General features: G+C 52.5%; 8 protein-coding genes and 1 long non-coding RNA gene across 20 annotated transcripts; 4 read left to right on the top strand and 5 right to left on the bottom strand.

Moving 5' to 3' along the window:
• Positions 1-33,080: 33,080 nt before the first annotated feature.
• On the bottom strand, positions 33,081-45,875 carry SNTA1 (syntrophin alpha 1). The gene is made up of 8 exons (XM_075768537.1): positions 45,578-45,875; positions 42,967-43,152; positions 35,671-35,869; positions 35,371-35,578; positions 35,173-35,303; positions 34,534-34,730; positions 34,274-34,461; positions 33,081-33,962 (listed from the first exon to the last, which is right to left on the bottom strand). The coding sequence occupies exons 1-8, from the start codon at positions 45,837-45,839 to the stop codon at positions 33,870-33,872; spliced, it is 1,464 nt and encodes a 487-aa protein (XP_075624652.1). The 5' UTR covers positions 45,840-45,875; the 3' UTR covers positions 33,081-33,869.
• A 23,333-nt stretch (positions 45,876-69,208) lies between these two features.
• CBFA2T2 (CBFA2/RUNX1 partner transcriptional co-repressor 2) lies at positions 69,209-135,277 on the top strand. Of its 2 annotated transcripts, none has more exons than XM_075768534.1 (11): positions 69,209-69,302; positions 117,026-117,169; positions 121,010-121,251; positions 123,387-123,476; positions 124,063-124,244; positions 124,889-125,142; positions 125,852-125,937; positions 127,015-127,210; positions 129,123-129,191; positions 129,543-129,733; positions 132,307-135,277. In XM_075768534.1, exons 1-11 carry the CDS (start codon positions 69,275-69,277, stop codon positions 132,592-132,594), a joined length of 1,770 nt encoding a protein of 589 aa, XP_075624649.1. In that variant the 5' UTR covers positions 69,209-69,274; the 3' UTR covers positions 132,595-135,277. The 2 variants fall into 2 exon arrangements, with proteins under 2 accessions (XP_075624649.1, XP_075624650.1); XM_075768535.1 differs by lacking the exon at positions 69,209-69,302 and adding an exon at positions 92,161-92,508.
• PXMP4 (peroxisomal membrane protein 4) lies at positions 109,437-187,640 on the bottom strand. Of its 2 annotated transcripts, XR_012838025.1 has the most exons (5): positions 187,357-187,640; positions 186,872-186,934; positions 186,061-186,259; positions 183,955-185,116; positions 109,437-109,450 (listed from the first exon to the last, which is right to left on the bottom strand). XR_012838025.1 is itself a non-coding variant. In XM_075768543.1 (4 exons), the coding sequence occupies exons 1-4, from the start codon at positions 187,623-187,625 to the stop codon at positions 184,853-184,855; spliced, it is 795 nt and encodes a 264-aa protein (XP_075624658.1). In that variant the 5' UTR covers positions 187,626-187,640; the 3' UTR covers positions 183,649-184,852. The 2 variants fall into 2 exon arrangements, 1 of the variants encoding a protein (XP_075624658.1); XM_075768543.1 differs by lacking the exon at positions 109,437-109,450 and having other exon boundaries at positions 183,649-185,116.
• Positions 137,045-165,727, bottom strand: NECAB3 (N-terminal EF-hand calcium binding protein 3). 3 transcript variants are annotated; one of them, XM_075768541.1, is made up of 14 exons: positions 165,617-165,646; positions 165,368-165,496; positions 160,407-160,431; positions 159,284-159,392; positions 152,368-152,393; positions 151,928-152,025; positions 142,585-142,721; positions 142,288-142,409; positions 141,891-141,970; positions 141,401-141,454; positions 140,625-140,737; positions 138,859-138,936; positions 138,495-138,586; positions 137,045-137,598 (listed from the first exon to the last, which is right to left on the bottom strand). In XM_075768541.1, the coding sequence occupies exons 2-14, from the start codon at positions 165,458-165,460 to the stop codon at positions 137,570-137,572; spliced, it is 1,056 nt and encodes a 351-aa protein (XP_075624656.1). In that variant the 5' UTR covers positions 165,461-165,496; positions 165,617-165,646; the 3' UTR covers positions 137,045-137,569. The 3 variants fall into 3 exon arrangements, with proteins under 3 accessions (XP_075624656.1, XP_075624655.1, XP_075624654.1); XM_075768540.1 differs by having other exon boundaries at positions 165,368-165,727; XM_075768539.1 differs by lacking the exons at positions 159,284-159,392; positions 160,407-160,431; positions 165,368-165,496; positions 165,617-165,646 and adding an exon at positions 157,240-157,454.
• ACTL10 (actin like 10) lies at positions 144,157-145,562 on the top strand. Its single transcript, XM_075768542.1, is given in 1 exon segment — positions 144,157-145,562. A coding segment is annotated over 1 exon segment (1,116 nt). The 3' UTR covers positions 145,273-145,562.
• On the bottom strand, positions 170,735-175,366 carry E2F1 (E2F transcription factor 1). Its single transcript, XM_075768538.1, has 7 exons — positions 174,994-175,366; positions 174,375-174,465; positions 173,562-173,781; positions 172,936-173,088; positions 172,665-172,779; positions 172,346-172,550; positions 170,735-172,081 (listed from the first exon to the last, which is right to left on the bottom strand). The coding sequence occupies exons 1-7, from the start codon at positions 175,186-175,188 to the stop codon at positions 171,831-171,833; spliced, it is 1,230 nt and encodes a 409-aa protein (XP_075624653.1). The 5' UTR covers positions 175,189-175,366; the 3' UTR covers positions 170,735-171,830.
• Positions 187,641-187,706: 66 nt separating the features above from the next.
• ZNF341 (zinc finger protein 341) lies at positions 187,707-209,219 on the top strand. 8 transcript variants are annotated; one of them, XM_075768533.1, is made up of 15 exons: positions 187,707-188,192; positions 192,539-192,649; positions 193,803-193,990; positions 195,119-195,271; positions 195,967-196,201; positions 197,367-197,562; positions 198,780-198,864; positions 199,938-200,128; positions 201,081-201,274; positions 202,095-202,318; positions 203,697-203,793; positions 205,346-205,478; positions 206,037-206,148; positions 206,947-207,017; positions 208,125-209,219. In XM_075768533.1, the coding sequence occupies exons 5-15, from the start codon at positions 195,974-195,976 to the stop codon at positions 208,637-208,639; spliced, it is 2,046 nt and encodes a 681-aa protein (XP_075624648.1). In that variant the 5' UTR covers positions 187,707-188,192; positions 192,539-192,649; positions 193,803-193,990; positions 195,119-195,271; positions 195,967-195,973; the 3' UTR covers positions 208,640-209,219. The 8 variants fall into 8 exon arrangements, with proteins under 8 accessions (XP_075624648.1, XP_075624644.1, XP_075624643.1 ...); XM_075768529.1 differs by having other exon boundaries at positions 195,962-196,201; positions 202,095-202,303; XM_075768528.1 differs by having other exon boundaries at positions 195,962-196,201.
• Positions 209,220-213,301: 4,082 nt separating this feature from the next.
• On the top strand, positions 213,302-239,689 carry CHMP4B (charged multivesicular body protein 4B). Its single transcript, XM_075768250.1, has 5 exons — positions 213,302-213,664; positions 234,226-234,403; positions 235,155-235,269; positions 235,819-235,945; positions 238,874-239,689. The coding sequence occupies exons 1-5, from the start codon at positions 213,469-213,471 to the stop codon at positions 238,939-238,941; spliced, it is 684 nt and encodes a 227-aa protein (XP_075624365.1). The 5' UTR covers positions 213,302-213,468; the 3' UTR covers positions 238,942-239,689.
• On the bottom strand, positions 237,020-237,343 carry LOC142604079 (uncharacterized). Its single transcript, XR_012837973.1, has 2 exons — positions 237,216-237,343; positions 237,020-237,169 (listed from the first exon to the last, which is right to left on the bottom strand). It is a non-coding gene; the product is annotated as an uncharacterized LOC142604079 (long non-coding RNA).
• Positions 239,690-279,596: the final 39,907 nt, after the last annotated feature.

The following is a 279,596-nucleotide window of genomic DNA, read 5'->3' as shown; positions in this document are numbered from 1 at the left end:
ATGGGACTTTCTGAAATGTTAAGGTTTTTTGTGTGTAGCAGGTAAGTGGCCTTGAGACTCTGAAATCACAGGGAAGAGGTCTCCAGCCCTGGGAGGAGGTCTGGAAGAGGTCATCACTGGAAGCGTTGCATTATACCATGTCCCTGTGCTTTCTCTTTTCTGAAGGAAGCATCCATGATGCCCAGCAACCCCATGGGCCTGCGCCCCAGCAGGCATCTCCTGGCTGCCTCATCTTTGTGTCGCTGTGACAGTGGTTTTGAAGCCATTTGAAAGCCTTCACTGAGAAGATCTCCTCTGTTCCTGGGACCACAGTGCAGAGAGCCATTGATAGGTGACTGTCCCAATTTAGGATTAACTGTGCAAAGCAAGAACCACACTTTTAATGACTTTCCAGCCATCCTACTTACATTTCTGCAGCGCTGCCCTGCTGCCTCTGCTTATCTGCAGGCAGGCGGTGGCAAAGGGCTGGTGGCTGCCCTGGGGTGGCCATGGAGGGCACAGTGACCCATCTCCAGCCATGGGAGCCACCTCGGGGATGCAGGGCAGTTGGCTATTATAGAGCCTGCGGCATTAATAAGAAATTGTGAGACATTCCAGACCACTTTAATCTCTACTAATCTCTAAAGTTGCATGATGGCAGCTGTGCTTAAATGGTATTCCAGCTGTTGGCTAATTGTTGTGGACCTGGAATTGCTCCAGGGAAGCAACTGGGAGCCGAGCCTCCCATCCACCATCACGGCTGGCTCACACAATGCATCCAATCTCCGCTAACGGGTTCAGCCCCAGCCCCATGGGCAAGCAAGGGCAAAGCACCCAGGGCAATGGGTCAGGCAGCGATGGCATTGCCAGGTGAGCCTCTCCTTGGTCTGAACCCTTGCTCTGTTATTAACATCAGTAGAAAATGTGGTAGCTGATTCTCGAGAAGCCATCCGATCGGGTGGCTCTTCCTAAACCCTGTCTGTGTGCCTAACCTCCCTTTAAAAACCTTTAAATTCCAAGCAGATAACCTAAATCTCTCTCCCTACAAAGCAAATCCCTTGCTTTTGAACAGAGGGAAGAATTTATTGCTTTCCTTGTTGTGGTAATTTTTTCCATATTTGAAGAAGGATATTGGCTCCTCCTTGCCTCCTCTCCTCCCGCCTGAGCAGTTGCAGTTGTGGAGGTCGTGTTCCCAGGCAGGACGAGCTGCAGTGCTTCCACTTTTAGTCAATAAGCACCAGCTAGATCCTCGAAAGGCTCCGAAAGAGCTCTGGGGCAGGGGGTTCGCAGGGCAGACGTGCTCTGCCGTGCCACGGGGGAGGCAAGACCCAGGCAGGTGTTCCCAGGCATCAGGGCTAATGACGGAGAGGGAAATTAAGAGGCACGAGCTGGGAGAGACCTGGCTAATTGACTTTGGTTTATGAAGACGTAATTATCGGCGCTGTAGGATGTAATGGGGAGTTTAACAAATCTCATCAGCAGGATGTCAGTGGTGTTAACCCTTTGAGCGCAGGGACTCAGCCCTCTGGGCTAGTCCACGCAGCCCCAGGTGGGATGGGCATGGGTGCCTCCGGACAGAGATGCCTGGCTCGCACAGGAACGGGGACACCAACCAGCATCCCGCCGGGATGCAGCCTCCCGCACACCCAGGTGTGCAGGCAGAGCCTGGTCTTTGCCTGCGGTTTGGCCTTAGGCAGCACCCTGAGCTGCGCCCACGGCACAGGGCCATGGCCACAAATGCCCCGGCAGCGCTGGGAGGACAGTTTGTCCTCGTTACATCTGTGTTATTATTATTAAGATGATGGAATGGAAGGAAAAACAGTCCTGACAAGCAATATTGAGAACTTTACGCAAGAAGGATCAAAGGCAAGGACTTCATTTGAGAAATCCCAGGTCCCTGACAACTGCAGCACATGCTAGGAGCAGAAGTTTTGTACCATCCCTGGTGAGGTCCTGGTCCCCCACTGAGGGCAGCTTTGCACCTAGACAAGTGTCCCCGTCCCCAGAGGTCCCACGGGGGCTGAGGCTGCTGCGTGGTGCCAGTGGTGAGAGCCACTGTCCTCGCTGTGCTCCTGCTGGAAGCAGAGTGGTCAGATGTAGAGCAAGTCCCTGGTGAAGGAAACGTGCTGCAGCACTGGGACCCAACTCGGCACAGCCCCCACGTAACAGCGCTGGGACCCCCACGCTCAGGCTCAGCAGTGCCCTGCAACCGGGCAAAGAGGCTGTAGGTTGGACCCAGCATTGGCTGCACAGCACCTCCAGCTCATCACCCCAGACATACCTGTGCTTCACCATCAAATACTTCCACCTGTGTCACGACCCGGCCCATCGGCGCAGGCTTGTGTTGATGGGCTCCCCGCTGCACGGTGCAAATGGCCGAGGAGGCCGGGATTTGAATGTCATCGGCAGGACCTGCTGCGCTTTGCCTGCCCTCTGCCCACCGCTGTCACCAGGGGACGGAAAGGCTTTACCTACCAAGCAAACATAACATGATGCAGCTTTGCCATCATCTTTCTGAGGACAGAAGGGCCCAAAAGAGAGACTTTCTCTTGCAGTGGTGACCCGCAGCTAGTTTGGTCCCATTTGGTACGGTCCAGCCTGCAGAGGGAGGTTTGTGTGGCCCAGTCCAAAATGCTCAGCATCACCTTAGCAGCTAAGCCCAGAGTGCAGGCAAAGGACTTCAACATACAAGGAGTGCAAAATTATCATTTTGAACAATGATTTTTGAAGAAGAGAGACGAGACGAATAACAATTCTTCTGGATTAAATACTGTGCTGGCCAGAAGGGTAATTTAGAGTCAGGTTTAAGATCAGATGTTTTATCACTGTATCCTCAACTCCTCTTGACTTTCAACTGCAATTTGATAAATCAGCATAATACCTGGCACAGTAATTGCTGTAGATTTTATTCCTAGTGGGGTTACTTTATTACACTGCAAGCACATCAGAGAGCTTTCTGTTGCTCTGCCATTATTATTTGTGGGGACAGAAGGTCAAATAATGCAGAACTTACTAGGTGGGTATTTTTGCAGGCGATACTGGTGAGCTCATTTGCAAGTATTTGTGCAGCTGAATGACTTGTTGCTCAGCAGTGCTCAGCTTCTCCATCCCAGCACCTCCAGGGCTGCTGCCAACTCACTGCTTTGCTTTTCTATGTGTGTTTATGCTCCCATCATGGCTCCAAGGCAGCAAAAGGTTGGGAACCCACCAGGGAGTCTCTGCCCAGGATTTTGTTTAATTTCCCTGGGTAGTACATTACCTATTGTTCCTTATTTGCCTGAGTGGGTTGGTCCGATTTCCTAGACCAAAAAGATGCTGTGGACCCTGTGGGACACGGGCAGATGCTGCTAGCTACCCTATAACCCCTTGGCATGGAAAGCCTTAGGTCTCAAAGTCCCCAGTCCCTTTCCTTACCTCAGTCCTCAGGGGGTTCATGCCTCTGCCAGAGTGGATTCCTCCACTTCCCTCTTGCTCTGACTCCCTCATCATATCGCAACCCAGAGCCTCCGTTCCCACAGCTCCTGGCACAGAGGTCCCCACAGCCACCATCCAGCCACCAGCACCACAACTCTGTCACCATGGCTCTGTGGTGGTTGTGGCCATGATGGATGGAGACACCTAGACCAGCTTTAGAACAGGCGTAAAGGAGAAAATGCAAGGAAAGGCCAAGCCCTGGCCCATTTGCATCATGGCCTGATGGTGCGTGGGGTGTGAGAGCACCTGTGTTGCACTCTGACCCATCCCTCACTCCAGCACCAGCTGCAAACTCACCCACAGAGAAGGATCACAGGGGATGAATACATCCCTCGGTGGGATCCCGAACACGCCTCCAGTCACTTGGCACGTCCCCATCCCTCATCTCCCAGGACCCTCACCCAGAGACAGGAGCAAGGACCAGAAGATGCTGCAGGGCAGTCCCAGGTCAGCCAGGTTGGGCACTTGCAGCTGCCAGAAGCTGCTGGTGGTACTCAGTCACAGCAGTAGAACGCAATTGCTCAGCCTGTAATCACATTAAAATTTTATTATGAATGAAGCCTCTTGCACTGCAAATCTGTGGGAAAGAGTAGCACTTTTACTGCTCTTCCATATGTAATTAATGTACGTTTCATTGCTTTCCAGATGAACTTTTGGTCACAGGAGATAGTTATGACTATAAAATGACACTTACTTTTGATGGGATAAAGACAATAGGTCAATGTCTTCCGCAAAGCCGAGAGAGGCCACGTGCTTGTGCCCTGCGCTGCCTGTCTCCCGTGGGGCTGGTGCTTGCGAAGGGAAGGCAGATGGAGAGTGCAGCCACCTGGGTCTGGCATGGAGATCCGCAGGCAAAGAAACATACCCTACTAATAGAAATCCTGAGGTTTGAAGTGGTTCACAGGATTAGCCCAGAGGAAATGAGCAGAATAAACCCACCTGTTAGAGGCATTGCCAGTCCAGTGACAATTTAACAGAAGAAAAATAGCCAGACTACAGAGCCTGAGATGCATCTGTCCTAGAGGGTCTTCTGGAGCTTGTCGTTGTCTTCTTACACCCATCTGTCCCATGGCTGAGCATCCCTGTCCCACACCACCCACATCGCTGGGACACTGTTCAGCTGGGTGGCTGCTCTGCTACTGGGGTCGGTCTGCTCCTCAGCCCCTCCTATGGCTCCTACGGCTCCCGACAAAGGGGGAAACAGAAAATACCACCTATTAGTGATACATAGCAGAAAAGCCATAAGGACTGTTGGTCTATGAGACATATCCAGGCAGAAATGGCAATTCCCTTCTAGATTTGCTTCTGATCACCCACAGGCTGGTTGTGTTTCACCATAGTCATGACTGGGGCATGTGGCTCCCTCCATCCCTGATTCAAACCCACACTTCAGCCCTATGGGGAACACCCAGGCCACTGCTTGCACCCTACATCTGATGGGAGCAAGAGTGAGCAAAGAGAGCATACGTGGAGAGAGCCACGTGGACTTTCAGACCCATCTCTGCTGCAGTCAGCTTCATGCAATATCCCTTTGCTCGCCGTGCAGCACCGGCAGCGGGGATCTGGTAGCTGGACATCGAAAGTCAGACTGTCTCTCTCCATCCTGTTGGGGCACATGTGTAACATGCAATCACTTCTGTTTCCTGATTAGGAGCTTGTAACTCCCACAATAAAGAGGAGGACTGGAAGAAGTCCCAGGGATTTGGGATTTCTCCAGGAGACAGAACGGCTTGGGGGAAGTTAGCAGAGAAACAGGATAAAGGCATTTGAGAACATATTGAACCTTTTTTCTTTTTCTGGAACATACAGACATTCGCTCGATACCGTCTCCGGAAGCACTACACTGCAAGTAGATTTATTGGCTTGGAGCAGAGTTTATACTAATTTTTTTTCTCTAGCAATTTACACAAAATATTTCTGTAGTTATGCAGGGAGTTTTTATAATTAGAGCCTTATTTGACTGCTTTAATTGTGGCTGGTCTTTTGGCAGAGGGCTTGTGTAGTACTACCCTTTCGAGGGCTTGTGCTGTCTCCCACTCACCTGAATGACTGGTGGATACAGAGAAAAAAAGGTCTCAAGCATTCCCCCAGTTTCCCTGCCAACACTTTGGAAATGGCACATGGAGAGGCTCTTTCAGCTTCTAAAATTATCAAAGGAAAAAGGTGGGACAGGATGGACTTGAAGGCCTTTTCCACCCTGAAAACACATCTCCTGGGAGTTTCTTGCATCATCTCGGTCACCGAGCGAGCGCTGTGCATGACCACAGCTTTGCTGCCCTCTCTAGGGAGAGCCAGCCTGCAAAGTGAGGCTGAACTAATGACACCCAGAGCACGTCACACCATTGCCCTGGCCATGGGCAAAATGAGCTTCAGCCCATGAATGGTCCCACTTGCCATCGTTGCCTGGGTGGGCAGGTCCCAGCTTCCCCACTGGAGCTTCAGCAGAACCCACAGGGAAACTGGCTACTTCCCAGGGCTGTCCAAATATCAAGAGAAAAAATAGCTGAATATCTCATTTTGAATAATCGAAAAGCAATCTAAAGTTATGTTGCAAAACAAATGCACAGTTCCCATTTTACAGATTAGAACATTTTGATTTCTTAAACCCCCTCAGCAATTCAAGACTCCCAATCAAGAGTTTCATGTTTCTAGGTTGTTGAGTTGTTGGTTTTTTTTCTTTGACCCCTTCATAACACTGAATGCATTAAAGCAAGAAATGCTCAAGAATTGATTTCTTTTCTTTTCTCTGCCCTGGAATGTCTTGACACTTCACTTTTTTACTTTTCAAGTTACCATTTTTACACAGTTGCAGGTGTTATTTAAAGCTATAGAGTAAAAAAGACTCAAAAGCCTGGAGAGAATAAGTCTCCTCTTCCCTATAAACATTTGCCATCCATCTCTTTGTGTTCTCATTTTTGGCACAGAGGGAAAGAGAGAGAGAAAGGAGAGAGAGAGAAGGGGGGGAACTGGAGACATGAATAATTTCTTCCTTCTCAAAACCCAAAATGAAAAGAAAATGTGAATACAGAATAAGACATAAACTTTAATTTTTTTCTTTCATCTAGAAATTTCCCATGAAAAGATAATAATGCACCTCCACTGCATCCTTCTCTTCAGTTCCTGTGACACGCAAATCCTTTCCCTCGCACCAAGGCAGGAAGGCTGGGGACTGCAGAGCTTCCCAGGGCAGTGACTGGAAACCCTTTGGGGTGTCTCTTGTTCTGGATTTCCATAGACATTAGCACCCTGGAGATATGGGCTCTGCAGGATGCTCCAGGTAGGGCAGCCACACAAATAATCAGTCCACCTCTTTAGAAGTGGAGCGAGCTCAAAATGGGTTATTTCTTCCATGCTTGGATATTCTCCTTGGGGAAACAGTTGCTTCATTAGAGTGAAATGTGCAATATTGCCTTTTGCAGGTGGAAACAGTCATATTCTGCTTGATGTCAGACCAGAAAGACCATTTCCTGTAGGACATAACACAGCAGAGCCTCAACCCACCTACAAGTTCAGCTCCTGCACCTCTCACCAGGTTCAGTACCAGCAGCCAGCGAGGTGATGCTCCTGCATGGTTTAGCGTAGGTAAAAACAGGTGAGGGTCTTATCTGGTGTGAAGTATATCTGCAGCACTGGTTTCGGCACACTCCGCGATGAGCATGCAGGAGCCATCACCAGCTGCTGTCCAGACTCCATGAGCCGGTCTGCCTTTGGGTCATGCTTGCACTCACTCCGTAGTTAACCCCCCTGGTTTCTTGGGTTGCTACCCAGAACCCAAAACTGCACGACTGAGCACTACAGGCCTGATTCAAAATGCACTGCAAGGAACACATGACCCTTCAGTGCTTTTGGTGGGTTTTAGATCAGTCAGCTTTAAGCTGTAGCATGGTAACTTTTGAGCACCTTGGTTTTTAAACCACCAGCTTTGCACCAAGCCAAACCATGGCACAAGTGCAGAGATCCCCCAGCATCGGTGGGCACAGACCGCAAAGCTCAGTTTTATTCAGATGCTCAGGCAGTAGGTCAACCCACGGTCAACCCACGAAAATGCAGTGGTGTTTACAGCGGTGTTTACAGCGGTGTCTGCCACTGCAGGGCTCGGTTTCACAGATGTGTTCTGGGTCCTTGCACCAAGCACTGCTCAGCATCAGCTCGTCCCGGCGCACAAGGTAGGTCATGGCAGCAGATGCCACATGGCCTCGATACTGAGAAAGGTGGAGCACATATAGCTGAGGTCCTGAAGGTCCCCCGTGCATTTCTGCACAACATTTTTGAGAAAAATCAGTTCATTTGAGGAACAGAACAGCTCTGCTCAATTCTGTGTCCCCAGGATCTACTGTGAAGGGGGTTGGCGTGGTGATGGTACCATCAGGTACTGTCAGGGTTAAAAAGGGCTTAGAGATATGCATGGACAACAGCCCCATAAGTGGAGAATGAAACGAACAGAGGCATTCCCACATCCATGCTCAGTGCTGCAGCTGCAGGTGCTGGTGGAGTGCACGGGGAATGGACTGCAGGATACAGCCAGGCCCATGTGCTTTCCCAAAATAGCGTCACCCAGCACTGCTTCTGGAGACACAGACCATCGCTTTGACCCCATACAGCATGGGATATCAGTTGCAGAGAAGTACAGCAGTACTCCAAGCTCCCTTGAAACCTTGCCTTGTCTTATCAGGACCTAAGTATTTGCCCTAGGATAACCTCCAAGTATATCAGGAACAAAATCCCATTAAATGCTGCCTGTCTGGGAACTGGCTTGACCTTCCCAGGTCCCTCCATCTCAGAGGTGCAAGGGAACTGTTTGGCTGCGACAAACAAACCTGAGCAAAGGTTTTCCTCGAAGCCGGATGATATTGTGTGTGCCTGAACTGCCGGTGCTCAGCTGGCGGTTCCTGGAGAGCTACAGGAGCCTTCTGTTCGTGCAGCTTTTTGCTGTTCTTCCTAATTATAATGTTTTAGGCATGAAATATGCTCTGGGGTTTTGAGCAGCAGTGAGTACAATCTACTGCCAACGTGCCTTCAACTGCTCGCAGGGCTCAGCGGGGCAGGGCTGGGGACACGCACTGGGCTGTGCCTGCAGGGAGGTGTCTTCCCTGCCTGCTGGGTGGGTGCCGGCAGCCTCGGCATTCTCCTCCAGCATCGCTGTGGCACTGCCGCTCTTGCTCATTTTAGCACCCTTAGTCTGAAATCCCCAGGGCGGAGCAGGACCTGGGTGCTGAGTGGAGCACCCTCCTCCTCGTCTCGCCACCCCAGCACGGGGGATCCAGCCCCTCTCCCCAGGCAAGCACAGAGCTGGGATGGAGGTGGCCTGACAACAGGCTGGGGGTAGGGGGAGGAGAAGAGCTATCCAAAAACTTGAAAGAAAACTCTTTTTGCTAAAATAACTGCTGGTGGGACCCCATCGAGGAGCTCCCAGAAGCAGAAGAGCCCCATGCCACAAGCCCTGGGCTGCTGGGTGCCGCCACTGGGGCTGCTGGAGAGGCGGCGAGGGACACAGTGACCAAAAAAGGTTGCAGAAGGTCAGGGGCTCAACCGAGCACCGCTGTTTTGGGGTGAGCACTCCGGCACCCCAGCCCTGGTTATGCAAGCGGCAGGACAGAGGTTTCCGGTGGTATTTGCAGGGGGAGGTGGAGCCCCCGAGGTGCGGAGGTCCACCTCCCCCCACAGACCTTTCCACTCGCCGTTTGACGGCGTTTGCTTCTCAGTTTATTATCTTGCGGTTTGAAACAATACAGGAAGGATGTAGGTGTTTGCAAGAAGAAAGAGAAAGAGGAGGGGGAAGGGAGGAGGGCTCGCCAGCCGCTGCCGGGCTCCTGGGCGGGTGTCACTTGCTGGAAACTGCTCACCCACGCACATTATTAAAGGTGATGAAATTAATTTGGGGGGAGAACAGAGCAGAAAAGGGTCAAGTTCCCACCAGAGCTGGGACTGGGAGGGGCAAAGGTGCTCTTGTGACTACCCTCAACCACGTGTGATGAATATCCTCCGCGGCAGCCCAGGCTGATTCCTCTTAAAAATCAAAGGGAAGTTGCTGCTGGGAGTGAACTGGGAGTGCAGTGGAGACAGGGTGAAATTGGGGAATTAGTGTAGGCAGCCCCCAGCCAACAATCCAAGGGCTGTAGGAGGCCCAGCAGCATTTGGAGAGCTTGGGCAAGGTGCTGCCAGGAGCCCAGGTGCTGTGGGTCAGCCCCCGTGGGTTTGCCACCAAAGAGTTGATGGATGGAGGGAATGGAGGGATGGAGCGTGCTGGTGCAGCCTGCATGGGATCTGCAAAATACTCCAGTGAATTATGTCTGCCACGCACTGAGCACTCAGGAAAGAGGGAAAGCAGGGAGAGGAACAGAGAGAGGTGAGTGCTGTGTCTCACCTGGTAATGGGGAACATCGCAGGAATAGCAGCAAATGGGTCTGAATCAGGAGAACTCTGATCAAACTCCGTACTTCCACTAGGCAGTAGCGTTCTGACATTCCTGCTAAAGCAGAATCAAAACAAGTATTTGTGTAAAATTCCACATATTTCATATAACATTTCCCCTGAGCAAGAATCCCTACCAGACCAACATTATTTTGAAAACTTCACTTTGGAAAAATATTGAATTGATTTTTGGGAAGATAACCTAATCTTCAACAGTATTTTATTGAATCAGTATTATGTTACACTCACATCTGAAGTTGGGCTGATAGCAAGACAGCAACGAATGATCAAACTAGTATTGTTGTTTTTTTCCAAGTGAAACCCCCCCAGGGTGCACAGACTGCTGCGGCTGATCTCCAAAGTGCTGGGCACCCCATGCAGGCATCCATCCATTTCCGTGCCCGGCCTTCCTGGGAAGCCTGGGACCCGATGCAGCTTCCCCTGCAGGGTTTTATCCCAGATCCACAGCGGGACCACGGCACCGCAGCGGGGCCATGGCAGAACGGCAGTGCCTCGGTCCAACCAACACAGCCCTCGAGAGCACACGGCAGCTCAGCGCTGCAGCTGGGTCCCGGGCACCGATGCCCAGGCGCTCGGCGTGACCCCCATCCCCGCAGGAAGGACCCTGCCGCTGGGAAGGGAGCTGGCGGCTCTCCAGGGCGGGATTTGAAAGGTGTATCGCTGCTTCGGTGACAGGAAAGCTGTTCTCTTGAGCTGCGTTATCTCATCTATTTTGCAAATACAAATGTGATAGAAATCTGCAAAATAAGGAATATGCATTAACTTCTGAAAAGTTTTGACTACATATCATTATCTGTAATTTCACTGCTTTGATTTGCATATTCATAAAAGAAACATACAGCACGGATGTGTCAAAGGCTTTCAGATGAACACGAACAAAACCAGCAGACTTGCAAGCTCAGTTCTGAAGTAATTGCCAAGACGCCTTCACTTTCCCTGATGGTAGTGTCATATTTTGTCCCTGAGCTTGCAAAGCACTTCCTGGGTCCTGCTCCGGTTTGCTCAGCTCGGAGGGTTTGAGCAAGCACTTTGGCTGGGCGATGTGCCTTTATGTGCAGGAAAAGCAACCCAGTTGGGTAATACACATGGCCCACAAGCACTAGCAAGACGGCTTGGAGAGTTTCCAGCCCGGACGCTGTTATTTGGGCTATCCCAGCTCCAGCAGCACCCAGCATCCACCGACAAGGGAGGTGACATGATAAGAGACGCCGGGCGGGTGGGCTGCACCCCGATGAGCTTTAGGTGCTTAGCTTGGACGTGCCCCATCCCACCTCTATCAGTGTGCGGTCTGGGAGATGTTGCGCAGCCCTTGTTTTTACAGCCATGCCACACAAGCAGGCAAATCCGAGGCTGCCATCCCTGCAGGCAGCTGGGGAGGTGGCAGTGCCTGCAGCACAGCTGATAGCAAGGTGATAAAAACTGCGACTGACTTGGCTTTTAACTTATTTCCATGCTTTTAAGCTGTTGAGTAGGTGAAGCAACTGCAACTGCCGCTGCACTGAGCCCCTCTCTGTGCTTACTCTCACGTCACAGTGATGTTCTTCCGGTACTTTTGGGGCACTTGTGAGTCATGTCTGAGTCTCTCCATCTCTATACTATACCTGTACCAAACTCTTTCCTTCCTTTTCCTTACCCCCTCCCTTTGCAGAGGAAGAGCTCGTCAGAGATGGGGTCCCATGATTTGCCTACACCCCTGGGGAGAAGCAGCACCCCACCGTGTTTGGGTGTCCCTGGGCTCTGTGGGTGCCAGCCTGTTCCCCCCCCCCCCAACCACTTGCACCCATCTCCAGCAGCACCCGCCGGTGCAGAGCTTGTCAAGATGCTTGGAGAAATGCCAGTTGCTGTTGAAGGAAAGCAGGTGTGGCAGCAGGAAAAGAGGAAAATATTATTTTTCAATTTCCCTCTGACATTTTTCAGGCGGGGAGCAGCAGGTTTTTTTAACAACAGAGACCAAAGCAGAGATGACAGGCTCAAATATACCCTGGTCTGCAATGTTGTTTCGGGTGGAGGGTGTGAATTTTTGGTTAAAAAAAAAAAAATTCGGGTTTTGAAAGCTTAACCCTTCTCCCTCCAGCTACCAGAAAGTTAACCATTTTGGCAACATTTTACAGAAACATTTGCATTTGGTCGAAGGCACTCTCTTGCTGAAAAGGCACCTGTGCTGTTCTCTGGCTCTTGGATGTGGTGTGCCGAGACAGAAAGGATCTTCCCCACATCATTCCCATGCTCGTGGCCATGTCTCATGCTCGTGGCCATGTCTCGAGCTCCTCTGAGGTGTGAGCCAAGGGGAGATCTGAGTTTCTTGGGGGGGTTTGAGACCACCACTGAAGGTGGCCGATCTCAGGCTTCTCCGTGCATGGCCAGCACCAACCCCGGCCACCATCTCACCCCAGGGACAGGACATCCATGGACCAGCACCAGCCCCACTCCCTGAAGCAGTCTTTTGCTGTGGGTACATCAGTAATTTTGCTTAATTACTACAAGCTTTTTTTTTTGTGTGTGTGTGTGTGTGTCACCAAACAGTTTTTATTATAGGACATAAATAAATTTGCCTCTTTAGAGAGCAAATGTAAACTCAATAAGCAAAGACACGTTATCAGGTGAATATATCATGGCCATAAACAATTCCGTGGGCTTGCTGCAGCGCTGCCACTGGGCTGGGAGCAGATGTGGGAAGGAGCTTGTGCATGGGGTGAGTTTACAATGGGATGGCTGGTTCTCCTCAGAAATGCCCCCAAAATATCCCACAGGCACCTGAGACTGAGTCTAAGAGAATGTGAGAGAGAAGTGGAGATGGGTCAGCCCCAGGCTACCAGGATGAAGCGTAATCAATCCTGCTTTTCTTACCCCACAGAGCAAGAGGAATGTTTTGAATGGAATGGTTTCATAATCCTTTCTCTCCCCAAAACAGCCTGCTGCAGTTCACGCCCAGTTTCAGACCCCAGCCCAAGTGAGTATTTTGATGGTCACTATGGTGCCTAGCTGCACAGAGGACAGGAGTTACATTTGGTAAGACATCTTCTGAGATTTTGAACTGGAGAAAAAGCGCAAACAGAAAATCCCTAAAAGGGGAAATTCCAAACAGACGTGTTGGTGGTGGACCAAAGGGTTTTACTATGAGATTGACTTCTTAACTATTAGCAACAGAGACTTTACAAAACCTCTTTTTTTTTTTTTTTTTTTTAAGGCCACTCAAAATGAGAAAAGGAGATATTTATTTCTGCAGCTGCTGATTGGAGATATGCTAATATCACCAGCTATTCCCTTTCAAAGGGAAACAGTGGGACATCTCCCTGTTTTCCATCTCTGCTCCTGCCAGCTCGTCCCCTCCATCCCTGGGCCATGCCACAGTGCAGCCGCTGGGACACAGCACCATCAGCCAAAAGCTCCCTGTAACCTGTCACCCTGTCCCCTCCTGCCACACCAAGCAAAAAGAGTCCTCAGAGTGAGGCAGCAAGGAACATGCCCTCCCAGAGACACGGTTTGCCATTTTCTTTTCCAGCCTTTGCAGTCCTTCCCTTGGTTGCTGGATGGGGCCAGGGACAGTGAAACGCTTTGGTTGTCCAAGGAAAGCTTCAACTGGCATGAGCAAACGCTGATGCTGCACAAGTAGGTGATGGTTTAACTGGGATGGGCTATACTAGGGTGAGGGGAATCAGCCCATCTCCTGGAGCAGTGTCTGGTGCCCTGATTGCTCCCTTTTCAAGCCAGTGCAGCCGAATTCCCCCTTCCTACCATTTAGATCAGAGCTGAATGTTTTCTCAGCGCCTTTTCATGGAAGGGAGAGACCAAGTGGGAACAAGTGTTAGTTCTTGAGCATTGGCCTTGGGTTTGGGGCTGAATCATTCTGGCACCAAAGCATCTCCTGTCCTAGAGGCATCCCAGGAATGGAAGGCAGGTCCAGAGCAGACCCTGGCATCACTTCAGTGATGTTCACCTGTCAATCTGCCACCCCTGTCACTACTGCAGCCTCCCTGGCAAGAGGACAGGTTCATGTCACAGCTGGGGAAACCAGTCAGCAGCCCAGGGAGCAGCCTGCACCCCTAGCTTGCAGCACCTGGAGGAAAAAAGGTCACCGCCAGCTCTGCAGCCAGCAGGGTTGGAGGAGATGGAGGCTGCAAAGCACAGCCCTGCGAGGGAGGAGGGCTGAGCTGGACCTGCCACACTCCTGCTGCAAAGACTGAGGCTAAACCCAGCCCTAAACACAGGGCTGCCGGTCCCTCTGCGCTACAGGGCTTGGTATTTTCTTTTTTAATGCAGCTGCAAAGCCCTTCCCCTGGCTAGTGTCCAGTAACTTACGTGAAGGCAAAAAATAAGCTCGCTTTTTGGTTTTAAAGGGAAGCCTGAAAATGGAAACACTGCATGCTCAGAAAGTAAAACTGAATATCCAGAACTCAAGAGGTCTGGTTTTAAAAACAGATTTTTCTAGTCATCCACCCAATGGGTGCCACGAATGATGAGTTTTGAACATTCAGCATCAGCTCCAGGTTACCAAGCTCCATCTGCAACTGCCTGTCCCTTGGGCCATCAGGGTAGCCCAAGTCACCAGAGTGGTGGGAAACCGAACCCAGGCATGTGCCCTGTGCGGTGGGGCTGCCCTCACTGCACCGCGGAGGCAGCACCTGCACCGTCGCAATGCTCCGGCACGTTGGCCAGAGGCTGGACACACGGACTTTTTGTGGCCAGGGCGTTGGGTGAGAGATGTGCTAATAAGCAGAAGAAGGACCGCGCTGTGTTTCTCAGAGAGCTCACCTGGGACTTTCCCTTTTCTCACAGCAAGAAGCAGCCTGGGAAGGTCTGGGGCAGGCTCTGGGCTTTGCCATGATGTGGTGGGGTGCACCCGGGGTCCCCGGGGCGGCAGGGCTGGAGCAGGCAGGATGGGCCACAGGGTTCAGGTCTCCAGGTAAAATCCCTGCGTGCAGCCAGGTGCCTCCTTCCCAGGGAAAGCAGCCATTCCCCTGGGGGACTTGCCAGGTGCTTCCTGCTGGGAACAGCTCAACGTTGGCCCATGTCCCTTCCCAAAGTGCACCCACCCCCGCTCCCCTGCTCACTCAGTCCCCAGGGTCCCTCCAGATCCTGTTTCCTACCTTCTCTCCTGCTTGTTGTCCCTCCTCCTCCTCCCTGCAACCCGCTGACAGACACCGCAAGGCCAGCTAGGTGCCCAGTGTTGATCCACCTCCTTGCTGCCTTGTGAGGACACTGGGAAAGGAACCTCCTGGCTGGGCTTCCTCAAGCACCCAGCCACAGTTGGTGTTTGCAGGCATGGCTGTGCAGCTCTCCCCTGTGAACCTTGGGTGATGGGCTGTCTCCAGGAAAGCATCCAGATCTGCAAGTCTCTCTTCCCATGGGCAAAGCCAGGTCAACACCAACTGTCCTCTCCATCTGTTATCCCTTTCCCAGTTGGACCTCTTTCCTACTCAACAGGACAGGCTGCTGCGATCATCTTTCTCAATACCAGCTGGTTTTGTCCCCCTTTTCCCATGTTCATTCCTCCCTGATCCACCTTGATCTTTTCACCTCCTTTGGCCCTTCCTGGACAACCCCCGGGTTCTCTTATTCAGTCCCCATCTCCCACCCCAACACACTTCATAAGAAGCAGGCTTCACCCCCTTCTGTCTTGGCATGCTCTCTGGTGAGCAGTTACCCCATGGGATCCCACAGTGGAAGGGATGGAGGCTTCCTTGCCACCTCTAGTAGCCTGAGAGGACAAGGCCAGCTGGGTGCCACATCCAGCATTGCTCCCTCTGAGTCTGGTCACTGCATCTATTTTAGCCATGAGCCGGTTTTCCTTACAAATAATCACACCTCAAATTTTGGGCCAAAATTACAAAGAAAATAAATCAAATCTTTTGTTAAAATTAATGACTACTTTCAAATCAAAGGATGGTGTTTTCATTTAACTTTTCAGCCGCAGAGAAAAAAGCACATTCAAGATCTTTTTGAAAGCAAGGAAGTTCCTATTAAAAAACCAAACTGACCAGAATTATCTCATTCTTTTTGGAGTTACTTTTGTAGTTTCACATTAAAAGCTCCACAGTGCTAACGAGGAGTCACAAATATTTTCTAACCACCAAATTCCTACCCTGGAGCACTGTGCCTAGATCTACTTTGATGTGACTTTGCAGCGACAAGTCGTGGAGCTGCTCCGTGGGTGGGACCTGCCCTTAACCCAGCGTGTGACCACCAGCACCAGGGACTGGAAAGTGGCATCAGCTGAACACCGACCTCCTCCCCATGGCCCATCCTCAAGGACTATCCAGGCATAGGTAAGTACTTTATGCATATCTACATCCACCCCTGCAAACCATGGGCTCGGACAGGCAGTGCTCCTCACTCCTGTCTGAAACCAGTATAAATGTGTGCACTTTCCAACTATTTCTGCTCGTCTTTGTGTTCTCTGAAGCTGCTTGACCCAGACACGTCTCCAGTATTCCTGGCCAGGGCTGCAGTTCCTTCTGCAGAAGGAACTGGTCCAGCTGGCAGTGGGAACAATCAAAATTGTCATTTTAAAAATAATTTTCAATTTATTCCCTTCTCTGTGCAACTCAGATGGGAGTTAAATTGATTTTTTTTACACTGCCTTCATTTAATGTACACAGCTCTTTCCCTCTCTCTGCATCACTGGAAGAAACCTATGAAAATCAGTTAAACAAACACATCTGTGCTCAGAGCCCTGGAAATGCAGAGTGGGCGTCTCACTGGGGAAACCAGACTGGTTTGCAGAGTCCAGAAGCAGCCCTCCCATCTACATGGGGGCCTAAGACTATCACGCCTAGAGGAAGCCACGTAGACCAGGGCCTCAATTTGAGGTATGAACTGGGTGCAAGGCAAGGGCATTTTAGCAACAAGCAGAGCCTGGTCTTCTGCATCAGATGGTGCTTGGTGCCCGGAGCCCGATGCGCAGGAAGCACGGTGCCAGCACAGCCACCTGGTATCAGCATGGCTAAAAGTGTCATGGAGCATCCTGCGTGGTCTTTCCTACCCTGCCTTTCAGCCACTGGAGGCTCTGTCACTCCTGCCATTGGCCTCGCCATCAGTATCGCCCTGTGGTCCTTCTGCTGAGCTCTTCTGGCGATGGACAGGGAGAGTTAGGTGACAGACCCAACCACCACCACTGTGTAGTGTCAATGTAGTTCCATTAGTCCCTGCAGAAACAAGGGGATGGGAAACAGGTACTATTGGGCAGGGGTGTAGACCATGAAGAGGCTGCGATTTCCCTAGACTGACCCTTTTGGTGACAGATTTCACCCCAGAAGAATCAAATTGCATGGAAAGTGTTGCTAGGAGCATGCTGCTGAGCGAGTCTGAAAGCTCACAGTTGTGGGAAGGTTGCAGCAGCCACATGGTGTACCTTCAGCATCTCACTGACATGGTCTGAGAGGTCCCCAAAGACATGTCTTTCCCCTCCTTGGTACCACCGATTCTTGCAGGAACAGGGGTCCTGGCTTTGCATCCAGGCTCTGCTAGTGTAAAACATCACCACCCCCAAAAGAAGTCCTCCCAGCCTCCCCCAGGCCCCAGTGACCGGTCCTCCCCACCTTGTCCCCTACCTAGTCTATGGCAGAAACTAGATGTGAAACTGGAGTCAAACCAAAACTTGGCTTCATTTCTTCCTACAGAAACGCTGGTCCCATGTCTGATTCAGCTTGTTGCTGCATAACTTCAAGGCCTGCCCTGAAATATGGACATTCATTGCCTCCTTAGCAGGAGTGTTCAGACACTCCTGGACTCTCACTGGGTTAGGTGCTTCAGGCTGCATCTCTACAGCACGTGCTGCCTTCCCTACATGCTGTTGTGCGGTGGGAAATGAGACCTTGCACACGCTGCCAGGCTTCGGGCTCCTTTCTTTACTGGGCAACCTCCCCTCGGAGTGGGAACTGTGTCACTGTTGTCCCAGGACAGCAGCAAAGGGCAGCTTGGGCCAGACTCACTCCAGCTCCTGCCCTCCATGGGACCTGCTCTCTGCCCACAAAAGAGCTCCAATGCTATCTTGCAGCGTGAACAGAAGATGCTGTCTTTGATCCACAAGGAAAGTGAAACAGTTCATCTTTGACATCATGCTAAAGCTATCTTAGATGAATTACCAGCTCCAACGGAAGGTGCACCACAAGTCAGATGCAGAAAGTGTCTTGGCCAATTGTAACAGGTCCTGGGAAAAACCGTCCTGGAGGAGCTGGGGGGGGTGGGAGCTTTGGGTGCCTGCACTGTTCCTGCCTCACCAGCTGGCCCCGTATGGGTAGTCAGGGCCCAGAGGAGAGGCTGGTGCTGGCACCTTTACCTTGCCCTACCTGCACAAGAGACTTCAGCCCTTGCCTCCACATCCATGCATCACCACTTATTTGTGTCCTCAGAGTCTTGACAATCATCTTTTGAAAAGGGTAATATATGGAATTGCTCCCATTGCCCTGGGGAACCAAGGGTTTCAACCTTACGTTCATGGACTTTTCTGCTTGGAGAAACATGATGACGCTCTCCCAGGCAGGTGCCAACCTCATGCCCACCGTGCAAAGCAGACGTAACTGGGGGACAGTAGCTCTGTGCCCCGGGAGGAGGCTTCTCCTCTCAGTGGAGGGGAGGAAGGAAGGAGAAGGATGATCTGGGTGGCTACAGTGACAACATGGCTTGAGAGAAGGCACATCAGCTCCAGCTCCAGGGATGGGGCTGCCCGGGGACCATGCAGACCTTGGGGGAGCTGGGGGTGAGGCAGTACCTCTGGTGGAACACCCCCCTGGATTTGCCTGTCTGCATCTCCAGGAGTCATGCACAACACAACGATGGATGTTTTGAAGGGAGTTTGGAAGAACGCAAAACTTCTTCTTTGGGGCCTGTTTTCTGTACAGACTATAAATGCTTGTTGGATGAAGAACATGCTCCCAGAGGTATGTACCTAATGGATCTCAAGGAGCCACCGTCTCTTTGCTGATGGTTTATAAAGAAGCTCAACTATTCAACCATCAGAAAAACATGAACAGAGACTTAATAAAGGCATATTTCCAATATACAAAAAATTAATGAATTTGTATGGTATCCTGCCTACAAGATGCATTAATTTAGACAGACAGCACTCAAGGCTTTAAGAGCTGGTACTGCAGAAGGTGGACAGAATGAAAGCAAAGGAGAGTAAACAGAGGAGAGATTTCTAAGTGCCCATGACATTTGTTCAAATACTTTATTTCAATCAGCTTAAAAGGGAAACATAAAGCTGAGGTTGCTCCTAGGAAAGAGAATGAAATTGAAAACCAAGTAATGCACTGAGAGCAATTCAAAGGGAGCTGAGAGGCGGCCGTCTGCTGCAGACAGGCTGCGAGCAGCCCCACCAAGAACGGGCTTTTGCTCTTCTGATGATATTTTTGTTTCCAAATACCATCTCACATTGTCTTGTCTGTGGAAGCAAAGCCATTCCAAAAAAACAGTGCCTGAATGACACTGGGAGAGTTTCACCTGCACAGACTAAGTAATTTCACATTTATTTTGCAAATGTTTGGAGTGAGAGTCCAAACCGAACAGAGGAACCTGCCGCTCAGGAGAGCATCCAGCGTTTAAAGCTCATGTTTAATTAGGTTTAGAAACACCAAGAACCATTGCAGAGAAAAAAAAAAAAAAAAAGGCAAAAACCAAAATATCATCTTAGGAAAGGTGTGAAATTACACTTCAATGCTAAAAATTCCTCTTTCCAATTCTCCAGCCTCCTTCACCTGAGCCGGGAGCGCACGGTGGGGAGGAGCAGTGTGCGATGTCCTACCCGGGTGTACTTTCCTGGGCAAAAGCGTCTGGTGCCACTCTAGAGCAAGACTTGATGAAAACTGCTCCACGTTCCGTCACCACCCCAGCATGCCCCGCAGCAAAGGCACACGCTGGGCTGTGCCGGCACCTCCACGCATCAAACAGCAGCACCAAGAGGGATATTTAGGTGGAAAAGTGGATTTTGGGTAAAGTGATACTTATGTCTTGGTTTCCAAGGAAAGTTGTGACATTTTTTGTTTGAAAAATGGAAAACCAGCAAGCTGAAGAAGAAGGAAGGCTGTTTCTGAGCACCTTCACTACAGTAGGCTATGGGGTAAATGTATTTATTCAGCTATGTAATTTACTTCTAGTAACAAAAAGGTGAGGCTATTGATTTATCACTATTTTATGTTTGTTTTCTTCTTTTTTACATTCATTAGCTCACAGGGTTTCTTTTATCTGTGAGCTGCTTCTGATAGTATTCAATACATTTAGCATTTCTATAAATATGTAAATATAAGATCTGTATGTGTAAACACACACGCATAAATAAAATGGTAATGATGTGTATATCTGTATTTGTGTACATATAAAACCTAAATTATCTCCAATTTATCTAATGTCCTTTATATCTCCTATATGCATCCCAAGCCAGCACTATGTTCCTAAGTACATATAGTCTTCATATTTATATGAAAATGGCACCGGTGAGGAATACAGATAAAAGCCTAAAAAGTGTTTCTGGTGGGTAAGTAACTCCTAACTAATTCTTCCATTTCTTTTTACTTGCTCCCCAGAGCAAGCAGTGGAAGATAGATAAATAAGCCTGCACACATTTATTTCACCTCCTTGTTTAGCTGTTTTTTCGGCTGGTTTGTATCAGAGATACCTGAGCTGGTACCGAGAGGAGCGAGCGATTCTCCCAGGAGCTCCTCTGCAGCTGGTGCTTTGGGCCTGACCCAGGGCAAAGTTTGGAATTACGTGTAGGGAAAAATAAGGTTGAACCAAACAAGGTAAAGGCTGAGAGGAAGGAAAACATCCCAGGGAGACCTTGAGCTGAGCTTTCGTTGAACGTCAGGTGAATGGGAGGTTTGTGTCTCCCAACTGTGCGCAAAGTACCTGGGGCTGCGCCCCAACCCCACTGCAGCACCCTGGGGACCTTCCCCTTTTCCCCACACACACAGTTAATCCCAGTTAACCCTGAACCTTCTCTGGCTGCTAGAAAAGAAAATCAGATGAGAAAATTCTCTGTCCTTGTTAAAAATCATGAGATTGCCCGGCAGTACCCCGAGATCCAGACTGACTCCCACAGGGTGATGCCTTTGAGTGACCATGATCTCCGCTGCCACCTCCACCGTCTGCCTGGGAAGTTTTTGCTGGGACAAGGAGGAAAGGTCCTCCCATAAAGGCTGGCCCATGGCCCGGGGTATTTTTAAGCACCAGCAAATAGCTGAAAGTGCCAAACGGAGCTCAAAGGGCCAACTGCTGCTGGTGGAAACAGGCACATGAACCTGGAAAATCAAAGGGATTGATGCGTGAGCAGAAAGAGCCCAAAAATTGCTGCTTATTCTCACTTATTTCAGGGTAAAGCGGTGCTCCATGCAGGCTAAAGCTCTGGGACCATCCGCTCTCCCAGCTCAGACGGTGCAGGAGCATCCTTGGGGAAGGGGTTTGCTCCGGCTGTATGGGCAGAGAGCGCTGGCCTCGAAGGCAGCTCTGTGTGTGTGAGTGTGTGTGAGAGAGTGTGAGTGTGAGTGTGAGTGTGTGTGTGCACGCAGGGGTGTATCTGCACGTACAACTGTGAGTCCAACTCCCGACTAAACGCCCTTTGTCAGCCGTCAGCTGCCATTTACTTCACCGACTGCCCGTCCCAGGCTGCAGCGGGGATCATAAGGAGGGACCTATCACCATCCTCAATTTCTCCTCAGCTAGTTAGATATGAAACTTCGATTCCTTGGCAAGAGAATTTCTTCCGAGAAGGAGGAAAAATCCCATATGGGATGGTGGAAGCTGCCAGGCGTTGGGGCGCGCTGCCGCACGGCACGAGCTCCCCCTGCAGCGCCCAGGGAAGAGCAGCCATGCTGCGCAGCCAGGCCTGCACCCTGCCAAGAAACAAAGTTCAGCCAAAATTGGCCGCTTTTAGCCAAGAAATCACCCCTGCAACCGGCAGTGAGGCAGGCCGGGGTGCGGGTGAGCCCCCGGGGTGGCAGGCAGCCCTCGGAGGGACTCTGAGCCCTCTCCTCCCTGTTTTCTGCATTTCCCACGCCTGCCCGGATCGAGTCCGGATTTGAGCCAGCCCTGCCGGCTCCAACACCCGCAGCACCCAGGGCAGAGCGGCAGCTGGACCCGGCAGCTCTGCTGGGGGGTCCCTGCAGTGGGGGGGTGGCAGGGGGACCGAGCAAGCCCCCCACATCCTCCTGCTGCCGCCAGCCCCCAGCATCTGGCTCCCACCTTTCTGCTCCGGGCAAGTTTCAGGAATCTTTTACAAACTGCATTTATTTTGCACCCTGTGCACCCTTTTAATGGAAAAAGGGAAAAAAAGCCACTGATATTTTGAGGACTCCTGAGAGAGCGGTTTCCTAAACGCCAGTGCCCTGGGATCACGCCGATCAGAGAGCCACACTCCATCCCGTTGCCGGTGGCTTTGGACGCAATTTTGGATTTGCTCTCTAATGGAGTAGCGAGGTATTTATAGCTCTGATGGGCATTAATGCTGTCCTGGAGCCAAGAACCTCAATTCCCGCCTTTAGGCTAAAATACCACAATCAGTGTCACCCCACGAGGGAAAAGGGGAGGCTGAGGATGCTGAAAAGCATGCTCGGTGGGACCCAGAGCTAATCCCCATTTGGCTGCGGGATACGGAGGCGGGGGCTCGAGCCCAGGTTGGTGGGGCTACAGGGCCAGGACTCACAGTGGCCTGGTGCCGGCGTTGCAGTGAGACCATGAGCAAAGCCTGGCAAAGCCCCACCAGCACAGGGGATGCTGCGTTTGCTGCCGGCCAGAGCGGCATTGCCAGGGGCTCTGCAGGCAATTTGCACTGCTCTTGCTTCCCTCCGAGACACGAGGGTGTAGGAATTACCATCCACTCACCCCTCACCTGAGCTAAGATAACGTCCTTGGGACGGGGACGTGCTGTGGGGTAGCGGAGCTCAGACGTAGTGCCCAGGTCCTGCGTTTATCTACGGGTCTCAAGAGCCTCCGCTTCCTCCAAGATGTCTGTGGAGATGACTTCTCCCTACTGCAGGGGCTCCCACCCGGGGTCTTCTCTGGGCAGCAGAGCCCCGGGTCCATGCTCTTATTAAAGCCTCTGGCGAGGGAGCTCTGAGGCACAGAGCACCAGCAGCATCCAGGGATGCCATCTCCCTTCCCTCGGCACCCAGGAGGATCCAGAAATATTTTTAAATGTTTTGCCAGAAGACATTTCCTGGGACAAGTGCTGCAATCCGCCCTGGGTGGGTGGGAGCATGGAAGGGAACTTCACGGTTCCCCACAGTCAGCGTGAGGGAGGAGGAGGGAGAAATAACATTTAGAACGAGCTCAGCTTTTGCTGGCAGCCGGGCAGCCAGAGAGGTTACAGCAGGGATGACGCAGCCTAACGACCCTTCCAGCCCGCAGGGGATTTGCACGTCTTTCCCAGGCAGAAGGTGAGGTTGTCTCCATCAGCAGTTACTAAGGATGCTGCGGAATGGTCTGGTCTAGAAATGTCACTGGCCAGGGGGACCAGTGGGAAACACAAAGCGTTAGTGGTTTCTGCCAATGGGGATATGGTCGTGGATGTAACCCGGGAGGGGAGATGACAGCCGGGGAGGAGGGGGCGGTGGGCTGGGGGCCGCCATGGGTCTTCCTCTTCCAGAGCCCTGGATGCCCAGCTTCACTGGGGACTTACACACAAAAAAAATGTGTATTTCGACTCCATCCTTTCCTGGGCTGATCTGAGCAGCTCCCTCACCCGTGGCAGGAGTGACGCCGGGCCAAAACACCAGCTTTGGCAGGGCAGGGCTGGGGAGAGAAGCTGGAAAAGAGAGAGAAGAGACCCAACTAGTGCGTAGAAGATGGGGACGACCAAAAGCAGGAGCACCCCAAGCCAGCTGCTGTCACCCACCCAGGCACAGCACATGCCGAGCCCCCCGGCCGCTGCCTTCACCCGGACAGGAGGGAGCTCGTCCCCAGCGAGGCCATATCCCCCCAGATTTGTGGGAAGCAGCACAAGCCATCAGCTCCCTGCGGCTCCCGCTGGGCTGCGAAGGGGGGGACAGAGGTGGGTGGGACAAGGGGAATTAGCCCCTGAGCTCTTCTGCCCCCCTGGTACTGCCAGGGCAGGGCCACTCCTCTTCGTGTCTATATTTCTGGGTCGTATTTTCCCCTTTTTCTCTCCATTCCTGGGCCAGCTTCCCTGCTCCATGCTGCAGACAGCACCTGCAGGAAGGGTTCAGGCCGGGGTCCCCCAACGGGGAGGGTGTTTACCCCACACCTCGGTCCTGCCAGCTGGCAGCACCCAAAGATGCACCAGATTAAACACCCCGAAACCCAGAGAGAGCCATGAAATAGCCCCAAAATGCTGAGCAATCCCCAGCACTCCCGGGTTCCTGTGGCATCCCACCGCCCCTTTGCTGCGGGATCTGCTCCTCCACGGAGGGTCCCACAGCCACCGGGACACAAGCCAGGAGATGTCCCTTGTGTGGGAGTGCCAGGGCCACGGCCACGGGGGACATCGAGGTCCAGCCGGGTGCCCCACACGGTTTCTGCAGGGGATCCCAGCACTGCATCCCACCCTGGGCAGGGTGCGGAGCGGAGCCTGCTGAGGTGCAGACGGTCGGACTTTTCCACTGAGCTGCTCATGCCCTGCTTCTTGCTGGGTAGAAAATCCTGGGTATCCTATGGGGGAAAATACAGCTTTTTTTTTTTTTCCTCCCCTCTTTTTTCAAAGTGTTCTGCAAAGCCCAACACATCCTTTTTTACCATTGGTGAAATGCTGGTTTGCCAGCACCCATTTTTACCCTCTTTACAAAACTCAAACCCAGGAAAAGTTCAGCCAATATGCTGGTTTTCCACAGTATTTTCTTTGCCAAAAGCTCAAAACCTTCCCAAAAAGCTGCTGCAGCTCCACGGCTCACAGCTGGCTGGCACACGTCCCCACAGTCAGGAGCACACGATGGGCCGCGATGCCCCAAAGATCTCGGTGCCGACCTGGAGCCGGGGCTCTGGCTGCTGCCGCCAGACCTCAGCGGGGCTCCCCCGGGGCTCCCCTGTACCCCACAACCCTGCATCAGCACAGCCCCGTAATTTCCAGCCTTTGCCACCGGATTTGCATTGCTCCAGGTATACACATAGTGGTAGACCTCCTCCACAGGGGTCTCCGAGTGATGTACACGGGAGTGCAGAGAAGATGGGGGCAGCCGAGTCCTGGATACGGCCATGGGATGCTTCCCCATCCTCCTGCCCGGTCTGCATCCCCGCTCCTGCCGGCGGCGGGCTGCAGAACTGCCAGGATCACTTTCCGGACTCCTCTGGCTCATTCTTCACTCTGCTGCCCAATATTTCATCATCCACCTCAGCAAAATGTATATTTCCCTTTTAAGAGCTCTCCTAGAATAATATATTTTTTTATTATCGTGACAGTGAGGGCTCCTGTTGCCATGGATACGTGCCCTTTGCTAGAGCAGGAGCTTTCTGGGTGTTGGAAATTCTGCTATTTTTCCTGATCTACAGGGTGTGATTTTTATATATTTTTTTTTAATTTGGTATTTATTTCCATTATCATCATCTGAAACAACAGGTCATTTATATTGCATATGGATATGTCACCAGTACAGTAAAGCCTTCAGAAACAACCTTCTGTTTTTAGAAGGAATTTTTTTGGGGGGAAAAAAGTCTGCCGTGTGGCATTGATAATATATAGTATAACAAAAACATAGAAACTCTGAAAAGGTCTCATCTGTATCTCACCACATTATACATTAAATCCCATTTCTGGCTTCAAGACTCCTGAATGAGAGTTATAAAACCAAGTCCAATCTTATGTGGTTTTCATACTCTTGCTTTAGAACAAACCTACATCTTCTGGTTGTCAATTCAGCCGTTCTCCGGTCCTGAGCCTCTTGAAACCTAATCTATTAGAGAACACACAGAGAGAAATTAAATGGATATATTAAATGGAAAGAGAGATGGATGGATGGATGGATAGACAGTTAGATAGCTAGACAGGTAAATCAATTCAGCTTTTCACTCCAGCATTCCCTTACAGGTGAGTGCTGTAACGTGTATTTACAGAGGTATCACACACACAAAAAGACATCACAGAAACTTTTCCATAGCACTTCATCCCTCAGGGTAATTACTGGTGCAGGACCGTGCTCTGCTGCTGATGCTCATGGCTGTCAATGAGCACTGGGAGGGAGCAGGAATATGCCCATTTTACAGAAAGGGAAACTGAGGCACAGAGTCAGCCTGTACCTGTCCCAAAGCAGATGAGCGTCAGAGCTGGGGTAATACTTGGCTTTCCCTGGCTCTGTCCAGTGTTTTTAGTGACAGCATCCATACCAGCTGCCTGCTCCTTCTGTGGCAAGGAAGACAACTGAGATGTGACCTGTGGGCTTGTTTCCCTCGGTCTCTTCAGGACCAGAGATGCTGCGTGAGACCCATTTGCATCTCTCTCCTTGTAACCTTGGCTTTTTTCTTACTTTTTTTAAAAATGAAAATAGTAGAAATTCGTCAAAGCAGACTAACATCACATGGAAACTCCCAAAAGAGCAAACACCACAGAAAAGGTCCAAAATTTGCCTACAATAAGGCAAAAGGTTTGCTACCGAAGTTTTAAAAGGAAACGGCTGAAGTGAAATACCAAGTGAACAAACCTGCATTGAGCAGACACTGCTACTTACTGGCTTCAAAGATTATAGCTGGGTGGGAGATGGTTTAGATGGTCCCCCCAAGCCCTTCGCCCTGCACGATGCTCAGCCAGCAGCCGTGCAAGGGACCCCGCGTGCCCGGGCTGGGCAGCTCCTCGTGCATCACTGCCCGAGTCTCTGCAGCATCCACAGCCCCCCAGGTTCAGCAAAGAGATGGGGGGAAGATGACAAAGCAGATGTGCGTCACCATGTTGCACTCCAAGGGGCTCAGGAGGCTGCTGGAGGAGCCTCTGCTGCAGTGATTGGGACCCGGGATCCCCCCCGGGGTGATGCCAACGGGGAGGGAAAGGCTGCTCAGAGCCCTTTGCCTGTGGCTGGAGCACACGGGAGGGCCCTGGGAAGGGACATGGAGCTCCTGGAGAGCGTGTGATGGCAGGGGAACATCAGCTGGGAAAGGGAAACAGGCCCAGCCCCATGGAGAACTGGGGATGCCCTCATCTGCTGGGGGGAAACCAGTTGAAAAGTGTTTATATCCCCACCCAAGCCTTGCAGAGACGCCGGCGCTGCCAGAAACGGAGGCACGGAGGGGTGAAGGGATGCCCCAGCGGTGCCCAAAGAGATGGAGGAAAAGCTCCAGTTGAACCAGGGGGTCCCACCTGGGCACAGCCTCTCCCTGCCCACACCGACCAGCTCTGTCCGCCCCCAGACAAGCAGATTTCCACCCGAGGACACGGCTGAAAACCTCCGCCACCAGCCGCCCCGCAGCATTTCGGGGGAGAGTCTCCTTGAGAATGTCACGCGTTAAAACGTATCCCACCGCAATTTGATTTACCTGTAATACAGAGGGGAGAAAAGGGTTATCCATGACTCATTGCTCGTGTGAGCTGTGCAATTTCGCATCACGCTCTGTCACCATGGAGATGTCACACGCGCGGGCTGGAAGGGGACCGAGCACCCCAGCAGGCAGGCACTGCACCGGGGCGGCAAGGAGGAAACAAATATTTTCCATGAAGAATGAAAGGAGGAGAAACAGCAGCAGCCCAGCGGGCGCAAGGCAAAATGTTAATTACTGGGGTGCGGAGCTGAGGTCCCTGCAGGTCGGGGAAACGTCCCCGCTGGGTGCCGGGCAGGGCTTCCAGCAGCACCCGGGGAGCAGGACCGGGTGTTTGGGTGCTCCACGCCAGCGTCCCAGCGCGGGGACCAGCTGCAGTTAGTGCAGCCCCAGTTTCACTAACTTCATTTAACAGCTGACTGCATTTAAAGTGCAATTTTGGGGAGCGATTTGATAAAAGTGAGAAATAAGCCTTTTTTGGAAAAAAAAAAATACTGCTTTTCCTGCGTTTCTCTTATTTCTTTGCAAAACTAGCAGGCTGTTGCACTGAGGGCGCACGCCACCACCGATGCAGCTGCCAGCGGTGTGAGTGTGTTCATGCAAGCGGTTGTGCCCAAACCCCTGTCGGTGCCACGGCACGCTCGTGCTTCCCAGCACCTGAACATCTTCATCTCCTCCGTCCGACCGAAAAGCAACGCCCGAGCAGAGCTGAAGACTGCGGGAACATCACGCAGATAGCGCCCTCGTAACTCTGAGCAAAATATTTCCGCGTCCGGCTACTTTGGGAAATGCTGTGTGATGCAAAACGGGTGCAGACACAAACGGTGATCCCGGTTCTCACGTAAAGTCCTAACAGGGTGTCCCTGCGCAGGAGGAAAATGTTACGACTTCAGAAAGCAACGCTGGGAAAATATGGGAATAACAAATGTTTTTGACAGTTTATGCTCTTTTTTCCATAATTTAAACAAATATGTTAGCTTCTTCAAATGTTGTATTAGCGAAGGCAGAGAAGAGTTGTGACAGAGTACATGGGGCAGAGTATTTTGGACAGTTTAAGCCTATTTCTGGGAGGAGGATGGTGCAGGGCAGGTGGGCTGTGTTGCCCCAGTTTGCTGCCCATCTGCTTTTGCTGCTGTTTGGAGGAGACAGAAGGAACACTGGAGGTCATGAGCAGCAGCGTGAGAAACCTTGTCCTGACATTTTTTTAATGGCTTTACCTTAATAAAGTGGCTCAAGCAGGAGGAGAAACAGCCACCGCTGCTTGGGGACGAGCCAGGGGAGCTGCAGCGAGATGGGTGCAGGACCTGGGGGGTCCCGGGGGTGTTTTGGCTTTCAGCACCCCCCAACGTCCTGCCAGCCCTGTATCTCACCAGGTAAGCACCGCTAAATGCTCAGGGCTCGGTTCCCCCAGAGACGGGGCTGTAAAAGCCCGTCACTGCCCGGGGACGGGCACGGGCACGGCACAGCAGAGCAGCCGCCACAGGGCACGCGTGGGGCTGCGGAGCCGCAGCAAGGGATGCAGCGAGCGATGCAGCGAGGGAGGCAGCGAGGGATGCAGCGAGGGATGCAGCAAGGGATGCAGCGAGGGATGCAGCGAGGGATGCAGCAAGGGAGGCAGTGAGGGATGCAGCAAGGGATGCAGCGAGGGAGGCAGCGAGGGAGGCAGCGAGGGATGCAACGAGTGCTCACTTTTCGGGCAAGGATACAGCTGAGGCTGAATGAGAGAAAACATCCTCATTACTGCCATGGATCCTTAACATTTAACGTAGCTTCCCCGCTCCCGCAGGGCTCCTGCCTGGGTAAGATCACTCCTGTTTACATTCATCAAATGCCAAATACAGTTTCCCCGCACCCCGAACGGGAGATGTCCGTGGGATCGCTGGCACCAGCGTGCCGCACTAACTCCAGATGAATATTGACTTTTTAATGACAAGCGCTCTAGTACAAATACCAACCGATGCGATGCGGGCCCGGGCAGACAGCTGAAGGGGGCCGGCACGCCTGTTATTCAGCAAATGAATTATTTGATTCCCGTTCCCTGCAGCATGCTGTCTGCTAGGAAATTTTCATTCGGTCTTTCTAACTCGAGAACCAATTGTAAATGTCAGCGCTAAACGCTCAGATTTAAGTGTTAGGTTGTCTTGTTTGATTATGGCACTGAAAGGTCAGAGCCAACTAATGGAAAGTACAAGCGGAATCGGGAGGGAAACAGTGTTCTGCTGGGGGTGAGCAAACACCTGGGGACAACCTAATCACTCTTCCCACAGCATCTCTCTCTTCCCTCTCCAGCTCCTTCATTCGGGGCTGTTTTCCAGGTCTCATGACCTGGAAAAGCCATTTCTGGGGAGAATTCCGGCTTGTGATGATGCTGCCGGGGATGCTGACACCGCTGGGTTTCCCCACGGAGGAAACAGAGCGCTCACCTCGCCATGTCCCGCAGGGATTTGCTGCCAAAGGGCAAGGGATGACATGAGAGCGGGGCTGCCGCCAACCCCACTGCCATCACCCGCTTCTCTGCGCGTGGCCTGGGCTGGCATCAAAGCGTTTTGGGTGCCAATGTCTCTGTGTCTCCATTTCCATCCCCATTTTACCCCCACTCTGGCAACCAGCATCACAAGATTTCCACGTAGAGAGCAAAATATGACTTTTTTTTTTTTTCCTCCTCCTTTCCCATTTGCCATCCATTGCCCACCACTCGCAGCACCTTTAAAATCCCCTTTCCCTGAGCTGCTTCAGTCATGGTGGCCAAATAAAACTACAGTTGCCTTGAAGTGACTCCGCTGAGGAAATTTGCTTTTTATCTGAGCCCATTACCATCATTCCAGCTCTATAAGCTGAGTTCATTATATTTACTTTAAAGCCGCTTTCAAAAATATGAGTCCTTCTGCCATAAAAGTGCCTGGCTGAATAAAACCCCGATGAGCTGTTACGCCTCCCCGGGGAACAGCGTGGTGTGGTCCCAAGCAGGAACGCTCATCGCTCCATACAGATGCTGCCCTGCACTGGGAACTGATTCCCCACCCCCAAAACCTTCCCCACGCAGAGAAATTCAGTGCCGATTCCAGATGTTTCCAGACATTTACATCAGTGAGAATTGGGAATTTTAGGAAAACTAGGAGTTTTAGGAAATTATTGCAATGTTTTTTCCCCAAGACTTTGGGGTGTCTCATGAGCATCGGCCTCGATCCTTCAGCACGAGCCTGGAAAAATAACCACTGTCCCCAGGATGCTCCCACCACCTCGCCAGGCATCTTCCTGGGAATCAACACTGCCGCTGGACTTAGGGAGAGATCGCCAGCTGCCACGGGCTCCTCTTGGGGAGGCAGTTTCTATCCTCCCTTTCTGGGTGGTTAATGGTACAAGGTCCTACATCGCTCAGAGAAATAAGGCAGTTTTATTCACATGCCCTTTTGCAAGAGCATCATCGGGGAAAGGGTCCCATTAAGCAGAGGATGGTGCCAGAAGAGCCCGAGAAACCACGGTAAAATACATGGAGGGGAAAAAAAGTCCCCACCCCATCACCAACATTAAAAGCAAAGAAATCAAAGAAAAGAAATGTCCATCTCCAAACTGAGCTGTTTCTTTCATAGCCCAGGCACGGAGAGGGACGGTCTGCCTGAGCTGCGCTGGTAAAGTCAAGGCAGTTTGTGGTCTATAAAATTAATAGGGAATCTGCTCTGGATTGGGAGTGATTCCCACTTTTATTGGAATGAACCCCAAAGAGTAATGGCTGTAGGGCAGGAAGAGGAAGGTAAATTGCAGTAATAATGTGTTTCCTTGTGCAGACATGCTTTTGATCATAGAAAAATACACCATCTGTTTCTAAATTACTTGTTGTATTGATTTAACAGTTAGTAATGCGGGGGTTTTTTTCTTTTTTTTCTTTTTTTTTTTTTTTCTTCTTTTTTCTTTTGCAAATCCATTTTCCAAGGTCTCCTGGAAATCTGACAGTTATGTGCAATAAAAAGTAGGGGCTTGTTCATCATAAAATATTACTGTTGCCAGCCAGGGGGCTCTGCGCGGGGAGGAACAGGCCGTACCCCCGTGGGCTCCTTGAGCCCCCCCCTCTCCAGCACCCTGTCCCACCAAGAGCTGGACAGCTGAGTGCTTATGCGCCCCAAAAGAACTATTTCTTTACACCAAGTAAGCTGTTCCTGTGCTTTCTCCCCGCTCCAACCACACGCACCCCACTGCCCTTATTGCTTTGCGTTTTTATTGCTTTCCTTCCATTTTTTGCAGCTTATGCCCTGCTTCTCCCCCTGCACCCCAAAGGCTGCGACAACATCGGGGTCCCTGCACCTGGGAGCGGTTCTGCACATGGCAAACCATATCCCCCCCCAAAAACCGCCTCCACCAAGACGCACACCTTTGCAGGGGCAGCAAGGGGCACCCTTCCCCCCGGCCCCAGTAATGTGCCCACCCTTGTCTTCTAAGGATCAGCTCATCTTCATTAGGCAAATCATTAATTTCCCAGTGGCGTGTTGAGATACGCTCTCACCGGAGCAGAAACCTCCTCCCCTACAAGTTAATCAGCACCCACGGAGCAGCACTTCAGGCACGCAGCCCGGCCGGGGAGACGGGGATTCCCTCTCTCCAACAGGGCTCCACAGGGAGCGCCCGCTGCAGCCCCCCCGGGATGCTGCCGACACACCCCACCGCTCTGATCAGTGCCACGCCGGGGACGACTCCGTACAGCGCAACGGGACACATGACTTCCTCATTATAAATCATATGATTTTGCTGCTAATTAGTAGCCTGCAGCCTGAGCGTTTGCCTTCTCCTTGGCTAATGCCTTTCCTGGAAGACCCTGGGCTTCCCCACGTAGAGGGCCAGGACAAAACGAGGAGGTTAACCCAGATTTTGTCACTTTTAACCCAGAATTTGTCACTGTGCAGCAACGGGAACGTGGCCCTTTCCCATCCCGGTGTCCCTGTGTGGGTGCAGATGCTGTGCCAAGAGCTGTGCCGCAGCCGCTGCCCCCGGGGTGCCAGGCTGGCACATCTCACAGCCCGGCAGAAACACGTCGGCAAGTAAAACCTCTCATTAAACCACGCCAATGGCTCCCAGCACCAGCGCAGCACCGTCCCCGAGGAGACGGGGGACTGTTCGGTGGCTGATGGCTCTCACCGAGCTCCCGGAGACGCCCCGAGGACCCGTGTCCACACACAGCCTTGGTGCTTCGCATTGGGCATCAGCAAGGACAGGCTGCATCGCCGGGAAGCACTCGGTAACTACCGGCTGTGCCGCAGGCGTGCCAGGAGCCCGCAGACACCATAGCCAGACCAGGATGGCTGCCCTGCTGCCTGACTTTTCCGACAAGGGCAGCACGTGAAGGGAACACCACTCAAACCTCTGCGGCCGCCCAGCCAGGCGGCTCTTTTTACTGGAGAAAGGAAAAAAAAAAAAGAAAAGCAAAATACACAACTTTTCTGAGTTTGGACACGATGCCCGCCCCCCGCTGAGCATCCCAAAGCACAAAGCGCAGGGTATTCAAACCCACCTGGGATCGCCAAAGCTGGCGCAGGTGTCAGCGTGTCCCCCCAGCAGGCTCCGCCATGCCCACCGCAGCATCAGGTGCTTTTAAAGACTTCTTGTCCCAATCTGCCCCCCCCCCCCAGGGTCGCTGGCACCCCCAGCCCAACACCACGGGCTCACAGCAACGTCCCACAGCTTCCGAGCAAAACCCTTCCTTCCCCCCGCAGAAAACACCCCCAGGCACAGCCCAGGTATCACCCACAAAATAGATTTTCTACTTCTCCAAGCGAAACCAGGAGACAGATCTTGGCTCCTGCTGGTTGTGATCTGCGATGTTTATTTGACCCCCGCAAAGAAAGGCATTTTCATGCAGAATCTTTTGGTTTGTAAAAGAAGTTATTTCCCAGCAGCCGCCTGACAACCCTCCCTCCTAAACCGAGAAATAAAGTGTCCCAGGAGTTAGCAAAATAAAACGAACCGTCCAACTCCGACAAAGAAAAGTGGTTCCTATCATACAGTACAATATGGAAAAATTTGGCAAATAGAGCTGATCCGCAGTTCCCATCTCTCAAGCGCTACGTAGCTGGTTCCGGTCTCCAGCCCTCGGGCTGTCTGTCCGGGGGACAGCCACGCATCCTTGTGCTGCAGGACCTGGGGACTCTCCAGGGCATCCAAGCCAGGCGGGCGAGAGCTGCCGCATCAGCATTTTTAACTGGGCGATATAAATATAAAACATCGATACAAACAGGTTCTTCGTACAGAAAATATCATCTCACAAGGCACTGGGGTGACGACCATGTCGCCGCTCGTGGCGGGCTCCGACTGGGCTTCTCCAGCCGCCGCTGAGCATCGGAGTGGAAGGAGGGGAAGAAGGGACTGGAGAAGTCCCGGTGCTGCCATCTGAGAGGGATTTCACCCCACCGCTGCCCCCAAACGCCCCGGGAGCTGTTTTTCCCAGCCGGATGGTGCTTTTCCTTGGCAGGGGTGGCGTGACCCCGCAGGGGCTCTGGCCTCCTTGGGATGGCTTGGGGCTGGGTTTGGCCTGGAGGGAGGTGCATAGATCGGCCAGGGGCTGGGGCTGCTCTGCCCGGTGCTCCGCTCCCTCTTCACGCCAGCAGCCCCAGCCGGGTCACCTTGGCCGAGAGGAAGGAGTGGATGATGAAGACGATGGTTTTGGGGCAGGAGTGAAGGTCCAATTGCTGCAAGAAAGGAACGGAGGGATGTTTGCAATGGGGAGGGCTACTCCTGGAGCAGCCAGCTTTCTGTTTGCGGCAGGGAGGGCAGGGACCACCCAGAGCCCCCCAAACCCCATCACAGCCTTACTGGGGCCCTGGGAAGGGCTGTGCATCGCGGGGGCTGCGTGCGGCCAGGGGTGGGTGCACGAGCCGTGCCTCACCCCCATGTGCCAGGCAGGATGGGTGCTGCGTGCAGGGTGGGTGCTCTGCCCCCCCTCTCCTCCCGGGGCCGGTGGGAGCGTGGGTGGGGGGTGGCGAGGGTAAAGCCAACTCACAATCTCTCCCTCTGGGCCACCAAAGTCCAGGTAGAGCATCTTGGTGCCGTCATCCGAGGACATCTGCAGCTTCTCGAAGGGCTGCTGGAGCAGGATGGTCTTGCTGAGCCCAGGCTCCGTGGTGGAGATGGTGAAGCCCTTGTCGATGTGGATGGACAGGGTGCAATCCTGCCCCTTCCACGTGCAGGCTGGGGACGGGGACAGGGGTGAGACAGTGGCCACCCGCCCTGCCGCCCGGACCCCCCCGGACCCCCGCTGACCTGCCGAGACCTCCTGGACCAGCTCGGCGGCTCCGTGGGTGCCGTCCACCAGCAGGCGGGTCCACAGCGCCAGGTCGCGGGGGCTCTCCAGGCTGAAGAGGTGGGTCTGCACGCCCAGCCGGGTGCCGGTGCGCAGCGCGAACGACAGCTCCGTCTCGTACAGCGCCGAGCCCTTGGCCGGCCCCGAGTGCACCAGCCTGGGGCACCGCACCGCGCCTCAGCACCGCTCCGCACCGCGCCTCAGCCCCGCGCCTCAGCCCCTCAGCACCGCGCTCCACACCTCAGCCCCGCTCCGCGCCTCAGCCCCGCTGCGCACCGCGCCTCAGCCCCGCGCCTCAGCCCCTCAGCCCCGCTCCGCGGTGGTGGCTGCGCGGCCGGGCCGGCAGGGGGCGCCGCAGCCCCGCGGATCCCCCCGCCCCGGCCCCTCCGGAGGTGCCTCCTCCCCCCGCGGCCCTGCACCCCCCGGCCCTGCCACCGCCCCCGGCCCTGCCACCATCCCCCGGCCCTGCCACCCCCCCGCGACTCTGCCATCATCCCCGGGGCCCTGCCCTGACCCCAGCCCCTGCCACCACCCCATCACTGCCACCACCATGTCCCCCGCGGGACAGGGCAGGAGGGTGCTGGGCCAGTGGCCCCTACCTGGTGGCGATGAGGGGGTAGCTGTGCGCAGGCTTGCCCAGGGCGTCGCGGCTCTGCGGCAGGCTGCCGTACAGCAGCAGCTCCTTCTCGGTGAGGACGGCCAAGAGGTTCCTGGTGCCGGCGCTGGGGAGCTGCAAGGGGAGGGGGTCAGGGCCACCGGCAGCAGGGCGGTGAGGGGCAGCAGGGGCATGGGGGTACCTGCTCGGTCAGCCAGCCCACGTGCTTGACATCCCGTCCAGCCGCCGTGCCGGTGCCCGCCAGCTGGGCTCGCAGCTCCTCCTTCACCCGTGGCAGCAGCGCGCTCGCGTTGGCCTGGATGGCGCTGAGCCATGACTGTGCCGTGGCCTCGTCCTTGGCCCGCAGGAAGAGGGCAACGCGCCCGTCCGCCGAGCACACCTCCAGGTACCTGCAGGGACAAGGCCCCACTGGGTCCCCGCCAGCCCTCAGTGCCCCGAGGCACCATGGTGGCATGGCCACCCCCCGGCACCATGCCCTGACCTGTGCTCTGGGTCGGCGGGGAGGCACTTGCGGGACACGTAGCACATCTTCAGAGGCACGGTCCTGCCCTCCCGGAGCTCCCGAGGGGGTAGGAGGGGGGATGATCGCTTCTGCAGGGTGGCGGGAGAGGGGTCCCAGCTGACTGTCGCCCCCGCAGACGAGTTCTTGAAGTAGGGTGAGATCTCCTTCATGTACTTCACTGGAAGAGAGGGAGCACCCGGCTGAGGGCACTGCACAGGCCGTGGCAGCCTCATCCTACCCACCAGCACCCATCTGCCCCCCTGAGACCCCTTGCACCCCCTTGCACCAGAGCTGGTACCTCCTTGCTACCTCCCTGGAGCCGCCAGCCACGGGTTCTCAGCAGGTCCTCTGCCCAGCATCCCTGCTGGTGCGGGGAGGGGATGGCACTGGTGGGAGAGGTTGTACCAGAGGGTGACATGACACCCAGGATCCTCCCAGTGCCCCTGCCCCATCATCCCAGCCCAGGGAGCCCCCGGGAAGGGTAAAACCGGCCTTTTCCCCCTTTTTTCTTTCCTTTAACCCGGATCAGTTCACACATCCAAGCCCGATCAGGTCCCTGGGGCAGCACATGGAGGCAGGGGGCGGGGAATGGGCAGGAGGCCCAGGCCAAAATTACACAGTCCAAACTGTGCTGGTACAGCAGGTCCCACCGCCAACTGGGAACAACAGCTCTCAAATACCATGGCTTGGCCCCAGGAAAAGCCTTGAACTGCGTGCTCACAGCTCACATCGCCCTGCCCCATGAGCTGCAAACCAAGGACAAGAAACCAGCTTTCAGTTCCCAGCGAGTCTGGCTCCGGAGCCAGCGCCCTCGGAGCCGCGCTGGGATGGCAGCCGGCTCCCGAGGTTTAGGGGAAGGGGGGAGATGCAAGTCACCATGAATTGATGGGGTCTCACAGCTACATCCTGAAAATTAGGATGGCCGCACCAGCCAAAAACCTTGGGCTGAGCAGGGGGGGATGCCCACTGGGACCAGTCATGGTCCTGCCCTGGGGGCAGGGTGGGACCGGCTGGTGGCTCCGGGGAAGGGCTTCTCTTTGGTGGCCCTTGGGGAAAGAGCATGGGACAGACATGTGCCCGCTGCCACGTCTCCAGCCGTCACCACTGGTTTCATTCCAGGTCCAAGTCAGCAGTGTGGGTAGCAGGAGAGGGGACACGAGCTTGGCTTTGCAGCCGACTCTTGCAGGCGGCTGGTTGGCGGACGAGCTCCATCACTGCAGCAAAGCCACAGCAGCCTGATTTTGTGCCAGAAAAACACTTTTTGTACCACCAGGAGAGAGTCTGCATGCAGATCCTACCACCCCCATCCTTCACCTGCCCATCACCACCCATCTCCCCCCTTCGTTCCTATCCCAGTGAGCTCCCCAAAACCTCTAAATCCTGAAATCCCGGCACGAGCAGCGGTGGGGCATGGCGGGGAAGCACAGCCCCGTGGGGCGCCCCGCTCTGCCCGGCCCCAGCGGGACGCAGCTATAAATGGCCGCGACGCCGCTGCGACACGTGGGTTGGGTTACCCGCATGGCGGCCGGGTCCAAGGAGGCGGCGTGGGGCCACCAGCCTCGTGCCCTGTGCCTCCCGTTATAAATAGCTGCCGCGTTCCCGCAGGCATTTGAGCCAGGCTGGATTTTACCCCGAGTCATTAATCTTGGCAGCGGGGACCAGCCATTATCCCGGTGCCTGGGAACTAATTGGAGTTCAGAGAGATATCATTCAGCCGCTGAAACCCGAGCAGCTCCCCGCGCCAGCCCGTGGCTCCCTGGGCACGCGGAGGACGTCACCAGCATTAGCTGCGCGATGGTGGGGTCACGTCCCGATGGAGCAGAGGAGAGGAACAGTGCCCGGGCCAGGATCAGGCACTGAGAATTAGGCAATGGCCAGTGCCTGTGCCTCTCCGGCACATGGATTTAAGGAGGATTTAAGGCTGGTGACAAAGCACCGACATGGGCTCCTGCAGCACGGGGGGATCCCGAGCCAGCGCAGGGAGCCAGGGCACGATGGGGGCTGCGGTGCTGCCCAAGGAGCTGTGCACCCGGGGCCGGGGCCAGCGTCCCACGGGAGCTGCCGTCTCCTCCAACGAGAGCGGCAGGCTGCATTGCACTTCAGAGACACATGGCACGGCCAGGGGACACAGTGTGCCAGTGCCATCCCCAGCCTGCTCTGCAGCGGCAGCCGCTGCACCCCTGCGTGTCCCTGCAAAGCAAAAACGAAGCCGTGAAGTTTTCCCGACACGGGCTTTATAGTGGATTGACTTAGACTTCAGTGCGGCGGAATCGCCTGGTATTGAATGGATTACTTAATTACACTTATCTCATCACAGCAAACAACTCAGACCATATTATGCATCATCTCTGCTACTGGTAACTATAATCCTTGTACTGGTGTTTTGGTGGGGTTTTTTTTTCAATTAACACCTTGCAGTGCTGGGGCTCCCAGGCTGGCTGCCCTCTTCTTGTTAGCCAGCACCCCTCCAAAAATCACTCGGCAGGAACACTCCCCCTCCAGCAGGCAAAGAGCCCTCCCCGTGGCTGCTGGGCAAATCCGCACGGCCCCGCTGCTGCCCCGGGGCGACGGCCTGGCCCACCGAGCTTCTCCGGCACGGAGGAGGGGGGGACAAATAGTTACTCAGGGTTTTGCACTGAGTAACACTTTAAGTTTTGGGGGAACAACAAAAGTCTCTGGGGAGGCCACATGTGAGCAGCGGCTTGTGGCATTGCTGGAGCATCACATGCACCCCGAATTCTGCAGTGAGCTGCACTGGGGACATGTTTAACCAAAAGCCCTAGTTCTGCCCTGCTCTTCTGTCTCTGTTACAGTTGGGGATTTTTCTCCTCAACACTCCAGAAAGGGGCAAAACCATCAAAATTCCTTGGTTTTTCTTCTCGGGTAACAGATCCTCCCCCTCCACCAGCCCATCCCTCCCAAGGATGGCGAACAAGCCCGAACCAAGCATTGCTGCGTCCTCGACCCTGACTCACCACGACCTGCCCCACGCACGTGCTCGTGGCTCAGCGCGGCCCACAGCCAAGCTCCTGACCCCGGAGAGCTTCACCGAGGAGCCACAAACCCTCCTCCAGCCAGGAGCACAGCCCCAGCCATGCGGACACCCAGCAGCAGGCTCAAGAGCACCCGCCCGCTGCTTGGGCCACCAGCCCGGTGCCTGCACGTTCTGCTTCAGCCTGGAGACCACGGCATGGATTCAACGCAGAGAGGTTTAAGACGGCATTGCTGGTCAGGGTTAGGATGGGTCCCGCTATTTTCCCCACCAAGAGCTTTCTAGAAGCACCTATGCAGCACGGCCAGTCAAAAAGGTCCAACTGTACTGGTGGCCATCACATGAGGAAGGCTTCCAGAGAGGTCCTGGAGATCCAGCGCTGCACCTAAGGACACACTAAGCCCATCTCCAGCTGGTCCCTCTCTGCCTCAGGACTAACGATGGACAATTAACATGTTAAATCAGCAGGGTCAGCAAATACACACCCCAAAGAGACACCCTGAAACGACCTGTAAGCTTCAAGCTGACACTGTGATGTGCTTCCAAAACGCTCAACGCAGAGGCTGCCACAGCTGCCCCGTCCAGCATCCCACCCAGGGACCGTCCCCTGTCCCCAGCTCCAAGCACGAACAAAGCAGCAGCTGCTGGTTCCAGCTGCCTCAACTCAAACCCTTCTACCCCAGGGAGGAAGACACCATGGGACACTGCAGGGTGGAGGTGCCACCGCTGTCCCTCCTGCCCCGGGACCCTGTCCCAGCACTCAGTGCCACATGCCGTGCTCCAGCTCTTTGTTAAATATTCCCCTGTGCTGCCTGGCCAGCGGTGACCCATGGGGAGTGACCCCAGGGAGATCATGGGACAACTCTCGGAGTTTCCACGGGAGGAGAAATGTCCTCAGAAAACTGCCCAGGGAAAGCAAAGCTTCAGGGCAGTGAGGTGTGGAGAACGTAGGAGGATGTGGACCCTCACCATCTCTCTGCATCATCCCCGGGGCAGGTCCAAAGCCTCCGTTTCTGCTTGGGTTTGTTACCACATCTAAACCACAGAGCACACACAGCGCTGCTGAGGGCCAAGCCCAGCCGCTCAGACCCCGAGGACCATCACATCCGCCAGAAGACATTCACGTCAGTGTCCCACAAAGGGCTGGAGACCACCTCAGGGCTTTCTCTCCTGAAGCCGCTCTGAGCCCCACAGGGTGGCAGCAACTGGGAACCGCACAAATCCCGGCTGCCACCACCTGCCTCCCCTCGAAACCCCTTCCACTCTGCATCGTGTGTTATTTCAATTTTGTGAGTGTTTCGCATTTCGCACCATGCACATCTCCACCCTCTGCGACTGCCTGGACTTGCCACGGTTAGGACAACCGGCGCACCGGAGCCAGGCATCCCCAGCGCCGCACTCTCCCGGGAGCCCTTAGCTTTTCTGAATTTCAAGCTTCCAGGCTATGACTTGGCCAAGGGAGTCCTGGGGAGCTGCGACAGCCCCAGGAGCTGCCCCCCAGCTGGAGAGCCCCGGGCTGCCGCGGAGGTGAGACGCCCACCGCTGCCCCAGCTCCTCCTCCCCGCTGCTCCCAGTTCTCTCCCCGTGCCAATACAGCACGGGGCTCTCACCAGGGAAATCACTCCTGGCACCAAAGCCCTTCCGAGGATGGAAGGAAGGATGTGTATCAGCCTCTCCCCTGCTGTGGGGGGTCTCTGGATATCAAGCAATGCAGAAAAAAAAAAAAAAGAGGGAGGGGGGTGGAGGGGAGGAATAAGGTAAGGGACAGCATCTCTCCCAAAATTAACAATGTTATATAAAAATAGTCAAACTCCTCCTGCAAATATCAAGAGAGTAGTTTGGCACATCCAAAAAAAAAAAATCTTGGCAGGACGCACCGAGAGGTATCTGCGTGTCCTCACGCCCGGCCAGCAATGACACCCGGGAGCCAAGCTGAGCAGCCCGGGATGAGATCTGGCACGTGGGGCCACTGCTGGTATTTGGATTAAAACACGTCACCTCCCAGCTCTGCCACTTTGGGGAGAGTCTGACCCCACTCACCATCCCGACCCACGGATGCAGTAACCGTGAGGGAAGTCAGAGTGGCCCCTGGCAGCGCACGGGGACCGGAAAGCGCCTGCTCGATGTTAAGGCCATCGTGTCGCTTTTCACCGAGCCCTGGAGTGAGCCCAGGCAGGAGAAGGGAGCAGGGAAGCCCCCCCTCTGCCACCCCCCAGGCACCTTAAGGCCACCCTCTGCCCCCCAGCCCTCCCAGGGCAGGACTCTCGGCCGGCCGGCTCCTGGACAGCCATCGGGGGGGCAGGTGTCAGGCAGGGGACACCCCGTCCCGAGGCAGGGCCATCACCTCTGCAGGGCAGCGACAGCCCGACAGGGACCGCGGCGCGGTGCCAGCCCCGCCATCCTCCACAGCGCCGGCAAACCCAACACGGGGAGGAGATGGAGACGCCCCGTGTGCGTACCCGACGTCAAGCAGCAGAGACCCCTGCCCCGCTCCGGCTGTTGGTTGCAACACCCCTGAGCAACACCGCGCCGCAACAGCCCGACAGCATCGGCTACAAACTGATCGCAAAGCCTCCAGCGTGTCGTGGTGGGAGCCAGCCCAGCCCCGCTCTCCTCCCAGGGGTACCTGCTGGGAGTTTTAATTAATTAAGAAGCCCAGCGGGTCATACCTGAGCTACAGCAAAGGCCCTGCCTGCAGCTGCCTCCTGGGGGGGGCAACCTGGCAGCGCCCGGCTCCCGGGGGGGATGGAGGAGGAGGAGGAGGAGGAGGTCATCCAGGGAGAGAAGTTGTTCTCTACTGAAAGGGCAGCTCATCTCCACCTCCCGCAGGACCTCTAGCAGAAAGGAAACCTACGCCAAAGTAAAGGATGAAAAGAAAATAACAGAGAGAGGGTGGTCCGAGAACAGCGGCTACGGGGAGGAATTTTGCAGACTCCCAGAGAAAGAGGCTCTTGTATTTCTCTTTGGTCAGGAAAAAAAAAAAGAAAAAAAAAAAAAAAGCAACCCCACCAACAACCCTATCTGCTCCCAGCAGCTGTGCAGAGCAGCACATTCCTCCGGCTGAACCGTGGTCCTGCGGCTCCCAGGAGAGGAGGAACCCACAGCAGAAAGGGCTGAGCGAAGCTAAAAATGCAAATCTGGAACTGAGACAATCTGGGGAAGGCGCAGGAAAGCAAGAGCCACGGCGGTTGCTGGCAGCAGAAGACACAGAACTCTTCTTTGTCCAGGCGGAGCGCAGAGCGCTGCCCCCAAATCGAACCTCTCCTTGGGATCCGCAGGGCTGCAGCCGCACCGGGAAGGGTCTGCGGTGCCTCCTGCTCAGCTGGGGTGGCTGGGGAGGGGAAGGGTCCCGTCCTGGGGGACAGACCCTGGGTGCTCACCCCTGCCCAGCCAACCTGGCAGACGTGAAGTGTAACAGGAGAAAAGCAGGGTCCCTCCTCCCATGGTCCCAACCCACCAGCCCTCACCCACTCCCCAAAGTGGGGTTCGAGGGGGTCCCACAGCCTGCCAGCCCCCACAGGGCTGGGAGACCCCAGGGACTGGTTGACCAGTCCAGAGGGAGCCCATTCCCAGGGGACCGGCTTCAGTCTCCCCTGGGAGGACGAGGGCTGTGATCCCTGGGATGTTTGTAGCCTCAGCTGCCAGATCTCGGGGGTGTCACTGTTGGGGTTCAGCTACCGGACACCCCCGAGGAGGCAGCCCCTGCAGCTGTGCTCCTGAGCTGCCCTGCCTGCACCCGGCAGCCTGCTCCTCCTGCCTGCCCAAAATCCACCCCAGCAAAACAAAAGGCACCTGGCAAGAAACGGGGTGCCGGTGTACCCCCTCCCAACTGGCATAAGCCTGCAGAGCGGCACAGCCCCGCTCCAGCCAAGGATGCGGGTTTAAATGAAAATCGCAGGAAAAGCAGAAAGTTTTCCATGGCCCCAGGAACCGCAGACCTCAGGGTGACACCATATGATAGAAGAGTTGCAAACCCCATAAACCGCCCCACACCTCCCACCGCTGCCTGCCCACGGTCCTGCAGCGGGGAGACGGAGCCGCTGGGCATCGAGCAGCGACACATGTTTCTCGCTCTCTGGAGGGAGATCCCGGCAGTTACCTCCAGCTCTCCGGATGAGCCGATAAACCAGTCTGCACATGTTGTTTTCCATTTGAAAGAGTATGCAAATGTGTATGCAGATGATGTGCCACCCACATGCTCCCAGCACATCGCCGGGAAAAATGGGGATCTGTCCCCCAGAAGCAGGAGGACCCTGCTCCCCCCTCGCATCCTCATCGCCTACCTTCCAAGACCACCTCCTTGCCCGTCTTCTTCAACGCCTGCACCGCCTCGTCATGCGTCGCCTCGGACAGGTCGGTCCCGTTGACGGAGAGGATGGCGTCCCCCACGTACAGCGCCTCGGTCTGATCCGCTGCCAGCCCCTTAAATATCTTGGAGATCAAGATGGGCATTTTATTCTCTCGGCCACCTTGAAACAGAAGAGAAATGAAGCGGTTGTGGCTGTTGGAGGACATGGAGGAGCGAGTGGGGAGGGGGATGCTCGGGTACCAGCCGGCCCCAGCGAGGCTGAGCCTTTCTCCCAGCGTTCAGCTGTGCCGTGCTGGGACATCCCGCTGCCCCCTTTCCTCGGATGCCCATGGCACGCTCGTAACAACTACAGCAGCCAAAATACCATGAGGCTTTACAGCAGATGAAGATGCTCCAAAACCACTCCGAGTGGTCACAGATTTCCTCACAGAGCGAACACGTACCCTGATCATCTCGCCATCAATTTTGGCAGGAAAGCACATCTTTATTTGCATTTTTAATTGTGTGTGCTGAGCGATGATCCCTGCTCTGAGGACTTTATGATCTAAACAGATAAGACAGCTGAATGTTTTTGGAGAGGCAAAAGAGCCAGGGAGAAGTGAACCAATCCATCTGTTTGCTCCTCTCCACACAGTAGCCCTATTTACCTGCTGCTCCCCATTCTCCAGCCCAAAAGGATGCTATTCAAACCTCCTGGCAGCTTGAGGAGATCAATTTGCACGTTAACTTTTGAACCCGCAGGGAGATCCGAGCAGCGTTGCTGTGGGGGTGCCAGGGAGCAGGGGTGCAGCAGCTACTGCCAAGCGCCAGCCCGGGCAGGAGCAGCCGGGGATCACCAGCCCCCGACGTGCCCTACGCCCCAGGACGGCCTGTCCCAAAGAGCCTCCAAAAGACGATCTCTGGTCCTGGGGGGAGATGTGGAGCCCAGCCTGTTGTCACCACTCACCCCGGGGCTGCTCCCAGCCAGTGCCACAGGCATTTCCTCGCTCAGACGCCTGCCAAGCCCCTCGGAGGGCTCTGGTTATCAGCTGTCAGAGGCCCCCGCGGGGGCTGCTCCGAGCTGCTCAGCCCGTCCTTACAGCAGCGGCTCCTCGCCAGAGCTGCCTGCACCGAGAGCCCCTGCCAGGGCCAGGAGCCTCTGCCCGCTCGGTTCCCCCCGTCCTGCCAGCCAGGGGAAGGCCAGCCCAGCAGCTACGGTGCCTGTCCCGTCGTCACGTCCCAAGGCAGGACACCCCACCCGCACCCCAGGTTGCGGTGAAGCATCCCCGGGTGAAACGCAGCTGGCACGCTTTTTAACGGGGAAGCGTGAGCATCCCGGGTGAGGAGGAGCGACGCGCTCCCCCAGCAGTGGCGGGGCACTGCCCCACCACCTCTAACAGCTTACAGCTCCCAGTTTGGATGGCGACTACTTGGTTTCCACATACATCCCTGCAAAAATAAAGTTTTAACTGAACCAAGTGATGTTTCTGCATTCCTGAGAGAGCCACGGAGCCAGCAATAACCTGGCAGCCAAGGGGTTATTACGAAGGGGGCTTTACGCTTCCCAAAAAGGGCTGGCAGGCTCGGGCACCCCGCCGACACAGCCGGCAGCACCCTTCGGATCCAGTCCCAGCACCCGGACATCCACATGGCAAAACCTCCCCAGTTCCAGAGGGAGCCAGAGGCCACGTCCCCTCCAAGTTGGGAGGAGAAGCCACGTCAGGAGGCGAAAGCCTCCCCGCCAGGGGCTGCCGAGCCCGCTGTCCGGCCTGCCCGCACACGGAGTTACCAACCCTCTCGCCCACGCACCACGATGGCCCTTTGCCTGCCTGTTTGCTGCCTGTTTAATCCTCCTTTCACGGAGTTTCCAACTCGCTCGGAGTCGCGTGAAAAGCCGAGGCAGGCAGAAACGCCATCCCAGCCCCAAGAAGTTTTCCAGCCTGAAGTTCAGGCGAGTCACGGAGGGAAAACAGGGATTATGACACGGAGAGTTCCCGCTGCTCAGCTCTCAGGGAACGGGCATCTCCGAGCCGGAGAGCGTTGGTTTAACGCCCCAGCCCTCCGTGCCGGAGATCTCCAAGGGGTTTACAATCGCTTCCTTCCTTTTGCCAACAGTTTAACAGGGACATTTCTCAGCACGGGGGCACGGAGGGGACAAGGACACGCCGGCAGAGCCCCCGCTTTGGCAGCAAAAGGGCAGCTTTTGAGTCACCGGGTCCCCTGCGCTGCCTCACGAGACAGCACCCTACCCCTGCGTGCTAAGGGGCAGTGGGAGCCCCCTCCAGCTCCCAGACCCCGGGGACCCCCGCTCCGGCCAGGGCAGGGGCTGGCCGGGCACTGCTGCACCCCAAAGCACCGCTCTTTCCGTGGGCTGGGGATGTTTCACGTCCCGTCATCGCCACGCGTCCCCTTCCCCGCCGTGCCCTGGCTTAGGGCAGTGCCGTGGGCTGCGAAACCCCCCGCCCCAGCCCCGCTCCCCCCCCCCCCCCGCGGGGTTTTATTCCGAGCGTGGGAGCGAGCTGCTGGGAAGGCGGCAGCAACAGGTCCCGGTGCCTTCCCAACCCCCGGCCCGGCCTTCCCCCCCCACACACCGCCCCGGCCCTCACCTTTGATGCTGATGCCGAGCCCCCCCACATCCTGCTTGACGACGCGCACCGTGCGCCTGATGTTGGCGAGCGCCTCGGGCACGGCGGAGCCCGGTTCGCCGCCGTTCAGCTGCGCCGCCGGTGCCTCACCGGGACCGGGGCCGTCGGCCGGGCTCACCCCCAGCACGTCCTCGGCCAGGGTGAGGAGGACGCGGAGCCACTGCCCGCCGGGGCCGCGCAGCTCCAGCAGCCCGGTGCGCGGGGCGCGCCTGCCCGCCGCCATCTTCCGCGCCTGCCGCGCCGCCCCCGCCGCTCCCGCCGCCCCGCTCCGCGCCCCGCGCACCGCCCCGCCGGGAGCTCCCTGCTCCGGTCCGGTGTGGGGCACGGGGGGCGGGACCCGCGGCCCCGGGGCTGCCCGCTGCGGTACGGTGGGGGGGACACACGACACATAGCCCCGTGTCCCTGATGCTCCCCGGTGGTCCCGGGATGGGGTACAGGGGGGACCCAGGCCTCCGGTGCGCTGTTGCTTGTCCCGGGTCTGGCCCTGGGCGTGCTGCGCTGTTTCGCGGCGGGAGCCGGGTAGGGGGCAGCTGGCTCAGCCCCTAGTGCCCCCCCCCCCCCCGGGAACCACAGCCCCCCAGCAGTCACAGAGCCCCCCGGCCCGTGGGGTGCCCCACGGGAGCGGGGTCCGGCGGCCCAGCCAAGAGCGCTGGGCTGAGGACCTGGAGCATAAATCTGCAGGGCTGGGCGGGATGCTCGGGGAACCCAGGGAGCACCCCGCTCCTGCGCCCCTGCCCAGGGGGACCCAGCCAGGCAGACCCGGGGGTGGGTGCTGCGTCGTAGGGGTTTCTGTGCCATGCACCGGGTTCCCAAAACACGTTTGGCTCCTTCAGAGGGGCTGGAGGTCCCCCAGTGCCCTGCCGGTGCGCTCACGGAGCGGGGCAGGGGCTGCCTCGTCCAGCTCTGGACCAAGGAGTTTCTCGGTAGCCAGTGTCTTTGTGGTGACCCCGGGGCAGGCGCCTCCGAACAGCCCAGCGGGCGTTAAACAGGAGGGAGGCAGAGGGAGATGGTGTTTACAGACATGCGGAAGAGTCTGCGTTGCTTTTCCCTTGCTCGTCCTGGATCTTGACAACAGGAACAATATTTTGTTTTCTTTGGCAGACTGACATTTTTTTTTCTGCAGCCAAGAGGCAGCAATTAGCAGTAGAAAATACCTCTAGGAGCGAAAATACCTCTTGGTGCATCCCCCATGCATGCCCCTTGTACTCCCAGTGCTTTGGGCAGCTCCAGGGGCCTCCGGGATGGGGCTACTGAGGTCCCTGCGCCTCTGCAAAGCACGAGGATTTATACGGATTCAGTAACATTTACTGCAGGCTGGAAGGGGACACAGCGAGGGGCTCTGGCTGCCCAGGGCAGGGGTGTCGTAGCGTGCGCTGCTCAGCACAGCCCTTCCCCGGCCGGGGGCCGCAGCCAGCCCTGAGCATCGGCCACGTGCAGAGGGGAAAAATGCTCCCCGGGCTCCCTCCCACGCGGCAGCAGCTGTGGAATTTCTTGAGGTTGCAGCAGAAGAAACCCTGAAGGTTATTTCTTTACAAAACAGACAGCTCACATCTTCCTGATTTTGCTAAAAAGTCCAAGATTTGGCTGAGGTGGCTCCTCGCCTTTGCAGGACCGTGCTGCTTGCTGTACCACTTCTGCACTGCCCCGTCACCCAGCCAAGGGCATTTCCCTATGATCGCGTCCTCTGCGCACCCCGTGGGGCCATCCAGGGTCCGTGCCGCTTGGTTTGTGTACAGCAGGGGGGGAATTTTGTCCTTTCATCCTCGAGCGGAGACAGGGCTCGCTTTCCCTGTGCCACCCGCTCGTTTATATCCCCCAAGTCACCCACGTGCCTGTCCCGGGGCCGAGGGAGCTCCGAGTTTGCAGAGATGTTTGCCGCACCCCATCCCCACCAGATCTGCCCCCGCGCCCGCGCAGATGGGCTTTGTTAGCAGAGGAGCTTCATTCCACGAAGGCGCTGAGCCGGGGGGAAGCGGGACACGGTGGAGCTACGGGGGCTGCAGGTACAGCAGCCCTGTTGGCCCAGCCGTGCTCGGGGACTCCTAAAGCCGTTGGGGTCATGGTAGAAAGCTCATCCCACGGCCACCACGGCTACGCGGGCTGCGGGACCACCAGCTCCCCCCCCTTCTTCAGCAATTAATATGCCTTTGGCAATTGAATCAATTACTTATGTGGGATGGAGACCTAAGGCAAATATTGCAGGTGTTGGTTTCTTCTAATGCAAATCAGGAGCCCAAAGTGCCCTTAAGACCCAGGTCCCAAATGGGGGGGCTGAGTTGAGCAGGGGGTACGTCAGGAGGGAAGCAATAGGGCTCAGCAGACTGGCGCGGCATTGGGGGTCTTGGCTCCAGGCTTTAATCAAAGTAAAAAATCATTTGCCAGCTCCTCTGCGCAGCTGGGTCAGGCAAGAGCTGTGGCCAGGGGAGGTCGGGCACTCCAGGGCGTTCTTGGGAGTCCTGGTGCCCCCCAGGCAAAGGTGCTGCTGCTTTTGGGACGTTCCCGCAGGCTTTGCTCCCCTGTTCAGGCTCTCAAGCCTGCTTTTACTCAGGCTCCTTCAATTCCCAGGAATTCCTTCGTGTCCCAGGGCTGGCAGCCCAGTGTATGGGGTGGTCCCGGCTCGATTTGACCCTCTGCAAGATATCGTGACCATAATTCCCGTGCTGTGGTGCTGCAGGATGGACTGCGGGCTGGGAGGGTGGAGGACGAAGGCTCTGGCTGGGGCTGGCACGCGGGAGCGAGTCGCAGCTTCCAGGCATGCCAGCGGCGTTTGTCAGGGCTCCTGCCGAAGGGAAGCAGGCGGGGGGGTGGGGGGGGGAGTTGCTTGAAAAATTGCTATTCACAGAAATAGAAACTTCCCGCAGAAACACGCGTGCGTCGGTGACAAAAGCCCAGCTGGGAATTTCTCCCTGGCAGCAGGAGAGGTGGGAGGGGAAGGGGCCGGGGAGCACGGGAGGCTGCAGCGCGGGGCTGGGGGTGCTGCCAGGCCCCTCAGCCCGGCCCTGCGGGAAATTGCTGCTTTTTAGCTGGAAAAAGCATCGCCGGTCTGCAGCCATCCTCCGAACGGTCCCCAGGAGGAGGACCTGGTGGCGTGGGCGGTGATGGGCTCCGTGCCCCCCACGCCGAGCCGTTCCCTCCGGTGGCACTTTCTCAGCGACCTGTTCGGATGCTGCTTCCCCAGCTGATTTCCATCGCGGGGTTAAGCCCGTCCTGACATTTTCTCTGCATAATCTCTCCGGTCCCCTGAACTTCATCGTTAAGCCGCTATTATTAGCCTCATTTCTTGGCATAGCCAGGAGCTGTGTCAGAGCCCACCAGTCTATTTATAGAGTGCCGTGAGATGTTTCGTTACTTGCGTTAATTAAATTAATCCCTTCTGAAACAAAATAAAAGAACTTAAGAGCTTACGTTCAGTCCCTGGAACAACATTCCCGAGCTGCAGGGATCCAGGTAACAACACCTCAGGCTGCCGGCCAGTGCTTGGGATGCTCCGACAATCCGTAGCCCGCAGCACCAGGGGAGTGCTGCTCTGCTCGGTGTCCCCTGGGAATTCATGGGGGGAGCACAGCACCCACCCTGCCCTGCAGGGCTGAGCCCCGTGAAAAACTCACAGGGGATGGAAAAGGAAACAAAATAGATTTTATTATATTGATAATTATTCATATAGCTATATGTTCATATATATATTTTTAATATATAGTTTAATATATATGGTTTAAACATAGATATTAATAGATTTAGCTATGCAATATGCATTTAACCAATGAATTCATCCTTTATTATGTAGGAAAGGCACCAAAAAGGCATTGTTCGACCTTAAAATTGCTGGAATCCGAGTCCTTTAACTTACGAGCATTTTCTGTTTGCTTTGGGACATAATTAGTCCCTGCAAAGTTTCTTCTGTCTCAGTCTGGACTCTCCTCTTACTGGATCCCTGTAAGAAAGTCACGGTCAGCTGGGCCCTCATGGTGTGAAAAGACTTTTACTACCGTGAGGCAGATCCTACGTTATCAGGGCAGGATCGTTTCTATCAAAGAACAAGAGACTGGATGGGAAAAAGCAGCACCCAGGAGCTGAAATAGCTTTGGGAAAGGCTATGGTTGTCGCACGTTAAAGCCCAAAATTCACGGCCTGCTGTAGCTCCTGGCTCTCAGATGCTCTAAGACCAAGCGGCACCGGCAGCAGGGACTTCAATCAGCCCCTAGGATAACTTAACGGACATAAATTAATCATAAAAGTCAGCACATGAATTGCAGATTGTAAACTTTACCGTCCCATTTACAGTTTCGATCGGGCTGATTCACCCCACTGGCCTCTTCCATGGGGAACGGGGAAAACACCCTGTGTTTTGGTTAATTGGCAGCTTGCAAATGAAAATGGTGTTTCCTCCCTGCCGGGCACTGGGAAAGAATTGCTCCTTGGACTGCAGCGTTGGTGGGCTACACTGCTGGAGAGACCACCCGCTGTATTGCACGTCGCCAGGCACCGCGGCTGTGGCATCTGCAGCGCCAGCATCCCCCTCGCAGCCAGAGCTCCTGGGGAAACCGAGGCACGGAGCGAGGGCGCGCAGGTCCTAGCTCAAACCAGGCGTGTGAGGAGCACTGGGCGCATCGCTGCCACGTTTCCTCGCTGCACAGGCGATGCACAGGGGCTCAGAGATGTTGTCTGCTGGTCAACGCTGGTGATGTGGGCACAGGCAGCATCTTCCCTCCAGGCAGCACGTGCCCAGGCAATGCTGCCTGCCAGGGCGTTCCACCTCCGGGTGCTTTATTTAGCGATATCAGACCCTTCCCTGCTCCCCAGCTGCCCCAGCCTGGCTTTAGTTGCATCCCACGTGTTTGCCGGGGGGGTTGCTAAAATCCTGGGGCACGCTGCGACTTCAGGGCAGGTGACAGACAGACAGACACTCGCAGGCAAAACCCTCCTCCCGGCAAACGCAGTCCCACGCACGGAGAGGGCTTCTGGATGGGGCCCTGCAGACAGGAACCCCCGCGCACCCCTCCCAGTGCCTCTGTGCCCGTGCAAATGCCGTTGTGCCCCAGCAAAGCCGCAGGCTGAAAGCCCCGTCCCCTCCTGGCTCCGCCATCGCACCGGGATGCCCATGGGAAAGGCCGGCTCCCCCGGCACAGGGACCTGGCACCGTTCCGGCACAAACCCCCGGGCTTTTTTTAACTCAACAAATAGAGCTTCAATAAATGTCACTTCTTTCCGCTGCCGTCATTTCTTTCCGATGGCCCGTCAACGTGACAACATCGAGGTTGTCCGGAGCAGGAGGAGACCTCGATGGATGTTGTTTCGTTCCGCGGCTCAGGGGATGCCGCAGGAAGAGCCTCCTGTCCCAGGCACAGCGCAGAGGGGCAGGAGGGGTGGCAAGACCCTTGCGTCCCGGAAAACAAGCTACCGATGAGCCCGGAGGGCTGTTCCCCCAGGCCTGGCTGGAAAGCCACCTTCGGCATCAGGTGTTTGAGTTCAGCACGGCCTTCTACCGGGGGCTCAACCTTCCCTGCAAGGGCCACGTCCCCGCAGGGCACCTCTGGCCTTCGGATGCTGCGGGGGATGACGGACCCATCCTCCCACGGAGCGTTCCTCCTTCCCGGCCGTGGGGCAGGAACAGCTCCGGGCCGAGTTGCCGTCTGGCTCCGTGGAAAAAGGCAGCTGCAGGATTCCGAGCTGACAGCAGGTGCCAGCAAAGAGCCGCTCTGCAGCCAGCCGGGGCCTGGCGGGGGCGGGGGCCGGAGCCCCCTCCCAGGGCGCTGGGGCACCTTCTGCCCAAACCCACGCACCTGCCCGGGGCACAGAGCCCTCCTGGGAGCCGGGGGAGCGCAGGCGGTGCTTTGCAGCCAGCTGAGAACCCCCCCGCGCTCAACTCACAAATTGTAGCGTCTGTCCTGACCCCCCCTCCCAGCCCAGAGGAGCAAGTAGGGCTGGGGGGGGTGGGGGGGCGCTGGGGGGGGATTCTCACCTCTTCTGGCTGCCCAGGTATCCTGGGCTCTGGGTAGTCCCGGCCTGGGTTGTTTGGGGGTGGTGTCCAGCAGGGTCCTGGCTTTCTGCTCAGCACCATGGCCCCAAACCCCACCCTCCCCCTCCTTACCAAATTCCTTTCACGAGGACCTGGGAGGCACCTCACGCTCCCCCCCTGTTTGGCAGGCGTCCGTGACTCTCCTGCTCCACAGCAAGGGCTATTTTTACCCCCTAGCTGCACTCACGCTCCCCTGGCTCTGGCTCCAGCCCTCCCTCTGCCCAGCACCGTCCCCGGTTCCTGGCTGGGACCCCGCTGCAGCTGGGGCCGGGCTCTGCTTGCATCCCCCCAGCACCCCGCAGCCAGGAGGGATGCAGCAGGGGCCCCTTCCCTTTGTTTGCGGGCATCATCTCTGCAGGCCCCATCCACCTCCCTGTGCAAAGGTCTTTTTTCAGCCTGACAAGTAGCTTGAGCTTGTTTTATAGGAGGATGTATACATATATATGTGGCCTCTGCTATTTCCCCCTTCCTACTGGTCTTTTCAGGTCCCTGGCCCGTGTCCCTCAAGGAGCTCAGGGCTCCCCGTGGAATCAGTGCTGGGAGCTTTGCCAGGTCTTTTTGACGGTCAGGGAAGGGTGTTGGACCTGGAAGAGCCCCAGCGCCCCGGGTTGGGGGGCAGGCAGGGGCTGTGAGCACTCCTCGTCCTTCCCTGGGCTGCCGGACCCCACGTGCCTCGAGGGGACCTGCCGCAGCCCCAAGTCCCGCACTGCTGCCGGCAGCGGGATGTATGGTGCCCATCTCAGTGCCGCTTTCAAGGGCTCTCTAACCCCGGCATCAGGGCAGCAGCTTGAACCCACATGGCTAGGGGAAGGCTGAGCGGGGGGATCCATCTGCGTTCCAGGGTGGATGCTCCAGGCATGAGCCCTGAGGGGGCTTGTGCAGGGGCTGGAGGGGCTGCGGCAAAGGGATGGGGGACATCGCCCCTGCTGCGGGCTCCCCATCCCACCTAGGGCATTCCAAAAGGCCCTGCCAGCACGAGAGGGGACCCAGGGACAGCAGTAGTGGCCCCCCTGGGGAAGGACACCCTGAACATCACCCACTGTCCCAGGCTGGCCCCCGCTCACCTCTGATACAGCCCTTTGCTCCTTTCCAAAGAGAGGTTTTAATTTACCCTCTTGGCTGGCGAAATCCTATCCCAAGCAATTCCCCAGCCGTTCCTCCAAATCACAGTAATTACCTCATTACTTTGATATTAATAGAATTCATATGGCCTGGAGAAGATAATTGAAATTAGCCCCTCATCGCTGGCAAGGGGGAGCAGAGGGGGCAGCAGTGGCCTGAGCTGGATGAGGGGTGCAGGGCTGTGCCCCCACCAGATCCTGGCACCCACAGTGGGTCCTGGGGTCAGCGATGCCCATGGGGCTGCAGCCCAGCTGGTCCCGACCCCAGGGATGAATTATCACCTGGAGTTTGCCTGATGGTACGAGAAATGTGTGGGCAGGATGGGTGCCCGTGCTTGTCCCTGTTGGGATCCTCCAAGTCAGCCTGGGAGGATGCTCGGCTGGACCCTGCCCCTGCTCTCGAGCCGCTCACCCTCTCGTTGTCCCCTGCCTTGTCCCCTGCTCTGGGCCAGGGCATCCCGCAGCCCCCATCAGCATCTCCCGCCATGGGGCTGTTCCCATTCTTTCTGGGGAAAAAAAGAAAAAAAAAAGATTCATTATCCGGAAGATCAACAAAGGCAGCATGGCGGTGAATAGCTCTCCCAGGCGATGCCGTGCCCCCGCAGCCGGCCGCTGCCCGGCAGAGCCGTGATGGAGCCGTCCCGCCACCCCTCCGGCCCCACCTGCTCCCCCTCAGATGGAGGTGACCCCCGACAAAGGCCGGGGCCGCGTCTGCCACCCTTGGGCTTTGCCCCGACACGTGTCTCCTTAACCTCTTCCTTGGGACCAGCTGCTACCAGGGGACCCTCCTTTGTGGCCCCGGCGCGCGGCAGACGAGTCTCCCCATCTGGCCGGCGAGGCCTCGTCTGTTGGAGACCCCCTGCCCCGGCTTATAACGGCATTAACCTCCCCCGCTGCGCCCTGCCCTGCTCCCCCTCCGTCAACTGTCACCGGGCGCCCTGGGTCCCCGTGGGGGCGTCGGGCTGGGCACAGCCTGCATCCCGCACCGCTCACCCACCGCCCCGCCGGCACCGCGCAGGGACGGGCATCCCTGCCTGCACCTCCAACCCTGCCTGCACCTCCAACACTGCCTGCACCTCCAACCCTGCCTGCACCTCCAACACTGCCTGCCTGCACAGAGCCGGGCTGGAAATCTCTCTTCTCCTCTCCTAACACCGTGGCATAAATACTGCATGGAAATGTTGCATTAAAATGTTGCGTGTAAATATTGCGTGTAAATGCTGCATATAAATGTCACATGCAAATGCTGCGTGTCACAGCTGCGTGGTGTAAGCACTGTGTGCAAATGCTGCGCAACATAAACGCAGCACATAAATGCTGCTTATAGGTGCTGCATATCGAAATGCAGAGTCTGGGAGCCACAGGGGCCAGGGGAGCAGGGGGCAGCCGAGGGCAGCGCACCCAGCCGGGGTGTCAGGCGGGCAGACCGGGCCAGCTCATCCCTCCGGAGATGGGCGGCAGGAGCGATGTCTGGACAGGAACCAGGCAGGACAAGGCAGGGGGGAAAATTTGCCTCCAGGGGCTTGAAAAGTTCCTGCGCTCATGGCTGCAGGGGGGGTGAGTCCAGCCGTGGGTCCCGCAGTGCTGGGGCTCAGGACCAGGACCCCAGCACGGGGGCTCCATCCCAACCCCACTGCCACCAAGCCACGTGCCCTCGCCCCTTGCACTGAGCTCCCCGGGGAGCCGGGGGATGCTGGGGCACCCCGGGGTGCCTGGCTGCCAGGGGACCAGCGGCGATGAGATGCAAAGAGCGGTGCGCAGGGTCAGGTCTTTCCCTGCAGCCCCCTGGGGAGAGGAGCCGAGGCAGAGGCTGGCATCCCCCGGCTGGCGGAGGCTCCGCAGGCTCCTCTGCCTGGTCAGCAGTGTCCCCAGGCCAGGGATAAGAAGAGGCGAGAGACTGTCACTGCCGCCTCCCTCGCCAGACGTCCATCCCCGAGGAGGCCTTATCTGCCGCTAATGCTTCGCAGCAGCCTCCCCAAAGCTTGCGGGCTTGGCAAGACGCTCCGAGACTGCATTTGCTCCAAATGGATTGTATCAGGGGGAGAACAAAGCACTGGAGAGTTTTCAAAGCAAAGTCGCGATCGCAGCCCGCGGGAGAGGCAGCCGGTCCCCTCCGGCAGCACCTCGCTGGGGGACTCGGCGGGGAGCAGGCTCAGCCCCAAAACGGCCCTCGGCCGGCCCCTCCCGGCCCCAGCTCTGCCGTCCCACGGCGGTGACCGGGCAGGAGCCGTTCAACGGGTGCTGGCCAGAAGACAACAGCTCCATTTTCACCAAAAAATGTCCTGCTGCAAAATCTGGCCTTGCTCCAGCTGCAAATGAAAAAATAAGGTTGGTGGGTTGTTTTTTTTTTTTTCCTCCTCCAAAGTTTCTTGGAAAGCTGGTGCGGGCCAGGCTCTGGAGGAAATGCTGACCTCGGCATCGTGCCACAGGGGGTGTTGCACGGGTGCTTGCCCGCTTCGCTCCCCATCCCTGGTGCAGGCAGTTCCAGGCAGCAGTCCCCGGGGCCAAGCAGCTGGCAGAGCAGACGTTTTTTCCTCCAACACCCTCCAGGACTTGGGGAAAAAAAGGGAAATATTCTCTCCTCCGTCGATCTCAGCATAAATTGCAATCGCAGTGTCGGGAGGGGTGCTAATGCGGAGGCTTGCCCTGCCCAGCCTGTGCTCCGAGCCCTGGGAGCGTCGGCAGAGACGGCCGCGGGCGACACCAGGATTCACTCAGAGCACGATGGCCACATGTTGCATGAAGCGAGGTGCGCACCGTGCTCGTGCCGAGGTGTCCCCGAGGAAGCGATGGCACACACCGAGCTTGTCAGGAAGGACTGGAGGAGAAGAAGGAACCATGTAGGCAGAGGAAGGAATAAGACCAGTATCCTCTCCGATACACAGAGAAGATGGTGTCAGCAGTGAGTCAGCTCTGGGAGGTATGTGAAATCATAATTGAAGAATGCTGAGAAAACAAAAAAATCCCACAAAAAAAAAATTGTGGGGGAAAAAAAAACCAATCCTCAAGCAAAAGCAACAGCGATGGTCCAGAACCCAGAGCCTCAGCACTGGGCAGAGACATGAAAGAGGATGGGTTTAGCAACTGGACGCTCTTCAGGGCGCGATGAGATAACTGCAAAATTGCATCGGGGGTGGGGAAAAAGGAAAACAAACCCAAGAGCAGCGGCTTTCTGCTGCGGGACAGCCAAAGGCTGCCACACGGCCCCGCAGCATCTGGCCCTGCGGTGGTGGGCTGGAAGGACCCACGTGAGATCCCGGAGACTCTCCCGACGCAGTCCCACCCCAGGAGAAATGTCACGGCCACGAGGGCTCCTTTGAACAAGTGTCATCGAGAATCTGGGGAAACAATAGAGCTGCGCGACGCCGGGCTCTGCAAATGCCCAACTCACAGCACTATCGCAGCTCCAACGCCAAACTCGTTAGTGCCAGATTAGCAGGAGGGAGAGGCGCAGGGGCTGCTCCGTGGAGGCTCGGACATCCCTGCGGCCACAGCAAGAGAGGTGCAGAACAAGCGAGCAGCCTCCTGCAGCCGGTGTGGGGTGGTTCACCAAGAGCCAGAGGGGAAAAGACACGGGAAAAATCAAGCAAAATGTCACAAGTTCAGAAACTCAAAGGAAAAGGTGTAACCAGCGGGCAAAGGGAGGTCTGCGTGCCCTGCGGGGAGAGGCTGCGAGAGGAACGGCTTTGCTGGGGGCTGCGGGCAGCACGGGGGGACAGTGCGGGATGGCGATGGGATGGGGAGAGGGGAGGGGTCCTGCCCATCGCCCCTGGGGTCTGCACCCGACGCCAGCCATCCTGGGCAGCTCTGGGCACCCAGCCGAGGAGGGGAGCAGGGACTCGAAGGGTGAGGCATTGCACAGACCTGGTGCGAATCCTGGTGCTGAGCAGGACTGTGAAGCCTTTTTCATCCTCACACCAGGAGGGCCAGAGGGGCGGGGGAAACCCAGATGAGAATTCAGCAGTGACATAAGCCCAGTCCCCACGGCCCGCAGGTACCAGGGAGGGCTTCAGGCTGCTGCCCCAACATCACAGCACCACCACCTTGAGCTGCAGTGGGTGAGATCAGGTCACACACGACACCAAACCCGGGATAGCAACTCACTCGTGGGGACACAAGCCACCCCACGCCCACCCGGAGGGCACCCGTGTCCTGCAGCATCCCCACGGGTGTGTGAGCTGGGCACCAAACCACAGCTCCAGGGATCAGGGCTTGCTGCTGGGAGCCCAACAAGTACAAAACAGCAACAGAAGATGGTCTTTTGATATCATACCCAGAAAGAAATAAAAAAAATCCACCCAGTTCAATGTACCCATCAAAGCATGTCCACTGGAGAAGACAAAAATTATGGCAGTAAGGAATAACCGTGTGAAAGGAGCTCCCAGCCCATGCCGAGGCGCCAGTGGAGGTAGGAGCACCACAAACCGCACTTTTCATGGGCGTAGGCACGTGAAGCAGTGAATATTGCACACTAGCAAGCACCCACCATTGAAGAGACGCTACTGGAGGCAGCTGGCAGGGTCCCAGTGCTTGGCTCCGGAGGTGGGCATCGGCCACTGCTCCGGGGTGAGCAAAGCCCCTGGCAGGGCTGGGCTGTAGCTCGGTGCTGGGCCCTCGCTGGGCCCCCCAAGGCTGGGCCCTGCCTCCAGAGAGCTAAAAGCAATGTGGGAAATGCCTGCAGGGACTGCGGGACAGCAGGCGGGGGGGTTCTCCTCCGGTGGCCGCAGCCCCAGTGTCACCGTCTGTGTGGCTGTAGGTTGCCCCCCCCAAAAACTGCTCCCGCCCTGCCGAGCTCTTTGCCCTCAACGGGGAGGATGAACACAGAGGTTCTACACGCTCCCACGCGATCTGCACAACACACGGCCGGCATGTGAACACCACAGTCACCTGGGGAGAGACCAAAGGTCTACTGAGACATTTCCATGGGGACACTTAGAGGGTGCCACGCTGCTGGTGGCTCATCCAGAAAGGTCCCCTCTCCGCTCCTCCCACCACCTCCACCCCAGGGAAGGAAACTCCTGCCGGCACTCACGTGTTGAGCTTTAACTGGGGCCAAGCAATTCAGAACCACAAAATCCAGCCCCCTTGAGCCAATAAAAGAAACCGTCCCTTGCTGATCGCTGGTTTTGCTTTAAAATACAAAAGCAAAGTGAAAAATAAACCCCACCGGTCCCTGCAGCTGGCTGCTGTGAGTGCAGAAGGTGCAATGCCCGGTCGCTATGACGTGATGTGTTCGCAGGGCTGGAAACAGCCCCATCCAGCACCCGCATTCGGGCTCGATGCAGCCCTTTGCTTCATCGCTAGCCACGACGACACAGCGACAGATACATGATGCAGCCGACTGCGACGGTGCCGTGGGAGCAGCCCGGCACAAAAGTGGCTCTTTCCCCATAAATCCCCCCAAAGGGAGGGTCCACCCAGTCGGGCAGCACCTGGGGACACACCTGGGTGCCCGCTTACCGCAGGACAGGCACCGGCAGAGCCGGCAGCATCTCAGCATCTGCAACTGTCTCCAATAATACCACCCGAAGGCTCCAAAATGTTGGGGAAAAAATAAATATAGCTCAAAGGAGACTAAGGATCGAAGGAAAATGGCCATTAGCAACCCTCCATCTGCAGTAAAAAAGCCAGCCATGTCCGGCACTCCGGATCTAATGGGTTTTTAATATTCTCGTGGCACGCACTGTGGTATATATGGTAAGAGACACTTGGAGGTCTTGCATGAGCACCATTACTCGGGGGGCTGCTCACGGAGTTCAGGCTCTTCCTTTCCCTGCCAGCTGCCCCGTAGATGTAGATGTTTCAATTATTCTGTCAAGCTGCATATTCCAAATTAAGGCCAGAGAAGTGTCTCTGTCTTATATAGAAAGAAAGAAAAAAAATATATCCCTAAAAGGAAAAGAAATGAACTCAGAAATTAATAAGGCTGATTGACAATGCTGCTTTGGAAACTCTGGTACCATATGGCATCCTTGAATGGCTGCAGTGCTGTTAGGATGGAGCTGACCAGCTGGAGAGTTACTGTGGGTTGTTTGTAATTGTAATAATGGATATCAGATGGCTGGTGTGGAGCAGTTTATAAATGAGAACAGACAATGAGCCGCACTGTTTGTCAGGAAATCATTGCTGATACGGGCTTTGCACTACCCCACCGCTCCTCGTTTGAGCTGGCTGCTCCCAGGGCACCGTGTGCCGCCGGTGGGGCCAGCTCCGGCTGGGAGAGGCACGATCCTGGGGCAGGTACCTCATCGGTGACTGGGGCCGGGTGGTCCAGCCATGAGCAAAACTGCCCAAAAAAAAACCCCCCTCACCCTCCTGGTACTTTGGACAGAGCCCCAGACCCCGCTCGGAGATGCCGGCGAGGCTGATGTCCCCGCGCAAAAAGGGCGATGTGCAGCCGGGTGTCTCTCTAAGGACGTCAAAGCCAACGGGGACCCGGCCGGGGATTGGCCAAAGCCTCGGGAGCCGTCCAGGCTCGCAGGGCTGATGGGGGCCCGGGTGCTGACACTTCCAGATTGTTTTTTGTGCTGAACAGCCGGAAAAATCATGACATTTCAGAATTTGCCATTTAATGGAATTTCTTTTTAAAGTTGGTAACAGTGAAATTCATTATTTCAGTTTCTGCTGATCTCCAGCTCTACGGATTATCACATAAAACGAAGCCTGAGTTTGGAACAAAAAAGTCACACGCTTGTTCCCTTGCCTTTTCCAAAAGGAACTTTCATCCAAATTAGCACAGGGCATTGCCCAGATGAAACGTCCCCTGTGCTCCAGCAGAACCTGCCCCGTGCCACATTGCCCAGCAGCCCAGGGCAGCGAGCCCCAGCCTGGGGCAACCGAGGCGGGAGACGGCTGGCAGAGAAGGCTGCATTCAAGGCTCAGATGTAACGCCTATTTTTAATTCCCCAGCGTTCCTGGATTAGGGGTTTTTTCCCCCAAAACTTATTTAAAAAAAAGCCATAACCAAACTGGATTAAGCACCCCCCCCCCACCACCAGCCGGCAGCGGCGGCCGGGCAGAGCCAGGCGATGTGGCAGGGGAGGAGGAGCACACCCACGTGTCCTTTCACACTCACGCACACGCACGCCCGCAAACCCAAACACAGCTGGTCGCTCCGGCAGCTCTTATTTTGGGCTCGGCAGCCCCGGCGCGGGATGGAAGGAGTCCCGGCGCTGCTGGGCGTTCTCCCTGCTCAGCTTCAGGCTGATGGCATCTCTGGTGTCGGGGCGCCTCGGGACCGGCCAGCCGGCAGCAGGGACAGCTTTCGAGGAAAGCAAGCTCCGCGGGAAGGCGGCCAGGACTGGAGCTGGGGCCACGGCACGTGCCAAGTGCCGGGCAGAGCATCCACAAGCCGCCGTGCCCCTCTGAGCCCCTCTGCAGGGCATCTCCGTGGCCGTGAAACGCTCCTACCGTCCTGTACATAATATAATCAAATGTTTCTTATATTTCTTATATCTATTGTATATATTTATATTTTATCTATTTATTGATGTTTGTGTGTTACATATATATACTTACATAAATATTTCTTTTATATTATTCTTATATAAATATTTCTTTGAAACACCAGGGCACACAAATCCTCAGACAAACCCCGTTGTCGAGCTGGAAACGGGCAGGGCAGGACGATTAAAGTCCGTGATTGAAATCAGCTGGGAGGAAAACTTGTTCTAACCCATCACTCCTAACCGAGCTCTGTGGTTATTTCCCTGAAGAAAGACCGACTCCTGCTCCCAGCTCTGAAAACGTGCCCGGTTACAGCGGGACACGGCTCTTCCTCAAAACTCCAGTATTTCTTTTTTTCCAATTTGGAGAGGATTATTTGAGTCTGCATATTCAGAGCCTCGATTTCTAGGCTTTCATATAAAGTGCAAGTAACTCATTCATTTTTAGAGCTGAGATTCAGGGTTTGTCTTTTTTTATATCAACCACTATTTAGGGAAAATGGACATTCGATTACTATGCACCAAACGTCATAACCAATTGGTTGTACTGAGTAAGGGGATGCTGAGATGCGAGCGTGTTTTGGACACCCCCTCCGAGCTGGACCTGGCCCAGGAAGTGGGAGGGCTGGTGGCATCCCCCAGACCCGGCTGTCACATCCCCGTCCCCGTGTCCCTACAGACCTCCAGGTGACCCGATCGCATCGTCCCGGCTTTAGACTGAAGTTACCACTCAACAGAAAAACTCCCTTGCTTTCTCCAGCTCAACTTTGGCTGACCTCATCAGCAAACTGAACTAATTGAAGGAAGCGAAGTCGGAAAATAGCCCAACAGCCCTTCCTGACGTCAAAGCTCATTCCTCGCATCACCCAGCCCTGGTCCCCTGCGATGAGCTGTGGGTTCCCCGTTCAACTTTGGCATCGCAGATGCATTGCTTACCGCTCGCTATCACATTTTAAATCACTGTGACTGCAAGCCCTGATATATTGTCAGCAGTTTAAAGGCAAAGAGGTGTAGATTTCAAAAGAAGGAGGTATTCATCATGAATCCTTACTCTGGAAATGCTGAGCACCCTGGGATGGGTGCAGCCCTTCACTGGCACCTGAGCATCCTATGGCTCAGCTTGGCTCTGCAGGCAAGACTTTTGGGGTGACATCTGTTTAATCAGTCCCCATCACCCCCCCATTGCCCACAGAAGGGCCCCGCTCGCAGCCGATCCGGTGTTGTTGTTGGTTTTTATTTTACAGGGGTAATAGAGCCTACCCACATCCTCCCGGCCCCGGCCCGCCCCAGCTCCCACCCACGCGCTGCCGGCATTAATGGGTTTACTTTGCCGTGCCTGGCAGGTAACGACCTCCGAAAGCGGGTGTCACTTTGTCATCCCAAGTGCCAGCTGCACAGCAGGCGAGGAGGAGGTGGCAGCCTCATGTCCCCTCGTGCGGGGCTCGATGCTCGTGGGGTCAGTGTGTCCTGGAGGGCTGGATTCGGGATCCCCGGCTCCGCTCCCAGCCCGGATGCATCCCTGGCCCTGCCGGCTCCTCGTGCCTCTTCTCTCCCCTTGCAAGGGAGGTTGAAAAATGCACTGAGAATCTGCTGGGGGGAGTTGAAGACCCAAGGTAGAAGCCAGCTGAGCACTGGGACGGGCACGTGGTGGCTGTGAGCGTGACCTCCACACGGCCACGCCAGCCGCGGGATGCGGGGGGTGGTGGGCACCACGGCTGACCGGGAAGAGCCGTCCCCAGCTGGGAGGATGAGGCTGAAAGCACAGTGCCAGGGATGAAGCCGAGGAGGTGCGTTAGGAGCAGAGGAGTGAAATAAAGTCGAACGGTGGGTGATGGCAGAAGCGGCGAGCTACAAGATGCACCTAAAGGTCCTTCTGCTTCAGACATCCGCAAAAAATATCTCATTAAAACTGAAATCAGGCTCCTATCCCTCCCTCCACTCATCTCCTATTTACTGAGATCCCAAACACCTCCAGGGTGGCAGCTGACTTTTGCCTTGTGTCTGTGTCAGGAACACATCTCCTGTTGCTGGAAAATGATAAAAAAATTATAAAAACACTGTAGCAAACCCCAGAAAAGGGCCGAGTGCAGACATGAGCATGGGGATGGCCATGAGAGCTCTTCATGGAGGAGCAGCAGAAGCCAGGGGCACTCCGGGGGTGTGCTCTGATGGGGGCTTTGACTGCAATTTGCAACACAATCTCTCCTTAGAGCAAGAGAAATTATGGGATTTACCCCACGGATGCAGGTCTGGCTGGAAATGGAGCACAGTGGCCAGGCTGGAGGCGATGCTGCCGCCCAAGTGGCGTTGCCCACCATGGGACAGCCCTTCTGCCTCCCCCGAGCCCCTCTGGACAAGGGTCTGCTCTGAGCATCCCCAAACCCTTCATCCTCCAGCCCATCTGCCGCTCGAATCCCTGCTGCCCGGCTGCGACGTCGAGGCAGCTCCCACTCCTCATTAGAGGTCGCAGCCCCTGAGCAAAGATTAATCTGGCACTTGTGCGAATTTATCTGCTTGAAAAGAGAGGGACCGTCTCTGACCTCGCAGTCTGGAGGCTGGAGGGGAGTTTACTGTCCCCTGAGCTGTCAAGCCAATTCCCTGCAGTACCAAGCTGTTGTTCTTGGCATCTGCTAGGCAGAAAGACTAAGAAACACCCCAAATATCTGTTTGCTTTAAAAGGTAAATATTAATTTCAGGATGCTGTTTACATAACCAGACTCTTCAAGCTTGAAGTCATTGCCTTTTGCTCGTTGTCACGTGGTATTAGCGTGTATTTAACATTTATTTAACTCTGCTTGGTCCTGCTTGTGCCAGATGGCAGGCAGCCTGCGCGGCTAGGCACGGGCTTAGCTGAGTGCTGCTCTGAAGTGAGAACAGGGGGTGGTTTGAGACTGAAAAGGTGAAAGTTTGAGCAGTTTTGCATCCTGAATGGCACGGATGCACACTGCGGCTCCGACGTCCCTGGGGCTGGGTGGTGTGTGAGTACCCGGAGCGTGGCAGAAGTCAAAACCAAGACAACCTGGGAGGCATCATCCTTGGACAAGTCCAAAGCAGTGCAGGGGCTGGGCTTTCCTCAGCTCTCACTGGGCATCGCAGCAAAGGCAGGGTCTGACAACTTGCCTTTGACTGATGGCTTTGCATCACCTTGGCCTGATCCTGCCTGGCACTGAGCTCTCTCTGCATACAGGTCTGTAGACCCTGGCAGAGAGCCGTCCCCGCAGAGGCCATGGTGGTTTGCACACACCCCGAGCTGCAGAAGCGCGCGAGTGTCTGGCTGGCCGGTGACCTGGAGGAGCAGATGACATGGGAGAGGACCTGCTTGCTGTCCCCTGAGATCCTGAACATCAAGTTTCTTCATCCCAGAGAAGAACTGAGAGATGTCGCAGTGATGCGCATCCCCGATACATGGCCCTGACAACCGAATGCTCACATGTCTCTTTTCCACCCCTCTGCTGGTGTCACTGCTTTCTCAAAGAACAAAGAAATGTGGCCAGATGGCCTTTGAAAACCAAATATGATATTCAAGAGAGTATCACCATCTTTATGGCTGCAGCAGGCACCCATCAGCTTGAATATACAAATGAGGAAGATCTGAGATAGTTTCAGGGACAGAATGATGGTTTCTAAACTGGGCTGGGCACTCTCAGGTTCAAACATTCATGTTTGAAGAGAGACCTGCGTGATAAATAATGTCCCTAGATTTTATCACAGAATTATTGCCTGTCGGGCCTTGATAGCCACTGTGTGCTCTGCCTCCCACCTGGTGAACAGGTCTCATCCCACCCCTCCTCTCTTCCAGCAGTTCTTGCTCGATGAGATCCCATCCTCCTCCCACCAGGCATGCCTGCCTCTCCGGGCAATGCTGACCTGCCGTCGTGCACTCACATCGTGCCAGGAGAAACACTGACCGGACACCAGGACACCTTGGGAAACTCCACCAAGCTCCAGACCTCGCCTTCTGGCACCATCAGCCCCGCTCTCCTTTCACTGAGCTCTCGCCCATGTTAGCAATGCTTGTACTAAACTTTCCGTCTTGTCTTGGTTTGAAAACCAGTTCCCAGCGAAGGAAGCAGACAGGTTACTCTGCCATGACCTGCCCCGTGAGATAAGCCCTTTATCGCATTTCCCATTCGTTTTTATGACAGTAATTACTCTTTCTTCAGCATTTTTAGAGCTACACATGCCTGTGAGATGAGAGATTTCCAAATAACGTTCCCTCTTGTGTTCACTGTTCTTTGATCAGACCTGTTAATCCTTGCCACCAGATTTGCCTGTCCTGCGGAGGGAACAGGAGGACTGAGCTGTTGTGGGACATGGGAGAGGACAGCAAAGAGATGAGGAAGAGGTAGGAGGTGGCTGAAGGAGCTGAGCTGTGGGGAGCAAGAATAGGCACATGTCTTTGCTCAAGAGAGCTTGTTCCAGCCCAGGACCATGGTCACCAGCTGAGACCTCCCCTCACCTGGGAGCCACCCTGCTCCCTCCTTTTAAGATGGGTCTGCAGAGAGGATTACTATGAGGGTGGTGAGGCCCTGGCACAGGTTGCCCAGAGAAGCTGTGGCTGCCCCTGGCTCCCTGGCAGTGTTCAAGGCCAGGTTGGATGGGGCTTTGGGCAACCTGGGCTAGTGGAGGGTGTCCCTGCCCATGGCAGGGGGGTGGGACTGGATGGGCTGGGAGGTCCCTTCCAACCCAAACCAGTCTGGGATTCTATGATAACAACCTTCGACTGCTCTCAGTTACCTCACCAGCTGCAGGGACAGAGTCTAGGAGGGATATCTAAGCATTTCAGACCTTCTGGTGACGCACCTTGGTCCATACCCTGCTGTATAGGACCTCCCTTGGGGTGGGGCTCACACAGATCTTCACACTTTGGAAGAACGGGAGCAAGGCTGTGAAGTCCTGATCCCAGAGACTGAGCTTCCCACCCGCAGCCACCTTTGTCATGTTGGTGGACAGGCTTTATTCAGAGGAGGACTCAAGGCCATGCAATGAAGGAGGTTTCTTTTGGTAGGACCTTTGCAGGAACTGGGACAGAAGCTGCAAGGAGCACAGTGCGTGAAAGAGTATCAAACCCAGAAGGGTGCTTTACGTCGGTGCTTGGGTACGGGGGAGGATGTGGCAGGACAGCAAATAGAAATTAAAAAATGAGTCTTCAGAGCACAGCTCGCACAGCGTGGCACAAGCTGTGGCTGGGATGCCAGCAAACAAGCAGAGCAGACACCAAGTACCTGCTCAGAAGGCAAGCACCATTCCCACATGCACCAAATAGAGAAGTAGTTCACGGAAAAACACCATCCATGACTTAACTATTTGACATGCAATAAAATGTGATCATATGTTTAAAGATGATGGGTGTATTTCCTGAGTTGCGGAGTGTGTGTGTGAATATTTTAAGAGGTTTTGTGGTTTATCGGCCATAGATTGATAACATGTATAGACCTAAAAATGCTGTTTGCAAACTGTGGATGCTCAGTGGGGTGTGATATATGTATATATATTTAGAGATACATATCTACCTCTCTAGCATGTGTGTGCCCACATACTGCACTGGGCTGAGAAATCTTCTGTCTCTTGTCCCGAATACATCATGTTTAAATGGTTAAAAGAAAGGGTTCCAAAAAAAAGTCCGTGTGCCTGTAGAGCTTCTTCTCTACTACACAAACCTATTTCAAGGACATATAGAAACATCAGCTAACCGAACAGGTGTTGCTCAGTTGGACGCAGAACATAAATCCATACTTGTAAAGGCTGGGTGCATTTTTTTCTCTTAGAGCAAATAAACCCTGCTCTGTGTATCAATGTACCAACCAAGCAAAAACGGCAACTGGCCCCTTCCTTTGACAGCTGTTGATGTTTCCCAACCCATACCCCAGCTCCAGAGCATGAGACAAGCTCAGCTCACTGTATGGCTTAAAATCCGGGGGGCTGGAGGCGGGGAAGGGGTGGTCCCCGCAGGGCAGGCTACAGCAGCGTGTCTCGGAGCTCGTCCTCCCTACAGGACCATGCCCATGCCCCAGGTCTCGCCCGCAACCCTGGCACTGCTCATCCCAGATCTGAGAAAGACCATGGAGAGCTCTGCTCACACCTCTCCGTCTCTGTAGAAGATGCTTGCTGGGGGAGCAGCAGGATGGCCACGTTTAAAACATGAGCTTGTTTCTGTGGAGAAGTTGCATATAACTATGGAAACATCCTCAAAGCTGCTGTCCTGAGCTCCTATGTCTTTCACTGGCACTGAGGTCTGCAAGATCAAGCCCTGTATGTACTCTTTCCTGGTACTCCGCAGGTATTATGAGTGTTACTTAGCACAATCCTCTCCTCTTTGGGGTTTCCCTCTGCAGCTGTTTCACCTTTCGAAACAAAGCAGCAACGCATGTCATGGAGCTGCTCTGTGCCCACCATGGCTTTACCTTGGGCAACACCAAAGCTGTTCAGCAGAAAGGAAGACAAAAATACATCAGCTCCTCCTTTAAGCTTTCCCCAGCACATCTTGACACTCTCCTTTGCGGTCCCAGTCCTCCTCACCTCCTCCCCATCCTGAGCAGTGACACTTCATACCAGGGTACGTCCCCCCAAAGTCATGGTGCCCAGGAGGGATGGGACACACAGTCAGGCAGCAACAGCCCCATGCCATCAGTGCAGCTCTTCCCATCCGCTCCTCCGTGCTCAGGCACATGGAGGGCTCCGGAGCAGGTGAGCCTTGGGGAGATGCCAGGCTGGGGAGCACAGCCAGAAGGCTTGGGGAGCTGCTCCCATCACGCTGGTGAAACATCTGATGGAGCCCAACCTGCTGCTCTCCTAGAGGCTTCACAGGCTTTGCAGACCCGCTAAATTAAAACAAAGCCCTTATCAGCACCCCGCACAACAGACCAGTGTAACAGACTTACACTGCACCAGTGTAAGTTTGGCCACAGCGAGGCTGTAGATGACAATGAAATGACGTGGTGGTAAACACAGGCCAGAGCCAAGCTGCAGACCAGCATGGCAGGAGATAAGAGCCGCGCAGGGGATGCAGGCTCTGGTTGACAGGCTGGTCCAGGGAAGCGCTGGTGCCTCGCAAGGGGAGGAGGCAAAGCCACAAAGTTAAAATGAGGACAATGAGACTAGATGGATGGTCCTGTCATTTTAGCGCAAATTTGGATCAGCTCCATCACAGGAGGTCTGGGCCCAAGAGATGCCTGTTCCTGGCCAGCAAACTCAGAACGAGCCTGTGGCTTCCTGAGCATCTAGAGCTAACTGCGGCCAAGCTGTGGTGCACCACAGCTCACCTGTAGCTGGGCTTTCACCAGGCTGCTGGCCAGCAACCCCAGAACTGGGGAAGTTATCACCCAGTTTGTTGGCAGCACGGTCCTACGGGGAAACAGCAGCCCTGACTTGTGTGCCCTTTTTTCCCAGGAGCCAATTATACAGGCAGTGACTTGAGGGGATGGATAGTGCCCTAGGGCTGCCAGCTTGGATCTCCTGCTCCACCCCAAGAGCTCTACTTCACTGGTGATGAGCTCTGCCAAGGCTGAGCCAAGAGACAGCAGGGCATCAGGAGCCACACTGCTACCAGCACGACTTGCTAACTGGTGTTGAGGACATCTACCTAGGACAGGAGACTGGGTCCTGGCCCTGCTTCTGGGACCACATATATATTTTATTGCTGGGAACAGAAACCCCAGCTATAACCCAATTTGCAGACACATGATCTTCCTCCTACAGCTACTTTCAAGCCTTTCGGGAAATCCCTGACCCAGCTGCCCTACTTGCGGTTTCCCTAGAGAACGCCCATCATGGCAAATTCCTCCAGGATGCGAGCAGGGTTGTGCTTAGTTTTCAGGTGCTGATCGGACGTCAGCACAAGGCTGCAGCCTCAAAAAACCCTGGGCAGGACTCCCAGGCTCTTGGTGAAGCTCTCTTGATCACCAACTCCAGCATTTCTGGGCTTTGAGGTACCTACCAGAGGTAAACGGCACTCAAGCTTTGGACTTTGCCAGAGTTAAAACACTCATGTCTCAGCTCTGACGTGGACATTTCACTTAACCTCTGGGGTTTTTTTCCATGTAAATCTAAATGTGTTTTCCTGTGGCCGGGCTCTCTGGGGCATTTTTGGAAAAGCAGAAGTCCTGGGAGACCAGGTAGGCCCGTGGGAGATCTCCTGACACACAAAGGTCCCTGGCCAACAAAGTCACACCTAACCATGCAAGCTTGTAGCAAGGCTTTGCAGGTCGCCCTCTTTCCACAGAAGGACCATGGAGTTAGCTGGTCCTTGGGAAGAGCCTTCCTTATTGCAGCCTTTCAATAGACAAAGGCTTGTAAGAAAGATGGATCCTCTTTTTACCAAGGTGTGTAGTGACAGAACAAGAGGCAGTGGTTTTAAACTGAAAGAGGATCAGTTTAGATTGGATATAAGGAAGTTTTTATGACGAGGGTGGTGAGAACCGGTGAGAACACCGGTTGCCCTGAGAACTTGTGGACGCGCGAAGGTTGGATGAAGCTTTGAGCAACTTCATCTAGTACAAGATATCCCTACAAGATGATCTCCAAAATGATCAAACCGCTCCATGATTCTTCATCCCACTTGTCCAGCAACTTTTGAAACATCATCTCCAGGACCCGATGGCCCTCCAAGGCCAACCTGGCCACCTAATGGAAACCATCCCTCAAGGTATTGGGCTGCAGTTGGGCTGTGGGAAATACCAGGAGGCATCTCAGACACTTTGGTTACAATACCCGAGGCCCCGGGTGCTGCGCTGCGGACTTTGTGCGCAGCGCAGCACCCAGGGCCTCGGGTATTTTAACACCTCCACGTTAGCGGGGAGACCTCATCGCAGAGGTGGGGAGAAGGTGAGATGGTTTTGGGGAGGCTATAAACCACAATTAGGCTAAAATTAATCATTAAATTCATACATAAAGCGTCGCCTCTGACCAACCAGTGGCCTCCTGCTCCGTTAACCGGCAGCAGGCCGGGCCTCCCGCGGCCTTGCCGGGGCGGGCCGGGTAGGCCGCGCCCCCGGTAGCGTCACACCGAAGAGGCCGGGCCGGGCAGGGCCGGTGGGGCCGCGGCGGGGAGCGGGAGGAGGCGCCGAGGAGCCGGGCGATGGTGGGGATCCCGGGCGGCTGCCAGTGTAAGAGCCGCGGTGCGGAGGGGGGGGCGGGAAGGCGCCGACCCGCTCGGCGCCGCTCGGACGGGAGCGAAGGGCCTAGCGGGGCCGGGGCTGGGAGGCGGCGGTGGCGGCGGGGACGCCTCGGCCTGGCCGGGCCTCGGGCGGTGGGACCGGAGGAGGGGAGCGGGCTGCGGCGGTAGTGCCGGCCCCGCCACCGGACTCAGCGTCCCGCCCCCTCCCCGGGCCTGCCCTGCCCTGCCCGGCCGGGGGGTGCAGGGAGGGGTGCTGCGCGCTGCTCGGTTCTTCCAGCTGCACACGTTTATATATAAAACTGTGTAATATACGGGTTTGGTTGGTGTGTGTTTCTCAGCATGCGGTTCATCGCCTTCCAAGTGTGAGGCAGCCGGGCTGGGAGCAGCCTCGGGACCCCCACCTGCAAAACAAGCCCGGCAGCAGCCCCGTGGGGCGGCCCGCTGGGTTTATTTTTAATTTCCAGGCTGGATGGGCAGGGCAGGCAGTGGCCAGGCTGCTGCGTGCAGCCCCCGGGGTCACCCCTGCTTGGCCAGGAGCAGGCTGGTGGGTTTGGCGGTGGCCAGAGCCATGCTCTCAGATGGGCAGCGACTGGGCGCGTGTGTGCGTACATGAAGCCCGTCTGTTGCAGAATCGTCTGCTACTTGGGGTTGGGAAGATGATTAACGGGAGCTCGGTTTTCATTAATTTCTCAAAACAGGAGGTTTGTTTCCAGAAGAGTTGCATTCCAAGAGCAATGAGGTCGGCAGGAGAGCAGGGAAGCTGCTGCCAAGGAGCAGGGTAGATGGTTAGCCTGTGCTTCTCACCGTATTAACCTCCTGATCGTTTTTCTCATCTGTGCTTGTGTGCACAGTGTTTGTTTATCCACAGTCGGAATGGACTGTGAGCCATCCCAGGCTGAGGAGCGAGGTGCCGGATGGAACCGCGATGTCTGTGGGTAAGGGATGGCGATGGCGGGGCTGACAGCCTGGATAGGCCCTTTACAGACTTGGCTGGATCACGGCCTCGAGGCAACTGTTGATAAGTGTTCAGTGAAGGGAGAAAAGTGGTTGAAAGCACATCCCAAAGCTCAGAGGAAATGAAGGAATTCTAAAATGAAATGTGATTGCTTATAGGGAAGCAATGTAAAGATAGATTCTGTGATGCTAATGTGGAAACTGCAGCGGGAGGAGGGCACAGCAGCGAGCAAGCCGTGTTAACGTCCACGTGGGTCAGCAGAGTCCTGGTACCTGACTGATGGGCTCCTAACCTTGCTGCCAGGGAGGGCTCTTCATTTGCCTTGAAGAAAAGGCCCCACAGAATGATCTCCAGTGAGATCATGTGCTTTAACCTCGCTGTCCAAAAGTCAGCCCTCTGTGCCTGATCTCCTTTCCTCAAGCTCCCTTTGCAGTCGCAGTGGAGGAACAGGCGCTTCCGAGGGTGATTCATCTCACCGGTCTTGGACACCTCTGTCTGGATGAGATGAATTACGCACTCGAGGTGCCTGGGCTTTTTCATTGACTGCAAGGAGAGCCCAGGATAGCTGGCTCAGGCTTTGGCAATGGGAGTTAGATGAAACAAATCCCACCCAGTATGCTCATGGTGCAAGCCTGATGGTGTATGCACAGACTGGTCAGATTCCCAGTTTCTTTTAGACTGAGCACTGGGAGGAAAGACAGGCCTTTGAAATGCTGCTTAAAAATAACTGAAGCTAAAGGAGACAGCAATCTTGTGCCTAAAGCTGTAGCTTGAGGGTGGATATGCAAAACCAGCTCCCATCTCAGCTGTGGCAATTCCTGCAACCTCGGGCAAGTTGTTTGAATGCTTTTCTGGATTGTGGCTGGAATGTGTATAAATGTATCTGTAGCTGCTCAGTTTTGCATTATTAAACCATGTCTGAGAGCAGGGCTTTTCATCTGGGTACCCTTGACAGAACCGGGTCAGGAAGCAATTGCACTGACCTTATGTCAGCGGGTGCAGCAAGGCCGTAGCCCCTGGCAAGAGAGGGTGACGAGCACCTGGGATGCTTCAGATGACTCAGCGGCAGCTAAAGCATCATTTCTTATGCAGCTTTAATATGCCTGTGGCTCAGCATCCATCGATGAAGTGCTAATGATAACCCCAGCGAGCCTTACAGCTGTTTTATAAGGATAAGCACATAAATATGCGTTATAGGCTTCGGCAGCTTTATAGATAGAGCAGGTAACGATGTCCTGTTAGTGCCAGTTATTGAACGGGCTGAACGCTGGCACAAGACATCACTTAGTTCTTGGACCTAGTGTTTACCCAAGAACACTGTTGGATTTTATCTTTGGGCTCAAGAAAGTGAATAATCAGCTGCAGACTTATAATTTTTATAAGCACAAATTATATGCATTCCCTTGGTTGTCAGCCCAGTGATTTCTGCTGTATTACAAATACAGTTACCGGCAATGTCAGGAGGTTGCTTGATTTCTTTGGGTATGTGTTAGAGAGACATGGTTCAGTGCTCAGTGTGAAACTCATGATCTGAAAAGAAAGGAGAAATGTGGGACTCCTTTGAAACTTTGGGATGCTCCATTTTAGTTTAAGCTGCATACTGACCCTCATGAACATGGATATTTCCAGTGGGCAGAAATTAAAATGGATCTTTCAGGGACTCAGTCTTGATTTTCATATGCTGTAAAATAAAGGGCTTAAGGTGTTACTCTTCCCTTGCACCGGTGTTCGGGAGAGTGAAATATACGGACTTTTTAAAGCAGTCAGAGAAAAGAAAAAGAGTTTTTTGATTTGCAGCTTCTCTGCAGACAGAAAAGAGCATGTCCTTCAGGTAGCGCTCGTGTAGTTGACTCTCTTAAAAGCAAGACTGGAGTGGAGTAGAGAGCTGAGTGTGGTTTCCATCAGCCTGAGCTGCCAAGGCTTCGCAGCTACCTCAGGATGTTGCTGTAAACCACTGGAGAGGGGAGAAAGACTGCTCGGGTTTCCCTTTTGCTGGCAAGAATGAGAGGTAAACTCTTTGACTTCAGAAGAAGGAGGTGGCTGTAAAACTCACGAAGGTGAGAAGTGAATCTGCCTCTCCCCCTGTGGTGTAGAAATTCCTGGAGGCAGTGCTTACACCCAGACAGGCGATTTACCTGGAACTCTTCCAGACTGAAAACCGCCTTCCTGAAGGCACTTGCCAGCCAGTGTCTGGGGCAGAAAACTTCTCCTGTGCCCCTGCCACCTTCCCATCCCTCCCTGCCACATCCCACGTGTGTGCACACCCACGGTTGATTCAGCTAGGAAGGTGTCACTGGACATTGTTTTGGCTGTATTTGTGCACTCCAGGTTCATCAACTCTGAGCTTACAGTTCAGCTAAAATGTTCTTTGCTCCATTTCAAGTTCTTCTAGAGAGAGAAGCACTGACTTCTACAGGCAGTAACTTATCTAGCGATTGCACTTGGAGGTCAAAATCTGCACATATGTTTTCCTTGAAGACATGCTTTGTAGGTCTTGGTATAATTTAAAGGATCAGACTGTTCAGGCAGGGATTTTCTCCAGTGTAGATTTATGTTGGTATTTGAGATAGTAGTTGATAATAGCCCTCAACCTTGGGTTGCGAGGATATTTTCAGAAGATGTGGCATGCTGTTGTCTTGATTTTAGTTTCATAGGTGTTACTTTGAAGGTTTTTGAAATATTACAGAATTTTCTGATTACAGCTATGGTTTTGAGTGGAAAGTTTAGCATTAGCTATTTTTTTTCTGTGGATATCATAAAATAATCGAACAAATACTTTGCGAATGCTTGCAGAATTATTGCTCCTCATCTCCGAGTGGACTCAATAGACACACCAGTTTGTTAGCATCAGTACCAGCTTCTCCCTGAATGAAACACATCTGTATTTTTTACTCCTTGTGATCCCTTAGGAGTTGATCTGTCACTTCCTAATAGCGTGCCCAGTTGCTGTAGCAGCAAGTTCCTCCAAATATATCACCTGGGATGCTCCTGCCTGGCTTGTGTCTGCATTTTATCACTCTGTTTCTGGCAGGAGGCAACAGGAGGAGGAGAAGGAGGTATAAAATCCTAAAAGAAAGAAAACAGGGAGGGTATACGTCGTTGGTGTATATGGGAGGAGGCTGGTCTGGCCAGGCATTGGTGAGCGGTGGTTGAGTTGAGCAGTCACTGGCACTGGTGGGACTGGGCTGGTGGCGGACAGCAGCTGGGCAGCGCTGGGGAGCCGATCCGGGGAGCCTCCCTGTTGCCCGCCTGCCCGGCAAGGACTCTTCAGACGCCTTATCAGGAGTGGTGAGCACACAAATGCTTACTCTAATACCTCAGTACATCCTGGCAATCTTTTGTGTCTGTTAGCCAACAAATATTTGCTTTATACTTCTAAGTTGTTCTGCATCCTGCCAGCGGAATCTCTTTGCATCTGACTGGAGGTGCTTGAACAAATGGAGATGGAAGAGGGACTGTAGCATGGGGTATGTCTGTACGGTTGCAGGTTGTCCTGGGTGGGCAGAGCTCCAGGACACTCATGGTTGTCGGCTCTGAGCACAGTCAGCTTTCTTTTCTTTCGTTAGTATTGTGGAAGACAACATTTTGTACCTGTATTCTTGGGAGCAAATACTTTGATGGGTCTTGGTTAGGCAGAAACTTAATTTAACACTTTTTTAAAGGATGGCGATATCTCAGCCTGTGGCATTTCCAGGTGTGGATGAGATTAATTTGCTTATCTTAGGTGATGGCAGGTAATTGCATGTGCAGGGGAGGTACTGTAGTCAGGATGTTAAAACACAAAGAAGTCAAATGGCTCCCATGTTCCTCCCCTGCCATGCAAGCTCTTTTGCATTAAAACACCCCGTCTAGCAGATCTGCAGGCAGGAGTCTTCCCTCCTCCTCCTCCCTGATTAGGTTTGGTGGGGGCCAAGAAGCCACTGATGAATTGTGACTGTAAAGCGCTGAACTTTGAGGGGAGATGAAAAAAACCCTCGAAACATTTGCTGCCCTGGCAGCATGTACATGGGTCGGTAATGGGGTTTATCTTCTGACATCATTAGGATCTCTGACATTTCTAGCTTAGAAACAATAACTTGCCTTATCCGTCGTCATGTTTTTCTAATTAAAGACAAAGCTTGGTAAATATTTTTTAAATGATTGAATTTCCCAAGTATGAAAAACACATGTCAGGAGTCAGGCTGGCTGCGTCCAATGCGCCTTTTCCCACAGCGTCCCTTGGAGCACGCAAGTGCAAATACAGATTTAGAGCTGTGGGTGACAGGTTTATCTGGGATGATTGGCAAGGATTTATAAACCAGGAGGGGATTTACTTCGCTCTCCCTCCCTCTTCTTCCCCCTCCTCTCTCCCCCTCTCCGACCCCCGTCTCAGAAATAGGAAATTGGGATCACATTAAACCCTAATTGGTTTGGCTCCAGCGCTAGTTCGGTGGCTGCCAAATAGTTAATTTATTGCGTGAGAGTTTGGCCATGTGTTGAGAGGCAAATTTGCTTGAAGCAAGAGATCTTTGTAAACTGTACATCCGTTCCCGTGCCAGGTCCTGTTTACCGCGGCACCGGAGCCGGGTGCGGGAGGTGTTTTCCATACCCATCCCGGCAGGATGGCGACGGGGGGCGGACCCTGCTGCGGGGCTGCTGTTCTGCCTTCCTCACTCCTCAGCTGGAACGCTTTCAGGAATAGTTGCCTAAAAGAGCTTAAAGTGGTTTTAGCTGGACTTGGCGATCGACGTTTGGAAACTGCCAGCTAGATAAGACGTGGGAGGCTCTCAAGAGAATAAATGCATCTGTTTGGGAGATAACAGCAGGCCTGGGCTGTCACCGCAGAGCGGGGCCAGGTGGGAATTCCCCAGGGGTTGCAAGATGGCTTTTCCTGGATGATGTGAGGAGGGGCAAACGGGAAGCAGGCGGCTCTGGCTGGCTTCCCGTGGCCCCGCAGAAGCCGTCCTAGTTCCTGCCCTTCTCTGTGAGGTTGCTTGGGCTGGTGGCTGTCGGACATCCCGGATTTGTCGTTGCTTGCTGTTGGATCCCAGGCATATAGCTGTGTTTGGCTCCCGTGGTCAGGATTCAGCAGAAGAGCTTGCATGGGCTCAAAGGACGAGGAGCCCTTATTTAGGCTATCGCCGACACTGCATCCACGGGCACTTGAGAGGGAGTTATTTGGAGTAAAGAGGATGCTGCAGCCTGAGTCAAAGGCTCACTGCTAGCGTGGCTCTGGTTTTGGAGTATGATTTGAAAGAGGCTGTGTAAGGAATAAATCCATGGCTGTGGCATTTTCTTTCATTTCTCGCTGAGTTAAATAACAAACTTTGTGTAAGGGAGCTGCTTCCAACTCCGAGGCAACAGAATTATTACCGCTGCGCTCAGCAGCACCCTTTCTGTGTCAGCTGCTATTTCCTTTGTGAACTTGATACCTGAAGGCTCAATATTGTGACCCTTTAATTTTCAGCTGCTAAAACGTACCATGCGAGTTGGCTAAAAGGGAAGAGCTCAGAGGGGAATTTGAAATAGTTATGCTGTGGGAGCAGTGTATTTCTTTGGGTATTTCTTAAGTGCTGAGTGTTTAGGAGAAATTGATAGGTAGTAGCAATGCACTCTTAGCAATACTTTTCCTTCTGTAGCTCTTGCTTCCTGGGATGTAATAAAATCCATTAAGTTCTATTTATGATCTAAGGCCCAATATAGTAATAGTTTTATTTGGATAATTGTGGCTGTTCTACCGATAATCAGAATACTGAACACTTCCAGGCATACTGCAAAACCCAGGCTGTGTATTTAGGGGGGTGCAGGGTTGGCACGGCCAAATGTTAGTCAGTTGTTTCCGAGGAGTCAGAGAGACATTGGTTCAACAACAGAAAAAAAAAAAAAGCCTGTATCAAGCCGAGCATCTTTGTAGGAAGGCAACTCCTGCTGCAGCTGCCGCATTGGGGCCGTGCTGCCCTGGATTTGCCAGCCGTCGCACGGAGGTGCTAGCAGGGTTAGGCAGGCAAAGGGGAGACGGATGGGACAGGTATTGGAAGCAAACAGTGATGGTTTGTTTCGGAGAGCATCTTTTCATCCTGAGGTCTGAAGGCGGGTTAAACATTCATCAGGGAGCCACTCCCCACTTTTGCATCTCCTGCTTGGTTTGAAATGCTGCCATTTCGGGGATGAGCTCCTGTAATTACTTTAAAGTACATTGTACTTCCACCACTTTTGGCAGGAAGGAAGGAGGAATATTGTGCTCCATCGCCAGACAAAATAGAAATCAACAATTGGGATTTTTCTCAAAGAGCGGATCTATCTTCTCTGCCATTAAATCCAAGTTGGATGGAAGCCTTCTGCCCGTTTTGCTTTCGCGATGTGAGCGTGGCGTTCTGCAGCACACAGCCCATGTTCACACGAAGATTTAAAGCAGCAAATTCTAGCCAGAAATTCTTTCTAGCACTTTGCTTTCCTTCTGCTGTTTGCTTCTCTCTTCGCACTACAGATGCTAATGGATCACCTTCCCGTGGTAACGATACAAGCCGTACTTTACGTTCTGCTGAGAAACTCTGTCGTCTTCAGGAACGTTCTTTCAGAGATGCATTCCCACTCCTAAGCCATCGCATTAAAAAAACCTTCAAGCTTAGCTTGAGATCACTTGGGTCAGCCTAAACGCCTACCTCCTGTTTGAGCCTGGGCACGTACTTGAGTGTGTATCAATGCTTGTGCCACGGGTGGGTGCACGTGCAAGCTGACACATCCAGGTTTCTAGCTTTCGGTGCATTCCCTACTCCCTTTTTCTCCTCCTTCGTGGATGGAAGTTGTGTTAAACTTGATATCCTCATTGCGGAGCCATCCGCTTCCCAGGACTGAATTTTTTTGCCGGGAGATCTGCTTAGAAGTGGAGAGAAACAGCAGCAATCTTGAGGATGGTTTCCAGAAAAAAAAATATGGCAAATTTGTGGCAATCACAAATCAAACTAGTTTAGCAGATCTGGGAGAGCGTGCCAGGGACCTTCGCAGAGCTGAAACGGTTCAGGGCTGTGGGATGGAGAAGCACAGAGGTAGGAGCATATCCTGAACCTGGTCTCTGCTGTCATCTGTACATCCTTTTCTCCAGCCAAGCCAACCCTCACCTATAAAGTTGTAGACGGAAAGGAGAGGTGAGAATTTAGATATACAGGCAGTGGCTTGTTCACAGAGCTTGTAAATCTGACTATGGGGTATCAGGGACTGCAAGTCAGCATTGTGCAAAATTGAATTTTTGTTGGATTGTCTATCGCCATTTACTGCTGATCATTTATTCCTCTGGTACAAAAGGTCTAGATCTAGATTGCAACTCCTAGTCCATGCGAGTCTCCACATTTGAGAATATACTGGTCGGGGCCTTTTCTCCCCCCAGGGGATGATTTTTTTTTCCTCTGAAAGTGTGCTCAGCCCTCTTTTTCTAGGTATACTGAGCACCTAGAAGTTAATTTGATGGAATCTTGGGCAGCAGCAGATAGCCCTCTTTTGGAAGGCCTACAGATGGGGACCTTGCACAGGGAGCAGTGGAGGTGACCTGTGCCCGCTTTGATTTTAGTGGTGCCATCCCTGCCACCCATACCTAACAGCTCCCGCTTGGCCTTGCGCTGGTTTTGCACTGTGGTACTCCGAAAATGTTCAGAGGCGCTTGTCCATCCTTTCTTCTTGAATACACTCGTCTCACAGAACAAACCTTTTTTTTTTTTTTTTTCTCCTCCTGTGTAGCATTGATTTTGGCAAGAGGAAAAATAAAACATCTTTCGGCATGTGAATGGGTAAACAATAATCAGAGCATAGAAACTGTCGGGCAGGTAATTTTTAGATGTTTCTTGATTTGCCTGCTACCAGTTTTATTTAAATATTAAGTCTTCAGTCACTGCAGCTGGTGTGTTCATCAGGTTTAATTTCCCATTAACTAATTACAGCAGTTTCCTTTGAGCCCTGTATCTTTAATGAAGAAAGCTAAGTTCAATACAAAGTTAATGGAATATTTATTATATTTTTATGGTAAAATATGCTCGCAAAAATCACATTTGTAGACTCAGTCACTACTCCTAAACATTGTTTACCACATCTCCTGTTTTCCTTGACCCTCTGTCAGAACTGATGGCTTTTCTGAAGGTCAGAGACCAGGGCCTGGTCCGTGCAGAAGTTCTTGCCTTCGGTCTCACGGATACTGCGCACAGAGAAACTGTCACCGAAATCCGGGAATAAACCTCGTAACACCAATGTAGTGTTAAAAGGCAGGCATTCTTTATTGCAGCGCTGGATGCACGGGGGATAGCTCCACCCAATGTGCATGCCAGGTGATCACCAACATACAGATTATATAGAATCAAAATATACATATTCATCATTTTTCCCAAGAAAAGGCAATTCTATGATAATCATTTCTAGGAATCCATTTCCATATTCTCCTCCCCATCACGCATGCTCAGTGATTTGAGTCGGTGGTCCTCAGGGGTCTCTGGTGGTCGTCAGTGGTCTTGCACCCGTGTCCGCTGGGTGACCCCCTTCATGCAGGCATGCGCAGTATCCTTGTTGCAGGTGCACCTGCACCTGTCCATAGCAACTTACTTTATAAGATTGATATTCCCGGGCCTATTGTCCGGTTGGGTAGGGACTGTACAAGGAACATAGCAGCATTGTATCTTGCCACAGTCACCTTGCCACTTGCCATGGTTAGCTAGCTTCATTACCCATTACCTTGGTTACAAACTACGGCCCCTATCCTACGGTTACATTCCCCCCTTAGCTCAGCTGGCATAGGATCTCCGCTTTCCCTTTTACATGTGTCCATTCCCACCAGCGCTGCGGTTTTACTGTGCTCCTGGTGCTCTTGGTGCTGTAAGGTGGCCCAGGAAGCCCTGGAGAACCTGGCAGCACCGCACGGAGCTGGTCTTGCTTCAGGTGGACTCTGGGCAGATGTGACCCAGCTGCCATCCAGGTTCTGAGAGCCCCGTTCAGTGGAAGCCCGATATTGTTCCAGGAATATTTCCTCCGATGCTCAGTGACCTGTGAGTGAGCCCTGTTGGGAACAGCCGCCGGAGGGGCACCTCCCCGTGCTGGGCTGCAGCGGTACCTCAGTGCCTCCCCAAACACACCAGCTACCCCACTCTGCCCTTCACGAAGCCTCCCTCAGCAGAATGTTGAGCAAGTTGCTTTTTTCTGCTCCTCTGTGCAGGACTTCTACAACTGTTGCTGGTCTTCCCTGTCTGAAGGCCAGGGCAATGCCGGTTCTCTAGATAGCCCCAAAGAAAAGCAAAAAAAACCCAGATGAGACACGAAGCAGTGGCATGCCGGGGCTTGTTCAGGTGACCACGTGCCTTCTCTTTGCTGACTCTGCTTCTCCAACCTGGGGTGAGTCTGTGGATCAGCAGGAACAACCGAGGTGAGGATAAGCCATTGGACAGATCTGACTGTGTACACGCAGCACGCCAGGAATTTAAATCCATCACCAACGGTACTGGTCAAACGGCTGTGCTTCTCCAAGCGGCGGCTCCGTGAATGGAGATGCACCTCTTCACACCTGTTTTATAACACAGAAGCAAAGTATTCAGGGCATCCAAATAGTTTATACCCCAACAAACAAATTCTGGCAGCGGGAGCGTGAGTTTCCATCTCATTAAGCTGTTGGCAAAGCTCTGGTAATTCCAGTCACTGATACAGCACAGGAATTATCCCTCAACGCGACTGGTTGTGTCAGGTCAGAGCATCACTGTTTTTTCTCAGCAATTGCGTGTTTATACTTGAGGGTAAAAGAAAGTGTTGAAATGTCAATTCATTGGGTTCTTCTCTGGTGCCGGAGCAAGGTCTTGTGAGGTCAGAAAACAAGTGTCTGAGGATTTTTGTACCATGTAAAGTGGATTTCTACACCTAAGTTGTAATGAGGAATTGTTTTAAAATCTAACGTTTCTTTTAATGCAAAACCTGGCACCGATTCTCAGTTTTGTAGTGGCTTGAAGGTTCAGCTTGGAAGTCACCAGCTCAACCGCAGCCTGGGTTGGCTTTGACAAAGTTCCTGCCGTCTCATAGCTGGTCTGTATGAAGTCAGCTGGTGGTTTTGGTCCACTTTCTTGGGGGACAGGTCAGCATTACCACAGTGGGTCTCACCTTTGGCATGCAGGAGGTGTGCCATGAGTTGGAGAGATGGAGCTGGATGGGCTGGAGATAGTGGTGTCTTCTGGCTCCTCCAGCAGGCAGAGGATGAGGCGTTTTGTTGAAGGGGTGGCACGCAGATGTCAATTGGCATGGGAAATTTGCCTCCAGCGCTGTTGCAGATTTTACGGTGTCTTGCAAACAAGAGCGAGTAGTCTGCTCTCCCTGCCTCGTGTTACGCTACACAGCTTGAGATAGACGCATACAAAATTCATTTTAGAGGTCCGTCATCCAGTCCCAGAGACTAAGGAATGTTTTAGTAGGGCTTTTATAAAATTTATAGGCTTTATCAAAGGTCCTGTTGTTTCCTCATTAAATCAGGATTATGCCTCTGGGATTAGCTGTTCTGCATGGGTCAGGAAGACAGCCACGCTCCATTTTCATAGTAAACTTCTGCCTGCAGAGATGTACTGTGAAGCGGCCGAGGCAAGTGGGAGGCCGAGTACCCAGGAGACGCAGGGGTGCAGGTGTTTGGAAACGGGACCCAAGAGGAGCTTTTACGAATGTTGGTTTGATTGGATTGGATTCTAGAACACATGGAAGAATTTTAGTGGGCTGTACCTCCAGCACTTCTTACCATTTGAACGTCCCATCTCCGGTGTTAAACAGCCTCTGTCATTGGTGTGAGCCTTAGGCGGTGAGTTTGGAGCTTTTCCATATGTTGAAACAAGGAGGCAGGAAAACCTTTTAACTTGCACAAGGATCTTCTATAGTCAATACAGGTTGACCCTGCAGGCTTTCTTGAACTAAAACTCCTGTCAGTTTGTAAGATCTAGTTTTTGCCTTCAAATTATCTCCTTTCTTCCAAAAGTTTATTACATCTCATGGATTTTTTTTTTTTCCTCGTATGACTGTAATTGTGAATTAGGTTCAACTCATCTAAAAATCACCGCTAAGTAACAGATAGCTTCTTTTGCTGATGCTGTAGTGTCCAGACATTCGGAGCCTATTGGGAAGTGGTTTTGTTTGGGTTTTAAGTGCACTGTCTGTCTCTACAGTTTGTAGTCTCATAGTTGCATATTCTTGTGTTCCTAATATAAATATTGTCATCACTGAACAAGGAAAATGGTGAAAAGAAATGCTGAAGCAGCACTGCTAGTCAGGTAAATGTATCACACTGCTGTTCAGTTGTAAGAAGTCTCCAAGAAGAAGAATGAACTCTTGGACTAGAAGCCTGCTTAGACTGCAGTATTAACTTGGAGAGGTGTTATTTGAAATGGCTGCTGTAAAAATCCCTCAGAAAACAGTTGTAGTGCTTCTCTTGCTGTGCTCATAATGGCATTCCCTAGAGGGTATGTAGTTGTCATTATTTTTCTAGACCTTCAGAGAAGTAAAATTCAAAGTGCTCGCGCTATAGCTTGGAGCATCAGGTCAAACATGAGCAGCTAACACCACACGTGGTCTGCCTTCCCCTACGCCGAGCAGAGCGTCCTGCGAACCTGGCTGCCAGGAACGCGCCATGGCGGCTGCGCCCAGCTGCAGTGACGCTGCAGAAGCCACAGCGGGGTCCGGGCTGGGTGAGTCCCACCAGCAGCCCTGGTTGGGTTGCTGTGAGGGGTGAAACTGGTTGTATGATTGTTGGGGCATCCAATGGTGGTCTGCAGCTAGTGGTGTGTCTGTCACTCATCGCTTCCACCCCACTTCAGAGTTTTTTTTTGGTGGCTGGTGAGTGGCAAGCTGACTGTGGTCATTAGCCGTACATAAATGAGTCACGCTGAACTCAAAACTCAGTGTGCGGCGTTTCAGGTTAGGCTCAAAGCAGCCAGGTTATTAACCACGAACGCAACATTTATAATCCAAATACCGATACGGCCTTAAGTAGGGCAGGAGCTGCTGTAGCTGTGATCTCCCCTGCACCGCGGGGCAGGGCTGCGGCAGGCCAGGTGTTTGCCTTTAGCTGCAGCTGCTCCATCTGCAGAAACAGGTGGAGACGTTCAGGACCGGCAGCAAAACACAGCTGGGAAAAGTTAAGAGCAGCTCCACAACCTGGTATTTCACCTGGGCAGAGCGTAACCCCTCGAAGCAGAATCGCCTGCAATAAACATGGCTTCACCTCAGTAATGGCTCTGGGTAGGATTAATGAAACGAAGAGGAAGTAAATGTATGCTCGAGCTGGGTTTTGGTATTGGTTTTTTTTTTTTCTTCCTCAGTAGCAACATAGCCAAATCAAATCAGCTATTTCCAGAATGCTGCCTTATAACTGCCTGCGCCATCAAATCCAGCCCCACTTTGGAGAAGCTTTGCTGACGAACATCTTTTTTTCATCTCCTATTCCAGGTTTTTATTAATTTTTTTTTTTATTAAGACGTTTATTTCTTATTCTTTCCCTTGAGATGTTTTTATATATATATATCTCATGGTGTAGAAAATCAAGATTTTGACAGCTGCTGCAGTTTCAAGTTTAGTAAATCAGAGTTTAGGATTGAAGGTAATTTTTGGCCTCTTCCTCTTTCCCCCAACACGCAGACGTTTCACTTCTAGCTCTTGGCAGTTGTCTGAACACGTACGTCCAGTGAGAGGGGTAGAAGACCTCTGACTTCTTTGATGCGATGCTTTCACCAAACGCTCCTTTCAGACTATTGAAAAATTTTCTCTTTGAACCCTTTCAAGTGTTTTTCAGCGCGTTACTTACCAGGTTTGTGGGAGCAGACAGAGGCAGGGGGTGCTGGGTGTCCATGGAGCAGAGCAGGATGCTGAGCGCGTGCTCTGCTCGCTCTGTGGCTGCAGGGAGCTTGTGAGCGGATCCCCCCACCATAGCAGTGATAAGGGATCTGATGGTTCCTGTCCTTTTTATGTAGGGATGGTGTCACCTGGCTGTAAAACACTTGGATACAAGGCAGGCAACTCCTCGGTAATGGTGTGTTTCCTCCTAAGCACTTCAGATGGAAAAAGGAGTTTTAGGATCTTTGCATGACTCTCTCCTCCCCATCTCGGTGACTCCGTTGGGAATTCTGTTGTTAGTGCCGGTGGGTTGACAGAGAAAGGGCTCGAATGCCCAAGTAGTGAGTGGTGAGGTGGGTCACCCTAAACCTGTGCTGGGGGCAGCGACAGCAAAAGTGTCAGGTACGGATGTGGTGGTGGTGGAAGGAGTTCATGCCACCAGCTATTATGGGCCTTCTCTTCAGCTGGGTTGGTCTCGAGCTTTTGCATGTTAAGTCCTGAAAGTTTTTAATGGTGGGTGGGTTGTGTGCTTTGTCAGCCTGGTTTTCTTCAGCTGTTTCTCTGGGAGAAGCAAGCTGTATTTTTTTGAGACTTGATTTTCTGTACCTGTTGTGTATTGTCAAATGAGTTTATTTCAGAAGAATCTTCTGATTGAATTATTCTTCTGTTGGAAAATGTCCATTTGTCAAGACAGAAACTTTGCCTGGGACTAAAAAGTGCTCAGGAGATCAGAAACTGCCCTAGGTACCCTGTAATTGTATTTACTAAACTGTACAACATGGTCTAAACAAATATTTACTGATTTGAATATGATTCTTTGGCATCCTGGTAGAGCACTGGCTGCTTGACCTTTGGCTGTCCTGATGTCTCCTTGTTTTGTGTAATTTTTGAAAGAGGGTTGGGTTTTTTGTTTGTGTTTGGGGTTTTTTTTTTTAATAACCATATGGAAGAGGAAGATTTTAAGTCCAGGCTGTTTCTGCCCAGGCCTGTTGCTAAAGGGAATAAATGGTGTCCTCAGCTTGAGATTTAGCATTTGAAGCTTTACTCTGAGAATGTGGCTTTTCTGCATGGAGAAGTTGCTGTGAAATTCGGGTGTGAATTTGCAGTGTACCAGCTGCTGCACTAACGCTGTCTGCAGAGATGCACAGGGTGCTGGTGCCTTTGTGCAAACCAGCTTTCTGCGTTTCCCTCTCGGGAAGGCTTCGAGGCGGCACCGCTGCCAGAGATCTGCTCTGCAGCTGGCACGGCACTGCTTCGGGCTGAAAGCAAGCTGCCACTATCTAAACTTTTTGGTTACGGGCTGTGGTTTCACCATCACCCAAACCCCTCTGGTCGCTGGTGGCTGCAGAGAGCAGGGGGCTTGATCTGGGGTTGAGCTTGGAGGGGGGAGGATGGATCCTGGCAGGTCCTGGTGGATTCAGCAGCACCACCGGACACCATGATGGTCCCATGCGTGCTCTTGTGGGGAGGGAAGGGGCCACCCCGGTGTGACTGTGGGCCGAGCTTGGCTGCTGACCCTTGGAGGAACAGTGTAATGGGAATACAAAGGATTTGGACCGGAGGAGAAAAATTCATGTTAGCGCCTGAATATAGTTTTTCATCCTCTTAAAATTCTTCTGTTTCTTTGAAGTGTGAATCCCAGATGCTACAAAACTATTTTTCCAGACATGGCTATGCTGTCTTGCTGTGTATTTTCCACCAAATTGTTGAATTATTGTTTTCCTTCTGGCCTTCAATTTTTTTCATAGCTTTATCTTTTTGTCTGGATGTTTTACATGGCTAAAACTCATTCCTGTCTAGCATACCAATCTGAGAACTCCCATGTGAGACAGCATCCCCACCGAGCTATCGCCTAGGACAGGAATGCTGCCTTTTTTTCCTGGAAACTTGTAAACATGAACTTCCTGTTGACAGGAGCTGTAAATCTGCAAATAGGCTCTGCTTCCGACATAAGATGAAGGTAATAAAGTTTCAGGTCCTCGTTCATTGCACCTGGTCCTCCTTGAGCCATGTCCAAACATCCCAGAGGCAGTGGAATTGCAGAGACACGGGAGGGAACCTCTGCTGTTCCAGAGGTTGCTCTGCACCTCTGGAAATGAATCTTTCCCTTTATTTTTCCCATTTTCTGTAGGCACCCAAATACGGATGCAATCCTAATAGAAGCCACTTGGAGAATCTCAAAACCCTAATGACTAAAATGATGCTTCATTGGCTATTTTCTCCTCTCGTTTCTCTCTGCCTCTCCCACCACAGAACTAATCTTCAGTTTCGGGAAGTTAACTCTATCCTACATCAAAAATGTGCCTTTTTGCATAATAAATTGGCCAAATTCTGGCAGCTGTTAGAAGACTTTGCATGTTACTACCCGTGTCACTTAATCTTGCTGTTATTTCTATCTCCGAGAGTATATCTGGTGGGACGCATAAGCCACACTACTTGTTGGTTTTCCCCTTCTACGCTTAACGCTTCACTCTTCTGCAATTTGCACCGCAGCAGCTCGTGAGCCTCATCCTGCATGGGGCTGGGGGCCTCACCCTGGGGCTGGGGGCTCCAGGCAGCAGCCAGCTGCTTTCTCTGCCCTCTTAACGCCGATGCAACGAGAAGCTGTGGCTGGTGAGCCGTGTGCTTTACCTTCCTTCTCCTGGCACCAAGACAAGCATCTCCAGAGCTTGCTGGGAGAAGAGGAAGCAGCGCATGGAGAATAGCCTCCTGGTTCCCCAGGCCGCGTGTTTTTGAGAGGCTGACGCATGCTTTATTTCTGGGGAGGTAGCAGAGGCAGGTAGCAGACACCCATGGCAGATACCATGGGCTTATAATGGTTGGGTGTGACCGTGCTGATCCTCGGCATCAACTATGGGGGATGCTGGGGCTTCTCTGTGCTCTCAGGGAAGGGATGGAGACAGACAAAGGGCTGGGAGATGGTGGAAGCAGAGAGTGAAGGGAAGCAGAAATAAGGTGAAAAAAGAGATTAAAAGAGCCTGGTAGTAGAAAGGGATATAGAAAGGAAGGAGGAGTGGTTACAGGCGATGGAAATGAGGAGCAACAGGCAGAGTAAAAGGAAGATCTGGATGAAGGCTGAACTCTCTTAATAAGCATCCCATTAATTAATACTTTCTCATGCGGCAGCACTGGGGTGTGGATGAAATCCAGCCCTTCTCAGCCTGACCTCCACGCTCTCCTCGCTCGCCGCCGTGCTGGTTTCTCCTTGGCTTCCCGCCCTAAGCAAAACCGCAACCTTTCCGACTTCTCCGGGCAGAATGAAAGGCACATGGCAGCGGTGTAAGAGGAGCCTCTCGCAGTCGTCTGTGCTTGGGTGGGCGTGCTGGTTCTTTCGTAAACTAATAGCTCCCAGCAGTGCTACTAAATCAGACTTGGTGGAGCCGGGAGCAGAGAGTTGGAATGCCGGGCCAGGCGCAAAGGGCTGCGCTGGGTTGTTCCTTTTTTTTTTTTCTTTTCTTTCCCCAAACCCACCATTTGCTAGGTCCAAAAGGCCAACTTGGCAGCAGGAGAGGGAGCTGGCAAGGATGGGCTTTGCAAAGAAAAATGATTAAAAAATTAACCCCCCAAAATAAAAAGTCCCCCAAAAAACCCATTAAAAACATAATTTTTGTTGGTGCTGTTTGGCAAAGTAGAAAGAGAAGGAGCCCTGTTCAGTGCTAAACCTGCAGAGCCAACAAACTGGGATGCTACTGGAAAGCCGTGCTTAAAATCCTGAACTGGTGGTTTTACTGGGTAAAACGAACATAACAGCTGAGGATTGGTTTTTTTTTTTTTTTTTAAAGCATCTTAAAGGGAGGCTGTGGTTTGGGTGAGAAATTTAGATATTTATTTTTTTAAAAATCAAGGTTACCATGTTAGTGACAAGTAATTACTGAGAAAGTAAACCTCCTTTGGTGCCTGTCAGGTGCCAGGATGTGGCTAAGTGGTGAGATGGGGAGTTACCACCGGGCAAGGACCAGAGCCCCAACAGCACCATCCTAGGGCCTGGAGGGGAGGAAAGTTGTGGATGAAGAAGGAAAGGATCCTGTTAAAGGAGCCCGAGATAAAGAAAGAAAAGCTGTTATCGGGGGGAAAAGCCACAGCCTGCTTTGGAGGAGGGAAGTCACCGGTGCAGGAAGCGAGCTGGGGCGTAATGACCCTGCTGTAGGGATCCATCCCATGCATTTTATTGCTCATATTTTTGATTGTAAATGCTGCCGTTTATGGGACAAGAACAAATGCTGACAAGTCTTGCTTTGATAAGCTTTAATGTGTGCTGGCTTAACTGTTAAAGATCTTCCACAGGGGAGGTGGTGGGGAGCACTGAGAGTCCAGAGCGAGGTGTCTGATCCAGGAGACGGCTCTCAAAGCACATCATCTCACCTGAAAAGGGGAGGGTTTCTGCCTGCAAAGCTTGTTGGCACCATAAACACACACTAAAGGGAATGGCCCTGTAAGGACTTGAGCAACAATGTCAGATTTAGGCAGGTAACTGGGGTTTTTAAAGTAGCAGGGAGGTGCCCAGGTCAGCAGAGAGATCCATCAGCACCGCTTCCAAAGCAGAAACGCTCCTGATCCCCCACCTGGGGAGCTGGGCAGTTAAAGATGAGGGTTATCAAAATTACAGTCGGAGGGGAGTGGATGTATGTATTTTAACAAATCTCTGTAATAGAACCGAACGGCACTGCTATTGATCTGGAAAATATTGTCAAGCTGCAGAGCTGTTGGACTAGACTTAATCCTCTGCAGGCTGGGTTTTACTCTCTCCAAATAGGATTACTCATTTTTTCCATATTTCTGTGTTTGGTTTAAATACCCGTGACAGCTACAGAGGCTTGGATTTCTAATCAGAGCGAGGGTGTTAGATTTAGGAATTGGTGTGTTTGTTTTGGGGGGGATTTTTTGGATAGGAAGTCAGTTCCTGGGTGTTTTTTCTTTACATATGCTGTCATATAGCAGGAATAAAATAGCTTTTGCTTAGCCGCCACCCCCACCCCCCCCAAAATAAGTGGCCAGAACTAAAGTTTCAGTAACTTTAGCTTGTGCTTAATTCCTTGTTGCACCTTTGCTCCCGCTGCTTCTTCGCAGTGTCTGATCATAGTTGTTCTGGGTGTAAATTCTGCCCGCTCACTTAAGGCCAACTTTTAATATGTTTTTTCCTCTCTCTGGGCAGTATTGAAATGGCACAAAAGCCAAACACTACTCGTGTAGTAGGAGGCAATATGATTAGATTTACTTGACAAATTAAGCTTGTTAACATAATCTGCCATGTGCTAATTTAAATAATGGCTGTATTGAAAAGAGGATGTTTGTTAAATGTGATAAATTTGCTAGGAATGGAGAAGTCTGATCCCCATTTGGGGGGGGGGGGGTGCATGCCTCAGTCTGCTGAGTTTGAACTCAAGTCAGCGAGCCTCCCCTGCAACCCCACCAGCATCGCTTCAAGGGAGCAGTCCCTTCTTGGCTCCGCTGACTTGTAAGGCGTAAAGAAGGCAATAAAATGTTTGACTTTCCTGCCAGACCTGTGCTTGAAGGAGGAGGAGGAGGATCCCAATTGGTTTCCATCAGATTCCAGTTAGCATGAATTTACGGTTTCCACTTAGCCTGATAAATGGCTTTGGCTGTCTCGGTGCCTTTGAATTTATTCTTCTGTGGGATGGAAAGTGGTCAACTTAAAAAGGTAAGGCTTTCCAGGATTGCCGTGAATACAAGTGAAGCTTCTTTCCGAGGTAAGAACACAGCAGGCAAAAATATAAACCTGTGGTGCATCATGAAATATGGATGGAATTAAAGAGAAATCAGAAGTAGTTTGGGTCTCTTCTGCTTGCTGTGGCAATGTGCTGTGATAGGCATAAAAATTCCACTGGAAACTGGAAAAATTCTTCAGATTTCCTCGCCTTCCTCAGAAACCACACTTAGCAGCAGGTATCAATAGCTCCCAGTGTTCAAACTTTGCATCGTTCTTTCCATGGAACATTCCCATGAGAAGAAAGCAGGAGCAGATTAAGACGGCGAGCCGGGAAAAAGAGTTTCCCCCGTGCTGCCTGCAATCCTCCTTCCTTCCACTGTAGTGGTGATGTGTGGGTTACAAAATCTGTTTTAATGAGTATTTGGGGAGCAGGTTAGCCTCTTGGGTATGTACAGGTGCTGCTTGAGGTCAGTAGATGACGTATCTCAGTGTTTTCTATTAGCGTGTTGCCTCTGCTTCCCCCTGCTCTGTTTGCAAAGGTGGTGGCCGAGCGTGTGTGATAACTTCTCCTGGCTTGCTTTGTGGTAACGGGAGCTGCCGCGTCGGCGCTGCCGGAGGTACCGGCTGCTGGCAGCATGCTTGCCTGCGTCTCCACAGACCTGCCTCTGCTGGGTCACGGGTCATGTTTAAGGTACAATCCATGAACCTTCCAAAGGAGGCTTTGCAATGACTTCTACTCAAGGCTCCCAGATGTCCCCACCTTTAGTTTTTACGCCTTGAGAGCCCAAAACACGTATGCATCTTCCTTACTCCGAGGCTGAGCCGTGAGGTCTCGTATATTCCTGCCCCAACCCCGGCCAGAAGTGGGGATGTCTCTCCCGAGGGTGTTGGGGTTTGCCTGTGGACACCATGAAAAGGAGCACATACGTTTTCATAAAGGTTTGTAAGGTCAAATCATTGTAACTATACTTAAAATGCTTGGAGTGGCCTGAGCTTTTGAATTCGCTGGCTGGTTTCAGGCTGGTTTGGTGATGTGTGGACAGGGCCCAGTCATGTCTGATGCTTAATGCCTTAAGCCTAGGGCTGCAGCCATCTGCCTGGTACCATCTCCACTGGGGGCAAAGCTGCAACATGAGCTCGCTCTTTATAAGACATCAGAGAATCCACATGACAGCCACCGCTGTCGGGACGACCCCGGCCAGGGAGGGCTCCTGTTGGGGACCTCACAGCGCGAGGCGCCGGGGAGCAAATCATGAGATGCAAGTCCATAGGAAAATAACTTTATTAATTCTGGTGCTCGTGGAGCTGCTTGTCTCCCTTCATTGTCTGTATAATTTAGAGATGATTTTTCCATCTTGGCTTATGAAATATTGAGAGCTTTAGTATTTTGCGCAACCTTCATCAAAAGTGTCAGAAGCCCCAGCAAGCTAAACTTTCTGAAATGAAATGTTTTATTGATGTGCCTCGCCAGCAGCCCTGCTAGCGGGAACTGGGGTGCAGACAGAAGTGGGTGCCGGGGGGTGCCGGTGGATCTGCCTGCAGCGTCTGCCCGTTCCCACCCCGCTTTGCTGCCTGAGCATCGCTTTACAGGGCGCACCAGGTATCTGTGCGCTGATACTCGGTTATGATTCACTTTTTTTTAACTGAAGCATGTGAAATTGCTTCCCTTCATTGAGGCTTGGAGGTGGGATGGCAGCTGTAAATCTGCGCCCCCCTGCCTGCAGCCAGGCTGCCCTTCTCAGAGCGATGTGCTCGCCCAGCCAAGGCTGCAGCAGCTTCATGTGTTCCTACAACGGCTGAAAGTCTCCTGCCCAAATGCCTCCCCCAGTTACCATCCTGCCTATGCTGGGGGGCCCGTCCTCTGTGGGAGGAAAACATGGCCCGTGTCTTCATGAATGTATGCCGTGTCTGCTCACAGAATGCTTTTTAATACTTCCTTTAAAGCACTTTTTTTTTTTTCTCCTCCCTTTACAGCCTTTTCCCCTCCCAAAGGAGGAAGTAGAGGTACCTTCAACTAATTAGGAGGAAGAGGCAGAGAAGCTGGGGGTGAAGGATTAGGTGGTATGCCATGGGGCAGTCCTTTACGGACATGGCTTGGCAGTTAGCAGTAGCTTACCAAAGCATTGGATATTTAATAAAAAGAAGCATTTTGCTGTCTGTGAGTGAGTAAATATCCCGTCATGCTTACACCAGCTGTGGAGAATTCAGCTCGTGATTTCTGGGCTTTTGAAAAACAAGCGTCTCGCAGCTTGGGCAGTGGCAGGCTTTTACTTTGCTGTCCTGGCAAGGTAGGTAGGTCTCTGGTTCTCAAAAAAGTAGCTGGAGGGAGAGATGGTGTGTCCTGCAAAGATTTGGAAAGGATTATATTGAGCCCTGAACCTGCTCAGCTCAGAGAAATACGGACTGGAGTGCTCAGTCCCTCCTGAGATCTTAAATTGTGCCTGTGCGTGGTCTGCAAGCAAAATGCAAGTGTTGCTGCTTCTCTTCGGGTGGTTTTATGGGAGCTGGGAGGAGGATGGCGTGGAGGAGGATGGTTTGGGCAGTAACTGGAGCGGTGGATGCCTCCTCTCCGGGGCAGTACTGCAGGCAGCTAGGGACGCCCGTCTGCGTGGCAAGGAATGCCGTGTGTGAATCCGTGTTTCCCCAGCGCCCGGCCTGCGGTGAATGGTGCTGGGCTGATGGGATTAGTCAGGGGCCTCCAGTTAGTATCTGTTGTTCCACGCCGCACGTCGGGGAGCGGCTATTCAAAACTGCCGGGAGGTTTGTAAGTGGCGGAGTGGCCACGTCTGTGTGTTAGGCTGGGGGAAAAAATGGCCAAATCTAGTTGTGTCCGGTGGGTTTCTGTTACCAGCCTCCCGTGCTGCTGTGAGATGCCTGGCGGAGTTTACTCCCCGTATAAAACGTTTTGGATTTACATTTTCCTTTAACACTTCCTCTTCGATCCCAGTAATGTTACACATTTAATTGCTCTTCCTTTGAATTTTCCAGTCCTCGTTTGGTACCCTTGCAACATCAGTATCTTGTTATCTTGTTGTTGCTTCTAATTGCTAACACATGCCAGCTTTCCAGCGCTGCAAACTCTGGTGCTGGGGCTTGGAGGGGAGTTTACAGGGAAGATTTACGTGCATGAGGAAACCTTCAGAAAATTAATTCACTAGTTTACCCAACAGCTTATCCAGATTTCAAAATTGAAGGCTGATTTACACCCGGCGCTGCGTAAGGCAGAGCTGATTTCGGGAGGGTTGCTCCGGTGGAAACGACCCACGGCGCCTGTGTCGGCGAAGCCCTCCTTTCCTCTCGCCGCCCCGCCGCTGTCTCACTGTTATTGCCGGCCATAAACAAATTACGTGTATTTAACAAGTTAATGTCAGCCCGGCTGCGAGGCGCTGGTAGGTGTGTGCTTGGTGACATCAGCTGGCGAGCAGCCTGGCAGCAGCGCGGCGCAGGCAGGGAGCAGGCAGGGAGCCGAGGGTGTGTGCCTCTAAGCTGGGTATTCTGGCAAGGTGGAGAGCTGGTCTGTTTGGCAGGACCTTCCCATCTGGGATCCATCTGTGTTTCCCTGGAATCGGACAGGCGGCTCCAGGCAGTGAGAAATCGCAGATGTGCGGGACCTGACACATGTCCAGCTAATGAAAGGAGAAGGCAGGCTGGGCTCCGGCTGCGCTCGAAGATCACGAGCAGAGGAGGAGGAAGAGCGCTTTTATTTATATTTCAAAGAAACTAGGTATATTCAACAGCAGCTGGATCGTTGCAACCTTGCTCTTTAGGGTAAGCAATAGACGGGTCTGTTTTTAAACGGGACTGGGTAGGGTGCAGTGTATCTGGGGGTGGTGGGGGATGCTCGGGGGGGGATGCTCGCCTGCCATGCTGCCAAGTAGCTTGAAGAGCGACGTGGGTTTCACCGGCGGTCTGGGGAGAGCCTCAACCTTGAGCACAGGTAGAGGGAGAGGGTGGGAGCAGTGGCGTCCGCAGCGCTTCGCCACCCAGCCTGCCTCCGGTCGACTGCAGTGGCTCTGCTGGGGGAAAACTTCAATAGAGGAGCCGGCTGCATGCGTGGATTCTGCAGCTGAAAAAATACTAAACTCTCTCTAAGGAGAGCTGCGTTAGAGCTCTCTCTATGTTGCTATGGAATGGTTTATTTTATTTTTTTTTCTTATTTTTATTCCCACCCCCTCCCCCGTGAGCAGAAGGCTGGGATTCAGCATTTTCTGGGGAAATGGAAAAGCAGGAAGGTTTTTGTGTATTTTAGCAGAACATGTTTTTCCGCTGTGCCTAGCCTTACTTTCATTGCTGCATGCTGATATTGAAGTCGGGGGTGTGTGTGTGTGTAAATCTGCAGAGGCAGATTTCTTCCATCAGCTCCCAAATTTCCTTAATTTTCTCTGTGTTTTCAGTGCTGCTCTGCATTGTGGCAGAGGCTGCTCCCTTTTTGTCTTTGCGCTCCTCGAGCAGCAACTGATGCTACCAGCATCTAAATCTCTTGGATCAATTTTATGATACTGGAACAGACCTCCCTGCCCTATATATTTTCACTGTTGGGCTACAGACTGCTGTATCTTCTTTTATTCCATTGTAATCTCCTGATCCTGCATGTGTCTTTTAATCATGTGCTTCCCCCCCTCCCCCTGGTTTTTTGGGAAGGTTTAGCAGTTGAAATTGCTCCTCCAACCCTCCGGAGTAGCTCGTTGTAAAGATCCCTCTGTTGCACGTTTGCTGAGCCGCTGCCCTGGGTGCGTGCTTTGCAAAATATTACCGGCTTTTTCTGCCACCACCCCCCCCACTCCCCCAGCCCTTGGCTCCTGCGTGACGGTACTCGCAGTCCATTTTGTATGCCGGCAAAATCCTGCCCAGCTGTGGGAGATGCACCAAAATCAGCACTCAAAGTTTGGGGAGCTAAAATGTGGCTGAGGATCGTTTGCTGTCGAACTGGAAAAAGAGAGGAATATTTGTTAGGCTGTCTGGTGCAGGATGATTCCCTTTGGGACACTTTGCTGTTGCTTTGTCCGGGTTAGTTTTAAGCGTGCCAAATGACAGGGTTTCCTGGGGGAGAGCGCGGTGCAGCCTGGCCGGGCTCCCTGGCAGGGCGCTGCGGTGCTGCATGGGCTGCAGCTCCGTGCTCCTCCGGTTCGGCCGCTGCATCTGCCACCTCAAAGTTTGCCTTCTCTTGCAGCATGCAAGCATTTGGGTATAGGCTTTTTAAAAATATATATTATAAGCCTGCTTCTACAGAACACGCCAAACATCTCCTATGTGTCCTTCGCTGTCCCCGGAGAGGAGGCAGGAGGAGTGTGTGCTGCCTAATGCTCTGCGACTCCAACGTCTCAAAGTGCACCAGCACAAAGGAGGAATGAAAACCAGAAAATCTCCAGCAAAGCTGTACGGAGTGTGACGATATCTGAAAGCAAAGAGCCGTGCTCCTCTGCTGCGGCTCTCCCGAAGACTTCCCCAATTTACGAATGCAGTGCAGCATGTTGGAGCATCTGCTCTTGTGGTCTCTTTGCAGGTCGGGCTCTGATTAAGCAAACGGAAGTTTTGCCGGCACCGGGGTGGCATGATTTGGCCATTAAACAACTAATTTGCCGGTGTCTTGCTCAAGCCCTGTGGAAAACTTTCTTCTCAGGTTCCTTTATTTTTGGAAAGGATTTGGGGTGTCTGACAACCCAAGTGCTTGGGTCAGAGAGGTAGTTGTATTTTGGAGAAGAGGGTGGCTTGAAACTTGGTGGCCAGTTTCTATAATTCTATAGAAATGGGGTAGCACATCCAAGTGAAGATTTTTTCTTCCTTTGTCTTTTCAGAATTGTTTGCTGGATGATGTGATTTTTACTGTTAATATGGAGATGTTTAGTCTGATTTTTGGGACTATCTAGGCTTCACCTAAATGAATGTGGGATGTCCCCAGCCGGATATTCCTACCCCAGCATGTCCACTGGTTAAAGAAATCTGCAAATAATGCAAAACTGAGAGACCCCAGTGTTAAGAAACAAGGTAAAAGGGTTAAAGCAAAGGCAGTTTGAGCAAATATTGCCAACAGGAAAGTGCAGTAAGCCAAGTGAAGGATTTGAAGGGTCTGAGGAAGGAGCAGAATTGCTGAAGGCAAGGAAAAGAAATCGTTAATCTGAGAAGTCTATTACACAGGGAATGCCCTGAGGAAAAGAGCAGAAACTCCATTTAATAGTGAAAAGGCCAAAACAGTGCTGCCAAGTCGGGTTCCTCTGCCCGCAGACTGGAGCCACGGCCCCTGCTTACTTCCAAGATGCTGCTATTTTTGCAAGTTGCATCTGCTGGGTTTTGCAGAGGCTTGTTTAAACCCGCTGAAGCCAAAAGCAAAGGGAGCTTTTCTGCTGTGAACTGTGGGTCAGGCTCTTGGGTTTGGTTTTTTTTTTTTTCCTTCTGTTTTATTCCTCTTAGTCTTACAGGACCAGTGTCTCCAAGAGAGCGGGGTTTCACTTCTTAATGCTCCTTTTCTGTTGGATCAAGTGAGAGTCCCAAATTATTTTACTGCTACTTTACAGGGCTTGGTCACACATCTCTCATGGTGGATTTTGGCTTGTAGATGTTATCACTGGGAGACAGTAGGCAAGAGAGGAAGAGCTTGGCTTGACTTCAGGAGCTGAGTTTTTGAAGCAACCAGCTCTTCGGTCCCCAAATTGACCCGTAAAGGCAGTAACTACCAGCAGCATTTTGCAGGAGGCAGCGCTCTCCCGTTGTTATCCACTGGGACGGGCGAGCCAGGTGGCCTCTTGTTTTTTCCAGCTCTGTTTTTTTTTAGGATTTGGACCAAAACCAAGATTTGTTTGACGTGCATGTGCGATGTTTATAGTATAGCTGGATAGCTGAATAAAGTCATTTGAGGACTTGGGCATATGTAGCTGATTTAAGGCAACGCTGGCTAGTTCTTAAATCTGAACAGGAGACGGTCATAATCTGTTGCCTGTTGATTTTTTTCCCATAATAAGTGCTGGTTTATCTGTACTTGGTTTGGGCTAGATTGTAAGCTTGCCTTTATGCTAGCATCTAGCGACTATTTCCATATCCGATTGCTTGTTAGAAGCTAGGTATGAAATGTGTTTCGACAGACACTCCAGAGCTGTCCCTGGGGGCAGCATCACTGCAGGTCTCTGGGAGCCTGTTCAACTTTTATTTTTATGACGGAGACTGTCTTAATTCATGCAGCATTCAGGGAACGGGTGGAAAAACCTTTGTTTAGAGCAAGAGCAGAAGCTGGGAAGAACTGGAGAGTGATGATCCCGCAGTTGAAGCGGAGCATCTAGAAGCTTGGGTTCAGTTCCTGGGTCTGCAAGTAATTTTCTGAGGCAAGACCTTGACCTTAGTGCCGCTTTGTGTGTCGGCAGCTTACGTCCGAAAGGATAATAGCGATTTCAGAGGTTTCAAAGCATTTTAAAGTGTAACTATCATGTCTTTTATTGGGTTGAACAATGGCATTTTTATAAGCCAAGCTTAAGGTTTTAGAATAATGTGTATTGAATTTCCTTGGCGCGCTCCTGGCTGCAGGACTCCCGTCTTTCGTGTCTGCGGCAGGACTTGTGCTGTTGAAGAAGGACAGTCGCAGGTGGCCAGAAGACCATTTAGAAGAACCAGGACTGTTGCAGATTTGCTGCTCGGTTGCTGTCTGGTCCTGTGGAAACTACAAAGCCAGAGTCAGTTTTCCTTCCAGCAACAGGATGCCAAAACCTGACGGTAGGATGCTGCGTAGCCACCCCCTTCAAAGAAAGGCATCTCTTTCACCAACAACCCAAGAAAGCCCCAAAAGTATTGATAACCATCATTGAGCTCGCCCCAAACAAGGGGAGGAGGAGCACGCTGCAGCCCTGAAACAGCTCAAACCTGTTGCTCCACGGCAAGCTGTGAATGTTTAAAGACCCGGTATTACTTAGGATGCTGGTGGAGCGTCGGGGGGAGCGGGTTATTGTGCGGGGAACAGATGTGCCGTGCGCTGTTGCCGCGTGCCGGCTCTGTGCTGCTGCTCCCAGCACCAGGTGCAGCCATTGTTCCGGCTGGTCCCTATTCATCCGCCCTCGGCTGCCGCTCTGCGCCCGCTCCCTCATTGTTTCTCCAGGAAATTAGCATTAAAAACCCATCCGAAACCCCCACGTCCCTCAACTGCAGGTGACTGTTACTGGCCCCAGCTGCCACCCTTGTGCTTGATTACTTCCATATGGGGTTGTGGCAAGAAGTAGGATCCACTTATTGATTTTTTTTTTTAATATATTTTTTCCCCTTTTTTATTCCCCCCACCCTACACAGACACTTCAGCACTCACAAGGAACAAAACCCTGAAATCTATTAAGCCCCCGATAGGCTCCAGTCGCTATTACAACTGGGATGAACATTTTACAAGCAAAGCTAATTACACCCTCTCCCTGCCTTCTTCCTTTCTTCAGCCCCCACCCCATAAATGTAAAATAACCAGAGGGCAATTGGTAGTAAATTAAATCTTTGCAGTGTCCTGAGAGGAGGTTTTCTTGCTAGCAGGAAGAAGTCTGCTGGGCTTTAGATGTTTGATTATTTGGAATTCTTTTTTTTTTTTTAAACTAGAAAATGGGAAACTCTGGTCTCTGGCATATCGCTGTGGCACACCTATTAAACAGACATGCAGATCACAACCTGAGTCTGGGTAGAAAAAGAAAAAATAATTGAACAAGTGGGTTGTTAATTTGTGAGTGTAGTCAACTGTTGAGAGGAGCCAAAGAGAATCTACGCACCAAGTGAGGTTACACAATTCTAGGAACAATGTGATTTTTCTCCTGGTACAATTCGTCTGCAGGGCAGCAGTTTGCATAAAACCCCAAACCCCTGAAATCTCTTCTGGGGGGCCCGGAGCAGCCTGGGTTTGCCTCAAGGTGAGATGCACTGCAGTTGGTAACAGGAGAGAGGGAAGGGGGCATCTCTTGCTGCCCTACCTAGGACTTGAAAATGAACCTGTTCTGCAGAGGCACGAAGTGAGGAGTTCAGGCGGGTCGTGTCCTGTGTGCAGGGACCAGCCCACGCAGCCCTGACCTACTTTGTTCCAGGCAGGAATGGAGGAGAGTGGCAGCTCATCTCCGTGCTGGAGGCATCAGGTGTAGCTTTCCCTGCGCAGGTCCTCTGTGTTTCTGCCTGAGCATGTTGGGTGACAAAGCCCTGTCCAAGCCTGGAGGTTGGTCAGGGCGTGTATCTCTGTAGAGAAGCATTGGGTTTCCTGTATGACACGCTGGGCCTCCTGAAAGGAGCGTGGTTATGCTGCAGCGTTGCAGCTGATGGGGTTTGTGCTGGTGGCTCCTGGCAGAGCAGCTCGCTGGGGGATGATGTTCCTCAAGGCACCACAGCTGAGGCATCATGTGCTACTGCCTGGCCTGAGCAGGCTTCTTGAAGACGAAAGCCCATCAAAGCTCCGTAAGCCTCAGCCATTACAGCTTGTGAGGCTTTTGTGTAGATACTAAGTAGGTGGTGTCTTTGCATTCTTGGTGGTGCCCCAGCAGCCACTTCCATGGGATCTGTCTTGTTCCCTGCCAGCAATGCACTGGGCAGCCCTGGGCAGGTCATGCTGAGACCTGGCAGGGTACTCCAGCACAACAGTGGTGCCACAGTCTCCTGTTGCAGTACAGATATATGTATGCAAACCTCTAGCTAGAAAAGATCCTAGATGTTCTCCTCTCTCCTCAAAGCAGGACATGGAAGACACGGCCAAAATGAAGAATGACTTCTTACTCAGATAGCACAACCCTATTGGGCACAGTCTCTCTTGCTAGTCTGGAAGTAGCTGCTGCAGTGAGTCTTTACTCAGATACAGAAATCTTTGGGAAGGGCTGGGGCTTGGTCAGTTGACCTCAACATTACAAGTGCAAGCTTACGTATAGGTGGGGAATGGACTTGTCCTGAGACTTTGTGTCTCAGCACTGGTTCTTTGGCATTTGTCAGGTTGACCTCCACCTTGAGGTCCATCCTGCCTTGATGTGTGACACCTCCCAGTGCAGTGCGTGGGAAGGATTTAAAATACAAATTCTGGTTGGCATCTGAGAAGATGGGTTTAACTGAAGTACTCGGGTTATCTACTGCATTTAACTCCTTTGTGATACAGACCCGTCCTGGCTTGGCTGTCCGGCATGAACCACTCAGGTCTTCCTGGGAAGCAGCCATGCAACAGTGTAGGTTGTGCATATCTGGTAGTGGACTTCTTAAAAAAAAATAAAATAATTAAAAAAAGATAAATCAGCCCCTTAGAGGTGCAATATGGTTTGGGGAGAGCCACCAGCTAAATCAGGTCAGGAGGATGCATGAAGCTAGCGAGACAACCTAATAGAGTATCTTGAGCGATTTTCCTCATACTTGTTTTAAACCCTTCAAAGTCAAATCTCAAACTTAGGGGGTTTCTTCTCCCTAATTAAATTAACAGGCCATATGGTGTTTACTGTGAGCGCCTGCAATATGGAAGGAGCTACCTCCTGGATCACTTTCTTTTTTCAAAAGAAGCTGCTTTACCTGATGTCGCTGTTCTGAAATGTTCTTTTCAGCAGCGGGCGCGAGGGGTTATTTCAGCCACCTCGCTGCTGTTGGTGTCACCTTCTGATCCTGGGCATGAGCTGTATCACAACCTTCTCTGTTTCTGCAGCTGCCTTTGTCTTCTCCCAGCTTTTGTAGTGCCATTTTGCTGCTTAGCAGGAGTGTGTACAGGTCAGGGGTTTTTCATGCTCTTTCACATGCAGGTAATGCTTCTTGTTCTTGGAGCTGAGGAGCATAGAAAACAGCTTGGGATGGGGTTTTTGGGGGGGTGATGGTGTTATTTTTAATAATCACTAGTAATTTTTTTTTGTTGAGGGTAACATTGCCATCTCAGGAATGTGTGAAACTGAAAGTTTTGTGGAGTTTTGTTTTCTATTAAAGGGCTGTTTAAGTTAAAAAAAAAAAAAAGTTACTTTGCATGTGCTGCTTTTATCTTTACATGAAATCTGGAGGAGGAAATGAAGACTTTGAGGAAGAAAACCATTGGTTTATTATCACACCCTTGCATTTTCCTGAACAGGAAACTAGGGTAAGAATCTCTAAACCTGTAGGAGAAACGAAGGAATGAGAAGTCTTGGATTTTGCTGTTGGGTTTCAGCTACTGTAATTCATGTGGTAGGGTTTTTTGGTAAGCCTAATTCTTGTGTGTCGGTGGACCTGACCTCATCCTGCATCTCTCCAGCGGTGCATGTTAACCTTTCTCTGCAGTCTTAACTTGCTAACATGTCTTTTCTGTAGGGGCTTGGTGGTAAAAGGGGAGCTGGATGACCCTTCATCTTCAGCCAGGCTCAGCTTGTTCTGGGGTATCTGAGCTCCCAGAAACAGATCCATTTGAGTCCGCTGAAAACACCCTGCCACATTAGCATATTCCCTGTAACGTATGCTCAAAGGGTGTTTCTTTGCAGAGAAGCCTCTCTAAAGATAGCATCGTGAAGTTCTGTGTTGTCAACCAGGGACACTTGATCTAAAAAACAACATTTGATACACAGACAAGGTTTGCAAGTGCCATCTGGATTCTGGGAGATGAGCTAGGTTGTCTCTGTTTTGCATACACTCACCAGGAAAAAAAAAAGTACTTGTGGGCAGATTAATTCTTCAGGATCACCTGAGCAGGACGGTTTAGTCCACACAACTGTCCTCAGTGACATGGGACACCAGTGCAATCCCACACTGCTGTGCAGCACGTGCTGGTGCACCTTCTTAGGGTGCTGGAAATAATTCTGTAGTGTAGTGATGTATTTATTAAAACCCAGGTGGAATCAGTTTAAATTCTCTGAGGCCAGTAATATTCTAATCTACTATCAAGAATACTACAAGGCAGAACCTGCAAACGATACAAAGCCCCACAGAAATGGGCATGTTTTTAGGGAGGTGGGGATGCAGGGTACGCAGATGTCTTTGTCTGGCTTCAGTTCTGCATGGTGGAGAGACTGTCCTCAAAAATACGCCAGCGCTAAGAGCAGAAACCTGGAGAACATGAACATCAAACACAGTCCTGGGTTAAATTGCAAACTTACTGTCCACATCTTCCCAGGGATATGTAGGTTATAAAATGTATTTTACTTCAGGGCCTATTTCTTGACTTTCTAGTTATCCTCTCATATGCAAATCTAATTTGCCTAATGGGCTGGTGAGTGTAATTGAAAGGCAGCCTGCACTTACATGATAGTGAAAAGTCTCACCTGTGCCCAAGCACAGATGGATCTCTGCCTCGCTGCTGCATCATTAGAGGAAATTTATAGGCACTGTGTCACAGGCTTTGCTGTGACCGCAAGAGGAAAATAGCAGTTTAAAACAAACTTGGGGTTTTCCTGGGGTTTTTTTCCTTGCAGGGTGGGCTCTCTGTTCCCTGGGTTTGCCATTTTGGTGGTTGCGCTTCTTTGTGAACAGTGTCTTTGTCTTTCCCTTGTGCTCCAGTTGATGGTGAGCAGGATAATGCGGGTTACTAGTAATTAGTTTAGAACAACCCTAAGAATGACGAGCTGGAAGGTCTTTTCTGTGCTGTGTTGCAGCGTGATGCTTTGAAAGCAAGTGCATCAGCAGCTGAGCCAACACCTTCACTCTGTGGTCCCTGCGCATCACTGAATCTCCAGAGGTTATCCATGGGAAATCTCTACCTCTGCTGCCCATGGGAGAGAGTGGAAGGAGGCACAGCAGAGCAAGTTACTGCTGTGTGTCCCTCTCTGCTGGTGTCATTCCCTGAGGGGACCAAGAATTAGTGAGCTTTAATGGCTCTCCTGTCCGCCCCCATCTCTCTGTGCCTGGGCTCTGCAGGAGATGCCAGCTTGTGGTGCTCCAGCACCGCACCAGCAGCCCTGCTCCTAAAGGTGTGTGGTGCCCATCTACATCATCAGGCTCCCAAACACCTCCTAAAGCCATCCCTAAATGTGTTGCTCCCATGCTTCCAGCTCCATGGGATGGTGGAAAGCTGATGGGGTTTGAGGCGAAGGGGAAGAGCGATTTGTGTAGTGACGTGAGGAGTGTTTTTAAGAGGCAGAATTGTCATCTTGGCAAGGCTCCTATGTGTGTCATTGATCGGGAGTGAATATTGGCTGGGCAGCAGTTAATGTACTTAGCGCCCAAGTGAATGAGGCATACTCTCTAAAGAGAGCCAGCGTGAGTTACGGCGTGATTAGCAAGTCTTGGCTACTTTAGGTATCGATGGGGTAGCAAGATGGGTGTTAGTGCCTGCAGCACTGTCAGCATCGGTGCAAGGGCTGCAGTAGTAGAGCTGTTGTGGGGTGAGGAACGCTTGTGGTCCTTGGTTTGGGCTTTGGCACTTTTAGGAAGTTGTAAACAACGGGGATGAAAAAGACCTCCCAAATCTTTTCCAAGTACCTCCTTGATTTCTTGGACAACTTGCCCAGTTTCGGATACAGTTTGGTGGAGCTTCAGCCCTGGAGCTGGCTGGTGGCGGGTGAGCTCCTGCTCTTCAGCCTCCATCCAGAGAAGGGAGACTGTCTGATGGACTCTGCTTTGTATTTGGAAAAGAGAGCAAACAATACGGCTTCAGGGACCTAAGGGGGATTTTTCTGTGTCCTTCCTTGACTGCTTCATTTTAGGTTTGTGGTAAGAGTTGCGTGGTGGTTTGCTTTGGGCTGGATTTTTGGTTTGGTTTGGGTTTTGCAGAATTGACCATTGTTGTCACCTAAACTAGCCCTTCTGACTATAAGCTTCTGGACTGTTGCATTCTCCAGGTAGTCAGGATACTTACCTGTTCTATACTTTACAAACAGGTTGGGTTTTCTATTAAATTTAGGCTTTTGGTAATAGCTTTGGGTGTCCTTGGTATTATTTGTGCCTCTCTGTGGTCTAACTGATTGTTACGGATTAAATGTGGTGGTCTACCTTGAGATCTTTTGACTTCTTTGACAAATGGCTTTGCTTTTTTTAAGTGGCATTATTTACTAGTTATTGGTAGTGGTGTTTGTGCTGCTGGCACTGGTACTTTGGGTCCATCTTGTATACATAGACTTTTTATCTAAGTTTCTGTATTACTGAGTCTGAGTATTTTCTACTCAGTGGATACCCTCACCCCTTAGACACCAGATCCGCTGGACCACTTTGCATTAGCCTCAGATCCTCACGTGCTCAGCAGCATTCGTGATGCTCTAAGAAATCCAGATTTGCTCGGTACTGGCTATTTTCTCTGGTCGGTGGTGGTTTTTTAGGTTGATTTATAAGTGGTGGGAACCAAATCAGCAGCAGGAGGGCTTTGGAAGATGGAAGACTGGGAGAGGGATGTATTCTTAAGTTGTTGTTTTAAAGCTTCTGACTTAAACTTCTTCCTGTACGTCTTTCCTAACCAAGTTTAAAGTTGTTAAATCTTCAATCACTGGATGATTTTAAGGGAAAATTGTGGTGGTTTTGAATCTATCCTCTTATTTTAAATGAGACTATTTCCCCCTCTAATGCTTTTCAAGCAGTTACCTTTTTACCTTGTGCTGTATGAACTTCCGAGGTGCTCCGGGATGGCTCTGCCTTACGTATGTTGTATGTTTACATGAGGTGTGTCTGTACTTGTCCCTCCGTCCAGATGGAGTAGTGCAGGACCGAGAACTTGCCCAAGGCACGGACAGTGCTCGTGTCTGTCGCAGCCAGCGAGGCAGGTGAGGCAGGATCACTGTGAAGGTGCAGTCTAATCTCAGGGGTGCTCAGGTAAAAAGACGGGCTTATACAGACAAGGGCTGTGTCTCCTGAAGGAGGCCTGTGTTTTCCTCTTGCTGCTGGGGTTGAAGCATTTCTGGGTTCTCTGATGACACAAAACTTGAGAAAACCTTGCTGTCAGCAGCTCTCTGCCAGCCCAGGCCATGCCATCGCTTGTCACGTGTGGGTGCTCCTCCCGCTGCCCCGCAGGGTGCTGCCTGGGCAGCAGAGCCCATGCCAGCTCTGGCCACTGCAGGAGTTGCTCGTGGTGTTTCTTGATGTCCTTCCTGGGTCGTGTGGGCTGTGATGGGCAGCAGAAAACCTGCAGTTTTGATCCCCGAAGCGTTGTGGTTATGAGCCACTTGGGAGGTCCCCCATGGCGTGCTGGAGAGCAGATGGGTGTTGAGCTGACGGTCTGCAGCCAGGAGCCTCAGCTCTGGGGCACGGGGATATTTTTTTACCTGAGACCTGTTGATCCGAAAGATCTTCTTAACGATCTCTGGGAGCTTCTGTACGAACAAAACAACCTGTACGCATCCTGGTAGGAACTGGTGCTGCGTGTGACCAAAGTGGTTCCCAGCAGCCAGCAGGGATCAGAGGCGCAGCGGTGGGCAGGACGCGAAGCCCCAGGAGCCGCAGCATTGGGATCTGAGCTCCCCCGGCGCTGCGGCACGAGGCTTCGCACCATCACTTAGCTGCTTGGAGTCAGGGCTTAAAAATGCACCAGAAAGTGAAATGGCTCCTGATTGATGGGACATTTTTCTCAAAGGAAACTCTCTAAATAATTGCTCCTGAACAGGCAAGGATTCATCCTGCAGTGAGCAGAGAGGGACCGATGGTGGGAAGGCTCTACGCAAAGGGGCTCGCTGCACTGACCCAGAAACAGCATCTTTCTCGATATCTGCTAAATTTCTTACAGAATTGACTAGAAAATTACCTCGTCTTCCAAAACTTTATTTTTCCTTCTGAAGCTAAGAGCTAGGATATAAAACGGGCAATGAAAAAGAAGGGTCACTAGCCTGGTATCGCAGAATAGCCCATCACTTTTTTCCCCAGCTTCCAGGCATGAGGCAGGCTCACAGCATGGAAGCTGCTGGACCCGGCAGATAATCCCCCGGGAAGGGGCTTGGGTTGGAAACGCGGCTCCCTTGGGGAAGCCGTGGGAACGCCAGACTCACAGAGCACGCCGGGGCTTTTTGCAGCGGCCCGGCAGGGAGAAGGGGACTGCGTTGCCGGGGAGCGCTGCCGCAGCGTCGGAGCTGTGGCCTGGCCGTGTGTGCGGCACTGGCGGCTCTTCGGCTCAGCCGACTGCGAGCAGAACGGCGCTGCGAAATCTCAGCGCTGCCGCTGCTGAAGAGCTTTTTGCAGATTCCCCCTTTCTGAACTGTTTTGTTAAGGAATCAAGTGGGGCAGCTGAGGAGGCATAGGGTCCCAGATTCTCAAGTGGAGTTTGTTGAGCGACGGTGAGATGCATTTGTGGCTTAAATCTCCTCTGTTGGGTTCTTGCTGATGGATTTTAAGCACCGAGTGCTGCTGATGTTTTGCCTGCTTGGACACCTCTAATCGCAGCATCCAGGCGAGAGGCTCTTGTGCAGGCTGCGCTGCAGAGAAGCTGCGCAGCAGCCAAAACCCTCCGGGAACGCTTTCCCTGGGCGAGACAACTTTCCCGAGGCTCCTCCAGACCCGTACCTGCGACTGGAGAAGCCCAGCGAGGGCTGCAGTGGTGGTGGCCTTGCGCTGGCTCCTCCATGGGGAGGACCACGGCTGCAGCGGGGTCATTCCTAGGAGTCTGCTCCAGCATTGCTGCTGCTCCGAAGCCCGTTTAAATCAGTGGATGCATTTCTATTGACCATTACGAGCTGCGGAGAGCCCCTCGGAGCTAATTAGTAATAAGAGGATGCCAATTAAACACCGCTCCCTGGGCTCTACTGCCTCTTTTCTGATATTGCTGGGTTGGAGAGGAAGGTAACAAAATGGAGCTTTGTGTATGTGTGTGTGTGTTTCATCTGGAGAGCAGGAGAAGGGTGGAGCTGCTTGTTAAATGGACAGCAATCCAAGTTTTAAAAGGATTTATGAATGCTAGATAAAATCATATCCTAAGGGCTGTCTCAAAGCCTCTGTTAAGGTGAAAAACACTTTCAAAAGTTAGAGCTTGTTTCACTACATTTTCTCCCTTTTGGGTCACCCAAATTTTACAGGTACAAAAGTTCCAGCTTTATTTACTCTACGGCATTTAGCCTAAGCGGAAAGAAAAAAGATCTACACTCCCAAAAATTACAGTGCTCAGTTGTTCTTCTCTATAACCTATGGGATTTTTGGTGACTTTTGTTTTCTTTATACCTCAGCAGAGTTTAGCACAACTTTGATTTAAAATCAGTGCTTGCAAAAGCCTAAAGTTTTAAAGGCAGTTCCATCCATTCTGAAGATTTCTTTTTTCAACACTTTGGGTCCTGTTTCAGAATTAACTGCATTTAATGTTGTTGTTACCCTGTACGACAGGCTGGGGCTCTTCCAGAGAGGGCTTACAACAGCTAAAACTGGTGGGTATTGAATAGATGTCAATATCTGGGCCACTAATTAGAAATCAGAAGGGTTTATGAGTTGCTATAAGGGTAGCTCCACAATTAAAAAGTGCTACTGAGGAACATTGAATATGGGGAGGAAAGCTGTGATACGCCGACGCTGGGTGTGGAACGGTGGCAGGGCTGGTGGCTTTGGTGTTGAAGTGCAGAGGATGCTTTGCACGTCTTGCGCATTCGTTGTGCTGCTGAACCATGGCAGAAGTGAGCGTTAAGAAGAGCGTGGCCAGCAGGATGATGGAGGTTCTCCTCCCCATCTACTCTGCCCTGGTGAGGCCACATCTGGAATATTGTGTCCAGGTCTGGGCTCCCCAGTTCAAGAAAAACAGGGAACTACTGGAGAGGGTCCATCGGAGGGCTACAAAGATGATGAAGGGACTGGAGCATCTCTCTTATGAGGAAAGGCTGAGAGAGCTGGGTCTGTTTAGCCTGGAGAAGAGAAGACTGAGAGGGGATCTCATCAATACTTATAAACATCTAAAGGGTGGATGTCTAGAGGAAGGGGCCAGACTCTTCTCTGGTGCCCAGTGACAGGACAAGGGGCACAAACTGGAACACAGGCAGTTCCATCTGAACATGAGGAAAAACTTCTTCCCTCTGAGGGTGACCAAGCCCTGGGCCAGGCTGCCCAGAGAGGTTGTGGAGTCTCCTTCTCCGGAGAGATTCAAAACCCAACTGGGTGCCATCCTGTGCAGCCTGCTCTGGGTGATCCTGCTCTGGCAGGGGGCTGGACTAGATGATCTCTAGAGGTCCCTTCCAACCCCAGCCAGTCTGTGAATCTGCGTTAGTGCCCGATGCTTCGATGTGGGCTGCTGCATGGTGTGTGCACGGGTGGCTGGAGAGGATGGAGCCTGGGCACAACGCCCGCCTGCCTTTGCACAGGCGGTCCTTCCGCTGCAGCAGAGGTTGAAGAACACTATGACAAGGAGTGGACTTTGGGTGCTAGCATTGCTGGGGCAGGCTGGGTTAGCATGTCCTTCAGCCCCGACTTTTCCACTTGTTGTTGGGTCACTTTTTACTCTCTGGAGTAAACTTGGTGTTTACTCTCTGGTCCCCAGAGGGACGAATCGCCCCATCTGTGGTCTTGCTGCTCTGGGCAGGAAGCAATTTCAGACCTTTTGGGAGTAATCCCTTAAAGCCAACTTTTTAAATGACTTTATATGTAGCTGAGATGGTAAAAGTGCTGTATATCATTCATATAACATGGTTAACTCAATTCTTCCTTTCGCTATACATAGCATTTACTATAAGTGAAACTCAAGCTCTTTTTTTTTTCCTGACATAACACTTCTCTGTATGTAGAAGCCCCAAAACCTAATAATTTTTTTTAAAAAAAGAAGTCTTTGATACCGAGCTGTTGCTCCAAGTCTCTTTCTAAATGATATCCCTTTCGTACGTGTTGTGTCTGGGCTCCACCGGACTCGGGAGCTGTTAATCTTCCTGGTGTTTTCTTCCCTGCAGCAAATGAGAGACAGATGTTCCCATCTGGAAAGTTTGCTCCCGCCACCATCGTTTCGCTCGGAGTCAGAGGATTTGGAGAGCAGTGCAGCAGGCTGAGACTTTTAAGAACTAATTTTTCCATGATTGTGATAATTGCCTGTTTGATATCTGTAACTGCTTTCATTTTTCATTCAGAGTGCTTTAGCCTAACAAGTAAATAGTGCGGAGGAGTAAATATTTCTTAATATTGTAATAGGAGTGCGTGATGTTAAAAAAAAAAAAGTCTTGATTCTGTAATTTTAAATGGAACAATGAACTAATGAAAATTTACCAAAATACTTTAGAATTAACTAATCAAATGATTAGCGAGCATCTCTGGCTTTGCTTGAACACAGCTGCCCTGCCCGTGTCCCAGGTTATAACCCAGCCAAGGAGGTCTGAGCAACCAGAGGGGGTGGTTTTGGGGAGGGAGGAGTGCTCCCTCCGATCCCCAAAGCACGTCCCATCCTAAAACTGAAATGCTGGCTGCTCTGTAGGCTTTGGGTTCCAGGAATATATTCTGCTGGGATATTTTCCAGGAGTATATCCCTACCTTCGGGGTGGCTGTCTCCAGTGGGGTCAGAGCAAGCTGCTGGTGAGGATGGGGAGGGTTCCTTGTCCTGGGGCATTGTGGGCTCCCCGACGGTGCTCACTGCGTCCCTTTGAGGCAGCCGATGAGCAAAAGCTGTTGGCGGGGACATCAAGAGATGGACTTGGCTCCTCAAAACTTATTTGCGTGGGCACTAGCAGTGTGGGAAGGGAATTGATACGGTGTGTTGGTAATAGCAGCAGCAGCTCCCAGGTGGCTGCTGCGCTGTGTGTAAATGGTTTTTAGGGCAGCTTTCACGCTCTGAGTAGCTATTCCCTTGCTCCTTCATGGAAAAGAGAATGGGGAGTACCACACCAACGTGGTTTGTGTCCTTGTAGAAGCAAGAGAACCAGAATTTGAGGGCCCTGACATACACCCCACACTGGGATCTGTTGGATGCGATAGTTCCTGGGGTGAATCCTGCAGCCATGGGTTTGCACTGCTGGCTCTGGTATGAGTCTGTGGACCAAGAGGAAACCAGAGCTCAGGAGGCAGGGATGCCATGCAGGTGGGTTTGTGCTGATGGGTCGTCTGCAGCTGAAGCAAGGGCAGGTGTTGGGTGGGAATGCAGCAGAAGAGACCTGCTGTCAAATCCAGCCTGTGCTACCCATGAGTTTGTAGAGTCAGGCAGATTAATAGGGTTTTATAAAAATCACTGAAGGGCAGGACAGATAAAGATCTGCAGTCTGCTTTCAGGAATAAATTATTAATCTTATTTCCCTTATTAACTGCTTTCTGGACTGGGTGCGAGCGATAACATACTTTGCTCTTTCAAGTTCTTCTATCTGAGTTTCACATTGAATTGAGATTTAAAGTGAAACAGCTGTGTGTGGGAGAGGAATAGATGGCAATGGAGATACACGCGTTTATTTTTGATTTATAAAATGCCTATCCCAGGCTCAGCAGCTCCCTCCTGTGTGATGCGAGGCTCTCCTGCGAGGTGCTGAGTCCTCTCCACTCCCACAGCATCTTACAGCACAGGAGCCTAGATGTGCTATAAAATCAAGCTAAACAGGGTAAAAATAGGCTGATTGCATTTAGTGGAGGAAGTATCCATACAGTAACATAAGTTACCAACTGCAACAGATGCTATAGTATCATCTTAGCCAACTCCGTGCTTTGGTGCGGAGGGAGGACGGAGAAGGACCACAGCTGACCAACGTTTGCTGCTGACCTCTTTATGTGACACACTCATGTCTTCCAGTTCTGGTTGTAAATTACTATTTATTGACTCAAGCAAAAGGAAGACCTCTGGAAACCACCCTCCATGCAGATAAATGTCAATATTTGTACAAAATGTAATCTTGACCGCAAACCTCTTAACATCTCCCTCCCCACCAAACTGGGACTAACCCAATCATCTTTTTTTCCTAAGGCTGCAGTGTTGGCGGCCTTGTTTCTGATGCTTATCTTCAGCCTTCCCCCTCCATCGCTTTTTGATGCAGTGATGCTGCAAAAAGATTAAGTATTGGCTCTTTCCTCGATGACGTGATTTCGGTTTGAGCTTGGGGGAAAGCTGTCTGGAAGCAGGTGATGGAGGGATTGCAGCGGAGTAGCAGTAAACGGCATTTTCTGGAAGTCTGAGTAATGATACTCTTGCTTTGCATGTAGATAACCTCTCATCTGCATGCCTTGGAGAATGGCAAAGGTGCTCTACAGATGGCTTAGAGCTGTCAAGGGGAGGGAAAGGCAACCTTAGAGCAGAGGAAAGATGTTAATAAAATTTAAATGTAATTCTTCCCGTTTCTCAGTTCCTAAATGTGAAAAATATTAGCTTGGTGGAGACTGAAAACAGATGGTGAGCAGTTGGAGCAGATAAGCATGTTATTCAAAATAAACATTCGCCAAAGCTGGGGAGGTGGCGAACCATATTTCATTTCACCCTATTTACATTATCAGGTCAGGTTACACTGATGCTGCCTCTCGTTTGCATTCAGACTATCAACAGGGAACCCTGCGACGCAAGCCAACTGCAGCATGTCCTTTTCATCAGAGATGCGTTTGGGCTGGAATGGATGGGTTTGGGCCATTTCCCTGGCTTTTCTTCCAGGACAATATATTAGTTATCTTAAAAACAGCTCTCCTAGACCATAGGCAGGGACCCGCAGAGAGGACACTGATGTGTGCCCTTCCTTTGCTTTCCTCTTTCCAATGGTCTCTCTATCCATTTAGACAAGCTTTGCTTTGCTTTATCTTAAACCGGAGACTCTTAGCCACGTAAATGGTGGGGAAACGAGCCTCAGGTTCTAGGAAGGGTTTGTCTTGCTGACTTGTAGGCGATCTATAATTCATGCCTCTAGTCCAAGTGGTCATCTGAGGTGGTAGGGCCAGTGGAAAGAGAAGTGCATCTGGAATGTGGCTTATCTCCCCTGCCATGTTTTGAGATGGGCTGAATCGCCTTTGGGGGTGTCCGTCTGTCCGTTGGCTCCAGAACAAGCTTGGACCCAGCTCCTGGGTGACCAAAGACTTTCTGCTGCCGGACTTAATCTTGGCTGCTGCTACTGGGATGATTCTCCAGTCCATTGCTCTCAAGAGGCAGGTATGAATTTTGAGCTCTTAACTTTTTGGGGCAAAGAGTGGCTTTCTAGGTTATGAGCATATTATACCTGTTCTAGATGAAAGTCGAAAACATCTGCTCTGATTAAACCTCTTCTTTCTGTACGAAACGGTTACGTGCTTTCACTTCTGAGACTCTGAACCACTGGGCAAACCCTTGTACACAGTCTTTTGAACAAAGACATCAACTAAAACCAAATCATTGTTAATTTACAGACTTTCAATCTAACCACTTAGTGGTCAAAGCCTTGTTGACAAGGTCTGACTATGAGTCCGCTCTCTGTGTCCTGCAAATTGCAGAAGGGAAAAGCAAACCCTTACCTATGCATACCTGCCAGTTATGCAGTGCTGTCTCGTGTTTAATGTGTTTTTCTCTTATTTCTTCCAATATGTTTCATGTTTTGACTTCTACAGAAAGCTGGAGTGCTCAAGTCTGGCAAACAGGTTTGTGAGAAGCAGTTCTGACTCCGTGCAGCTACTTCGTAAATGGGATCTACAAAATCACTCCCAGGCCAGGCAGGTTCCTCCTTCCTTCTTACTCTTACGACAGTGAATCCAGGGGAATCCTACACCTGCGTGAAGAATGGCTTGAAGATATCAATGTTCATGCTATACATGCCCTTCAAACACCCAGCCACAGACTTTAAATCTTTCCCATGAGGGAGGAGGAAAGGCTTTACTGTCTGAAGCTGATTGCAGGGTTTAAGAGCCTGGACGTACTCCATGTGCTCACTCATAGACATTACTGGATGGTGGTAAATTGAGCCCACACAGATGCTACAGTGTAAATTTATATAAAACATCCGTGTTTTCTGCACTGTAGCAATGGCTCTTTCTCTCTCCCCTTGCTCTTGGCAAGTTCACAGCTCTGCCATCGCAGCTAGATCAAGGCTTTCTCTTGAGCATCATCCTGCAGAGTGGAGCACTGCCAGCCTGGGGCACTTCGTAACTGCCTGTCGCCTCTTCGAAATGTGACCATGTGTATGGGAGACACAACTCAGGAGTTGTGGCCCCAGCAAGGATAAGAGACAGGTTCACGACCCGTTTTTTGTTAATAAATATAAATCTCCCATCCTGACATTATTCTGCCATCTGTCGGAACTATATTTTGAACTTTGGGACGCAGGTGAGGAGGAGACCGTTTGCGTCTGACTGCCCCTGGGGTTATTCCTGACTCTATTTTCCAGTTTCTTATCTTGCTTTTTGAGGGATGGTAACATCCAGTTTTCCTCATGCAGTGGTTTTGTTTCTTTTTCATCACTTAGTTTATTCGCTAATGGCCAGAGGCATTTAAGGATTAATTTAAATTCCATTATACTTGAGATATTCCCTAACTTGTCACTTTTTTTTTCCTTGTGCCTTTTCCTTTTTCTCAAACCCACAGGCATGAAGAAATTAATAAAGCAGCTTCTTTATACAGTTTACAACACAAGTAAATGCTAGCCATTTTTCAGAGGTTACCCATCACAGCAACACTAGTACAAACACTCTTTGTACTAAACACCATAGGTGGAAGACTTCTTTGAAGATAATGAATACGATGAAACCTGTCTCGAGTGGGTGTTGAAACTGTCCCCTCTAAGGTGGTTGGACTTGATGATCTTAGACATCTTTTTCAACCTTAATATTCTATGATTCTCTGTGCTGCTGTGTTGGAGGGCTGGAGCCTCGGTCCCTGGGCAGCGCAGGAGTGGGACCAGTCGAGACCCCAGGTTTTCTCCTGGCGTGCTGTCCTGTTGTCTGTCTCACTTAGCTCTTTCTCCTCTCCAGAAAGGCAAATCATCAGCTGCACTTAATCTTAACCTAGGCTCTTTTTTAATTTGTTCTGCTAGGATGAGAACTGGAGCAGCAAAGGAAATACAGTGCATACCGACAGCGTGGAGAGTCAAATAAAACCAGGGCCTTTCGGCGTGTTGCTGGAGAGCAGAGGCATGAAGGGCTTCAGGTGTACTCAAAGCTCTGGGGCTTTCTAGTCTCTTGCACACCTGGGCCCCTTAAATGGGACATGCGAATATATAGGGCACGCAGCATATACTGTACATGCCTACAGCTGTCCTTAGCCAGACAGCAGCTTTGCAGCATCTGAAATCTGTAACTCCAGTCGCTGCGAAATCTGGTCTTCAGGCTTCATCGGCTTTTGGAGAAGATGAAATTCTTGCCTGAAGCCAAGACTAAAACAGCATCTCTGTGATCGGGTTTTGTTTTACTCAGAGTGAATCATCTTCCCGTGTGAAACTCCAGCGCGTTCCAGGCCAGGAAGGCTGCTGTCCCACTGGGTTGGGTGGCCACATCGCTTCCACCTCTTTCCCTGGTTAACGTTTGCAGGTCCTGGGTGCAAAGTTGAGCGCGTGTCACTGCAGAGTTTCGACGTTTGGCACCTTGACAGCAAAAGTGCTGTGCCATAAACATGTTCAGTCTGTGTCCCGCAGGCACAGCTTGAAAAATAAGGTCTGTAAATGTTCCTAAGTCCAGGTAGGGTTTGGAAGGAGGTGTGTTTGAAGGAAAACAACCCAGTGTTTCCAGTTTAGGCAGATGTCTTGCTCTGACACTTGGAGTATTCGGTCATTGACAAGAATTGTTCTTCTTAGAGCATCATCCGAAAATCTGTTATGGCATTTGACTCTTTAGCATGATTTCAGGTGACTGAAGTGACTTGCAGGCATTTTGAGGAGCATCTCAGCATCTTCTCTCTGCATCTGGAGGCAGTGCTGAAATGTTGCCATTGGTGAGCCAGTAAATATTTCTGAACAGTGAAATGCAGAAGAAAGAGACGGGGAAGGCGGCGTTTCTCCAGGGACCATCTCACTGGCTCATTTTTAGACCCGGGTGAACTGGAGGCTGACTCAAGTCCTTGTACGCAGTCTGGTTTGCTCACATGATTCTCATTAAATGGACGTGTTTAGGCTAAAAATGAGGAGTTTTAGAAAGATGGTTTTTATCTGCATTTATAGATGCCCCAGGTCATTACCAGGAAGCTTTTAAATTTAACGATCCTGTTTGCTTCTTGTCTGTCAGAGTGAGCTCGGAAAAGAAGATGTTGGCTTCTTGTGGGCTTTGGTTTTGGTGTCTCATGCAGTAGCCTAGCAGTGGCTGGTTTTATTTTGGGGTTATAAATTCCATGTGGCTCTCTCTTTTGGTTTTTTTTTTCACCCTGTAAATTAACCAAATTAGTTCTGCTTTCTTAATGTACCCTAGGAGCGTTTTAGGAGGAAAGAGGAGAAACCTTAAGGATTGGTTTCACGCTCTGTTTCTCTCCAGAGCATGGCGATATCAGGCTGTCCGTATACGCCTGGGGAAGAGGGTTTCATGGGGAGGGGATGAAGATCATCAAATGGGGCAGGTGGGTGGCAACGTGTTGGTATTCAGGCTGTGCGGTAGGAAGGGGCTAGCCGCAGGCAGGGAGCCATGCGATGCTCTGCTTGGCCTGCCTGCAGCTGGGCAGGCGTAGAGGTGGGCAGAGAGCGTGCAGAGAAGAGCGTGAACCGCATCTCGCGCCTCTGTCCCTGGACGACGTGCAAACAGGTCGTGGTTCTTGTGTATGAGCTCACGGTTTTGCAATTATTCCTGTATTCCGAGCAAATATGTTTCCGTCCCCTGATGGCCATCAAGCAGCTGGCACTGAGTGGTGCATAGGCACAACTAGTGCTGTTTTGATTGAAAAATTTGAGTTGTTTAGCAACATTTCCCTTCCCTGCCTGGGTGAGTGAACTCAGACTTTTTGTGCTAGAAACGCCCCTGACTTCACGCACGAATCCTGCTCTTTGACTATTTTGCCGTGTTTATTTTGAGCGGGAGGAAAGGCAGTGGGTTTCTCTTCCTGCTCTTGCCGATAAACTCGCCTGCTGGAATAGGTACCTGTGTGCACGAGTGATGTCCTGTTCCTACATCAGTGTATTGTTCAGCTGAACATGATATTCATGCATGGATTTAAGAGAGAGAGTCTGCACATCAGTATTAAATCGTAGGAAAATTGGACCACACGTATGTGAACAGTAGTTTGCAATATTATATTAGTATGATTATTATGTTAAAATTAATAGTGCATTTGGTGGGTCCCCACTTTGTTCATGAAAGCAAAACCTAGAATTTTTTTTTTTTTTTAAAGCAGGTTTAAATAAATAAAGACACAAACTTTCTGCTATGGAAATATTGTGGACACGGGTTTTATAGCAATTCCAGCCTCACCACCTCAGTTATTCCAGCTGCACTGAAACGGCAGGAAAACATGAGTTTTCAGCATGTATTCATCTCTGCTCCCCCTTCCACAAATCATCCTGCAAACAGCAAAAAAAAAAAAAAAAAAAAATGCTAGGAATAATACACTTCATTTGTTACCTTGTTGGCATTAACGATGACTTGCCATAAGGAAAATAAATGAGCCGGCTCGTGCCTGGTGCGTGGTGGCAGAGCAGGTGCTGGTGGCTCACGGAGCCGCGGCACAAAGGGCTGGGGCGCCAGTTCACGTCTCCTCTGCTCTCGAAAGCAGCACTTTTGTTGTCAGGAGTTGCGAAGTAGTAGGTTTTGTAGTTGTATTTCAGTACAAAACTTTGCCGTCCGTTCAGTGCTTCTCTGCTTTACGGGAATAGAGCATTTAATTGGTTTGCCAGAACTTGAAAGCTGGGTTTCTTAAAGCTGGTAGATACTTGTTAAAAACTGTGGATTACAAATTAGTTTGTAATCTAATTTGATTAGATTACAGCATGCGCTTTAATACCTTTCCTCTATGGCTTAAAGAGGCATCAGGACGGATCCCAGGTGGCGCAGAGTCCCTGTACACGTGTCGGTTTTTGGCCGTGCCTCCTTGAAGGGGGTGCACCGGGAGCCCCCGTCAGCCGCCTCGCCAGGCAGCGATGCTCGCTCGTGCGTGAGCTCCGGCATCTGAAGCGGCACGCTTGGCTGCCGCCCTGAAGCTTCAGCAGACTTTTCCGCTCGCCAAAAGCCAGCAACTGTCTGAGAAGATTCACCGGTCCGAAGCCTGGCTTGCTCGCGCCGCAGCAAGGTGAAAGACGAGTGTCTGCACCTCCCTCGCCCCCTGAGCCGGGGTGCAGATGGGTGCGCTGGGACCCCATTGGCGTTCCTGCACGGGGACGTGCTGGAGCGCGGTCACAACTCATTAGCGAGCTAATTGAGTGAGGCGAGGAGCAGGGAGTGGTGACCACGTTCTCGGAGGGGTGATTTGCCTCGCGTTGCGTTGTCCGGGGTCGTGAGCTCCACAGCCAGGTGGGTGCTGGAGCTGCCAGTGGCGCGACGTGGAGCACCCCGGGGCGTTGTGTTGGCTCCCGTGGGAGCTGTGCTGTTGGACATGCTTAGGCTTTGTCTGCTGAGCTGTCTGGTTTTTAAAACCCAAAACCAAACCCCTGAAAAAAATGCCCAAAACCCCGTAAGGCTTGCATAAGCACATATTTCCTCCTTTTTTTCTCGTTTCCCCCTGAGGATGCCTTTTGAGGCTGATTTCAGCCACACTGGAGCCAGAAGCGTGGCCACGCTGTTGGGCTGAGCTGAGACGTCCTGCCAGAGCATGGCTCCTCAGGAGGGACCCTCAGAGGCTGAAAAAGAAGCTGCGGTGTGAGCTGGTGCTGTATTAGACTCTGGAGACTCCCCACAGGAGAGAGGGTGTGAATAGCCGGGATCAGCTCATTTTTACAGCTCTGTGACCGTTCGGGTCACTTGCTGGTGCAGCCGCCACCAGCGTTGCACCCATGCTCCCTGCACAGCGGGCCAGCACCCACCCAAAAACCAAGTTGCCTGTTGCACAGGTCTGAGCTGGCAATTCTTCTGGAGAAGCCGTCTTGGGGCCAGACACCGTGGACATGGCGTGTGTGCAAGGCTGCGTGTCTGCAGCTGCGGGGAGGCTGCGCTGGGCAGCAAGGGTCACCCCGGTGCAAGGGAGAGGACGTGCAGGAACATTTAATTTGTGAGGGTTTTTTTAAAAAGCGAACATGCAAAGCTGGTCAGAGCGCTGTTTGCCAAAGTGGCCGCTTCAGAGTCTGTTTCTGCTGGTTGGGGAGCAGGGCTGGGGGTGAAGCCTCGGCACCCCTCGCCAATGCCGCCCTGTGCGCATGGGTGTGCCTGGGGAGTGCCGAGGGGATCTTGAGCAGCGGGAAAAGCAAAGCAAACCGGCAGAAATACTTTGAGGAAGCATCTTTGGGCACGAGGGGTGAGAAGATGCAGAGAAGGCTGGGACGGTGAACATGGGCATTTCGAGCCTGCCAGCAGCATCTCGGGACACCCGCTGCACCCCAGGTGCCTGCCTGCTCGGGGCCATACCCTGCCTCTCCGCCGTGGTGGTTCGGGGCCGTGCAGAGCAGCGTGGGAGCCTTGCGTGACTCTCCCCCCACGCCCCCCGTCTTTACCCTTGCGACTGTACTTCACGTGCTGGGCGGGGAAATGTTTGTCTGTGACCGTCACTAAGCGTTACCACCTTCTCTCTGTACAGTTGCTGGTGAGAAGAGGGTGCCAGTGATGCCTGGATCGCCCGTGGAAGTGAAGATACAGTCCAGGTCCTCTCCTCCCAACATGCCACCGCTGCCCCCCGTGAACTCCGGTGGCCCCCGGCCGGTGTCCTTCACCCCAACTGCACGTAAGACCCCAGTGACGCTGCTTTTCCCTGGGAGCAGCTTTAGCCAGGAGGACAGGTTCTGCTTGTAGAAGTCACCGAGGATGTCTCGGCCATCGGCCAGGGATGCTTGCCAGCACAGCGAGCGTTAGCCATGCGGCAGGGCTGTAAGGAAGGGGGACTGGGGCTTTCCTGCTGTCCTGCTATGTATGCAGGATGCAGAACAGGGTCTGTAATCCTCCCTTACCTCCCTACCTGCTCCTACCTTATTCCCGGTGCTGCCTCGAATCCTTCTTCTTGCAGGTGTAGCCTTGATTTCCGCCATAAACTCCTTAAGAAATTGAAGTCTTTTATCAGGTCAGCTTCAAACAAGCCAAGAGCCAGGCTTTTCACTGTATCTTTTGGAGGAGCTAATTCCCACTCTGCTGTATCTCACTTTGCAGACAGCATTTCTGCAGCTGAGATTAGGAAGTTTTCCTTTTTTTTTTTTTTAAATTTCCCAGCCTCGGAAATTCCTTGCTGTCCATCCAGCTTCTCTTTTCTCCGTCTTCGCTTTATAACCCTGGCCCTGCGCAGCTGCACCCACTTCTTCTAGCAGGATGTTGCGCAGAGGTGACTCTGCAGACCAGGTGGACATACAGCCTTTTCTCCCAGCCTGGAAAGAGCACAGACTCTTTTTCTCCCCTAGCTGACATTTAAGCCATTTAATGTCTATTAAAAAGGCATCATTCTGGAGCAAAGCTACTTGACTTTGTTGGGCACAGAGTTATCTGACCCCTGCATATGGCACGTACGTATTTTCCAGCCTCTCCTCACCCCTTCTCCCTGTGTGGAGCGTCTCCCTAGCTGGTTCTGCGTTGCTTTGCTGTCCGTGGTGGTATCTGGGATACCTCGCAGTTTGACGCTGGCAGCGGATTTCGGAGATTTACAATCCGCCCTCTTTCAGGACACACACTGACGTATTGCGTGATAATCGCCAGGTTATCCCGCCAGACACGTTGTCCCCATCTTTATGCGCTGAGGGGTTTTTAATGGTTCTCCTTTTGCTCAGGCAGAAAAAGACCATTAGCAAAGTGACAGAAATTAATTTTTCTAATGAGGTTGCTTGGCACACTGCTAAGGGCCGAGGAGCCTGAATCTGCTGATTGCAGATGACTTAATTGCTTCTTTCCAAGAGAGATGAGAGATGCAACCTGTTGTGAAGTTTATTCTTGCTTTTCACTTCTCAGTTGCACCAAAGGGTCTGTCAGAGTCAGCGAGTGTGTGCCCTGCCCTGTAAGAGCCCATGGCTTGGGCAGGCAAGGAGGAGCACGCTGGAGGAAGGCTGTGCCTGCCTGCAGATCAGAAACAAAAGGGTTGAAGAAACAGGAAAAGCCTTTGAGTATTGAGGACCTAAGGCAGAATTTAACAGAGCAGCCCTAGATGATGACTTTTGTGTTCCCAAGAATTTAGCATCCTCCTGTCCCCGCAGCTGTAATCCCACCGGTCTCGGTACGCCACCTCACTCATTGTCTTCTCACCTGGAGACAGAGGTCCCAGCCCGGCTCTGTGGTCTGTGGCGGAGCAGATCCTGGCGATGCGCAGGATCAGATAACTGCCAGCCGCCCTGCGGTAACGCCGTTTGCAGGAGGGTCAGGCAGGGTAAGCCGAAAAATGCAGAGAGCGGTTATGGGGGCTGCATCTAACGGCAGCCCCGAGCCGACCCAGCTCGCTCCGCTGCCGTGGCATCACCCGAGTCCATCCACATCCACCGCTCCCATCCTCGGCAGCCTTCCCCAAGGGTCCCCCACAGCCCCCTGGCCCCGCGTGGGTCACGCAGCCCCTACTTCTGCTGGGGTATAAATAGAACTTGTTGCTCTCCCTCATCTTTCATGTGAAAGAATAAGAGGAAGCGGAAGAGAGAAGGGGGTAAAGTGCCTCGGTCGCAGCTGCCAGAGACCATGGAGCTGGGCGGTCCTTTGCTGTTTGAGAGGAGCTTCTGTGGGCAGCTTCCCCTCCTATTTATATCACTTTTATCATGAAATAAATGCTCCTTTTGAGTAATGGCCAGAAGCCTTGCCTTTCGCATAGCTCTGCATTTGCCGGTACTCCATGGCAGCTAACCCTGCAGGTACGTGCCATCTCTGCAGGACATCTCTGGTCCTTTGCTGCTTTGGGGAAGCTGGTGTGGGCAGGAGTTCTTCAGGTTGCATTGCTCCATAACAAAAGGCTTGAGCTCGCTTTGGCTTTGCACCTCCATCCTCTCAATCCTGGCCTTCACCTTCATTTCATCGTCTCTCTGTCTGTGAAAGGACACGTCTTTGTTAAGCCCCAGAAGAGCCTGTCACCCCCTGGTTAGCAGGAACCACCTTTGATGCTCTCTTCAACCTTATCTTTCCCTTTCATCTTAACTGACTCTGGTTAATCTTCTCGAGTTCCCTCCCATGCTCACCACGGCAGGTCCAGGTGCGTGGAGCCTTTCCAGCCTCCGACCCCGGCGTGCCTCAGAGCGGTTTAACTGTTCAAGTACCTCTTGCCGCCTTCTCGGAAAAACCCTCACTGGGGTCATAAGGATTTGATACGAACCTTGTGAAGCTGCAGCGGAAATTTTGGCATCTTTTTTTGCAAGCTGCTGCTCCATCACAGCACGCATCTTCCCCTGCCCCACGTGCAAGGGGCAGCTCTGCCCGGTGGCTTCAGTGCTTCTGCTCTGAACGCCGTCGTTTGAAATGGTTTTTATAGCTTGTGGCCTTCTCTTCAGTGCCTGCATCTGTGAGGGATTTGGGCCTGGGCTTTTAAGGATAACCCAGTGGATGAGCTAAAATTATATTTACGATGATGTACTTTTCAACTCTGAAATTTATATTGACTTGAGGCCCCAAGTGCAGAGCTGCTCTTCAGACAGGGCTCTAGATTGCACAACGGCGGCGCGGGTATGTCAACAATTTATTCTAATCCCTTGTCGAGTTCCCAAACTTCCAGCCCTTCAGTCTGTTTCGACATGCTTGTCGCTTACTGGAGGCGAAGTTGCAGATGGGACCAGGTTGGAAAAAACAACCCTGTTTGTGAAACTCCCTGTAAATCCCCGGGGAGGTGCATCGGGCAGGCGCGGGGCAGGATGCTGTCAGCCGTCCTCGGGGTGGGGTGGAGGCACCTGAGCTGGGGTATCTGCTAGTGGGACCCTGGCTGTAACGAGCACCGATAATTTATTGTAAACTATGGGGCTGGGAAGGATCCTTGGATCATCCGGTGTAATTTTCAGCCTGACACAGACCAGAAAACATTGCTCGGTAATTCTTGCCGAGGGCTGTAAACTTTGAGCTGAAGCACATTTAATTCCTCGGGCTGAGCGTACGGCACGACTCAGCCTGCTGCGGCATCGGCTTTATCCAGCCTGACCCCACGTCCTCCCGGGCTGCCTCAAACGTGAACGTAGGTGTGCCTGCTCTGCTGAGCCCTAATCCTGCGGCGTTTGATGGCCCTGGAAATGAAGCTCGCTGAGCAGAGGCTGGCGGAGGAGAGAAATGCCAGGGAAGTCACTGGCTGTGGTGTAAATTGCACCTGAGCAATCCCGTAAGGAAAACTCCTTGGCTGGGCATGTGGTTCTTATTTGCTGGTGGCTGCAGAGCATCCCCGTGAGCTCAGGGGCAGATCAAGGAGAAGGCACGCACATTGCCCATGATCAGCTCTGTAGCTGGGTGCCCTCCAGCACGGCACGCAGGCTCTGCTCTGGCCACAGCCCCGTTTCTGGTTCTTGCCCTGTTTGCTAGCGGCAACTAACCCTCAGCAGCAGGCTCGTGGATGGAAGATGGATCCTCTTAAAACACCAGGCTGCAGGGACCTGCCCATCTGACACTCAGTAACGCTTCTGTCTCTCATTTGCAGTGCCCAACGGAATAAACCATTCCCCCCCGACGCTGAACGGGGCACCATCCCCACCCCAGAGGTTTAGCAACGGTCCTTCCTCCTCCTCCTCCTCCTCGTTGACAAACCAGCAGCTCCCAGCCACGTGCGGCGCCCGGCAGCTCAGCAAGCTGAAGCGTTTCCTCACTACCCTGCAGCAGTTCGGCAACGACATCTCACCAGAGATCGGGGAGAAGGTCCGGACCCTCGTCCTGGCGCTGGTGGTAAGCCCCACGCACCAGCCCGGGACACCTTGCTTTTGCCAGACCGCTTGGGTGATGGGGTCCTGGCAGCCAGCGCCTGCCTGCGTTACACAATATTATCTGTTTGCGTCTTTACAAGCAGAGCTGTTGGCTGAGCAAGGCTCTGTAATGTTTATGCTTTCTGGTAAACTTGCTGACTTCTTTTTTTCCCTGTCTTTGGTGGGTCACAAAAAGCTGTTTGTCCAGTGGCTTTCACATGAGCTCGGGTGCAGCTAAACTTAAGGAAACCTAGAAGGATTTGGACTAAGTTTTCCTCTAAAGGCCACAGGTCTGGTGCCACGGGCTATGCTGGGCTTCTCCATTTCCTCTTGTAAATGAAACTTTTCACACAAATCAGAGGAGCCTGTAGTTTCGTACTAGGGAAGTGTTCTCCTGCTTGTGCAGATTTATGATTGCCTGACCCTGACCGTGCATCAGTTTAACTCTGATCTGCTTCCATACAAAGAAATGCCAGTTCCAGCCACCACTTCGTTAGCGCTGCCCTGACTTCAGCGTGCTCAAACTCATTGCTGCTTTGCTGGGCGAGGCAGCCAGGTGTAATGGAATAACCGGGGGTTCTGGTCAGGTCCTGTCACTAGCGGGGACTCGCTCCAGAAAGCTGGGAGTGCTTCTCTGCTCTCAAGCATGTAGAGATTCAAAGATTTCATTTACGATACGCAGTGGTGAACGCAGTATGTATCTTTAAAGGGCTTTTTTCCTCTTTATGGGCTGCTGCTGCATATCTTTAAACAAGACCAGCTGCAAAGTTAACTATTGCCGAGGTCTGCAGAGGAAGGGAAGGCTGCTGTCGCAAAATAGGCGGTCTGGGCTTCTGGCGTGCTCCCGCTTTGCTGATTGCATACCTGTCCGTGTTGCCAAAGCAAGGCATTGAGTCTTTGCTTGTGATAGTCTGAAGGTGCAGCTAGAGGAAAGGGCTTGGTAAATAACTTTTATGCATCTTCTGCCCTTCTTCTGCGTTCCCACCCTCGGATTTGCAAGAGCTGGAGTTGGTGGCAGTGTGCATGCACACAGTGTGTATATGCCCTCGTGCCCTTTTGCAGTTGTGGACAGCTGGAAACGCCCTTCAAAAGCCAAATGAACAGGTCTTGCTGCAGAACTGTACCTAATATTAGCAGGTGTACAAACTGACTGGTGGAAAAGCTGTGCAAGCCCATACCCTGGACTGAGACCCTGGAGCACAGCACCATGCCGCCTGCCCAGCGTCACTCCAGTGCTGCACCCAGCGCTGCTCCCAAGCTGACCTCTGCTTTTTGGCAGGTTTCTTTTGAGGCCTAGCATGCAGCGAAGGTAGCTAGACTGCAGGCAGCCTGGAGCATTCCTGCTTCCAAGGTTGGCGCGGGCAGAGAGAACGTGGGGCTGTCCATGGCCTCGGGGGCTTTCACAGAGCTTGAGCACCAGATGCAAAATGCTTTTGCTGCTGAAGGAGGAAGGTGTGCATATTTCTGTGGGTGTAGGGTGGTACCTTAGCTAAGCTGTCCAGGTTCCTCTGGCTGTCGTTCTCACTGCTGATTGCAGTAATTGCTGCAGGGACGAACTTCGTCCGTGCAGGTTATCAAATGCTGCTTGTCCCAGGGAGCGCCCAGCCTGAACGCGGGGGATGCAGGGTTGGGCCAGGGGAGACCCATGCCAGTGGGGTGAGCAGTGGGCTGGTGGAGACTGTGTGGATGGTGAATGGATTATACGGGGTGAGCTGAAGGGGAGAGGAAGTAGGAGAGGAAGGCATGCAGTTCTGACCAGCTGGAATTGCTGTCTGGCTCCCCGCAGCCTGCCCTAGGCCACCTGGCCAGGGTGTGGAGATGCCAGCTGGGTCCTCCTGCCTCCCGGAGCCAGTTTCTGCCTCCCGGCCCCGGAGCTGGGAGGATGCTGGGCTGGGGAGCACCTGGCTGTGTGTGGCGTTCACCCCTTGCCTAGTGCAGCATTTCTACTCCCGTTAGCCTGAGTCTTTTTGGCTGCGTTAGGCAGGATCTGATGCAAACATTGTCAGTCCTGTAGTGGCAGATGCCGTCTCCCTTCCAGTTCTGTTCATTTGGAGCTGTTTCCCGTGCGTCTAAAAATAAGAACAAATTGTCATTTCATTTCTTCATTTCTTTTCTCAGAACTCAACAGTGACAATCGAGGAATTTCACTGCAAGCTGCAAGAGGCGACGAATTTCCCGCTACGGCCGTTTGTGATCCCCTTTCTGAAGGTGACAGGGAGCTGGTGGGGCTTGCTGACGCTCTGTGTGCCGGTCTGTGCCACTTGGCAGTGTGTCCTTGCTGGGAAAGCGCTTGTTTCAAGCACTATGGCAGTTTTGCTAAAGTCCAAGACAGACTGCACAGACTGTAGCGGTGGCCATGTGGGACTGGCTTGTGGAAAGCTAACGTGATAACGAGTGCCACATATGTCTGCTTGTGTGTTAGGGATAAAGGAGACAAACCCAGCTCCGTTCTGCAGCTTCTGATCCAATAATCTTATTTGCAAATGTTCAGATCTAGAATATTTGAAGTGCTGGCATACGGAGCGTGTCTGGGGTGGTTAGGTGCTGGATGCACAGAGCGCTTCCCGTGACACTTGTTTTTTTGGGCTCACCGATGTCAGGTCATCCTCAGCTCTTGAGAAAAGACAGGTAAATCTGACAGCACCGGCACCAGGAGCTGGTGGATCCTGAGTGGGAGCCACAGGCTGTAGGTGTTATTGCCCTGCGGGGTTACGTGTGCAGAGCAGACCTTCTGCAAAGGGCTGGAAACGCCTGCCCGCAGCCTGCGTAAACCAGAGCCGCGCTTGTTTTCCAGGCCAACCTCCCGCTGCTGCAGAGAGAGCTGCTGCACTGCGCCCGGGCTGCCAAGCAGACGCCCTCCCAGTACCTGGCGCAACACGAGCACATCCTGCTCAACACAAACACCACGTCCCCCGCTGACTCCTCCGAGCTGCTGATCGAGGTGAACGGGAATGGGAAGAGGCACAGTCCGGACAGGTAAAAAACAGCTTTCATTGCTCTGCCACGTTCTTGAAGTCATGACTTTTGTTTCAACGATGCTGCAGCGTCAAAGCTTCGAGCAGCGTCCAGGGCTAAACCGTAGGATCTTATCACTCCCAACAACTGTTCTGGCTGTTAATAAGATGACGTTTATTGCTTCTCCTGCTCTGCAAATTCAGGCTGGGAGCCTCTTTCAGGCAGGTTCTGTCCCAGGGGGACTTGTTGGGTAGCACGGAAAAGCCTGAGCTGGAGAACTGAGCGGTTCTCGCCTCCCCGGGCGGCAAGCGGAGGCACTGTCAGGGCTGGGAAGGATGTGGTTCGTTTTTCGCCACTTTTTATTCCAAGTTAAAACTTGTTATGTAATTATGTGGAGCATGCTTCAAATTTATAAAAACTGTGAAATTTTAATTTGGTCATGCTCAGAAAGATGAATCACAACACTTGGGCATCTTGAACTTTTTCTTTGACAGGGTCACTTCATGGATTAGTTTATAAGTTGAGCGTGTTTTTAGCTCCCTGCTTTTGTCCCCCGGTAAAATCATCACTGCCCAAACTCTGCTGCTTCAAAATCTGCATCTTTCCCTTCCCGAGTACATTTGTGCAGTGCTAATGAACACCTCTGTCTGCCGGTGTGGTTGCAGAAGGGAAGACAACAGCTTTGAGAGGGAGCCGCTGCCGACGGAGCCTCCAGCCAAGAGGGTGTGCACCATCAGCCCCGCGCCCCGGCACAGCCCTGCCCTGACAATCCCCCTGATGAACCCCGGGGGACAGTTCCACCCCACCCCGCCACCCCTCCAGCACTACACCTTGGAAGATATTGCGACCTCCCACCTCTACAGGGACCCCAGCAAGATGTTGGAGCACAGAGACATTCGGGACAGGCACAGCAGTCTTGGTGAGAAAGCCTGGGAGGGCTTTTAGTCGTAGGAGCTGTGAAGTCCTGCAGCTGAGCTCCGGCATCGGTCCTTGCTTGGCCACTCACGCCTCAAGCTATGTGATGCCGGGCACATCCTCAGCAGAGATTTTGCAGGGAATTTGGAGAAGACAACTGGACATGGGAGGTTAAAAATAGAAGGATTGAGAGTTTGTATTTCCCTATATGCATGTAAAGGCTGGAGCCACTGAGGATGAGGAGGAAGGACACAGTGTGTGAGTTGAGTGTAGCCAACCCAGCAGGCAAGAGTGGAGGGCAGAGAAATAGAAATGAACCTTTCCAAGATCACTAAAGCAGGAGAGCAGAGCCTGACCCACTGCCTCGTTTCTCCCTGGGGTGTGCGGGAGGTGCACATGGTGTTTCCAACAGGGCAGCCTGAATCACAAGCTCTGAGCTCCTCTGGGTTTGTCATAGTGGAGCCAGCTCCCCGGGCAGGTCAGATCCAGACCCGTGAGTGGATTGTAGCACTTCTGAGACAGTCACGCAGACAAGGTTAAAAGCACTGACGTGGAATTGCGCCTGTAGAGCCACTTCCTTGAGATGTGTTAAAATCCCAGCTATATGTAGCTGGAAATATGGCTCTTTGTTATTGCTTTGGGGCCACCTTCCCTCTCCAGCACTGAAAGCCCTCGGTCCATCTAATTGCTGTTCTGGCTGTGGCTTGTTGCAGGTTTGAATGGAGGATACCAGGACGAGCTGGTGGACCACCGCTTAACGGAGAGAGAGTGGGCTGATGAGTGGAAGCATCTTGATCACGTAAGGAATGCCAGGAGGGGTGGGAAGCTCTGTGGGATCCAGCAGCCACGTGCTCCAGCTGCCCCAGTTTTGTTATTTTCTTGTTGTCGATACCATATCCAGGCTTTCCTAGTGGCTTGTAGAGGAGCACGCACCACAAGAAGGTGGATGGTGGGGAGATGGAGGGCAGATAGGAGCAGTAGCACTTTCCTGGCAGGTTTTCTTTGCCCACAGTCAGTGGAGGCCAAAATCACTCTGGAGGAAGTGTCTGGAGCAGGGGAGCTTCTGCAGAGCACGGCCACGTGCTGCCCTGGCTGCCTGAGCACCCAAACCCAGCCTTGTCCCCACACGGGTCTTTTCTGCCGCAGCCCAGGCCAGCACTGGACCGACAAGCCTGCAGATGTGCTACGTGCAGCGAGGACGTGGAGTTTACAGAATGAGTAAACCCATCATTATTTTTAAAGACTTATTTTCCTGGGCTGCCAGCCTTTTATGGGCCTGAGCTAGGTACCAACAGCAAGACCTGGTACTTCTGGCAGACTCTGCAGTCTGTTTTTCCCTCTGACCAAGGCTGCTCATCCAAGCACTTCACTGGAGAGTTTTTCCCAAAGAGATGGGATTGAAATTCAACTTCGATCACAAATGCAGAGACACCCCATGCTTGCTTGTGCTCTAAAGCTGATGTTTTGAGCAGGGGAAGGAGTGGAGTAGAAGCCCCATAGCTGAATATTTGCGAGTTGGGACATTGTTGGGGAGAGCTGGCGCCAGGATCACAGTCAGCCTTGCCTGGACACCCTATTCCCATGGCAAAGTGGTGGGGTTTTCCCCTAAACCTCCTTCGGTGCGCAAACCCCTTGGTGCAGGTGTGATCACCTCCCTCCCAGCTGGTGCTGCTCAGCATCACTGCCGCACCCGTGGGTGCGGGACCCAACTTACCTGCCTGTTTGACCATCCGAAATACCGTGCTCAGAGCCTGTTGCTGTGAAATGACCTCGTGTTACATCTTCCTGGGATGGTCCCTGTGGTACCTCCAACGAGAAATTCAGGAGATGACCTCATGAGCGGGCAGCAAGACTGAAAACGCATTCCTCCCTGCAGGCACTGAACTGCATCATGGAGATGGTGGAGAAAACCCGGCGCTCGATGGCCGTGCTGCGGCGCTGTCAGGAGGCCGATCGGGAAGAGCTCAACTACTGGAAGAGGCGGTGCAGCGAGACGGCCGAGCCGCGGAAGGCCGGCAGCGAGCTCATCTCCAGGCAGCACAGCCCCAGCAGCTCCGACTCCATCGGCAGCGGTAAGCCAGGGGTGGGCGTGCTGCGCCAGGACCTTTTTAAGTAGGCGGCTAATTACGATGAGGCTATAATAGGCATAAAGCGATGATAATATATTCAAATTATAATATAAATTAAATACTTAAGCAGCGCATAACTGTTAGCAAAGCTTTGATGAGAGAAAAGTCATTGGATGCGTGGAAGCTCCTGGAAGCTGCGTTCGCTGGCGCCTGAAGGCACCTCTGGGCAGCAGCAGCACCTTCTGCTGGTGCCAGGAGAAGAGCATCTCCCTTGTCACAGAGCCGTACTTGCTGACCAAACCGAGCCGAGTTCGTTCAAAGCTGAGAAACCGGGGGCTGGAAATGCAGGAGAGGTGGTTGGTTCCACCCCTCTTCCCCTTCCAGTCGTCGTGCCTAAAGGATTTTAAATGTCAAGGTCTACTAATTCTAAAAATACCGAAGACTGCTGTAAGTGCAAGAGCTGCTACCTGAGTTATTCATTCTATTTTTGTATCATGAGTCAACTTAACTTTATAAAAGCTGACTGGTTTTCCCCTCCAGTATTCAGGGGGTTTGACCCTATACAAAAAACAAGTCTAAAATGCTGGTTTTTATGCATTTGGAAGTAATTCTAATTTCCATCCAAACAAATATGCTGCAAATCAAATGCTGGGGAAAAATAAACCCTGATAATTCGATAATAAAAAATGGATGTTTTCTAACAATAAGAATAAATGTCAAACTAAAAATCTCAATTCGATATATATTCAACTTGTTTGTATACAAAATAGAGTGAATCCTCCTGCACATCAAAAAGAACCATCCAAACCAGAGCCCAGCCCAGATTTAGCTGCAGTTGAACAAGTTTTGATAGTTCCCAGACAGCAAGAATGAGTATTTTCTGGGAAAACAATAACAAATACACAAGAAGGAGGAACTCAAATAGAATATATTAATCCGAGTTCTTGGAAACCGAGTGCCCGTGGCTCCAGCCGTAACTGCAGAGCAGCGTGTGGCGAGCCCCCGGGGTGGCTGGGCGTGCGTGATGACCTGATGTGCACAGCCAGCCTTTAGCCCTTCTATATTTAATTATATCGTGACTATAGACATACAGCCCCATGTTAAAGGTGATATAATTTAATATTTTTTTATATATATTGGGAATGTTGTTGATGCTTTCTCCTCTTGTGGGACCTGGGGCTAATTTTCAAGCTCTGTTGTTGTGAGAAGGTGCAGTTAAACATCAAGAAGCATCCTCAGGTGTGCCGCAGGCTTAAATAACCTCACCGCCTTCCTGGAGCACTTTAGGTCTCCCACCAGCCTTTGACATGAACCACTTTTTGGTGTGACCCTTCAGAAAGTTACTCTGAAGCCTTAAAAAAAAGGGATGCAGGTAGAACACAGGACGAGGCTCATGCAAAGCTTCCCTGTGTGACTGCGGTCGACGTAAGGTCTTCGCGTGACCGTCCCCATCTGTGACGCAGGCTCTCGGCACCTATGGGTGCTGGGGAATGTATGCACGTCCCGCCATAGGAGGTCTTGCAGGACAGTTTGTCCATCAGGGCAAGCCTTTGAATTGCCCCTGGGAGTGGAAAGTGCTGCATTTACTGTAAACTCCTATAGACCCATGCTCGAAGTCGCTGGACGGTGCAGATGTTTGATGGCATATATTTATAAGCATTGCCTGTTGTTATAGAGCACCAGGAGATGGAAATGGGTTATACAGTGTCATAAATTATGCAAAGCACTAATTAAATGTTGTAATTGACATCCGAGTGTTTGATGGATGGCTTTAACTGTAGGAATCCTCTGCTTTTGAGTTTTAGCTGGTTAATTCTACCCTGCCCCACGATGTACTGAGGTACAGCTGGGCACTGAGGCAGCAGCTGGGGGAGAGGAGGCTTTCCAACCTTTCCCGTGTCCCTTATCCCAACAGATTCGTTGCGGGAGTTCAGCAGCAGGTCGGGAACGGGCTACGTCACTGAAGAGATATGGAAAAAAGCTGGTAAGTGTTTGCTGGTAACCTCAGCAAGGGATTCTGCTGGATCGGTTGAGGTAAACACAGATGCTGCAGATTTACTCTGCAGAAACAGGAGAAGCCCAGCTGCAGGAGCACCTCAGGACGTGCACATCTGGCCACCAGCTCCCCCGGCCTGGGTTTTCCAAAGGGCTCTGCCCCTTCTGTGCGGTGCCAGTGGAGATTCCGTGGGGCTGAGCCCAACCTCGCCGCTCCCAGGAGCGGTTGTGGTGCCGGTGCTGACCGTGACCCGCAGGGAACGTGCCGCTGCGCCTCGCTGTCTCTCGGAGGCTCACCCCGCTCCTCGGGCAGGTGGGTGAAGCTGCGCTCTTCTTCCAGAAGAAGCCGTGAACGAGGTGAAGCGCCAGGCCATGTCGGAGGTGCAGAAAGCAGTGGCGGAGGCCGAGCAGAAGGCATTTGAGATGATTGCCTCTGAGAGGGCTCGGATGGAGCAGACCATTGCGGACGCCAAGCGCCAGGCCACCGAGGATGCTTTCTTAGTGATCAATGAACAGGAGGAGTCTACGGAGGTAAGGTGCCAGAGGACATCCTAGGACAGGACTTTCAGAGACTCACAAAGTCTCCAGGTCCTGCCCAGCAGTGACTGGGAGCCTGCAGGTCCCCCATCCCTTTTCCGTTCGCTCTCCAATCCATAACTATAGGGATGCACTGATACCATAAAAAAAAAAAAACAAACCCCAAAACCTTTTGCTTTTGATTTTGCTGGCAGGGGAATCAGCCTAAACGGTGTCTGTGGCACCACCGGGCACCATGAGCTGGACCCAGTGTAACACCTAGGGATTTCCTGGGATTGAGGGAGGTGTGGAAGCAAAGGGAAAGGGATGCCGGTGGATGCAGCTCTCTGTTTAGCTCAGAAATCTGCTGTTGTGAGGGGTGCTTGACCCATGAAGAAAAGGAATTGCTGTTTGTGGGGTTTAAAATAGCGCGGGGGAGACGAGGCTGCAGGTGAAAGTACATTACCCCATGGTCTATACCATGCAGACCAGTCTGGTGCATATACATCGTCTTGAATCTTCTTGTTTCGCTGCCTCCCGAAACACGGGCCCGGGCAGTGTGTGGTCACCTCACCCCCCGAAATGCGCCCCACGCCTCTTGCTGTGCCGCTGCCACACGTACGGGGAGAGGTGGGGGGCGGCTGTCCCTGCCTCGTTACGCCTGATGAGGCATTTGCACGTTGGAAAAGAAGGGCTGACTCAGTTTGTCGTAGCCAGCAACACCAGCGGAATGGGTGTCTTGGAGAATTTCTTTCTGCTCCTCAACCGTTAATTACCTTCACTGTTGCTTGACTGGAAGCTCACTTCGTTAAGCTTTGGAGATGTCAGCTGGACTAGGCAAGGAGAATTGCATGGCTCATTCCTGCGCCGCATATCCCATCCGTGTGTGGTTTGCTTCTTGTTTTAATTTCTCTGCACGAATGCCAGGGCAGAGGCTTTGTTTCTGCCGAGCAAGAATCCGATGGGAACGTGGAGTTAATGTTCCCTGGGACGGCGTGGGCAGCAAGTCCGTTTCCCTGCTGCTGGGGGCTTTCTGTCCACCCTGCTGACCAGGGGTCGGGAAGGTCTGGTGCACGGCAGGAGCCATGTAAATATTAGGTGGTGTCACAGGGAAGCGCATCTCTACTATTGCCTGGTTAAATCACTGAAGGATGAATGCACCAGTCCGTAAACACATGACTGGGAGTGGGTGGAACTGCTTGGGGAGCCACGGAAGAAATGAGACAAGTCATGGTTTCTCCTTAGGGGAATATCGGAGGAGTCTCTTCCTCCTCCGGCCGTCCCAGGGAGCAGTGCGGGACCTCGGGAGCAGCCCCGTGTCCCCCTGCCAGCGCGGGCTGCGTCTCCCCAGCACCCAGAGCTCTTCTCGAAAGGCCACATTGAAAAGCTGTCACATATTCTGGCACGCCAAGTAACCTTTGAAATACGGTTTAAAAACACCACTTGAAGTGTAAACAGCTGTAAAGCAGTGACCCACTTTTCCAAGAGTTACCACAGGCTTTGATGAGGGGTTTGGTTTTTTTTTTTGGTCGCGAGTTTTGCTTCTCTCGGGAGACCGAGGAGCCTCGGGGACGCGCTGGCTCTGGAGCCGCTCGTTCCCCATCGGCTCGTTTTGCGCTTTGCTGCCCGTAAATCATCGCTGGGAGCTGGTGGCTCCGGTGCAGACCCCGGGAGCGGCGAATCTCACTGCCTTTCCCCACAACAGGGCCGTGCAATACAGGTCAGCACCTCCCACCACCCCGTTTTCCTGCTTTGACAGCTTTTTGCTCGGGGTGGCAGAAGCGGCGGCCAGCGAAAGGCGCCCTGTTAGGCGGGTTTAGAGGCCGGCAGGCTCCGGCGGAGGCTGCTTTTCCGCAGCTGAACTTGCCCTCCCCAGTATGCGGTTGCTAACGCACGAGTCCAGCTGCAGGAAAGCTAATCCGCCTGCTCCCCTCCTCGGAGCAGCTGCAGCCGCAGCTCCCGGCGCTGGCCCCTTGCCCCCGCGCTCGTAAGGAAGCGGTGGCACGCTGTAAGCCCACCAGCTGACGCCTCTCCCCGCGGCCAGAGGGGCTTTGCTCCACTTCCAGATTGAAGCTCGGGCTCTGGCAGTGCTTCCACCTGGCTGGGAGGCTTTCAAATGAGCTTTTTCTTTTCCAAATTAGCCTGCTCCGACCTCTTGTGCGGCTAGGCAGGGTGCAAAGCAAATGGTGCCTGTGCAGCACGCTGTAATCCCTGCAGAGAGCACTTGGCTGGGAGCGATACCAAAACAGAGCTGATTAAAACAGGAAATAAAAAGACCAAATAGCAGCATCTGCAAGCGTGTTTTTTAGTCTTTGCCTGCTGTTTCCTCTATGCGTTTGGGTGGTTCTAGGGGAGAGGATGTGACCGGTGCAGTCTGGCAGGCAGTTTGGGGCAGAGCAGAGGAGTAGGGGTTAGTACCCTTGGCAAAGGGCTGTGAAATAGCAGGAATTAATGGATTCCTCATTTAATATGACTAAATCTGGGCCAGAGGGGAATGAACGGTCCCCTCCAGAGCTGTTGAGTCAGCACCGTCCTGCAGCTCTTGGAAACTAACCCCATTTTAAAGTGCGGCGTCTTTGGTCTTGCAGAGTTGCTGGAACTGCGGTCGCAAAGCCAGCGAGACGTGCAGCGGCTGCAACATCGCCCGGTACTGCGGCTCCTTCTGCCAGCACAAGGACTGGGAGAGGCACCACCGAATCTGCGGCCAAGGCCTGCACGGCCAGAGCAAGCCGCTGGCTCTGCCCATGGGCCGATCGGCAGCCGCCGCCAAGAGCCTCGACGGTGTGCCCAGCCCGGCCCTCGACAAGACTTCAGCGACCACCTCCCGGTCCTCCACCCCGGCATCCGTGACAGCAATAGATACGAACGGACTCTAAAGGGGAAGTTTGGGTTCGGTCCATTTGATTAGTTTCCCTGGGTTGTTTTTTTTTTTTTAAGCCGAAAAAAATCCCACAGCGACTTGTATCACTTGGCACATTTGACACATCGCGCCACCTCCTCAGAGCGCTGATACTCGGGCTTTGCCGTCTCATTCTGCCTTTTTTCTTTTGTGGCTCGTGAAGAACTGAGGCCGGCCTTGCCCGCGGCGCCTGCCCGCCCATCGCTCTGCAGGGGGGTACCGGAGCAGCGTTCGGGACCTGGAGCGGGCCGGGCACTCGCTCGGGGGGACCTGGACTCAGTGAAGAGTGTTGCCGGCACACGCGGGAGATGCTGAGCCCCGTCCTCACGGGTCAGACGTGCTCAAGCTCCTTTCCTGAGGTGTCTGAGCCGCCTCCTCCTTCAGCTACCTTTCTGCCACAATATGCATCTATTTTTTTTCCTTGCTCTCAGACAGCGGTGTCTCAGGTGGCCGCGCTGGCTGCTTGTTGCTGTGAACAGACCGGAGCCGATTTCCCAGCAGGAACATCTCGTCCTCTAGTGCAATGGCAAGAGCCGAGCCCTCTTCTCTTCTCCTGCCTGTGGGTTGGCAGCTGAGGATTGCAGAGAGGGAGGAGAGGATTCCTCTGTTTTAAACCAAATGTCAGTACCGGGAGAGTACGGCTGGTCGCTTCTGGATGGCCTGGCTTCGATCCCGGTCTGCGACGGGACAGACGGTTGCATGTTACCCTGGGCGGGACCTTTGCTGGGGGAAAGCGCAGAGCGAAGCTGGGTTGGGTGCGGGCGGTTGTTGCCCTTCCCACCTGGGTACCGTTATTTTGCTATGCAGAAAGTGGGGTTTTTTGACTGCATGGAAGTTGTTGATTTGAGAGTTACTGCCGGTGTTTTTAACCACACAGATCCTCACGCGATTGCGATGGGTTATTTATAGTCTGTTCTCTCCACGTGCATTGGCCAAACTATGAAAATAAATGCAGGACACGGTGTGTGTCCCCCAGCCCCCGGAGTTCCTGCAGTGCTGCTCCGATGCCAGCTGCGCTCCTCTCCTCGGAGCTCCCCAGGGATGCGCAGCCACCGCCGCCTCCTCCAGCCTTCGGAGACCGTCCCAAAGGTGTCGGCTCAGAGAGTGAGGCCCCGCAGAGAGGCCATGGTCAGCCTGGGGAGATCCATCGCTCCGAGCGGCCCTGCTGCGGCGTGGAAGGAGGGACTCGGGGCAGTCCAAACCCTGCGATCGGCACCGACCCAGAGAAGGGCTGTTTCAGGGAGCAGCAGGGCTCAGCTCGGATGCTTCGTGGAGGTCAGCAGAGGCGCAGCCCCGGGGAGGGACGGGCACATGCCCTCTGGGAGCCGCACCGATTTCCCAGGTAGCGCACAAACAGGCTCCAGAAAACCATCTATTCAGCAAAACTGTGTTTGCGTGACTGGTTTTGTAGGACTGCTGAGCTGGAGCCCAATGAGGCGAGTAATTCCCAAATTATTTTTGATCACTTTTTCAATTGGAGGCGAATAATAGCGATCTAATGAATCATCAGTGAGTTTGCAGCGGTGGGGCTGGCTGCTGGCTGCCCAGGGGTAAACGAGCGAGCCACTGAACCAGCTTCGTCCCTTAGGGAAAGCTGTTTTGGAAGCTGCTGTCGTGGGATAGAGCGGGTGATTCCTGTGTCTGCCAGCTTTTACTAGGCAAAAACCAGCCACAAAGTCACCCGGTGTTCAAGACGGCTCTCGAGTGGCAGCTAGGACGGTCTCCTGTGTCCCCCAGGAGGCAGCACGGGGGCTCCTGGCTGCGGCCAAGGCCTTTGCACGGACACGGCTCCTGGGAGCCGAGCAGGATGGTGCTGAGCCGCTGGAGCCCTGGGTCGGGCTGGCACTCGGCTCTCCCTGACCTGCAGCAGTGGTGAGGCCGCAGCGACCTGTGGAAGGTGTCACCCAGCCCGCAGGTTTTACCCCAGGAGGGGCAGCGGGCTCAGCCCCAAACCGCAGCGGCCCCCGTGCTGCCTCGCGTGCTGCGCCCATCCCAACGGCCCCGGGAAGCGGCTCTGCCCGTGCTGCTGCAGCAAAGCTTAAAATCTGCTGCGTCGAGCGGGGAGGAGCAGCAAAGGCTTTGGGCTTGTGGGAGCACCGGGGCTGCCCGGGCACCCCCAGTTCTCTGCTGGGAGCCGGGAAGGGCTGAGGGGCTCTCCTGCCATGATGGGACACATGCGGATTCAGAGCTGCCTCAGGTAAATAAAGTCCGGTCGCGAGGTCCCAGTGCTCAGGGCAGTCCTGACCGTACGCTGTGGGTCAGCGCTGGCCAGCTGCCGCGAGGTCGGATGCAGAAAGAAGAGCAGGGCAGGGCTGGAAGAAAATGCTTGTAAATAGATTGTCTTCCATAATTCTCATGCAACTTTGATGGCCGTGTACTAAAATTAACTCCAGTGTAAATGAATGAAATACTAACAGTCATGATTAGAAAGATTGCTTCTTTTTCTTTTTTAACATGGAATGATAAATGTGAAATTCGGACATGGGATGACATTGGGTTGAGGTTTCTATTTTTTTTGACATTTAATTCTGTAATAGAAATTTGTTACTTCATTCCTGTGCATAACTTATTTAATGTCCTGTATAAAGGAACCCGAACTGTTACAGATGTATTTAGTTTGTTCTACTCAAAAGTAGTCAATAAAAAGACTATATTCATCATACAGCTCCCCCTTCCTCTCTCAGCAGGAGCAGAGGGGTTGCTGTGCTGCTCTGGTCGGCGTTTCTGCGGGAATGCTGGGGCAGTGGGAGCTGCAGGGATGGAAACTGCCTCCCCTGCGTGGTGATGCTGCTGCAGGTCCTGGGGGGAGCAGTGCTGGCAGAGCTGGCCTTCTGCCCTATACCCAGTAATTTTGGATTTCTTTGGGTTCATGTTTAAATGTGTTCATGTCTGAGCTTTTTAAATGTTCTTATTTTTTTAATTTGAGCACAGAACAGCCTGCCCGGTGCTGTTGCAGACAGCTTGCAGCCACTTGAGGATGCCCACTGCACCCACCTTTGCCTAATTGATGATTTCGGGCTCCAGGCTGCTGCAAACACTAACCCAGGGGTTAAGAAATGGGAAATTGGGGACCAAACCCCACACTAGTCTGGGGACGCTGCTGGTGTTCCCTGGAGCCAGCCGAGCTGGCAGCTCAGGAAGCCCAAAGCCGAAAGCAGCTCTGCCAGGTGTGGCTGCCCTAGTGCCCATCTCTCACCCACGCCGGCCGTGCCTGGCCCAGCTCGTCCCTTGCCCATGGCGCAGCTCTGGCCCCGGCCCTTTCCTGGTCCCCTTGTGTCTGGCTCCCGTGGGGGGAGCAGCTGCCCCAGCAGTGCGCTGGAGTCGCCTCCGCTGCCCCGTGATCAGGGCAGGTTTGGCTTGGGCCAGGGATGTTAGCAGTTATTAATAATTAGGTAAATAATTGGGCACTGGGAAGATGGGTCCCCATTGGACCGGGCCAGGCTCTGTGCTCTGTCCCGGGGGGGCATTTGCTGTTTGCCTGAGCATGGGCTGGGGTTTGGCTGTGCCCCCTCCGAGCTGGTGGCAGTGGCTGCTATCCCTGCTCCTCCGAGGAGGAGCTTTCCTGATCCCACCTCTGCAGATTGCCCCCCCCCCCCCCTCAGCCAGGTCACCGTCCCTGCAGCCCAAACCGGGGACCCTCTGGGAAGTTCCTGCTGGGGCAAGGCCCAGCCTTCCCACCCCATTGTGGCCCCACTGTACCGGGGGGGGTTACACCATACTGGACATGCCCACAGCCCCAGGATGGAGCTGTACCCACTGCACCTGTGGGGTGGGGCAGAACCAGTGACATTAATTAGTGTTGCTGGGGATGCCGCTGGGGAACAGAGTGGAGGGGAATGGGGCCAGGTACCCTGGCAAGCGAGAGTTGCGTGTGCAGGCAGAAGGTGTGGGTGAGCCAGGTGAACCCCACCGGGTGTCAGGGACAGGTAGGGCACAGGGTGGCATTTTCCCTCCCCAGCCCCGCTCACCCTTGGTACCGCTGGCTCCAGGCTGCTCCCCGCAGCGTTTTACAGGAGCTCAGCGGCAGATCTGCGGCTGCTGCACCAGCAAAGTAACCCTGAGGGAGCACCCCACGGACCGGGTGGGCTTTATCCACTGCAGCCAAGGGGGTTCCCCACTCACCGCATGCCCCCGCCACCATTAATTCAGCTACAAGCTTGTTCTGGCAGCACTGACGCTGGTGCTGACTCTGGGGTATGGTACCTAAGCCGCAGGATGAAGCAACGGAGCCCCGAGCCACGCTCGCCTTCCCCAGGAGGTGTGCAGTGGTTTATTGGGGGTGTACACAGCCATGGGCACAGCTGGGGGGGGGGGGGGGGGGGGGGGGGGGCAGAGTCCAGTCTCAAAGCCACTGCAATGGCTGCAGCGTGGCCAGGGACAGATCTGGCACGCCTGGCTAGAAATTTTTTTCTTCCCCCCCCCCCCCCCCCGCCCATAAAACACTATTCACAACCCGGCTCCCCGGGCAGTCACTGCTGGCCCAGGGTGGCTCTGGTGGGCCGGGCGTAGCGATGTCACAGTTGGCCAGAGCCATGTCCCCCCACTCGTCTCAGCCCCCGTGGAGCCTTAGCCTGTCCTCAGAGCCCGGAGGAAGAGGAGCACAGGGAGGAAGAGGAGCTGGGGGGCAGGAAGGGCTGAGGGACGCAGGAAGCAGAGCAGTGCTCCCCCAAGGGCTGGGCGGCCCCCCCCCCCCCCCCCCCCCAGCGCGGCTCCCACGAGCCTTGCGGGGAACGTCTCGCTCCCCTGGGCAGCACAAAGACTGTCCTGGGGGGGGATAAATAAATAAATAAACATGAAAAGAGCAAAAGGGTAAAACACTGCCAGGGACAACGGGCGGGCAGCTCCCACGCAACCGCAGGAGGGAACAAGGGACAGGAAGGTGACGAACGCGAGGGAAGGCGACGGCTGTGCCGAGGGCTCTGCATCCTTCTGCATGCTCTCGGCGTCCGGGGTCAGTTGTTGTTCATGATCCACCAAGATGCTGGGGGAGAGAGGGAAGGGGTCAGGATGTGCCGGCAGTGTTAAGTGGGGAGGGGGATCTGGGGTGGCAGGGACGGGGGATCCGGCCCTGCTCGGGGACAGCTGGGGCTTTTCTGCGGGGCCCCAGCACCTGGCGCTGAAGCACCCACCGCCCTGGGGAGCGCGGCCACGGCACAGCCGAGAGCTGGGCGACTTCTGCAGGGGGGCACTGGGAATGTGGCCGGTGGGACTGGCAGCTCAGGACGAGCACCACCAGCGTGGGTTATAGTCCAAATTAATCTGCGTTTCATGGTATTTTACACAAGATCCAAAAGTGATAGCAAACCGGGGCTTAATTTGGTCTTATCTGTCACCAGGCTCTCCCAGTTCCTCACGCCTTGCCCAGATTTCTCTTGGTACCATGGAGAATGTGCCTTTCCCTGAGCTTTCCCTGTCCCTCCTGTGCCTCAGCACCCCTGAGCTGTAAACCTGGACGTGACCACTGGACATGCCCAGGAAGGTCAGTGCTTTGCAGAGCAGGCTCAGGGTGAGGGGGAAAAAAAAAAAAAAAAAAAAAAGAGGCATCAGGTGTATTCGAGACAGGGCTCAGCTCATCTGCTGCCCCAGGAGTGCCCCCCGCTGTCCCGGCTGCAGAGCAGCCCCCAGGTAGGGCAGGGGCCCCCCAGAGCTGCCAGCACACACAAAAAACCTGCCAGGGGAAACGGGTCTCACTCTGGTTTGAAAAACACAACCACCACCACCACCCAAAAAAAAAAAAAAGCCAATCTTCTGCTCTGGAGGGAGCCAAGGCGCCTGTTCCCTGCACTGCTCCTACCCTCTGCAGAGCACCCAGAGCAGGAGCCTGGCACGCTGGGGGTCCTGCAGCCCCCCCAAGCCGGTCCCACGGCCTCCCCTCACCTGGGAAGAGCATGGTGGTCAGCAGCTCCGGGGACTCCAGCAAGCTGATGATGGCCCGCTGGAAAGTCTTGCTGCAGCTGGACTGCAAGTGGCTGTAAAGCGGTGTGCAGGGTCAGCAGGGTGCAGGGCTTGTGCGTGCGCGCGTAGCAGAGCGGCTGTGCGCTGGGTCCCTGCCCACGCACGGGGGGGACAGGGCTGCTTTTGCACCACCCAGAGCAGGACATCCACTCCCACCCTGCTCCCCAAAGCCTTTATCAGGGTGCTCAGCGGGTTCCTGGGGGAGCCCCAAGAGGAACCCCCCCCCCCCTTCACCCCCCCACCCCAGAGCATCCAGACCCAGCCCCGCACAGGGAAAGCCTCCAACCTTCTCCACGAAGTCACGTCCTGCCAGAACTCGTAAAGGATGAAGCAGGCCTCATCAGTCAGCTTGCAGGCGGACACGCTGCGGGGACAAGAGCCACCCTGAGATGGGGCCTGGCAAGCCAGCACGGTGCGGCCACGTGGGTCCCGCCAGGCCCGGGGGCGAGGGGCACAGGTCCACAGGCGAGCCTCACCACGAGGCTTTCAAAGAGCAGTCTGGATGCATCCACAATGTGGGGCTGCCGGGGCTGGCACACGGCTCCAGGGGATCCCAAATCCCAATCCGTCACGCTTCGCAGTTCCTGCAGCCAGGCAGCAGAGGAGCTTTACAGCTATTCAACTGGTCCTCACTGGTGCCCAGAAATCAGCGCGTTAAGTGTTTTATTAAGTATTTCCTGGCACGTCCCTAGCAGTGCAGCACAGAGCCCGACGAAGGAGCTCGTCCTTCCAGCCCTTTCAGTAGGTGTGCTCATCCCTCACCCTTCAGGCAAAAAGAAACTGAGGCATGAGAGGAAGGACCTGAGATCACAGCGCGAAACCACAGCTCGCTGCCCCCCGAAGCGACGCTGTTCCGCCATGCAATGCTTCCCACGCTCCCTCCTGCCGGAAGAACAGGCTGGGGCTTTCTCCAGACCATGGGAAGACAGAGGGGGAAGCAGCAGGGAGGTGAGAGAGCAAGACTCGGGGTGCAGGGCCTGGGGAACCATCTGCACTCAGCTGCAGCAGCATCATTCATTCCAGCTGAGGATGAACATTTCCTCCAGCTGCTGCTAAGGGCTGCAGGAAGGGACCAAGCCCTGGAGGGGGGAGAGCAGAGCGGGTCACCCGGCAGCTCAGAGGCTGCGTCCCCCTGTACGAGGGCCACAAGGAGCTTTGCAATTCCCTGGCATGAACCAGGACAGTGGAGTCTCCCTGGGCTTTGCCCCAGCTTTCTGCTCATGCGGAGAGCCTGCCCATGCGATGCTATCCAGTTGCCTACACTAATAGTTGTCATGACAGAAAAGCCCATCAATTCCAAAGGAAAAAAATACCATTCTCTCTGCCACACGTGTCAAAACAAATATCTTCCTTTTGTGTGGACTGAAAATGCAATTTTGTGCTGTTGGAACTGAAGAGCTGAAAAATGACACTTTAAACGGGAACAGCACGAGCATTTCCCGCTGAAAGTGGCTTGAAATCTCCCGTGGGAGAAGGAAAGCGCCTCTCGAAGAGCAGCTGTGCAATCTCCAGGGACACGCTGTCAATGGCGCGTCGCTGAAGTCAGACCTGGGCTCTGTCCCCAGCTCTGTTCGGAGCTCTGGGGCAGCGCTGCGGGGCAGAGCCTTGGTCTCACGCGGGGGTTAGCTTCAGGTGCTCACGGCCGCTTCCCACCAGCACTACACACACTTCACTTCAGGCAATGCTGTGACGTGAGCTCTCCCCTTGACTTTCCCCCATTACTGTCAAGTCCTTCAGTGCTGGAGGAACACACACGTTCTGTTACACATGCATGCCACAGCCACTTGTGCTAGCATAAAAACCAGCTTCGTCCTTGCCAGACGCCGACGAGTGGTTCTTGCTGGGGGAACCTGCGGCAGGAGATGGAACGGTACGGCAGCCAGAGACACCGCTGCAGCTGTGACACCGTCCTGTCCTCTCTGCGAGGCCAAACCTCCGCACACCAAGCCAACTGGCACACAAAATCCTTTTTTCCCCCAAGGGTGCTGTGTTAAAAGCCCCTGTTTCTGGGCGGGCCACGCCACAAACAGCCCCACCACCCTCCACACTTACTGCAGGCAGCTGCTCTGCCCGGCGGTGACCTCCGTGTAGGACCTGAACGCCTGGCAAAACTCCTCAACGCTGCTTGTTGCCACCGAGATCTGCCTCTTCGCCACCAGGATGTGCTGTGAAGGGACAGTGGACCAGCGGCATCAGGGACTAATCTGTGCCCTCCCTGCTCCCAGCCTGCTGCAGGACCAGGCGGTGCCGAGTAAATGCAGCGCTGCAGGGGAAGCCGCAAGAAGGGGCTGGCAGCACAATGCTGGGGACAACGCCAACATAAAGTGGCTTCTTCCTACCTGAGCAGGTTGCCTTTACAACGAGGACCGCACCAACAGGAGATACTCCATCCCCTCGTGGTAGGGTCCTGCTTTGGGGCTGCTACAGTTCCCTGTGTCCTTCCTCCAGCAGGAAGGGGCTTCGGGATCCCTCCACTGGGGCTCTGCATGCTCTGTGGGTGCTCAGAGCAAACCTGGGGGATTTGGGCACTCACAAGCAGGGCGCTGCCTTCCTCTGGGCTGCCCGTGGGCACTGCCTGGGGCTTTCATGGACCTGATGGAGCTGCCTTCGTCCTGTGGATGGGCCCACCCGCAGCTCACAGCTCTGACTCCCATCCTGCTACATCGCCGGGCAGCAGACCCCCCGCCAGACCGAAGCCAGCAGCTCACCCAGGTGACTCCAGTCTCGGGGCACAGGGGCTGTGCGAGCACACGCGTATGCAAGAGAGAGAGGATCTGTGCACACTACAGGGTTACCTGCAAACAACAAGCAGCAAGACAGGGACTTACGGCGTCTCTTCCTTTGCACATCGCTTCCTCCTTCAGCGGCTCCAGGCATGGGCTCTGCATGTAACACCACAGGAAAAATCATCGTGACTGGGAGAAATTTGCCACAAGATAAAACGTGGCAGTAACCCACAGCCCAGCCCAGCTCAGCATGACGGGTACTGCTCTGGGGACGTTCCTTTGGGAACCTGGGGGAGAACAGGGATGTGACCTGCACATCTGTGGGGCTCGGCGAGCCCAGACTGGCTTGTCAGATCCACACAGACCATGGAGAAGACAGGGGAGGGTCAGTAGACCTGAGGGGAGAAGGGGGGCTTTGGAGACAGCTAGGGATGAGCAGCTTTGCAAGTCTGGGTCTGGTGAATGGGTGTAGCTCTCTAACGATGCCAGGACCAAATACCAGGGCCACTGGCACGGGGAGAGGTCCCAGCACCGACCCGGCCAGCACAGAGGTGCGGGGCAGTTCCCAGCCCACCTTCCCTCTGCCACGCACCTTGCACTCTAGTTTCTCGATGAGCTGCTGGAGCCTATTGATCTGCGCCATCCACTGGCTGTTGTCTTCAACACAAATGCCTGCAAGGGAAGGGCAGAGAGATGTCACCAAAAAAGCTTGCTTTTGTCATTGCAAAAACTTGCTCAAGAGCCAGAAAACCACAAAAGCTTCTAAACCTCTGATTTAAACAAAAAAAATGGACTTGATTTTCTCCTGAAATTTTTCCCACTGCTCAAGAGACACAACATCCCCCAGAAGCTCCAGCTGGCATCTGGGTATGATGGTCCAGGCTCTGTCCTGGACAAGCCCCCGCTGTCCCGTGCTGCTGCCCCCACACCCACTCCAGGCTCCAGCAGAGCAGAGGCACCAACCCGAGGGGTGGCCAGGCTGCAGATACCTGTCGTTAGCATCCCGGAATAGGGGTCTGTTGGGGAAAGACAGACGTTCTTCTGTCCTCTGCGCCCACATCGTCTCCCTGACCTCAGGCCAACCAAAGTCTCAGATTTCTTTACGTCCTTTCTGAAAGAATGAAATGCAAAAGGAAGGGTTGGAGTCATTCGCTATATGGGTCAGCTTCACAGCGGGCTTGGAAAGGGCAGATCCTGCTCTCAGATGTCCCTCCCAGGGGGACCCATGAGTCCCGCCCCGTGCTGCAGCCCCCACAAGCGATGGTGGGGATGTCCCACCCCATTACCTCTCCCGTCCCGCCTGCTCTTCCACAGTGTCCACAGCACACTCGAGCGAGGCCTGCAGGGACTGCAGCTGGTGCATGGTTTCCCGCAGCAGAAAACGGGTCAGGAACTGCTCCATCTTTGAGGAGGTCTCGTACCTCTGTGGGGAAGGGGAGAGGATCTGTCAGATGCCTCTGGCTCTGCGTGGGGGGAGCAGAGCCACGTCTGGGAGGGGTTGGCTCTTAAATAAACCCAAGGGGGTGGATTCCAATCAAATTTTTAGTTATTGTACGAAATGATGACACTGTAGGACAAAAGCATCCTCTAGGTGCGTGCGTGTGAGGTCACAACAGGGAATGCACAGTGGACACCCCCCATCCTGGCCCAGCACCCACAGCCCCAGGCGCGTGGAGGACCGCAGATGGACGCTCCCAAGCCGCAAGGTAAAGGACACAGCCCCCAGCTCGGGGAGGGCTCCAGGGCTGGCAGAGCATCCCTTGCTGTACCCAACGGTTCACATGCTGCTCTGCCTGCACCGGGCTCTTGGGACGAGGCTGGTGGGGCTGAGAGCCTGCAGCAGCCCCCCGGGCACAGGCAGCCCCTTCCAGGGAGCACCCCACCGCTGGCAGGACAGGGCAGCGGGCTGGTTTCATGCCCTCTCTCCCCGGGAAGACAGCGCCAAGCCTCTCTGCTCTGACAGGAAGAGATCCCTACTGAATATGCAATGTGCATCTGTGCACCCCACAGCCCGTCCCCATGTCACCTGCCAAGCGTGAGTGACAGCCCCCACGAGCCCTGGCCCGTCTGGAGGGGTGTCTGGCAGGAACACGGGGCTGCGTGCCCTTTCCTCACCACCTTCCTCCCCGGTCTGACGTGCAATGTGTGCACCACGGGCGTTAGCGCTGGGTGCATGTAAAGGGGTCCAGGGGACATGCAAGAAGCGCTGGGGAGAATGAAGGGGTCACTGTGCATCCTGACAAGAAGGCAAGCTGGCCTGGAGGGCACCCACACAGTGGGTGAGGATGCACGCCATGCCCCAGGAGCATGTCTGAGAAACACGGAGAGCTGGGGAAGTGCCTGGACACACATACAGGCACCCCAAACTCCTTCCTTCCTTTCCACTGTGGCCGCAGACCCTCTTGGGCAAAAATCTAGGTGCAATGAACAGCCACAGCCCAGATCATGGCTCCTTTCCCCATGCTATGGGTTCTGCTAGCAGCACCATTCCTTGCAGCCTGGGCCAACCATTCTCCTGTCCAGTTTTCACTTGCTTCCTTAAAACCACCTGGAGTTTTGTCCTTGCACTGTCAGACATCCCAAGGGGCTGGGGAAAATCTCCAGGCCCCCAGGGATGGAGACAAGGTACCCAAGGAGGGATGCTCAGCGAGGCAGGGAGCAAGGAGGAGGAAAGGCTGAGGCACGCACCCAGAGACAGACACTTCTAGAGCAGGCACAGCTGTCCTCCGCTGGGGCTGAGCCGCAGCCTCCCCTGCAGAGCAGGTACCTCTGCCTGGTTTGTCCCCACGAGACTCCTCTTGTTCCACTGCAGGGTGAGGGTCTTCCTCCCTCCCCGGTGTCCCTCCGCAGTGCCAGTCATGCCAAAGCCCGCAGTCATCGTAGACAATGGCAGCAGCTTCACCCGGGCAGGCTTTGCTGGCCAGAAGAAGCCCAAGTTTGCGCTAAGGACCATGTCGCTGCACCACTGCCGTGCAGGCACGACTTGGGAGACCCAGTGGGATCCCACCACCGCTGAAAGCACGGCAGGCTTCGCCGTAGCACCCAGGACTTACCCACTCAAGCACGGCATCATTGAGGACTGGGATGGCATGGAAAACCTGTGGAGCCACCTCTTCTCCTGTGGCCTGAAAACTCCTCCAGAGGAACAGCCGGTGCTCGTGGCTGACTCCCCGTCTTGCCCTTCCACCAGCAGGGAAAAGGTGGCGGAGGTGCTTTTCGAGAGCTTCGGGGTGCCAGCCCGGCACATGGCTAACATCGGGTTCCTTTCCCTCTGTGCCTATGGCAGAGTCACTGGCCTGGCCGTGGAGGCTGGGGCAGGAGTGTCCCACGTCACCTCCATCTGCCTGGGCCAGACCTGGAGGGAGGCCACTTACCGCCTCGGGGTGGCTGGTGGCTTCCTCTCCAGCTACCTGCACAGCCTGCTGACGGAGAGCCCCAATGACCCCGCAGTGCTGAAGGCCTTGAAGAAGACAGTGATCCAGCTGAAGAAGCAATGCTGCTATGTCTCCATGGACTACGAAGGAGACCTCCATGACCAAGGTTACCATCATCCAGCCAGATTTCAAGCCCCTGATGGGCACTGGATAACCCTAGACAAGGAATGATTCTGCTGCCCGGAGCCGCTCTTCCAACCAAAGCTACTCCACCAAAGCTCCCTAGGGCTCCACCACTTGGCCTTGCAGAGCCTCCAGAAGGTACCCGACCACGCCAGGAGGGACACGGTGGGTAACATCGCACTGTCAGGTGGCTCCTCGATGTTTCCTGGCTTTCCCGAGAGGATGTGCTTAGAGTTGAACACCCTGTTCCACAGCATGGGCTGCCAGATTCAGGTCCTGGCAAGCCCGGAAAGGGACATAGCAGCCTGGGTGGGGGGCTCCATGGCAGCATCACTCACATCCTTCCAGTATGTATGGATGGCAAAGGACCAGTCTCAGGAGCACGGTGCCAAGTACGTACATGAGATATTCCAGTAGGCCGATGATGACCATGCATTGAAAGCATCCCACCAGCAGGACACAGCTCCCGCTGCAGGAGGACGGTCTCTGAAACACAGCCTTGCTCCGGGCAGAGCTGCAGCAGCAGTAGAGTCCGAGGGCCAGCTCCTGCGCTGCTGCAGGCGTGCGAAGTCAATTCAAATGCTCCAAAAGAAAACTGGTTTTCATTGACACTCCGGGTTATTTCTGTGCCTACCCACCATCACTCTAAGAAGCATGTGTCCGATCAGGCTGCCACCACAACCACAGCTCGTGCTGAGAATGCGGGCATCGCCAACTGTCTGGGAACAGCCGGTTGCCAACCAAGCCCTGGCACTCCAGGCTGGAGGCCGTGCATGTCTGCAGCAAAGCTGTCCTTTTCGAATGCCCTGCCTGCAGCTGCCAGCGTGGGGAAGGGGAATGCTCCAGCAGGCAGGAAATCTCCTTCCAGCAGTCAGTGCAGCAGGACCCCGAGGTCCACAGGGAGCCACAGGGGTGGGAGGAACGAGCTGAGGAGGAGAAGGTCCACGCAGCGCCTGCACTGCCGCAGCTTTACTATGGCAGGTGATTTCTGATCTTGGCACTGAAGCAGCTCAGCACTGGGCACAGAGCTGGTGAAAACCAGGAAACTGAATTCGCTTTTTGTAATTTTGGTATAAAGGTCATTTGGTGCTTCAGGGAGTCGAGTCAGCTCACTGAACGGGCAGAAAAGCACTCACCTGGCTTTGCTGCTGCTTTAGTGAACTGACTCAGCTTAGCAGACAGTTAAAAAAGGATCAGAGGTTGCACGGGGGAAGCAGCTGGGAAGCACTGCCCAGCTGCCATAGCAGACTCCTTTCCCCATGGCCAGCCTCCGTGCCTGGCTCCTCAACGGACACAGAAACCACGGGACATCACTGTGAGCACCAAGAGACAGGACTGGCAGTCGGAAGTCAAGGAAGGAGTCTCCATGTGATGCAGGAGGCCTGGTTGCTCCACAGGAGCATCCACCAGCAGAGGTCAACCCCTTTCCTTGACAAGGAGAACAGAGTGGACCAGAGTCACCTCTGCCTTCCCTGTGGTGTCCTGATGTGCTCCAAGGCTGCGGCACAGACCAGGAGCCAGGCTGCCTTCACATCCCGAGCACCATGAACTCCCTCTTTCATGTCCAAAATAGAGTCCAGCAATGCTACCGCATTACTCAGGTCAAATATTTCCAATTCCTACTGTGTTTCTCTCCAACCCATGGCAGAACTGAGGATCTTGAATTCCAGAAGCTCTGCACAAAAGCATGCAGACGTAACCCTTCTGATGCTGGTATCAAAACTCTGTTGAGGAGGGGGGGCAGCAGGAGTGTCTTGAGCCCCACATGGTTTTCTGGTTCCTCTGTGCCACAGCCAAGCCACCAGCCCAGTCCCAGAGCTGTGTCTGCCTGGGGGTGCTGGCACAGCTGTAGCTGGCCAGGAAGGGAAGGTAAGTGGAAAGGATGCTCATCTGCCGAGCACTGCCCTGGGCTCCTGCTGGCGTGGGCCAAGGACAGCCACAGCCGCTCCCCACCCAGGGGACCAGAGCCCTCCACCCCGTGGCCGTGCTGCCAGTGGGTTTTCATCCGTGCTTGAAAATGAATCTCGTTTTTCTGCCAGAGGAAGAGGATGGCAGCAAAGCCGATCCGATGCGGCCATGGGAAGATGAGTCTCAGCTCTGTATCTCCGGGCTTTCCCCAGCCAAGCATTCCACCTGCTCCCACGGGCCTTCCTTCCTCTCAGCCCCAGAAGATGGAGGGTGCAGGGCTGGGGACCCCAGGCAGGGATGCAGCCACTCTCCCTGCCCACTCCTTCACCTCCTCACTCCCAAGGGGTGCAGACCCTGAAATCCCTGCCAGTGTCGCTCCTCTGTGCTTGCTCAGCTCCCGCAGCCCAGACACACATCCCCTGCTCACAGGGGAACAACTGACACTCAGACCTCCCCAGGACAAGCCCAAGAAAGAAAGGTGAGGAATACTAATTGACTGAGTCCCCACCGGGGCGCAGCGGAAAGGATACATTATTCATCCACTGCATGGCTGGGCACAGTCCATTTCATTTCAGGAGCTGGTCCAAATCCAAACGCTGTCACCCCTCTTTCTGCACAGAGGACACTTCCCACAGCAAGCAGCCTCCGCAGCCATGCGGTCCCACTTAATGAGGTGTGCTCCATCTCCGACAGATCCTCTGCAGCCCCCCGCCAGGGCCGGCTGTGGCCCCCACAGCCTTGGCATATGGACGCTTCCCCTTGCACGGCAGCCGGATGCTTCTCCCCAAGCACACTGCTCCCCTTCAAAGGGACAGGTGCTGGGAGGAGCCCCGGCATCAAGCCAGCCTCGCAGCACTCCCCATCCTCTCAACTTTCATCCTGAGGATGGCCTAATCCTGATGTCCTCCGCAGATGATGTCGGTGGATGGAGTTTTACCGCGGGAGGAGGCAGCTGCTCCCACCGACATCGTGTCAGGGCTGCGGGGGGCACATTCGGCCTGCCCTGAGCCCCGCGGCTCACCTTACTGCAGTTTTTACACCCCAAACATGCAGGCAGAGGCGCCAGCCTGGGGTGCCACCCCCCAAAACCCAACTACCAGCCCAGCGCACACCGTGCTGGGAGGGGACTCGGCTCTGAAGCTCGCCGTGCAGAGGGCTCCCCATCCTCCTGGTCCCAGCACGTTCCAGCCCACCTTGCAAGGGCAAAGCAGGATCCCACGCGGACACACCAGTATTTCGCCGAGCACTGCGCATGACGAGCCAGCTGCCTCCCGTCTCTCGCCTCGTCAAACACGACACGCCCAGGGGAATGCTCCAGAGGGAAGGATGAAAAGAACCATCTCTCAAAAGAGCCCCAAATACTGTTTCACCCTTCTGCATTGACTTGGAAAATTTCATGCCAGGGGAGGGAATCAATTGAAAAATGCACCTTCCCTTCAGTTCAGCTGCCCAGCCACCTTTGCACTCCCCATTTTGGGATAAACAAGCAAAAACCTCTTGTCAGGTGTTGCACCACCCAGTTCAAACCCCTCTGTAAATAGAAGCTCAATAAAAATGTGCTCTGTCTCACCGAGCACAACATTTTCTGCTCATAGCAAAGATTCATGGAAAGGAGTCACAGAGGAAATAACTTAGCGAGCATGAGACAAGGCTTTTTGGTTGTGGACTGGTATTTCAGTTCTGTTGACCCAGATGAAAATCCCAAAGTTGCCAACAGCTGCAATAATTCTGCTTTTGAGGAGTTTTAGTAGTTTCTTATGATGATAGCTAAGCTCAGGACAGAATGGAATAGATGATCACAAAATTCCTGCTAAAGGAGAAATAAAAGCACCTGAGTTGGAGAGGTATTTATGGGCCAGTTTGCAGTGTCTGCAAACTGGAGAATGCAAAGATTTTAGCATACAGGTCCCCTGTGAGAAATATCACTGTTTCCCAAGGTATTTCCATAGTTCACTTCTTACTCTGACACTATTATATTGCAAATGCAAAGTTTAGCCACAAGATAAGCTTTAGTTAGTATACTGCAGCATAGCTAACAAGTTATATTTCAAAAATGTAAGTGGGCATGACAGAATTTGGAGAAAAACATGCTTTTCTTGAGAAGACATCTTTTCCTTACCATGTTTCTACCAACCCAGTGAGGAAGGATGTGAGCATAGGAACCCCTAATGATCTGGTTTCCTCCTGCCAACCTGTGGATCCATTAAAAAAACCCACAAGCAGGTTTGCGGCCCACACATACACTAGTTCCTACAGTAACTGCGGACACTTACACAGCGAGAAGGACAAACCAAGCTTGCGTTTCCCATGCTTTATCTCAGTGTTTACTCTGCAGTCGACAACGTGCACGGCAGGCAGCAGATCAAGGAGCCTGGCAGCAAGGAGACAGCTGCTGAGACACGCCGTTTATCCACGCCAGGTACCCTGGCCCGCAGTGACCGCGATGGCACGCGCGGAGGTGGGAATCCGCAATACCGAAAAGGCTTTTGGTGGCACTGCTTCAAACCACAGCTGCTAAACAGAGACCCATGGCATATTCCCTCTGAGTTTTGGTTTCCTTATTTCCCCTCTCTCTCCTCCCTGTAGCTCATTGCCCTGTTGTGGTCTGGGCAAGCCAAGCTCCCCTCCCAGGCTCTGCTTTTGTTGTGCTAACGAAGCAGCCCGTGCTCTCTCTCTGTTTTCCTCCTTGTAAAGTAAGCTCGTTTTTTCATGAGCCTATTTACAGCTGTGGGTAAGTACCTGGAGGATGCAGGGTGAGGAATCGCGTGGCAGCAGAAGTAAGGAACGACTGGAGATGGACCATGCCCTATCCACAAGATGCTGTGGTTCAAATGGAGAAACCCAGCTCAAGTCAGAGATCCCCTTCTCCTAACTAGCCCAGGTATCACTGCCTCCTCAGGAGTCACACGAAGCTCTCTTAAATACAGCCTGGGAAAAATGGGCAGGGACTGCAGATCCTTCAACATCTGTTGACTCCACAGCCCTGCTCTGGAAGCAGAGCTTTATGAAGAGGACCACTGGACCAGGCAGATCTCTTCCAGTTTTCTCAGCACACAGCACACCTGCATCTCCAGCAAAAGCAGCTCCCTGGGATGAAGTTTCATTCGACTCTTCCAGGAGGGTGGTGTCTCTGTCAAACTGGGGCTCTCAGTCCTCAGCCATAGTGGTGTTAGAGGTGCTTGAATCAATAGAAATGAGGGACAGGTGTGTAATATGGAAAATGTCTGTTCTCCACCCCCTCCCCGAGCTCAGAGAGGTGTGAGTTTGGCTAAAACCCAACCTAATAAACCCACTAATCCCATAACAATCCAAGATTGAGTTCCATTCTGAAAATACAAATGTGGGAATATATTCAGGTCACAGCAGGTGAGAATGCAGCATTTATCATTTCTGCCAGCCTCTAGCAGCGGCAGATTTCCCACAGTTCTGCGAAAGCCCTGACCATGGGGTTGGAGCATTGCCCTCTCCTGCCCTCTCCCCGGCTCAGAGCCAGGGAAGTGCAGGGAGAGGCTTCCTGGGAGGGTCAGTATCTGCATCGGGGCACCCAGGAGCTCAGGGCTGGGATCAGAGCACCCGATCAGCGCAGACCTCGCCTGGGTGAGAGCAGCGCTGTGAACATCGGGCTGCCCTGGCTCCAGAAGGATCCAAACAGGGATGGAAAAGCAAGTCCACAAAAATCTGTTTCAACAGGGAAAACCTGCTCCTCTTTTCCAGGGAACACCTGTGGCACCAGAAACTATTAGGTGAATGAATGCATGATACCAATACCGTGAAGCAGACAGTAATTGTGCTGTCCCTTGGAGAAATACATGAATATACAAATTCATTACCAAAAAAAAAACCCCCAAAGCAGAAAAGAACTGAAATAAAGCACAGGTCTCTAAAGAGGATTCATTCTTTCCCTCTGGACTTGTATTTAATAACTGTGAAGGGGGCCAGACAGCTGAACCAAAGAGAAAATGCATTTTCAAGTGATTCCCACTCCTGGCATGAAATTTCCCAGCATACAGGGAGATGCTGCTGAGGCTGGATCCAGCCAGAGGAAAACTCAAAGAGAGGGCAAGATCGTGACTGACACCACAGAGGCACAAACACCACTGCCATGACTGCGCAGAGCTGACAGCGGGACTGGTCCCCCTTTGCTGCTCTGTCTGATCAATAGGTCAGTGGACAGCGTGCACATGGATGATGCCCTTCATCCGCTTCCTACCAACCATCAGACCACCACATCAAAGGGAAAGAAAGTGCCAGCCCTTCCTGCAGGTGTCAAACGGCATCAGTCCCAAGCACACGGCTAAATCATTTAATACATTTCAGATGCAAAGGGGGCTGCTGGTCCCCGAGGAGGGCCCCTTCCAGTATTGGTCAGTGCTTTTTCACATCTGTATTTAGCCCACGATGCTGCGCACTGCAGACCTCTGCTCTCCGACACAGAGGCAGGGGGCTCACAAAGCAGGAGGCTGCTTGCCCTAATTAGCAGCCTCCAATCTGCCTCCCATTAGTACAAGCTGCAGGGAGAGGGAGAGCATTCACCGCAGGGATGAACTCAGCACAAGGCTGGGAGTCAATGAATTTCACCATTTCCTCCCTTCTCCCGAGCGCTTTGCTGCTCCCCAAAGCAGCCCTCCTGCCCCCTCTCCGGCAGCGAATTTTTGTTGCTGTGAGCACAGGCTGTGCTGAGCACAAGCTGCTGGGGTCAGTCCAGAGCAGGCTTGAACCTGGAGTCCCCATTTTGCACCACACTGCTTTGTGGAAAAGACCTTGCTTTGGCTCAGAGACACAACACACGGTTTATCAGCGATGCTCCCAGAGACACTGTCCCCAGGCAGGACCCTGCAAGTGGTCTGCAAGGAGCTGCTGAAACTACCGCTGCCAGAGCCCTGTGAGGAAGACGATGTCTCCAGAGCACAAAAGCACTAGCTCTACCCTTCTCCTCCGGCATGGCTTCTCCTCCTTCAGGCATGCTGCATGCAGGCTGTGCTGCTGGAGGACTCACTGCGCATGGAGACAACCGAAGCACGCACAGGCAACTCTGTTGGTCTCTGGGAGGTACCACATTTGCTGCCTCTGACACCTAAGTTTAATGCTAAGCAAGAAGCTAAGATCACCACGGCTTCTGTTATGCACCGCCTGCCCCACCACTCTCCCACGGTCCCGTCCTTACCAGCTTGGTTTTGTCCATGGCTGCCAGGACTGCAGAGTTGAGGGCTTCCAGGGCAGAAAGCACGTTCCTGTATTCTCCAAGATACGCTGAGAAATAATCTGAAGCAGGAGAGAAGATCATAGTGAGCTTCCCGAGTGCCTCCATCTCTGCCTGCCCTGCACCTGCTGCACTCACAGCCCAGCGCTGCAGGGGGTTATTCGCGTCCCCCTCCAGAGTCACGCTCCCACCTGGACTGAAATGAAGAGTCCTTTCCTATCCCCAGGGACAAAATGTCCCCTCCCCTTGGGAAAAGCACGGATGCCCTCTGTGCTGGGATTCAGGCACAGGGACTGTCAATGCCAGTTGACTGCCCAGTCCTGCGCAGGTCAGAGGTGCACAAAGATCCCCCACAGACCCTCAAGAGAGGAAACTCTCCGAGGCAGGAATATCACCCTACTTACCGCACAATTTCTCTGTGTCCACGTTACTGCAAGAAACAGAAAAACAAGCTCTTGTTAGATGGTGGGGCTGATTTGGGAGAAACAGTTGTGGTGAGCAGGGTCTTGAGAGCTTGTCTTGAGCCCCCCATGGATTTACTGCTTGCATTTTCAAAAGCTGCATTAGAAAAATAAAAAGCTGGACAAATTTAGAGCCAGCAGCTCAGGAGCCATGCCCAGCACCTGCAGCACCGCAGAGCATCACCTCTGCTTCGGGGGCTGAAGGAGCATGCAAAGCTGCCCCACCAACATCTCCTGGAACTGGAGTGTGCTTGGAAAGTGTCTGTGAAAGCAGGATGGGGCCTGGATGGAGGTCAGGGGAGGCAGGCAGCACCCCGCATCCCTGGGCTGGCCGGCTGGGTTGGCAATCCCATTTCTAATCCCTGGAGCTGACGAGCCCCAGAAGCTGCTTCTTCAACCCAACCTCTTCCCCCAAAGGCGAAAAGCATTCAGCCAGGGCTCCCTCCCTGTATCTCCCTCGACCTCAGCCCAGGTCCTCCATCAATCGCTGCCCCATGGCACTAGGCCCCCTCCCTTCCCATCTGCCCCACAGGTGCCCCCGGCTGCTTCCCTGCCTTCACAGCCCAGGTGATGTGGGGGTGCCTTCAGTCTCCCAGGGCAGGGGGCTGGATGGCTTCATGGCCCACGGGAGGGGTTGTTCCTGCCATGAAGGCCATTCAAGCAGGGATCTGGGTCCAAAAACCTGGAGGCAGGGGGAGCCCCCCACTCCTTTTCAGAAACAGAGAGCACTGCACTGGAGAATCAATGCTGGCAGCCCTGCAGGGCTTGGACAGGTCCCTCCTGCTGCTGGGGTGGAGAGGGAGGAAGAAATGGCCAGAAACAGCCACATGTTTTCAGGACGGGATGTCAAGCAGAAGCGTAGATTCACATGAAGCTGTCGGATCCGCTCAGGTGGCCAAAGCCACAGAGGCAGAACTGCTTGCGATGCTCAGCATCACCTGCAGAGCCTGCAGGGAAATACCCCAGGATATCATTTATTCAAATCAGCCTCTGCTCAAGAAACTCTGCCGTCTCAAAATCCCCCAAATGATTACAACCATTTTTAATCCTGATTGGGAAAGTGGAAGAGAGCACAAAAGAGAGTTTTTTAAGTGTTTAAGTGCTGTCACACACAGAGGAACCGGTGATACCTGGAGTCTGCTGGGCTCCAAGCATCAGGATGGCTGCAGCGCTGCTGCTCAAGGGAAGTCAAACCATGGCCGCATCGCCCTGTCCCCCCTCTGACACTGCTCACAGGACAAAGGGACAAAATCACCCCAAGTAAAATTAGAGGAGTGTGTGTGAAGTGTCCAAAATGCCATGCCGGGAACAGGTGTAATAATTTAAGCAACATCTTCCTACAGCTTTTCCCCCAAACATTAAAGACTAGTTTCTGTGTCTCTGCTGGGCTTCCACTTAGTGAACTTTTAGTAACAGGCAGTGCTTCAAATCATGAAAATATTTTGGTGTGAGATGTCATTGCAGACGTGCGGCAGTGGGACTGCAGACCCCTCTGTTTAGCTAATTGCGTCAGCCGCTGCCTTAGGCAACAGAGACGGGCAGTTTTAGGATGTGATTTGGCTCATCTATTTTAAACACCTACCGCAGGAGCTGATTAAGGCAGGGCTCTGGCATACTGTCCTGGCACTGCAGACAGTTTTTAAAGTGGGTAAAAAAAAAAAAAAAGTGTTTCCCTTGAGACAGAATACAGATAATCAGCAAAACCACAGCCCCTTCTTCTGCCAACTCCACTCCATCAAACTTTGCTGATCCCATCTCTGAGTAGCTCCATGCATCCCACCACAGCTCTGCTAGATAGAGTGACTGGGGTTTGAAGTACAAATTTAAATTGGAAAAATGTCTTGCTCCTTAATTTTTCCACTTATTTCTGAAAGCTGCCTGGAGCCTGCAGAGCCACTGCTGCTGCACTGCCACAGGAGACTTGGCACTGCAGCATCCGCAGCACTGCTCGTTAGACCTGTGCCCCAGAGTAATAACTGCAGCCACTGGTTCCCATCCAGAGATGGATAAAAATCACAAAGGAGTGGATATGGACATGAGATGACAAAATACACGGTGAAACATCTAATGTGTACGTTACTCAGGCATTTGCATCTGTCCCCAGTGAGAACCTAGGGCTGGGACCAGTTTCACCAGGAAGAAGGGGCCACCAGCTGAACCCAGCGCCCAGCTCCCCACCTCGGCTCTAGCGAGCAGGCGTCTGTATGACAAAGAGCTACAACCAACACCAACCCTGTGGCTTCTAAGGAGAGGCCAGAGATTATTAATTCTCTCTTCTCTGCTTGCTGCTTAAAACCAAACGTTAGCTAATCAATCACTAAAGTACCGAACATTTAATCATTGAACCAATCAACAAGATCTTGTGGCAAAAATCAGCCCTCGGAGTTGTCCAGTGGAAGATCTGCTCCCTTCCCAATGCAGCCTGCTCCATCAGCCCTGCACGGCCACCTCTTCCCACGTTCTGCATCCTGCTGCAGCCCCTGGGGCACAGTCAGGGGCAGGACAGAGCACAGCACGTATATCACAGGACCGACGGTGCCATTTTCATGTTACCAGAAGCTACTGCATAGCAGAAACCAGGAGGACCTCACATAAAGAACCTGCACATCAAATCCCCACCCATTTTGCAGGGCTGCAACAGGGCGGCAGGCTTTGCTCCACTCCTCTCTCTGCCATCACCTCTCCCACTCCAAGAGAAGAGCCATCCTCTGCCTCCACAGCACTCATTCTGAGACTCTCCACATTTCCACATAGCTGTATTTTGACTGTGCTCAAACCACTGATTAACTGTAATTAAGCTTGAACTGATGATGAAGGATCTTGTCATCATTATGCTGTTGGGATTTTGTCAGAATGTGCCTGGAATTTATGCAAGAAAACAGCAATCAGCTTCAGCAAAGCAGATGGGATTTTTTTATTTTTATCATTTATCACGTTGGGAACCTCTGCTGCCATCACAGATCTGGTTTCCAAACCTTTCCAGTGTGACCCAGAGTGTTTCAGTCACTGTCCATCATCCAGAGACTGGCAGACGCTACAGCTCTGAGTCTCTGACTAAAGAGAGGGGAGGAAAATTCACACAAGTCCCTTCTTCCACAGAACCAGAGACTTGAAGTTGTTTCCACTGAGAGTTTTTTAAAAACACCAGGTCAGCACTCCCACCTCCGTCACTTGTGGCTTGAGGTCAGAGACACAACTCTGGGCAGTTTGTACCCAGTTCCAGCCACCACCATCTGACCACTCTCACGCAAAGGAGACCTTATTTTTTCTAAATTTTCCCAATGGATGCAGGACAAAGACACGTGAGGTCCACGCGACACTTCCCTGGGCAGGTTTCACAGTGCCCTGAAAAAAGCAGTATGCATGCAACCTACACAACACCACAGCGTTCAGTCCAAAGCCCTTTGTAACTGACTCTCCATTAAGTCATTCCCGCCAGACCCTGGGGTCTGCTGCCTGGCTGGGCTGCAGATGGACGCGTGGCTGCTCAAAGAGCAAACCTCACTGGGCATCTCCCAAGCTGCTTCTGCAGCAATGAAGCTTTTTCATCCCTTCAAAAACATTTGTTTCTTCTCACCCAGACGTTTCAGTGGATGAAAATGAGCTTTTCCAGAAAGATGAATCTTTCTGTTCTGCGCCAGTGCCAGAGCTGGTGTGGAGCTTTCTGACAAGCTAAACGAAACGGTGGACTAAGCTGTTGTACCAAATCGCAATAAGAGTTTACTTTGGTTTCAATATAATTTTTGAAATGTCAAAGATTTAGAGCAAGGAAATATTTTAAAGCCAAAAAGGAACAATTTTCAGAAATGCAGAACAAAAAAAGCCTGGTGTGGGAATGTAAAATCCGAACCGAACTCAACAGAGGTGCCTGACGCACAGGCCACAGCATCCCACCTGAGCGCCAGGTGGATGGGAGGTGGAGCGAAGATCAGATGGGAAGGATGGGGAGAAAAGGAGAGTGTAGTGTCATGGGCTCTCCGGAAGGAGAATATGTAACGTATGAGACCTCTGAAATACTCAGCTTCCCAGATGTCAGCTTTGGGAGCCAGGGGAGCAGCTGCAGGTTCGCAGTGATGGGTGAGGGTCAGGACGTGTCTGGGCAGCACTCCGTTACCCAGACATGGGGAGTGCCTGCGTATAAAGGTCTCTTGGGTCAGTCTGGCACTGACAAAGAAACACAAGTTTCAGCCTGGCCTGATGAACACAGCACCTTTGTGGCCAAATCCACCCACTGGATTAAGGATGAAACTTTCCCATCATGGGAAAAGCTATGGGACATGAAAGAAGCACGCCAGATAACGTTTGTAGAGCTTGTAGTTGCTTTCCAGCTTTGTAATACTTTGAGTGTTACCTCAGGTAATAACTCTTGAATCTGACAGCAAATTTCAGCCAGCTCTCAAAAATATTAAGTTCCTGCAAGTGCAAGGCACGCAGGCAGCCTGGAGGAGAGGGGCTGTCCAGCCCTGCCATCAAGGGGACAGCAGGGCACCAGCACAGCCCTTACAAGACACCAGAGGTCGTACAAAGGAGCAAATTCCCCTTCACACCCCAAAAACAAATGTCAGAAAGTCCAGCTCTACACACAGAGCCACCGAGACCTCTACGAGGCCCAACGCGCTGAACACTGCTTGATTTCCATTACCTGCCGCTGTGCGGTGCGCAAGCAGTCCCTGGGGACAGATGGGGTCATGCCTCCCTGGGGACAGGCCTGTCTCTCCAAGCCCCTCATCCCAGCAGGCGCTGGATCAGGATCAGAGCACTCTGGCAGACACAGCGCTGCCCCATGTTGTTTGCAGAGGGCAGGATGCCTCTTACCCGACAAGAAGCTGAGTGCTAGGCTCCTTCTCTGGGAGGTCCCATCTCCTCCTCCTCCTCCACGAGCTGGGGATGAAGCTGAAGAAATCCTGTACAGTTCCCTGCTGCCACCTCCCACGTCCCGTCCCGCTCACACTGAAGCTGTCCCCTGTGCTGACCCTGCGCATATGGGCAGGGACCATGTCCCAACCAGGGACAGCAACAAGAACTACCCTTGCAATGGCCTCGGGGCTGGACTTCCTCTTCTGCTCTTGCAGAAATGAGGGATCTTCACAGGGTTGGAGGGATGACATCTCCTACGCTTGTTTGAAGTCACTGAATGCAGGAATTTGGAAACCAGCTCCGTCCGCGGGGTCCTTTCTGCTCTTCGTGACAGAAAGAGATCAAAGACCCAACGGTCGTGCCCTGCTAATAGATGTCACCAGCTCAACGCTGCAACTGCCACGTTGTCATAGCTACCGCACCGTCACTACGTGTAACGAGTTATAGAGAGCACTGGGCAGCCAGGGCCGTGCAAGGCTCTCAGAGACAGCCCGCTCGCACAGGGCCCTGCCGTCAGTCCTGTTTATCTGCTCTGGACAGATGGAAGAAGCCCAACCTGAAAGCGATGGTAAACCAGGAGATCTTCACCGTTCAGTTAAGCACAAGGCTAAAACTCTCTGCTTTTCTGCAACCCCTGTTTTCCAGTAGTACTGTAGGGGGGAGACACACACTCCAAGGTCACCCCAAAACAGAGGTAGAGGAAAGGAGCACTTGCAGAGGAAAGGGAACAGCTCACTGCTAACTCCTTGGGATCACAGCCCAAAGGAGACACCTCCTGCTGCGCACATCTAACAAGCCCAACGGGCAGGACAGGCAGCAACGGGCAGCCAGGCTTAAAAGAAAGCGGCACGAGGGGCTGCACACACAAGTCCACTTCTCTGTCCCATCACTAAACAGGAGCATCAGCTAAACCCACCACCCCGACAGTCGACAGGAGTCAATCATCCCCACTCCCCCAGTCCTGGGTGGATGATGTGGGGACTTGCAGCCAGGGACCGCAGGGTATCTGCTGCCAGTGGCTCAGTGGCATGCGGTGGCTGCTGGCATCTCAGCATGGCACGGGCCCTCTGTGCCACTGCCCTGTTCTCCCTGCAAAGCCCTGGGAACCAGTGCGTGCAGCTAAGGCCACTTCGAGTTACCTCTCCCTGCAGGGACCTGCTCAGACACTGCCCTGGCCAAGGCCATCAGAGAGGTGCAGGAGACGCTTCCTGGGGTGCCAGGGAAGCGGCACGACCCCGAGCCGAGCCTGCCATCTGAGACTGGGAGACAGCTGCAGCCAGCTTCTCCCCCAGCAGCACCCCTCTGCACACGGACATGCTCCGACACACAATTCATCAATGGCCAGTTTCTCCCAGTGCCAAAACACGCTTGTTCACAGCAGCTGGCAGGGCAGAGGAACCCCAGCAAGAGGACCCCCGAAAGACTGGGATGAGAAACCCAGCTGAGCCCAACAGATTCTTCTGGGTAGCACCAATCAAGAGGAGACCAGGGCTAAGTGCAATTACTTCTCCTGTTCTTTGGGGGTTTCTTTTTTTAAAAGTAGCTGTCCTAAATTCACAGTTACACTGGTAAGGCCCACTTCTAGTGGAAAGTAGCTCTTACGTAAGTGAAAAGCAGTTCCCTGTGTCAGCAGTGGCAAAGTCTGCAACTTTGCACAGTCTGCGCATCGTCCTCACACCACCACATGCTCCTCCTGCACATACACAACCTGCTCTATAGAGCTGTATATTTCTGGAATACATTTTTCAAACTAACGTAATGTAATTTTAAATGGAAGCTTGCTTTTAAGGAACTACAGTAAATCTGATAACGACTGTTCTCAAAATGTCTGGCTTCTCTCCTCACCAATGCTGGTGTTCAATGGGTTTTAACATCTGCGTGTCACAAGAGGTAGGTTTATCTCACCCTGACTATTTATCGCACCCGCCTCCAAATGTCCTCCATCTACAGTCAAGCAGTTTTATATTCTCCTTCGTCTCCTCTGTGCCACCACGGTACTTACTCTGAATGACGCCTGTCAATGCCACTGAATAACTCCCACAGCTCCTCCGAGCTCAGGATCCCATCAGCGAAATAGTTCTTGAACTCCTCAAATGACAGCTTCCCATCATCTGCATTTAAATAAAAGGGAAGAATAATTATATATCTGCAGAAAGAAGCATACAGACCCCAGCGATCCTCCCAGCAGCCTCTCTACCGGGAGCGTGGGACGGTTGGGCGTGTTGTGCATTATAATTAGAGCAGTATCTCATTGAAAGCGTGTCCCACCAGTCCCCATCAAAAACCCAGGCGTGCTGGCAAGCAGCGCCACCGCTGCTGGAATTTCAGGTGGGAATTTCAGCCCCTTCCAAAAGACCGACTGCAATATTTTCAGAAGCACATGCGGACACAGATGACTGTCCAAGTATAGAGTTCATTACAAACACTACAGTGAGGACAGCATCGGGTTTTCATGGAAAGAAAATCTCAAGAGATTTTTTCCTTCCTCTCTGTGGAGGACCTGGGCTGCATTCTGACCTGCAACAAAAGCAGCTCCTGGAGCCTGCAAGTTCCATGAAGGAGAAGAGCCCAAGAGGAGGTGGAAGGCTCAGAGAAACAACTTGTGATTTTGGACTTCTTGGTTTATGGGTGCCAGATTAAAAACCAGGTAGCAGAGCCTAAGTCCCCAGTGGGTGCCCAGGAACAGGGCCACCCAACCGAGGGCACCTGTAAAACCCCGGACTGAGCGCGGAGACTGAATCAGCCCTGCAAGGGACAGAGCAGAAGCTTGATGGCCCCTGGGCTGCCTGCTGCACAGCTTGGCTTGCCTTGCCTTCTCATTGCTAGCAGCGCAGAGCGGAGATCATGTGCATGCAGGCAGGAGAAGGGCTTGGAAGGGGCTCTGTCCTGCAGGTCATGTGGACAGTGAATTGGGGGAGCCCACCTCCCCAGCCCCTGGACTGGCCCTTTGCTCCAGTGCCTTTTCCTCCAGGAGGAGCAGAAAAGCATTTTTCTTGCAGCCGGAGAGCTGCTTGCCCTTATGCTCCTTCACTCTTTCAGCCAAACCTCCCAGCAGGGACAGGCTGCGCTGCTTCGCCCAGACCCAGGCAGGGAGGGGGACGCAGCGGCAGGAACAAAGCACTCACCGTTCTTGTCGGCTCGTCGGAAAATCTGCAAGAGAAAATACAACAGGGTTTAGTGAGGCAGGAAGGAGAGCAGCATGGCTGAACGGTGAGCCAGGCAGCACCGGGCACTGCTACCATGGGAAAACCACCTCCTGGAGCCCAGGGAGCCACAGAAAAGCCCTGGCTGCCAGGGCTGCACAGGCCACTCCAGGGAAATTCTCCTTTGCAAACGATTAAAACCATTTCTCACCTCCAACGTGCAAAGCTCTTGGCACAGCCACTGCCGCCCAAGCGAGCCCAGCACTCACACCAAGCATCTTTTAGAGAGCACAGAGGGAGCCAAAGTAAAAAGGGCTTCGCTACACCCTTGTGATGGAAAGTGTTTAATTTTTCAGACCCTTTAAACGAAAGAACATTAAGCATAAAACCACTCCATAACAGGAGCACTTTGTGCATCACTGCTGACACTTCAACCATCTGCACCAAGAGGCAGCTTGTCCTGCACTTTGTAATCACCCTTCACAACAGTCCTTCCTGCGACACCCCGACATGCGCGCACACGCACACACTGTAATTAATAATTAATGAATTAATTAATCTGTAACTAATTCTGCCACAGAGCACAGTTGGAGAGCTGCTCCAATTCAGGGTCTCAACCCAGATTCCCAACCACAAGGCTTCTGCCTGTGGCCCAGGAGAAAGCTGGGGCTTCTTATCCCTGCCTGGCTCCTCTCACCAATAATTATCGGAAGGTCTGGGGCTGACTCCAGTGAGGAACAGCACCATTTCTGGAGCCTGGGAACAACTTGCCAGACCAAAGAGTATGAGGTTTTGGCCAGCACATCCTAACAGAGCCAACAACAGAAAGCTGTGCGTAAAACAACTTTCTTCTTTCTAAACATCCTTTTTAATCATCTTGGTTGATGAAGAAATCTGAACGTCTGAAGAAAGATCAGAAATTAAAAAGGGCAGGAAAAGGGGAGAGCGAGTTTGTTATACTCTTTTCCACACACCTGCAAAGCAGAGACCGCTGATAAAACCGCCCCCAGACCAGCTCTGCTCCCTGCCGCAGGAAGACGTGTTGCTGCCAGCTGCCCCCTCCGCCCCCAGCTCCCTTCTGCACCGCTCACTGACAGCTTTGCTGCGCGTTTTGAGGGCACAAGCCTATATCTAGCCACTGAAATGTCCCTGAAAAATCACTTTAAGATAAAGAAACAGCTGCCCAGAGAAACCTCTGCTGCTCATTCCTGAGGAAGCAGCTGGCTTGCAACTGGGCAGAGGCTTTTCTGATGCCAGTCCCAGCAGGGAGCTCCCTGGTCCTTCCCCATGACTGAAACCAGGAGCAGGGGCACCTCCTTGGAGGACGCTCTTCTGAGCAAGGCAAGCTCCTCCTGGCCCGAGCCGCCGCAGGGAACAGAGGCTGCCCTGAGCCGACCAGCGTTAGGTAACCACCCCTCCAGGATGCAGGCTTCCAGCCGGCCAGGCTGCTTCCCTGGCAGGAAAGCAGGGCAGGTGCTCTCTGAATGCCCCGTCGGACTCACTGGATGCACTTTGGAGCCGAGACAGGAATCCGCAGCTCCCACCCGCTGGGGATTTCTCTGTGGTTTAAAGCAATACTTCCTCCAGGTTGAAAGGTTTGCTTGTGCATCAGGCGTTTACAGCTGCAGGGTTATTCACGCGGGGGCTCCCCGGCTGCAGGGGCAGCTCTGCCTGCAGGCAGGTCCCACATGCCTCTGCCACCCTGCTGCCTCCCTGCCTCGGGCACCCCGCTCTCCATCAAGGCAAAAGCTTAATCCTGCAGAGCTCTCTGTCATCAGAGGGACACAGGGCTCATGCAACGACATCTCTAGGACTCCAAATGTCACTCAGGCCAGCTAGCTCATCCCAAAGACGGTCAAGTGTCATCCAGGAACTTAACAAATGCAGATTCAAGTGAGGCCAAACATTTCCCACTCACAGGCTGGCCTTGCTCAGCAGGGTATGTCTGCGGTCTAAGAGGGAGAGCACAATTGTGGGAAGGACCTCATGGGGCTGAGAAGGTCTCTAATTTGGGGTGAGCCCATCCTGGATTCAGCATGAACCTCAGCAAACAGAGCTGATGCTTCTCCCTCGCACACGGGATCCTCTGCTCCAGCGGTGCATTAGAAAAGCACTGCCAGCGCACACACGACGGCTGCCTGAAGCTTAAATTAAATAAACGTGGTGCAAGCAGCGGAACTGCGAGAGCCCAGCGAGGCGAGGCCACGTCTGCTCCACATCCCTCAGGGATGGCGGGGCTCCTCGCCGCGTCTGGCGAGCCCGTCCTCGGCCAACCCCAGCTGCAGAGGGGTGCCTCAGTGAGCACTGCACGCACCGGAAAACACCAATGGCTCCTATGCGTGAGGTAGGATCCAACTACAGCCAAGCAAAAATAGCGCAGAGCTGCTTCTACACTCCACAGGGTGACCCCCAACCCACCCCTCCCCAGGACACAGGCACACGCACGGCAATGGCAGGTAAGCACTGCTCCCGGTGCAAGAGCTGAGCACGGACAGCAGCCCTGGGACAAAGCCAGGGAAAAGTGATCCAAAGCCAGGCTGGGAACGGGATCAGGTCTGTGTCAGTGGCTGGTGGGACCCTACAGGCACTCAGGAGGGGGCGGCAGTCTCAGAAATACAGGGACGCTGCCTCAAGCCTGAGACATTTCCCATAGCCCCCAGCTCCCGCGCTTGGGTCCAAGCAGCCGCAGCCCCGCTTGGTGCCTGCGGCAGCGGACAGACTGGGACCGATGGAAGAAACATTGAACCAGCATTTATCTGGGGATGAATGCCCCACACCCCGAGAAGGAGGGACATTATAGGGCTTCTGCCTGCCTGCAGGGCTAGAAGCAACCGCAGCTGCTGGACACGCAGCCAGGGACACGCCGGCTGTCGGGGAAGGGACAGCTGCCCTGGGGACACCATGCTCATCGACCCACCGCAGGCTAATGTGGGCTGTGGTCAAGCACCGCGATAAACGGCGTGCTGTCCAAGTGGCTTTTCTGAACCTCTCGTACACCGGGAGGGGAGTAAGCAAGCCCCAAGCACCAGCCTGGGGGATGAATCTCCCAGAGGCTTGAGATATCTGCACAGAGAAACAACTGCGATGGCAGCACTGCAGTTCGTACCGTGCCTGCAGCAAAGCATCTCAGGCAAAGCCCTCCTCCTCCTCCTCACCTCTCCTGAAGGCAAGCGATCTGCGGGCAGGGAGACGGCGGCTCCGGTCCCAGGGGAAGCACCGGCTGCCTCCCGGTATCTGTCATGGGCAGCCCTGCCTTCCCGCTGCCCAAGGGGCAGGCTGGGATCCTGCCCCACTGCAGTGGGGGGCAGCTCGCCCTGACAAGCCTGGGGGCACAGCTGGAGACCAGCCAACTACCCAGACTCAAAATCGGAGATATTAAACTCACCCTGCCAAGCTCCGCAGCTGAGGCGGGAGCAAAAGAAGCCACTGGGAAGAGGAAGGGAAGCCGCCAGAACCCGGAAAACAGCCGCTAGTGCTGTTAACACTTCCCATTTTAATTGCCTTAATGACACCCTGAGGGATAGATGTGGGACTCGGCAAGTGCCCAGAGGAGCTGAGCTGGAACACAGCTGTCACCACCAACCCCCCCTCCAGCCCTTCTTCCATCAGCCAAGTAATTAGTGCAGTTAATGATGCTGGCTGGAGAGCCCTGCAGTCTGAAATCCCCCCGCAGCAGGAGAGAGACCCTGACCCCCAGCTGGAAGCTGCCAGCACCACCGCGGCAGTGAGACGCGTTTTCCAGCTGCTCCCTGGTGGTGCCGGGAGGTCTCCCACACAGAGGACCAGAGCAGGCATGGCATTCACCTTCCCAAAGCGCTGCCTGAGATCTCCGGCTCCCCTCCTCTGGGACGAGCAGGGACACTGAAGGTGGCACCACCCAGAGATGACAGTTGGAACCATGCTGGGCTGTCCAGGTGCTGAGGCACCACACCAACCCTCGCCTGCCTTCTACTCCCCAGTCCCTGCAGCAGGGCAGAGGCAGCACCTCCACTCACACGTCTTGGCTCCACAGGGTGACTCAGACCCCAGTGGTGCCGGACACAGGGGAACACAAGGGCTGGTGGCCCACCAGGGAGATTCAGGCGCTGCCCACCCGACCCAGGCACCCTGCAGATCATGAAAGATGGCCAGGAGCAAGGGGGTCGAACACCGCTAATGTGCCCCAACCATAGAGGTGGGCTGTGACCCAGGCTGTGACACTTGCCCCGGGAGATGGCCAGGTGTGCAGCCGCCTGCGGGCCCCGCTGGGTGCCACAGGGGGAGAAGCATTGCCCCCTCCAGAGCCCTGGCCCCAGGGTGCGCAGCTCCCTCTCGACAGGAGCACCCTCACCACGGGGCTTGAGGGGACGCGGCGTGATGGGAAGCGAAGTGCCAGGACCTGTCTTGTGAAAACAACGACGGCCACCATCCCCATGTTCAACGCCCCCAAGCCACCCACAGCCGCCGGGATGCCCGGCCGACCTCCAACCTGCACAGAGTATCTTCCTCCACAACTGTTAGGAGTGGGCAGGGATGGGGGCTGCAGCGGGCAGCGGACATGCTCTGCCTGTGGGATCCCACGGCTTTTAACAGCTACACGGTGCCCTTCTGCAGCTTTCCTGCCAGACGCACACAGCTCCCACTCCAGGAGTCACGACAGCCAGCTCCTGATAAGGAGCGGGCTATTTCTAGCCACTCAGTGGCCCATAATTCAGAAAAAGCACACAACACTATTATTTAAGACATCATGCCCCACGCCTTGATTCACAGCCTCAGGCCTAGAGCATCAGCAGGGCCCTCGCTCGTCCCTTGGGTTTGGTTCCTCAGCCAGGGAAGGCGGGAAAGGGCCTCACCCTGACACCTACATGTGCAGCCCTGCCGCCGCTCCCTGTGAGGAGGCACCGCGGCCCGCCTGGCCTGTGCTAGCCCCGGGGGTGGGACAGGGGCTCGCTGGGGGTACTCACGTCGTGGAAGATGGGGAGCGGCTGGCGGCGGGGCGCGGGGCCGCGGTCGGCGGAGAGCAGGCACACGGCCAGCAGCTCGGCGCACGCCATCATGGCCCCGCCGGGTGCGGGCGCTGCGGTGCCGTAGGGAGCGCTGCGGTGCCGTAGGGTGCGGTGCCCCGCGGTACGCTGCCGTAGGGAGCGCTACGGTGCCGTAGGGTGCGATGCCGTAGGGTGGGGTGCGGTGCGGTGCGGTGCGGTGCCGTAGGGTGCGATGCCCCGCGGTACGCTGCCGTAGGGCGCAGTACGCTGCCGAACGGAGCGCGACGCGGAGCTGGACTCACCCGAACGGCTCCGCAGCCGCCAGGCAACTTTGCCTCCGCTGAGGTCCCGCCCCAGCGGAGATCCGATTGGCCGCGGCCGGTGATTGGCGTCTCAGGGCCGCGCCTGTCGTTGGCGGAGGGGAGAGGGGCGGGGCGGCGGGGGTCGCTTCCTCGGGGGCGGCGGCCGCTCCTTCCCGTGAGGTGTGGGGCTGCCCCGGGCTGATCCCGCCTGGCGCCGGTGTACCCCGCTGTGCTCCCGCTTCGCTCCAGTGCAGCCTACGGTGGTCCCGGTGCGGCCCTGGGCGGTCACACTGTGGTGGTGTGACCATCCCTGGTTGCCCCAGTTGGTCCCAGTTTGGTCCCAGTGGGGTCCCTGTTGGCCCCAGGGCAGCCCTAGTTGCCCCACTTGGGCCCAGTTTGGCCATGGGTGGTCCCAGTGTGATCACTGTTGGCTCCAGGGTAGCCCAGGTTGCCCCACTTGGGCCCAGTTTGGCCATGGGTGGTCCCAGTGTGATCACTGTTGGCTCCAGGGTAGCCCAGGTTGCCCTAGTTGGTCCCAGTTTGGCAATGGTTGTCCCAGTGTGGATGTTGCTGGCCCCAGGGTAGCCCTGGTTGCCCCAGTGTGGTCCCAGTTTGGCCGTGGGTGATGGTCGCTGTTGGCCGCACGGTAGCCCTGGTTGCCCCGGTTGGTCGCACTGTGACCATGTGTGGTCTCAGTGTGGGTGCAGGTAGCCCCGGTTGCCCCGGTTGGCCCTGGGGTGGCCTGTTTTGGCCACGGGTGGTCCCACTGTGGTTGCGGCTGGCCCTGGGGAGCTCCCCCTGCCACCCAGAGTGGTTTCAGATGACTTGCCGGTGGTGCCAGCTCCTCCGTGCCCGCGGTGCCGGGCAGCCTTTGCTCAGCGCCGCTTCCCTCCGGTGCGGCACGCCGGGCGTGAGGGGCTCGTACCGAGGGCGCTGGCTCCCCAGTACCACCAGCAGATGTGACACCCCTGTCCCACGCCAAGCGGGGGCTGCAGCGGGGGGGACAGGCTGGCTGGGGAGGAGGAGGAGGAGGCAGGAGCTGCCTCCATCCCTGCCCGGCACAGGCACCCGGAGGCCTGCGCATGCGGAGGGGAATAGGACAGACATCCATGTCCGTACCCCCGCCTGTCCTCAAAGGTTTGCGCAAACAAGAAACAGAAGATTAGATAAATAAACTAGATTAAGCCATGCCTGGGCAGAGCTTCAGACTGCGCCCGGGGTACAGACGGTGTGGTGCCTTCCTGGGGTGGTGGGCTTCGTCCCGTCCCTCTCGGAGTATCCCAGGATTTTACTTACAGAACGGGGCACGCACCAGTTTCGCTTGGATGCAAAATCCCAGCCAGGCTTGCCCCCATCTGCACCACCGCTCCCTTCACATGGACCTCTCGAGGCCAACCCGTTTCGCTGAGCTTGGCTTCCCTTAACCCAGGTCTCAAAACCAAGACGCTTCCCTAGCCCAACGTGACAGAGCCGCAGCACGTGTAGTTCACTCGTTCTCCTCCTCCCCCGAGGAAAACCGGCTGCAAGCTGAGCCCGGAGCAGTTGCAAGGATGCATCATAGTTATTTTTACCATCTCCCGGCTGTTCTGGGCGCGTGCAAGGGAAAAGAGGCGGAAAAAGTGCACCTGGGACCTGGCGGGGATATCCAAGGGCTCCGGGGGGGCACGTGCACCCACAGCCCACGCGGCACGGGGCTGTCCCCCGCCCCGGGGAGGCAGAAAGAAGTCCAAGAGCTGGAGCTGTCGAGCATGGCCATCATCAGATCACACCAAAATGGAGGCAGGTACCCCAGAAACAGGCAAGGGGAGGCCCTACGGCAGCGAGGATGGAGGATCACCTCGCCAGGGAGCGTGGGAAGGGGCTGCGGTCACGGCAGGGCTCTGCCGTGGATCAAAGCAAAGCCCTGGGGGGGCCTTTCCGCATTCCCATGGTGCTAAAATCCGTGCTCAGTCCCTGTCGGGGCGCCTCGGGGTCAGCAGGAGTTTCAGCGTGGGAAGGAGCCGCTGGAAAGCGAGGGCGAAGTCCGGGGCAAAACTTCTGCCAGCGGCAGGAGGCAGCGGGTGCCCCCAGCTCCTTCCATGGGCACCTGCAAAGCTTCCAAAGCGTGCCCCGAAAGCCACCAGCAGGGAAGGGGGACACGGCCCTGGCTGGGGGGGGGACACGCCAGGGCTCAGCTCTGCTCCCCAGGTTGGGGGGGCACTACCGGGCAGGAATTAAACGAAGCACCCGCTTCCCAGCGTCACGTGAATAAACAATGCTGCGCTTCACCTCCCTGAGCTGCTTCCTCGCGGAAGGCACACGGGTGGTTTTCAGAAATGGAAATACTGAAGCAGGGGGCGGGAGGCAGAAGCAAGGCAGGCGGCTGGCAGTGCTGGCAGGAGCATGGCATCCCGGGCCAGACGTACCACAGGGACCTAGAGAGACCCCAAAACCCACCCGGGCTCTCCGAGGGCGATTACATTGAAGATATCAATTCTGGCAAGCTTTATGCTGTGTCAGCATCTACTGCTGCCCCCAGTCACTGCCAGCCTGTCCCAGAGCTCATCCCACTCTCAGGCTCTCCAGACTCCTCTGACACCAAACCTCCCGGCGTGGGGACAGGACACCCCACGACTGCCTGGGCTCAGCACCAAGTCCGCATTCGGCACAGCTCGGCCTGTGTATGCCCCCCCGCCCGCTGCAGCGTTTGCTGGTGCCGGTGGAGCCGCCACTGCAGCCCGACGGCACCGGGCACCCCCAGAGCTGGGCGGGCACGGTCCCTGCAGGGTTACTGCCAGGGAGTGGGAGATGGGAGCGAACAGGAGCCAAGGACCCATGGGCCACGCAGGATGTGTGCAGCGTGCCCATCTCCTGCACCGTGCCTGCTTTGCCTGACAAAGAAGAGCATCTCTGGTGCAGACAGCTCATAAAACCCGGCAGCACCTGGGGCCGCTTCCCAAAGCCGCCATGCGCTCTTCGGAAACGAGAGCCATCAGCTCTTTCTCCAGCGATTCAAAATAGCAGGAGGGAAGCCCTTCAGCTGCATCACGAATCACCCCTGGGAGGCAGAGAGGTTATTTTTATGGTGCTCTGGGGGATGCGGTCCTGTTCCTGCCGGGGGGGACACACACGACACTGCTTTCATGGGGACAGGGAGTCCCAAGGGCTCGTCATCCCATGAGGTTCCCATCAGGCGAATGTGATGGTGAACGCCATCAGAGAGGTTCGCCTTTGCCCAGGGGAAAAGGGAAAAGCTGTGCTGCTACCAGGGGATTAGACCGCTGGCGGGAACAGCCCTGCAGAGCTCAGGACATCGGCGTGGGTCCTCTCCCCTCTCCCTGCGCCCGCTGGCTCCCGGGAAAGCCAGTGGCCACTTTCCCCTCTCCAGGGTCTCAGCTCTTCGGGCAGCACCGCGGATCACCAGCACCCTCCACGAAAACGAAACTAAAAGGGGGAGAGAAGGAGGGCCGGATCTTGCTAAGGGGGGGATGAGGATGCACTGGCATGTGGCTGGGTGCCCTGCAGTAAATCCTGACAGCTTCAGCACCTCTGTCACCTCAGGTGACAAACATTGACCCTGTAAAGAAGGAGGCAGCAGGCCGGGGACCAGGGCCATGCCCACCCACCCTGGTCTCCTGCCTCTGGCTCTGTGGGCCAGGAGCCCCGCGGACTGGAGCAGCCAGAGAGCTCGTTCGGTTTAATTGCCTGAAAGAGCCCCGTTTGATGGGGCGACAGCGTGACAGCCACCGGCTCATCCCGCTCAAGCACAGGGCACAGACAGGCCGTGTGTGCCATCGCCCTCCCGGCCGCTGGGTTTTGGGATGGCACGGCCCCACTCCTGAGCCCCGGCCAGTCCCGGGGGCTGCGGGGAAGAGGGCTGGGATGGGGACGGTGGGGGAGCTGGCACCACGGATGGGGCTGAGCCACCCTACGCGCCGCTGTCCACGTGTGTCCTGCAGCAAGAACAATCCTGTGGCAGCACGAGGAACCGAGCACTGCGCTCGGGTGCGGGGATGGAGACACGAGGACAGAGGTGGGAGGCCAGGCAGCGGTGATGGGCTCGCTGTGCCACCCCAGCACCCGCCGGCAGCCCCGGCCCGAACCCGGGCTCCCACCCCCTACAAAAGCTGGTGTGGGAGCAGAGTGAACTTATGCAAGGCAGTCTGGGGTGAAATATTTATCTGGCTGTTTGAAGGAGAAGCAGACAGGAGGCCGGGCAGAACGAGGAGGGGAATGAGCGCACAAACACGGGACAGGAGTGGTACGTCCCTGCCTGCCACTGGAACAGGGGACGTGGCACCCATGGGCCCACTCCAGGCTGCCAGGGGTCCCTGGAGTCTCTGAGCATCCCTCCCCAGGGAGTCCCCAATGTCCCTCACTCCAGAAAGGGAGTCACTCCCCCAGAAAGGGGACGGTGTGCTGCAGAGGGGGTTGGGGCGCTCAGGATCAGGGCTGCAGCCAGCTCATCCCCAGGCAGCAGCGACATGGCGACCTTGAACTTTGGGCCGTGAACTGGTGCTGGCAGCCGCCTTCGGGCAGGATCAAGAGGTGCCAGGGCAAACGGGGGAAGCTGGGAAGTAACTGGGAACACTGGTGTAGTGGATGCACGGGCTGGTTTCACATCGGCCCCACGCTGCCTTCCTCCTCTCCATGCAGGAGCCGCAGCCGCGGGCACCCCTCTGCAAACAGTGCCCCAAAACCAGGGGCAGGCAGAGGAGGGGGAGCTGGATAGGGCCAGGGGCTGCCAAAAGGAGAAGTGACACCACACACCCCCCCCGCCCCAAGCCATCGCCCCGTCCCCCTGGGAACAGACTCTTTGGAGTAGCAGAGGGCGGCAGGATCAGCCCCAGCTCCCATCCCACAGTGTCAGGGGAATAAACCCCCCAGGGACCAAAGCACTTCCTGCAGCCCCAGGCAGTGACATACCTGCTCATGCATTTCAAGTTCAAAATGGAAAAAAAAAAAAACCCCACAAAATAACCCAAAACTCCCTCGGTTTCTCAGGTTTCAACCCCCACCACCCTTAATGCCCCCAGCCGCCTGAGCGCAGCCCTACACCGAAGGGGTCAGTAGAAACCTTTATTAAACACGAAGCTCAGAGGAACACAAGCTTGTTAAAAGGCAGTAAAAGTGAAAGTGCGTCTCCAGCCCGGGCCCTGGGGGCACCAGGACCCCCCTCCCCTCCTCTCCGCCTCCCCCAGCTCCAGTGGGCAAGAGAGGGGGAGACGAGCCGAAAGACTGAACGCCTGCGGCGGGAGGGGAAGAAAAAGCCTGGAGACAGCGTTAGGTCCTCGCCCGCAGAGATGCACCCCCCCAGGACACCCCTGTGTCCCCCCCCCGAGGGGACACGCACACGGTCCCAGGGTCGCCAGCCCCATCCAGCCCCGTCCCCCCTCCCGCAGCCCCCTGCCACCGCGGTGGCCTCGCCAGCAGCCCCGTTTCGGCCACGAGCAAAGCCGGGACGTGCCGGCAAGTCCCCAGCGGGACCCTCCATGTCCCCCCCGGCCAGCACTGTCCCTCCACTCCCTCCTGCCCCCCCCCCCCCGTGTCCCGGGAGAGCTCCCACGCGCCATAAATAATAAATAAATACCCGACACTCAGCTGGGCTGCGGGCAGCCCCCCCCCAGCACAGGGGGAAACAGCCTCGACCCAGTGCCCCCCACATCTCCACCACCCCCTTCCCAGCGTGACGAAACCTCTCGGCACCCCCATTCTGCTGCACAGCCTCCCCCGAACCCCCCCACCAGGAAATTACACACTGTCCCCAGGGGACAATAATAAATTAATCAAATCTATACACAGGACTGCTTAAAGCTCTGTAACGGGCACCTGGGGGGGGCAGGCAGTGGCTCTGCCCTGGGCAGCCCCCCCCCCCCCCCCCCATGATCAGGGCCCTGCAGTGGGTCCCATCTTGGGGCGACCCCCACCCTGGCATCCCCCTCGCTGGGCTGGAGCTGGGGACGCCACCGGCCCCTGCTGGGCTGGGGGGGGGCTGGAGGGATAAGAAGAAAATATTGCAAAAACGGACGGGGAGAGGAGCTGTGGACGCTGCAGCCGGAGGGGCTGCCTGCCCTGCCTGCCCTGCCTGCGAGGGCAGGAGCCCAGGTGTGGGACCCCCCCCCCCCGCCTGGTAGATGCCCCACAAGCATCCGGGCAGAGCCTCAGAAGTCCAAGGGCGTGAAGTCCCCAAAGTCACAGTCAAAGAGCTCGCTGATGCCCTCACCCTCCTCCAGGCCGAAGTGGTAGTCCTGCGCCTGCGGCGGTGACAGGTTGATGAACTCGTCCGTCAAGAAACCAGGAAAATCCTCCCTGCTCTGCTCCAGGAGGGCGTCTATGGAGGCCAGCGGCGAGAGGCTTACCTCCTCCACCGAGCATTTGCCAGGCAGCGCGCTCGTCCCTGGCAGCAGTGTCTCTGCGGGGATGGGAAACAGCCGTAAATCCCACAATACTTGCCAAAAAACCCAAAAAGCAGTTTTTGGCTGTGCAGGAGAACCTGCCTTGCCCCTTCCCCACTTTGCTGAGGTGCCCGAGCATCACCCGGGCATCACCCCAGCTCCTTCTTGCGCCGACAGCAGCGGGGCTCACAGCTGCAAACACAGCGAGAGCCCCCAGCCAAAGTCACCATGCCAGCACCCCTGTCCCCTGCCCCAACTTGTCCCCAGCCCCGGCCGCCCACCTTGCTCTCCAGGCAGCAGCGGCATGTTCACATCCTGGGCGGGATGCAGGAGCGGGGAGGCTCTGGGCTGCGAACGGCCGGGCGACGAGTCCTCTGCGGGGGCTTTGAAGGGGCTCTTGACGGGGCTACAGACCCCCGAGCTGTCCTCGGGGCAGAGGAAGACATCGATGGGGCCCTGAGTGCTTCGCACAGAGACCTGGAAAGCCTGGGGAAAGGGGAGAGGAGTGAGAGGAGGAGGCACAAGGGGGCCCGGGGAGCCTGGGCTGGGCTTTGCCGAGGGCCGTGCAGACATGGGGAGCAGAGGGTGACCCCAGCTCACCTCCGCCGGGTCTGAGACCTGCAGCTGGGTCTCTGGGGGGGCCTTGATAACCATCACCATTTGCTCCGAGGGGTCCACAATGCTGCGGAGATCCTGGCAGGTCACATAGGCTGCGGTGTGACGGGTCAAGGAGCAGACGCAGGGATGCTTTCACACGGCAGCAGGGCAGGCAGCGAAAGGCCCTGCCTGCAACGCAGCTGGGCTCACCTCGGGGCTCGACGGCGTGCCCCCAACCCAGCCAGCCCCATCCCAGCCCCACACCAAAGGATATTGCTGGTTGGCGGGGTCCTCGGTGAGCAGGCGCAGCTGCACTGTGCACGTCTGGATGAGGTCGTCCAGCTGCCGCTCGGCCGCCTGCAGCTCCCGCAGCTCCTTCTCCAGCAGCCGGTGTCGGCCGGGGGCTCCCACGGTGGCCTGGCTGCCCCTGGGGAGCACCGCGGCTGTCAGGAGCCAAACCCCACGGCTCCCTCTGCCCCACGCTGTCCCTGTCCCCATGCAGTGTCCCACCTGGGCCAGGCTAAATCCCACCCCATACCCAGGGAATCAGCCTTGCAGGGAGTTCCCAGGAGGGCACAGCGCTGGAGTCCCCTCCCTGAGCCTGGATGCAGCCCCCCGCTCCCCAGGCTGGCTCGGGGAGCCCAAGGGGGACTTGCAGGGGGACACGGGGATGCCGATGCTTCTCAGGAGCCACCTGCAGTCGAGCACTGCCCTCACCCAGGGCCATGGCCCACGTGAACGGCAAGTCACCACTCGACCCCCAAGCAGATGCTCTGATGACACTGCTCTGAGCTTCTCCATCCCAGCAAGACCCTGTTCCACCCTGAGCCTGGCCCAGGCAGCTCCCCCATCCCGGGGTACAGCCAGCCACAGCCCCACGAGCCCAGCCCAGGGACGTACAGCCACTGGATGTTGTTCTTGGACTTCTTGGTGATGAGCTGGATGCCCTCCAGGACATTGGTGATGTCGTATATGCGCCTCTTCTGCACCTTCAGGACCTCAGCCGCCCAGTTGAGGTCCACCACGCCGTCGGGCGACTGGCTCAGCAGCTCCAGGAAGCGCTTGGTGGTAAGGTTCAGTGAGGTTTCGTAGCGAGACTTCTCTCCAGGAGACTTGGCCCCTGCCAGCCCCAGAGGACAAGCGTGATTTAGCCACAAGGGAAACCCAGCGCTGGAGCTGAGAAGTCCCAAAACACCCCTCCACGCTTGCAGGTGGCTCGTGCACCAGGGCCGGCACCCTGAAACCCATCTGCTTTCTCAGGGCAATGGGACGAGCTCCCCAAATCCTCCACGGGAAGGATGCTGCAGGACCTGGCATGGGCTCTGAGACCCGTGCTGTGGTGACACCAAGGTGCCAGGCAGGGCTCAGGGGGGAGATGACGAAGAGTCCACCTGGGACACTGCAGTGACACCGTGCCGGAGGCTACAGCTCCACCCCACAGCGAGGGACGGAGCCGGTGTGGTGCCCAGCAGACGGTCAGGCACAACTGTGCCACCAGCTCGGGGGACAGCAGCACGGGCTGGAGAGAGCGGCCAGGCAGAGCCCAGCCCCAGGAACAGCCTCTCCAAACCGACACAAAGCGATGGGGAGAAGCTGCCAGGGAGGAGCCCAGAGGCGCAGCCCAGGGCGCGGGCAGCAGAGCGGGGCTGCCGGACCCGCTGCTCCGGGCTGGGCTGGCCGGGCCGGGGGGTGACGGGGGAGCGGGGCCGGTACCTTTAGTGGGGTTCCTGGCCCTGCCCCGGCCCACCGGCAGGCTCTCTGCTATGTACTGGTGATCCGTCTCTAAGTTCAGCTTCCTCTTCACCTGCAAAGGGACGCGGCTCATCAGAGGGACGGCCACCGCCGCGGCCCCACTGCTCCCCCCCCCCCCCCCCAGCGCCGGTGACGGGGGCGGCTGCGAGGGACCCCCCAGGGACCGCAGTACGGCAGGGACGGGGTGACAGCAGCGGCTCCCCGGCTGCCATGCACGCCGGCGGGGACACGGGGGGGGCTGGTCCCGGCGCGGGGGGGCCCCGCCACGCTGTGGGGAGCACCCCAGAGCAGGCGCAGGCTGCAGGAGGGGGGGAGGCAAAGCGCGGCCCAGCGCCCGGGCGTGCGGCTTCCGGAGCGGCGGCTGGGCAAGGGCCGCGCTCGGCAGGTGTGCTGCGTGGCACGGAGCAGCGCGGCGTGGCACAGCACAGCCCGGCCCGGTATATAGCCCGGCTCGACGCGGCCCAGTATTGCGCGACCCGGTACGTAGCACGGGCCCGGTGCATCGCAGGGGCCCGCCGGGTCCCGGGCTCCGCAGCCCCCGCTCCCGCCCCCCCCCCCCCGTCCCGGTCCCGGCGGTTACCGGCGGGCGGCCCAGCGCGGGCCGTCTCGGCGCGGCGCCGGGGCGGGAGGGCTGCGGCGTGGCGAAAAGCAAGAGGTCGGCGTCGGGGTGGCCGCCGCCCGCGGGCTCCTCGGCGGCGGAGACGATGAGGAGGTGCGGGGAGGCGCTGCCCAGCAGCGCCGCCAGCCCCGCCGCGCCGCCCGCCGCCGCCGCCATGGCTCACATGGCCGTCGGGACCGGGGCGGCGGGCGGCGCGGCGGGCAGGGCGCGGGCAGGGGCGCGGCCCATGCCGGGCGCGGGGCCGCTCCGCTCCGCTCGGCTCCGCGCCCGCCGCCGTATTGTTCGGCGCAGCCGGCCCCGCGCGTCTTTGCGCGCCAAATCCTTTTTGCCGCGAAAGCGGCGCGAGCCTCCCCGCCGCCCGCCCATTGGCGGCGGGGGCTCGTGGGCGCCGTTCCATTGGTCGCCGCCGCCGAAGCGACGGGCGGTGCCGCTCGTCTATTGGTCTCGGGCGGCGGCGCCGGACGCGCTGACAGGCGGCCAATCGGCGGCGCCGCGCCGAGGTAGGGGCCAATCGGGGGCAGCTCGGGGACGCGGCGGGGGCGGGGCGGGGCCGGGGGAGCGGCGGGGCCGTGGCGGCCGTCACCCCCCCCCCCCCCGCCGGGGTTCCCGCTCCGGGGCGTTCCCGGGCCGTGCTTTGCCCACCCGGGGCCTTTCTTAAGCTTTTTCCCCTCGGGAAAACCTGGCCGCGCAGCACCGTCACGCACGGAGGGCTCTCTGTGCCCCGGGCTCCGCGTCCTGCCCCGCCGGGGTGACGGGCTTCCGGCTGCGGGCGCAGCTGCTGTCCGGATGGCGGAGGAGGAGGAGGAGGAGGAGGGGGGCGCTGGCCCACACCCACACCCACACCCACGGGCGAAGTTCATCTCGCCCCTCACACACCCCCCCCCCCCCCCCCGCGGACTCTCCCCGCCCGTGGAGCCGGCTGAGATACCGGTGGGCTCGGGGGGTGCCCCCGGACGTGCCCCCGCCCCGGGGGTGCCGGTAACCCCAGCCCAGGCCCGCAGCATCCCCTCGCCGCAGGGCCCGGCCCGGAGGGGTGCGCGGCCGGGCTGGGGTGCAGCAACCCTGGGGCGGGAGCTCCGCTGCCCCGCGGGACGGCGCTGTCCGGGCGGTACCGGGGCTCTCGTCCCACCTTCCCCTCTTGCAAACCTGCCCCGAGGCCGCGGACGAGGCTGTCGGACACGTCTTGGGCCTTTGGGTGCTGATACGGCTCAGAGGGGTCCGGCTCACGCAGAGTGGGTGCTGCAACCTGCCCCGTCCGTTTGCCGGGCGAGTCACGGCATTTTGTGTTTCCAACCACCGACCGGCTGCGGATCGGCTTCTTCAGCACGAGTCGATAACCCCTTGCAGGGCGACACGGAGGAGAAGCTCTGCTAGAAGGAAAATCTGCACTTGGCCGCGCTGGCGGGGGCAGAGGGGGTGGCAGCGGGGGCGCAGAGAGGTGACAGTCCACCCAGGAGACGTGGCACGGGCGGCTCCTGCCACCAGCATCTCCCGCGTGCGGGATGCCGATAACCCTCCTGCTGCGTGAGAAGGCAAAATTAAAAAGGAAAAAAAAAATACATATATCCTTCTAATAAAAAAACCTTGCTTTTCAAGGCTAGGTCTTTCCCAGGGCGCACAGCTGTTGAGGCTCATGGGCAAAGCGTGGGTCTCAGCCAGGCCCCCAAAACCCCTCTGTGCCCCCCCACAAGGTGCAACACGCATCCCGGGGGGACCCCGGGGTCGAGCACGGTGGCCCGCAGCCCCTTGTTGCCGCCGGGCAGGGCTGTGGCCCAGCGCTGGCTCCGTCCCCGCTGCCGACCCCAGCCTGCCTGGGATGCAGGAGACGGGGTGTTTTCTCCCGCAGCGCGTGGGATGCAGGAGGCATTCGCAGCGATGAGCGAACTCCTCTGCTGCGGAGCAGATCCCGACACGCAGTCCCCTGCACTGGCCTAACAGGTTTCAGGCTTTAAAGGATTTTATGCTGGATACTTCGGCAGTGGCCGCAATTCCCCTGCAGGACAGCCAGCACGGAGCGGTGACGTGATTTCCCCGGATCCCTACTACATCCTTAAATACACCAGTAACATACTGCGTGTCCGTGACCAGTCGTATCGCTTCTCCGAACCTCATTTCTTCATCAGCAAAGAGAAATGCTGCCTCGCTTAAAGGAAATTAATACAGTTAATTAACACTTGGCCCTTCTAATATTCAAGGGCCCGCTCTCCGGAGCCCTTGCACCGCAGTATCGTCATTACTGTGAAGCATAAGCAACAGTTAGACCAGATGTTTGCACACAGTTAATGTTTCTTCCATCTGGGGAGGGGGGGAAAAGGCAACCCCAACAGCCGGGCGGGAGCGAATGGCTGGCGGTGCTCTCCCCGTCCCCGGGGAGCCTCGGCCAGGCGCTTCCTGGGGTGACGGCAGGGTTTGGGACACAGCTGCTGCGCCAGCTGCTCCCGCTCTGCTCACAAAGGCTGGGTTCACCCCCCCCCCCCAAATTCACGTGGGAGCCTATTCATGGGGAGCAGGCTGCGCTCTGCCCACCTTTCCCCCGTGCTGCCTCGCCGCGCTGCAACTTCTCCAAGGCTTTTAGTGCTGGCGGCTCTGAGAAAGGGAGGTTGTGAAGATAAATGAAAGGCAAACGCTGGTGGGAGAAGGAAGAGCAGGGGCTGTTCTCGCACGCTGCGCGAGAGGGAAAGCAGATGAATCCCATCTCCCGCACAGCTGCAGCCTCCCCCCAGCCTCGCCAGCCCTGCTAAGGAGCGGAGACGTGCTCTCACGATTAGCTGTCTGGCGGGTGCTGCGCAAAGATAAAGTCCTGTCTCTGGCCCCACTTGGTCACGGAGAGGATCAGGAAGGCTATTCGTACGCTTTGTACCCCGGCTGGATTTGCCCCGCAGCAGTCAACGGGTTCGGGTGGGTTTCAGCTGCCTTGCGCAGGGGGACAGACTGGGGCGAGGGGTCTGCTGGTCCCTGCGCTGAAGGAAAAGCACAGAGCGGGGCCGGTATCTACGCTGCAAAATCATCTCCTGGCAGTGGGAGCAGGCAGGAGGCGAGCTGGCAGGAGACAAACCTGCATCCCTGTCCTCAGTTAACCTTAGTGTGTAGGTGTCCCAGAAGCACAATTACTGTCCTTGTCAGCCGTAGCGTGTCCTGCCTTCAGCAGTTCCCGTACGGACTGCGCTGAGCTCTCGCACTGGAATGACCGCGTCGTGCTTTGGTTCAGATGACGGCGAGCCGACGGCACGGCACGCTCGTACAGCCAGAGGACCCGCGGAGGGGACAGGCAGCTGGGGAAAGCCCAGAGCCCCGTAGTCCTGCTCTCCTGACCTTACTGCCCTCCACCTCCGTCACCTTAGCCATCGCCTCTTGGGAACTGAAGCGATTTTCTGACAGCGCAAATAGAATAACGAAAGCTCGCTTGCAGCAGCAGAACATCACTGACTTAGGTGTCTTCTCTCAAATCCCAGCCCCAAAACCACTGCGTTTGACAAGGCTTTTGGACTTCCTTCACTCAAGGCCTGTGGAGGAATGGAGAGGCTGAAGGGTTTCTCTCCTTGCACAGCGGTGCGTTGTGCAAATAGCCTGGGTCTCATCAAGGGGTACATTCGGGACTAAACCCCTTGACGTTGTCTTCTGTGCTTTAGCTTTTACCTGGACTTAGTAACTGCAGCCAGTCCAAGTTCACTTCCCAGCAGGTCATTGGCACTGTGAACCCAACAGGCAGGTAAAGTGTCAGAGCCAAACCTGTAGCTCACTCGGAGCTTCACTTGGAACAGAAGGACGACTCGGGTACAGCACGATGCTTTGAGAGGGGAAAAAGCCCCACTTTAAGATAGGACAGACATCAGTTTGGAGGTGGTAATTTGGCTTCTCCTGGGCCCGGGCTGGACACTCCAGTACTGCAGCAGCTACAAAGCAGGAGGTTTTGTCTTACAGCTACTCAGCGCTCCCCTCGCAGAGGGACCCTCTTCTGCTTGGGATCAGGACCACCATAAGGAGATCCTCACACAGGAGCCACTTGATCTGCACTACCACAGCTCTTACCTCTACAGCATATTCTCTCAGTAGCTCCCAACCTGGAAGAGGCAGCAAAATCATCTATATACATTCTTGTTTTGTCTATTTGTATATGTCCTCATTTCGTTTAGCTAACAGGCAAAGCAGGTTCAGACTCGTGTCCGGTGCCTCGTACCTGCGCCCTGCTCCGGCAGATGGTCCTGCCGCGGGCTGTCTGCCCTAGAGAGGAGCATTTGGGCCAGGACCAGGCACACAGACTGAAGCCAGGACTCCACACACGAGCAGGGCAGTCAGCGACAGAGCTTCCTCCAGCTGACTTCTCTTCGAACAGTTGCGTGCTCTCTGCAACCACTCGCCTGCCTTCCTGGCAGACTGCAAGGCACCGAGGAGCAGTCTGCCCTGTAACTGTGTCACCCCAAGAATTCTCAGTGGGACAGATGGACTCTTTGCTAGCTGCAATGCAAGAGCCGGTCATGCTTTCCCATTTACACTGCGTTCGTATGTGCTACAAACCTCCCCAGTTTGACTCGCTTGGTTTGAAGATACGGCCATGCTAAGCGATCCAAACAGCTACTGCATAGGAAAGTTAATGCTTAAAAAAACCCAAACCCCCAAAAACCAACATAAAAAGGACGACAGCCACCGCAGTTTGCCGTTGCAGCTAGGATCCTTACCCGAGCTGGCCAATGCTGCAGTAGTTAAATCTGGTGGTGCAGTCAAAGCAGCACCGGCTATTGCCGCCACGCTGGTAACACGACAGCACGACCGATGCCAAAAATGCACTCTCTGCATGACTTCTCCACATATAGGACTAGTAACACGCAATAATTAAGCATTGCTTTATATATTTTAGCTTAATAATGATGACAGTAAAAAAAAGACAAAAAAATTAGTTTTTTATTATGATTAGAGAAAGCACAATATTACCATATTCAAAGACTGATTATACAGAAATAATCCGCAAACGGGTTTCGCAGAAAGTCTTGGATTGATGTACTACACTGACTGCACAAGAAGTCAGTTCATAGTGGACAGAGCTACTTCTACGCTCTCTGCCCCCTCTTTCCCATGTTTTAAAACCAAAAACTGAGATATTCCTACAAGCATTCTGATCAGCATAATTACAAGTTACCTGAGTTTATGTTCTTAACTTTATTCTACGCTGTCAGAAAATCAGGGCCTGGCTTACACAGCAATTATGAACACAAAATATATACCAAAAGCAGAGGTAATAAAACTTGTATTCTAGAGCATTTGTTTTCCCCTCTCCTCATCACCAGTCTCATAAGGAAACGAGACAGATGCAAATTCTTCTAAGTAAAGAAAAAAAGTCACCTCCTCCAGCAATCTGGTATGAACACACAGGTTGAAAATTCAAGATTAGCACCCCTAAAATATTAACAGTGGCAGACAGGCATTACACTGGATAGCACTACGCCTTATTTTCTCTCCTCCCTTATCTGCTGGATTTCAAAACCAGCATCAGAAAACCGAACACATTCTGCTCAGGTTGGCATGAGCCAGGAAGACAAACACAACCTGACAAATAGGAAGCAGGATGGGGCTCGGGATATCATCCAAAGGTCGTATTTGTGCTGATGCAGCGAAAATGAGTTTGAGTCACAGCGGTTTCTCCTGTGTGAGGGTTTCTGCATGGGGTTCTGGTTATTCCACTAGCACCAGCCGTGGATGGCTCCCGTCTGGATGCAGAGCTTCACATGCACGGAGGGTCCCTGCGGACACTTCCGGAGCCAGAGACCATCCCTGCTCTTCTACCCTCCACCCAGGTCGGTTTAAAGCAGAGCTTGAACTACTCTACCAGGGCAAGAAAGTCTCGCAGCACCAATATTAAAGCTCTCCTGCAGCCTCTCCCTCCTGACCCAGCTGTCCAGAGCAGGGGTGGTTATTGCCCAGACACGCGGACGGTGACCGGGACAAGGCATGCCGACACGCTGCGAACACAGGTTCACACCTTACAGCAGCCGCAACCTCCGTAAGCGCTCCTCTGTGGCACTAATTGGACCAGCAAAAGTTTTTCTTTCAGAAATATCCTCCCCTCAACTGAAAGGATCAAACACAGTACAGAAAACCTCACCTAAACCAAATGTCATGCACCCCATTTAATTTTCACCTATGTTAAATAATGTAATTGTCCCGGAAACGGTTCTGCAGCAATCCAGAGAGCCAGCACTAGCATACAAGCTGTCCTCCAAAGCACAGTGGGTATGCTAGGGCAGCATGCAGCGGCAGTAAATAACCCTGAGGTTGCTTTGTTCCTTCATAAAATAAATGATTAATAGCTCAGTATAGTCAGTCTGCTATTCAAGGCTTGCTGAAAACTTTTTGATCAGTTTGATTCATTAACCTTTAAAACTGCCTCTAAAAGAGGCTTAAAATCTGAAGGAGAAGCATTGTTTTAAAAAGTACACTTCAATTTTATCCAGAAATCCTAATTTTTGATGAACTGAGCTAAGCATTGAGACACTCGGCTCCTCTGTAGAGGCACTCAGCACCTCACAGTCAGGTGCCGAGGAAGAAATAACAAGGTAAAATAAAGTTGATGTAGGCAAACAAAAGCATGCTCATCTTTACATTCAAAACCAATCAGGGCTGGGGGGAGAAAATGGCACTTCTTTGTGATTCTTAAGCATTTGGCCGATTCGCAGGTGGCTTCCCAACTGTCTCTTTATTTCTTCTGGTTTTAATGCTAATAAAAAAGGAACACAAACAGGGGACTCAATTCCCCACACAATGCGCTGGGGGAGGGCAGGGAGTGTAACTTATGTATCTGAAAAGTCTGACTCAGACAAATTACTTCTAGTTCACTTCCTTACTACACGCCAGCATTGTTCCAACACCTCAGGAGCATAAGGGGGTTCATCCCCAGCTATCTGGTCACAGAAACAGCAATGCGGACTAATGCCGTTAAAGAGCTGTTCCAATTACTTCCCTGGGGAAAGAAGTGACTTGCAGCTTAACGTCCTGCCCCAACGCAGCAGGAAAACCAACCGTCCGCAAATGCCCGGCTAGTGGCTGCTGCTATACGGGACCCGCTCCTGGGATGAGCTGCAGTTTGTCTTCCAGGGATGGCAGCTGGTTCCTGGATCAGAAGTACAGATGGTTGGAGGCTCAGGCACGGTTTGCTTTGAAAGTGAGGTTGGTGACAGATTCCCAAAAGAAAAAGGGCGTTTGGAACCAAGGACGACTGATGGCCGCTGCTGCCAGGTTGATACTAAAACCTGCTACTGGCTCATTTTTGCCATCTAGAGAGGACAGTGATACTACAGTAGTGTAAAAAGGACAGGACAGGTCGCTTGTCCTTCGCAAGGCCAGAGAAGCGCTGCACAAGCAGCCACATGGCTGCAGTGGCAGAGCTACTATCAGAAGAAAATGATTTAACCTCTAAGGGAATCACAAGCCTTTCTCAGAGAAAGGAATGCCAGCTGTAAGTTAAAAAGTTTAAAAACTTCTTATAGACACACGGCTCACACAAACAGCCTGCACCACCTTTTGCTACAATAATTATACATGGGCAAGGAGTTGCAAGTCTAATAGTTCTAGGGAGAAATTCTCGAGCCATGGCTGTCAGGTTCTGGAAGGCTTTTCTGAAATCCCATCAAAGCTTGTAGGAATTCAGCAATATTAGCAGAATATTAACATTCTTATTTGGAACAACATTGAGGCTTCTGACATAAAAATAAGAGTGCTGCACTTGTGCTGCTTCAGATATCCAGCAGCGGTACAAATAAAGACATGATGTTTATGAAGAAATCAGACCTCACCTGTAGCTTCAGTGCTTTTTTTCTGTACTTGAATCTTTACACTTATCTAGACCAAACAAAATATTTAACTACAAAGAAACAAAACCAATTCCTAACTTCTGCAGCTTTCCTGGGGTCTATCTAATTAAATAGTGATTGATGGTCAAATTCAAGTATTCATTACAGACTGTAATAGCAGGTGAAGTTGAAAGCTGAAGGCACCCTGGACAGTTATTAATGCACAGCAGCATCTTGTCTTTTGGGCACCAAAGATGGGTATGTCACGGATTTGCGTGGGATAAAGAAGAAGCAGCTTCCATGTCTACACTGTAAGAGATGAACGGCGTGAGACTTGGCGTTAGATTCAGTTCAAGAGCCAGAAGACTGTTCCTGCTCCACCTGAGCCACTCAGGACACGGTCCAATCCCAAACATGACAGCACCAGGCAGACTACGGGGAGGGGAACATTTCACTCTCCCTCTTGCTGACACAGAGAGTGGAAAAGCAAAGAGCAAAGCAATGCTCAGAATACGGTAACAGTAATAAAAGAGCTTAGGAAGACAAGGAAAAATGACTTAAATAAAAATTGGTAATTTTTGTTCTACTCAGAAGCTACCTGAACTTAAATGTACAGCTTCTGTCATACTATTAAATACGAGAAATTGCTAGAGCCTGGAGCGTAAAGAGACTGCAAGAGACGCTGAAGAGCAGCATCAGTAGGATTATTAAATGACACAGTCAGGTCAAGACGGAAAAGCAGATGGGTACAGGGAGAGCAAACAAAGCCAAAAAGAAAGGGTTAGCGCAGGGAACTTAATGACTGTCTTGCGAATATCACCACATAAACCCAGTGTGTCAGGAATTATTTTAATGTACATCATTAAGTGAATGGCATAGTGTTATATGACAGTGTAAGTGCTTTGCACTAGTAACAGTTTAATTTTATTAATTTTAAACCAGTTTTCGTTCTTTCTCAGCTATCTAGTCAGTCTTCTGTTAAAGCCCAGCACGTGCTGCGCTATTCCTGGGGCTTAGCAGCGTATTTTTAAGAGTACGATTCACTTGTATGTTCATCCATGGCCTCAACCTGGCTCAGCAACAAGCCCACATAGACTACCAGTATATTCAAGATTCTGGACCTAAGAGAAACTCGTGTCACCAAAATAAAAGTGCTTGTTAAAAGTGTTGCTCACTTCTATGTATACAGTACCCAGCGTGATATCTGAGGGCGTGCAACATGCCTCAGCCTGTTTTCAAAGGAGTCTAAGTTGCATAACTGTTTTTGGTATTTAGTTCAAGCAGCTTTTAAAAACTTTACAAATAAGTTTAAAATAATTACAGGGTATTAATTAGTGCACTCTGCAGAGGGACAGATTCAGCCCAAGTGCATGAAAGAAACCGAGTAAAAATATTCCTACCAAGCCTGATTTACCGGGCTTCTACCAGACAATCTCAACAGTTTTATTCTCAAACATCTTATTGTCTCCCTGAGGGAAAACTGCAGAGAAACTCTCTTAAGGAGCACACAACTGTCCTTGTAATAGTTTAAACAAGATTTCCAGTCGTCCACAGAAATCAAGAAAAATATGTCCCTGCTTTCAGACCTGAGCAGGTCCCTCAGTCCCATCACACTACGGTGAGCACAGCAGCACAGAAAAACGCTTCTGTCTTGTGAGCATTCAGACAATCCCTAGAACATTTTTTTTTCATGATTAGACGTACTCCCCACTTACTGTCAGGCTGTCATTTTATATTTAGTTCCTTTAAAAAATAAAACCACATACTTCTAGGGAAAATAAGGCCTCTTTTAAAAAAAAGACTTATTCTAACTCAAGATTCCCCCCAGGCATTTTACGCTCACTGAGGACTCCAACAAGTTTCTGTGGGGTGTTTACTTGCTCTAAACAAAGCCAAGAGAAGACTAATCAGAGCATTTTTGGCCAGGACACAAGAAGCAACCGTACTTGATAGATGTTAATTTAAAAAAATCATCGGTCAAGAGCAACAGAATCACCTTTTCCCTTAGCTGCTGGAAGGTGTTCCCATTCAAAGGCGTTTTACTTGCTGTCTGTCCTTCTGTTATAAATGAGAAAGTCAGAAATGTCATGCCATACGTTACTGTCATCATACAGGTAGGTCATGGAGGACTGCAGAGAAGGCTGCAGGGTTTGCCGGTGGTATTCAAAGAGCCAGAGAACTGTTCCCCATATCAGAGCAGCGACAAGTGGAAAGGGATCCTGCTTTGGCTGTGGGACATAGCCCTTTTCCACTGCCAGCCGAGACAAGCCGAACAGGATACGAGACAGCAGGTACATAATAATCTGCACAAAGAGAAAACCCAAAGAACATTAGGTAAATAACCTGAGCAGATACACTAGGCAGGTTAAACGATTTAGAAGCGATCAGCTAGGCAAGAGGAGTGGAAGCAATTTACCCGGCTTCACAGCAAACAGGCTGTAGGCTCACATACCAAGCAGTCTTTATAACTGGAGATGTTTGTGCCTTCCCTATGTCCTCAAAGTCCTACTTCTCTGCTGGTGCTCTAATTTAGTAATCAACAAGTTACACTTGATGCAACATAGCTTTGCAGTTGCATAACTTTCATCTTTGCTCAATTAATGCTACCTCAGATGCTGCTGCTGACAGAATAGTCACGGAGCAGCCCTGCTAACCTGCCAAGCTGATACAAACTGAGTAGTCTGGACACATCCTAAAACCAGACTGAAAGTACGCTCTTGCAGGGGATTGCATAAGTAAAACACTTTTCATTAATGTGCATCTGTTCTATTGACTGATTAATCTGTGACTGAGTGCTAACAACCAAACTTCTCCCAAGCTGCTTTTTCAGTTTAACCGGTTTAGCTAAGCGTAACTCGGTAACTGATTGTGCCTCACACTCAACGTCCAAGCTACAGGGTTTGGCCCTGCAAGTGGGCAGACTAGGAGCGCACGCAGCAGTTACCACAGCTGGGGTAACCCAACGGCTTCGGATTGCGTGACTGCCTGCCTTCCTAGGTATACAAGTGCAGCTCTGGAAGTAAACTTGGGCTTTTAGCCCTCAAACTGCACACACCGTTCACAGAGGCACACAATTTGAGCGCAGCGCAGCCAAAACCAGAACTTGTGCAAAGAGAAATATAATAAAAGAGAAACGGTACGTTGTAAGAAGCACCAGAAACGTGCCAGGCTATACCAACTCCTGGCACATGGTCATCCATCTGCTGGGGTTTTTTTTGTCAAGGAAACTTTCAACAAATGCATTTACCTGGCTGTTGATGGCATTGTTCTCACCGAACACTAGCCAACCTCCAATGCAGGCTGCAAAGAAAGAATGAAATGGAATTTTTTTCCCCTGTAGTTGGGACTGCAACGCCATCAGCCCCTTGTAGGTGAACACAAAATACGCCAAGTTCCGGGAATGAGTGTACGTAGCCTGAGCAATCGATTTCAATTTCTCTCTTAAACTGAAGAAAAGAAACAGACAATTAGAAGAGCAAGAAGGCAGGACCACTGACTCAGCCTGGACACTATGCCCCTCTGGCCGACCCGTCTAGACTGACAGCTCGGCTACCCCGCAGAACATCAACTTTGTGAGGGAAGAGAAATCCCTTCACCCCCGGCTCACTCATCAGAACACAGTCAACATCTCTCCTTAGACTGTGGACTGTGCTTTTGTCTAATTCTATGAATAGTCAAGGAGCTTTTTATTTTTTTGATTGTTTCTTATTTTTTTGCCTAAGTGCAAACCCCTGGCATAAGCAGGGAGAGCCACAAGGTGCACTGCTACAGCTTGGCTTCCCGTATTTGAATGGAGAGCAGAGCGCAGCAGTTTGCATCTGCTAATTTCTCCCCTGCTCACTGGTTCTCATCAACCATTGCACAAGTGGCTGACCCAACGGGTATGTAGATCTGTGTAGGTGTGTGCATACGAGTTGTCCCATGTCGCTATCCGAACGACGGGCTATGACCATGGCTCACACACCTGTCTGCTTTTTAAGCCCTCTGGAAACATGAAAGATTGAACGCTTGAACGAAAGCATTCTGAGCAATAACAAACGCAGAACTAGGGTTCATACCTTCCACTCTTGAACAGGAAAGTCATCACCAGGGCATGTGGGGCACGAATTTTTGCTCCATAACTGCAAAAGCGAATAGGTGTTTCAGACTTTTTGTATTACACTATCAAATGACTGTATCCCTATTATGCTACTTAAGCAACTACATCCTACTCTTAAGCCAGCCCAGGGGCAGCAGCGGCCGCCCAAACCAGGAGCCCAGGCCACAGGCTTACGAGAAGGTGCACCCCAATAAGCCAGGCCCAAAGGGGACGCCAAAACCGGTTAAAACCCTCTTAGCGGCGAGAGGCACGGAAAGGCCTCTCCCGAACCTCTACCACGACAGCCCCGGCCTCCTTACGGGCCAGGAGGGCACACGGCGGCCTCCCCGCGGCCCTCGGGGCGGCTGGGCCCCGACGGAACCGAGACACCCCACCACACACGCCCCCCCCCCTCCCCAGGCCCAGAGCCCCATCCCTCCCCTCGGCCGCACCGGCCGCACTCACACAGCCCCGTTGCGAAAGCCCTTGAGGACGGCGAGCGCGGCATGGTAGCGGCGCTGCTGCAGGAGGGCGTTGGCGGCGCGGAGCAGGGCGCGGAGCGCGTCCCTACCGCCGGCCATGGCGCACCGCCCGCGGGACCGGCCCCGGGTGCCGGCAGCGCACGCTTCCGGGGGTGGGGCTCCGTCCGCCACGTGCATAGGCCCTTTCAGCTGTCCATCGACGCTCTTGGCCAATAGATGGCGCCATCTTAACGGCTCATAGGTGGGGAGCATCTGTGCTGCAGCCAATAGGGGACCCGCGGAGCGTCCCGCCCACTCCCTCCCGCTGAGGGCGGTGCCCGGGCAGCGCTCGCCGCTGTCGGCCCCGCGGGGCGGCCCGGCCTGGAGCGGGTCATGGCTCCGGGGGCGCGGCCCTCCCGCGGCAGAGGCGCGGGGCGGGGGCTCGGGCTCCGCGGGCCCTCGCAGGCGCCGCGGCGGGAGACCGAGCGGGGCAGGTGCGGCCGCCGGGCTGTTCCCGCCTTTCTCGGCGGGGCCCGGCCTCCACGGACCCCCGAGGCGCTGCCAGAGGCGCCGCTCCGCCGCCGTCCAAGTTAAACGCGAGACCCCCCGCCAGGCCCGGCCGCACAGGCCGCGGTGTCGCTGCCCAGAGCAGCGGGCCAGCCCCGGGCCGGCCCCGGCCCCGGCCCCCCCCCCCCCCCCCGCCCCTCCCCGGGCCCCATCGCGGGCGGAGGGCGCCCCCTGGCGGCGGACGGCGGCGCTGCTCCCGGTGCCCGCTCCGGCTGGCGGGTCGCGGTCGCCCCGGCTCCAAGATGGCGCAGGCGATCTTCGAGGCGCTGGAAGGTAACGGGGCCGCCGTGCCGGGCCCAGCCGCGCCGCGCCGGGCCGACAGCGGGGATGCGCCTCTCCTCGCTCCTCTTCGCCCAGCGCCGCCGCCGCTGCGCGGGATGAGGGGCCGCGGCGGGGCCGCCCCGAGAGGCCTGGCCCGGCGTGGCGCGGGGGGCTCCCGGCAGCGCGGGGCCGCGCCCCGCTCCCCCTCCGCTCCCCGTCCCCGTCCCCCCCCCCCCGTCCCACCGGCGGCGGCGCGCACCGGCGCGGTCCCGGGGCAGGCGGGCGGTGCGAGCGGCCCCGCGCGGCGGGGGCGGGGCGGGACCGCAGCGGGCATCCCCCGGCGGCAGCCCGGGGCTCGCCTCGCCGTCCCCGGTCCCCTGCGCACCCCTGCTCTGTGCGTCGAGGCATCCCCGCACCGTCCATCTCTGTGCACCGGGCAGCCCCCGTTAGCCCGGGGCCATGGGGCGCCCCATCGGCTCCCTGCGCCCCCCCCCCCCCCCCCCGCCCAGCCCGGGGCACCCCGTTCCCTCCCTGCCCCTGTGCCCTGCGCAGTGGGGCTCTGCCATCACCCCCGTCTCTGTGCCCAGTGAATGGGGTCCCCAGGGCACCCCCATCGCTCACGGGCCCCTCACCCTCCCATCGCTCCCCGTCCCCAGCACGCTGGGACACCGCCGTGCAGCGGGGCACCCTCATGTCCTGCGTGCTGGGGTCCCCCCATCCTCCCTGCACCCCAGGGCTTGCACTGCCGGTCCCGCTGATGTGCCCCACTCCCCGCTTGCCCCGGGGATGGTCCCCGGGTGGGTGCTGGCCCCTGCGTGTGCGTGTTGGTGCAGGGGGGGGTCCGTGCTCTCCGGCACAGGCAGGGCAGTGCCCAGCTCCTGCCCGCTCTGCGGGAGAATGGGTCGCGCTCGTCTGGATTGGGACACTGTGTTACAGGCAGGTGCCATCCGAGGGGGACTCTCAGACGTGCTAAGCTGCAGCAGTCTGACCCTGAGCTCAGGGTCAGCCCGATTGGAGCAAAACTGTTTCACAAGGCGTTTATTTCCTAACTGGGATTACAAACATATTTTGCTTTACGTGGGGGGACGCCGCTAACTGAAAGGCCTTGCGTCGGGATCGTCGCTCTATGCTTTGCAAACAGCACCTGCGATCGCAGCAGCAGAAAGAAGAGCAAAGAAATGTTTCTCTCTATTTTGTCAGGTTACGTGGTGCGTTTGACAGCGCTCTGCGTATAATCAGGTTCCCTGTTTCCTCTCTGCAATCAGCTCCTCATTGTGTGGGTTTCCTCGCAGAATTCAGGAGAGCAAAACATTTTAGAAAATTAAGAAGGGAAAAAAAAAAGTGTGTTTGTTTTTTTTTTTTTTTTAAAGCCCACAATAATTGGCACCTTTTAGTAGCTGAGCTTGTTTGTTTTGTCTTGTTGATTTGATTACAAGTTGATGGTGACTTGGCATTGGTGTGCGGTGCTGAGAGCAGTCGTGTCCTCAGCAGGTGCTGGGGGGCAGAGGTGCATCTTCACCCGTCACTGAAGCACCTGGTGCTCGTCTTGGCAGAAAAAAAGACTCAGTGCGTGAAATTCAGGGCGTGAAGGAAAAGTAGCACCTGGGTGAAACAGACAGTTGGTTCCCTCTCTAAACTGAGGGAGATTTGAAAGGGAAAAAGAAAGCACAAATCAGTAGTCCTGTGCTTTTATCCTGGCTTCCCCAAATCGCCTTGGTTTTGTCAGGTGCTGGGGAAAGCCTGCTGCTGCCGGGAGAGAAGAGATGGCGCTTTTTTTTTTTTTTTTTTAAGGTTTCGTGACTGTGAAAAACATCCTGCAGGCTAGTGCTGGCTGTAATCAGTGTAGATCCGATCCAAAGCTTTCTCCTGGAGTCTGTGGAAGGCCACAAACGGCATCCGAGTAACCAAGTAACTCTGCCTGCTTGTCTTCATGGGTTACTAAACCTTGAACTTGGTGATTTCCCTCTGTGTCGTGACGTGCATTTACCTTGTGAATGCGAGCGTTTGCGTGAATTGCCAAGTGAATGAAGAGCAAGATATTTTTGTTGTCCTGGGCCACTTTTCTCCGGCAGAAGGCTTGATTGCAACACCTGCAACGCTGCTGCATCATTGTCGTCTGTCTTCAGGTCTTGGCCTCTCCTCAAGCTTATTCCTGCTAGTGGGATCGAGGCAATCATCTGGCTTTTTTACTTGGAAGATCTGGCTGGGTGTCAGAAGGAAACCTGGTTGTCCAGTGGGTTATCCAGTGCATTCTTGATGCAAGCTGTTCTTAATTATCCCCATAATATACTAAACTTGAATTTTTTATCCCCCTTTTTCTTTTGTGTCCTGCTAGCTTACTTCTGCTGAAGAATGGCTGCTCTGTTTCACTCTCTGGTTGGGATGTCCCAACAAGAGCCTGCAGTGCTGCCTTTGCCGTTGACCAGGAGGTTATCTGTAGAAGAGGAGGTGTAGTTTAAATCAAGGCTTCAGTCAGTATGAGAAGATCCACCCAGGAGTGCTCCAACAGCGTTCTGTCAGCAGGGTTGTCCTACGGGGCTGGTTGCAACCCTCAGTGCGAGCGAAGGCTTGCAGAACTGGACCTGCAGCTTTGCTGGGCCTCCGTGTGATTTATGTGAAAGGGTTCCCATAGGCACGGTGGTAATTTTATGGTAGTGTGTGAAGCAGTGTGATCTGCTGCTTTCCAGCAGCTGCTCGTGCCCTCAGCTCCCCAGCAGCTGGAGAGCAGCGCTCTCCTCTCCCCCAAGGGCACGTGCAGCGTTTGCAACCTCTACTTGGTGAAAGGTGAACGATGAAAAAGGTGTTCATGGAGTCTTAGTGTTACTTGCTTCATACTGGAGATGCGGGAGAAATGAGTGTTTAAAGTGACTTTAAAATGCCATGGATTATATGGGTGCTCCCCGTAGGGAAGGTAGCGTCCCAGCTGTCCAGGGGAAATTTTAAAGTGACAAGAGGAACTTGCAATGGGAAGATGAGGTGGTGGCTTCTGCTGCACTGTTCCTTTATGCTGTGATCTGTTACTGCGTTTCGCTGTCCTTCCTGGTGCTGTTTGCCAAGCGAGCTCGTGTCAGGAACTGTCCTCACCTCACAGCTTGGAAATGATCAGACCGGTAGGTTTTCTTTTTACTGTGGCACATAATTCTGAGTTCAGAGCTTTACAGTTTTGTTTTGCAAAGATCTTGAAGAAAAGTGAAAAGCAACCTAGGAACTCCTCACCTTTCTTTTCTCCCTTAATCCACAAGGTAAAACATACAACCCTGGCGTGCCACTTGTTTTATTTGTGGGTTCCTTGTCATAAAGGAATGGTAGGGAGGAGTCGTGCATAAAAATCATCCCTTTTTGCTATTTTTTTTTTCCATAATCAGATTGTTCTATGTGTTTTTACATCTGATTTCTAAGAAGAAAGAGTGTGTCGGGCTTGATCCGCCGGCCACGTGCTGCTGGCCAGGTTGTCTCCCTAGACAGGCAGTCCCCATCTCCTGCATTTATCTGGAATATTTTAGAACCTTTTAGCGCAGCGAAAAATATTTGTGCCAAAGGAAGTGAGCCGATTCTGACAACAAATCTGGCGCTCTGTGTGTGTGTGCCTTCAGGGAGTCCTGAGGGAAATGGAAATGCGAGAGCAACCGGCAGCTCTTGCTTGAGAGGAGCCCGTGGAGGAGCACAGTCCTGGGAGTGGGGGAGCCATGGCCCCACTCTCCCACATGCCCCAATACCGGGGTGGCGGCTGGTGTTTGAGCAGATCCCTCCCAAAGCATCTTTCTGAGGAAGCCACGCTTCATATTACCTTCTTAAAGCTTTATGTAAATCCTCCTGTAGTTCATAGCCCTGTGTCTAATCAGATCCAGGAACGCTGGTCTTGACAACAGGGAGGCATTTCTAACCCTGCTGCTGAGACAGAGTTGCTGCACACCAAGGATTTTGTCTTTGGTGAGCTCAGTGCTTGTCTGTGCTGTATCACGCTGGGTCCCCAGGGAGATCCACCCAGGCTGCTGCCTCGTCTGGCCCATTACATCCCAAATATCTACTTCTTAGCTCCTTTCGTACCCTCTGTTTGTAAGCATGTAAGCATCCTTCCTCTCTGCAGCAAATGCCTGAAACCAAGCCCTCTTTTGGCTTTCCTTGCCCTTCTTCCCTTTTCTTCTTCTATCAAAGGAGACAGGTGGGAGTGTTGCTGTAGCTGATAGTTAATGCTGTGGAGTAGAGGGGGATGAGGAGGGGAGAGTGGCTCTGTGGGAGAAGACAGCAGCAGCCAGTGTGCCACTTCCCTCCACGACTCGTGAGCGAGCTCCCGGCGGCCGAGTACTCCATGTTCGAGGTGGGCTCAGTTTACTATCTGTGCTTGTGTCTCCTTTCAGGAATGGATAACCAGACGGTGCTGGCTGTGCAGTCCTTACTGGATGGTCAGGGAGGTGTGACGGATCCATCTGCTCAGAATGTCAACTCCGCCACCGCCATCCAGTCGATGGGTGAGTCCTGGGAGCACCAGGAGACAGGGAAGAGGGGCAGGGGGGCTGCAGATCTCTTACTACAGCACGCACTCAGGACTGCTGGAACAGACAGCAGAGCGGCTGTACATGTAGGGTGCTGCTATGGGTGTTGTGAGCCCTCAGCAGGACTAGGCAGAGCGGGAAGGAGGAGACAAGTGCCCGAGCAGGCAGAAATGCTTTTGGAGATGGTCATGACTATAGACTTGACCGTGTGTTCCCAATCAAGGCATGAAGGGAGGGAGAAGCTGCTTTCCCTGCCACTAGCGTTTGTTTGTCTTCACATTGTTTATTTAATGAGCCATTCCTTGTCCTCTGGGGATGTGCAACTACTCCAGTCATTGAGTATCTCATCTGTGTGAGTGAATATGGGAACTGGTCATTCATGTGCACATGAAAACTCATAGCATTTGACCAGGACTTGCTGGGTGGATACCGAGTTACCCCCTGGAGGGGTTACAGTCTGTGTCCCCAAAAACGTTCTGCTTCAGGCAGTGAATTGGGCAGGAGGCGCAGCCTTGTGAGTCTGACTGGCTCAAGTGCAAAACGGTGCGTGCTTGTGTGGTTTGCTAATACTGCAAATTTCATTGAGGACATAGTTACTGGGTTACTGGGTCTTCTTTCTGCTTCTAACGTCAAGCAGAGGCACCAAAGACTAACAGTCTTGTGGGGGGGTGGCTTTTGAACACAAGCTGCCATCGACTCTGTGCCCTGATCCTTCATTTGTGCAACCTGCGGAATAAAATCTGCCTCAGCCGACATAACATGGGTGCTTTGGAAGAAGCTGTTTTGACTAAAAGCACTGAAGTGCTCCAGGAGTAAGGCTGGGTTGGTTGTTTGTGTCTTTGGGATGAGAAGACAGACGGCGGGATTCAGTTTGTCCCAGGGAGATGACGGGTTACGTATACAGGAGCAGGGCTGAGATGGGCTCTATCGCGTCAGTTGGCTTTAGGGAGAGCTTGGGATTGGGGAGGAGGGACGATTTGGTCCTTGCAGTTGATCTCTCCTGATGATGACGTCCTTGAGGTGCCAAGATCCAAAAGGTGTCTGTTTTCCTATGGCTGTGGTCGTTAGGTGTAGCACTGGGGAATGCAGAAGAAAGCCTGGAGCAGTGATCTGGTCCTCTTAATTGCAGATGATGAAGACGTGTTCCTCTGTGGGAAGTGTAAGAAGCAGTTCAACTCACTGCCTGCCTTCATGACCCACAAGAGAGAGCAGTGCCAGGGAAATGCCCCTTCCCTCTCCACGGTCTCACTGGCCACCAACAGTGTGTACACCCCCTCCATCACATCAGTGCAGCAGGCTCCGAGTGCCAGCCGGCAGGTACCGTGCTGCGGGCAGAGGCTCTACTGCTCTGTCGCTGTGGTTTTGGGAGTGGGGGGACATCTGGGTGATGCTTTTAGATCCAGTGGTGCCTTGTGACTGACCTCTCTGCTGGGAGGCTCGGTTGTGGTCCTGTTGGCTTTTGACGTCATGGTTAAAGCTGCCTGGTCCCCTGCAGTGATGCGTCCTCCAGCATGAGTGTCTGATAGCCCTTGTTTCAGGACCGCAGGGGTTTCCTGTCGTATCTGTGCTACAGCCAGACTTTGGCTCTACTGAAGAGCCCCAGTGTCGCAGCCTGGCGCGCCGGCCACGTGTCTGGGTGCGCGCTGTGTGGTGCTCAGGGTGGAATGGCTCTTGCTGTCCCCTGGGCCATGGTCTGCCTTGTGGGCGGAAGAGGAGGGCGATGTCTGGCAGCTTCATCCCAGCATCCCTCTTCTCAGCCTCCTGCAGGTAAGCCCACGTAATGTTGTGTGACGAGCATTGAGGGAATATTCTCTCTGGAGTAACTCCTTCCCAACAGACTTCTCAGGAGCAAGTCTCTTGTGAATGGCACGTACTGTGCCTGCAACCGTGGTGCTTTCTGAAGCGCTTTCAAACCAACTGCTTTTTCAAGTTAATGTAGTGCCAGTGGATGGTGCTGCCCAGGGCTGCACACATGGGTTGTTTCCACCTGGAAAATGGGACATCTTCCCTCCCCTCCTATAATCCCACTCCACTCTGAAGAGATGAGCCTGACGTTCACCATTTGCAGCCAGAGCAGTCTCCTTCAGTTCTCCACCTTTCCTAGCTGGGGGAAGCACCCAGGAAAGGCCTGAACTTGGCTGCGACCAGTTTGTCCTGCAGATATTGTTTAATAACCCCTGATTTGAATTGTAGCCAGTGGCCACTTTTCTGAGCCACTGTGATTTTTTTTTTTTTACCTCCTTTTCTGAAGAACATTTCTGGAGCTGCCTTATTGTTATGGCTAGAAACTACCATGGACTCAGCAGAAAGCTGTAGATAATTACTGTGGCTCACCAGAGGCTGTGAAAGCAGAGACTCTGAGGTTCAGTAAAAAGCAGAGTCATCATTTTTTGTTAGTTGTTTTGTCCTGTTGCTGGTCAATAATGCATCTTTTTTTTCTTTCAGCAAATTTCTACGTACATCACCGTTCCCCCATCGCCTTTGATCCAGACCCTGGTGCAGGGGAACATCTTAGTTAGCGATGAGGTGCTGATGTCAGCCATGTCTGCTTTTACATCCTTGGACCAGCCCATGCCAACGGTGCAGCCCCCAGCGCAGGTAAGGGGCATGTGTGGGCCCAGGGCGTCCCACTGCATGGGGCCGTGCTTGCGCAGCAGGAGAGTCTGTCGATCGATTGGACTCTGGAGATCTGCTTCGATGCTGAATCCTGGGCACCTTCCCAACATGACAGCCAGACAGGAAGGAGTGATGGATAAATGACAGCATAGTTCCAGGGCCTGCTCTCTCCTGGTGTCCTTGTTGCTGGATGCCCAAATCTTTGTAACATGGTCTCTCCACCTTGTTGTTGAGCCCCCGTATAATGGTTGGCTTCCAGATCCCTTGTCAGTTTGCTCCATGGATCCCTCTCCTCCTGGGATGGTTGTTTTGGGCTTTCCCTGGGGCTGGCCACGCTCTGAAAATGTTCTTTGTAGCCAGAAGGATTAAAAGCTTTAAAAATAAAGCAAAAAGGGGAGGAAAAAAAAAAAAAAGCAGTGGGGCTTGAGCACTTGGATTTTAGAGGAGGCAACAATGTCTACTGGCAGGTCCTGCCAACCCTCTGCAAGCCAGCACAGTCTGGTCCAACCTGGCAGTTGGACAGTGCTGCGTTGTGTCAGGACATCGTCGCTGTTCCTGCAGGTGCTGTTTTGAATTGGGATTGGGACCGTGTGTGAGGGAGCAGCCCCTCCAACTCATCGCTGCTGCATTTTCAACATCTTGTCTGTCTGTTTCTCCCTGTTCTGGTTTTAGAGCAGCTTGAGTATGCACGCTGGGGCTGGCTACCTCTCCCAGCCCCCCCCACCTCCGCCTCCCCCGCCACCACCCCCTCCTCAGCCTCCGCCGCCTCCCCCTCCGAGCATGGGGGCTCCGGGGCCGCCCAGTGCTGGCGGCAGCGGGGTGGTTGAAGTGTACAGTGCGCCCACTGCTATGGCAGCAAACAGCACGGTGGAGATCCAGACGCTGGGGATGCAGCCCTACCCGCCCATGGAGGTAAGGCCAGGGGCTGTCCACAGGGCTCTGCCCTCCTGGGCCTCTTCTAGCAAGCCAGGCTGCTCGGGAGTTGCCTGGACTAGAAATGTGGAATTAGAGTCTGGGAAGATGCGTTAGGTTATTTGACGATGATTATTTCCTCTCGGAGAACGTATTGAACAGAACGGTTCTGAGAACAAGAGAAACAGTTAAGAGGGATGGAGGACTTGGCTGGCACGGGCTTAGGAGACCTGAATGGCTGATGCAGTCAAGGGTATCCCTCAGAGATACCTGCAGGTGTTGGGAGCGAGAGGGAGCTAACGTGAGGGGCTCAGGTCCCAGGGGGGTGCAGAGCAGCACCCTGCGCACTGCAGGCTTAAGTGGAGGGGAAAATTCAGTCTCAGTATCAGTGAGATTGACAAGGCAGGGGTGGATTTACTGGTGGATCAGCTGTTGGTAGCCTCCATGTTAGCATTGCCATTTGCAACAGAAACTACTGGGTGCATCAGAGGTTTGTCTGCCTTATCTTTGTAGCTGGCATCTGATCTGGAAATGCCTGTGGTCAGAAACAGACGGGGATGTTGGATGCATGGTGCTCTGTGTTATCAGGGTGGGCAGCAGAAATGCCCTCAAACCGTATCACCCCCAGCTGATGCCTCTGTCTTTTTCTCTAAGCGTCCTTTTCTAATATTGGTGCTGACGTAAACAGCTGTACTTTGCCACCTGCAGTTTTCTTGTGCTTTCCTTCCCTTCTGCAGTCCTGCCAGGGCAGGCAGCAGGGCCTGAAGATCCCTGCCTTCAAGGCTGGTGTGAACCCACAGGGTCAACGATGATCATTCTGGTAACCTGCTCTGGAGGGATAAGAAACTCTTCTAGCCGATAAGACATGGATGAGGAACTGGATGGCTCCTTCAGAGTGTTTCTTTGCTGTCCTGTTTCTGCTGTAGTAACTGCTGGATACTTTGTGATGTTCAGCAGGAGAGTTTCACGCTGAGCAGGGTGTTAGTTTTAGTTAGAGACACATTGTTGGACTGGTGAACCAGAATTCTGATCCAGTTTGGCAGGAGGCAGAAAACTCAGTGAGACTAATAGCCTCGTACAGCAAGTGTTGCTAGAGATGGAGGTTAGGGCACAGTCTAATTCTGCGTAGCGAACCTGTTTCCACTGATGAATTGCACTCTTGCAGGTACCAAGCCAGTGTGTGGAAAGTCCCGTGTACCCTTCTCCTCCTGTGTACAGCCCTGGGAAGCAGGGGTTCAAGTCCAAGAGCACCAGCACTCCCACACCTCTGACCAGCGCAGGAGGAGGCGGTGTGGTTGGTTTTGATTCCACCTCTGCTGCCAAAAGTCGGCGCTGCAAAAATGAGAGCGGGCTGCCGGAAGGTAAGTGTCCTTACAGCATTTGCCCTGCGCTAACCTGTAGGCTGCCGTGCTCGTTCAGTCGAGGCACGGGCTCTCCAGGCACAGTGGGGTGACACTGGCTGCGCACGCAGCTCTGGAGGAGAAACATGATGTCCTGCATGAAGCTATCAAGAGCAGGTGAAAGTGTGGACGTGCTTCTTGTCTGTCAGCTCTGAGCGCGCATGAAGGACTGTCAATGTGCTACCGCACGGGTGAGCTTGAGCTAAGCCTCTGCAGCTATGCGCTTATTGGATCACACCTGAAATGGGGAGATCCTGCAAAGTAAGGTGTTAGAGCTTGATCCAGTTTAACCCAAGGAAGACTGCCCAGCCACAAGGCCAGTGGGCTGGATGTGGCCTGGCCCTGCAGACTCTTTTCCCAGGGCTCAGCAGACCTGTCCCTGCTGCACATTTCACGCCCGTGAAGAAAACACGCCTGTCCCCAGGTGAGGCAGGACAGAGCATGCTGTGTTACAGCACAGAGCAGTGACAGATCCTCCGCTGGCCAAGCCTGCCCGTTGCTGGTGTGATGCACGCACACCTAGCTGAGTGATGAGGGAGGTCCCTGGCGTGAGGTGGAGGAAAGCCACAAGGCCTTCCTCCCCAGGAAGGTTGGGCCTCTGGAGTTCCAACCATACAGACGCTAGGCTTTAACTTTATTTGCAGAAGTGTGAACGATCGTGCAGGCTGCAGCTGTCAGTCCAGGTTTTCCTAGAGCAGCCCACGTTTTTGCTGTTTTCCATTGGTTTATACCCCGTCATAGTAGATAGAAGATGTGACTGACTGATCTGGATGGGAGAAATATGCATGTGTTCTGGCTGATGGCTGACCTTGGTGAGCTCATAGGAGAGAGACAGAATTGGGGCCCTTCCTCTTGCTAATCCCATGTCTTTTCCCAACACCCAACATGCCTTTAAAGTAGGCAGCTGGAAGGGTCCCTGGAGCGGTTAATGGCTGAAGGGGATGCCCTACCCCCTCCACTACTACTCTCCTCAGTACTTCTAGAGTTAGCCCAGGCTACGTTAAATACATCCTTGTGCCCATAAACTCTCCTTGATCTGGCCAGGCAGATCTTATGCTTTCGTAAGCCCTTTCTTCTTGCTCCTGAAGAGCTATGTCTCGGGCTGAGGGCCTCGTGGTGCAGGTGACATGGGGCTGTGCCACATGGTCTCATTCCTGTGTGTGCTCTTGCTCTTTCAGGCAAACCCAAGTCCCCCAAGCTGAAGTGCACGTACTGTGAAAAGGCCTTTACCAAGAACTTCGACCTGCAGCAGCACATCAGAAGGTAACGGTGCTGGTGCCCCAGACACAGCGAAGTGGCTGGGGTGGAGGTGGGCACAGGCCCGCTGAGGGAGACTCTGTAGTCCAGTAGACCTTGCATTTGTCACGTCCCAGAATCTGTGCTGCGCTGGGTGGTGAGCCTTCATTTCCCCCCCCCCCCCCCACTCCAGGACGCCTCCCCAGTGCCTGAGGTGAAGGCTGCCTCACAGATTTAATCTTCTTGCTGATTATGGGCTGGGACTGGAGACTTGTTTTCCTCGCTCATGAGATCTTGAAAGCCAAACCTGTTGTCACCTGATCACTGGAGCAGCAGCATCTCCACTGCTTGCCTCTGCCCTTTCCTCCACTTTCCCTCCCTAGCAAGCTGCAGCCTTCATGTTTGCTGGTGTTAGCGAACCGTAAGCCAAGCTCAGTGTCTGTATAGAGAGCTCTTACAAGAGAGCTCTTCTCTGGCAGGAGGCAGTTGAAATCTTCAGAGTTTCCCCCAGCAGAGTCTGCTGAGAAGGCAGATGAGAAGGAGCAAGTGGTGCTTTTGCTCCCCTTCCCAGCCTGGACTCTTCGCATGACATACTCCATGTGTTAGAGTCCGCTCTTTCTCCTGCAGCGGAAGGGCAGGGTAGAAGGACCATTCTGCTGTGCACAGGGGAGAGCAAATTCAGGGAGATGAGGGGGCTGCAAGCTAGAAGCCACATGTGTGCAGGAGAGGGAGGGGTGACAGGGGAGAAAAGAGTTGTGCCCCTGAGAAAGAGAGGGGGTCCCCGAGGTCTGTGTGGAGACCCCAACAGCAAATGCCCTGATGTTGCTGCAGAGCTCTCTTCCTCTCCCGCTTCTTCCTTTGATCCCCTGTCATCCCCAGATGGCAAGCGTTTTGTCTGTGCACCAGGCCTCTTTCCCCAAGCCTCTTGCAATCCCCTTACTCCAGTTAATCAGGTCTCAAAGCCCTTGTTTGGCTGGTCCAGGTGCTGATCTGCCAAGCAGAGTACTTTGTGCAGTCCCACAGCAGCCACCCCACCACGGTCCATGCCTGGGGGCTGCCTCCTCTCTGCCGGCTGCTGATACGGTGCCTTCTGCCTTCAGTCACACAGGCGAGAAGCCCTTCCAGTGCATTGTGTGCGGCCGAGCCTTTGCCCAGAAGTCCAATGTGAAGAAGCACATGCAAACCCATAAAGTGTGGCCTCCAGGACTGGGGTGCACCATCTCCCGCAACTCCATCACAGTGCAGGTCATGGCCTTGAACCCCAACCAGCCAGAGGACGAGGAGAACACAGGTTTGCTGCCCTGGGGATGGCATGTGCTGGGGGCAGAGCAGTGATGTGAGGAGTCTGCACATCCCTGCACTCCACGCAGGGAGGGAGGGGAGGCAGGAGCTGTGTGTGCTCTTTGCATTCCTTCCGTGGGGTTTACCAGCACACACTAGAGAAGCGAGTCGCATTTGCTTGACTCCAGCTGGCAGGTGCATCCTTGGGTACCCCCGGCCGCAGTGGATTCAGGTGCTGGTGGAGCCAGTGGCTCCAAACTGTGCCAGTTATGTGTGTGCGGACAGGGCGAGGTGTCTTCTCCCTTCTCCCTCCCTGGGAGGTGCAGCTTTGGCAGTGCATGAGCCACACGTGACAGCTCTGGTCCAGTGGCCAGACAAGCTGGTGGTTTAGCATAGCCCAGTGCTCTGGCTTGTTTGCAATGTGCAAGTCGTGCCTGGGCTGGGTCTGACCCCAGTGACCAACTGAAAATACTTGAGGCAGAGGAGAGCTCCTTGCTGGCAGACCCTTTCTGCTGGTGGCTTCAGTCCTAGTAGGAGGGGAGGGAACACAGTGGCAATGTCAAGCCTAGGACAGGGCCCCACTGGAGCTGCTCTCTGCAGGCATCGTGGACTGTGAGCTACTGGTTGGATCTTACCTTCGGTCTCCTGGGAGTAAATGTGGCTCTGGCTCACTGGTGGAGGCCTGTTGTGCTGACTGCTCCACAGAGGACAATTATGTCCCTGGAAAAAAAGAATGGGTTAAGGAGAGGAAGACAGAGTAGTCAGAGCCCATAATAATCTGTAGACAAATTTACAACTACCCTGTTAGAGAGTGAGATTCATCTGATCTAAAGAATCTGTCTTTGAAAGGAAGGAAGAGCCTGGACCCAGAGCCAGGCCTGGTGTGTCTCAGCCACATGGTGTTTGCAGAGCAGCTTTCAGAGCTGTCTCATGGCAGCCTGAGACTTTCTCCCTTTCTCCAGGTTTGGCTCAGCCCACAAGAAACCCTGCACCACCGCCCCAAGACCTGAGCTCCTTGGACGAGAGTGAGGCGGGCAAACTGGAAGCTAAGCAGGTTGTCTTGATCGATAGCTCTTACCAGTGCCAGTTCTGTCCCAGCAAATTCAACACCTATTTCCAGCTCAAATCACACATGACACAGCACAAGAATGAACAGGTAGGGACAGAGGGGGCCCTGTGTTGGTGGCGGGATTGGGACGGGCTTCATATAGGGTCTCTCCTGAGTCTCTTGCTCTGTAAAGCTGCCAGTGCTTCCCATGCAGCTCGGCTCTCTGCGTGTCTGGGTTGCAGCTGTGTGGTCTGGGTGGCTTTGAAAAGCTCCGCTGCCTCCACCCTGCTGAGGGAGAAGTCAGCTGAGCAGGTTTGGGTGACTAGAGAAGCAGCAAAGAAGCAAAGTTTAAAGTTTTCGGTGTAGGTGGCAGCTCTCAGGTCATGGGACAGTCACTGCTGGGGTGTTGTGGTCTCTCACAGTCCAGTGGTTTCAGGTGCTCACACCAACACCTCTTTCTCCCACCCTGCTTTCTTAGGGGAGTGCCCTGACAATCTGTGTTTGCAGAACATTTGACTCCCAGCAGGTTCTGCTGTTGTCTTCACCTGGAGCTGTTAGCTGCATTTTGATGCTGAGCTGTGCCACACTGTTATTTAAGGACCTTTCCTCTGAGGGAGGCAGCAGAGGAAGGGGAGGTTTTACCACCACGTTGTGTCCTGTGCAGGGCAGGATTTCACTGCTGTGCCCTGACTAAGCGCTAATATGCCTGTGGGCATGGTGGGATGCTCTGGGAACCACAGTGCTGCTTTGTTCATAACATCAGCTCAGCTGTTCTCCAGCACAGTGGGTCAAGAGGCAGAGGTCCCTTTCTGTAAATGACCCATGGCAATGATTTCCAAAGAGGAGGGCCATGCTGCCTCTTGGCAGAGGATTTTCCCTGTTTGTTTCCATGGTGTGCCACTCCAGTCACTCTCCCTTCTTCTCCCAGGTGTACAAATGCGTGGTGAAGACCTGTGCTCAGACCTTCCAGAAGCTGGAGTCCTTCCTTGAGCACATCAAGAGCCATCAGGAGGAGCTGAGTTATCGCTGCCACCTCTGCAGCAAGGACTTCCCCTCCCTGTACGAGCTGGGTGTCCACCAGTACTCCCACAGCCTGCTGCCCCAGCACAGCCCCAAGAAGGACGTGGCCGTGTACAAGTACAGTAGCAATCGGTGCTCACAAGGCTTGTAGGAGTGAGTGGGTGCAGAGCGTGTTTGGCTGAGAGTGGTGGGGACATTAGAGGGAAGAGGCGGTGCGTGTTCAGCAGCTGCAGTTCTTTTGGGTGGGGGCCCCTCCACTGGGCTGGTAGGGCCGTGCATTTTGAATGCAAGGACCCATTCGGAAAGACAGTGAAAGGCTGGGATCAGATATGTGGGAACATCCCATCACTGCAAGTCCTCTTACCACCAATCAAGAGTGAGATGGGCGCAGCTGAACTTGTGCTAGGCTGGGTCAGAGACCCAGGGAAGCCCTTTTCCAGCCTGTTTTCTGTGATTCTGAAACACCTGCAGCAAAGGTGGTAGCAGCTGTGCTTAGAAAAGATCTATCCCTTTGCTGCGAAAGGGTCTATTACCTGGGAAAGCCTCTCTGCTAGTTTAGAGGGAAAGGGTGAGGAGTTCCATGAAGAGTTCTCTGAAGCTTTTGAAATGCCTGTGGAGACATAGAGGAAGAGTAGGAAGCCCAGAAGATACTGAAGTCACCTAGGAGCTTCATGGAATAAACATCTGCTGCTACTTACATAGACCATGATTTCTAGTTACCCTTGCACTGCAGAGCTTCATCCTACAGCTTGCTAGTGGGGATCTCTGAGATCAGAGCCCTGCTTGTGCTTGAGGAGGTTTTAGTCTGATCTAAGGAAAAAGGCTTTCACAGCAGATACATGCTGTGAGTGCCTCTGTGTTCACTGTTGATGATGCATGTCCCCATTGCCCGTTATCAGTCAGCTTTGGCAGAGGTCTCTGGCAGAAATACTGCCAGGATATGTGAGAACAGGTGAGTTAGGTGGAGAGGGCCCAGGTGGTTTCTAACTTTGTTAGACACCGGAGACCCCACATAGAAGTGTGTTGCCTTGTCGCTGCCCCAGCCATGGGTAACAGTGCTCTTATGCTGTCACCCCCTCTCAGCTCCTTCCCTGGGAGCTGCTGTCTTCCTGCAATGAAGATGGAAGGACGTGTTTTAATAAGGTGAAGTCGTTACTTAGGGCATGTCTCCATGAGGAAGCAATGTGGACTACGTGCTCAGGTCTGGGTGCTCTCACAGGAGTCTGTGTGGAAGAGCACTAGCAATTTAAAGGCTTCTCTACCCAGTTTTCCAGCATCTCCCTCTCACGAAGGATGCTAAGTGTGAGTGTGATCTGGCTATGTGGGTTGCTGAGATTTCAGAGCACCTGGGTGGTGGTGTTACTGTCTGTACCAAACTGACACTACCAAAAATCAACCTGGAAGGCGGCTGGTGAACGGGCTGGGCAGTCCTGCCTGGGGTCTGTCTGCGCTGCGGGGTTTGCTGGTGGTAGCCTTGTTCACAGGCTCTGTCCTTTCTCTCTGCATTCAGATGTGTGAAGTGTGTAAATAAGTACTCCACCCCGGAAGCCCTGGAGCACCATCTGCAGACAGCAACGCACAACTTTCCCTGCCCTCACTGCCAGAAGGTGGGTGGGTGACCGCTGCCTCAGCTGGTCTTGGACACATAGCTAGGGCTCTGAGGGGCCGGGAGCCCTCGGCTCCCTTTCCTCTCCCTTCCTACCTCAGTACGGACTGGCAGGCTCACGAGGTGCTTTTCAGAGAGACAGAGGCGATTGTACCCCTGGCCTCCAGCTCTCTGACCTCTCACGCCAAGCACGTCCCTCCCTGCAGTGCTGGCTTTTCTTCCGGGTCCTGTCTGCTGAACAGAATTTGTCAGGGGAGCTCCCTTATTCCTGTGACAGCACAGGACTGCTTGCTCTGGGCTGCTGTCCTTATTTCTTAAAATCAAGCATATGAGGAGGAGCGAGGCTCGTTTTGGGAAGTCTCAGAGTGGCAGCAGTGCCTTTGACCCGCCGTGCCTGGCTACCTATGGCTGGAAGGTTGGGCATGACAAGCCCTGTGGAGCTCATACACCTCCATTGCTGTCCTCATCTCCTGTCACAACAGAAGTCTCTGGATTCCCCCTCGTTCCTCTCTTTTGGATGAGTGCTCTGTGTCCTTGGCAAAGAGAAACCTGTCTGAGTGATGTGACTGGGACTGGAACGACGCCTGGGTAGGTTTTGGCTGGAAGTAACTCTCTTCAGCACAGCCCCTGAGGAGATTTGAGGGGCAGAATTTTGTGGGATTGGAATTCTAATAAATTATTTTTTGAAATCCAGACTAAAATTTGGACCCTTGCTCCTCTGTTTATAGCAAAGGAAATGAAAATCCTGCAGTGGGGGCAGGGACAATCTCAAAGGAGTGACCACTCTGTACTGAGGTAGCTCAGGAAGGGGAAACGCTCTCCTGCCATGGTTAGTAACCCATCTTTCTTTACCTGTCTTCTCTCCACTTCCCCCACCAGGTGACAGATGCCCTTCTGAGCCTGGGTTGGACTTCCAGCATGTAGCATAGGGGTGTCAAAGCCCATTATTTGCAGCAGTATTTTTTACTTCTATTGGTATTCTTACTAATATTACTGTTTTCTGGAGCTGTGAGAGCACAGGTAGCTCTGCTCCCCTCCGATGTGTGCTTGCAGCATCCTCATTAGGAATTCACTTGGGTATTGTCAGTATCCCCGTTAGCCAAAGGAACCTTCCATCCTGGCTCTATAAAGACCATGAATGGGAACCCTTGGTAACAAATGATCGGGAAACACAAACTGAACACTGTGGGAAGGTGGTAACTACTGAGGGTCCTTGCCCAGCCCATCCTGCTGGTTCTGGTGGGAGATGGGACATCCATCTAGGGTGCTGGTCCTCAGCAGTATGGTGTTACAAAAATCTAGCAGCAAAGTTTCAGATTATATGTTTCTTAAGGATAAGAGAGTTTCGGGGGTTTTTGTGGGGTTTTTTGTTTTTTTTTTTTAAAGCTCTATCCATATTTTCCTTATGCAAACTGAAGGTTTCCTCAGTGCATCCTTTCCAAGAAAGCAGTCACCATGAGCTTCTTATGCTTTCTATACAGGCCACACCTCCCCGGCTCAGTGATGTCCCTTGTGTGCTGCTGGCTCTTAGCCTTGTTTTTGTGTGTTAACAGGTGTTCCCCTGCGAGAGGTACCTGCGCCGCCACATCCCCACGCACGGCGGGGGCAGCAAGTTCAAATGCCAGATCTGCAAGAAGTTCTTTCGGCGGGAGCACTACCTCAAGCTGCACGCCCACATCCACTCAGGTACGGGCTCCCCCGGCACCACAGTGCTCACCATCTCCGTATCATGAGGCTTTGGGCAACGTGGTCTAGTGGAGGGTGTCCCTGCCCGCAGCAGGGGGGTTGGAACTAGATGATCTTTAAGGTCCTTTCCAACCCAAACCATTCTATGATTCTATGATCACAGTCCTTGCTGCCCCCAGGAATGCCATGGCTATTTTCCTGATAACCAGAGTACCAGAGTTGACTGTACGAGTCATTTGTAGTAACATGGGGTTTAGGAAATGCGTGGTTTTGGTTCAGCCTCATGCCCAGTACTGCATCAGTTAGAAGTAGGACACAGAAGTGGGTTCCCTACTGCCTGTGGTTGCAGAAGCTAAGGAAGCTGGCCCTGGAGAGCAGGAGCAGTGCACAGTGTGGGTTGTATCCACCCATTTACCCATCAGGTGGGGTAGGGAAACCTGGGGAAGTTTATAGAGAAGCAGAGAGTGGCGCTGCTGCCAGAGTGAATTCTGTGTGTGACTAGAGCAGCCCTGTGTGACTGGACTCTCCCTGACTCTTGGTCTCTTTTTTTTTATCCAGGTGAAAAGCCCTTTAAGTGCTCAGTGTGTGATGCAGCTTTCAATCGGAAAGACAAACTCAAACGACATATGCTGATCCATGAGCCTTTTAAGAAATATAAATGTCCCTTCTCGTACGTAGTGTGTCTCTATCACGGTGGCATGTCTTGGTGGGGTTTGGGATGGAGGAATGTCTCCTGCGGGTACCCTAGGGTACATGCGTGGCATCTACCAATCCTCTGCTTCTTGCGGAGGCAGGAGTGCTGTGTGCTGTTGAACCAGGAGCCCAGAAGTCCCAGTTCTTTGTCATTGACTTCCTGTGGGGTCACATTTCATCTCAGTTGATCAAGCCCTGTAAAATAATGCCTGCCTTTGTGGGAGGCTTGGGAGTATAGCACCTGGGGAGTACTGGGGAAGAGAAGTATTATTTGACCACAAAGCACAGGGTTGCCTGAATCGGTGGGCTTTCCCCAACTTCCATGTCTCAAAAAGCACTTGGCAACATAGGAGCTAATGGATGAGCCAGAGAAACCCAAGTTTATAAGGTGCATTTCCAAATCCAAGGCACAGCGTGGGCCTTCTGAGGGAGCTAGCGCTGACTGGCTTCTCCCTGTTCCAACCACCTTGTAGCTCCTTCTGAAGTATTTCTGTCTCCAGCTGGGACCTTGAACCTGCTGCTTTTAGGAGCATTCCTAGCGAGACACACACCGCATGTAGTCTAGCAGAAGCCATGCACCCCTGTAGCAGCCTGTTTATTTCTTGCCCCTCTCCAGACGGGCTGAAACAGTGGAGCTCCTCCTGAAGCTGCACCGAGGGACCCATCTGGGTGCTGCTAAGGAGAAGGGTCATGGATCTCTTTATGGTCCAGGAGCTGTTTATACATCGATCCTCAGTTGATTTGTGCTGCTCACCAGCATTTGTTGTTGTTACAGAAGCCACACGGGCTGCAATAAAGAGTTCAACAGGCCTGACAAGCTGAAGGCTCACATACTGTCCCATTCGGGTAAGTGCAGCTCTGCCCATGCTGCCCGTGGTTGGGAATGAAGTGGCTGGGATTCGCTGTGGTGCCGCAGAAGCATGTTACGGAAGGAGTAAGTCCAAGAAATGAGAGAGCAAACTGCGAAAGTGCTTCTGCTTTATCCCCCCAGAAGCTCAAGATGTTCCTTACAGGTGCTTCCCCTGCGGTGTCCCTCCACCCGCCACTCAGCTAACACAGCTACTGTGTAGTTTCTTGTGGGAGAATTTTCCACCGCATGTGGTACGGTGTTTCCCAGATATAGACCTAAATTCCTAATATCATTTATTAGCTTTAGATTTTTTTTATCTCTGTTGCTGCAGGCCTGTTTAAGTGAGCTTGTGTTTACAGCTCTCAGCATTGGTCTGTTTTCGAAGGCAATGTAAATCTGTAGGCAGGGCCTGCTGGCAAGGCACAGGAGCCGAGCTGGATTACTCATTGTGTTTGCTATCAAACAAATATCCAGAGTGCTCTGTCCACTCCTCCCCAGTACCATCTCACATTCAAAAGGAGATCTTTTGGGATTTGATTTCCTTTTGTGTTCCAAAAATGATGCTCCCACTCCTAATAAAGACAAATAATTTATTCCCATGCCCTGGGGAACATTCTGACTTTTGTTTCTTGGGGTAAAACATGTCCAAAGCCCTGCAGAATGCGATCAGATGGGACTGTGCCGACAGTGCAATGGGTGGTTTGTTTCAGACTGTACATTCCCATACTTGGGAGGGAAAAAAAGTGAAAGTTTACTTAACAAATACACTAGGAAAAAAAAACCCAAAACAGTTTAAAATTGTTTTGTATTTTCATCACCATTTCCTGACATTTTTTTTCTGGTGATATTTTAATCCTCTTATTTGAGGCAAGAATTATTGTTTTAGCCCTGCAGAAACAGATGTTCAAGGTGTAGCCACTTAGCCTTTTCTGACCACGAATTTGCCTGGCACAATGTCTCCTCCCTTTTATCAGGGGCCATCTCCTTGGAAGACGAGATGAAGCTGTCATGCACTCCCTCGATGCGGTACAGATTTTCCTGACAATCTGCATTAGGATGCAGGGTCTCTAACTGAGCTCTCTCTCCTCCGATGCTCTCTGCAGGGATGAAGATCCACAAGTGCCAGTACTGTAACAAGTCTTTCAGCCGACGAGCTCACATGATAGAGCATCAGCGCTCGCACACCGGCAACTACAAATACCGCTGCCCCACCTGCAGCAAAGGCTTCACGCGCCACAAGTACATGAAGGACCACAAGTGCCGGCTGGGCTCACCCAAGGACAAAGACCTGCAGCTCAGGAAGCCCCAGAAGAAGCGTGTGGCGCGGGGGCGCAAGGCGGGCCTTTCCCTCCCCAACCAGCTGGGTCTGGCAGAGCTGAAGGACAGTGCTGCTGGGGAAAGCCCCCCCGAAGGCGGCCCCAACAAAGAACCGTTCCAGGAGTCGGATGCAGTCCTGTCCATCGTGGTTGGTGGGTCGGGAGCTGCTGACTCAGACCTTGTCGTTCCTGGGCAGCCCAACAGCATTGCATCCAATTTGGCCCTGGCAGAACTGCAGGCTGCCTCGGACGGCCCCTGCACCATGCTGGCTGTCCCAGTTTACATCCAAACGACAGAGTGATAATGGTAGAGCCACTGTGTGGCTGAGGGCTGCTGCGGGGGCTGTCAGACTTGGTGCTGAAATTTATCCCAGTGAAAAAGACCAAAGCTCTTGTGGGGAGGTAGATGGATATGGGAGGGAATGGCTTTCATCTCCACTTGTTCTTCCCATCTTTGGGCAGAGGACTGCTTGGAAGCCACCGATGGCTACAAGGCACTGAAGAGAATGGCTCCATTATTTCTTGTCCCTCTGCATCACTGGTCAGCCTAGGGCAAGAAGGACTAAGATCCCTGAATCAGGGTAAGAAGAAGGAGCATGCAAACTTGCAACAAACAGAGCTGCTGAAATCAGGTGGCTTTGCAAATCACAGCCTGTTCCATCTGTGGTTTTTCTGGCCTAAAAGCTGTATTGCCCAGTATTTGGGTGGCCTTTCCGAGAGCAAACAATTGATCCTTCCTAGTGGAAGCAAGTTCATCGTGAGATCCTTTGGGAACACTGTTCAGAAATACCCTGATAGACTTATCTCTGGTATCTTTCTCCTCTCTGTCTTTATCAGTAGAAAGATGACCTTGTCTGTACTACATGTGTTATAAACACCATGGGCCTTGTGTGCTCTGTGGAGTCGGTGGGTGGGACCATGCGTGTGCGTTGGCTTTTCTCTCTGGTTGGTATTCCCTCCACACTGTTCTTTTCATAGTTTTTCTCCATATCCCAGGATCTCCAAGTGCCTTAGACATCATGGGTCAATCGTTGTGACAGTTAAATGTGACACCTTCTGTGTACGGCAAGGGAAACTAAGGCCTGGGTGAAGTGACCTGTTCAGGGTCACACAGGAAACCTGTGATACCTCTATGAGCCAGTTTTCCAGGATCAGCTCAGGACTAGTTGCTGCAGGGTACTTCTGTGGCCTTCTCTGTCAGCCGCTTCGCAGCCTGCGTGTCCCCTTAGCTCAGTCCTATGGGCCAGCTGGTAGTTTCAATAGGACAAGGGGTAATGTGTTTAAACTAAAAGAGGGTAAATTTAGATGAGATGTGAGGCAGAAATCCTTCCCTGTGAGGGTGGTGAGGCCCTGGCACAGGTTGCCCAGAGAAGCTGTGGCTGCCCCTGGCTCCCTGGCAGTGGTCAAGGCCAGGTTGGATGGGGCTTTGGGCAACCTGGGCTAGTGGAGGGTGTCCCTGCCCATGGCAGAGGTGGGACTGGATGGCCTGGGAGGTCCCTTCCAACCCAAACCAGACTGGGATTCTGTGATTCAGAGGGTCGCTGGCAGGTGGGCATTTGCTGTGTTAGAAGGTCTGGTGCGACTGGGACAATATCTGTTGTCTGCTTGGCTTCTCTGATTCCTCAAGTAGGAGTCCCACGGCCAGCACAGGAGCACCGAACCCAGGAACTGAGAATCACCATTGTGCAATGCTGGTAAAGGAGGGTGCTCTGCTCCCCCCTGCTTGCTTTCTGCTCCCTGTGTAGGCCAGCTGAGCTGAGCCTTACCTGGTAAATTTGTGTGATGAGCTGCTGTGTTGTCTGTAGTTGCAAAGTTCTGCATTTCTAGCCTGTTTGCAGGGGTGGTGCAGAGCAGAGTGCAGGTTCTGTCAGTCCTGGGTTCTGAAACTCTGCCTTGCTGTCTGGGAAATGGTTGGAACCAGCGTTACTGGTCTGACCAGCCTGATGCCGATGCCTGCCTGCAACCTGCCCAAGCTCCAGCCCATCACTTGACCTCAAGGTGCTCTTCCTGTCTCCTTGCAGTGAATTTTGCTCAAATCTTAAAAATAGCAGCTTGCAGAGACATCGCGCTGTTGCCAAGCCCATCGTGGTATCTCCTCCTGGTGGCACGTGCCCCCAGACGCCACCCAGTGTCGCGATGGGTTACGCCGTCACCCCTGGAGGACTGTCACACAGTTCCTGTCAGGGTGGGTCCCGCCACCAGTTTGCTTTGCTCACTCACTTTCCTAACGCACTTCTTGCCCATTTCACGTTTTTTGTGATGGTTCTGTACCTCCTGCTGTTGGCGGGTGTTAGGAAATGGAGCGCAGGGCTTACAAGGGGGTGCTGGGGGAACAGGGGGTATTCAAGGCTTTAGGAGAGGTCAGGGAGAGGTCTTGCTGCTGCCTGCAGCTGCCAAACAGGCAAGGGTGGAGAAGGTGAAGCCTGACTCTTCAGAGGGGCACAGAGATGGGACCAGAGGCAACAGGGACCTGTTGGAATGTGGCAACTTCTGACACAATACAAAGAAATTTCTGCCAAGAGGGTGGCCAGAGGAAGGAGGCTGCAGAGAGGCCATGAGAACTCAGTACCAAATTCAACAGAGCATCCTGCTCTGAGTGGATGTGCTTGGGAGGCGGTGGCTGGGCCAGAGACCCCCACATGGCCATTCCTAACGTGTTTCTGTGCTTCTGTGAAATGTCTTGTCTGCTTTGAAGGGCAGAGTTTATCTGCCCACGTTTGTTTTAAATGCTTAGCTCTCACAGGAGGGGAAGAGTATCAGGAAATAGTTTGCTAAATATACTTTTCCTATGTTCCTCCCCTCTGTACCCGCACTGTACGGTGTCATTATGTGGTCTCTGGTGTTTGCTGCGGCGCTGCAGTCGGGTCTATTTTGAGATGAAGATGTGTGGGTGCAGCACTCCTTCAGCTCGGAGGCACCGTCTGGAGGCCTGGCCCTTGCTTTCCGGCCCCCGCTTTCCACCAGCCCTGCGGACAGGGCAGCCAGTCTGAGATGCTGGCGCCTGGTTTCCACTGGCTATGCTGAGCACCTTTCCACAGGACTGGTTCCATCCTGTGTCCTGGGTACAATTGTTTTCTTTACAAAAACCACTGACAGAAACATCTTAGCATTTTCTGGAAGTTCCCTGGAATACTCCAGGGCCAGAGCCAGCCCCTGGGAGAACTAGAGCCGATACTGGACCAGAACAAAGGTCCAGGGTGCTCAGGCTCCACTTCTGACAGCGGATGCTTGTGTGAGAGGAAGAGAAGTTCTACCTCCCCTTGTACTCTTCCAGCATCTGATGTCATCAGCTGGGGGGGGGGGGGGCCTTCCTGCTCTGGGAGTGGTTTCTAAAAGCCTCTGTGGATTCTTCTTGTGGTTGTTTTTTTGGTCTTTCTTCCTTATCTGCCATTACAATGTTAATAAGGTAGAATGAGGCAGAAGCCATTACACAGCTTTGTCACTAAACTCCCACCTTGTACATGAGGAGGCCGTCTGTAATTGTGTTTCCCAGCGCAGTGCGGCTTCCCACTCGCGGAGGGCGTGAAGAGGCTCTCTTGCCCAATAAGCAGTCATGGGGGCCGTCTTGCCTCTTTGCCGTTTGGTGTGTCTGTCCCGGCTGGTTTTACAGAGCACTAACTAGTCCAACCCTGCTCAAAAGAAATGATTAATTTTCTTGGATGATTTCCAGCAGTAAACACTACTATTGTTGACGAGTCTGTTATTAGTTAACTTGTTTTCACACCACCGGTGTGAGCCAAGAGGGGGATGTTTATAACTTTTACAGATGATAGAGGCCAAGCACAAAGAAACAGAAGTATCCGGTAAAGGCTGGTCCCAGGCTGAGGCACTGAAGACTCGATTTCTTCGTTGGACTCTGGGCTCTGTACGTAGGCACTGTGCTCATACAGCACGGAATTATGTCCGCACTGCCTCTACAAATCGGAATGTGTGATCCAAGTAAGTGTCCAGGAACTAAGGCCCTCGCAATTAGTCACCATCAATTAAACAACCATCAGTCTAGATTGAAATACTTCATTTTGCAAAGTTGGCAAGTTGAGAAAGGGAAGTTTAAAAAAAAAGAAATGTTGCCACGTGTTACCTCGACACCTTAGCGGGCTGCACGCAAGCGGCAGGGCGGGAGCGGTGCGTTACGGGTCGTACCCGCCAGCAGCGTGACGGTACCGCTGCGCGGGATGCACGGGAGGAGGAGGAGGAGGAGGAGGTCACTTCCCGGGACGCAGCGGGGACAGGAGGCTCGTTCCCGGCTCCGTTCCGGGCCCCGGCGGCGCGATGGCCGGAGGGCAAAGCTGCCAGGTTCACCTCCTCCGGCCCTGCGTGCCCTGCCGCCTGCCTGAGCCTTGTCCCGGCCCTGCAGCTCCGCCTTCCCCAGCCATTCGCGCTCCTTCCGCGTTTCCCCGCCAGACCCAGCACACGCGGCTCGCTGCCCCCGTGGGCCCGGAGCCCGTCCCGGGCGGAACCCCTGGGAAGGCCGGTGGGGGAGGCAGAGGCGGCGGCTCCTCCCCCGGCCCAGCCCGGGCCCAGCAGGCCGCGGCCCAGGGCGGCGCCTTCCCGCAGGGGCGGGGGGGGCCTCCCGTGTCCTCCCCCAGCCGCCGCCTTCGCACCGCTCGGGCCGGAGGGAGCCCAGCCGCGGCGCTGAGGGACGGCACGGCACGGGCCTGCCATGGCGCCGCCTCCTCCCTCTCCCCGAACCACCGTCCCGCTGACGTCACCGAACCTCTGACGTCAGCGCTCCCCACGACGCCGCTTCCACGTTCTCGGGAGACGGCCCTTCCCGTCGTGCCCGGCGCCTCGCTCCGGCCGCGACTACATCTCCCAGCAGCCCTCGCGAGCGGCCACTGCCCGCCGGCCCGGCGCGGCGCCGCGGGGCACGCTGGGAGCCGTATGCGGCGCGGGGGCGGCGGGCGGAGGCGAGGCGGGGCGGCGGGCTGAGGCGGGCGGGGTGCGGGGAGTCCTGCGAGCAGCGGCGGCCTGGGGTGTGCGGGCGGGCGGGCGGTCGGTCTGTCTGTCTGTCTGTCTGTCTGTGAAGGGGGCACGGAGTGAGGAGAGCGGGTACCGGTGCTCTACGGCCGTCCTCGCCGCCCTCGCCTCACACCGCAGCCTCGGCGGCCCGGCCCGGCCCGGCGCAGCCATGTCGGGGCTCCTGGGGAAGCTGTTCGGGACGGGCGCCGGCGGGAAGGGCGCCGGGAAGGGCCCGTCCCCGCAGGAGGCGATCCAGCGGCTCCGCGACACGGAGGAGATGCTCAGCAAGAAGCAGGAGTTCCTGGAGAAGAAGATCGAGCAGGAGCTGGCGGCCGCCCGCAAGCACGGCACCAAGAACAAGCGCGGTGAGCGGCCGGGCCGGGCGAGGCTGGGCCGGGCCGCCCCTTTCCCCGGCAACAGGTCGGCCGGGCCCGGCTGCCCGGGAGTGGGGAGGGCCGGGGCGGCCCGTTGGGTTGCTGGTTGTGCTGTGTGTATAGCACAGACATGTACGTGTAGCTGTATTTTGTAGCTTACTGCCTTTGTTTTATAGCGGCAGCCCCCTCTCCAGGGCCTGCTGCCCTTCCCCAGCGAGGTTTATGCCGGAGCAGGCTGTCCCCCACCCGGGAAGGGCAGCCTTTATCTCGTGGAGCTGTCTGACGTGGGTGCCGCGTCACTCCCGCGTGATAGCGATGTCACGCTGTTGCTGGGCTCTTGAGTGCGAAGTTCGCTTTCTGTTCGGTGTGTGCATCGCTTTGGGGAGAGATTGGGAAAATAGTGCAATGCAGAAGCCGGGGTGTTGCTGGAAATTCAGTGCGCCAGCGTGGAACGAGGCCTTGCTTTACTGTGGTGTAGTTTTTTCTTCTAACAAACAAAATTCTTTACCGAAACCCTGCTTCATTTGAGGATTTAGTTAAGTAAATTTTTATCGTTGTCAGGATATCCTAAAGTTGTAGGTGGCTTATAAACGGGTGTTAGAAATTGGTGTTCACCAGGTGGAAGTCGGCCTTCTTGGGGAGGTCTAGCCGTGCATTTGCAAGCAGTGCTTGATACGCAGTAACGGTCTGTCAGCTTACGTGTTTTGGTGCTCTGATGAGCTTCTTGCTTGTTTTACAACAGTCATTAAAAGCGGCATTTTCAGGGAAGCGTATTTAGATTTTTGCGTTGAAGTTGCCTGTTTTGTGCTGGGTTACAGCAGAACGGTAGGGTTTGAAGCAGGAGGTGCAGCTCTGTGGCACCGAGAGCTGCTAACGCACAACTGTTGGCCAAGTAGCAAGGGTTAATTTACAGTAATTAGTGATAACAGTTTCTCCTTTTAAGCACTACTTTAGTCAGCATTTTAAGCCTCCTTTCAAACTTCAGAACAGCGTGCTGTATCAGGCCTTCTCCCTTTGCACCACATTTGAGTGACAGTGCGAACGGAGCAAGCTCCTGAGTGCGTGCTGGGTTTGTCGGCAGCGGGGCAGAGGCCTCACTTGCTGCCTCTGGTGTCTTCTGAAGGACCTCAGCAGAGCCTGACTTCAGGCTTACTAAGCTAGTTTCTAAATCAAACTTACGCAAGAGTTTTAAGAAGTCTTGAGTTTCTTGTGCAGTTTTTTGGCCTAGTTCAGTAATGAACTTAAAAGGAGAACTAAAATACATTCCTTTCTAGCCTTCCCCTTCTGCAGTTTCTGCATCCTCTGTCTTACGCTGGTCCTATTTAACTTCTAAACTTCTCTTTCTGCTGCTGGTCGTTCAGGGCTTTGTCTTTCTCTGCCGTAACACCATCTCTCTCCCTGCATGCAGCCCGTCAGTGTGCTCTGGAGCGCTTTGGGTAGCAGAGGGATTAAATTTCTTCGGAGGTGGAGGAAGGAGAAAAACCTGCCCATTCAGTAGCGGAGTTCTGGGTCAGACTAATGGAGGTCTCGCAGAAGGACGGGATCCTGGCGAGTAATTAAGGAGCTTGAAAAGGAGAAGGGCTAGGGATGGTTTTCTGGTGGAAAACAAACACTCTTTCTTCCAGAGGACTTCTGAAACTGAGAGGCCAACTTTTATTACTGGGCTGCTAGGAAAGACAGCTGGTTATCTGCTAGCTTGCTGGGAAGTAAGTTCCCCTCAGGACAGACTCCTTTATTCTGGGTGCAAGATGTCAGCCATCAGCTGAGCGCAAACAAACTGCTTTTTTTTATATGCTGCTGTTTGGATTTTACCCCCTCTGACTTCAGGCTGTTTTATAATCTAAAAATTACGTAGTTTTGATGCAAAGTCACTAAAATCCATAATTTAAGTGAAAACAAAAGAATGTTGGTTTTATATGTGAAAGTGTGTCTTTTTAATGGAAATACTTCGATATAGTTGGATGTTTTAAGTAAAACTGAGCAAAAGCTAATTAACTAGGGATTTTTTTTTCTTTTAAACTGTTGGATCAACTCTTAAAAAATACAGCTTTAAGAATCCTTAAGCTTAGTTCTGCGAGACTTAAGCATTTTACTCTGGGGATTTCTGTATATCGCTGCTATTTAGAGAGAAGAGTACTGTGGATGGTGCATATGTGTAAAGCTCAGCTGGACAGTTGTGCTGACATTAATGGAAGCTGCTGTGGTAAAGCCGGCGGAAGAATATACGTCTCTGCAGCAGCGGGGCAGGGAGCTTACCTGAAAGCTTAAAGCCACCCTTGGAAAACCCGGAATGATATTTTTGTTTTCTCAGAGGAAAGATGGGCGTCTGGCACACTTGGGGTAACAAAAGGAAACGTTCTCTGCTCTCCAGCACACTGGGTGATTGTTCGGGTGCCAAGTGAGCGGGGTTTCTAAAGGCTCATTGACTAATTCCTGCAGCACTTCTGGAGTCTAACGAAAGCGCAGAAACTTATAGGCCTTCTGGTTCTTGTGCCTGCCCCGGGCACGTGGAGGTTTTTACTAATTTATGAACTTATTTTACATGTGTATTTGTCATAATCTGCATCTAGGATATCTAGGCTGTATAACCAGACAACTTCTCATGAAATTTTGAAGTTAACTATCTGGTATAACTATCCTCAGTCTGTGTTGTTTCTTAGCATGGGAGGCTTTCAACTTTTAATAAAAGTTCCTTTATTCAGGGTCTTTCTATGCTTTTCTGGCCGCACAGATGCGGCAATTTTGTGATCACCATGCCTTCTGAAGGAACTAGAGTCATTTTCATATGTAGAATTTTTTTTTTCTTTCACTTTACTAATTCCTTTTCATTAGTCCACAATTTCAAAATAGGCCTTGGGGGAGGGAGAGGGCAACAGCCTTCAAGCGTTCGGTTGGTGCGAAGGCACCTGTGCCGCTTCTACAGCGTGTGAGGGAGACCAGCAGTTGTGTCTTTAATGTGCATGTCATTTTTTTGTCCATGGGATGAAAAACTGCTGAGGAGAAGATCAATTGTCTTTAGAAGGGTTTCTTGAAAAGATGCAAGTTAATATTCCATCTTCTGGGAAGAAAGTGGGTTATCCTTGTGTTTTGTGTTACCTTATGGAGATGTTCAGCCTATTCTTTTGCAAACAGCATGTGTTCTGTTGTTTTTCTTTTTTTTTTTTTCCCCATCCAGAAGCTCTTCAGCACTTTTGCTCTTGCTCATGAGTAGTGGACTTATTCCTCTCAGTGAAGTTAATGGCAGTTACAGTAGTACAGCGTAGTTTGAACACCAGTCAGCTAGTATCTTACTGGATTTTACATCTGTCCTGAAAATAAATTTTGCTTTAACAAAAGAAGTGCACAGCTCTGAGCTTGATGGAAGTACTGTGCTGCAGCATCCTTTTATTCCGCTCCAGTTTGTCAATATGGCGTTGTTTCATCAAATCTGGGGTATTTAACTTCATGAAACAAACCAAACTGCTAGATCTTGCCAAGGGTTATGAAGGTCTGGTGCTCAGTATTTGGTTTCAGGATAGCTCAGGCTGATGTTAATCGCTGCTGCTCCAGTTTTATTCCTTTCCTTGTGGCTGTTACCCGGTTGCACAAAGCCAAGCTGCCAGAGAAATAGCATGCACACACAAAGAAGCAACGGGTTAATTTCTTGATCTTGGGTATAACGACTCCACAGTCTGTTTCCGATGGAAACTCAAAGCTCTAGTTATGTCTCAGTGTGAAAATTACAGTAGGGAGAGAAACCTGACGCTCTGCTAGGGTGCTGCTTTTGTAAGTCGTCCACTCTAGAGTTTAGATCTAGGGTGAATCAATGCAGTTATGTTCCTGCCTGCCACTAGATTTTATCCTTTCAGTAATGAACACTAGCTCCCCAAATACTGGAATGGGTGAAAAGCTAACGTCGAGCTAATATGCAGTAAATATATTCAGGCTTTAGCAGGAGTCTGACATTTCATGGATTTTTCTATCAACTCTAATTTCTGTTAGCTAGTGGCTTTTCTTCTCTGATGTCAAAGTTTCTCTTTCGCTGTAAATAATTTTTTCAGCACTAGTGACTGAGTATACAAAATGGATGTAAAACCACTGCTGAGGTTCCTGCTGTATAATTCAGGCTTTTCCTGGAAAGAGAACACTCCTATGCTCCACCCCACACATAAAAAAAACCCAACAAACAAGAAAGTTGGGTGTAGGCTGAAGCCAAAATGAGTGATTTTATGCCCACCTCTGGCTCACAATAGATCACAGCGCTGCCACAGCTAGGTCAGATCAGCTGGCTGATCTGATGGAAAATTAACTGTTTACCATCCACTATCTGTTACATCAGTCTGCTGAACTGATTTGCCTGTTGCTGGAGGATTATTGTGTCTGGCACTGGAGAGGAGACAGACCTGCCCCTTTCAGCAGCAGCTCCGTAACCTGGCTGAGATGTACCGCTGGTGGCGTGGCTGTGGAACTGGCACCCGTGGTCTCGAGTGATGTGGCTGCCAGAAGCGGTAGAACCTTGTGCTGCCTGTCCTCTTGTGCTGGTGTTAGCATTTGTGTGGGCAGTGCATGAGTTGGATTAGTTTGCTGATCCAGCCAAAACCTAACTCTTAAAAAAGAAAGAAAAAAAAAAAAAAAAGTTGTTTTCCACACTTACTCGCAGAAACGCTAGAGCTGGCAGGAGAGAGTCAGGAATGCGACTGGAACGAGGAGGGCAATTCTGCCTCGCCTGGCAACAGTCCTCTGCTTGGACAGCTTAGAGGTATTACTAGTGATAAAATCTGAGGGTGATAAAATCTGAGGGTGACGTGTGCTTTCCCAGCAAGGGGGCTAGCTGGTTGTTAATTAGAAAATGGAAGCACGGCTGCATGATGGCATGGACATTTTTATTGAGAAGTTTGAGTGGTTCAAAAATGTTGCAATGATCTGTAATTCAAGGAGGAGAAAGCTGCAACCTCAGGCTTGGGTACGAGCAAAGACTTGGATGACCTGTGACCATGTATGTAAGGTCTTGGACATTAATGCGTTGCTTGTGAACGTGTTTTTAAGGTCCTGCTTGACATTTGGCAAGAGAAGTGATCTCTGCTCCCAGAACCAAATAATGTGAACCTGTTTTCGTTTCCATGAATCATAAAATGCTGATGTAGGGAAAGCAGGAGTCCTACACCAAACACCATCCAGTCCTTCTTGTAGTACTTCAGTCTGCCTTTTCTGCATTTTAAGTCACAGTGTATGTAAAATACATCTTTGAGTTCCAGGTGCTTAACTGTATACCACTGCGTCAGTGCAAGGGTACTGATAGCAGTGCTGGCATGAGTTGAGCATTAACTTGGAAAAAGTGTTGTAATTAGTCTTTTTAAATAGGTGTTTAAAACCAAAAGGATGCTTTTAGTTTGCAATTCTACCCTACCTATATTTAACAAAGGATTTTTGAGGCCGATTGCTGTAGTATAGAGCAATTTGGGAGGGATGAGGGGATTCACAAACACCTTTTAAAAAACAAAAATCACTGTGGTTCTGCCAGAGGCATTTTGGTAACTCTATTTGATGCAATACATCCTTCCTCTGTGCCTGTTTGTCTGTCAAGCTGTGCAGAAGGAAAACCTGGCATGTTTGCAGACACTGACACTGGTTTTATTACTTTTTCTCCTCAAATGTATTTGATGTTTGGATTCTATTACCTCATTAAGCTCGAGCCCTAGTTACTGAATCCTGCTTAAAGGGCTCCTAGTGCTAGTTCAAAACTGTAATTTGCAGGTGATGCAAATTACTAATTTGGTTTAACCCTCTTCTGCTTTCTCAGTCTTGTTCAGAAAACTGCCAGGTTGTTTCCCACTAGCAGAATTTGTGCTGAGTTGTGCAATGTTTGTCTGGACCAGGATGTTGTGAGTCTTTGTGCTTGTGTCCCTCAGGCCTCTCTGTCAGTCCGTTCTTGCCCTTTGGCCGTGCGCGGTGGCTGTCTCAGACACTTTCTTCTCCTTGAGCAGCACAGCTGAAGCTTCCCACCTGGTGGGAGGTGGGAATATTCCCTGCTGCCAAGGTTTACACTCAGTTTTGCCTTTGATTAGAGGACGTGGAGCCTGTTCTGTCTGGATTCTGGTAAGAACCATGTGCTCATACTTGAACATCATCTGGTCCATGCAACAGGATCCCAGCTGGACCTCCTGGGACGCTGGGGATGGCCAGGTGCTGTGCGCTCAGCTATGGTCCATGGTGCAATCTACAGCGCTGCTCGGCAGACAGGTCAGCGTAAGAAAGTGCTGTATTGGGGCCTGGAATTAAAAGCGGTCGCTACTCCTTACGTGGCAAATCTTGGTGCTTCTAGGCCTGAAGTGATGGTGAAGGATGTGGCCATGGTTCATTGCTGAGCAGGAGATAAATTAAACACGGTGAAGGGAGGGACAGTGTCACATCAAGAGGAGTCTGCAGCCAGTGCTGTCCAGGAAAAGGATTTTTTTTTTCTTTTGGTTGCCCAAACTGTTTAGCCATTGCTCTTTGGCATTCATGAATGACCTACATTAGGAGGGTACCACCACCTCTAAACTCTTGTAGTGCTCACGCAGACCATGTTGCCCGTACCACTGGACTGAGCGGACGTCCTTGCAAAAGGCGTACCTCAGGTGTGCACGCCCATGTGCCTCTCTGTCTCCTTTTCTGGTAGCCCAGCCTCTCCTGCCCGCACGTAGCGGGGCTCCTGCCTGCACGCCGTGCTCCGCATTGCTCCCGGGTGCTCGTACCTGCTGGGAGCAGTGGCAGGCTGGGGCTGCACTGGCTGCTGGTACTCACTGAGCCTAGCTGGGAAAAGACCACTGTGATGATTTTGGCAGCTTTTTTGCTCTTGCCTGTGAAATCTCCATCTTTTTTGGAAAAAAAAAAAAAAAAAAGCAAACCAACAACCCCAAAGTTTTTAACATTCCCTTTCTGTTTTTTGGGGCAGTACTTGCTGCTTGTTCGAGAGACTTTGCATGGGAAGTGGTATGAGTGGGGAGGATGTGGCCTGACCTTCTGCAGCGAGCAAGGCTCTGAAAGAGTGTGTGTGTGGGAGGTGGTGGGGTGTGAAGTAAATTCTTGCTGTTTACTCAGACCACTTAAAAAAGGATGATTTTTGGAAAACTAAAAGTTGGAGCAGCTTGCATGCTTTAATGTGCTTTTGTGAAGTTTGTAGCCAGGCGTCCAGCAAATGAACTCCCGGCACAACGTGCCTGAAACAAAAAGGATGCAGTTGGAGAATCCTAAATAGGCCACCCATCAGATGCTGATAGACCTTTGCCTTTTCCTCAGACAACCCAGTGCCGCAGCACGTAGCTCACAAGTTCTGCTTGTCATCATCCTGGTTGAGTCTTTAAGCAGAAGCAGTGTTATAGTTACTGAAGATGTTGGCAGATGCAGGCAAGTCTGCTCCCAAGGATGGGGCCAGGTTGCAGGTGAGGAATGTGGGGGCACTGTAGACCTTCCTTGTGGCCAGTACTGAGGGCAGTGAAATAGCCACAGTGACCTGCTGGTGGGTAACACGGGAGAGCAGAGGTTTCCCCTCTGTGAAGCTCAGTACCTGGCTGGGGCAAAGGCACTAATAGTTCTGCCCGTAATTTTCTTGCAGTTGGAAGCCCAGTTGGAAAAGGTCTGCTATGGCTTCCTCCGGGTTCATTGTTTCAATGAAGCCTTGCCACTACCCATTTTTAAAGGGGCTAATACAAGTATAGGGTAATTATACAGACAGCTCTTGTCTTGCAACTCTCAACTGATTGGCAGCGAACGATGGAAGTTTGACGTTGTCCAAATAACCAGGGTAGCCATCTCTCTTGCACCCACTGGGACGTGCATGGTGATCCCTGTGTGCAGCAGGCAAGGGCTGAGCTCAGTACAGACCTTCATGACTGCTCCCTTCCCATTTCTGAGCTTCTGCACCAACCTATGCCTCTGCAGTCAGCTGCTTCCCCAGCTCCTTACCCTTCCCCAGATAAAGGGAACCGAGTCAGCAAGTGTGTCGGTACAACTGATGGTCCATCCTGGACTGTGCTAACCCACTTGCAGGATCATACCTGGAGCAATAACCAGATAGTACCACCTTCCACTGCAGCTACTTTCCAGACAGCAATTGCTTCAAAACAGAATACAAGATTAACAGGTCTCTGTCCTCTAGTCCCTCATCCAGTAGGTCTGATGTGTTGACTCAAGAGTTGGTTTAGGCACAAGGTAAACCAAGAGACTTGATAACGTGGTCACCATCCTGCTGGCACAAACCCCTTGAGGTTAACCTGATAGTGCCCGTTAGTGAATTTGGCCATGTAGCTGCATCTTGCGGTCATTTGGATACTTATTGCGGGTTACTCCATGCATGCAAAGACTTGCAACGTTTTTCACTGTAAAACCTGTCTTTTTGGAGTTCCTTTTTCTGATCAGGCTGTCATCAGCCATGCTGGCTGTTTCACTACTGTGGTGGTGTGTTAAGTGTTCCAGATACCCAGATTGTATTGCTCTTCATGGCTTGGCAGAAGCTTACTCAGGCTTAAGGATGTCGTGTTTACTTCCAGGTGACTGCACAGAGGTGGTTCTGATATAGTGGAACTGAAAAGAAACATAAATGCCAGGGTGACAGGAACATCAGCCAATGATTTTTCAGAAATTTGCAGGTGATTTTTGTTAGTTGTGAAATAAACCAAGTTGATAGAAAGCAAACTTCATAGCAGGCTAACTAGGAACTGTGCACAGTCGTTACATCTCCCCTGAAGGTACCTTAATAAAATGTCTTGACAGCATCACTGTGGTGGGCTCAGCACGTGCAACGTCCTGGGAGAAGACGGAGTGGTAGAAAGGCTCTTCTGGTAGGTGCTTCCGTGGCAGCACCATCAATTTGTGATGTGAGGGCAGCAGTAACAATGCTTACTGCTAAACTGGCTCCTGGAGCTGATCACTGGCTTGGAGTCTGGCATTGCCATTAAAAAATGCAATTTGGTTCTGGCCTCAAGGCTAACTGCAGTGTTGCCAGTTAAGTGTTGAGGGGGTGATTCGAGAAGTACAAACTTTTTTTTTTTTTTAATAAATATGGCTTGTTTTATTTGCTTTATAACTTCTGGGCTGCTAAAGGTTTGGGTTTTCAACTTTTTCCCCTTAGTTGTTAGTGTTGGAGTCTGAGCTTTCATGAAAAAAGTTTAAATTTTCACATCTCAAAATAGCATAAATTCACCAGATGAGATGTTAAGAGAAATGCTAAATATTATGACAGCCTCAACTAAATTCTTAGACTTGGCAACATTCTAATAATAATTGCCCAAAGCTGTAAGATGCATGATGGATTACCCAGGCAGCCAATTCTTTCTTTCCCCAGAAAGAGAAGGTCTTGAAATGGGCCACTTAAGGGTAGGATCTTCTGAGTTTTTTGTGACTTAATCACAAAAATAGTTAAGCATAGGGAATTTGCATGTTTGGGTTTTTTTCCCTGTGAGAAAAGAACATTTTGAGATACTTAAGGAGAGCTACTTCTGTTCTTGTGGAGCTGAACCTCTACCTGATGCATTTCTGGCAGGGATTCACAGGAAGATTATAGTTTTTCACTGGAACTCCCTTTAAAAAGGTATCTTCAGCAATCACAAAATAAAGACAAAAACCCATAAAGAGCATTTGCGGGGTGTGAGAATCCCATAGAGTCCTTAAGAAACATACTTTTCTCACCCTAAAAGTTTAAACATTTGTTGAATTCTGAATAATTACCTCCTTTTATATACTTAGAAAATTCTAATGTGAAATAAGGGACAGATTTTTAGCAGCAAAGTTACTGGGCAGTTTTAAAGGATAAGGCAGGATAACTTCCCCCAGCAACCTTAGAAAATAGCAAGTTTTATTTGGAAAGAAGAAATGTATTTTGGCTAGATGAGCTTTGGAGATGCCTTGCAGTCCCCTGCCATTATCCAGTGACATGCAGGACCACAAGAAGTGAAACACTGAAAATTGGGAAATACGGTATTTGCTTTGCTTCCAGAGGGTGGATCAGATTTAATATAACGGTTTGATGTCTAGATGATCTTGGCTGGTCTGGCGTTTCTTAGGCTCGTTCTAGCTCCTGGGTGGAACAAACCATTGGCTACTTCTTTGTAATTGGGATCTCTCTTTCCTGATTTTCTTATTTGGGCTTCAGATGTCACTGTAATTGGCATTTTTTTGCCTTTTTTTGGACAAAACTGCCCCAGACTCACCTAGAGATTATTTTACAGAGGATTATTGACCAGAGGATCACTGTCTTGATGTTCAAGGGGCAGGGGAATCAACTTTGAAGGCTGAAGGCTTGCTTGCTTTCTGGACTGTCCACCACTGTTGCCTGAAGCAGGCCAGGCCAGGAGGAGGCTTGCCGGTTCTACATCACAAGTGCAGTATGTTTCCATCTGAAACTTTCAGCCTGAGCGAGTTACTTGCTGTGTCAGTAATAAATAGCACTGTAATCATGGATTCTGACCTTCGGAAACACCCTTTCTGCGGTCTGTATGAAAATGACTGCTTGTGACTAATTTCTAATAAGGGAGCGTGACAAGGAAGTACGTTATGCTTCAAGTACATCTGCCGTGCGTCTTGGCTATGGGATGTGGAACAACATCAACAATTGCGGGTGCAAAGGTCGAGTCGATGCTGATCAGAGCATTGAGCAGCGTGAAGGTAGTGGTTAGTGTATTGTTTGGGTATTGCATGTATCAAAGCTCTGATTGCTGCTGTACAGGATGCTTCTTTATCTTTTTTTTTTTGCCTTTGTATTCATAGATTTTTTTAATTTTTTTTTTTTTTTTTTTTTTTTTTTTTTTTAGACCAGGAGTGTTTATAGTTTAGTTTAATCGCTTGCACAGTAGACTAAATGTTCTGGCACTGCTTTGCTTAAGAGGAAGTTGTAATCTTGTGTTTTAAATACAGATAGGACAGAAACTTTCTTGTATTCTTTGTCTGGGTTTGGATGCTTTATTGGGGTAGTTTTAATCCATTGCTTCATCTCTGAGCTGGGAATGGTTGCCTGCCTTTGAGTATAGGGTTTGGGAACTTTATTAGAAGTTTAGTAGACAGATACAGAAGGATAAGCGGAGGACCAAGACTGAACTGTGCTCACGATTCCCTGCTAAAAGCACAGGGGGCTGCCACAAGCACTTGGGAGCTGCTCTCTGGTGGCCATGCTGGAGACATGAGGCCCTGGCACGAGGGGAAATGTGTGATAATGACTTCAGACGTTCAGCATAAAGTGACTTTTAGACCTGTATATATCCTCTAAGACATCCTAGATCTCAGAAGGTGATCCTCATGGGAAAGGAAATCATGCTCCTTTGCACTGTATGAGCCTTAGAGTTGATGTGAATTTATTTTTAACCATGCTTGGCTACCTCTCCCAACCACTGTCACACCACAATGCTTAAAGTCAAACGTGACTTTTCGGACCTCTGACATTTCGTGCGGTGCCATCAACTTGGCTCAGTGTAGTTGGGTATTTAATGGGCAACAAGTTAGGAATATGCTTATGTATCCGCTTAGCAGCCATGCTTTCTTTCTTCCTCTTCAGTCCCTTATAGGAAGCCTGTATGTTACTGTCTCTGAAAGTCTTGACGTTTCTTTTCATGTAGAGAAATATCACTAATGTGCAGGATGTGGGCAAGGCCCTGCTAGAGTACAGGAGGGGTAGGAAGTATTTCCAGAACAGGAGACAGCAGCAAAACAAAACTGCTCTGGCAGAGGCTTGCAGGACAAGGGTGCTCTCTAGCTGTTTTATCTAGAGTAGTTACGTGGTTTTGGAAATACCCTGAAAGGTTTTCAAAACACCCTGAAAAGATCCGACCTCTAAGAGCGTGAATAGAGAATTAAGAGGGTGGTGAGGCACCAGCACAGGTTGCCCAGAGAAGCTGTGGCTGCCCCTGGCTCCCTGGCAGTGTTCAAGGCCAGGTTGGATGGGGCTTTGGGCAACCTGGGCTAGTGGAGGGTGTCCCTGCCCATGGCAGGGGTGGGACTGGATGGGCTGGGAGGTCCCTTCCAACCCAAACCAGTGTGTGGTTGTAAGAGACACCAGCGTGTGCATCTTGTAAGGCTCACCTCATCTGGTACGAGCCTTCCTTGGTGCGTGCTGCCGGTCTGTTGTGGCAAGATATTCCCTGGATGCTTTTACACTGGGCTTGGTTTGAACCTTCACGAACACTCTTCTGCTGGTTAACAGTTTCTTGAGCTAGCAAATCCCTCAGAAAGATATTTTTTCATGGCTAAATTCAATGGTGTGAAAGAAGTTTGGTAAAACTAGTGGGATTTATATGTACCTTTTTATCTGCTTGTAGCATTGGAGACTATTTGTGAATTGCTTTAAATTACCTTTTTGCTTCTTAGGAATTTTTTTTGAGATATTGTAGGCAGTTTGCTAATTCTCAATAGAATGAGACATGAGCAGTTGCTGCCTAAGATTAAGCTATTCTGCTCTAGGACTCCACTGCAGGCAAGGCAGCGGATTACTTCTTATACCTACTGGTGCCTCTTGTTTGTCCTATTTCAAGGACGTTGAGGATGTTATTCGTGATTAAATTTGCTGCTGAGGCAAGCGCCAGGAAGATGCCATGGTATTTTCAGAAACAGCAAAAATAATGACTCTTCTTTCTGTTGAGCAACTTATGGATGGAAACACAATATAATGTGCAAGACAGTCACCCACTATTAAACTGATTATCTCAATCATCTCTAGTGTCTGGGCTCTCTGCTTGAGGGGCCATGAGACCCCCTCCTGGGAAGCTCCTCTGCAGCTATCTTGCACTGTTTGTTTTGGCGTGGCTGACGTGGTGTACACTATTTTTGAGGCTACTGTGGAACTTTTTCATCCCATATTAATACAGCTGATGTCCTCCTGCAGTGGTATCTCTGCTGCTGCCATTGCTTTTCTTGTTTGCCAGAGAGAATGTAAGAATTAGATGGGAGATTAAGTTATTTTTTTCCCCTCAATTGGAGTAATCAGAGCTATTAACCCATGTATCTTCCTCTGGATGAGAAGCCTTTCTAATTTAGGTATCAGTGTGATTTTTAGCTGATTTTTGCAGAGGCAGGAGTTGGATAGGCAGAAACCATGTGTGTCATGAGCCCCCAGTCAAGACAAATTCCCTGGGTTCACAAACACGTGGACCTTGATATAAGTGTGGCTTGGAATTCAGTGAAACTCTTGAATTATGTTCCTAGTTTTTCCCAGTGCTCTTTGAAGTAACTGGTTCTCCTGCTCCTCTCGAGTTGAGACGTGTTTTTGCTAGCAAAACTTGGAGTTGCAAGTATGTAGAAAAAAAGGCCTTGAGTTCTTCCTTGCTTTTTATCTACTAATCTATACTTTTCTACTAATGATATCTAAAAGCATTAATTCAATAGAATTGCTGTATGCATAAATAACCCATTAACACTACTTGTCCTACAAGTGTATAAGCAGTACTTATTTGCAGGAGAGCTGTTGATTTTTAATGAGATCACTGACATGTTCATAGTCAATTTTTCCACTCTGAATGCGGCACTACGTAGTAAAATTGTATTTTCATTATCCTGCTAACTTATCGCAGTGAACGTTTTTCTTATTTCGCTAACAAACTGCTGTAAATATTGCAAGGAAAATGTTAAGACTTACAACAGCTCTGTTAATAATAATAATTTTCTTATATAAAACCATAACACGAGTTTCTGCTTATCAGTTGTGTTGGAGGGCGGGGTGCTGCCGTGGTAGGCATAATAATGAAACCCTTGGCTTCTTGTTATTCACTGTGGTCAAACGGTAAGTATAAAACTTCTGCTGGAGTTTCTAGCAGGGTGCTCTCACAGAAATTCAAATCAATAGGAAATTAAAAATAGTATTCTGCAGTTCATCAATTGAAGACTGTAAGTAAATAAAAAAAAATTCAAATAAAAAATTTGACAACAAACACACACCCCACCACCACCAAAAAAAAAAAAGAGGAAGGAATAGCTTTTCATGCATTAAAAAGTTTGAGTTCTTAAAAATGCTGTAAAATTTTCTTTAAATGTACTCTTATACATGTTTTTACCTTCAAGTAATTGAAGCAGACAGTCCAGATCTAACGGCTTTTGACTCAGCTGCTGTTTTACTGGACTTGCCCTCCTTTCTGGAAGCTGATGTTTTCTGGTGAGAATTTCTGTGTAAAAAGGTACTGCAGAGATTAGAAGCTGATGCTTATTAACACTGAGACATTTTATATTACTTTGCCAACGGCAAAGAGGTCATAAACTATTTCTATCAATTTTTACTGGTCAGAGTTCTGTGGTAAAATCTTTATGAATAAAAATTGGCTCCAACATCGCAGTCATAGCTGATAATAAAGACAATGAATATATCAAAATGTCATATGGAGAAGATCATTTTGAGTCTGCTCACCGTCTCCTAATGGATGACGGGAGACACCCACTTAGTTTTAAATGTATTACCTTTAATTTAATTGTAATAGCATATATACAAAACTGCTTTTTCCCTAGTGCATATTTTATGTATTCTGCTGAAAACTTTACTAAAATTCAAATAAAGTGCAACTTAAGTTTTGTTATCTGCTGTTGCTTTTTTTAGAGGATATTTTAAGTGCATGTAATTCATCGTGCACATTGGACTTACAAGTTAAAACACCCACTGCATCTGTTAAGGATAAGGTACAGGTTGTAAAGGTTGTCTAAAATACTGAGTGTTTATTGGCAGGTTCTTGCTGTCGTCTTGTGAAAGCGAACTTCCCATGTAATGATCAAATATTTTTCCTGTCATTGGGTCTGCATTGATTCATTAAGTGAAGGGTATCTTAAATGTTAAACTTTTTTTTTTTAATAGTAAATTCTAAGTCTACCAACAGTTTTCTCGCATCGCTTTTTCTGGTCTGTGGCTGTTTAGCAGGTCAGGAGGGTAATCTGTCAGTTTGTTCTTGTAAAATGGTTTAGCAGCTACTGTCTCTTCCTCATGTGCAACCTATGGGACGTTTGAGCTAAAAAAAAAAAAAAAGAGTGTGGAGAAAAAAGGGAGGGGGTGGCCCAGGACAAAAATCTCCTCCTAAACCAGCCAGTGATTTGAACTGGTACTACTGTTTTTATGTGTAATAGAGATATTTCAAGAGTAAGTGAACCCCCACCCAAAGGCGGGATGCTCTGGGAGGAGAAACTTCTGGTGTTATTGAGCGACTTCAGTGGAAAGTCACTTCTCACCGAGGGGAGGCTGCTCACAGGACCCGGAGTGCTGGTCAGGGACACTGCCTGTTGTTTCCCTGTACCTGTTCTGGTGTCCTTTGTTGCAAGTTGGTGCCTAGGAGCTGGGGGGGGTTTTATACAGAGGGTTTCCTTCAGCTCTGTGCAAGAGTAACACCGTGCCAAGCGATCCTGCGAGAGCTGCGCCTTGCTCCGTACTCACTGTCTGCAATGCACCGGACTTACAAGCTGTGCTTAAGTAATTAGCAACACATAGAGATCGTAGTAAGGATCTTTCTGTGCTTTATTATGTATAAAGGCAGCTATTTCTGTAAGAAATACACAGCCACAACATGGTGAGAACAAGCATCGGCTCTTAGTTGTTTTGAGCCTCTGAAATGCTGCCACTGCCTGGCAGTGGTCAAGGCCAGGTTGGATGGGGCTTTGGGCAACCTGGGCTAGTGGAGGGTGTCCCTGCCCATGGCAGGGGTGGGACTGGATGGGCTGGGAGGTCCCTTCCAGCCCAAACCAGGCTGGGATTTTAGGAATATCAGGCACTTTGCAGAAGCTGCTGTGAGAGTCTAGTCCAGTGATCTTGTAATCTCGTATAGCATTTTACTCTAAGATAAGGAAATTATCACACTGTTGGAAAACTTTTATATTAGCCATTTCTAGAAAAACGTGCTGGTGATCACTCCAGCAACAGATTCTGGGTTGTGAGTGACGTCTGTCTGGCTATGTTAGAGAATAAATGCTTTAAACTTAATATATGGTTACAGGTCCTGCTGAAGCAGTTCAACAGCAGTTAAGGCTGGGTATTAAATGACATTGCTTGCCTATGTACTTACTATCTTGGAAGCAGTAAAGTCATAATTAGGGGTGTGGGTCCCGAGGCCTGCCTCTTCCATGGCTACCTAATGTGATAGCAGTCTTTGTGAAGAGCAGAGATGGGTTGTGTTACATGTTGACTTCAAATGCACATACATTTCTTGGATGTGCATAATGCTAAAGGATGTATTTCTAGGCTACTGTCTCTTTTTCATATTTATGTCAAGTTCTGGAAACTGATTATTTTTTTTTTTTTTTAAGAAAAAGAGCCAATGTCATTCCCTTCAGGTTAAGTATTTATAGCTTTGACTTCAATGAAAATAAAAATGTATTACTCTGGCAGTACATAAGATTTCAGTAGGCATTTATGCAGATAGTAAAGACTTTTGCAGGAAAAAAGCAGCACAACTGCTTATCACTTTTCAGAAATGCACACCTAAATAGAGTGGAGATGAAGTAGAAACACCCTCTCGGATGTACACGTCCATCAGATAGCACTGCTCTATAAAATATTATAGCAACATATGTAAAATTTGCAGACCCATTATTTGTGCTAGCAATGACTGTTGCTGGTTCTGCATTTCAGGCAGGAGTTTGAAGCTCTTCCCCTTGCCTGTGCATGGTTGGGTAAGTCCCTCTGCCCCTGTGCAGAGGTTGGAGCGAGTTGGCTCTCATTTTTGCCTCCAAATGGACCCTTACTCTAGAAATTCCTTCTGAGCTCTGAGACATGGGTATTGATGTGGTGTGCTCCTCCAGAAATATCTGAAAATTGGAAAATCAGTCCTGATAGAGGACTTAAGTTGGGAACAGCAACTTAACTGTAATGGTCTTAAACAGACAAACATGATTTTAATATTTCTCTTGAAATAAAATGCATTTTTATTAACCTTTTTATAAAATTAGATGCAGAGAAATTATCTGGTTTTGTGGCAGAGATGGATACTGATTAGAAAGGTCTGCACCAGACCCTAGCAGCCTCCATCACCCTCTGTAGAGGGCAGGCAGGCGGGAACATGGTACAGAGCGTCGTGCTCCGAGTTGCGTTTGTGTCTGGATGGCTGGGAGCATCCGTGAAAGGAGCACTGTGCAAGGGCTCCGCTGCTGATTCCAACAAGGAGAATCCTGAATGTAAAGTTCAAATCCTTTTCCTGGGGTAGGGGGGAGGAATATGGGAAATCAATTGCCAAAACTTGCAGGGTGAAATGAATGTGAGTGACGTAAATTAACTTGGTATTTTCTTATTTTTCAGCTTAATAAAATCTTATAAGCAAATACTTTACATTAAAAGATACTTAGGCAAGGAAACACACACGAAAATAAATTGCAGCAAGTTGTGATCATCTGATTTGAGGCACTGAATACCTTGTGTTACATTCCTCAGTGCTTCTAGCTGCAAGAAATTTCAGTTTCTTGTTTAAGATTTTCTTTGTTGCAGAAACTCAGTTATCACTTTGATGTTAATTGGCCTGTGTTAAATATTTATGCTGAACTGTCCAGGCACAGAAGCTTTATGCACGACCCTGTGTTTGTTGCTGGGGCTGTGTATTGGTCTGTGCTCCTTTTAGGCTACTGAAACAGGCATTTCTACTAGTCTGTACCTACTAGGTAGGTACAAGTGGGCACTGTGGCCACGGGAAGCTTTGTCCTTGCATTGGCCTTACGGAGGAAAGGGGAAAATATAAACGTCTTCCTTAGCCACACTTGGTCTGAAGAATTTGGAAACGTTCCTACAAAATACCACAAATCCATTTTAAGTTTTCACTTTAAAGGCAAGTTTTAAAACGAGCATGGTTATATTTCTGTTCTAGGGAGGGGTCTGGTGCCAGGTTTCCGACTGTAGCAGATCTGAGCGTGGTCGGTGCTTTGCTGAGACAGCAGGAGCTTGAGGAGGTTCGGCAGCAACTGGGCAGGTGGCAGAGCTGCAGCCTGCACCCGGGGGGAGATGTGTGCGTCTTCCAGGTCTTGTGGGGGGATCCCTGTTCAGGTCTGCAAGCTAGAAGATCGTGTGCCGTGTAAGAGCAAGAGCCTTGATGCATACAGACAAGTGAGAAATTAAGGAAAGGATTTACAAAACAGTGAAGGCTGGGGAGCACGGTTCTGGTGCACTGAACTGGCATGCGTGGGAACAGGAGGGGTAGGGTTACCCAACAGTCCTGATAAACGCTGCTCATCACAAGATCTCTTGCAATGATCCTTGCAATGTTTGGCGTTTGAGCAGCTTGTTTTAAAAAAATCCACAAGCATGAAATGTAGCTAAACCATAGCTATTGTCAGAGAAAGCTATAGTGGAGAACCGTACGTAAATTGTAGTACTTTCCTTGGGTTTGTGTAATGGTTATAAAATCTCTGGTTTTGCCAGTAGTTCTCTGTGATGCACAAAATCCTCAATAAAGAATGTCCTATCGCTGTCTGACACTTTCCCAGCATCTGTCGTTATATATAAACACAGTCTATTAACTATTTTATCTTTCCGAGTAAGGTAACTTCATAGATCCTTAATTAAACCGTTAGCACAAAATTAACCAGACAAAATGTACCAGTCATGTTGCTCATCGCTTTATGATCTGGCATAAAGCTGGAATATTTCAGGTGATATTTGTGTTGTGCTTGATTCTGCAGAGCAAACATTGTCCTTTGTGTTACATGAAAACCTGGTCCTGTTCCCATTCCTGTCAAGCGAAAAGCTGCTGTCGATGCAAAAGGATGTTGGACTGGCCCCAAAATAGCGGGGTGATTCACTGGTTGTTGGAGTGAAAAATCAGTGCAGGGTCTTGGTTTGGGTCTTTGGCTTGTGTTGGAACAGTCGAGGTGACCTGTGCTTTTATGGTTTTGATCACTTCTAAATCAGCCTGTGCTACTTTGTGTGTTCGACAAGCTTAGCTCTAACTTCACAAAGTACTTTTCTATTCTCGAATACATTAGTGTAATTTGAAAGTAATCAAATGCAGCATATTCCTAACCAATTGTAGAACTGAAGGTATATGTAGGGCTTCTGGATGCCAGGACGTTACCTTGAAGGACTGTCAAGCTTCTCAAGATGGGATCTGACAAAATACGCAGGGTGTCTGCAGGCTTAATCCACTTTTATGAGAGGAGCTATTTTGCGTTTGTTGCAGGAATGTACTCATCCTGTCACAAAGTTGTCATCTCTCTAGTAGGGGAGATAAGGGAAGCTGTCTGCTGATGGGATTTCCTACTCCTTGTCTGCCACATCATCCCCCCCCAGTCTTCTGTGGAATCGTAAACAAGGACACAAAGGTTTGAAATAACATCTTAAAGATTTAAAGCCTTTATGTGCCACCGTTCCTGGTGCACTGACTGATCTGTTGGGAGGTCCAGGGCATTGATTTTTAGCAGGGCTGATCCTGTATCATGTTAACTGTTTCCTGCTATGAGTCAGAGATTAGAGCACTGAAGAAGTGCAGCGTGCACATGGCCGAGCTCAGAAATCGAGAACAAGGCTGTTAGGACAGCAGCTTGTGTCTGAGCTGAGTTTTTGAAGTATACGGGTGTGTTACATGACCAAGACACTCACACAGCAAAGTCTGCTCATATCAAGAGGGGAGGCAGAAATACCGTGAAGGGAAGCTGTACTCATGTCTTACTCCATGCGATACTGGGTGTTTGTTTGTCAGCAGGCAGCGCTCAGTGCTTGGTAGGTCTTGTCCCCACTGCAGCTCCTACCAAACTTTTAGTTACATACAGGCAAGATTTTATATAAATTTAGTTTGTGCTCACTGTGCAGCAGTCCGTTGTGTGTCCGGGTGTCTCGGGAAGAGCTAGCTGTTGACTGTGTTCCCCCGTTGAATGCATACCTGTGTGGGTGGGGTGGAGCGGAGCCTTGCAGAAGGAGCTGGAGAAGCCCGGCTGTGCAGCGAGTTGGACCAGTCCTCCCACGCTCCCTGTGGGTGTGGACCTCTGGGTTGATGCTGTCGTGGCTGGGCTCCTCTTGCAACGAGCAGGCATTGGAGAAGTGCTTATGAACAGCAAATTGCTCAAACCAATTTAAGCAATGGCATCTCTCTTCTCATGTCTATCAGTAGAGGCTGTTGTGCGGACAGTACCTTGTAGTAAGAGTAATATGAAACAGGCACAAAGTTTATGTATAGATATTTCTCTATATGTACAAATGTGTATTTCAAAACATTAAGTACAAAGCTGAAGAAACATTTGTCTTTGTATTTGAACAAGTTTCTCCTCCCAGCAGGTGCTACACCAACAACTGTGCCCTGATGTGTTGGGGGTGATGGTGAACGAAGATGTTTTTAAGGGAATCACCTCGCATGTTGAAGCCTGCTGGTTGTAGCATAGTCTCTGGTTTGTGGTGTGTTACGAGTGACTGGACTACCGATCCCTGAGTTGCTTCTTGCTTGCATCCTTCACGTGGCAAGGGATGGACAGCAGGCATCTGGCCATTTTTAAATAATTTTGTTGGAGGAGGCAAACAAAAGGGCTAGGCAACTCAGTTTAGGAAGAAAAGTAGATGACAAACAATAGGAGGTGTTAAACGTTGCTCTGTACTGAGTGGCATTTGGTACAAAATGTGAATGGCTGTTTGGGACATAAATCTCACAAATCCCACTCTTCTCTTTGTTGTTCAGCTGCTCTTCAGGCCCTGAAGCGTAAGAAGAGGTACGAGAAGCAGCTTGCACAGATAGATGGCACGTTATCAACAATTGAATTTCAGAGGGAAGCCCTTGAGAATGCCAATACTAACACTGAAGTGCTTAAGAATATGGGTTATGCTGCTAAAGCTATGAAAGCTGCTCATGACAACATGTAAGTTACTCCCTTCTGCATCTTTCCGTAGGACCTTTAGTTTGTCACTTGTTTGATCTGCTAAATGCCAGGTGTTTCATAACTAAAGGTAGAGCTTGAGTAGCAAAGCCTTCTTTTAAAGGGCTATAACTTAAACTAAAATACTAGATGTATTTTCATATTGAACAAAATATGCAAGTATCAATGCTTTCTCTGTTTGACACCATTTTATACGGCACAAAGCTGCTGCCTTTGCCCAACAGAAGGCTAGCACCAGTGTAGTCTAAAGCAAATGGGAGGGTGCACCAGTTACAGATCCACCTAGTAGCAGCAAGAATTTTAAGCCTCAAGGGGAGACTTAAACTTCTTTCTGTGCAGTTGAGTTTGTGTATGTAGCAGTAATTAAGGGTAAACTGCATTATGGGAATGTTGTACTTGCTCCAAAAGAAAATATTCCAGATGTAATGTAATAATGCTGGATCAGGGAACAGAGCAAATTGTTATTAATACCAGTAATGCAGAACAAAGCCTCTTCTATGAAGTCTGTCTATATAATGGCTGTGAGCTGAGCTTTTAGAGAAAAGTGAAAAATAGATGCATAATTTTGTTGAGACTGGGGGGGATAAAATTCAGACTTGCATGCAAAGTGTGTTTTGGGAAAGGACCTTGTAAAATGTCACCGTGGTGTGGCATTTCTACAAAACCCAATAAATGCAGTCTTAAGCGCTGATTGGGAAAGTGATTATATTGAGTTCTTTCCTTTCCTTTACAGGGATATTGATAAAGTAGATGAATTAATGCAGGACATTGCAGAACAGCAAGAGCTGGCAGATGAGATTTCAACAGCCATCTCAAAACCAGTAGGATTTGGGGAAGAATTTGATGAGGTATGCTTTAAATTTGCTTCTGTTTATATCATAGAATCATTTAGGTTGGACAAGACCCTTAAGATCATCGAGTCCAACCGTTAACCTAATGCCACCAAGTCCACAACTAAACCACGTCACTAAGTGCCATGTCTACACATCTTTTAAATACCTTCAGGGATAGTGACTCATACGAGATCTTTCTTTTAAGATCTGCATATTGCATGTGTCTAGGTGTAGTACTAGGATATAAAATCTCTCCTAGAACTTGTTACTAGCTGTTCCTACCAGTGCATACAGCAGTTGGAACCCTGACTTTATGCTGAGAATGCTCTGGATTGCTAATCTGAAAATGTTTGGACTTAGATTTCTTCTCTTCATTGCTTTCCCCACCCTCCTCACCTTCCAAGAGACCATGTACAGGAATTCACATGGAGATTCAGACTCTTCATCTCCTCAGTTTGCTCTTATCTTACGTGTTTAAGTTATTTTCCGTAATAATATGACCAGCTAAATCTACTTAATAATAAATATGACTTTTTTTTTTTTCTTCCTCCTTTAAAAATCTAGGATGAACTCATGGCAGAACTAGAGGAACTAGAACAAGAAGAACTAGACAAAAACTTGCTGGAAATAAGTGGTCCCGAGACAGTACCACTACCAAATGTGCCCTCAATATCAATACCATCAAAGCCAGGTATGTATGGACCTTTACCAGAAACATCTTGGGTTGTTAGAAAGTATGCTGTTTTAACTGCAAGCTCCTCGGATTTCAGAGATGTAGCTGCAGGCAACGCAGACGTTTTCTTGATATTGCTTCATGAATCACAAATTACATCTACTACCGTTTTTCCGTGGGGGTAGCCTGCCTTTCATAAGAACCACGAAAATTAATAGCTATTATCACAGGAAAAGCTTTCAGCTATTCTAGTGCTACCAGTTTATCTACAGCATGGATGACACTCAGGGTAGTATGGGGATGTGGAGAAAGGAAGCCTTCTACCACTTGCTGCTGGCCCAGCAGGGAATGAATCTTGACAAGGGGGAATGGAGACTAAATTAGCTCTTGGAATTAGTCCCAGACTGGTTCAGATACTCACATTGAACCGTGCTTTCTTGCTGCTGCTTTGTGTTTTAATTTGATCCCTGCTTTTCTGGCTTTCGGGAGGAACTCACCTCAGACTCCCCTCTTTGGGGACAGCTCTTGCTGCCTCCAAGGTTTGCAGGTACTCACACCAGACAGCACCAAACTTAGGGTCATCCCAGTCTTAGAGAACATATATATCTAGAAAATTCTAGTTAGTGTGATGATTTTACATGGAGAACAGGCAAGAAGTGTTCGTATTTACACAGATGCTTCAAAGCTGCTGTTAAATCTGAACTGATCACTCTTCTATGAACTAGAAATGATACCTCGTGAAATATAGTTGAGTTGGAATACCTCTGGCATGCATTAACGGGATGCGAACCTTTACTAGTCTAGTTTGCTGAATCTGCCTTAATGTATTATGAATAAGTTGTAGACTTTGCAGCTCTATTTCATGTGCTTACTTAGGGGGGAAAAAAGTCCAAAAAAACCAGAGAATGAATATTGTCCCAATGGGTCAGTGTATCTATAAATATCTTGCTGCCTCTCCAGGCTTAAAAGGACCTGGGGAGCAGCAGACACTACCAAGCAACGAGGTTCTGCTTTAGGTGGCATGCTATGAAGTTTGCTCCTTGTACATTATAGTTCTTTTATTTTGATGTAATTGGTTTTGTGTTTTTTCTAGTTTTGTTTTACTAGGTGGAATTGCTGACAAGTGTTGATGGGAGGGGAGCGAGTGATAATAGAATATCTTAAATCTGAGACTTTATCTAGATTCAAATCCAGCAGTGGGAGAAATAGTTTAAACAAACATCTGCATTACCTTTTTATTTGCTAGCTGGTTTAGTGAGGTTTGTTCTTTGGGTGTGGACATTAAAACACACTGACTTAAACCCAAATATACTTTTTGCATTGTATCAGGTAGAAGTGACTGGGCATGAGTAAGAGGCATTGTAATTGTGCACATATTTAAATAACTAAACAGCATAAGACTTACGTAGACATACTACTTCCTAAAATAATAAAAATAACGAATGTTTTTTGTAGTAAAAACTATGAGTATACAACTTAGTGTTTTATACGATTTATGCTAAGCTGGTTTTGGATGGAAATTAGAATTCCATTGATGTATTTAAATGGCATGCTACTTTTTACTTAAATAAAACTGCCTCCAAGGTCAAAACCTTGGTATGCTGGGGTGATGGTGGGTGGAGATTTTGTGTGGGTTTTGGTTGTGGGTTGTTTGGTTTTTTTAACCTAAATTGTCTTTCACTTAAAATTGACTTAATACACACTGGGATTAAAAGTTTACTTCTGGTAATCGTGAGTTGGACTTTCAAAGGGACTACTTTACCTAACAACGCAGGTACATACTTAATACGTCTTTTGGAAATAAGTAATGTGTCTGCTGCGGTAGAGCTGACTCTTATTACCTCCTTTTTATTCATTGAATGGAAAATGAGTGTGAGCTTTCTGGCTTTTCCAGTTCTCAGGAGCTGTCTGGATTTTGACTTAATCAGTCTGAATGAGAAATTTTTTTGCCATTGCCTGTCAGCTAAATTGATGTCAGAAGAAATTCAGGCTAAAGCTGTTTTTGTTTAACGGAGACCGGAAGAGCTTAATTTAGGAAAACAAATTCCATACTTGTACAAATGATAGGTCTTGAGTTTGGCTTAAAGTTGACTCAGTTTTCTCTTATGTAAATGTTTCATTTGGAATGACACAAACCATTTTGAGTATGAATTATTTGACTTTTTTTTTTTCCCTTTTGACACAAAAACACCATCTGAGGAAATGACATCTTTTTTTGCTATTTTCCAAAATTATTGCAGCTGTTTCTGGGTTAAAGCCTTTTCGCTGAGTTAATGGTTTTCATCTCCAGAAACTGCACTTGTCATGTCATGATAAACAGCAGCGTTTGCTCCCCTGGAAGGACCACAGATGACAGCAGGGCAGCACGTAGACTGCTGCTTAACGTTCAGTTCCAACCAGCTACTAGTGAGCTGGAGGGGAGAGGAGGAGCACTTGAAGAGCTTGAACTGACACAGGAGTTAGAGGTCTCCAAATCCTGTACCTAGCTAGATGAAAACGCAGTAGCCTCATTTGTGGCACTTTGAGGACTTAATGATGGAATAAGGAATGTGTTCTTTTTGTAGAAGAGAGACTGTAATACTGGAGGTGTTGGACAAGAAGCCGAAAACAGGGGGTCTTCTGCGTGGAGGCTTGGTGATTATGGGAAACGATACACACCGCTGGTGTGCATGTCTTAACCTTCATGCATGTTTGCATTCATTCTTCCTGTGTGAGCTGTTGTCTCTTTCCACTTAAAGTGGTAATATCAGGAAGTTCAGCCCAGTCTGGCTCTTTCAGAAGGCACCCTTTACTTCAAAAAGGTCCTGTGTATTTGTTTTTCTCTGCTGGTATTTGGTGCTTCATTTATTGGTTAGGTCAGCGGCCCAGAGGCTTCTCTCCTGCAAAGAATCGAGGCAGGGTTCTGTCAAGATTCCCACTCATTTGTTTTCTTTTAATATTTTGCAGCCAAGAAGAAAGAGGAAGAAGAGGATGATGACATGAAAGAGCTGGAAGCTTGGGCAGGAACCATGTAACCACAGCAGTAACTGGCTGGAAAAAGACTTTGATTTCCTATTCTGGGTGCAAATGTGTTGTGTTGAGGAGAAAGCATAAGCAAAATGTCTTTATCTTTAATTTTAACTCAAAACAGTGGGAACTGCATTGCTGTTTTTTTGCATAGCATGGTCTGCACAAAGGAAAGAAAGGGGAGCAGGGGGAATTGCCTGCAGTTTATGCGGTTGAATTTCTGTAAAAAGGTATTTGCAAAATCAAGCATTCAGCTTTTGGACTGTGCTGCTGCCACTGCTGGATCTTCATCTTCAAAAGTTTGGGCCATATTGAATTGAAATAAGCTGAAAAACACTCTGTAATTTTAAGTCAGTTTTAGTGTGTCTAGAAGTCTTGTAAGGCATTTAAAACCAGGAAGAGTCGTGAGCCACCATCGGCTTCTTATTGTGTTTAGGTGCAAGAATGCTTTAGGTTTTTAGTTCTTTGCAAGTTATATTTATATCCCTCGACTGATGTGTGGCCAGCCTTGTGTTTGTCACCGCAACGATGTAGTCACTATTCCCATTTTAATTGGTGAGAATGATTTGCAATTGACAAATGCTATCTTGGAAGTAGGGAAGATTTAAATTTCAGTTGTACATTTTTCTACATAGCACTACAATGTTTATTGCTTTTTTGTGATAATTGATAACCCATTCAGATACATGCACACAATTATTTTAATTAAGAAACTACTATGGATTGCACTGTATTAAATATCTTGATTAATTTTCATCTGTGGCTGTTGTTGTCAATTTTTTTGTGATGTTTAAGTCATCTGACTATAACTTATGTGCGGTTTGGCCTCTTTCCACATGAGTGACATACACTCTTTAAAGCTAGCTGAACTGTGGTTGTGCGACTATAGCTTAGTTGTATAAACAATACAGTCTTAGCTGAGGGAAATTGCCACAGGGCTGCTATAGCTGTTTTCTTACTGTAATAATATTCTAGTCCACCATGTCAAAATCTCCACGTTTAGGAGAAATCAAAGCTGAATTAATAGCAGAAGCAACAGGTTTAGGGACAGAGCTGGGAGCCTCAGATTTATATTTTTTGTCATAGAAATGATACCTGCTGTGCACTGTGCTAACAAATGTTGCATTTCAAAGCAGTAGTATTATAGGAGTTAGGGGTGAGCACCTCAAGAGGAGTGAAGTGCCTTAATAGAAGTGTTCAGGTGTAGCTGGGAGAGGGAAAAGAAATCCCATCAGCACTGTTAATGGTTCAAAGGTTACTGATGTGGAAGATCAGAAACTGAGTGACAGAGGCACCACCTGGCAACCCAGCTGTTTCCTGTGTTATGTTTTCTTTCCTGTTCATTTAGCCAATTGCTGTGACTAAAGAAGCTAGTCTGCACAGCAAGAAGGAAATGCAATAATGTGTGTCATGATTCCTGTTTACTTTGGGCCAGACGGCTAGGACAACCTTATTTCTTACAACCTATTTTTCTTGATCATTTTAATAAATGATGGGATGGTTTCTTAATCCTTCAATTTATTAGCATGTCTGAGGACCAATCACCTTTCTGCTTTGAATATCACTGAATTCCTTTATATATTGCATAATAGCAGTGAATAGCTGAAATGCTTAGAGTAAAACATTTCTCTGCCTTGCTCAGACTCCTTCGGTGGGCAGAACTTACCTGTAAGGAACACCAAGATGCAGTGTAAAAGGAAGCAGCGATCAGCTGCCAGCAGGCTTTCTGTAGCTGTGCACTCACTGCCCAGGATTTCCCCGTCCTAGGAAAGGCAGTCAGGTCCTGCTAGGAAACTATTCTCAATTAACTCGCCCTCGTCTGGCAGCTTAATTTGCAGCTGCTGTTGTGTTAAAGGAGGCAAGCAGAAAACTGGGATCCGTGTATCTTCAGTCTATGGTTAATCCTTGTTTTTTTCCTATAGGGAAGATGAAAAGCATTATCGATGTTGCGTGCGTGTACGAGACGGCCACATTTAAAGCAGGGCGAAAATATATTCGGGGCTGATGGCCCTCAGTACTGCTTTTCCCTTACAGCGCTTTCAGCCTTTGGCAGAGGGGACGGCTGTCATCACTGCTGTGCAGGTGGGGAAACCAGGACATTGCATTTGTACTTTGACCGTAGGGAAGCACAACACCTTCCCCAGGAGCGACAGGGAAGCATTTTGGATTTATGCTGCGTGTTTGGGTTGGGGGAGTCAGGAAAGATGTTGCTGCAAGGTGGGTGCTGAAAGGCTGGAGAGCACTTGTGTTGTACAGGCACTGTTCTCTCCCAGGAATAACGGAAATCCATAGCTCGGCCCAATACTGCTTTATGTGAAATCGATCTGCGGCGTCACTGGATCTTTACCTTTCCAGATGTATAAATGGCTTTTCTGTGTGCCTTTCCTGGTCGTCTCTGCATCAGACCTTCTTTCTGGGACTGTTTTAAGATGCAGACATCTAACTGCAGGAACCTTCAGTGTAATGTTAAATAGGCAGGAAATCAGAGTGGCTTCATCAGCTGCTGGTGGCAAATCACTCTCCAGTTGCTTAACTGATGAGTCGTTAGTAAGTTTGGTTGTTAATTAATGCATGTTAGTAATGGGCTCTGGGGAGGTGCTTTGTGGGACTTGCCAGGCGTGAGCGATGAGAGCTGGCTGGAGAGCGGTTGGCCTTGCACACGCGTCCGGGTGCTGTAGGAGCAAATCAGTGCGGGGGCAGCTGGGTACGTAGCACACCAGGAACCATCTCGGGCTGCAGCGGGGAGCAAGATGCTCACTAGAATGTATTATCTACTTTTTGGTGCTTGAAGAGTTTGAGGGGAAAGTGTGACTTCTCCAGAAAAAGTCGTCAGACCCTTGTCTTTGCTTCGTCTGCAGGGAAGTGCTGCCCAGGAGCGAGTGCTGTGTCGCTGACCTCCTGCAGACCAAAGGCTTTGCTGCCGGACGTGCCACCACTGTCCTGTGTTTGTACGTCTGCTCTTACTGCTCGTGGCTAAATGTACTTGGTGTCAGGGAGGAGAATGGCTCCAGTCCTGAGAAAAGGAAGAGCTGTTTGTCATCTCCACAGTTAATTTGAGCGTTTCACATCCAGCGCGGATGAATTGCTGTGTGTCGACTGTTAAAGCGGTCTCTGGGGAGGTCCCTGCTCTGCACAGCCACCGTCCGTGCTGGTGGGGTCTGCAGCAGCAGAGAGGGGCTTACGGCTCTGGGGAAAGAAAGTTTGAGAGCTGGTTCCTGGGGTTGTGCCAGAGCCCGGCTCTGCCAGCAGGCAGCGAGCGGCGGTCAGCAGTCCAGTGCCTGCACATGGCTGTAGTTCACTTTCACAGCGTGGGCAAGGCTGAACCCGCTCCGAGTCCCTGGGGTAGCAGTTAGTGTGGTTGCTTCAGGGGCGGATGGAGATGTGACTGCTCCCTACAGGCAGGGAGAACCTGAGTGCTCGGCTCGGGAAGGTGGACATGGAAGTGGTGGGAAGCAGGAGGCTTTTTTCAAAGGGGCCAAGGTGCCGTCTCAGCCATGGTTGTTGGTGCTGCAATGGGAGGGAGCAGGAATGCTTTCCCAGCTTTCTTCAGGAGCTGCTGCACTCTACCACACGTGCGGGGCATGGTGTTTCATTTAGGAGTGAAAGCTTGTGGCTGTCACTTAATGGCATAAATCAGCTGCCATGCTTGCCCTGGGGATTTCCTTTTCTCTGAAATGCTGGCTGCCGCCCACCTCTGTCGCTCTCCCCCTTCCCCTGGCATCTTACCTGTGCCCCTACAGCTCCTGCCTCCCCCCGGGACCCAGTCCTGGTCTGGGGACAGCTGACTTCGTTCCACTGCCGAATTAACCCTGCTTCCCGCTCTCACAGCAACATGTTACAGCTCCCCGGCTCTTTACCTCCCCGTTGTCTGATGCGAGTTACTGTTTGGTCGCTTCTGCCTCTGGTTTACCCAACGCTGAACTGACCCTCAAGCTCTGGACCTGGTGTTTGTCTCACTGCTGGGCTTTCTTGCAGGATGGATGGGTGCCACCAGGCTGGGCCCCTCGGGAACAGCTGATGTGGGTGCCACAGGATGGATGGATGGATGGGTGCCACCAGGCTGGGCCCCTCAGGAGCAGCTGACGTAGGTGCCGCAGGGTGCACTGGGCTGCGTCTCTGCTGCATCTGGGAGCCCTTGTCTCCATTGCTGTGGGGAGGTTGGGGCTGTGACTGTGTGTTTTGGCACTAAAGAACTGCTGTCCTCTGGCCAGCCTGGCCCTGGAGGTTGTAGCCTGGGCTAAGCTGCTTGTGCTTCTCCTTTCTTCCTTCTCCTCCTCCTCTTCTCTAGCTTGGACCTACCCTGCCTGTGTCCCCTGTTAAACCCCACCACAGAAACCCATCAATGCTCCTGTGATGCCGCAGCTCCTCCATTGCCAGGCACAACCCCTGTGGCACGTCACCTCCCAGGGTCCCAAGGCCACTGCCGTCATCCTGCACACTGCTGGTGACAGGTGAGTGTTTAACAGCATGGGGCACCCAAAAAGCAGAGTGGGCTGGACAGCCCCTTGGCCGCACCAGGGCCACGGCACTGCTGGCCACAGGGTCCCTCCCCAGGCAGCCCATCCCTCCAGGCTCCCCTGGGGATGCTAGAGCACCGTGGGCTTCTCCACACCTCCGCGGGTACCCCCAGCGTGTGACAGCCTGTTGGGTTACTATGGCAATGTGACTTCATCTTGAGTTGCAACTCCCTCTAATCCCTTTGCAGACGTATATTTAAATCTCAACTCTTTCATTAAAACCGATCAGCTTATTGAAGCCTCTGAATGCAGCGTATTTATGAAATTAGCCTGTCTGTAAGAATGAGTTTCTTCTCACTCAAGAGGTGTAATACCGCTAATCGATATAATAGGTTAAACCCTTTTATTATGGCTCTGCTGAGAGGATCTGGAGTTCAACATTTGTATGCTGCGCTCAACGTTGCCTTTCTCCCCTGATAGTTATTTTTATCATTATTTTGGTTCTTATGACAAAATTGCACTCTGCTCATCTGGAAAGCTCTTCCCCCTCTAAATCCTGCTCGCGTTCGGCTTATGCTCAGCCCTGTGGCAAATAAAAGAGCTCTCTTGACTTAATTTTCAAACATCAAGGTCCATTAAATCAAAGTGATGCTTTCCAGATCTTGTGGCTCTCAGCAGCCCATCCCCGTCCCTCCCTCCCCTGACTCCAGGCGTTTCAGCTCTGCTGGACATCTCCTGAGCTGGTCGTCTGTCAGGATTTGGAGACCCTGTTTTAGGGCATTTTCAGAGGTTTCCCCTTGTCTTGTCTGCACTATGGGAACCCAGTGACATCTTCCTACATGTCATCTCGGAGCTGTGGCCGAGAGCATCCCTTGTTGGCTGTCCCACACGTGTGAAGGAGGCATGGTTGGCTGGATCCAGCTGGGTCTGGGCCAGCTCGTGCTGCCGTTCTGCCCAGTGCATGTCACCCTTCTGCTGTGCTTGGGTTTCTCCTGCCCTTTGCTGTTTCCTTAGCTGTTCGCCTGCACTCGTGCTCCTGTTCTCGTTACCTGCTGTGCTAACAGGGTAAGTTCCCCATCGTCCTCCGTGACGGGCTCCATGCACACGATGTGAGGAGGTTTTGCAGAGGGATCCAGACCATGGTCAGCAGAGAGGAGGGACACGACACGCAGTGCCAAATGGCTCGGACGGATCTTCCCCATCCACGGTGAGTTCTCTAAAATCAGCCGCCTTCGCAGCTCTCCTCGGCCAGGGGCAGCCGCTCCCAGGGACTCACCTTGAGCACGAGGGAAGAGATGGGTTTGGGGTTAGGTGGAGCTGAGCCTCCTAGAGCTTTTTGGGTCCTGGGTGGGCAGCATCCCGGTCTGAGGATCCCAAATGTCCTGGGCACCAGTGGGGCACAGAGGCACAACCAAAAAGCTTGTCCTGCTGCCCTGGATTGTTCCATGTTCTCTGCTGTTCTTGCACATGCACGCACACACACACACACACACATCTGTGCGTGCACATCCCCCTTCTCCATGTCGATCCAGCCTGCTGCAGCGACCACACAAACACAATTTGCCGGCTGTACTGTGGCGTGCAGGAGGATGAGACCAGCTAACGCCGTCCGTGCAATATCCTGCTTGAACGCTTGGAGGCAAAACTGCATTTCTGGACAGACGTGCTGGCACCACTGCGCACTGTGCGGCTGCTGCCTTCCGCCTTCCTGCCCGGGGCCGCTGGCGCAGCTGGTGGACACGGCAGGGGCTCCTGCCCACCTTTCCTGGCTCTTCCCTTGAGGTTCAGGGAGGCACTAACCCATTGGCTGGGTGCTGCCTGGGAGCAGGGCACAGGGTGCTGCCGCAGGCTCCGTCCCTCTGCGACGGGTCGCGATGTGGGCACAAAGCTGCTCGTGCTGAGCAGCGGGGCCCGGCTGCGTGGTGCTCTGCCAGCGGCTGCCCGCTACCGGGGGGGCAGGAGGTGACGGGGGGCTGGTGATGCTGCTGAGGGCACCTGGTCAGGGTCACCCTGGGCCCAAAAGCAGCGGTGGCCCGTCAGCCAGGCATCCCCCTGCTCTGTAAAACATGTCCCAATGAGGTCTGCAACCACAAAATAATTTCTGTCTCTCCTGAACGGCATTAAACTTCTGTAAAATAGAGACCAATAGTTTAATTCTGTGACAGGGTTGATGGCTGTCAACTGATAATGATGGAACCCATTTTTCCCCACTTTAATTTTCAGCTCTGCGTTTCCCCACGGGTGAAGCTGGCCCCTGAAAGGCTCCAGTCCCCTTGCCCAGTCACTCGGCTGCTCTCCTGGGCACACAGCCGCCTGCCGGAGCCTGCAGCCGAGCCTCGGAGGAAGATCTTCCTCTCCCAGTCCCACCAGCTGCAGCCAGTGGTACCGCTGGGATTTGGCCCTGGGGATGCCGTGGGTGCCCAGCCGAGCAGCCAGAGGCAGCGGAGTTGCTCCCCAGGGTGTTTTGGGGAGAGGTTTCTCCGGGAGGGATTACCAGCAGAGGGCAATGCCGTGATGGATTTCCATCTCTCCGCAGCTGGACAGGTGTTAAACCAGAGCTGGTCCAGCGTGGGAGGGGGAAGGAGACAGATGCTGGGACCTGGACCAGCCCTGGCGATGTTGCCTGAGCAGGCAGGAGCAGGCAGGAGGGCACCTTCTTGCTGGGGCAGGCAGCTCACAACTGCCCAGCACCTCCCTGTCCCACCAGTGAGGGGTGGAGGTGACGGCTGGGAGCTGCCTCTGGGGGAGCAGCTGTGGGATCAGGGTATCCCAGATCAGGGTGGGCCAAATCCTGGATGGTGCTGAGCATTTTGACTGCTCTCAAGGATCAAGGCTTGGGATTTGCTGGCCTGTTGCCCTGAGGGCAAGGCAGAGCGTTCGGGAGGCAAGAGGAGAAGCACTCACACTGCTCTTCGAACCCTCGGGAGGAATGTTGTCTTTGGCTTTGCGAGGCTGTGGGCGTCCTCAACGGGTTTGTGCGCCTGTATCATCGGTAGAGACAAGAGCATCCTTCCAGCAGGCACCGACAAATGCTGCCGGTGCCATCCGGGCTGGCGAGGAGCGCTCGTGCTCACGCAGGTGGGACGCGCGTGGGGCTGGTGGGAGCTTGGTCTCTTGTGAATGTGGTGGGGGAAGGGGAAAATCTGATTACAAGTGGCAAAATGCAGTGGGGTTACACCGCGTGCACGTGGTGCGGAGCACAGAAAAGCACGTGCTTTTGCACAAAAGACCCTAAAAAGCAGCACCTGAGCGTAATAGGCTGAAAGTAGGGACTGAGACACTAGAAAATCATTACAATAACCAGAGAAATCTCAGAGTGCCCGGATGGTTGCGTGGCGTGCTCTCGTGGCTCAGCTGCTGGGCACTAACGCGGCAGCTTGGCCACGCAGGGATGCATCAGATCCTGCGAAAAAAGTCAAAAGCTCTTTTTCAAGTAGCTCTGCACCCACAGCTCGCTGACTGTCCCTCGCTCTGCATGGACCGTGGTGTCCTCTGCGGCACCAGCGATCCCTGTCTCTCCCACCAAGGTGTGCTGGAAAAGCAACTTGTGTTTTCCTGCTCTGGCCACCTCTGGAGGTGACAGAGGTCACGTGTGACAGCAGCATCGGGTTCAGGGAGCACAAACACCTTCCTCTACGGGACCGGTAACTTTCTGGCAGCACAACCACCACCCGCCCCGTGCAGGGCCAGCCGCAGCTCCTGGGTGCCGGGCTCCGTTCTCCTGCCCTGCAGCTCCTGGGTGCTGGGCTCCATTCTGCCCCGCAGCTCCTGGGTGCTGGGCTCCGTTCTCCTGCCCCGCAGCTCCTGGGTGCTGGGCTCCATTCTCCTGCCCCGCAGCTCCTGGGTGCTGGGCTCCGTTCTCCTGCCCCGCAGCTCCTGGGTGCTGGGCTCCATTCTGCCCCGCAGCTCCTGGGTGCTGGGCTCCGTTCTCCTGCCCCGCAGCTCCTGGGTGCTGGGCTCCGTTCTCCTGCCCCGCAGCTCCTGGGTGCTGGGCTCCGTTCTCCTGCCCCGCAGCTCTGGGTGCTGGGCTCCGTTCTCCTGCCCCGCAGCTCCTGGGCACCAGCCTGAGAACCAGCACCTTCCCAGGCACCGCTGACGCTTCGGCGTCCTTGCTTTGCCTTGCTCTGTTGTTTCACGAAGCAGCAGTACGTGATGTGCTCCTTAGTCTCTATTAACAGAACAAGAGCTGGGGAAAACCTGGAGCCAGCTGAAGTGCTGAGCGGAGGAGGTGATCCACGCCTGCAGCTAGAGAGCGATGCTGCTCCGGCCGCCGCAGCGGCACTCGTCATCCCACGGCCGTTCCCTGCAGAAACAGGGATCAGCTCAGCGGATCAGCTCTCTACATCCTTTATTTCACCCTCCAGGAAAGCTGCTGCTCCTAAGGCTGCTATAAGCACAGCCCTGTCCCCAAACCCAGGGGACCCTGCCTGGGCTCCTGCTCTGCATTTTCCAAGATCGCATTTGTTTGGCTTCCAGGGAAGAAGTTTGCCTTGTTCTTCCAAAAAAGATCAGAATAAGGAGGCCAGTTTTGTCATAAATGAGATATACCCCATCTTCATTATTACGTGTACACCCGCTCCAGCATCAGTTATGGAGAAAGAGCGTTACTGGCCCTGGCGGTCAGGGCTGGAGTCAGAAGACTCCTTGCTGCTTAGCCTGGAGGAGGTTCAGGGGAGACCTGATGGCTCTCTACAACTACCTCAAAGGAGGTTGTAGCCAGGTGGGTGTTGGTCTCTCCTCCCAAATAACTAGCAAAAGGACAAGAGGAAATGGTCTCAAGTTGTGTCAGGGGAGGTTTAGATTGGGTATTAGGAAGAATTTCTTCACCGAAAGAGTGGTCTGGCGTTGGAACAGGCTGCCCAGAGAGGTGGTGGAGTCACCAGCCCTAGAGGTGTTCAAAAAAACACGTAGACGTGGCACTTTGGGACATGGTTTAGTAGATATGGTGGTGTTGGGTTGACAGTTGGACTTGATGATCTTAGAGGTCTTTTCCAACCTTAAGATTCTATGATTCTATGAAAATAGCTGGGGCAAACTGTCCGGAGCCCTCTTCCTGGGCCATTTGGGAGTGAAGCTTGGGGCAATCCCCACCACTGTGCTCAGCCCCTGCCATGCTGAATGGACAAGCAGGATCAGCTGCAGGTGGGAGATGTCACCACCACCTACCCCATTCCTGTTTGAATAGGGCTGTTGGCTGATGGCCACTGGTCTGAAGTCTCTCCGGTCTCCTCTGGAGCTTCTCCTGGCCAGAGCCGGTGGCTTTTGGGGAGTTGGCCAAGGGTGTCCATGTTTCTCCTTCTGTCCTTCCCCCGTTGGCTTCATCACCTCCGAGGTGCAAGAGCCACTTGTGAAGCTCCGAGCAATGAAATCCCTCCTTCGCAGAGCCATGCTCGGGCCGCTGTGTCCGAACCTGCCGGAGCAGCTCTCCTGTCCCTCCCCAGGCTGCCGGGGCGATGCCGGGCGCTCCAGGGTTTGGCACAGCCTCTCCCGGCTCGTCTGCTCGCCCCTGCCGGGGAGGGTCGGGTCTCAGCTCTACCCTACCAGCATTGACGCGGAGATAAAATGCAAAACGTGCTTATTTATTGCACTGCAACGGCGGTACAATTTATGCCCCCCTGAAGGTAGGAGGGCTATAAAGAGACCGTGGTGCAAACTGTGGTCTGGGGAATAAATTCTGGGCAGGTTCATTCCGAGTGGGGTGGATCCGGCTGCGATTTGGGGATGCAGGGAGCCTCTCCCATCCCTCCTTGCACTTGTGAGCCGGAGGCTGCATGAAGCCGGCTGTGCTGTGCCCCGGCGTGCCTTACGGATCCGCCCAGCTTTCACCTCGCGCGGGCTCGGGGCTGGGTTGTGGCTCTCGCGGTTCTGGTAATAAAGCCATCAGCTGATGTTTGATGGCACGGGGGGGATCGGGCTTGTCAGCACCAGTGGTTAAACTGGTTTATAGGTGGGGAAACTGAGGCGCAGAGCAGCAGGCCTGTGGGACAGGCTCTCGGGAAGCATGGCCACCATCTTCAGGCAGGGATGTCTTGTGCCATGTCAGCATCCTGACCGGCAGCGCGTCCCTCTCGTGTCCCTGGCATTGCCGTTAGTTAACGCTCCCAGACCGTTCTCTCCTTTGCCTCTGCTGGAAGATGAGAAAGTGGGAACTTCTCTTGATGGCATGTTGCTTTAAGTGCTGTGAGTGGGGCTACTACAGATGCAAATCACTGCTTAAAATTGTTCAATGTGAGCCCCAACAGTAATGGGACACTTCTGTGACACTTGTACTCTGGCAGCCACGTGCCCCAGGTGACGGGTCTGGAGCGGTGGGACTGAGCTCTCGGCGGTGTTGGGATGCTGGACCTGGAGGCATCGCTGGAACACGAAGGCTTTGCTTTGCACGGGGAGGGATAAACCACCTTGTGCTGGCTCTGGTGGAGTGGTGGAGGCAGTAAATGCTGTGCTGAGCATCCCCAAAAATGGGGTCCCAGCACCTGGGAGGGGAGTGTTTCTGCTGCATGTCCCTGGGGACCCGTTGCAGTGATGGAGCCATTCCCTTTGGGCATCTTCAAGGTGTCCCAGCTCTGGGGCTGTTGTGTGCAACAGCGGAGTAGGAGGGATTGCAGAGCTGATGGTTGCGGCTGTGCTGAGGTTTCTGCAGCCTTGTGAGACACGTAACCATTTTTTCTGTCTGTTTTCCCAAACAGCTCTTCTGCCAGGTCTGAGAGTCCCATGAACAGCACCAGCACGTGTCTGTCCTTGTCCTTGCCCAGCTCTGCTCCTCGCTGACTGCAGAGCTGCACGACAAACACTTGTGATGACTTTCACGGGGGCCTGCTGGCATTGCTGGGCACGGGGAGGAAGCAGAACCTGCCAGCCCCAGGTCAGATGTGCGTGGAAGCAGGGTTTCACACCCATAACCCTGCGTGCAAGGACAGCGGGAGCATCCAGGGCGTTTTTTTTTTCCCCAACCTTTGCCTTAACAGCCTGCTGCCCGCAGGCATGAGCCGGGGAGCAAGCGCTGTAGCTCTGCGGTGGGACACATGTTCCCAGCAGAACATGCCGACACGTGTCCCGCGGACCGCGGAGGTGCTTGTGAGAGGATGTGCAGTGTGGGGAGGGGGGGCAGAGCCATCTGTCACTGCTCTCTAATTTACACTGGGTATGATGTGATAATTAAATCTGACTTTGGCATTAATTTTTTGCTAATTATTTACAAAAATGTTTTGGGTAACTGTCATCGTGTTGTGCAAAAGTGATATCCAGCGGGCGGCTGGTGGGCGCTGAGTCCGAGTGTGATGATGGGCTCATCAGTGCGCTTGGCCGTGCGGCCACAGCTGCTGGGGGGCAGGTGGCCCCAGGTGGCCCCGGGGCCACCACATCAGTGGGGGCTTTTTGGGAAGCTCCACATCCCGCAGAGCTGGGATGGGGGTCGGGGCCGGGTCTGGGGGGGTGGCAGCAGCTCTCCTTCCCCCCAGCTGTCCTGGTGCCTTGTGCTGGCATGTGCAGGGCTGGGGGAAGGAGCACCCACGGGTGCCCCCATGGGGCATCCACGCCTCTGGCAAGGGTGCGGGAGGGGTCCGGGGGTGCATCCTGGGGGTGCATCCTGGGGCTGCCCAGGCGGGGGGGGGCTGGAGGCGAGGTGGGGGGCAGCAGCGTGGCTGCCGCTCTGCTGGGGTCTAATGAACAACCCGAGTTTGAGCGTCCATTGATGAACACGAAGGGCTGTTCCCGCTGTTTCACAGCTCTGACCACGTCATTCGGAGCTCCGGAGACTCGTCCCCTTGTAACGCCAAACCTGCGACCGCGTTTGGCGTCACCACCGGCTGCTTGGCCAGGTTGCCCATGCAGGAGGCTCCCACGGCTGCCTGGATGTCCCCGCTCACCGGGTTATGCCGTGGGGGCTCAGGGATGCTCGGCCCACGGCGGGACCTGGACCCGGAGAGAAAAGTGACCCCGTGGCAGCAGGCCGGCGGGTCGGGAGGAGAGCAGAGCTGGAAATCGGGGTTTGTGCAATGCCAGCTGCCCCAGGGGAGCTGTGCTCTGGGCCCCCCAGCCTTCACACCCCCCCCTCGCCTGGAGGCGAGGCAGCGTTTGCCTCATCCTCGGGGCACCCTGCAGCAGCCGTGCCGGGTGCTGCCGAAATGTCAGCTGCAAAGGAGCTTCCTGGCATTTCAAAGCGCTGGCGTTTGAGTGAGCTGCAAGAGCCGGTGTCAGCTGGGGGGGGGGCACGGGGGGGCTGGGGAGCCAGCGGGACCGTGGGGGCGGCCGAGGGATGCGGGTGGGTGCTGCAGTGCGGTAGAGAGGGACCGTCAGGGAGACCGACAGCGCGGTTGGGGTCTCTGTAAACTTCTTGGCGTTACAGCCGAGCTGCTCAGCGCAGGTTTGACCCCGGGACTCCCTCTGCCAGCGCTGGCAGCCGAGGGGCTGGGGTCTCTGCGGGCTGTAAATGCCAGCCAGCCTCTGCACAGAGGCTCCATTTTCCCCTTTTTCATGGGAACTGGATTTTGTGGGTTCCCTCCAGCTGTGCTCTGCCATTCCCGCTCACTGCATCCCTAAACCTCGTCCTCTCCGGTGCTGGCACCACGGGGGACAATGCCAGCGAAGCCCAGTCCCGGCGTCAGCACGAGCGCGCTGTGCGGGGGTGTCCTTCCCCAGGAAGGACCTGAGCCGGTTCAGCCTCCTCCCGCTGCGGGGGGCTGCCAGCTCTCCTCCCTTGCACAGGGTCAGCCGGACCATCTCGAAACCAGCGGTTAAAAGCTGTGTGGAGCAGCTGTGACAGATGTTTCCAGCAAGTTTTCCTCCACCAGGGCAAATTTAGGGTTTAAATTTTAAATCTGCGGTTCTCACTTGCTGCTTTCGTGCCTCATCCGACTCTTTCCGTGCTGCTTGGGAGGCAGGTTGTGGAGCTGGGTGGGACTGAGATGCAGAGGTCGGTGCCGGGGGGGCTGGCGGGGCGCAGCGGGGAGCTGCCCGGGGCTGTGCAGGGCCCCGCACCCAGCTGTTGGGGTGCAGGATGGGGTGCACGAGCTGCAGCCTGCGGCACCCTCGGTTCTACCTGTTGCTTTTCCCTTTGTTAGTATGACGCACGCGTGCGGATTAGCTCACCCTGCTGAGCATATTATAGGTTTCTGGTTTTCTGCACTGGTCGGCTCTGTGGCTGTACAATGTGTAATTCACGATCAATTTACCTAAAGTAAAAATACAAAGAAGAGGGAGAAAAAAAAAAAAAAAAAAAAGAGCTTTTTCAGTTTAACAGCTGGTGATGCCTCAGTAGCTGCCACCGTGGGCTATCAACGGCACTTCACAACCCAATATCTGACATAATTTCTGAGCCTCACTCAGTTCAGTTTCACCTCAATTCTGAGCAAATATTGACAAATCTCATATAATCCTACTGGTACAGTACCAGAGAACTTTATTTTATTTGCAGCGCACTCGGTACCATCTATATCCCCTGGACAGGAGTCAAGGGACAGAAGCACAAAGTTGAATTGGAAGAGCAAAAGGATGGGAGAGCGAAGAGGCTGTGTGTGCACACGCAGTGTGCTGGGAGCGTGTTTTGGGGACCAGGGGTACTTCTTCCCACGTGTCTGCCCAGCCCCAGGCCGTCGGGGCCGGGTGGCTGTGGGGGCATCGCCCTGCGCCCAGGGGCTCTGACCCTTCTACCGAATCCTCCAGGCACATCCAAAAGGAAAACTTCCCTGTGTAACGTCTCCGGGGACACGGTTATGGTGCTGAACCAGAGATCTGTCTGCAGGTGCCCGGAGGAGAGCCGGCACGCGGGGACGAGCCGCGGCTCACAGGCACCAGGCCAGGAGGGACACCCGGGCTGGGGACCGTGTCCCTGCGCTGGAGCCTGGGGCTGAGCAGCGCGGCGGCGAAGCACGACATGAGGAAGCATCGCTCAGGCGGGCAAGTGGGGAGAGTTTTGCTTTGATATTCCTGCCGGGACAGTTTCTAGTGTTCGCTATCGGAGAGTGTGACAAATCTTCCTGCACCCACCGCTTTCATCACTCACCTGCAGTTTATTCTCCCCCTGCAAGCCATCTCTCAGCGAGGCCGGGAGGTGCTAAATCAGCTCCTTCTCAGCGCCACAGCTCGCGTTATTGCTCTGAAGGTTTGGGGTGCTTTTGTTTTACCAATCCATCAAAAACCAATTCTGGGTCAGGGAGAGTGATGGGTACGTCAGGATAAAGACCCAGCGAGCGATGCAGTTTCTCCTGGACGCATCCTGTCAGGGTCCCCATCGCTCCTGCGGTCCTTGGTGGGGCTCTGGGGCTTGGTCAGCAGAGAGACATCGTGGGCATGAACTGGCTCAAGTCTGTTGCCTTGAACTTGAGCCAAAGGATTTGGCCAGGGCGGGGGGAAGGTCTTCTCTTTCTTCTTGCCCATGGAGGTGGCAATGCGTGCTCGGTGTTCGTGCTGAGCTGATCTCTGGTTCAGCGAAGCTCATAGCAAAACAGCGTTCAGACTGCACTAGTTGTCCCTGGGGCACTGGGGGTGCCATGAGTGGCTGAGTCCTTTTTGGGGATTGCTCTGCACCCCAAGAGGCTGTACTCGATGGGCAGAGCTGGGCCAGCCCTTGAATCGTGGAGTTACAATCCCAGCACTTGAATGGGAAAGACCGGCCCCAGCTCTGCTCATCACAAATCTGCGGTCTGCTGCGTGTCGTGGGGAAGCCGGGGACTGCGGGGTGCTATGGCAAAGCTGGGGTCCCCTGGGTCCCCTGGCAAAGCTGGTCCCCAGGGTGCCACAGCAAAGCTGCAGGAACAGGGACTGACTTTCCCAGGGTGGGCTGCGGTGTCACCCGCGGCCTCTCTGCCCGGTGCAGGTGAGTGTTTGCCACCTCCCTGTTCTGGGTGCGCTCTCCCGTCCCACACTGCTGTCGCTCTGGGCCAGCATGTCCCACCGCAGCCGAAGGCCACCGTGCCGCAGGTGGAGCTGCCTTCGCAGCCGCGTGGCTATGCGGGGACTGCACCGGGGCAGGACCTGCACCCAAATGTTCCTGTCCCCTCTTTGGGACCTGGCTGTGGTTTTGTCCCCTGGGCAGTAGATTTGGGGGACCGCAGTGCCCCAGCCTGAACCCCACCAGACCCCAGCCAGTGCTTTACATTTGTCAGCGTCACGAGTGCTAAAATGGCCCATCTCCATCAAAAATTGCGCTTTTTATGCAGCCAGGCAACTGAATTTCTCACCTACATCATCCGCAGCATCTTCACCCTACCCAAATCCTGCTGCAGCGCAGACCCAAGGGAACGGTGCTGGGGCACCGAGATGGATGTGCAGAGCCGGGAGTGATGGATGGACGGGCGCCTGGCAGGAGGATGGCAGTGGAAGAGAAAGCTGATTTCAATCGACTGGTTAATGACTTCATAAAGTCAGTGGCTTGTTGGCAGCGCCTGGCAGTTCATTTTTAACAGCAGAACTCCAGTGCTCAGCCCCAAAGCCAGCTGCCTTGGAAATTCAAAACTCAGTAAGTAGCTCTGGGGCTGAAAATAAGCTCAGTTTGAATCAAATTGCGCTCTTCCCCGCACCCTGTCCGCACTCTGCGTGCTGCATCCTTGCCATCCCCCGGTCCTGATGGAGAATCACGCTCTTCCACGCAGTATTCATCATAACCCGGGACCCAGATTAACCTGTTCGACATCCAAAAGAGCTGGGGACAAATGGCATCTGCGGTTTGACCTGGACACGGCATTCATTTCCTTTCTGTATCTGAGCGCTTTTACACCCTGCTCACCCGCAGCGTGGGGTGGATCAGGCTCCTCAGCGGGATGCAGCGGCAGGCGCCGTCTCAGCCCCGGTATTTCCCCCCCCAGCCTCGTGTCCTGTCCCCCCGATTAAGATGGATCGTTTCTCTCATTGCTTATCTACGGCACATGTCTTGAAACACTTGTAATATAATTTAATCTTTTTCAAGTCCCACGGCGTTGCTTGGCAAAATACTGGGTATTACCACTAATCTTCCTGATCTCTGCTCATTTAATTATCTTACTTCACACTTCACCCCTGGCTCTCCAGCCCCCAGTCCACAATCTGTGGTGGCTTCTCAGCAGAAAAGCTGACCCTGCAACTGGGGCTTCATCTCCAGCTTTACATTCTGACTTTAAGGTCTTGGTTGAAATCTTTGCCTTAAATACCTGTAAAGGCTCCCTTCAACCTGCCCAAGACCCGCACCCCACCTTTCCAGGTGTCCCTCCCTGTGACACCCCCCTTGCTCCCGCACCCCAAAAAAGGATCACTGCTCGCTCCTGACGTGGTTCAAAAAACTGGGATAAAACAGTAATAAGGGCAACCTGCTTTGCGCTAACTTTATAACTTATTTATGGGCACATGTGCAAAAAGTGTTTCTGTATTTAATCAACTCGCTGCCAGCAGCCCGACGGCAACGGGCTGCGTTATTTCAGCAGCCTGGGCTCACGGTTACGGAAACGTGGGGTTACAGCCGTGGCGAGGAGCTGGCCGCAGAAGAAAAGTCTCTTCAGCGCGGTGGTGTGTGGTAATACATACTAATTAAGACAAATGTAATTACACAGGCTGCAACTCATGCTTAACAAATTAGAAGCAAAACATGGCAAACATGAAGAGCGAGGAAAAACAGGCTGGTGGCTTTGGAAAGCACAGAGCCCAGGAGGGAGCTCGGGCATCGTCTCAAGTCGGCGACTCTCCTAGAGTTCATCCAGGGCACAGGGGATGAGTTTCAGCTTCCTCCACTGTCAGAAAGTCACTGCTGCAAATTAAAGGGGCAAAAATAAAATGAAAAAATGTTAAAGTGGCAAAGAATAAGGAGAAGAAGAAAAAAAAAAAGTGTTTGTGTATTGAGAACCTGGGGTGAAAAAATGAACCAGGCATCTCTGGGTCCTTTGCGAGGAGCGAAGGACAGGGACAACAAATCCATGTTCTTACTAGCTGTGAAACCCCCGTGTTCCCTCAGAGGCCACCGCGGGGACAGCCGGCTGCCTGTGCTGGGGACACCAGCACCGAGCGCTCCCCGAGGCGGCCGTGCCCGTTCGGAAGGGCAGCCCGGAGGAGTGCTGACCCGGCTGCTGCAGCATCCCGGGGCTTTCTGTTCCGTGCTGCGCTTCTTGCCTCCTGCTCGTTTTCTTGCTGGCGGGCAGACAGCCGCCATGGCATCGCTGCTCTCCTGGGCACGTCATGGAAGGAGTTTAATGCAGGCTGCATTAAAAATCTCATCATCTTTATGTACAGCCATAAACTAATCAAGGAAAGCTGCGCTTTTAGTAAAAATCCTGAGTTGGATTGCTGTAGACTTCAGGCTTTAATTTTTATCAGGCTTTAATTTTTATCAGATCATCTAATTTTTAGCAGATAAATCAGGCTGTAATTTTTATCAGAAAGGAGCTGCTGGTGAAAGCTTAATGCACCGATCACGGGTGAGCACTAGCGAGGATGGTGGGACTGAGCTGCTGAGGTTTCCCGTGGGGACGTGACTGACCGACGTGGTGCGTGGGGATGCGTGGGTGCTCCTGTGCCGGCGTGGCTGAGCTCAGTGCCCTGCCTGGGCAGGTGGTCCCTGGTGGTGTCTCACTTGATTCCCTGGCTCCCAGAAGCTGCTGTTGGCCTGCAGCTTGGTCTGAACCAGGAGTCTGCTGGGAGGAGAAGGGGCTATGGGAAAACAGGTTTCACTAAAACCTTTCCATGTGTGGTATAAATGCTGGGAAGAGATGATGAATATTTCTTGCTCCCCTGGAAATGCTTTTGAGCATGCAGCTGGGAATGAGCAAATTGGCTGGACAAGTGGATGTTGCCCAGAAGTGGACATCTCCCGGAAGCGGACATTACCCAGAAGCAGACATTGCCCAGAAGCGGACATTGCCCAAAAGCGGACATTGCCCGTCGAGGCAGGGCAGCACCATGCACTCCTGCCCTCGCACAGCGTGAGAAAATGCCGGTGGCTGTGCTGACCCTCTGTAAGGACTCGGTGGGGTTCTCTGGGGCTGCTCTGCTTGGACCCCCCCTCGCCTGGCTGCGCCTGGGGAGCTGCATTCAGCATCTTGTGGTTTCCACTCATGGAGGAGTGTTTGCGAGGGGGTGTTAGAAAGCAGATTAATGAGCAAGACATTAAGAATTAAACCAATAAAAATCTGCACAGTAAGTAGAGCTGCTGTCAAATGGTGCTCCCGAGGGAGATAATATCCCTTCTCCCTTAATTTCTCAGTAAATCCATTATGATTAATGTTATTAAAGAGGAAACACTATTATTACAAATACATTGATGATGGCAGAGCTGCAGAATTAATAACACTGGGTATTACTTAACTAATTAGCTGCTGTTTTCAATAGGACTGTTATCCAGGTGCATTAAACCGAGCCTTACATCGCGCTGTTCTCTGGGCTGTCTTTGCTGCAAGAGACAAAACGAGAAGCACGTCCTCCATTTTGGCCAAAAGCCATCTCCCTGTGGCATCGTCACTCAGCTGAGCTGCCCGCTGGTTCGTGGCACCTGTGGAAGCCCCGGGGAAGCTGGTGGTGGAGAGTCTTGTGGTGCTGCAGACCAGCAGCAACCGAAGGTGGAAGTGGAACCAGGACCTGGCATCTCCAGGTTGTCCTCAGCCCTCCAGGGCTGCCCACACAGGGGACCCGAGAGGCCACCGCAGCCCACGGGGACCCAGGCCAGCTCAGGAACGTGCTCATCCCTCCTTGCAGCCTCATGGCTTCAGGGTTCTTCTGAAGGATTTTCCAACACCTTTTTTTTGCTGCTTTTTCCCAGAAAATGCAATTAGCAGGAGACCTCCTTAGCTGGGGGTTTGCTTTGACTGTTGCTGGTGGGCACTTCCACACTGGGAAATCCTGATAACTGGCTGCATGTTGGGTTTCACCAGGAGAGTGGTACCTCCTTAGTGCCCAATCTGCGTTTGAACAGGAGCTGGAAGGAGACGGGTGAGTTGAAAGTGCTCACCGCACTGGTGCTGTGCAGGTCAGCAGGATCTTGGAGACCCTTTTCTCACCTTGCGAAAGCCATCTCCTGCTGTCAGGTAGTCCTGGGAGCTGTGAGCAGCCTTAATATTTATTGAGTGCACCCCATTTCAAATCAGAGCAACGGCCAGGTGGGGGTGAGGCAATCGTCTGCCGTAGCAGGAAGGGTCTCACCCAGCCCATGCCACTGTCACGTCAACAGTCGTGTCCTGCTCAGCATCATTGGGAAACTTGGCAATTGCTGCATTACAGCGGTTTGTCTGGCAGAGGTCTGCTGGGGGCTGAAAGGCAAATAAGCCCCGTAGTGTTAGGCAGGGAGGTTGGACAGATGGCTCAGGGGCTGCGTTTAGGCTGGAGAGGATCGCTGCCGCCTGGCCGAGGGCCTGGAGCTGGGCTGGCACCGTACCACCTCTGCCAGCGCTGCCCCTGCTCCCCAGGGACCGGGTCCCTGCTCTGCACAAGCACGGCTGTCCCCCGGTGATGGAGCGGGCTCTTCCCCTCCTCCATCCCCTGGTCCTCCTGACACGAACAGATCCTGACGCTGCCGGAGGGCTGCTTTCAGTGCCTTCAAATTAACACCTACTTAAAATTCAAATGCAAATAAATTTTTAATTTCCTTAATTGAAATTATTTCCTCGTTAGATCTGAATAATAGGATCTGAAGAATAGAAGTAACGGGATATGCCTGGCCACGTTGGAGGGGACCGAGGCACTGGTGAGCAAAGCAAGAGCTCAGGAGCGGTGCGACGTGTTTGGGGAGCCGGAGTGCAGCATCCCTCGCACCTCCAGTACGTAAAATTCACCCAAGTGGCAGCTTAAAATGATACCTCAGCAGCCTCTGGTTTGGCAAAGGCTGAAGTTGATGGATTGCTCCCACGGCCTCTCCTACAGCCCAAAGCAAGGTCCAAAGGGGCTGCTGGGGGGTTGGAGGTGCCCAGGGACTGATCTGCTCGCACTTGCACTGCGGGGACCATGAGACTCGGGGTCTGGGGTGCTGAGCCATGGGCGAACCTGAACTAAGATCATCCCTGGAGTGAACTGCTGCAGCCCAGTGGTGGATGGGGTGAGCTCCTTCCCCATGCGCCACTTTGCCCCGAAACGCCTCTGCCCAAAAATAACTCTGTTTTTCTGGTTTGCAGGCTGGTTTTCGCAGCTTGGCCGTTGTGCTGGTGAGATGCAGGAGACCCGTGTTTTATTGTATATACATTGACTGAAAAAAAAAAAAGGGGGAAAATATATGATAATGATATAAAATGCATTTAATCATCTCTTGCTACCCATCCACACCCCAGCGCCGGGACTCACGGCCAGGAGGTGATGCAGTAAAGAGGCAGATTAGCTCCTCTCTGATCTGACTGAAAGACTATTGAGTGCAAGCAGAAGTGTTCGGACTCTGAAACGTCCCTGCTGCTGTCTGCGTGTCTCCTATCTGCTCCCACTCTCTCCCTAGCATTGTACTGTCTTTGGAAGCTTTCAATGTATTTATTTAAATATAATAATTTACCCATTAAAATGCTGCAGATCAATGAGTTATTCTTGAACGAAGTGAAGAGCCCTGCATGTATGGCTTCAGAGAATTTATTAGCTTGTGTGTTTGCACCTCTTGCAGCGTGCTTGTTAGATGCTGTACGTGAAATGACTTATAGAGATCACTGCCACTCGTACCAATCCAGCCTAGAATAATTCAAAAGCGATTGCATAAATCATTTATTAATTATTACTGAAGTATTTATGCAGCAAAGGGGTGCCTTCGTTTGAATTGTCGGCCTTTTTTCACCAGCATTTGCTGCATTGACAAAAAATGTTTGAGCATCTAATGCATCTTGCTAACAGGACGAGCTGACTGCAGGAGTGGCCGAACCTTCGCAGCCCCTCTCTGCCTGGCCGAGGTTTGGGCACGCAGCCTCTCACTGCAGCCCCCCCGCCTGACCGCAGCGCGTCTATGCGCTCCCTCAAATAACGAGCAGGTACCCTAATTAATCCTCATTTCCAGCAGCAGCCGAAATGAGCTCCACGATGAGCACAATGCCATTTGATGCAGATGAACTGTGCTTTGGTGGGAATTCAATTACACAATTTTTCCTCGCTGAACATAATGCATTTTGACGATACAGTAGTTTCAGTGCTAATGAGACGCATTTTAACTGCTGTGAAGACCGTATTTCTCCCTGCACTTAGTACACAGGATCCACATTAATTACAGTTTCAGTGGAGAAAAACCCACAGAGTTACTACCTACATTTTACTCCTGGTAATAGCAGTTTCCTTGCATTGCCAGGAACATTATGGATTCACTTTTAAGCCACATTTTATACCAAACAACTTGATTGTGATGGCAGGGAGAAAACAACTCTGCTTTCCTTTGGCTGCTCGGTCTGCGTTGTAAAAGGGTCATTTATAGCAGGGACATGAATCAGATGCATTCGAGTCAGAACATCCTCAGAATAAAAGTATTTATGGAAGTTGTTTTAAGAGGTTTGTTTTTTTTTTTTTTTTCCCCCTAAGACATATGGGACTGAAGACCGAATTAAAACAGCAGCTCATGGGTCCCCACAAAGATGCACGAATCCTTCACCCCTGGGACGGGGGGCCGTGGCCGGCTGGAGCACACCCCGTGGGGCAGCACCCGGCCCTGGGGCCAGCATGGAATATCACAATTGCTTTATTCCAGGGAAGAAGCACGTTTGCTCTATGATTTCTGCTTGAGAGTTTTTGAAGACTCAAGCCTGGCAGCATGGAGTTTCCCCGGTATTTGTCCCGCAGGAGCCGTGCATCGCGGGAAGTCCCAGTGCTTGCTGTAAGCCACGGCAAAACCCCACGTTTTGGCCACAGGTTTTTGCCTCATCAGTCAAACCGTGGTGTTTATGCTGCCTGCGTCCCTGGTGCGCGGTCCTGGCGTGGCAGGAGTGCGGGCAGGCGGCAGAGCAGGCAGCAGCTCCCGCGGGGTGGGAGAAGCTGATTGCTGGGATGCGGCAGCATCGGCAGCCGCTGGGCTGCATCCAGCTGGGCAGCCTTGGGCTGCTCTAACACTCTGGAGCACCGGCCTCGGGAGTTTGTAACCTGTTTCTGTACAGCCATTTCCCTTTCTCCACACAGCGGCTGGGCTGAGAGACCGGAGCAGACAGCTTGGAAAAGCCGAGCGGTTGTAAGCGGCGTGAAGCACGTGTTTGATGAGGAGTTAGCAGTCAAAAGTACTGCAGAGGTATTTAATAAAAGATTGATCAAATGTGTTGTAGCACGTTCTATAAATCACTCTGTGACCTTCATTTAATGCCGACGTCTCATCTGTTAATAGCTGGAAATCATTTGTAGCCTTCTATAATGCATTTTGGCAATTGCTGTGGACAAATAAAAACAATTATTTCTGTTAATCATTCATGTCTTTATTTAAGTATTTATACATCTCCCTTCGTTTAAAGTTCCCCTCCCTCACAGTGCAGGGGGGAGCCCGAGCCCACCCGTGCTGCTGAACTGCCGGGCTGTGAACCAGCACTAAGGCAGGTGACAAATAAACTAGTTGTTCGTCAGCCCAGCGAAGCAATTAGACTGTCGCTGCTGTGGCTGGGGGAAGTGGCTGAACAGACAAAGATGTATTTGCTGTTGAAACTCCTTGAATATTGGGTGTGGTTAAAAAATGTCGTACCATGCACAAAGCCTTACTTAGCTTCCCCGAGGAGCAGTGGTGCGGGAGGAGGAGGAGAGGCTGGGGTCCGTGGCTGGTGGGGTGGGCATGGACAGCAGAGGCTCTTCTGGAAACGGGTTTGTGCGGAGTAATGGGGAGAGAGATACTTGTTCTCTGCGCCAAGTGGAGTGCATTTTGGGAAAAAGCAGCGAGAAGGATCACATCCTGCTTTTTCCTTCATTCCTTTGGAAATTGATGTTGCTCTTTTCCCAAAAAGGCTCCCCTCCCCTCCCCTCCCCTCCCCTCCCCTCCCCTCTCCTCTCCTCTCCTCTCCTCTCCTCTCCTCATTCCCCTTTCAGTACTGATGGTTAAAGCAAACCCAGGAGCTCACAGCTCTGTCGTGCTCATGTTGCCAGCTCCCTGTTTGCTGACAGCTCACAGCAAGAGGTTGTTTAAGCGGAAACCATGTTTTTCTACAGTTCTCAGCCCCTCCGGCATGGTGGATGTTTTTGAAAACAACTGGGTAAGTAAGTGGTGAGACCTGGAAACTCTGAATCATTTTGAAAATCAGAGCTGTGTTTCAGGCAGCCATGCCCTGATGCCTGGCTCTGCTCTACACTTACAGAGGTGGAGGTTGCGGCACCAGTGAGCAGCGCGAGCTTTTGCAGTGCGGGCAGTGCCAAGTACTTTCAAGTGAAAAACCAATGAGAGGATTTAAAAAAAACAGAGGCTTACTGTCCTTTTACTTTCTCTCTGAAAATTCGCACCTCAAATGTGTTTTTATGGCGTCGTCTGCAGCGGCAACAGCTGAAAACATACCAATTCTGAGAATTGTAAAGGACGAGTCTCCACGAATCCCGGGACACCAGGAGCCAGGGCTTCCCAAAATGTGGAGACAGGAATAAAACCGGGGTGCTGGCCGTGCCACGGGTGCAGTGCAGAAGATGGAGCTACAGGATAGCTGGCTGCCCTCAGCCACCCGCCTGCCCGCTCGCAGCCCAGCGGAGGAAGGTGGCTGGACACAGGGTGACCTGCATGGGGACATCGGTGGCCACCCTGTTCATCCTGGCAAAGCCCCCAGGATGGTTTAGGCTGATCTCATCTGATGCCCGCTTGCTGGTTTTGCTCTCTGCATAGAAAAAGCTCAAAAATGTGGAAATAGTTTTTCAGGTACAGTAAGGCAACTATCTTTTTTTTCACTTTAGCAAGAATCAGTGGAGGATGTGAAGATGTTTGACTCATCTGGATTTATCTGAGCCTTCTTTTCTGCAGAAGTACAGCCATTCCCACTTGACCAGCTGGGACTCAGCAAGGTCAGTGTTAGCTCTTTGCACTCGCAGGGGGTGAGGCTGGGCCTTCACCGCAGAAGCTCCTGCTGCCCACCTGTTCCATTAACTGATCTTATCTTACCCCACTGTCTTGGTGAAACGATGCTGGATGAGTCAAGGACCACCTTCTGGGCCAGAAATGCTTTCTAAAACGCCAGCCCCCACTTCTTTATTCCACCAACAACCGTCTCTTTGGTCAGCCCCATGTCGGAGCATGCTGTTCTCCTCAGTCTCGGGACAGGGAAGTGCTGGTAGGTCTTGCCCTCAGCTCACCTGCTGCTGGCATCAGCCGTGTCTTTGCCAAGAGGACGTCCGTCTTTCTGAGCAAAATGGGCGTGGGAGCAGTCATGGCTGCTGAAGAGGTTTTGCAGATCGTAGATTAAAATTGAATGAAGGGGGGCTCACTTCAGTTAGAACAATATGGAAATATCTAGAAGTAGTGGGGAAAATGCAGTAAAAAATGAATCTAGTTAGTTGAGCATAGAAATTTCACTGTTTCTTTAAATAAAACTTGCTAGCAGGTTCAGGTAGGTCAAATTCTCCTTAAATCTCTGGCTTCCTAGATGCTTGTGAAGGTTTAATGGTAGCTAATAGGAAGTACTGGTCCTGGTAATTAACGGGAAAGGAATGAAAATGCATGAGGTGAGCGGTCATGGTGGAGCTTTTCAACATTTCTGAAGTTCTTGGGTACTCAGTGAGACCCTGCTTTCCAGGCAGGCACCTTCACAGGAAGGGTTTTACTTAAAAAGTCATTTACAAGTGAGACTAGAGCCCCTGGAAAAGCCCCAAAAAAGAGACTGCTTCTTTTCGAATGGGGAAGAGGACTGTGCTGGTAAGGTTCTGTCTGTGCCTGTGTGGCTGAGCCTGTGTGTTGATGAGCCAAGCTTAATTGTAGAGCTGTGTTTGTGTGGCCTTCACTTGTGTTTCATCTCAGGCTCTGCTTCCAGCTAAGGTTCAAGATCATAAATTTCCAACTGTTTGTTATTTTTTGCATGAAACATTGATAATATTTGGCTGTTGCTGTGGGCCACTGAAAACTTTCATGGGAAAGTGTCAGCTGATGAAACCGTTAATAGGGGACATGCCCTGGACAAGGGTGGGAGACAAGGGAGCTGCTCCTTGGGGTGGAAGTGGGTGGCTCTCTGGTGCCTAGCTCTGAGCAGGGTTGGGGACAGTCCCACGTGTGACTTACCTCCCTTTGGGTGCTGGTTAGTAGAAGCCAGCGGGGTTTTTGTCTGGTTGCCTGTGGCTGGGTTTGGCTGAGGTCCTGCTGCTCAGATCCTGCCCTGCTGCAGGTGGAGACAAAGGTGAAGAGCAGTTTCTCACCTGCGGACACTTCTGCTTTTAGTGACTATTGAGCTTTTGCAGGGAAGTGGTGTGAAGGTCTCTGAGGTCAAGTCCAGCCCAGCCCCATGTTCTAAGTCATCCCAGGCTGCTCTACTCCCTTCCACCTTTCTCTCCCAAAACATAGGTGTACTTCAGGGTCTTTGTTGCAAAGAAATGGCAGCCATCTGTTCAGCCTCCATGAACTTTTATTTTAATTCTCATTTCCATGTCCTCTGCAATAACGATCTCAGCTGGGAAGAGAGATCCTTGCAAATGCCATATGCCCAGAGCTGTTCTCATTGTAGTTCCCCAGAAGCACTAAAATCTCATAAGCAACCTGGTTTAACATGATTACCAGCCCAGTTTCATTCACCAAAGGGGAATGGATAGTTTGCATCTATTTCAGAGAAGCAGTCGTGATTTTGATACTTTTTGTGAGATTAATTGAACCATGACAAGTTTTCTGGTTCACCAGCTCCAGAGGTCTGGCCATACAAATTCTTCCTCTTCTGCGTGAAAGCAGATGGCAATTTATCCTGTAGTCATGTTGGAATAATGTGTGTTTTTGTGCCTCTGTATATGGATGGTCAACAGGGAGCAGTCCGTCTTCATGCAATTTTAAATATCTTAGAGGATCCAAAAGCACAACGCTGCGCTTGGGGACTTCATGTAGATTTGTGACCCCCTTTAGAGAAGTTGAGCTCATAAAATAGTGACTGGAATTCAGGGGGACATAAATATCATATTTTCATCTGTGACAGCTATAACCTTGCTTGAATTTTGTTCATGTTATTTAGAGGGGATATGGACCCATTTGGGTCCATATTTAATCAATCTGAAAGCTGCAAGACAGGGTGGAGTCAGTAGTTCTGATAATGGAATAAACAATGCACAAGTTCTGGAAAGGCAGCTGGAAGTCCTCTGACAGGGGAAAAAAAAATGTTATTTTTAGGGCTTTCTAGTGGTTTATTTATGGAGGAGTGGGTGCTCCTTCACTCTTTGGAACAGAGCAGGGCTGGTGGGAAGAGCATCTGTTTGCCTTCATCAGAAAGTAGCATGCCACGTTTTATTGATTTTTTTTTTTTTTTTTACTGGGATTTGCTGGAAGCCCCTCTGATGCATCAGGGAGCAGTGATCTCCACAGACAGGAGAGTAACTGTGGTGCCCGGGAGGTCTCTCTGCCGGAGCGCAGATCTGGAGAACCTCAGCTGTGCTGCCAACTGACAAAGTGCCCGGTGCGTGCTCTCAGCAAGGACATTTGGGGACTATAGGCTCAGGCTGGGCCTCCAAGCATTGCTGTGTGGTACGTGACTGTCCAATTCTGGGGCTGTCTTGTGAGTAAAGATCCTGTTTTCTGTAGTTCAAAGATGGTAGATGATCTTTCCTACCCAGAGATGGTAGGCACAAGGTAGGCGCAGCACTAACACTTCTTCCCCCTCTCCAAGGTCAGCTATATATTTTGAGAGTCAAATCATATTTATGAATAACTTATTGTACAAAGTTTTCAACTGTCAACAGAGTGATTTGTGAATAAATGTTTTCATTACTTGGCTGGCTCTATGGATGGAAGAATAATATCCATTAAATAAATTATTCATCTTTTTCTCTCCTTGCCATTATCAGATAAATTCTTTGTGATTTATATTTGTTCATTATTCATCTGGCTACAAGAAACAGACATATTAGTGATGGGTTAAGGGGTAAATCTGCTTTATTGAAACCAATGAAAAAGTTCTGGCTGATATTGGAGGCTGTACCAACACAAACCGCTCCCTGTGTAGTTCAAGTGCCCTCCAAGCAGAGATGCTGAGCGGCTCCACAGGCGGAAAGAGTCCCCAGGTGAGGTGGGCGAAGCTACATTCTCCTGCTCTGATACCTGATCCCCAACCTCTTAACTTCCTCTGATATGTCAGGGCTGCCTTGGCCTACTTCTTGCCAGAAATGATGGGTTGGGGATGCCACCCTGGATGGGTGATGAGTTGTGTCCTTTGTCCAGGTCATGGCTACAGAAAATAGACACGTGTGCAATTCCTCAAAGGCATCTGATGTATTGGAATCTGGGGACGGTGAAGAGGGAGATTATCGGTCTTTATAGCAGCTTTTTCAGTGTTTTACATAACATGGGTCTGAGGCTGTAGTCCTTCCTTTCCCAGGCTCCCACTTTGCAGCTCCCTCAGGTTGGTTTTGCCCCTGACAAAGCTGTGCCAGCACACTCTTTGGCATGGTGTTGGTGGGACCACCAAGACCGGAGTGTCAGGCCTGGAGTGGTCAAGTGTGGCAAAGTCTATAGGGGTAGACCTTCAGTATCTTCCCTTTTAGCTCCATCACCTTTTAAATCAGGCCAGTGAGTAACAGAGGGAAGGCAGATGGGTTTGTTTTTCCTTCAACTTTCTGATTGAAGGGCTGGTGCTTGACAGGCTTGGGACTTCACTGCTTCCTAGGAGCCTCCTCTTCAAAACTCCCCAGCAACAGGGGTATGGAAAGACTTTCCAGTGATGCCAGCGGAGCGAGGGGGAGAGGAAGAGGACTTCATTTGGCTTCTCTACAAAAAGAAGCAAAGAAAACCATCACACAGAGCTGACTGAGGGGACAGACGTAGCAGATATCTGCTGCTCCTGCTCAGAAGTGACCTTTCATTTGTTCATCTGATTTACAAGCATTATGTTGTTCCACAGCCTGGTGACTGAACCAGTTTAGAGTTTCAAACTTTTGCTTTTTTGCTTTATGCCAATTCTGAAAAGTGTATCTATGGTTATTTCCTTTTTAAACCACTGGGAAAAGCATCTTTCAACTGCTCTCCCATGACTCAAAAAATGACAAAATGTTCTTCAAACCCTTTTCCCTCTCAAGAAGTTCAGGCAGACAGAAAATATAGAAAGTTTCACCTTTAAATAGTGAATAGCTGGGAAAGTTACCTGTTATGTGAAAAGATGAGGTAATAAGAGAGCTTGTTTTGTAACCTAAGCTGGAGTGTGCTGTGCCAGGCACTCGCTTGTAATTACAGGCTGGTCTACGTGAGGTGTTTGCAGACAGCCCTGGAACACGAGAAAAGCTTTGATTTTTCATTCACGGCATCTAACATGACACTCAGCTGAGTGATCAAATACAGACATAAGCGTCAAGATTCAGCTGGAGAGAATGAATGACAACTGAAGGGAAAAACCCGTAACTGACAGGCTGAGAGGAAATGCATCCTCTGCAGGCAGGGAGGAGGCAGGCAGCACGGGCAGCGATTTCTTTAGTGCTTCCCAGCCCACCTCGGTCCACCTTTGCTCCCGAGCAGTGCTGCTCAGCTGGACCCTGTCAGAGGGGCTGCAGAGACCTGCTCTGTGATGCCGAGTGCGTGAGCCCCCAGCTCTGGTCCCTGCCAGGGCACCCTGCAGCGATGCCCTGCCAGGGCTTTGTGGCTGTCATGGGCAGGGTCCTCCTAAATGCACACTCAGCTGCTGTAATCCGTGCATGCCCTGAAGAAAGAGAATATGGCAGCAAGCAGGGGACCTTCATGCCTGAAGGACATATCGGAGTGTAATTTGTGGAGTGATTGATATATATATATATTTTTTTTTTAATAATTTTTTCCCCTCCTGCCAGCTGTCTGGTCCAGGGGACACATCAATCTTTGAGCCCTTTTGAACTCAGAAATGTATTTCAGCAGGGATCGTTTGTCTTGCCCACCTGTGTGGGATGGGTGGGTGCAGGAAGGGAAAGGAGCTCTGTAGAGCGGTGCTGGAGGGGGGTACCCTCTGCTTGTTTTCTGTTTGTCTTTGGCCTCGGCACCCAGGGTACCTGCTGCTCTCCTGGGTGTGCAGAGCCCTCACCCAGCCCAAGAGCTGATCCATTAAAAGCTGGTGCCATAGAGGTGATGAAAGCCTTTTGCACAAAATTAAACCTCTTTCAGTCTCCTTTTCAAAGCTCAACAGGTCTCCAGAGAAATCATGGGGGACAAGGATGTCCTGAGCCTCAGTCACGAGCTCACCTCTTGCTTTGGCCTCCTCAGGTTGTCTTTTCCAATGTGGATGACGAAAGTGGGATTTTGGGGGGGTTTTGTTGCCTTTTTTTTTTTTTTTTCCTGCTTTTCCTCCCTCTAGCAATGGAATGGAAAGATCTTGGACACCAGCAACTTGATGTTCTATGTAGGATTGATGGTTGAGGGGCATCAGGGTGGTGTGTGCCACGGAGGGACCATGCCACCAGTTGGAGCCAAGGCAGACCTGAGTGTGAGTGGCTGGACTTTGGGGTCTGTTCAGGCTGCCTCTGTGGTGTTCAAGATTTATTCAGCAGCCATGATTTGCTGAAGTTTAGACAGATCCGTGATCTTCCCTGAAGATTATAGAGAGCAGAGGTGTGTTGGGAGGGATGAAGAGAGCTGGTGAAACCAATGCTGGGTCAGATTTGAGGTACCCAATGCAAGAAGAGGCTGACTGCAGTCTGGTAAAGGGCTGTAGCCTCCTTGGGACCATGTCTACCAGGGGAGCTGCTAGGCACGACTGTGGTACATCCCTTCCTGCTGTCCTTCTCTGTACGCTGTCACTGGGGAGTCTGCTCAGACAAACTCAGACAGACGTAAGTGAACATGTATGTGTGTTGGCTTAATCTGTCCTGATTAGTTTCCCTTGAGCATTTGTATTGGGGAAGGGATGCAAACGTGCAGGGGAGCAGAGCTGTCAGTATCTGCTGAGCTGCAAAGGTCGTGTTGCCTCATGGCTTTGCGCTCGCTGAGCGCTGGGTTTCATCATGTCTCGGTTGGCTCCTGAGATGTAGCTGTTGAGCTGGGGGGAATGTGGTCAGCGTACAGACCAGGAGCTGCAGAGGCAGCTGCAAGCCTGAATCCTATTAAATCAATGGGACAAAGAAAAGATGATGAGACATCTCCAGACCTGTGTAACCAAGGAGTCTTTTCCTTCAGGTCAGGCTACCAACATCTCAGGAGAAGATAAGCTTACGATGGTTGGGACCTGCCTGAGATTGGGAACATGTGCACATAGCTGCCATCTGTGTAACAAACCAAACTTGTTCTGCAGAGCTGTTTTTTGGGGGGATATTGAGTTCTCAGGGTTGTTGTTCTTTGCTAAGAGCTGTTAGTCTATTGGAAAATATGAAAAAATGCAACCTCCCATGAAGTTGGGAGGCTCATCTGCCTTGTACAATGTGGCTTGGAGCTGTCCTCAATTTTAGCCTGAGGTTGTCTCTGTGGCTAACATTGGGAACTGCATCTTCAAGATGTTCCCAGCACTGAGCATGTTCATTGGGTTACTTGGCCTCTTGGGACATAGAGGTGATACTGAAGGTTTTGGGCTAGGAAATCCACCATCTGCTCATCCTGGTCAAGGTTCCCTGCAGTCTCAGTCTATTACTAGAATTTGCTGGGATATATTTTGATGAAGATCCTATTAGTCACCTCAAATTAACAAACAGACAGTTACATTGCTCTATTATTAGCTGCTGTGTTTCTTGCAAATGCTGGAAATAAGTACCACAAATTCAGGCTGGGAGGTGGATGGCTCAGGAAGATGAAGAGTGGTGGGTCAACTGGTGTGTATGTCCCTGCTGATGAAGATTTGCCGATCTCTTTCTACCAGAGAGCTGTGAGAGGTGCAGAAAAGTTCCCAAGAGGTGTGCCCACACCTGTGTTGGGGTTGGTGTTCAACAAGATGGTGTCTGTGGAAAAGCAGTAGTGGACAGAAGTAGATGCTTGTTGCTTCCAAAGTCCTTTAATCTGTGAGTGCTTGTAGAAGTGTCCCCTGCCCGCTGTCAGAATAAAGGGTATTTTTCATATATTCTCCACAGCTGAGAGGGCAACTGGTGTCTGGATGAACTATATGGCTTTGTAAAGATGACCTGGCAAACTACTGAAGAAGGGCAACCAGACCCTCAGCTTCAACTGCTGGGCCATGCTTCATGAACTGCCTTCACATGACTGTGTATGAACATGTGGAGGTCCTTGATCCAACACTTTTTCATGGTTCAATTTTATGGAGATTTACTCGAAGCCCTGGGCTTTATTCTGGTCTCTGAGGAGAGCTCTTAGGGGAGCCCTGTCATCACCTCGCCAATGATGTAGACCTGTGACTCCAGTTGGACATCTCCTTATTTACTATTGCCCACCCAAGATTAGAATTGGCCCCACAAAAAAACCAAACCCAGAGAGCACAGCACAAGCTCTTTCAACTCTGTGGTGGGCTTGGCCTAAATGATGAGGCTGCTGAGTTCTGCCATAGTTTCAGATGTATTATCACAAACCAAAGGGTTTATTGAATAAAATATGAAAATCCAGAATACTATCCATGCAGTATCATTGGACTACTTAAGTTTGCATGACCTTCCGGACACTGGTCAGCCTTGATCTGAAGGCCCTGGAGGTAGGGAGGTCTCCATACACACAGGGAGGGTCTTCCAATGCCAATTTCTGGTGAAATGGGGTTGGCTGCAATGTCAGAGAGTGCACTCTCTGCAATGTCAGAGAGTGCTTCTATTTTGGACAGGAAGAGGTGAGTTGCAACTTCCACATGGGCAAAGTCATGGGCTGATTTGGGTCCAGAGCAAGTAATGTTTGGACCATCCCATGTGAGTAGGTAAATCTGCTTCCTCTCCTTGGCTGACAGTGTCCCCAGCACCAGGGAAGGAGTATCCTGCCAGCTTGTCTCCTGCAGATCAGGAGAGTTGTTAGACAGCAGGTCTTCGGGCCGTATTGGCCAGGGTCATGTCTCACTCAGCCAGGCTCTGACGCTTCCTCAAGCTGGACAGAGTGGGCAGGGGACAGCCCCAGGGCTCACTTCCACAGAGCTGAGCCTGCTCCCCTGCAAGAGTGCAACTCAGCTTTGCTGTGGGTGTTCTTCTGCTGTGGGTACCTAGGTGTCACTCTGGAGAAAAGCAGATGGGTAAGTGCAAGCGTGCATGTTTTGGGAAGTGTTGGGCAACTTAAACAGCTGAATTCCTGTAGGACTTTCCAAGCTGATGCAAGGGGCTGTTTTGTCACATGGCACCAGGCTGTCCCCAAAGTGTCTGAGATGTGGGGAGATGTAATGTTGCTGGACAGGAGGTACCCCAGAAAGAACCCTTCAGCTGAAGGGGTCAGAAAGAGACAGCCCAGGAGTCTGGGTAGAAAAGCGAACTTAACTGCTCCTTCAGATAAAGCACTTGACGCATGGCTGGTTGGTCTTGAGAGAGACAGAGAGGCTGCTCAGGTGGGCTTGGGCAGACTGAGGGTGGTGCCTTCTGCTGCTGCTTCTTGGCTGCAGCTGGGAAGTACCTCCTCGGGTGAGCAGCTGGGCTCCAACCCTGCTACAGCCATGCAGCAAGCCCTGCTCGCCCGTGTTATCTGCACCGGGAGCCGTCCCACACCGTGCAGCACATTTCAGTGCTGGAGCTGTGATCTCCCGCTGATGGGTGGTAATTAGCAGCTTCTGGGAAGAGTGAGGGGCACTCGTTTCTGAACCTGATCAGATGTGATCTGCAGATGCCCATCTGTTCAAACCCTTAATTAATATCCTGCTGTGTATCTGATGAGTACTTGACAAACCTTAGAAGTTAACCAGAAGTGGCTCACGGCCCTGTTTGGATGGGTTTCTAAAGCTTAGGCACTGTTAGATATGTATGAAGGGATTCAGTGAGCAAAGTATTTCCAGAGTCCTCTAGACAGTACTAAATGTGACAAGCTAAGATGCCATTTTCATGGCTCAATTATCCCATTCATATCCTTTCTCTTCTTCCCAGTTGTTTTTAATACTCCCATGTTCTATATTCAATTGTGGATCTTGTGGGGAGAATTTTTTTTTTTCTATGTGGGTTTGGGGTTTTTTGAGGTTTAATTGAAATAACCTTATCTGATTAAGTACTTGGCACCATGGTCATCTGCATCAATCCAACAGAAGGGTCAGTTAACTGGGAAAATGAGAGCAGGGACTGCATCAGTCTCCAAAGAGCCCGTTTGTGCTGACCTTGCTTTGTACCCACCCATTTCCCCTGCACCGGCTGAACTCAAGCGTGGTCTCTTCAGGCAGAGCAATTCAACATGTTCCACCTCAGATCTTGGGGGACACCTAGCCTGCAATCACACCTGCTCCTGTTGGGTGCCATGTGTCAGGATTGCAAGAAGGCAGATGGTCTCTCTCAGGCTCACAAAGAGGGCAAGGCTGAAGAAGAAGAAAAATGGAAAAAGAGTTGTGACCTGCTCAGAGGCACAGGGTGAGAAGCACGAACAAGGATGAAGACTTGATGGCAGCGAAGCAGAGGGTAAGGGGATGTGTTGGGGGTAAAAGCAGAAGGAAGCAGGCTGGGTGAGCTGGGGCAGGGACCCGTGCCTTCTAGGCCTTCTCCTCCTCAAGGCTGGACTGGCATCTGGGAGGTATGTGCTGGGGTTGTTGTGGTGCCAGCAACGAGCTGTGCAAGTAACCTTCAAAATACATCACTTCATGCACAAGACTATAACTCATTAGAGCTACAGTTACCCTCTTAGATCAATTCATATCATCCTTTCTGTCTATGAAAGTCCACTTTTGCTGCTGACGCCATCCCATACGACAAAATATTTTTGTTTTCAGGGTCTGTTTAATATGTATTTTTCATGGATATTTCATCAGTAAAAGACCACCCTTTTTGGTGCTTGAAAATCAGAAATGCTAGTGTTGTACGTATTTATGTTAAGGCATTTTTGCTAATTGCTGCCTTCCTTTGCTGCTGCTGCTGCAGATGACTCTGCCCCTTCTATAATCACATAAAAAACATCTCCCAACAGCCTTGAAGAGCAAACAAGAATTAAGTTGTGCTTTGACTTTCCTTCTTTACAGATGGAGTCAGGTGCTCCCTCCTCCTTTCAACCACCGTGGGTGGCAGAGAAAGGTCTGATGAAAGCCCTGGAGCCATCTCTGCCATTGGAGAAGCAGCAGTGTTGGGTCTCTTTTCTAATACCTTCCTCAATGTATTGATCCATGAGCTATGAAGTGTATGCAGGAGCAAGATTTGGATGTAATCCTTATTTAAACCCCCAGTAATGCTAACAGTAAAGTACTTGTTGAGGGTTTTACTGATGCTAGCATCTTTGACACAGACTGTCAAACTGAGGTCATATCTTCTCCATGCCCGTACTGGCTTGTTCCAAGCTGCAGACTCAACTGGGAATCTTTCCCTTGGACTTGGGCCATTGTTCCCTTCAGCTAACAAATCCCTCTGGTGTATGGGTGGATTCACCTCACTACTACCGGCCATCTGAAGTTGAGGCATCTCATTAAAGCAAATTTTTTTTTACTTTTGGCTGAGGCAGTAGAGAGAGATGGTCACCCTAGAGGGAAGCTGATCTAATTTGGAGGTTGATATCTAAAGACAGCTAGGCTGGGTGGCTCTTGGGGTGTGTTTGTCTCCACAGCCCCTAGAAGCTCATGCTGACTAGGTGAGGTTGGACACAGAGGGAGTTCTGCATCATCCAACTTTGTATGTCTCCAGTGCAAACAGCTGTGTCTGAGTGAGTTATACAGGCTTCCTTTGGTCCTGAGACAGAGAAATAATTTTTTATGTAGTGCCATTCACCTCCCTGGATTTAGATATCTGCAACAGATGACAATACATGTCCTAGAGGAGCATATTTTTTTCCAACATGAAACCTTCAAATGAATTCTAAGTGGCTAAGCTGGATGGAGACATCTGAGTGTTTAATATCTAAATTTGCTCAACTGTGTTTCTTCCCTAATTTTAATTCAGCTTCCACCCTACAGCAGTAAATGAGCTATGTCCTAGCTGAAGCAGACCTGAGTTCTCTGCTCTTTCTACCCCCTCTTCCCCCTACCACTCCAACATGATGTGAAACACTATTTTAAAATGTTTTACTTTGTCAAACAATGTATTGCACTGTTCTCCATTCACTTTCAATTTTATGCAACTTTCTTCACTGGAATGGGTTCAATGATCTCAGAAAATAATTAGTGAGCTTGTTAGACTAATGGGATTTTTATTTCGAAGGCTATAGATCAAACAAGTATGCCTGAAAATTCATTATACATGCAGTGTGCACTAAATAATTATTCCTGCCCATGAAAGTGCTGGAGGAGAGACTATGACAAGGTATAGCTTTAAAAAAACTGCTTGATTTATCATTTATAAAGCAAAGTTCATATTAGATGCACTAGTTCAATATTCAGTGAATAGTAAGTCACTTGACGAGCCAGGGTGCAGGAGGAAAGCCTGGCAAGCATGCTGCCTTTTCTTGTTTGACTTTCTTCTGGTCTGGATCTGAATGAAGTGCCTCTCTGTGAGTTCACCTCCACCTTGTTAGCAGACACAGCCCTTGATGTTGCTGGAAGCAGCTGAATTTCACTTCCAGGTGGTGAAGGGAGATGGTCTCCTACCTCCCTCTTCTCCAGGGGCTGGATCTCCATCCTTCTTCCCTTCTGCTCTTATTTACACCTGAGCAAGCAAGAGCAAACCTCAGTGTGCAGCCAGGAGGGAAGTGTTTTGCCCAACTCTGCATATACATGGCAAATGGCACATCAGTAATGGAGAACCTGTTCCATAATAAAATGATGAATATTATTGACTGAGACATAGGCTTTGCAGGGATCACACTCAGCCTTGCCATCCTGAGCATTTTGTATATGAATGTCAGTATCTGGGGTTGTTCTGGCCAATGCGGCTGGGAGGGTGTTGAGCTGAGATCTTGCCTATGAGCTGAGCTTGAGCAACTCCATATGTTGTGCCTTGTGTGGACCTAGATGGAGATGTCATGTTTGGCTGTCTGATGCCCTGGGCCAACAAACCTGGCTCAGGCTCTGACTGTGTATGTACTCCACAAATAACTTGAGGAGGGTGGTTGCTGCCCTGGGACCTGGCCTCTCTCACTGCTTTTTGGTATGGCTGGGTACAGGAAAGATTTTTCTGACTGTAGTCATTCTTGCATTTGTTCCTAATAGGGTGGGATGGTGACTGAATCTTACCATCAGTATATTTGCCAATTGCAACTTATTTTTGCAGCTTTCTTTGCAAACTAAGCTGTCTTAAGGATATATTGTGTGTCTCTGTTGGATGGAGTTGTCCACTCATTGTTACTTTTCTATCAAGCATTTAGTATTTTCTATTTGTAGATCTGGTCAAAGAATTGTTCACTGGGAATTTCCATAGAAAAAACTTTTAAAACCCCACAAGTGGATACTGCTTTTGTGGGGAAAATTGATAAACGTTTGGCATGTGACAGGAGAAAGAAAAAACAAAGAAATACAAAGGAAAGTCATAAAAAGGATCAAAAGCATGAGCAATGTCATCTCTCAAATGAAAATACCTGATATACTTTGGAAAAACTTGAAAACAAATCTCCAACATAACTTCACAGAATCATAGGATGGTTTGGGTTGGAAGGAACATTAAATATCATCTAGTTCCAACCCCCTGCCATGGGCAGGGACACCCTCCAGTAGTCCAGGTTGCCCAAAGCCCCATCCAACCTGGCCTTGAACAATTCCAAGGATGGGGCATCTACAACTTCTCTGGGCAACCTGTGCCAGGGCCTCATCACCCTCACAGGGAAGGATTTCTTCCTTATATCTCATCTCCATCTCCCCTCCTGCAGCTTCACGCCATTCCCCTTGGCCTGTCACTCCCTGCCCTTGTCACCAGCCCCTCTCCAGCTTTCCTGGAGCCCCTTCAGGGACTGGAACGTGCTCTAAGGTCTCCCCGGAGCCTTCTTTTCTCCAGGCTGAACAATCCCAACTCCCTCAGCCCATCTCCATAGCAGAGGTGCTCCAGCTCTCAGATCATCTTTGTGGCCTCCTCTGGAGTTGCTCCAATATGTCCATGTCTGTCTTTTACTGGGGACCCCAGCGCTGGATTCAGTACTGCAGGTGGGGTCTCACCAGAGCCGAGTAGAGGGGCAGGATCACCTCCCTCGACCTGCTGGTCACGCCTCTTTTGATGCAGCCCAGGACACGGGTGGCTTTCTGGGCTGCAAGCGCACACTGCCGGCTCATGTTGAGCTTCTCATCAGTCAACACCCCCAAGTCCTTCTCCTCAGAGCTGCTTTCAATCCATTCTCCACCCAGCCTATAGTTGCTCTTGGGATTGCCCTGACCCACGTGCAGGACCTTGTACTTGGCCTTTTTGAACTTCATGTGGTTCGCACAGGCCCACCTCTCAAGCCTGTCAAGGTCCCTCTGGATGGCATCCCTTCCCTCCAGCGTGTTGACCACACCACACAGCTTGGCGTCGTTGGCAAACTTGGTGAGGGTACACTCAATCCCACTGTCCACGTTGCCGACAAAGATGTTGAACAGTGCTGGTCCCAGTACTGACCCCTGAGGGACGCCACTCGTCACTGATCTCCATTTGGACATTGAGCCATTGACAGCAATTCTTTGAGTGTGGCCATCCAGCCAATTCCTCATCCATGGTCCATCCATCAGATCCATGTCTCTCCAATTTAGAGACAAGGACGTCATGCAGGACAGTGTCAAATGCTTTGCACAAGTCCAGATAGCTGACATCTCTCACTCTTCCTTTATCCACCAACGCTGTAACCCCACTGTAGAAGGCCACCAAATTTGTTAGGCACGATTTGCCCTCAGTGAAGCCATGCTGGCTGTCAACAACCATCTCATTTTCCATGTGCCTTAGCACAGTCTCCAGCAGGATCAGCTCCATGATCTTGCCAGGCACAGAGGTGAGACTGACTGGCCTGTAGTTCCCTGGGTCTTCCTTTTTTCCCTTTTTAAAAATGGGGGTTATGTTTCCCATTTTCCAGTCAGTGGGACCTTCACCAGACTGCCAGGACTTCTCAAATATGATGGAGAGTGGCTTAGCAACTTCATCTGCCAGTTCTCTCAGGACCAATGGATGCATCTCATCAGGTCCCATGGACTTGTGCACCTTCAGGTTCCTTAGATAGTCTCGAACCTGATCTTCTACAGCAGGCAATTCTTCATTCTCCCAGTCTCAGCCTTTGCCTTCTGTGACTTGGGTGGTGTGGCTAGAGCATTTGCCACTGCACTAATTTAAAAATATTTATTCTCATTTTGCAGACACAGAGACTAATTTGAAGTGACATCATTTAAGAATGTTGTCACTTCCAGTCTGTTTCATTCACCTGGTATTTGCCTTCTGGGTCACCCGTCGTGCGCCTGGGCGGGATCACTCTGTGAACAGGCAGGAGGAGGAATCGAATGCTGGTCTCTCATCGAATGCTGGTCTAAATGCTCCAGCTCATTTCTGTGTGAGCGGTTCCTGACCCCCATGGGGTTGAACACAAAATTGCAGAGCAAGGACTTGAACTTGGGTTTTCTAAGCCTAGGGTCTGAAGTATTGAACCATTTTCCACATGTGCTATTAATTTAATAAATGATTTAATCACTATTCAGCCCCTGATAGAAAAGATAGTGCTCTCAAGAGCTGTGCTCTTGCCAGTGGCCACCTGGAAGCAGTCCATGCCCAGCCTGGATGCTTTGCTTGGAGCAGGAAGAGTTGCAGGCTGTTATGCCAGTGCTCCTTGTGGTGAAATGACCCTTGGCTGCACTGTGTGATGGGATGTCTCCTGGCTGAATCATGGTGAAGGCAATGTCACCATGAACATCCTGACCTAGGATGAATCTTCTTGCTGATTAATCTAGCATTCAGGGTATCGCAGTTCATCAATCACGTTAACCATGGATGTGCTGAGAGAGTGAAAGGGGGTGGGTTTGAATGATGAGTTGCACATCATGGTACGCTGAGTAAGTGGATAACTAATAGGTAAGCAGCACAGTTTTGGCTGGAGTGTGCCTGCTGGGATGAGGGGAGTGGCTGCATCCATCCATTCAGGAAACGCACTCAGCATCCCATGATAGAGGCCTTTAGGCACAAACTCCTGCTCAGTGTTTGCAACTGTTTGCAAACAGCTTGCTGGGCAAATCATCCAGGGCAGTTTTTCAAAAGACCACAGCAGCACCTTTTAGAAATCCACCCCACAGAGCACGGTTTTTAACAAGATGCACACAATTACTCTGCATGCCTATGAGAAACAAGCAATCGAGCATGCTAACAACCAGCAACATTAATTAACGGCCATTTCCTTCAGTTGCTTCTAACCTCTGGTCACAGCTGCAAAACCAGTTCACATTGTGCAAAAATTGCATTTAGAGGCCCAGAACATCCCCATCCTTTCAGTAACTGTGTAAAAGTGGGATGATAATATGTAGCTCCACAGGGAAATTGTAAAGCTTAGCTAATTAATCTACAAGTGACTGTGAAATTCTCAGCTGCAGTGTGCTGTACAAGTGTGAAGTGCTGCTTATAATGCTATAAGACAGGTGTTGGTTTTATACACGGTGCTTCATAAGGGAGTCTGGTCTCATGTAGTTCCCTCCGAAGGTCCAATAATGAAAAGCGTCTCCATAGCTCTAGTGGCTGAATTTCACCACTGGAAGCCACAAACAAAACCCAGAAGAAATGGAGCTCCTAATCAAGCTGGCCAGGAGGAATGTTTCCTCTCCTGCTGCCAGTTATTGGGCAAGTATTACAATGCAACATGTTAGTAGAATTAAATATCTATTTGAACTTGGTTTCTCATGTACTTATGGGTGACAAATTAATTTTAATATTATTTATTCTGTGACTTTCAATAATTCATTGGGATGTGTTCATATCAGTAATTAGGACATGTAAAGTAAGAAACAGAGCTCACATAAATTATTCCATGGCATTCATTATTTATTTGACCATTTATAGCTGTGCAAAATTTACTGAGAAAATATGTACATTAATTAACATGTACATTATGATTTCATTAGTCCTACTATGCTTTTTCAACAAGTAAAGATACTTAGATTTGGGTGTGCGAACAGCTAGAAAAGTCTTTCTTGGGTCTTTTAAATTATTTAAATTTAACAAAGAGCTCTGCGATTGGGATCCAGGAAGAGCTGCTTGTGGGAAGCCTTTCTGCTGGCCTACACAAGCAATGGCAAAGTTTTTTTATCAAAAGCTGCGGAGATTCCTAAGCCAAACTAAGAGACGGGTGTTTGGCTGTGTTGTACAATCATCGCTGATGTATGAGGCAGAGC

Source organism: Balearica regulorum, chromosome 16, assembly GCF_011004875.1.
Source record: "Balearica regulorum gibbericeps isolate bBalReg1 chromosome 16, bBalReg1.pri, whole genome shotgun sequence".
NCBI lineage: Eukaryota > Metazoa > Chordata > Aves > Gruiformes > Gruidae > Balearica > Balearica regulorum.
The sequence above is the reverse complement of the archived record's forward strand: the minus strand, read 5'-3'. Positions and strand labels throughout refer to the sequence as shown.

Coding starts and splice junctions, on each gene's coding strand:
- PXMP4 (XM_075768543.1), bottom strand. CDS start 187,625: ATGCTCCCCACCTATGAGCCGTTAAGATGGCGCCATCTATTGGCCAAG. Junction 186,935..187,356: donor GGCTTTCGCAACGGGGCTGT/GTGAGTGCGGCC, acceptor TCGCTTTTGCAG/TTATGGAGCAAAAATTCGTG. Junction 186,260..186,871: donor TTCCTGTTCAAGAGTGGAAG/GTATGAACCCTA, acceptor TCTTTTCTTCAG/TTTAAGAGAGAAATTGAAAT.
- CHMP4B (XM_075768250.1), top strand. CDS start 213,469: ATGTCGGGGCTCCTGGGGAAGCTGTTCGGGACGGGCGCCGGCGGGAAG. Junction 213,665..234,225: donor CGGCACCAAGAACAAGCGCG/GTGAGCGGCCGG, acceptor TTTGTTGTTCAG/CTGCTCTTCAGGCCCTGAAG. Junction 235,270..235,818: donor TTGGGGAAGAATTTGATGAG/GTATGCTTTAAA, acceptor TTAAAAATCTAG/GATGAACTCATGGCAGAACT.
- E2F1 (XM_075768538.1), bottom strand. CDS start 175,188: ATGGCGGCGGCGGCGGGCGGCGCGGCGGGGCTGGCGGCGCTGCTGGGC. Junction 174,466..174,993: donor CCGCGCTGGGCCGCCCGCCG/GTAACCGCCGGG, acceptor GTCCCTTTGCAG/GTGAAGAGGAAGCTGAACTT. Junction 173,089..173,561: donor AAGAACAACATCCAGTGGCT/GTACGTCCCTGG, acceptor GGTGCTCCCCAG/GGGCAGCCAGGCCACCGTGG.
- NECAB3 (XM_075768540.1), bottom strand. CDS start 165,460: ATGATGGCGTGCGCCGAGCTGCTGGCCGTGTGCCTGCTCTCCGCCGAC. Junction 159,393..160,406: donor CCGACGAGCCGACAAGAACG/GTGAGTGCTTTG, acceptor ATTTAAATGCAG/ATGATGGGAAGCTGTCATTT. Junction 152,394..159,283: donor ATTGACAGGCGTCATTCAGA/GTAAGTACCGTG, acceptor TGTTTCTTGCAG/TAACGTGGACACAGAGAAAT.
- ZNF341 (XM_075768526.1), top strand. CDS start 192,391: ATGAGGAGGGGAGAGTGGCTCTGTGGGAGAAGACAGCAGCAGCCAGTG. Junction 196,202..197,366: donor AGCCCTACCCGCCCATGGAG/GTAAGGCCAGGG, acceptor GCACTCTTGCAG/GTACCAAGCCAGTGTGTGGA. Junction 206,149..206,946: donor AAATATAAATGTCCCTTCTC/GTACGTAGTGTG, acceptor TTGTTGTTACAG/AAGCCACACGGGCTGCAATA.
- CBFA2T2 (XM_075768534.1), top strand. CDS start 69,275: ATGGTGGGGATCCCGGGCGGCTGCCAGT. Junction 69,303..117,025: donor GATCCCGGGCGGCTGCCAGT/GTAAGAGCCGCG, acceptor CTCTCTGTACAG/TTGCTGGTGAGAAGAGGGTG. Junction 117,170..121,009: donor GTCCTTCACCCCAACTGCAC/GTAAGACCCCAG, acceptor TCTCATTTGCAG/TGCCCAACGGAATAAACCAT.
- SNTA1 (XM_075768537.1), bottom strand. CDS start 45,839: ATGGCGGCGGGCAGGCGCGCCCCGCGCACCGGGCTGCTGGAGCTGCGC. Junction 43,153..45,577: donor GCTCGGCATCAGCATCAAAG/GTGAGGGCCGGG, acceptor TTCTGTTTCAAG/GTGGCCGAGAGAATAAAATG. Junction 35,304..35,370: donor TGGGCTGGCTGACCGAGCAG/GTACCCCCATGC, acceptor CTCCCCTTGCAG/CTCCCCAGCGCCGGCACCAG.